This window comes from Sycon ciliatum, chromosome 10, assembly GCF_964019385.1.
Source record: "Sycon ciliatum chromosome 10, ocSycCili1.1, whole genome shotgun sequence".
NCBI classification, from domain to species: domain Eukaryota; kingdom Metazoa; phylum Porifera; class Calcarea; order Leucosolenida; family Sycettidae; genus Sycon; species Sycon ciliatum.
The window spans coordinates 15,090,857-15,356,579 of NC_088652.1; the positions used below are offsets into that span (position 1 = coordinate 15,090,857).

The 265,723-nt window shown below is 47.4% G+C and overlaps 3 protein-coding genes across 4 annotated transcripts; 1 reads left to right on the forward strand and 2 right to left on the reverse strand.

Moving 5' to 3' along the window:
- Nucleotides 1-44,313: 44,313 nt before the first annotated feature.
- Nucleotides 44,314-205,813, reverse strand: LOC135825830 (uncharacterized). Of its 2 annotated transcripts, none has more exons than XM_065338461.1 (22): nucleotides 205,521-205,813; nucleotides 200,474-200,646; nucleotides 199,101-199,214; nucleotides 193,969-194,073; nucleotides 169,356-169,457; nucleotides 166,409-166,510; nucleotides 136,157-136,258; nucleotides 119,122-119,223; nucleotides 101,983-102,084; nucleotides 100,388-100,489; nucleotides 90,750-90,848; nucleotides 89,984-90,058; nucleotides 58,937-59,140; nucleotides 54,885-55,110; nucleotides 53,899-54,200; nucleotides 53,113-53,331; nucleotides 52,006-52,468; nucleotides 51,025-51,231; nucleotides 50,298-50,504; nucleotides 49,019-49,297; nucleotides 46,859-47,167; nucleotides 44,314-45,854 (listed from the first exon to the last, which is right to left on the reverse strand). In XM_065338461.1, exons 2-22 carry the CDS (start codon nucleotides 200,636-200,638, stop codon nucleotides 45,850-45,852), a joined length of 3,591 nt encoding a protein of 1,196 aa, XP_065194533.1. In that variant the 5' UTR covers nucleotides 200,639-200,646; nucleotides 205,521-205,813; the 3' UTR covers nucleotides 44,314-45,849. The 2 variants fall into 2 exon arrangements, with proteins under 2 accessions (XP_065194533.1, XP_065194531.1); XM_065338459.1 differs by having other exon boundaries at nucleotides 49,019-49,300.
- A 10,596-nt stretch (nucleotides 205,814-216,409) lies between these two features.
- LOC135826271 (programmed cell death 6-interacting protein-like) lies at nucleotides 216,410-222,189 on the reverse strand. Its single transcript, XM_065338902.1, has 5 exons — nucleotides 221,824-222,189; nucleotides 218,741-219,130; nucleotides 218,497-218,555; nucleotides 217,456-217,512; nucleotides 216,410-216,861 (listed from the first exon to the last, which is right to left on the reverse strand). The coding sequence occupies exons 1-5, from the start codon at nucleotides 221,933-221,935 to the stop codon at nucleotides 216,826-216,828; spliced, it is 654 nt and encodes a 217-aa protein (XP_065194974.1). The 5' UTR covers nucleotides 221,936-222,189; the 3' UTR covers nucleotides 216,410-216,825.
- Nucleotides 222,190-222,357: 168 nt separating this feature from the next.
- On the forward strand, nucleotides 222,358-233,273 carry LOC135826270 (protein enabled homolog). Its single transcript, XM_065338901.1, has 10 exons — nucleotides 222,358-222,577; nucleotides 222,689-222,753; nucleotides 223,440-223,496; nucleotides 225,882-226,091; nucleotides 226,534-227,052; nucleotides 228,308-228,581; nucleotides 229,089-229,261; nucleotides 230,506-230,685; nucleotides 231,453-231,560; nucleotides 231,987-233,273. The coding sequence occupies exons 1-10, from the start codon at nucleotides 222,391-222,393 to the stop codon at nucleotides 232,116-232,118; spliced, it is 1,905 nt and encodes a 634-aa protein (XP_065194973.1). The 5' UTR covers nucleotides 222,358-222,390; the 3' UTR covers nucleotides 232,119-233,273.
- Nucleotides 233,274-265,723: the final 32,450 nt, after the last annotated feature.

The following is a 265,723-nucleotide window of genomic DNA, read 5'->3' on the forward strand; positions in this document are numbered from 1 at the left end:
ATTGTTTATTTCAAGAAAACCCAAAAAGGATGATGGGGGACATGTCCTCAGTGCTAGAAGAGGTGTTCTACTATCTGCCGGTGTATAGTGTTTGCTAATTGAGGACGTAGCTCGCTGTTTTATCAGCGCTTGTAATTTGGCTATTTTCAAGACGATCATTTGTGGCGTCAAGGGATGATTGCCCTCGTCTTCTGGGATGCTGGCGTGGCTAAGTGGTGCTGCCCCAAGAACTCTTCTAAGGTGAGGTAATGTTGGCTTGATGGAGTTTTCTTCGTAGCTTGTTCTTGTACGCTGTGCCGTGGCTCGTTTGTAGACCCATAATTCGTGCCAATATTGGGCCAATATTGAGGGGTATGCCAATTTCATGGTTCCCTTCAAAAGATTTTGTGCGGGCTTTGGAATGTCGATCTACACCCCAAAGCAAACCTACCTGCAAAATTTGAGCGAAATCTGAGAGATCGACTTGCACATATGTTCTGGTTTTCTCAGACATGCTAAAATAAAAGTGAAGTCCCTCATGAAATTCTAACCCAGACTATTAATTTATTTATCTCGGTTATCATGTTGTTGAGGAATACATGAGGTTTCAGGGAGATGTGAAGCAGCAAAGTAAAACTATTTCAAAAATCATACCCCTGGGGTCCGTTTGGACCCCACAACCCGGAATGAGGGTTAATAACGTTATTTCCGACGTGACGCGCAATTTCGGGTCAAATTTGGTGGAAATTTCCAAATGTCGACGTGAGCTGCAGGCAACTCGCGTTGTTTTTCGACGCGTGAGCCAAATAACGAGAGCTGAACTTTCACGTCACTTCAGAACTAAAGCTGTACTCGCGATTCAACATCCTCTCAGCTTGTTTGTGAGTCTGCAACTGTAACCCATAGAGTCTGTGACTTGTACTGTGGACTATGGCCACCAATGAGCATGTCGACCTGGCCCTTCTGACGTTTGACTGCCTCCAAAATCTGGCCACCCGGAACGGCATCTCGAAATCTGATTCTCTCTCGCGGCCAGACCTGGTAGGAGCACTCCGGAAGGAGGGGATTGGGTCCCACCCCATCCTGGAAGGTATGACTGGTATAGGAGATATAACGACTGCCTTAGCCTCATTGTCCACCACAATAATGGATTTAAACAAGGATATGATGGCGACAAGGGGGGGGGGGGGGGCAGAGACGATGAAATTGCGTCCTTGAAACTTGAGATTCAACAACTCAGGCGGGAAATTGCTGACCTAAGAGACAATAGCGTACACCGCAGTACACACACAGCATGCCATGCCACGCGTACACGGGAGCCACACGACCTCTGGCAGCACAGCACAGTACTCGTACAGCGACGTACTAGCAGGAACATCCCAACAACCTGCACGTGCACCCCCTGGACCCTCCAGCTCAAGCCCGCCGGTACACATCCTGTACGGTACACACGCACTGCTGGCAGTGCCAGCCAGCCCAGTGCACCCACTGTACAGCAACCTAGCACTGTCGACTCCGTCTCACACCGTACGCACACCCCTCAACCCGAATGGCAGGACGTCGAAGCAAGGCGTTTGCGCAGGGCTCAGCGTTCAAGCACGCCCGTAGAAGGCAATACTAATAATAATATGCAGACATCCTTGATCACAAAGCGCGAGGAGAAGTCCCGCTACACAAACGAAACACCCCCCGCCGGTGGCCATGTTGCTGAGTTGACGGCAGCGCCCCGGGCAAAGCATAAGGTCTTTTACATTGGGAACGTTTAACCTCACTGCTCCGCATCATCTATTGCTAAATGGTGCTCCGATCATGGGGTCGACATAGTGCAATGCGTCGTCTATGCATCAGCCTACTTCAGGACTGCATATGTACGCGTGACTGTGGAGGCAGCCGACGAGGAGAAAGTAGCCAATAAGGCATTCTGGCCTGACACGCTTTCCCACACCATCCGACCCTGGCGCTTCAAAAGTGACAGCTTTGGCACCAGCACAAACGATGTCGCAACAGCTAGCGAATGATGGCCAATTCCCACCTAAATCCACTGGCTCGGCCCTGCTATCCGCGCTGCCAGGAAAAGCTAAACTTGTTCTCCATTAACTGCCGCTCCGTTCTCAACAAATCCGCAGAATTGTCGGCTATTGCCGAGATCCACAGACCTGACATTATCTGCCTCAGTGAAACCTGGTTAGCTCCAAGTGTCGCTCTTAGTATCTCTGGATACACCACCTTTCGGCGTGATCGACCTCCTAACGAAAACAAGTCTGGTACCGCCTCCAGGGGATATGGTGGAGTCGCTATTCTCGTTCGTGATCATCGTTTCAGTTGTATCCAACTTCGCAACGACCTCAGTCGCCCTTCCTGTGAAACAGTGTGGGTGGAGCTTAAACCTTGTTCCGGCTCCCCAAAGCCTATTATTGTCTGTAGTGCCTATCGCCCACCCTCTACCAAAAGCACAGAGATAAATCACTTCTGTAACATGCTCACCGATGCCCTGGTCACTATCCCCATGTCCTCGTGCCACGTCATACTGACTGGAGACTTCAACTGTAAGCACCAGCACTGGTGCCCAACTGACTCAACGTCCCCCGCGGGAGCTGCGCTCTACCGCCACCTCACCTGCTTCGGACTAGAGCAGCTTGTGAATACCCCAACGCACACAACACCTGCAGGGACCCAGTTGTGCTTAGACCTTCTCTTCGTCAACAACCCCCAGCTTGCAACGGATATTAACACCACTTGCGCTCTTGGATCCTCGGATCATCTGACCGTGTCATGTCGGTTCGAGCTCTCACCATCGCCTGGCCAACATCTGCAGCAAGCACCACGCAAATATTTCCCTCACCGCTATCGTCATGTCCCCTCTCACTGCTGGGACTCTCTTAATTCCGATCTCTCTCATTGTGACTGGTCATTTCTTCGCCCAGGCAACTCCCCAACTGTTGACGACGCAGTCGATCCATTTTCAATCGTCCTGGAACAAACCTTCCAGCACCACCTCGCTGATTTTTCCACCCATTCTTGTCGGTCAAACACACGCACATCGTCTGTGACATCCAATCCACCCTGGGTGTCGACTGTCCTCGTATCTGCGGTGAAACGTAAACGAGACCTCTTCAGTGTCAGCCGAAAATTTCCAACACCTGTCAATATGGAGGCCTACCGAGTTCAAAGCAACTTTGTCAAATACCTATCCCGTAAAACCTACCGCTCTTACATCAGCTCCATCTCTGCAACAATCTCATCACCCAATCGTCCTTCTCTCTATCAGTTCATTCGCACCCAGCGTCCCAGTGTCTCTCGCGCCCCAATCCAGTGCTTGATTGATCCTGATGGCAACAGTCAGTCTGAGGCAAAGTCCATTGCGGACACTCTGAACAAACAGTTTGTCTCTCCCGGCCTTCCCGACGATCCGAACTGGGTTATCCCGCCCGTGCACCCAGCTCCAGAGCTGCGCGCTCCACTTCTGGAGGTCTTTACAACAACTGGTGTGGTCCGCAAACAACTGAAACGTCTTAAGAGCTGCAAGTCTCCTGGAAAAGACGGTATTCCAAATGAAGTCCTTAAACTGCTGGTGCCTTCCTTGTCGTATCCCCTGTGCTTGCTATTCAACTTGTCATATCGTGCAGGAGTCTTCCCATCTGCGTGGAAATCTGCTATTGTTGTCCCGATATTTAAGAAAGGACAACGCTCCCAAGCTGTTAATTACAGGCCCATCTCCCTCCTACCAACTATATCCAAGGTCTGTGAACGCATCTTCTATGAATCTCCCACCATGTCACCCCTGCCCTCTCCTCTGCACAATCCGGCTTTTGTCGTGGCGACTCAACTACTTTGCAATTGACACGCTTAATCCAGGATATCTACGGACATCGTAACCTGAAGAAGCATGTAGGTCTTGTCTTTTTTGATCTGTCAAAAGCGTTCGATACAGTCTGGCATCGAGGCCTACTTGCAAAGCTTGAGTACATTTTTCTAGTACGTGGTACAGCTCTGCAGTGGCTGTCGTAATATTTGTCGTCCCGTCATCAAACTGTCCGTGTCTCTGCTTCCTTGTCCGATCCTTTACCTGTAGTGTCTGGTGTTCCACAGGAGTCCATACTGGGTCCACTCCTTTTCCTAACTTATGTAAACGATCTGCCCTCTCTAGTTCCAGACGTCAGCCTTTTTGCTGATGACACTGCACTGTTGTGCTCTGACAGCTCGCCGTCCAACCTCGTTACTTCCATGCAGACCGGCATTAACTCCACCATAGCATGGATGGAAGCTTGGAAGCTGAGGCCCAACATCGCGAAGACCGAAGCAATGTTCATCAGCCCATCGCCGCCTACTCAGCCGTTGCACTTTCCAGGAGCCAATGCTAACGTTAAAATTGTTCATGAACACAAACACCTTGGTGTTATATTCGACAGCCATATGTCCTGGTCCCCACAGGTCCAGTCAGTATGCAAGCGAGCTAGCTCCTCCCTTGGCATGTTGCAACCTCACTGCCACCATTTAAATGACCATTGCCGAAAATTCGTATTTTCTACCTATATTTGATTACCGTGACACAGCGTGGTGCGGTCTGTCTCAGGCCCTTGTTCAAACTCTGGAAATACACCAGCGTCTGCTTCTAAAAATCCTGTTTCGCAAAAATCAAACATTCTCCTCCCAACGTCTCTACAGTTTAGCTTCAGTATCTCCCCTCTTAGAGCGACACCAGCAACATCTTTGCATCCTTGTACACATGATCTTATTAGACCTGGCTCCAAAACACTTTGCTAAGTATAACTGGTTTGTGTCCACCAGATCAACACGTCATTCCTTCTCATTACCCCGTGCCAATACCTCCCTGTTTCTGAAATCTCCTATCTTCTCTGCGTACACTCTCTGGTCTTCCCTGCCAACTAGCCTTAAAGTATGCACAGACATTAAGGAGTTCAAGCTTCACTTTCTTCGTCCTAAATCCGCGCAGCAACGGTCAAACGGCACTTGGCGAACTTGGCTGTATCAAAAGCAACTGGACTGGATGGCATCTCTGCTCGTGTGCTCAAGATGTGCTCATCTGAACTTGCAGACCCACCGGCAAAGCTCTTCGCCCTCTGCTTCTTAGCCGGTGTGCAACCTGGGACATGGAAACTTGCCCATGTAGTCCCAGTTCACAAATGGTCCTCCAGATCTTTGGCATCTAACTACCGACCAATATCACTGCTAACGATCATGTCGAAAGTCATGGAGGGCATTGTAAACACGCAACTGGTTAACTACCTAGAGAAGCATGAGGTGTTGCCAAACAGCCAGTTTGGATTCCGACATGGTAGAGGAACCGCAGATATCTTAACGGCTCTCCAACATGAATGGGTCCACACCATAAGTACTTGCGGTTGTGTCCAGGTCCTCGCCGTGGATATTGCCAGTGCGTTTGACCGGGTATCGCACACAGGAGTGCTGTACAAAGCAAAGCAGGCCGGCGTCGACGGACGCCTGCTTGTATGGCTACAGGACTACCTCACCAACCGAAACATCCGCGTTGTGGTTGGAGGCCAGACGTCAGATGCTCAACCCATCCAGGCTGGTGTCCCCCAAGGCAGCATCCTAGGACCCAGCCTCTTCCTTCTATACACCTGTGACATTGAACAATGTTTAACTCCAGGAACGCAGCTCAGCAGCTTTGCAGACGACACCACACTCTACAGCTTAGTACAGCCAACTGATGATCTCCAACAGTCCACCGCCTCCCTCCAAGGGTCCCTCAACAGTCTTGAGGAGTGGGGCCGCAAGTGGCGTATCTGTTTTGAGCCAGCCAAGACACAGCGCATGACTCTACATCGCAAGCACGTTCCTCCCTGCACTCCACCAGTCACCTTTGGAGGTGAAGCACTCCAGGAGACAGATACCCTGAAGCTGCTGGGAGTCATGCTCGACCCTACTCTCTCCTACAGAGCGCACACTCGCAGTGTTGCACTGCGCGCCTCCCAAAGGCTGGGTTTCCTACGAAAGGCAGCACCCATCCTGGACGACCATGGTCGAGTGACGGTCTACAAGGGATTCGTGCGACCCCTACTTGAATATGCCCCACTGGCCTGGTCGAGCGCAGCCGCAACTAACATGGCCCAGCTGGACAAGGTTCAGCAACGTGCCCTGCATTTCCTGGGACCTGGAACCATCCTCCAAAGTCTTCAGCTTCGTCGGATGGTGGCAGCCCTGTCATACTTGTTCAAGCTGCACTACATTCCAGGGCCTCCCCAGGTAAAGGCCATGCTGCCACCAGCCAAACCCCCTGCTGTAGCTAGCATGTGCACACGGCAAAAACGTCAGACGCACCATGCCTTTCAGCTGAAGTGGACACCCCCTCGCACAGTCCCTGACTACCTCCTGCGATCCTTCCCCTTCTTCGCCATCACACCCTGGAACAACCTGCCTGCGGACCTCCTGCTTCACGAGCCTCATTCAAGACGCCTCCAAACCTTCAAGGTCAACGTATGTAAGGATCTAATCCGAAAGAGATGGCTGTGGTCCACACAGTACCTGTGACGATGATATTGAGATTTGAGACCCATTTAGTATTTACCTCTCTACTACTACTTGCTTGTTATGATTATTGTTCTCTTTCTTCATTTTCCCTTCTGGTTTAGTCATTACACGTATTTATTATTATTTGGTGCAATACTAGCGCCCCTTTCTCGCACCAAATTATTATTTTTGCTACCTGACCATGCAACCCCCCCCCTTTTTTTCGATGCCAGGTTGCAACGCTAACGCCGAGACCCCTGGTCGGTCGAGTTGCTCCCTGTACATCGGCACGTCGTCCCTACATCCCCTGTGTCTTGTCTTGTACATGTGTTTGTCTCCACATGTCTCTTTGTAGGGCTGTGTTCCCAATAAATAAATAAAAATAATAATAATAATAAAAGTAGAAAGGAAAAGGACATATGGAAACGAGTTAGGAGTAACTCTCCACCACTGTAACTAGATACTATATACAGTCAGAAAGTGCAACAACTAGGCACAAAACTGACAGAGTACTGAGACATTCGACGTCCTGACACCTAGCTTCAACACATCTCCGTAGCGCTAACCGACAGCCTTCCAACTTGGAAGGTTCAAGGTTGGGACTGTAGCTTGTGCTCGTTTTCGTTGCGCTTGCCTTCCCCTCTTTGGTCTTTCCATAACCTTGAACCTTCCAAGTTGGAAGGCTGTCGGTTAGCGCTACGGAGATGTGTTGAAGCTAGGTGTCAGGACGTCGAATGTCTCAGTACTCTGTCAGTTTTGTGCCTAGTTGTTGCACTTTCTGACTGTATATAGTATCTAGTTACAGTGGTGGAGAGTTACTCCTAACTCGTTTCCATATGTCCTTTTCCTTTCTACTTTTATTATTGGCTCAATACCCGAGTTTCAAATAATAATAATCTCACCATTTTCGTCATGCCTCCCCTTGCAGTACTCTCTTTGTTTCTCTCCTTATTATTCAGTTCGCCGTGGTTGGCTACCACCCGACTTCTCATATATATTGGCAGTCTTCTGACGAGCCAGGAGATGTTGAATTAATAATAATAGTTGTCCTCGTGCCGTGTGGTCGTTCGTTCCTGACTTTTAGAGAATCAGAGGGTTCACAACAGGAGTAAAGATTGACAATGTCACACATTGCTACTGAAGGTAGTAAAGATTGACAATGTCACACATTGCTACTGAAGGTAGTGAAGATTGACAGTGTCACACATTGCTACTGAAGGTAGTAAAGATTGACAATGTCACACATTGCTACTGAAGGTAGAAAAGATTGACAATGTCACACATTGCTACTGAAGGCAGTAAAGATTGACAATAGAGAGGTTTCGTTTCACGTTGTTCTGCACTACACCGTGAAATTTAACGTCGGTGTGGCAAATTTTGGCGTCGAAACTCCCGTTTACGACGTAAGCTGAGGTCAACTCACGTTCGACGTGAACGCGAGTTTTTGCAAATTTAGCCTTGCTATCAGGTTGGGATTATTCACTCGATTTTGTCCATTTTGCCTGAACTAGCTATAAATGATATTTGGGCGACTTTGGCTTTGTGGCGGGAATCCCGACTGCATGCGTCGCGATGGAACATGCCGAAGATCGAAAGGAAAGGAAAGTCACTTGGCCTAGCTGGCCTCTCTGCTTTCTGATACTGAGATCGATACAGGAGGAAGGTTTTGTTTTTTCACCGCTGAGCGTAGCGAAAGAGTGCAAAAAACGTATTTTTCACTCACAAATATTTTCGTGCATTTGCTCTTGTTCTGCGCAACTCTGTTGAGCCTGCCATCGTGGTCTTTGTTTTTCCTCGAGGTAGTTGAAGTTGCCCGCCCACCCACCCTGGTTTCATGGCAGTCGTCCGCTGTTCTTCTTGACAATCTATGCCTATGTGTGTCGCTTATGATTATGACATACACCGGTTATTACATACCATTTCTTGCTATCTCTATTCTTGGGTCTGACTGGCAGCGGGGCAGGAATTAATGAAATAGAAAGGTTTTTTGGCCGAAAGGCGTGTTTTTCCTCTAGCCCGGTTGAGCGGTCGCGGCTAGGAATGTAGGGAGTCATTGTTTTTCAGGCGCTCCCCTGCTGCCCAGTCACCCATGCTCACCACTGGCCATGCTGTTTCACTTGATTTCACGGCCTTTTCTCCCGCTTGCTGGCGGTTCTTTGATGGATTTAGATGTTTTTCGGCTATTTATCTATTATGTGGCTGCGAGTGTGGTTTTTGCTTCTACTCATTTCTGGAAAATCACCACGGTGGTGAGTGTGATTGCTCTGGTAGACCACTACCCCATGTACTGACCAGTCGCTTTGTGAGTGAAAAATTAGTTACTAGTGGCGAATTGCACAGTTTCAGCGTAGCTCATTCCATTCCATTTTCATTCTCATTCCATCGACTGCTTGCATCGCGATGTCTGGCACTGTGAGCCCAAATCAGGAGTCCCCTGGAGCTGCTTCAAGTGGTTCAAGTAGCTCTGTCCGCTTCAAGACATGCCATGATCTTGAAATGTTTTTATTTCTGCTGGGGAAGCCATCTATTTTCGAGCCGAGGATTGGAATGAAAGACTGGGAAGAGGCGGCTGACAGTCTGCGAAAGACTTTTCCGGAATTGAAAGGCTTGACTAGGAGGACCGTGCGGGATAGGACTCTGCGCGAGATAAAACAATTCAAAGCCAACGACAACAAAAGCAGAAGAAAAAGTGGCGTGGAGGAGGAATATCAGCAAAAGGATGGTCTTCTAGGCGAGCTAGCTTCGCGATTGGAAGCTACGGAGTGTGTTCAACAGCAGAAAAAAGCGAAGAAGACTGCTGATGAGAGGAATGGTGTGTCGCTGCGGGAGGCTGCGCTAGTGGAGCTGCGACACAAAAAGCAACGCAAGAGATCCTGTGCGGACTCTGATGGCAGCGACGATTCTTCGCTGTCAGGAACAGATGATGGGGAGGAGAAGGAGCAACCAGCGAGGAGAAAGAAAGTAAAGAAAACCTCAGGTAGCACCAACATTGCTGAGGGACTGCTGGACTGGCTTCAGGCAAAGACAAAGGCTAAAACAGAGCTGAAGAACAGGGAGCTCAAACTGAGGGAAAGGGAGTTGGAATTGCGCAAGGCCCAGCAGCAGTAACGATGCTTGCAATTCATGTGTGGCTACGTCAGTATTGGGTATGCTTGGGTTTTCGGTAGCCTTGTGTCTGGAAGTTTTAACTTTTTGTGACGGACGCTTGGTGATATGCTTTTCCTGTGCATCATGTGCTAGCATGCTGTAGAACGTTTTCAGCTCTGCAAGTGACTTGTACATTTTCTTTTCCAGTTTTGTTGTGGTGTGTTGACGCTTGCTCTACACCAGTGTAATTGTTTTGGCGGGCTGCCTTTCTTCATCTTGTGTTTTGTGGCCTCGTTTTGATCAACCACCTGATATCCATTTCCTTCTTTAAACATGCTTTATCTTGTGTTTTGTGGCCTCGTTTTGATCAACCACCTGATATCCATTTCCTTCTTTAAACATGCTTCATCTTGTGTTTTGTGGCCTCGTTTTGATCAACCACCTGATATCCATTTCCTTCTTTAAACATGCTTCATCTTGTGTTTTGTGGCCTCGTTTTGATCAACCACCTGATATCCATTTCCTTCTTTAAACATGCTTCATCTTGTGTTTTGTGGCCTCGTTTTGATCAACCACCTGATATCCATTTCCTTCTTTAAACATGCTTCATCTTGTGTTTTGTGGCCTCGTTTTGATCAACCACCTGATATCCATTTCCTTCTTTAAACATGCTTCATCTTGTGTTTTGTGGCCTCGTTTTGATCAACCACCTGATATCCATTTCCTTCTTTAAACATGCTTCATCTTGTGTTTTGTGGCCTCGTTTTGATCAACCACCTGATATCCATTTCCTTCTTTAAACATGCTTCATCTTGTGTTTTGTGGCCTCGTTTTGATCAACCACCTGATATCCATTTCCTTCTTTAAACATGCTTCATCTTGTGTTTTGTGGCCTCGTTTTGATCAACCACCTGATATCCATTTCCTTCTTTAAACATGCTTCATCTTGTGTTTTGTGGCCTCGTTTTGATCAACCACCTGATATCCATTTCCTTCTTTAAACATGCAACTGTGTGTCAACATCACATCATCATGCTTTAAAACCTTTTCTATGCTATCTACTATTTGTCGGAGGTATTTTCTCCTTGTCCTTGGTGTGTCCAGGGAACATGGTACCTGAGAAGTATTTTTGCGCATATAGCATTGTCCATTCTACTGTTGACTAGACGACCAGTGACACGAGTACAAAGTACTATTTACTAGTTCGAAGTAGTTCCTCGCTGAAAAGCAATAAAACAGGTATGCATGACAAAATCAATTCATGTAAACATGCCGATCATGGGGAGACAGATCCGAGAACATCGCAACGTGTAAAATGCAACAGGCTCAACTAAGCCAAACGGAAAGGACGACCGAAGACATGAAATCAGGAAATAAAAGTCCCAAACTATCCACATTTTCTAACGCCAGAACTGCAAAACAAGAACCAACCAATCATGCACGATAACAACTTCTATTGAACTTCTACTGAAGAATTTAAGTTGACTACGATAAGCGATGAAAACCAGATATGAAAAGAACCTGCATAGAGGCCGCAGGTGGAAAGTGAAGCAAGTAAATAAGCTCACAAAAATCCTAAATGCACTTTCAAATAGCCGAATTAATATCTTTACACTCACGAGCAAACTGCAGCTTCATGCACAGCCATGGCAAGAAGGTAGCAGTGCGTTGTGAGTAGCAACGTGAGCAGAGAGAGAGAGAGAGTAGTAGCTCTTGTAGTGCACTATCATGGTTCCCCTGAATAGCAGTACTCAGATATCACTGCAGGAGATATCACTGCAGGTACTCTTCAAGGTGTGGAGGCCGAACGCCAAACTTCCTACTGATGAGATTGCGACGAAGACATGAATGGCAATTGGTGAGCAGTGCTGCGACGATGTAGTACTTTGCAACTGGTGATAGCAAAATCTTCAGGTTTTGCTTGTAGTTGCAGAAGGCAAACAGGTTTTTCACTCTTCCAAAACCCCACTCTACTGAAACACGCAAGCCAATTATCGTGACGTTGAAAGCAGCTTGCTCTGCTGTGAGGTGTTGGCCTGTGTGTCTGAATGAATCTCCCCACTGCGTACCCTTGATCAGCAAACAAGCCAATGTCATTCGCCATGGGTCCATCCGGCATTGCAGCAAGATGCATCAGCATGTCGTCCCGCAGACCGCTCAACTCCAAGACCGCCATATCGTGCCTGCGGCCCTCAACAGGACCGAAGAGATGAGCAATCAGACCGCAAGGTGTCATCACACCTTGACATTTTACACAGCGCACTCTTTTATGGCCACTATACATCAGCCGTTGGTGCCTAGGTAGTCTGCATATCCGCATCACGGTCCCGTCCAAGAAACCCCAAATACTGTTGTATGGTGCTCCATTGTCGCTCACAGATTGGCAGAATTCGGCCAGCCTCTGGTGTGTCAGCCAAGGATTGTTCAGACGGAATAGTAGACGACTACAGCGGCCATAGATTAGCCTCACAGTCTCATTTACCAACAAAGACAACACACTGACTGGTACATTAAAAAGTTGGCTGAGATCGACAAGTCGACCAGGGTAGGACAGGCGACGCAGCACCACTGCCAGAGCAAACTGGCCGGGAAAAGTACTCTTGTTCCGGAGAATGATCCTCTCAGGCAATTGAAGTGCTCTGAAAAGCCTCATGAAATGCCGTTTGCAGAATCTGAACAGTTTCCGAAATTTGTGATCCGATAGGGAAAAAATGTTGATGCGTCCTTTTTCCGGCATGGCTTTCTTTCTCACACCTTGTTGTTCCAGTTCAGCAAGGAGTAGTACAACAGCTGCTATCTCCTCATCATCAAGGTCACCTAGTCCCACGGCAGCAACAAAAACAGCTTGTTGGTGTTGATCTATCATCGGCGCGGCCTCACAACACTTCTCAACCCGTACTGAAACAATACTTCAACCTACTTTCAAATTCTAATCTCACCAAAAATCACTTTTTCACTTTTTGAAGTTTTCGTTCCTGTCGTCAGCGAAACGACGAGCTTCACAAGCAACGCGAAACGAAAGCTCTTTCTGAGCTCGCGTCAATGCAAAAAATTCACGTTCACGTAAGAGCACAAATCACGCGGTTCGAAACCTCTCCAATGTCAGACATTGCTACTGAAGGTAGTAAATATTGACAATGTCACACATTGCTACTGAAGGTAGTAAAGATTGACAATGTCACACATTGCAACTGAAGGTAGTAAAGATTGTCAATGTCACACATTGCTACTGAAGGTAGTAAATATTGACAATGTCACACATTGCTACTGAAGGTAGTAAAGATTGACAATGTCACACATTGCTACTGAAGGTAGTAAAGATTGACAATGTCACACATTGCTACTGAAGGTAGTAAAGATTGACAATGTCACACATTGCAACTGAAGGTAGTAAAGATTGTCAATGTCACACATTGCTACTGAAGGTAGTAAAGATTGACAATGTCACACATTGCTACTGAAGGTAGAAAAGATTGACAATGCCACACATTGCTACTGAAGGTAGTAAAGATTGACAATGTCACACATTGCTACTGAAGGCAGTAAAGATTGACAATGTCACATATTGCTACTGAAGGTAGTAAAGATTAACAAGGTCACACATTGCTACTGAAGGTAGTAAAGATTGACAATGTCACACTTTGCTACTGAAGGTAGTAAAGATTAACAATGTCACACATTGCTACTGAAGGTAATAAAGATTGACAATGTCACACATTGCTACTGAAGGTAGTAAAGATTGACAATGCCACACATTGCTACTGAAGGTAATAAAGATTAACAATGTCACACATTGCTACTGAAGGTAGTAAAGATTGACAATGTCACACATTGCTACTGAAGGTAGTAAAGATTGACAATGTCACACATTGCTACTGAAGGTAGTAAAGATTGACAATGTCACACATTGCTACTGAAGGTAGAAAAGATTGACAATGTCACACATTGCTACTGAAGGTAATAAAGATTGACAATGTCACACATTGCTACTGAAGGTAGTAAAGATTGACAATGTCACACATTGCTACTGTTGTTGTTGTATACTTTATTTATAGTGGAAATCAAAACAGGCAAAATGCCTAATAACATTGGACCCACTGGACCTACTGAAGGTAGTAAAGATTAACAATGTCACACATTGCTACTGAAGGTAGTAAAGATTGACAATGTCACACATTGCTACTGAAGGTAGAAAAGATTGACAATGTCACACATTGCTACTGAAGGCAGTAAAGATTGACAATGTCACACATTGCTACTGAAGGTAGTAAAGATTGACAATGTCACACATTGCTACTGAAGGTAATAAAGATTGACAATGTCACACATTGCTACTGAAGATAGTAAAGATTGACAATGTCACACATTGCTACTGAAGGCAGTAAAGATTGACATTGTCACACGTTGCTACTGAAGGTAGTAAAGATTGACAATGTCACACATTGCTACTGAAGGTAGTGAAGATTGACAATGTCACACATTGCTAATAAAGGTAGTAAAGATATACAATGTCACACATTGCTACTGAAGGTAGTAAAGATTGACAATGTCACACATTGCTACTGACGGAAGTAAATATTGACAATGTCACACATTGCTACTGAAGGTAGTAAAGATTGACAATGTCACACATTGCTACTGAAGGTAGTAAAGATTGACAATGTCACACATTGCTACTGAAGGTAGTAAAGATTGACAATGTCACAAATTGCTACTGAAGGTAGTAAAGATTGACAATGTCACACATTGCTACTGCAGGTAGCAAAGATTGACAATGTCACACATTGCTACTGAAGGTAGTAAAGATTGTCAATGTCACACATTGCTACTGAAGGTAGTAAAGATTGACAATGTCACACATTGCTACTGAATGTAGTAAAGATTGACAATGTCATACATTGCTACTGAAGGTAGTAAAGATTGACAATGTCACACATTGCTGCTGAAGGTAGTAAAGATTGACAATTTCACACATTGCTATTGAAGGTAGTAAAGATTGACAATCGGTCCAGTCCAAAGTCAAAGAGTTGGTGGACAAGCCGTTGATTATTCACTCTCATTGTGATATCAAAAAGTATTCTTTCTAGACCAAAGAGTGGTATATTTGATAACATTTAATAATGATAGAAATTTTTACGATACTTTTCCAGACGTTTCGTTGTTCTGAACAACATCGTCAGTGGATAAAGAATCCACTGACGATGTTGTTCAGAACAACGAAACGTCTGGAAAAGTATCGTAAAAATTTCTATCGTTATTAAATGTTATCCAATATACCACTCTTTGGTCTAGAAAGAATACTTTTTGATAAAGATTGACAATGTCACACATTGCTACTGAAGGTAGTAAAGATTGACAATGTCACACATTGCTACTGAAGGTAGTAAAGATTGACAATGTCACACATTGCTACTGAAGGTAGTAAAGATTGACAATGTCACACATTGCTACTGAAGGTAGTAAAGATTGACAATGTCACACATTGCTACTGAAGGTAGTAAAGATTGACAATGTCACACATTGCTACGGAAGGTAGTAAAGATTGACAATGTCACACATTGCTACTGAAGGTAGTAAAGATTGACAATGTCACACATTCCTACTGAAGGTAGTAAAGATTGACAATGTCACACATTGCTACTGAAGGTAGTAAAGATTGACAATGCCACACATTGCTACTGAAGGTAATAAAGATTAACAATGTCACGCATTGCTACTGAAGGTAGTAAAGATTGACAATGTCACACATTGCTACTGAAGGTAGTAAAGATTGACAATGTCACACATTGCTACTGAAGGTAGTAAAGATTGACAATGTCACACATTGCTACTGAAGGTAGAAAAGATTGACAATGTCACACATTGCTACTGAAGGTAGTAAAGATTGACAATGTCACACATTGCTACTGAAGGTAATAAAGATTGACAATGTCACACATTGCTACTGAAGGTAGTAAAGATTGACAATGTCACACATTGCTACTGAAGGTAGTAAAGATTAACAATGTCACACATTGCTACTGAAGGTAGTAAAGATTGACAATGTCACACATTGCTACTGAAGGTAGAAAAGATTGACAATGTCACACATTGCTACTGAAGGCAGTAAAGATTGACAATGTCACACATTGCTACTGAAGGCAGTAAAGATTGGCAATGTCACACATTGCTACTGAAGGTAGTAAAGATTGACAATGTCACACATTGCTACTGAAGGTAGTGAAGATTGACAATGTCACACATTGCTAATAAAGGTAGTAAAGATTTACAATGTCACACATTGCTACTGACGGAAGAAAATATTGACAATGTCACACATTGCTACTGAAGGTAGTAAAGATTGACAATGTCACACATTGCTACTGAAGGTAGTAAAGATTGACAATGTCACACATTGCTACTGAAGGTAGTAAAGATTGACAATGTCACACATTGCTACTGAAGGTAGTAAAGATTGACAATGTCACACATTGCTACTGCAGGTAGTAAAGATTGACAATGTCACACACTGCTACTGAATGTAGTAAAGATTGACAATGTCACACATTGCTACTGAAGGTAGTAAAGGTTTACAATGTCACACATTGCTGCTGAAGGTAGTAAAGATTGACAATGTCACACATTGCTACTGAAGGTAGTAAAGATTGACAATGTCACACATTGCTACTGAAGGTAGTAAAGATTGACAATGTCACACATTGCTACTGAAGGTAGAAAAGATTGACAATGTCACACATTGCTACTGAAGGTAATAAAGATTGACAATGTCACACATTGCTACTGAAGGTAGTAAAGATTGACAATGTCACACATTGCTACTGTTGTTGTTGTATACTTTATTTATAGTGGAAATCAAAACAGGCAAAATGCCTAATAACATTGGACCCACTGGACCTACTGAAGGTAGTAAAGATTAACAATGTCACACATTGCTACTGAAGGTAGTAAAGATTGACAATGTCACACATTGCTACTGAAGGTAGAAAAGATTGACAATGTCACACATTGCTACTGAAGGCAGTAAAGATTGACAATGTCACACATTGCTACTGAAGGTAGTAAAGATTGACAATGTCACACATTGCTACTGAAGGTAATAAAGATTGACAATGTCACACATTGCTACTGAAGATAGTAAAGATTGACAATGTCACACATTGCTACTGAAGGCAGTAGAGATTGGCAATGTCACACGTTGCTACTGAAGGTAGTAAAGATTGACAATGTCACACATTGCTACTGAAGGTAGTGAAGATTGACAATGTCACACATTGCTAATAAAGGTAGTAAAGATTTACAATGTCACACATTGCTACTGAAGGTAGTAAAGATTGACAATGTCACACATTGCTACTGACGGAAGTAAATATTGACAATGTCACACATTGCTACTGAAGGTAGTAAAGATTGACAATGTCACACATTGCTACTGAAGGTAGTAAAGATTGACAATGTCACACATTGCTACTGAAGGTAGTAAAGATTGACAATGTCACAAATTGCTACTGCAGGTATGGTATGGTATTGATTTATTTGAATTCGGTATCTCAACAGTACATTGTACAACTTGGGAAGATCCGAATGACATAGATACATAAACATAAAAGTGGAGTAGGTGCTACAGCGGATCATTATATCGCAGGTTGTGGGACTAAACTAATACCAGTATGCAAGTACACAAGAAATAAAAGCTGAATAAATACGACTGCATGACATTGGAGAAAAGCACCAATTAGAGCAAAACAAAGCGACACATCACTCATCGAAAACATTTTCAAAAAGGAGCTGTTTTAACCGGGTACATTGTGGCCCGTCATTAAGAAGGCAGGCAAGATGGGCGTTAAATGCAGAAGACGTATTGCAAGACTTCATTTCGAAGGGCAGAGCATTCCAAAGTAAAGCAATCCTACTAGACAATGAGCGATACCCGCATGCAGTCTTATATCGGCATAACGAAAGATTATTTGCAGAAGAGCCGCGAGTGGTGTAAGCAGGTGTACTGTGCCTACAAAATAGAGAATCTAAACTGGCAACCGGGTGAGCTACTTTACACTGAAAGATAAATTTAATGAACAACTGTAAGAAACGGTGGTCCAGAGGACATAGCTTAAGAGATAGGTAAAGGGGGTCCACGTCAGCACAGTAATGGGCACCACAGGCAGCTCGGATCGCACGACGGTGAACAGCAAATAGGCGCCCACGGTCTTTTGCAGATAAGCAGGGTAAGAACGATTGAAATGCAAATTCTAGATCAGATTGAATTACGCATAGCACATAAAGGCGACAAGCGCACGGGGACAGTTGACGAAAAGAACGCCGTAGAGCACCAATTTTGCGTGACACCTTGGCAACAAGCTTATCACAATGAGGTGTGAACGAGAGCTTGTTGTCAATTACAACCCCCAGACAGCGAGCACTGGACACTTCTGTCAGCACTTTACCATTGATACAGATAGTGGGCGTGGGACAGACCGGCCAGCGCTTGGGAGCGATGAACATTACAACAGTCTTATTCTCATTGATAGTCAGGCCAAGTTGCTGAAGATCAGTAGCGAGTGCTGATAACGTGTGGGAAACTAAATCTGCAGCCTCCTTTGCCGTCGGACAGGATGCGTACACCGTTTTGTCGTCCGCAAAAGCGAGCAATTTCGTCCCGGATGTGTCAGCAGTTGCAGGAAGGCGGCGAACATAGATGTTAAACAGAGTTGGGCCCAAGACACTGCCTTGCGGGACCCCACGAGTGACAGGTAGAAATGGAGAGACCTCACCGCACCTGAGGACCCGCTGGGCTCTGCCAGAAAGGTAGGATTTAAACCATGAGAGTGCTGATCCGCTGATACCAATCTCGTGCAAAGCCAAGAGTAGCTGCTGATGCTGCACACGATCGAACGCTTTACTAAGGTCAACAAACGCGACAGCAGAGGTCAGGCTCTGGTCCCGAGCAAGACACCAGTCATTAATTGCCAAAGAGAGCAGTTGATGGACGGAGCGATTTGGGCGGAACCCAAATTGGTGATCATGTAGGAATGCAGTCGAGTCCAGGTGACAGAATAGTTGCGACATTACCACGGATTCCAACACTTTGGACAGGATCGACGTCAGCGAAACTGGGCGGTAGCTCGTTGCGTTGTAGACGTCGGTCTGAGCGGATTTTGGGATCGGGGTGATGTTGGCTCGCTTAAAGGCAGAAGGAAACACTCCACTGCTAAGAGACGCGCTGAAGATTTGTGCCAAAGAAGGCGCCAAGGAGGACGCCATGGCCTTGAGGAAACCAGGCAGAAGGCCATCTGGACCCGGTGCCTTGCACGGTATAAGGGAGCGAAGAGCACGCTCTACCTCTGTAGTGCTGACCCGATCGAAAGAGGTCAATGCATCTTCAAGGACCGGTCCAGACGGCAGGTCGTACGTGCTTGTGGGGTCGTGGACTATAGCATGGAAGTGGTCATTCAGGTTAGGTGCAAGAATGGGAGACGACTTTGGTTTACGCTTTGTCACATAGTTGATTGTAGCCCATAAGCGACGCGGAGATTTTCTGTATTCGGCACAAATTCTCTGATAGTGCTGGTTCCGCAGACGACGATAGAGATTGTTACATTGGGTGCGAAGGCGCTGAAAGCTGTTGTAACGCTTAGTGTCTGTGGAACCTCCCTTGCGCCACGTGCGAAAGGCCGCTTTGCGCCTCCGAATTAGTGCTTGTAGCTCTGACGTAACAAAGGGGCACTTTCGACGAGGAGCATGTCGGTAATGCTTAGGCGGTTTATATGGCGCTACCAAATCCAGCACTGAGTCAACTTTACTTGTCCATTCGTCAACCATACTATTCACGCTGGAAGAGAGAGAGAAAGTACAGAGGTTTGCGGACTCTAAGAGGGTCTCCAATTGCTTGATATCGGTGTTGGAAAAGTCCCGACTGGGCAGGCGCTGGTTGCAGTCAGTCGGGAAAGAGTAGGGGTCGGGGGTGGTCAAGGTTGCACATACCAAACAGTGATCGGAGTGCTCAAAGTCATGAACAATACCGCCTGAGACAGCATCTGTATTACTTAGAATGTAGTCGATTGACGATGACGACTTCGGACAAACACGAGTTGGGTCGCGAATACAGTTTAGAAAGTTAAAGGGCAAAAGAAAGTTGGTAAAGAGAGACGAGTAGAGCTGGGATGTAGGTTGGAGAGAATCCACGTTCAGGTCACCCATTAGCACCAACGAGTTACCCTGGAGTTCTGTCAGTTCCTGCGCCAGGGAAGTCCAAAACGATGCTGGGGAATTCGGGGGTCTGTAGAGGCAACCAAGATGGAAGGGAGCAGCATTGCGTCGCCGGCGAGATGTAAGCCAGAGCATTTCAAAATTATTTGAGCTTTGTAGCAAGTGCCGGGTAAAGCCAAGTCTAGTGCTGGTGTACACACAGACGCCTCCCGCCTTGCGGCAGGGGACTGAAAGACCACTAAGGCAAGGGCAGCTTCGTGGACACTCTCGGTCGCGCCGGAACAGCGTGTACCCGTCAATAGCTAGTTCTGAGTCAGCTACTGTATTGTCAAGCCAGGTTTCAGTAATAGCGAGAACATCCAGGGAATGGTCGGAGATGAGGGATTGAATTTCATGGAGTTTATGTCTGAGGCTACGCACATTTAAATGACCGATTTTGATGTTATGATTAGTATGATGACTGGGTAGAGATATTGGTGGTGGAGGATGTGATCTGGGGGTGAACGGTGGTGCGAGTGGATTTAGAGGAGACATGTTTACTGATTGGAACCGTGGGCGACTCGATCAGTCTCCCAATACCACTTCCGCACAGTGAAATCCTCGGGCCAGAACTCCTTGTCCAACACTTTCGCCGTGTACGTTTCAGGAACCACCAGGTGTGCGTACGAAAGTCCGAAGTACTTTGTTGCGGAAATGGAGCACTTGATAACTTCCACTTGCTTCTTCTGACACCATTTCGCGATAGCGTCAGCTGAGCAGCTGGGATCAATGTTTCCCACATGGATTGCACTGCATTTCACACGGCGACCTGCAACGAGACGGTCAGACGTGCCAGAGGGTTGTTTGGGCGGCTTGTGGTAATATGATACCACTCTGGTTTTCTGTGGGACTGGCTGGGCTGGGTTAGGGCTTGTACGACGTGGGTACGGGTGTACACTAGAGCTAGAGGGGGGTCCGGAAGATTGCAGGGTAGCAGCATAGGATTGCGCACCATAGCCCGTGCTTGTCCCCGTTTCATCAAGTGGCGTATGTGCGTGTGTTTGACCTTTTGCAAGGTGCGTGCCTCCCGTAGCATGCAAGGCAGCCTCCCCGCTTTTTAGGGCGGCTAGCTCGGTCTGTACGGCAACAAGATCAACTCTCAACTCCTGTACGTTCTTTTTCAAATCCACGACTTCTCTATTCGTCTCGTGGAATTTGTCCTCCATTCCCTTCATGGCGGTTATTTCCGCCTTCAACTCCCTTACTACATCTGTGAGGTCTGACAGGGCTGAGCACAGGCTCGAAACAGCATGATCGCTACCAGAGAGACTTACACCATTGTAGGTGGTGTCCTGTGATGCCCTCAGTGCAGCAACAAGTTCGGTCCTCGTGGCTTTCCGCGGGACGTCCAGACCACGGTGTCGGATGAGGTCCCTCAGCTCTGAGTCGATCAGAATAGCAATGTCCACTTTGTCAGTGGACTTGTCAGCCATACTGGATACAAGGCAAAAAGTATTCCGAGGGCCAAAGGCCCAGGGAATCACGAAAAAAAGGGGGTACTTTCCGGGAGCTCCAAAAAAGGCTACCGCTCTCAACCGTCTCAGCTAGGTAGTAAAGATTGACAATGTCACACATTGCTACTGCAGGTAGCAAAGATTGACAATGTCACACACTGCTACTGAATGTAGTAAAGATTGACAATGTCATACATTGCTACTGAAGGTAGTAAAGATTGACAATGTCACACATTGCTGCTGAAGGTAGTAAAGATTGACAATTTCACACATTGCTATTGAAGGTAGTAAAGATTGACAATCGGTCCAGTCCAAAGTCAAAGAGTTGGTGGACAAGCCGTTGATTATTCACTCTCATTGTGATATCAAAAAGTATTCTTTCTAGACCAAAGAGTGGTATATTTGATAACATTTAATAACGATAGAAATTTTTACGATACTTTTCCAGACGTTTCGTTGTTCTGAACAACATCGTCAGTGGATAAAGAATCCACTGACGATGTTGTTCAGAACAACGAAACGTCTGGAAAAGTATCGTAAAAATTTCTATCGTTATTAAATGTTATCCAATATACCACTCTTTGGTCTAGAAAGAATACTTTTTGATAAAGATTGACAATGTCACACATTGCTACTGAAGGTAGTAAAGATTGACAATGTCACACATTGCTACTGAAGGTAGTAAAGATTGACAATGTCACACATTGCTACTGAAGGTAGTAAAGATTGACAATGTCACACATTGCTACTGAAGGTAGTAAAGATTGACAATGTCACACATTGCTACTGAAGGTAGTAAAGATTGACAATGTCACACATTGCTACGGAAGGTAGTAAAGATTGACAATGTCACACATTGCTACTGAAGGTAGTAAAGATTGACAATGTCACACATTCCTACTGAAGGTAGTAAAGATTGACAATGTCACACATTGCTACTGAAGGTAGTAAAGATTGACAATGCCACACATTGCTACTGAAGGTAATAAAGATTAACAATGTCACGCATTGCTACTGAAGATAGTAAAGATTGACAATGTCACACATTGCTACTGAAGGTAGTAAAGATTGACAATGTCACACATTGCTACTGAAGGTAGTAAAGATTGACAATGTCACACATTGCTACTGAAGGTAGAAAAGATTGACAATGTCACACATTGCTACTGAAGGTAGTAAAGATTGACAATGTCACACATTGCTACTGAAGGTAATAAAGATTGACAATGTCACACATTGCTACTGAAGGTATTAAAGATTGACAATGTCACACATTGCTACTGAAGGTAGTAAAGATTAACAATGTCACACATTGCTACTGAAGGTAGTAAAGATTGACAATGTCACACATTGCTACTGAAGGTAGAAAAGATTGACAATGTCACACATTGCTACTGAAGGCAGTAAAGATTGACAATGTCACACATTGCTACTGAAGGCAGTAAAGATTGGCAATGTCACACATTGCTACTGAAGGTAGTAAAGATTGACAATGTCACACATTGCTACTGAAGGTAGTAAAGATTGACAATGTCACACATTGCTACTGAAGGTAGTAAAGATTGACAATGTCACACATTGCTACTGAAGGTAGTAAAGATTGACAATGTCACACATTGCTACTGAAGGTAGTAAAGATTGACAATGTCACACATTGCTACTGAAGGTAGTAAAGATTGACAATGTCACACATTGCTACTGCAGGTAGTAAAGATTGACAATGTCACACACTGCTACTGAAGGTAGTAAAGATTGACAATGTCACACATTGCTACTGAAGGTAGTAAAGATTGACAATGTCACACATTGCTACTGAAGGTAGTAAAGATTGACAATGTCACACATTGCTACTGAAGGTAGTAAAGATTGACAATGTCACACATTGCTACTGAAGGTAGTAAAGATTGACAATGTCACACATTGCTACTGAAGGTAGTAAAGATTGACAATGTCACACATTGCTACTGAAGGTAGTAAAGATTGACAATGTCACACATTGCTACTGAAGGTAGTAAAGATTGACGGCATGTTGATCAGAGAAGCCAAATTGTAAGTGGAGTGAAGAGCCACAAAGTAAGACTAGCTTTATTATGTATGGGACGTTGGTTGAATGCTCCATGATCTTTTTATGTTCCAGAGTTCGATGGTGATGACAGATGTGGTGTCTTGTCAAAGTGTCAGAAGGGGAAAAACAATATTATACTTCGAATAACTGGTTATTTCAGTAAGTGTTCTCTTTTGTTCTCCCAGGTTGTTGCCTCTTCAACGCGTTCAAAGCGCTGTGTAACTTGCGATGCTGCTGAACGCCTCAAAGGTCCAGCACCAAAGCATGATTGCCATAAAAACACAAGTCTTCCAGGGCCATGCAAGCGGAATCCATTGGGGACATTGGCAAACACGTGAAATCTGCTCAGTGGTGTTGGATTCTGTCATGGCGGGTGACGATGACTCCTCAGCCTCGAAACGTTTGCAGGAAGAGATTGGGCTGGTTCAAGCCTGGTTGAGAAGAGCTCCGATCTCAACAACCTGAATGAAAATCTAGGTAACAGGCTGTATGATCTCAAGTAGAGACCCACGGTCGGACGAGCTGTCCGGGCCTCACCACCACTGCCGTTTCTGTGCTGCCTTCTCTATACATACGCATGTACACTGTATATGTATAATTATGATTGTGCACATTCACATTTCTGAACGGTTGTGGTTTTAAATAAGAAAAAAAAGAAAAAGAATGGGCACAAGGAACTGTCAGAGAAGGTCAGTCCGAATGGGCAAAGGTGTTTCGCACATGCCATCGCACAACACGGAAATGATCCAGAAGCAGTGAAAGTCGTTATCCTTGAAAGTCGTTATCCTTGAAAGTCGTTATCCTTGAAAGTCGTTATCCTTGAAAGTCGTTATCCTTGAGTGCGTGCCACATACATGTACAGTCAAATTCGCTAGTAACAACTGTGGATATAACGACAATTCGCTGATAACAACTGTGGATATAACGACAATTCGCTAATAACAACTGCGGGTATACCGACAATTCGCTAATAACGACAGAATGTCCATGCCCAGAGCAAAGTCCCATCTAACTGTAATACATGTATATGTGTAATGAGATGTATGGGTATAAGGACACTTGGCGAACAGGGACACTTTTCTGATGCCCCGCTGAGTGTCGGTATACGCAAAGTTGACCGTACGTATGGTGATCATTCTGACTGCTGCACATGATGTGGTTCCAATAGAAACCATGACAGGTATCGCCATCAAAGCGTACCCCGGGGCAAGGATTTGACCTCGCCAACCACCAGAGCCACACAGCAGAAGTCAATGACTTTTCTGCCTCTATGCCTCTATTCCTCTATGCCTCTATTCCTCTATGCCTCTATACCTCTATGCCTCTATTCTCTATTCCTCTATACGTCTATTCCTCTATTCCTCTATTCCTCTATGTCTCTATTCCTCTATGCCTCTATTCCTCTATTCCTCTATTCCTCTATGCCTCTATACGTCTATTCCTCTATTCCTCTATTCCTCTATTCCTCTATGTCTCTATTCCTCTATGCCTCTATTCCTCTATTCCTCTATGCCTCTGTTCCTCTATGCCTCTATTCCTCTATGCCTCTATGCCTCTATTCCTCTATGCCTCTATGTCTTTATGCCTCTATTCCTCTATTCCTCTATGCCTCTATTCCTCTATTCCTCTATTCCTCTATGCCTCTATGCCTCTATGCCTCTATGCCTCTATTCCTCTATTCCTCTATGCCTCTGTTCCTCTATGCCTCTATTCCTCTATTCCTCTATTCCTCTATGCCTCTGTTCCTCTATGCCTCTATTCCTCTATTCCTCTAGGCCTCTATGCCTCTATGCCTCTATGCCTCTATACGTCTATTCCTCTATTCCTCTATTCCTCTATGTCTCTATTCCTCTATGCCGCTATTCCTCTATGCCTCTATGCCTCTATTCTTCTATGTCTCTATTCCTCTATGCCTCTATTCCTCTATTCCCCTATTCCTCTATTCCTCTATGCCTCTATTCCTATATGCCTCTATGCCTCTATGCCTCTATGCCTCTATTCTTCTATGCCTCTATGCCTCTATTCCTCTATGCCTCTATTTTTGTATGCCTCTATTCCTCTATGCCTCTATTCCTTTATTCCTCTATGCCTCTATGCCTCTATGCCTCTATGCCTCTATTCTTCTATGCCTCTATTCCTCTATGCATCTATTCCTCTATGCCTCTATTCCTCTATGCCTCTATTCCTCTATGCCTCTATGCCTCCGTGCCTCTATTCCTCTATGCCTTTATTCCTCTATGCCTCTATTCTTCTATGCCTCTATTCCTCTATGCCTCTATTCCTCTATGTCTCTATACCTCTATTCCTCTATGCCTCTATGCCTCTATTCCTCTATTTCTCTATGCCTCTATTCCTCTATGTCTCTATACCTCTATTCCTCTATTCCTCTATTCCTCTATGCCTCTATGCCTCTATGCCTCTATTCCTCTATTCCTCTATTCCTCTATTTCTCTATGCCTCTATGCCTCTGTGCCTCTATTCCTCTATTCTCTTTATTAATTTTTTTGCCTACAGGTACAGTCATCTGGTGCTGGCATTTGACAGAAATCGAGAAACACGCATCTGACTTAATTGCAGGAAAAGGATGGCAATGGGCATGTGCGAGTGACAACGAGTTCTGCTTTTGCAGAATGCAAAGCAGATCTTCTAGAGTCTGAAAGACCCAACACCAGCAACAGACCGCTCCAGACCACGCAAGTACTCCAGCAGCTGCAAGAGTTGCTAGCTCGTCCCCAGTTTCGACCACTCTGAGTCGTGCCATGCAGCAGTTATATGCGCAGGCTTTGGAGTTGTACGACCGGAGGTGTGAGAATGGATATTACATGACAGTGCGTATCGTTTATAGCGTGGTCGTGCAGAAGAATATACTGCCTACAAGAATGAACTCTCTTATTTTCATAATCATAATTAGCCCCATCCCTCACACAAACAAGTCAACAAAGAGGCATCTTTGGATTGAGGAGTGCTGGTTTCGAAACAACTGGTTTGAAGCTCAAAGTAGAGCTGGTGTTAGCTCAGAGCAGAGCTGCTGTTAGCTCAGAGCAGAGCTGCTGTTAGCTCAAAGTAGAGCTGAGGTTAGCTCAAAGTAGAGCTGCGGTTAGCTCAAAGTAGAGCTGCTGTTAGCTCAAAGTAGAGCTGCGATTAGCTCAAAGTAGAGCTGCTGTTAGCTCAAAGTAGAGCTGCTGTTAGCTCAAAGTAGAGCTGCTGTTAGCTCAAGGTAGAGCTGCTATTAGCTCAAAGTAGAGCTGCTGTTAGCTCAAAGTAGAGCTGCGGTTAGCTCAAAGTAGAGCTGCTGTTAGCTCAAAGTAGAGCTGCTGTTAGCTCAAAGTAGAGCTGCGGTTAGCTCAAAGTAGAGCTGCTGTTAGCTCAAAGTAGAGCTGCTGTTAGCTCAAAGTAGAGCTGCTAAATGGATGTAATATAGCGCAAGGCAGAGCCGCAGCAAATAGCTAGATAACACCAGTTGTGAGAGTGGACCCGGTCAGTGGGTACGATAATATTATGATGGTGTGAATAAGTTGGATAGGGAGGGATGGTGGGAAAAGAAACACTGCTGAAGCACGATCCGTTGTCTGGAAGAGCACAACAGGGCAAGCAAGATTTGTTTTTCTTTTCCGCAAAAATGGGCTGGTGCCATTTGTGATTACGCAGCAAAACAAAGCGCATGACGTCAGTCTTGAATGCAGTACAAAGCAATGCAGTGCAGTGTGTGCGCTAGTTCGGATTGTTGCTAACAAGTACTAGCACAGCTAGTACACCATTAGCCCCATCCCTCACACAAACAAGTCAACAAAGAGGCATCTTTGGATTGAGGAGTGCTGGTTTCGAAACAACTGGTTTGAAGCTCAAAGTAGAGCTGGTGTTAGCTCAGAGCAGAGCTGCTGTTAGCTCAGAGCAGAGCTGCTGTTAGCTCAAAGTAGAGCTGAGGTTAGCTCAAAGTAGAGCTGCGGTTAGCTCAAAGTAGAGCTGCTGTTAGCTCAAAGTAGAGCTGCGATTAGCTCAAAGTAGAGCTGCTGTTAGCTCAAAGTAGAGCTGCTGTTAGCTCAAAGTAGAGCTGCTGTTAGCTCAAGGTAGAGCTGCTGTTAGCTCAAAGTAGAGCTGCTGTTAGCTCAAAGTAGAGCTGCGGTTAGCTCAAAGTAGAGCTGCTGTTAGCTCAAAGTAGAGCTGCTGTTAGCTCAAAGTAGAGCTGCGGTTAGCTCAAAGTAGAGCTGCTGTTAGCTCAAAGTAGAGCTGCTGTTAGCTCAAAGTAGAGCTGCTGTTAGCTCAACGTAGAGCTGCAATGCTAAATGGATGTAATATAGCGCAAGGCAGAGCCGCAGCAAATAGCTAGATAACACCAGTTGTGAGAGTGGACCCATGAAACCAGCACTCCGTTAGCTAAGCACTATTGACGCACAGCAAGGGTCAATTAATGTCAGCACAGGCAAGCATTGCGCAGCTAGAGTTCAGTAGCTCATTACTCACCCGAGTTGGGGTGCATGGCATCCATGGCACGGCAGCAAGCCGGGACGATAGCTGGCGCTATGCGCTTGTTGTAGTCTGGATGTAGCGTAGACACGCATCGCTCTTTCCACTGACCTGCCACTCGGAAGAAGGAGTCGGGGGCACTAGCCATAGCAGCGGTGGTGGCTGCACCAATGTGGACCGAATGCCCGGAGTAGTTCGATTGGGATGGTACACCGGCCACAGCGACAAGAGACCATACTGTTACTGTGAATGACTGCCTGGTCAGCTGCTGTCTGTTCGAGAGTATGAACAAGAGTTGCTCCGGTCCCTCGCGACGAGTGACAGATGGGTAGCTAACAATGGCACGGACCGGGCAGTACGGCGGTACAGACGGGCCAATGTCACTAGTAACGCCTTTACCGAATGGGTCCGTCTTGGATGAAAGCAGGAAGAGTTGCAGGCGTCCGTCACCAGGGGAGCTAGTACAGCCCCGTGTGATGCCATTAGTGAATTCAGCGCACCGAAGAAATCCAAAGAAGCAGCACGGCGGCTTGGTAGAGCAGCTTGTCATGGCCATTCAGGATACTACTTTTCCGGCGTGCATCCGTCAGGTGTCGTAGGATTGGCATAGTTATAGGAAGGCGAGGGGTGAGTGCAGCCGTACCATGGCATCGCTGGATGCCCTTCAACACCCTCTTCAGAAGCCACGCATCTACTAAGGGGCCGGCAAACTCATTCTCAAGGTGGGCTTTATGCACCGCACTCGCATACACAGATACAGTTCAGGGCACGCTGATCATAGTTCACGCATGAATGTGTGTCCAGGAACGATGACTCGGGCAGCAAAAGTGAGCTTCCCCAGGAGGGACTCGAGTTGACGCTGGCCGATGCTGCGCTCGCTGATAGTAGCCATGAGTGGCGCACGGATCTCGGACAGCTTGTCCTCTGGTAGCCGAGCTTCGTGGCGCTCGCAGTCTAGGACAATACCAAGGAAGGTCAATGATGGTGATGGCCCTTCGAGCTGGGATGGAGCAAAGAGGAGTGCCGAGATACGTGAACGCCCAGAGGGGGATGGTGAGTTGCTGGTTGGCTGCAGCCAAACCAGTGGAGATATCGAGAAAGTCATCGAGGTAGTGAAGCCGGTGATCTATAGCAAACTCGTGCTGCATGATCCAGTTGACTGCTGTGGCTACTGAGTCAAAGACGGCTGGGCTGGAGCGGAGGCCGAAAGGCAGAAAGCGCTCGTAGTAGTAGGAGCCTTCCCAGCGAAGTCCTGACGGCGGACTGGGGATCTGCCGAAATGCACTGCGTACATCGAGCATGGACAAATACACAGGCTGTGGGCATGACATGATGATGTTGATCGCGTTGTCAATGCTCGCGTAGTGCAGAGAGAGCGGCTCGGCAGGAATGCTGTCGTTCGCGCCGGTGCCTTCCGGACTAGACAGATGGTGGATCATTCGCGGCTTGCCGTTCTTTTTTGGGGATGGCACCAATACCAGAGCGGCGCATGAACTGAAATGGAGGTGACGGAAATGGGCCTGTGGTCTCGCTGCGGGCGCAGGAAGCAGCTAATTGCTCGGATATAAATGCCGAGTGAGTGAAAGCCAATGGTAGATTATTAGAGAAAACCGAAATGTCGTGTTGGCCGGCAGATCCAAGAGTAAAGCCACGGCGCAGGCCATGGAGAACATACGCAACACATGATTGATCTGAGTGGTTACGTAACAGGCGGGCAAAGTGGTCAGCTAGCAGTGTGGTGTCTGCAGAGTGTATAGGAAAGAAGCTACGTACCGAGTCAAGCGATTCAGTAGCCATTCTGCTAGGAGCGGCGGGGTGGCCGATTGGCTCCGCGCTGCTGCTGGTTGCACATGATGCATGGGTGGTCCTTGCCACACTGGCTGCAGGTGTGGGAGAAGAGGCACGACGACGAAGAACAGCGACCTCCATTGAAGTTGCGGCAAATTTCTTGGCCGTCGCTGGTATGGTAGCGACCACTGGAGGTAAATGCTGCTGGCTTCGGGACGAAAAGGACACAAACCGCCCCTGGATGGACCGTCTTACATTGAGCGCATTTTGGGTGTGCATGGCCTGTGACAGCTATCTGCCATAGGTTCACGTCGATGGTGTCCAACCTCTTCGTGCCTGGTTACTGGGCCACGAGCATCCGCAGCTGGCGGTCGTACTCTAGCCACGCGCTTGGGAAGAACTGGCAGTTAGCAGTCAGGATCAACTGCTGGTACGCAATCAGTTCAGCAGTGCGGTGTAGGGCAGCAGCCGTGATAACAGACATGTATGTGGTCCATGCCTCGAGCCGGGTAGCTACATGTGTAATTATCGTGAACCTTGCGACGCACCTGCTTCGCGTCATCCGACTCAACGATATCTAGCTGGCTATCGTTATTCGGGCTGTGCACCAGCCGGAATGTTGGGCCGGAAGTGTGCAAGAATTTCAGGCAACAAACTTGAAAAATCTACGAACTCCCCTCGCAAGATACGTTCTTGCACAGCCTTGGGCACAGCTGGTGCAGGTGGCTGATCGAGTGGGTTACAGGAGCTTGGCCTGGCGTAGTGGCGGCAGCTGCCGCATTGCCTTGGCCTTGGGTGAGGAGCAGCGCAATGCTCTCCGATAATAATAAAATGGCGGCCGACAAAGCCGACTACACCTCGTCCCGTACGGGAGCGCAGAGATCCGTTGAGCCCGCGTCACCTGAGCTGGCGGAGGAGGCATTGGTGCACGTCGGGCTTCTGGGCTCGCGAGCCGTGTCCGCACTGTCATGTTGCTGGTTCTCCTGGCCGGAGCAGACCTCACTACCAAGGGCTAGTTGTGCCAGCAAACGGTCCTGTAAAATACTTTTACTAAGTTTCCTTTCGGATTCAAGCCGCGCTGAGAAGGCTCGCCTCGGAGGGCTTGGCAAGGCATTGCCTTGACAGTGTCGACAGTAAGGTCAGACATACTGAAGAAATACAGTGTCGAGGTGACACTCGGGCTGGCAGCAAAGCTACGAAAGGAAAAGAAACACTGCTGAAGCACGATCCGTTGTCTGGAAGAGCACAACAGGGCAAGCAAGATTTGTTTTTCTTTTCCGCAAAAATGGGCTGGTGCCATTTGTGATTACGCAGCAAAACAAAGCGCATGACGTCAGTCTTGAATGCAGTACAAAGCAATGCAGTGCAGTGTGTGCGCTAGTTCGGATTGTTGCTAACAAGTACTAGCACAGCTAGTACACCAATAACATGGGTTTCAAGTGAACATATATTCTTACAAGCAATGTTATCCCATAGTAGAATATATTGGTTCTAAGAATGGACTTTGTGTAGCGAAACATGCCAGATCAGTACAAAGTGTATCGTCTGTAGTAATAACATCTGTCCAATGCAGTTCCGATCTGACTTGCATTGCATCGCAGTACTGTAGGTGAAACTGTTTAAGTCATGTGCATGTACAGCGGCGATACGTTGTATGTATGATGACCTTCCTACCTCTGCGCACATGTATATGATATGTCACGCATGAACTGTATCGCGTGTAAGGAATATCGGGAAAATAAGAATAGAAAGGAGTTTTTGAAACGCCCATGTGATAACCGATACCTACGAGGGGATTCGCAATTTTTGGACATGTCGCAATTTTTGGACAAATCAGTTAAGTATGGAAGTAGAGTCCTCCTGAGGCGTTGTCCTTTCCTTGGCGGACAAATCTTTGACAAGAGTGTCTTCGCGTGGTCCTCAAGATTCTTCGTGCCTATTTTTAGCGGCGAAAGCCGTTTCTTTCTGGGCGTTTTCTTTATTATTCTTAGGTAATGTAATGAGTAATTTTGAAAAATACTGAATGATTGAGGATTCCCTTGCCTCTACGTCGCATAACGGAGAGCATGTCGACATGGGGGATGTTGTATCCCTTCCATCAACCCAGGAGCTACGTCCTCCACCTCGAATCCGCCTGGAAGAGTCTCCTCGCCTTCTCAACCGGTGCGTTTGTCGAGGGGTTCTGGTCAGGAGAAATCTCTTTTGGCAGTGCGAGCGTTCCACTTACCTGGCACCAGTGAACACTTCCTAACCAAGAAGGACGCAGCGGCTAGTTACGGCGTTAGCCCACCACTCTTTGCGAAATATGAGAAGGAGATGGGCCACACTGGAGTGTTCTCCTCTGTTCTTGTATATGACGTCCATGAAAACCCTTGAGTGACCCTTTAAATTGTTTGTCACATTGAAAAGCCTTGAAAAGCTTACTATGAACAGCCTGTCATTAGAACTCATATCAGCCAATCTCATAGGCATAGCCTTACCCCATTTTCATGCTCTGTGCAAGTTTTACTTGTTCACACCATTGCAGACTGCTGCTAGATGCAATTTAATTTAGTTGTCCAATAATTCGCGCATTGAAAAAGCAGTAGAAAAAGACACCTTCGATCAGGTCAAATTGTGGCCGTACCCTTAAACTCGAGGCCTTCAGGTGTGTGTGGTGGTGGTAAAGCATAAGTGTGCCAATAGAAAAGCAAGAAAGAAATTTAATTTAGTTTACAAACCCACATAATGGCGTGCTATTTAATTTGAGTGTCCAAAAGTAGCAAATGACCTCGTATTGTACATGTATCTGCCTGATCCACACTACCAGCAGTGGCTGCAGGCTGTCTCATCCAGCAGTAACCAAGCAGCTCAAGTTGCTCATTAACTGCATTATAGGCCATTATGTTGGACACTGATATACAATCATACTACATTATATACCTCATTCCATATTCACCCACATACAATTCGCCATCTACATAAGCGGTGAAAACTGCTGAATATTCACCGCTCATATTCACCACTTTTCGATACTTACTGTAAAGAGAGCAGTACTTGGTGCTGCGCTTGATTCCTCTTCAGTCAGCGCACCGGAGCTGCCGAGTGCCCAAGAAAATTTCTATGCTAACTTCCGTAACAACAGGACTCTTCTGCGTACAAACGAAATTCCTTGCTTGCCATTGACGCTGGATCCGCATGTGACCAGGTACTGACAAGTCATCAACCAACAGTGAGCATCTTCACAGACGGAGCGTTCCAGCGAGCAAACAAGGTTTTGGACGCTCAACATGTCAATGGCCCGATGATTGCGGATCAAGCGGCAAGCCAGGAATTTCGTTTGTACTCAGAACAGCCCTGTTCACGGACGTTAGCGTAGAATTTTCCTAGGGCACACAACAGCTCCGAAGCGCTGCCTGAAAAGAAAAGAAGTGAGGGTAGAATCACTTGGCTCGCTGTTTAAAAACCGACTTCCGAATTGGCGCGATGATTGCGGATTGGTCAAATCTTCGCATCGAAACGAACGATGATTTGGCTCCCGTTAAGCACGAGTGTGTTCTCCATGGTGATTGGCGCGAGCGTGTTATCCAAGGTCGTCACCTCCCATGCCACATGCACCAGTACGTGTACAAGATCGATTGAACAAGATTCTGAACACGCCGCTTTCCGATTCATGCAAGAACACGCCAGTCGGTTTACGATACTGAAGCAACAACGACTTACGTTAGTTCTGTGTACAAGGGACAATAGGGTGAATATGGAGAAGTATAAGTCTAATATTACATTCAGCCTCGTTAGTATGGACAAATATTCACTAGTTTGTATACTAGTGAATATTCGCCTATATTCACATCGGCTTCAGGTAATATGATATACTTATACCACCCTTTTATACAAACTCTCATTCAACTTCAACAGAGATTTCAAGTTTATATTTTCAATATAAACCTGAATATAAACCTGAAATCACAATATAAACCTGAATATAAACTTGAATATAAACGCCTTTTTTAGGGCCACAACACTGTCAGCAGCAGGATTAGGCAGCAGAATCGGATGTAGAGCGCTTTCTCTTTAGCTTTTTGCGAGCTTGCTTAGCACGGTCAGCATGAATGTTGACACAATAGATGTGTTCTGAAATGTAGAAGCAGCAGCATTCAGATAGGGAACCAAAGCAGATGAACTCACAGTAGAAGTACTATTCTGAACAGGGCTAGCCTGGACAGAAGTGGCTATGGATGAAGGGTGCAGTGGAAAATTCTCTTTGAAAGTGGCAGGCGGAACAGCTTTCACAGAGCCAAGATCAACAGCAGCAGCCATAGAGCAAGAATCTTTTGTGGTGGGGCGATCATAAGCAGATAAGTAAGATAAGGCATAGCCAGCAATCGCATGTCATCTCGTACATTGAAAATCAACATAATTATGCGAATCGACCTTTTTTTCAGGATCACTTTTCAACGAGGACGAAGCAAAGTTAGCCGAACGAAGCCTAGAGGAAGAAAATCACCCTCTCCACTTCACCATCACGATACTGACATAGATACGAGATGAAACAACTAAAAAATTCACAAGAAAACTGTACGACCATCATCGCGCTGACTTTGGTCTGACTTTGGTCTGAGAATTTCTATCACGATCAAAAATGTACGAGGAGCACTCAAAAATCAGCCACAGACGTACCTTTATCGCTCTCTACTCCTTTTTCAAGGCACAAAAGTCGACTCTCCACTTTCAAACCAGGAACCAGACATACCAGTGGTCCTTTTCAGCTGCTCCACGAGCGCAGGAAATGTTCACCAAGGGGCGCAGAGCAGCATCCATTCCAGAAAAATAGCTAAAATACGAGTGAGACTGCATGCCTGAGTACATGAGTACATGTATGAGTACATGCAGAAAATAGTCAATTTCAGCGTTTCTGCTCCAAACAGCAACTAGCTTCGACTAGAAACAAAGATTACACCAAAGGATCAAACAACAACCATTTTCTGCAGTTTTTTTGCAGATGGCTTCCTTGTCCTTGGCCCAGCACGCCAAAAATCACACCTCGGAGGAGTACAAAAATTACAACTCTCAAATGTCCTTGATTGCTGGCCATGATTGAACATTACGATGGCCTGACACACTGCAAATTCGCCTATCATCAATGCCACTGCGCTTCATGTTGGTAATGCAAGTGGCACGTACACAATGATTAGTATAAGCCATGGAAAGATCAGTGAGCTCAGACAATCTCTTCATCATTCCTGCTAACAGATTGTGCGACAGCGGTGAGCGTGTGTACCAACATGACATATCAGCAGGAAGCTTACCAGGTTTCACAGCGCGCTGAAACAAGCGATCTTGGTCAGGGTGAAGCTTGTCAAGGTAACGCTTGATTGCTGTCAGCTGCGTTTGATCATTGATTACTCCTGCTGACGACCAGTCCGATCCTGTCAAGCCCCCTTGGTGATTCTTGGACATAAACGATGTTCCAAGCCTGAGCACGTCTTGTCCGTCGATAGATTCAAACACGAGGTCGCGTTTCGTTAGCTTTGACTGCATTTCACCACCTCTGAGGCAGAAGTGGAGAGTTAGCTGGTACCAAACGTAGAACGCCAGCTTGATCGCGTCGGTTGTTTCGACGACATCCTCGAAATATGTGCGCAGCTTTCCGAGATCGTCTTCAGACAGTGGTTCTTTGTGCTTTACAGCTGGTTCGTTGCCTGCGCGCTTGCGTGCCTTTAGTACACCATCCAATAGTTTGTTGGTCCTTGCAAAGGCTTCATCGCTGAATAGGTTGATTTCTCGCATAGAAGACAGATGACGCTGTATAGCACTTCTTGCTGCCAGAAGACTGTTCTTTGAGAAAGGAGTTCCATGGCGCGTCTTCGCATCGACGTAGAAAGAGCCAACTAGGTCTGAAAGCTCCGGAATAGGGATTGAGGAGAAGTTCGTAGTCGAAGCCTTTTGATCTTTGCAGTAATCAGTGAAGAGCCGTACCCAATACTGGGTTGCTGAGTGTGTACTCTTTGGAACAGCGTCAGAGATGAGTTTTTGCTGGTCCTCCTTCGTTGACGCTCCGAAAACTCTTTTCTTGGGTGGATCTTCAGACTGATCTGGATCCATAGTGAAATCAATGTTACCACAACTGCCAAACTGGAGGAAGTGGCAGATATGGGGTGCCCAAGTTGCTTATAACTTCAAAAAGCGCGCCCAAATTTGCGCGCTTAAATTCACCATGGAAACAAGCAGTTGACCGTGTTCTCCAACGTCGTCACCTAAAGAATGTCACGAAAGTTCTCACTTTTTGGAGGAAGCTCTGCACTGGCTTAGTGACTAGGTAAAGCGATACTGTTGTCAGTGTTGACTCATGCATAACCGCTGTACAGTGCTAGTAGCCTAGTCTACTGTCTTCCACAAGTAATGAAGAATGGCTATCTCTTCGGTAAAAGACAAGGGTAATGATTAATGGCTGATACTGCTCACAAAAAAGTCGGTAGAGTTGAATGGAGGTTTGTATAAAGGCTGGCATAAATATACTACAACCTACTCTTAGGTTTATACGTGGAATATAAACTATCACACAAACCTCGGCTTCGCCTCGGTTTGTGTTCAGTTTATATTCCACGTATAAACCTAAGGTTAGTTTGTATTATATACATATACAGACATGTACATGTATTCACAAGGTACAAGTAAAGATGTAAATAGAGAGTTTGTGCACAACGAAAATGTGTAGCGCGGCAACGAATATTATTAACGAAAAACGCTAATGAATATTCGTAAACCGTGAAGTTGCGCACAATGCGTGAACGTTTTCGTAGTGGGTCGACGCGGCGGCCGCGCAGGCGCGAAGAGTCAAAACAGGAAGCTGTAAAATATCAGTATTATAGTACTCCAGGTAACGAAAAATATTCTCGTAGATCTGCTCTGTTTTGGTCGCGTTTGGACGGATCTTCGGTGCAACTTTCGTGACACGAACCCGGACGGTCGAAATCTAACAAATTTTTGTTGTGCGCAACCTCTCTACTAACATCACAACCTTACGTCAAGTTATGTGAAACATGTACAAGTCTTGGGGGGGGGGGGGGGATAGGACTTTCCTTGAAGATACTTTTTTATTATCACCGTAAACAGCACGATTTGAAAAGGAATTGACACCGTCAGTCGTCCGAAATTTAGATATTGCAATAGCAGCATTTAAAGAGCTTCTTGTTGTCCTAGGGCCGGTTGAAACTTGAGGGAAAAGGTCCATCAGATTTGGGAGAGGGATAACGACATGATTAACATGGATAAATTTAGCAATGCTACGAATAAGGTAATGTTCAGACGGATCAATCGACAATCTAGCTAACAGTGGCATGACGTCGTCTTGTAGTTTCGAGCCACAAGCAGCGCGTACAGAACGACGATAAACGTACGAGAGTCGCTGTCTGTCCTTGGCGGATAGCTTCATTGCAAAGCAAGAGCAGCAGTATAATAAGTCAGGCAGGATAACAAAGAGGATAAACTGCCGTGTTGCCTTCAAACTTTGTTGCCGAAAACACCGTCGAAGAGCGCCAATTTTCGTGCAAGTCTTCCTAACGTTAAAGTCTATGTGACCAGACCAAGAAACATCACTGTCTACAATGACTCCCAGGATTCTCGTGCTAGACACTTGAGTCAGAGGCTGTTGGTTAAAAACGATTGGAGTTGAGAGGGGTTGAGAAGACTTAGAAATCATCAAAGTTACAGTCTTTGTTGTATTAATGCGCAGCCCAAGCTCGTCTAGATCCACAGAAATTGCAGATAACAAATCAGTTACGGTAGCGACGGCCTCAGCTTGTGTACGTCTGCTGGCATACAACGTCATGTCGTCAGCGAACATCGGGAGCTTGCAAGAAAAGGCCTCTGCTGTCAATGGGAGCTTCCGTACATAGATGTTAAATAGAACCGGACCCAGAATGGTGCCCTGTGGCACGCCACTAGTGATTGCCACCAACGGAGATGTTCCAGTGTGGGTAACCACCCGCTGTTGTCTGGCACAAAGGTATGATCGGAACCAGGCCAGGGCCGCTCCCGAAATACCGACAGCTGCGAGAGCAAGAAGAAGCTGCTGATGCTTCACCATATCGAATGCTTTTTTTCAAATCAATACAGACAACCGCCGTATGCAGTCCAGCGTCGCGCGAGACAAGCCAGTCGTTCGTAACCTTGGTCAGAAGCTGTCCGGTAGAACGGTGCTTCCGAAAGCCAAACTGGTCCACATGGAATGGGCAACGATCATTAAAAAAAATGTATACGAGTAAACACAAGCCCCTCCAGGAGCTTGGCTAGGATAGATGTTAAAGACACGGGGCGGTAGTTAGAATGGCAGTCGCGGGGGCCTTGAGTTGACTTCAGAATTGGTGTAATGTTTGCAATTTTGAACAAGGATGGGAATTGACCAGACGAGAGGCAAGTGATAGAGCAATGACGTCTTTTGATATTTTAAGTAGACACGGAAGAATGCCGTCCGGTCCAGGGGCTTTATTACTTTGGAGGTCACCGATCCGAAGCTTCACCTCTGCTACTGTAACGGCTGAAAATGTAGTAAGGTCGTCGGATTTAGCAGGTCCCATTGGGAGCTTGTAATTCGCTTCCTTATCTGTGACAATGGAGTGAAAATAGTCGTTCAATCGCTCAGGTGGGATGGTAACCGTTTGCTTCGGAGAGGAACGCTTTGTGATCATATACAAGGCTTTCCAGAACTGCCGAGGCTCCCGTTCATACCGCTGGCACTGGTGTGAAAAGTATAGATTCTGTAGGTGTCGATACAAGTTATTGCACTGGTTGCGCAGCCGCTTGAATTGTACAGATAGGCTCTCGTCTCGAAAGTAAGTAGCTTTTAGTTTCTTGAAGACCGATTTGCGCTTTCTAATCAAGGCAAGGAGGGGCGAGGTCACGAACGGGCAATTTTTCCGACGGGACTTCCTGTGTTTCCTGGTTACGTACGGTGCGATGATATCAAGCACAGCATTGACTTTCCCTGTCCACTCGTCCAACATCAGGTCTGGGGTACGGGATGTAAAGATATGAAGATCGGAGGACAGCAGCATATCGCAGAAACGCTGAGCGTTGAAGTTCCGGTAGTCTCTGCGTGTTTGATGGGTAGTAGTATTCCTCCGCGCATCCATGATGGGCACTGGGACGGAAGTAATGACGAGGCGATGGTCTGAAAACTCACAGTCCACGACAGAGGCTGACGGAACTCGATCAATGTTGGTGAGAATACAGTCAATGGATGTACGGGTAGAGCCTGTTATTCTTGTTGCTTCAGTTACTTTATTGGCCAGTCTGCACGGAAGTAGCCACGTGTCTTTGAGATGGTGGAACGCACAGGACGTCTGACGCAGAAAGTCCACATTTATGTCACCTAGCAACACAATATTCTCGCCGTCCAGCTGCTCGGTGGATGTAGCGAGCCGATTCCAAAACTCTACCGGCTCGGATGGGGGACGGTATATGCAACCAAACAAGGTACTATCTTTGCCTGTGCCAGCTCTAAGCCACATCAACTCTAGACTGGAGTGTGAGTGATCCAAGATGTGCTTAGCCTTAACATGTTCCTTTACGAAGATGCAGATCCCGCCTCTTTTACGACATGGAGTGCAGGAGGATAGGCAAGTGCATCCATCAGCGCACGGCCTGTCTCGACGTAAGAGAAGTGTGCCTGGTACAGAAACCTCAGTGTCCGAGATGCTTGAGTCGAGCCACGTTTCCGGAACCGCCAGCAGATCTAGGCAGTGCTCATCTATTAGCTTAGTTTAATATAACATGGGTTTTATGTCGTAGGCTGCAAATGTTTATGTGGCCAACATTTAGTCGGTTGGATGGATGAATTGTAGAGTAGAATGCTGGGGTTGAGGGATTTGGAGACAAAGGGGTGAACGCAGGAGCATGCGGGTTCAGGGGCTGTGAATACCGGTAGGTGGTGTGTGGCATTATGTGAGTGCTGGAGCTGTGCCGTCAGCACCAAAGCGCTATTCACGAACTGCAAAACCGAGCGAGTCCGGCCAAAATGCTTTGTCCTGTACGGTGGTGGCGTCCGACGCCAACACTGTGACCCTGGCAAACCCTGTTTGGAAGCGCTCCGAGGTGTACACAACACTCTGCACGATGTGTACATCCTGTGCCTGACAATGCTCTGCAATTGATTTGGCATCACATTCGGGGTCCACGTTGCCAACGTAGAACACGTTGACTCTTGGCTTACCCGTTAGTGCACATCGGGTGGTACTCTTTGGAAGCTTGGGTGCCAGCCAGCGAGACGATTCCTGTCGCCTGTACGGCTTGGGAGGCAGGCGTTGTGGCCTTTGGGCAGCTGGGGCAGCTGCAGGGGCAGTATTTTTGGGCTGCAATGCTGGTTGTTGGTGCAAAGTTTCTGCATACGTGGGTCGATGTTGTGGGGTCGAGGATACGGTTTTGGCAAAGCTTGGTTCAGTGGGTCATTGTTCAAAGTTTGAATCACCGTATCGTACCTCTCAACTTTGGCATGCAGGTCGTTTCTAAGTTCCCGTACTGCCGTCTTCAGGCACAACACCTCTCTGGCAGAATCGTTGAATTTAGCTTCTATTTCTCTCATGGCGTGTAACTCAGCCTTCAACTCTCGGACGACATTAGTGAGTTCAGACAGAGCTGAGCACAGGCTGGCAACAACACCCTTATTAGCAGCCAGGGGGCTCGTGCTAGTAGGTTCACTTACTTCTTTGTCCTCATCCAGCGATGTTCTGAGCAGGGCAACAAGATCGGGTCTGGTGGCTTTTCGTGGGATTTCCAGTCCACGCTGCCTGATGAGGTCCCTCGGCTCCCTGTCGATCAGGACTGCAATGTCCACTTCAGCAGCGGGCTTATTAGCCATTTTATTACTAAATAAAGGACTTTTCCGGTGGCCTAAAGCCCAGGAAATTACAAAAAAGGCCGCTTTTCGGGAGCCAAAAAAGGTGCTGCCGTCCGTACATGTACAATGGTGGTACAGTGTGTATATGGTGGCACTGCCACTCTTACATGGATCTGCACATAGGCAGAGCAAGGGTTGAGGGCGGAGGTTTACATAATATTATTATAATGTCAACAATTTACATACTAGGTCCACACGTAATTTTCAGGACATGAATAAAATAATATCCTGTCACAGTTTCAACACTGTCACATGTCATAGTGAACAGACAATGCACCGTGGGCAGACTCCCATTTTTCGGGTGAGTTTGGGGCGCTTAGTATGCTACAGATTATACATTCGTGTTCACAAGGACAAGACGAGACCAAAAAATGCAGACGAGAGAATCTCACCTGTAGTCCACAGCTGAACATCTCCACAACTCAGGTCACCAAGTGGATACGTGGCGTCATCTACATCTTCCACGGTGGACTCATCACTTTGGCAGGCATCTCTGTCAAGCTCCATCATCCTTTCCCCCGTCAAGGCACAAACTTAGAATCACCAAATCAACTGCTGACACTCGGACGATTCCTTGGGAGCAGCCTATTATTTTTTGGATTTTTGGGACCAAACAGCGAACGCGTCCTTTGTGCATGACCTGCGCCGCTTTGACCTCATGGGGATTCTATATTTTCCCTCAGCACTCGTGCCCGAGCTGAGTCAATCATCCGACGCGGCTGTGCATCTCGTGTCGCCTCCCGGTATTTTACGACTCCCTGATCATCTGAGTTTGACTGGCTACCACCTACATTGTACTTCCTCAGGCTCAGTGACAAGTTAGTAGTAGTATCCACGTCACGTCACGTGACGCGCATACAGGTGACTGGTGGCTAGTATCCTAGCCTAGGGCCTCTTCAAATAGCTGCTTTTGCCACGGAGTGTAACAGGGCATATTGCCGCGAATGTCTCCATAAGCACGCACACGATAACATCATGAACTGAAACTTCATGACTTGTAGCCACAATAATCACTTGCTGAATGGATGAGAACAATAAAGAACTTTTGGGAAAACAAGATTCGTCAGGTGATGCAAATAAAATACTTGAATTGTTTGCAGGCAACCTGCCTACACTCAAGAGAGCACTGCATTTCACACAAATCCTTTGGTATCGTTACAACGTTTCGGTCTTTATGACCATCACCAGGAATGAAGTGGACATGGAAAGAACAGCAGTATAAAAGAAGGAGGCAAGCAAGCAAAGCGCGGTACATAGTGACAGCGCGCGTAGAGAAGTGCAAAGCACGTCATGGCGGGTGTGCATTACTACATATACATGACAACACAAGCACAAACGGCGAGGAAAGTAGATACTGCGCTACAGCAGTGATAACAGCCCAGTTCCAGTCTCACACCACCAGTGAGGTGTGTAGAGCCCCGCGCCACTCGCAGTAAGGTGGTGTTATAGCAGATCCTAGCCACTGTTGTTGTTAATTTCCGGGGATCGCTCCCTGATACTGATGGCCTCCCGGATCCTCCTCCTGGGGCGGTCACGCTCAGAACCGAGAACCCGGATACCCGAGAAAGCCGTTGCTCCCAATGGCAATGGGTCAGATGCATGCTTGGCCGCGAAATGCTCACCCAGCGCGGTGCCGCTCACTGTGTTGCGTGCGTCGTCGTTGTGTTCTTTTGTCCTGGTAGCGAGGCTGCGGTACGTCTCTCCGACATATTTATTACCACATTTGCACTCGAGGTGGTATACGACGTTTCGCTCTGTGCATGCTTCTGAACCGGACATGCAGGCGACACAAGCAGCTTTGCCCCCGTTTACGGGGCTTGGACGGGTCTACATACCTGCGGCATGGTGGTTTGCGGAGGGCAGACGTGCAAATCATAGAACTTAGACGGCGGTTCCTGTAAATCAGCAGGGCATTTATCTTGTACTTCCGGAGTAATTTATTGAATTTTGTTGTGGATATACTCGGTGTGAAACGGTAGGTTGAGGGTGACACGGTATTCATTCTGCACTCTGCCACGTCGGGGGCGCATAGCTCGTTCACGTGCCGAAACTATAACTGACTCTGGGAAGTTGTTGAATTTTAGGATGTTGGTTACTTTTTCTTCAATTCTTTTGAGGGTGTCAACATCGGAGGATAGACGGACGGCACGCAGGAACTCAGAGGAAGCAATTGCTTTCTTTTGCTGGTTGGGAACGGACGAGTTGTAGTCTGATACCAGTCTGCTGTGACATGGCTTGCGGTATAGTTCATAGGATATAGATCCATCTGGTGAGACATGGACGGTCGTGTCCATGAAATTGATTGAGCCAGTCAACTCCGTGGATTGGTGAGTGAATTTAATATTAGGATCAGCATTATTGAAGTGATCTAGGAAACTCTGCAGAAGTATAACGTCGTATACCACCTCGAGTGCAAATGTGGTGATAAATATGTCGGAGAGACGTACCGCAGCCTAGCTACCAGGACGAAAGAACACAACGACGACGCACGTAACACAGTGAGCGGCACCGCGCTGGGTGAGCATTTCGCGGCCAAGCATGCATCTGACCCATTGCCATTGGGAGCAACGGCTTTCTCGGGTATCCGAGTTCTCGGTTCTGAGCGTGACCGCCCCAGGAGGAGGATCCGGGAGGCCATCAATATCAGGGAGCGATCCCCGGAAATTAACAACAACAGTGGCTGGGATCTGCTATAACACCACCTTACTGCGAGTGGCGCGGGGCTCTACACACCTCACTGGTGGTGTGAGACTGGAACTGGGCTGTTATCACTGCTGTAGCGCAGTATCTACTTTTCTCGCCGTTTGTGCTTGTGTTGTCATGTATATGTAGTAATGCACACCCGCCATGACGTGCTTTGCACTTCTCTACGCGCGCTGTCACTATGTACCGCGCTTTGCCTGCTTGCCTCCTTCTTTTATACTGCTGTTCTTTCCATGTCCACTTCATGCCTGATGATGGTCAGAAAGACCGAAACGTTGTAACGATACCAATGGATTTGTGTGAAATGCAGTGCTCTCTTGAGTGCAGGCAGGTTGCCTGCAAACTATGCAAGTATAATGAAGCTGCGTGAAGCGTCCTTCAAAATTTTAAAATACTTGAGCTGTGGAAAATGTAGCACGACGCACTGGCACTGACACAGTGACACTTTGAATGACTGTGACAGTTACTGCGACTCGCACTCCTCTCCACTCCACTGAGTCCACTGAGTCCACTGAGTCCGCTGAGTCCACTGAGTCCACTGAGTCCACTGAGTCCACTGAGTCCACTGAGTCCACTGAGTCCACTGAGTCCACTGAGTCCACTGAGTCCACTGAGTCCACTGAGTCCGCTGAGTCCACTGTCTCCCGCGCGCCACAGTGCATGAGAGGATGTTCGCGGGGGTGCTAAGCCTAAGGTGTGAAAGTAGACCTTCAAGTTCGAAGCTTCGTGTGTAGAAAATTCCTGTCTGTGGCTAGTGCCAAACTCAAAAAGAAGTAATAATAATTATTAGTTCTCACTTTCTCTTAACCGGAAACCACCTGCTATCCCGGTAGTTGTCCTTCAAATTTGGCCAACACTAGAAATCATGAAACATGCAGCTAGTGTACCTCGCAGGTGCATGGATCCAGCAAGCAGCAAGCCTGAACAGCTGGAACAAAGGAAACAGATCGAGAGGTGAAACCTGAAATGGGACTCGAAGGCAATTCATCGTAAACTCGCACTCAAATCCAGGATACCCTTGGGCCAAGAAGCATGCAAGCTCACTTCATGAACAGCAAGAATTTGTTTTGGAATGTTTTTTAAAACCTCTCCCAGAATCGATTTTCTTGTCACAATCATCAGTGGATCATGGTGATTGAAGTGAAGGCAAGCCAAGCAAAAAATCAATAAAACACAGGCCTCTTTTACGGGCAAACAGAAAACAATTCATGGTGGCATGATGAATGACTAGAACACAACACCAAAAAATGAAAACAAATGCATGTGTAAACAGTGGCATTTGGTAGAGGAAAGAGTCAAAAATCCGTAATCCCCTTGTTTCCACATACAAAATCAATGTAAAAACCAAAACAATAACACCTGTGACAAAACAAAAAAAACATGCCAGGAGAATACATGGGTAGTGTCCTGTCCAACATCATCTCCAAGTCACTGACAGCCGGCCCTCCGAGACTGCCAACTCTCGCAAAGCATTTAAAATTACCCTATCGTTACTCACAGTCATTTTCGTTAGAGGGAAAATAAAAAAAGATCGAAAAATATGATAACCAAACACTACTCTCTCCTGAGAATAATAGTTTAATACTAGAGGGGACATGACTTGTAAAGAGAGGTGAAATAGAGATGTGGGAGAGGACGAGGGATTTCTATTGTAATTAGCATGACCAAGACTACTCAATGAAAACAATAGCACGATAATGTAGAGGTGTGGTGTGATGTGTATGCGTGGGGTTGGGTACGGGATGGGAATGATGGGTGTGAGTGTGTTTGGTGTGTGTGTGTGTGGGGGGGGGGGGGGGGGGGGGGGGAGGAGGAGAGACAACAACATGGAGTTTGAAACATAAAATTAACGGTCTACAAATCTAATGTAGCAGAGAAGGAAAAAAAAGATAATCAGCTGATGGCTTATGGCAGTGGCTAGCAAAAAGGACAGAAGAGGAAGCAGGAAACAGCAAGATATAACACAAAGAAACACACTCTGAAAAGTGCTCCACAAAAGGCAGCAGTGACACTTCTGTGTTGTGCTACCGTCATCAACACAGCGAGAAGGCAGATTTTGCCTGTGCTTATGGTGAAGTAAAAATAGTTTTGAGTGTGAGCCAGTGTTGCTCACACGCCAATTTAAACACCATTACGTAGCCGTTAATGTAGTTTGAAGGCCAAAGTACAGACAAAATAAAACAATGCAGAAATATTATGCAGAAATATTATGCAGCTGAACAAATGAGCGAATATTATTTCTCGTATCGAAAACCAAACCGAAAAAACAAATCTCCTCTGCCTTGTTCAGTGTGTGTACATAGTTGTACAATCAAACCTGTAGTGGCCCAATAACATAAAGGCGAATATGTAAGGAGCATAGGAGGAAAGGAAATAAATGGCAGGAAGAAAAAATAACAACGGGTAGCAATAGAGCTATTAAATGGCAAGAACACCTGCTTCCGCAACCACTAGCTCAGCAGATAGTTGTACAGTGTGTGTACATAGTTGTACAGTGTGTGTACATAGTTGCGCCAGAGCAGGAAACACACAAAGTGGTGTACCTGAGAATTAGGTCACGAGTATGCTTGTGCTGCTGCTACTTCTGCTGCTGCTGTTGCTGCTGCTGCTCCTGTGGCTGGTACTGGTGATGCTGCTGTCACTGACGATGATTATCATCCTCATCATAAACTCGTAGCACTGTGAGCAGCCAGTGTGGGTCAATCTGTACAATAATACAGCAGATATGCACACACAGACAAGGGCACCAAAAATCACACACAAACGCATGCACATACTCGCGTACACCCGCACACACATACGCCCACAGACGTACACCCACAAATGCACACCAGTACACACGTGCGCAAGCACACACACGCAGCCGAAAAATGGCAAAGAATGTCTGAGAAAAAATGAATGTTTAAATAGTATTTAAATGCAAGCATCACAAAAATAGAAATGAGAATGCATATTTAGGCACTGAGAGGGAGGGAGGCCAACTGTGCCGGACTGTGGTGGACTATGGTGGACTGTGGCGAGTGTGCTGGACTGTGAGTGTGAGTGTGAGGATGGCGGACTCTGACTGTGGTGGACTGTGAATGTGTTTGACTGTGAATGTGGTGGTTGCGCAGCGGAAAATGTGTGGCACCACTCTCCTCACTGTTGGACAATGTTAAGGCCAATTCATACTTCATTTCGCGTGCGGGAAAGTTATCGCTCGACCGCCGCGCGATGGCTTTACCGTACGCGAAATAGTTGAGTCCAGATCAACTTTTTCGCGACGCGACGCGTTTCCCGTACCTGAAATGAAGTATGAATCAAGCTTTAGACTAATGTTACTATGGTATTCAGATGATGGATGTCCGCTCTGATCCCTTCATGTCAAAGTTTCAGGGGAGCACAAGCAAGAAGTGTAGATAGAACTGACCAGCACAATAGCTGACTGGAGGGGGTTTGGTTATCCTCCATCATGGCAAGGTGGCCATGCCAGTCCATACTGTGACAGTTGGGGAAGTGAGAAGGCCTGGACACACAGACGGACACCCTAACCGAGACACCCTACCACACAGACACACACACACACGCATACATACACACACACACACACACATGCTCTCTCTCTCTCTCTCTCTCACACACACACACACACACACACACGCACACACACACACACACGCACACACACACACACGCACACAAAACAGCTGCACACAATTTCACACTTACCATCTCTAGGCTGACGGTGAGCAGGAAGCAGTACGATCATCTCTGTGTACAAAGCTTCATACTTCAGGCCTTTGATTGCTGCACAGAGCTTTTTGTAGGAATCCATTCCTCCAGGATGGATGTATCCGATGATCTTGACATTATGGTTTTCTACTGTCTCGTACTTTTCTGCGCGCAGCAATTCATGGATTTCTGCCATAGTGGGTAGTAGACCCTGCTTCTGAACACTCCTGCGAAACGTTGCACAGGGTATTTCACATAACTTCAGAAGGATGCGACTAGTGAAAGTTCCAGTGTCAAACGGATTGTCTATAGTCGAACACAAACATTAAAAAAAGGAACAACAACAAGACATCGATTTGCAAAATTTTATGATCCCCAAGTTTCTCCAAAGGTCAGGCACTCCTACATTCATTTGTGTAGGTACTCAACCAGACCTACATCCATTTGTGCAGGTACTCAACCAGTCCTACATACATTTGTGCAGGTACTCAACCAGACCTACATCCATTTGTGAAGGTACTCAACCAGACCTACATCCATTTGTGTAGGTACTCAACCAGACCTACATACATTTGTGTAGGTACTCAACCAGACCTACATACATTTGTGTAGGTACTCAACCATACCTACATCCATTTGTGTAGATACTCAACCAGACCTACATCCCGGATGATTTGTGAAGGTACTCAACCAGACCTACATCCATTTGTGTAGGTACTCAACCAGACCTACATCCATTTGTGTAGGTACTCAACCAGTCCTACATCCATTTGTGTAGGTACTCAACCAGTCCTACATCCATTTGTGTAGGTACTCAACCAGACCTACATACATTTGTGTAGGTACTCAAGCAGACCTACTTCCCGGCATTTGTGTAGGTACTCAACCAGACCTACATCCATTTGTGTAGGTACTCAACCAGACCTGTTCGTGGTGTGTATGTACTTGTTGTCGTCGTCGTCGTCGTCGTCCTTGTTCTTGTTGCCGTTTCCTTCTTTTTTAATTCAAAGAATCAAACAGGAAGCAAGCCCAATGACATGAGAGCATAATTATGTGCACGCATATAAACACCTTAGAAGCATGGCTAAATGAGAAAGCAAAGAGTTGAAGTTGAGAATTAAGAAGTGTGAGACATCCCTACTTGACCACCGATGTTCCTGTGTAGGTACATGTATGTAATATATAACTGTTAACTACAAAGGAGTGTGCTCTGAAAACTTGTTCCATTTTCCAAGTAAATACTAGTACACAGACTCTCACTACTAGCTACATAGTACTCTGATTCTTGCACGTTATTTCTGCATTGAGTAGTGATTGATTTTCCGCGCCGAATTTCCGACGCTGCATGCATGTCCAATGCGCGTCAACAGTACTTCACACTTTTCCTTTCCCGCGTTATCACCTCAGCTATGCCAGTTTTGTATGTGGAAACCCCCTATATAATAGCAGTTTGGTCTATATTTTTAATCATTCAACATCTACCTTCACTGATGAGCTATGTATTAGCGAAACAGCTGTCTGAAGGAGTTTATCAATATCGTCTACAGAAGTGTCCTCGCAATGGTGATGGTTGTGTGCAGGAGGGTCTAGTCGGCTAAAGAGCGCAGTGTGGTGGTGGAGGTGACTCAAGATTTTCGATGTGATTCCTTTTTTCATCATTTCTTCCATACTACATTTGTTTCTCCCTCTCTGTTCTTCACCACCTTCGTATCCACTCGTTTTTGAACACAATAAAGCCTTTGTGAAAAACAGTTCAGCTCGTTCTGCTCATCGCAGTCCTTAAACTATTGTCGCCTCAGCGCTCATTTTAATACATAGATATGTTGATTTTTTACAAGTCTGATTTTAAAGTTCTCTGTTGAGCGGTTGGGTACAGTTGTTGGAAGGATGTGATTTTAAAGTTCTCCGTTGAGCGGTTGGGTACAGTTGTTGGAAGGATGTGATTTTAAAGTTCTCTGTTGAGCGGTTGGGTACAGTTGTTGGAAGTATGTGCTGCATGTTGCGTCACACCAACCGATGTACAGATCGTGTTAAAAGATAAGGTCAATGATTGGTGAAAAGTGGATGTGGATGGGAAAAGCAAAGGAAAAGAGGAGGCATAGGTGATTGGTTTGGGTGACTGCATTAATCACATGCTAGAAATGATTCTTCACATACCTGTGATTCCTGTTACGGCCGCTTGGCATGTTTCTGATGTGGATGACTCTCTAGCTGCGACTGTGTACATGCCTGTTGCTGTTTGCATCATTGTGTCTGCGACTGTTCCTGTAGCGACTGCTGTGACTTCTGCCGTAGCGGCTACTGTGTGCGCCACGTTGTCTGCGAGTGTGGTCGTAGCGGTTGCTTCATGTGTCACAGTATCTGCCGTAGCGGCTACTGTGGACGACACTGTATGTGCCACAGAGACCGTAGGTGTTGCTGTGGCTGCTGCTGCCTCTGCTTTGGCACAAACAGGAAGAGATAAAGTGAAGAACGGAATCTGTTAGATATGAAAGATTTTGAATGCCCAATGGTTGTAAACTCTATTCTTCAATGAGGTTGTTATTACCTTTGCATAGAAGCTGACCATGTAGTTATTTTGAAGCTATGTCAGTATAGCGTTTCATGCCATAGTGTGCGGATGCAACCTTCGGACCACCGTCTGTAACATGCTGTCTGCATTTGCCAACTATTCATTAAATCTGTCTCTTTGTTTTGCAAATTATAATACACACAAAAACAAGCAACAACATGTCCTTTCTGTGTAGTGCTTTTAATCTTTGTAGTCCAATCAGCAAGTTACAGTTTGTACACGGCCCCAAACCTAAATATGGAGATTGCACTCGTCTAGCTTTTACCATTTCACAACTTGGTGTTGCAGGTGACAATTAAAAAGATTAGGGGTGAAAGGGGTGATCCGGGTACCCGGGTACCCGTTTGTTTACCTGCTGACCCGTTAGCAAACAAGTACCCGTTAGTCGTGTACGACGGTACAGTACGGCAATACCAACTGGTTTGCCCAGTCGTACAATGCGATGTACAGTTTGAATGTGTTGTTGCTTGTTCGATCCTGCTACATATGACCATTTTGACTGTTTTGCATGTAGCGCGGTAAGTGCGCATGCTGCGCTTGTTGCGATGTAGTGCACTTGCTGTGAATTGCATGACTTTGCATGTCCTCCTGACACGAAATGTATAGTAACTGTTACTATTGGCTGCTAAAGGGTAAACGATTACCCGCCCGTTAATTAAGCCAGGTACCCGCTTATAACAGTAAAGGGTAACCGTTTCCCCCCTAAAAAAGATGGAACAAATTTTAAAGATAAGGTCAACTGCTGGAGCAAAGCGATTATCGAGAGGAAAAGCGGAAAACTCGACAAAGTGAGGAGGAAGGTCAAGATGGATGGTGAAGGGTTTGGGTGTGGAAATCACATGCTTAGAATGATTCTTCACATACCTGTGATTCCTGTTACGGCCGCTTGGCATGTTTCTGATGTGGATGACTCTCTAGCTGTGACTGTGCCCATGGCTGTTGCCATTTGCATCATTGTGTCTGCGACTGTTCCTGTAGCGGCTGCTGTGACTTCTGCCATAGCGGGTACTGTGGACGACACTGTATCTGCCACAGAGACCGTAGGTGTTGCTGTCGCTACTGCTGCTTCAGCTTTGGCATTAACAGGAAGAGATAAAGTAAAGAATAGAATCAGATAGGTATGAAAGATTGTGACATTATGTAGTAATAATGTTAAAATAACATTTTATAGAATGGCAGGGAACGGTTCAGGGCTTGGTTGTGCCCAAATAGCTAGTTCTGTGACTGTAAATTCTATACTTAAATGAGCTTGTTAACCCCTTTGCATATTAGCTGGTCATGCAGTTATTTTGAAGAACATGTCAGGATAGCGTTTCTTGCCATAGTGTGTGATTGAAGCTTTCAGACCACCGTCTCTAACATGTCCTTTCCTTGTAGTGCTTGTAATCTTTGTAGTGCAATCAGTAACTGACAGTTTGTACATGGTACCAAACCTAAACATGGAGATTGCACCCGTCTAGCTTTTAGCATTTCACATGTTTGTGTTGCGGCAGTCAATCATCCGTTGGAACCGATGGATTGTAAAAGGGTAAAGCCCAGTGGAAGTGTTTGCTGGTGGTAATCATAATGCTAGAAATGATTCTTCACATACCTCTGCTTCCTGTTACGGCCGCTTGGCATGTTTCTGATGTGGATGACTCTCTAGTTGCGACTGTGTCCATGGCTGTTGCCGTTTGCATCATTGTGTCTGCGACTGTTGCTGTAGAGGCTGCTGTGACGTCTGCTGTAGCGGCTACTGTGGGCGTCACTGTATCTGCCACATTGACGGGAGGTGCTGCTGTGGCTGCTGCTGGCTCGGCTTTGGCATAAACAGGAAGAGATAAAGTGAAGAAGAGAATCAGATAGGTATGAAAGATTGTGACATATGTAGTTATATAGTTAAACCTGGTGTAAGCGACCTCTGGGCTTAGCGACCACCTTCGCCTAACGACTGGTTTTCCATGCAGTTCTACACAGACACCGTGGGACCTGCTTTTAAAGACCAACTGGCTTTAACTACCGCTTTTGCTTGCACCGTGGGGTGGTCGTCTAAACCAGGTTTTACTGTAATGTTAAAACTACAAGTTAGACAATGGCAGGGAACCGTTCAGGGCTTGGTTGTGCCAAAAAGGTTAGCCCAATGGCTGCACACTCTATTCTTGAATGAAGTTGTTATTCCCTTTGCCTTGAAGCTGATCATGCAGTTATTTTGAAGTACATGTCAGGATAGCGTTTCATGCCATAGTGTGCGTATGCAAGTTTCAGACCACCGTCTCTAACATGTCCATTCCTTGTAGTGTTTGTAATCTTTGTTATTCAATCAGTGACTGACAGTTTGTACATGGCCCTGAAGTAGAACATGGAGCTGGCACCTCTCTAGCTTTTAACATTTCACAAGTTGGTGTTGCAGGGGACAATCAACCGTTGGAACCCGTTGTAGGATAAGGTCAACAGCTAGAGATAACCAGATGTGGAAAGAAAAGCGGAAAATATACGAAACGTGCGGGTGTAGGGAGAAGTGAATGATCGATGCAGAGTAGATTTGTAGGGTTTGGATGTAGTAATCACATGCTAGAAATGGTTCTTCACGTACCTGTGCTTCCTATTACGGCCGCTTGGCATGTTTCTGATGTCGATGACTCTCTAGTTGCGACTGTGCCCAAGGCTGTTGCCGTTCGGGTCATTGTGGCTGCGACTGCTGCTGTAGTGCAGGTGTGGACAGAGCCAACCATCACCTGTGAGGTCCTGAAGGCTCTGTGCATCTTCAATGGCTGTGTGCACTCAGGAAGCAGGGAGAGAGCAAGGATATCTTTCTGAGAGCGGATGCTCAAGCCAAGCTGCAAGGCCATGCGCACGCAGAGTGTTGCCTTTTCACCGACTTTGGCGAAGGCCGTCAGAGAACGGACGAACTCCTCTTCACTTATCTTGTATTCCCTGGCAATGCCATCAGGTCGGAGGGGGAAGACGTTGGAAGAGTACATGAACCCAATCACGTCCTGCAGAAGCCAGCGACGGTTATGAACCACCAGATCATCCAGCTCGGGGAATGTGATGATCTTTAGCAGAAACCATAGTCATCCCACATACACACGTAAATACAGATAGATAGACAGGCGAACAGACCGACACGACAGACAGGCAGACAGATAGACGCACAGACAAAGAGACACAGACAAACACACACACACGCACACACACACAGAGTCGAGTCGGGGGTTTCACCTTTTGCCAGTAAATTGCTTTACAAAAGCATTTCAACTAATGAAGTAATGGCATAACCTCTATCTGTATAACGGTACACCAGCACCCGCAAGACCAGTAAGCGAATATCAAACAATAATTTTCTAGATTTGTTGGTCTCATCATGATCCATTTTGGCTCCGCAGCACTCATACATAAAAATACGTATGTCGAATGTCAGTTTCCACCACTGCATGGACATGGCTAAAAAAGAGTACTTTTTTCAATTGTTCACAGCTGGCAGTGGGCAGAAATAGGGGGGGGTTGTCCGTACCCTCTGACCCCTCCCTCGGCCACCATCCCGCCCTTACTTATATACTCCTGATGTTTGCTACATTCATTGATAGTTGTGTATGCAGGGTGTTGTCGACAGTCCATTTGCAGTTGCACCCTGTCCCCCTTTTCAACACCCCGATAGAAATCGTGTTTGGATAAGTACATTGAGAACACAGTTTCTTACATATCCATAAGCTGTCAGAATCCGAAGACAGCTACTGATGTTCTCTGCAACACGCTCTCTAACAGAATATTGTCTTCTGGAAGCGGCCTTCTGGGAAATGACGTTCTGGAATGCTGCAACAAACTCTTTCCTTGTGCAGTATGGATTGCTCAGAGAGGCCTTGACTTCATCCAAGTAGTCATCAGCCTTCTGCACGAGGCGATGTTGCCTTGGAGACTTCTGCAGGCAGCATGAACAACGTCACAGACACATCGAATGTAAAGAGGTCTCAGGGCACTTGCATTTTGTGTGCATTATTGTTAAACTTAATATCACAGAATTCACAGTAGTTCACAAGTAAGCCTGTGCTGGGAAATCTTGGTTTTCGGAGATCTTCTTCACCCTCCCCCTTAAGAACTGACTGTTGACATTGTCTCTACATTGTATTCCTTAGCACTAGGAAAATCAATTGCACCCATTTGCACATTCCCTAGTGCCAACATGCAAACTGCACGCCACCCTTCAATACACTTACCAGTTTATATTCAAAACCTTTGTTCAAATTTATTGAAATTCATTGAAATTCATGCAAAGGTTATTCTTGTTGAGATGGGCCAGGAGAAAATTGAGGAAAAACGAAAAAAGGACAATGAGTCAGAGAGCAGTTCATACAGTTTGAGTCAGAACTTGTTATATTTGTAGCAAAGAAAACTATAGTTCCACACTATTGTGGGTTCCGAAGGAGATATTTCAACACAAGAAATATGAGCCGTTTCAGAATAACAACATTCAAAATTGCAATCTTACCGCCAGTACTTTGTGCACCAAGTGTAGGAATGCTGTTCTCAGCTCTTTCATACTTGAACTGTTGGACTTTCTAGCATCGACTACTCTCACAAAGGCAAGCTCCAAACGCTGTGAACATGATTTCATCCCTTCCACAATCGCCCTTTCCACTTGGCCACGTTGGAAAGGAGTAAGCAGATCTGCACGTGTAGCAACAGCCACAACGTCTAGTTTCTGCTCGTGCCCACCTGCCTGTTGTGTGTGTGATTGCAACTGCAGCTGCAGTGGCATTGGTTGCTGCTGTTGGCCGTCCAGTTCAGAACCTACGTATGAAATCACAAAATGGACTCAATTACTGTTCTCCCTTTCGAGATGATCAAAAAAACTATTTTCATCACAATGTGACTAGTCCAGTAGAGTAAATGTGGAGACGTGACGGCAGCCACATTCCTGGCTGAATGATACGATGGTAAAGGCCCACTTGACACAAAATAGGAAAGAAAAAATTACCGTGTCCGTTCCCGACGGGAACAGATGACGGCCGCTAACACCCGGTAAACACTTTGCACAGAAAAGAGGTAAAACAAATTCCAAAAACACACTCTACATTCTGGCACAGAACTCTTCTTCTCACCGCCACCTACCCAATCAATTTTGTGCATGGTGCCTGCTCAAAGATTGGCTATTATATCTGACATAGAGGGCTGGACAATACATTATGTAATAAAAATAGAAGAAATCACATGGAACGAGTTATGAAGCAACTATCCACGACTGTAACAAGATAATACGCAGTCATCACACCTCCTACTGCTTATTATCTTGTTACAGTCGTGGATAGCTGCTTTATAACTCGTTTCCATGTGATTTCTTCTACTTTAATCATATTTATTGGCTCAGTATCCGAGTTAAATACATTATGCGATTGAAACGGAACGACGCAGCTACTTTTGTCTTGCTGATGGGATTTCTTTGGACACGACTGTAGTACATTGTTATCCACTCACCATCATCAGATGTTGATTGTCTACACGCATAACTAGCAGCAGTTGCACTGACACGTTTCGTGATCTCTTCAACCGACTCTGTGCCATCCACCACGATCGTGGCAACAGATGGTGCTGTCATGGAAACAGCAAAAAAGTCGTGTGACGCAGAATAATGGTCGTGGCCCGCAAAGTCGCGAAAACGCACGTTCACCTGCGATTGCTTCCACATGGTTTCTTCAATTCCCTACATGGAAAAAAATTGAAAAATGAACATATGCCGTGAGAAAGTGAACACTGTGTGAATTACACCCATCTCACTAACATAATAGTGGTCTACAGTAACAGTATAGTAATGCTATGTGTAAATAATACACGTAGAAGTATAATACGGCATTACAATATTATTATATTGTCATGCGGCATGACAATATAATAATATTGTCATGATATATTGTCATGCCACATTATACTTCTATGTTTATTATTATTCTGATCACAAGGTGCTATTTGTAGTAAAGAAAAGGACCAAGGAATTGCAAATTATGCTATAATGTCCACTAACACCACCAGTTACTTGACAACCAACTCATATGATAAGATTGACACGACACTGACCGACAGTACTGACGTTCTACAACTACTGTAAGACATGTTATTATAACGAGTCGCAAATTTAACGATTGTCCAAAATTCATAGGTTAACGAGAAGATATGTTAACGATCTTGCAGTATTCTGCCATATCCACACACAGCATATATGAAGCAGTACGGCCTCAACGGATCTTATTATAACGAAGAAATGTCATCCGTTAAAACGTTAGATTTGCTTCCTCGTTATATATACATGTCTTACAGTACTTAGTAACTGGCCATGAGCTCTTGCAAGTCTTGGGTGCGCAATCCAACAGCCTTCCAACTTGGAAGGTTCTAAGTTATATGAAAACAAAGGATGGGGGAAGGTGAACGCAACCAAAACAAGCACAAGCTGAAAGTCTCTGCTGTGGCGTAGGCAAGGGGGGGGGGCTGCTTTGGGTGCCAAAGCACCCCCCTCAAAAATTTCGATCTTGTTTCACATCTGGTTCGAGAGAGAGAGACCATAATTATATGCATAGTATAGTATACGCAGACCGCTGATCACATGCGTGCCACTCTGCACATCGCACATTGTAGCCATCCCTGTTCAGACAAGGGAGTAGTAGGTACTACTCGCTGGTTCAGACCTGCAAGTACAATGTATCTGAAACCAATCCAAATGCAGTTGACTATTTATTTTTGTCTCATGATTCGCCATTTTGCAATGAAATTTCTAGTCAAGGGAACTCCGCTTCGTGCCTGCTGTTATGCAGTGTCACATCAGGCCTCAGCAGGCTCAGCGCATGATTTGCACTCCACATGTTTTGTTAGAAGCAAGGAATCGTACAAAACACGCTATTGGTAGAAGCAAGGAAGTAGCAACGCGGTATATGGACGGAAAGCACACGTCAGACATAGCAGTTTACTCTCCCTGTGTTTTGTATAATGTAGTTCTGGCTGTTAATTAATTGGTCTTATGGAGGTTGTGGAACGGCACAGTTTCTTTCAAGTATTGCAAGTGTGGGTACAGCAGCAGAAGAGTGAAAGTAACGTTGAAGTGCAGTTTGAGTTTTGTGGAGAATAACTTAGTGTAGGTTTGATCAAGGATGCCTTACTGCACTATCAAACATGACGAAGAGGAAACATGGCTCGAGAAATCCCACTTTAAAAGTTTCATGGAGAGTGTGATAATTCTGGAGAAAGCAGCATCCAGGACTTTGTCCATCATTAGTCGGAAGCAGGGAGTAGTAAAATATCATAATAATTACTACTCCTTGGTTGGAGATTTGCCATTTACTGATTGATTTTCAGCGTCGAATTAGGGGCGAATTTTGCTCCCCCCCCCCCCCCCCCCCCATTTCACGAATGGAATAATGTGCATGAAACTTAAAAGGACCAACATAAGTGCATGTACTTTTGTGTGGGGAAAGTCGTGGCACCCCCCTTGATCACTATCCTGGCTAAGCCCCTGGTCTCTGCTGTGAAGGACGTTGGTGGATGTTCATGCATGTCAATGACGATACTGGCAAGACCATTCCTATGTTTTCATATACTGTAGAACCTTCCAAGTTGGAAGGCTGTTGGAGTGCGCACCCAAGACGTGCTAGAGCTGTTAGCTAGTTAGTTGTAGAACGTCAGTGCCGTCGGTCAGTGTCGTGCAATGTTATCGCATGAGCTGATTGTCAAGTAACTGGTCGTGTTAGTGGACCCTTTGCATGCTGAGCCCCTTTTCTCCAATCCACTGGCTTTCCAGCGCACTGACGCTCTTGGTGGAGTATGCACTCACAGCTCCGAACGAAATCTATTCTCATTTCACTCCACCTTGATGGATTTTCATCGTCCTGGGCTCGTTTGAAAGATCAGGACCAAGCGAATCCATCCTGGCAGCTCTCAGCTCCATAGACACATCAGAGCCACTTCCACGTCCTCTCCGAACTACTCCACCGTGCCTCGAAACGGCACAACAACTCAATTTCACATTCTTGTTCGGCTTCTTGCCCAAATTCAACAGATTTTCACAATTCAAACTGTGCTGCAAAGCTCAGATCCAAGCGCTTAAAGGGGAAGTATACCCTAAAATCAAATTTTCACCAGTTGTAGTCTTCTGGGTGCTGAGTCGAATGGTAATGGTCCGAGGAAGCTGCGACGCTCCCTTTCTACTTGAATCCCAATCGAACTCGCGCACTTCCACCGAAACTGGGTGACTGCGCCCTACTAGATGGGGATTTGTATGCAAAATGTCACTAAAAGCGCCATTTCGTTCTTGTAAAAGCACAGATGACCGCGATTGGCCCATATGTTGTAGTCTTTTGGACGCTGAGTCGACTGGTTTTTGGTCCGAAAAGGCTGCGATGCAGCGTTCCTCCTTTATTCCCAATCGAACATGGTTGAAGAAGCGGTCACGTGCTCCTGGGTGCCCAAATCACCTGGTCACCGCGCCAGCAGGCGACAACTTTCACACCAAGGTTCAACTCGAGTTCAACTCGAGTGACAGGACTGCACCCAAAAAAGGTCAAACAGGCTAGTAAGTTGTACCCTGCAGGCACGGTGACCGGGTGACTGGTGTACGCAGGAGCACGTGACCGCTTGTTCAACCATGTTCGATTGGGAATAAAGGAAGAACGCTGCATCGCAGCCTTTTCGGACCAAAACCAATCGACTCAGTGTCCAAAAGACTACAACATATGGGCCAATGGCGGTCATCCGTGCTTTTATAAGAACGAAATGCCGCTTTTAGTGACATTTTGCATACAAACCCCCATCTAGTAGGGCGCAGTCACCCAGTTTCGGTGGAAGTGCGCGAGTTCGATTGGGAATAAAGGAGGAAGGGAGCGTCTCAGCTTCCTCGGACCAAGACCATTCGACTCAGCACCCCGAAGACTACAACTGGGGAAAATTTGATTTTAGGGTATACTTCCCCTTTAATTTGATGTCCATCATGCATGCGCCGTGCCAAAGGGAAATCCCCTGGCACGCTCCTCAACAAAAAGTAGTCATGAACAAAAAAATTCGCGTTCACTCTGGGCCGTGATTTCCGTGTTCATCTTGTCGCCGCTCAATGAATTCTCATCCTATCGCGAAGAACTTTATATCATCGGAAGGATGAGGTCAAGCCCTTTTCAACTTTGTATTGATAGTTGCGATGCGTTTATGTCTGACATAGTTACGAACGTTTGTACACTGGTCTAGGCACTGCGATATATCGCGCGATTTTTTTGCGAGTCAACTCGTACGTAGTGGATCGGGTCATGCATAAAGTGCGAGTTAACTCGTACTCAGCACGCTAAGAGTTAAAGCGTAACTTGTTCCTTGGTCCTTTTTCTTTACTATAAATTAATCATTGCCTCTCCATCCGAGTCAAGTACATGGTGGTGTATTAGTTGTATACCAACAATTGTGTTGGTGGGGTGGTAGTAATTTGGACTAACAATACATTCATCCAAATCACACTGTATCCTATGTGCTGCTGTGTGCATTCAACATTGCTTTCAACTCACCTTTGTCCTGGAGGCTAAATCATTTGCCTTCATGTCCGGTTGATTCTCCTTACGTAGTAGTGCATTGAAGAAACCTTTTGCTGTGAATGTGAAGGATGAAATGAAGGTGGATTTCCCTGAACCTTCTTCTCCACACACGTTGGCAATCAGTTCAGTGGGATCACTGTAGCCCTCAATACCACACTCTGCACAAATCAAGCTGGCCTGGAGCATACAAATCAATCACAAAACAACAACAACAACAACAATGCGTATGGACGAGAATTTCCACAAATGACCTTTCCCTCGTTGTTGCAAACATCTACCGACCACCCCGTAGCGATGGCACCCTCTTCTGTGCGGAACTGAAAAGAAGCATGAAAACCGCTAGAGCCGAAGGTGACGACCTCCTACTACTTGGAGACTTCAATGCGAAGAACAGTGCGTGGCTCACCACAGACAGAACAGATCGCCTTGGGGACGACATACAAACTCTTCTACGCACATACGGCCTCACACAACATGTCAGATTCCCTACTTACATCCACCGACAAACACCTCTCTCATGTCTAGACCTTGTTATCTCCTCACTCCACAGCAATGATGTTCATATCCAATCACTTCCGCCGTTTGGCGCATCCGATCACACTACTATCAGTGGCCACATCAATAATCAACTGCCCCCCCCATAATTAACAACTCCCCTCCACTATCCAGAAGCACCACATTCTGGTCATGGACAGACAGCACTATCCACCTTCTTCGAGAAGCCCTTTCACGCACAAATCTCAACCACCATCCAAACCAACACGACCCATGCCCAGTTGACACCTTCTGGCGATCCTGGCGCGACAAAGTCCTGAGCATCGCCCAAGAACACTGCCAAGTTACTCGCACTCACCCCCCTTGGGACAAGAAGAACGTGCCAGCACGACCATGGATATCAAAGGGCCTCTTGAAAGAGATCAAGGATAAGCACAGAAAACACAGAATATACCTCCACTCACGCTCGCCCGACGACTGGAACACGTTCACTGCCCAAAGAAACCGTGTCACCACCCTCCTGCGTCGTGCAAAATCGGATTTCGTAAACAACTCAACAGCCTCCTCTACTTCCCTACGCCAACTTATGAAGCACCTAACTACAGCTACAAAACAACGCACACCCAAACTCATCAGCCAAGCAACTCCTGCAACGACACCAGCACAAAAAGCCGCTGCCCTCAACGAATTCTTCATTTCACAGAGCAAGCTGTCCGTGGCCAATGCGGATGAGCAATCTCCAGCCATCAACACCACCCCTGACATCCTCAGTCCCCTTCAAGAAATCTCGACTTCCCAAGCTGAGGTCGAAAAACTCCTAAAAACCAATAAAAGCCCCGGGTTCGACTCTATTCCAAACCGCCTACTCAAAGAAGCGGCTAAGGAACTTGCACCGTCGTTATCGTCCCTCTTTAATCTATCGTTCCAAACTGGACAAATCCCACAGGAGTGGAAAGATGCCACCATTACTCCAGTACCCAAGCCCGGTGACCCAACCCAACCAACAAATTACAGACCCATCTCTCTCTTGAGCACTACATCAAAAATCCAAGAAAAAATTGCACATCAACTCGTCTACAAGCACATCACACACCCACCTGCCCAACAAGCAGTCCGGATTCCGTGAGAAAGACGGCACTGAGCAGCAACTCGCCCGTCTCGTCCATACCCTCTCCACTGCGAGAGACGACGGGAAACACGTCAATGCCTGCTTTTTCGATCTAAGAAAGGCCTTCGATCGTGTGTGGCATGCAGGCCTTCTAGCAAAACTCTCCCACTATGGTGTCCAGGGCAACGCCCTGAAGTGGTTCCGACGGCACCTGTTGGGGCGTCGGCAAAGGGTCCAGGTGGACGGCGACCTATCGCCTTTCCTTGAGATCCCTGCCGGCGTCCCTCAGGGATCTGTTCTTGGGCCGCTTCTATTCCTCGTCTACACCATAGACCTTCCACACGCATGTGAGAATCCCGGCACCACCTGTAGCCAATTTGCAGATGACACCGCTCTAATTTCCATGGCGAGAACTCTTCAAGACTGCACCCAAAACCTACAACAGAGTGTCACAGCAGCTGGAGACTGACTTCAAAGATGGCACCTGCTGGTTAACACAAAGAAAACAATCATCCTCCCGGTCTACCACAATAACCGCCCCCTGAAGAGCCACCCCAGATCACCCTCAGGAATAGTCCGCTTACCGTGACACAAAAACACAAACACCTTGGAATAATTTTTCAGCATGACCTCCGTTGGACGGAGTATGTTGAATACATAGTCAAAAAATCACTCAAGTCTTTCAATATTCTTTTTAGACTAAGGTCTACACTCACCAGTGATACTTTATCTCACATCTATCAGACATACATACTACCTATATTCTCATATGCGAGCAATTCTCTCACACCGTTGTCCCACACTTCCCTTGACAGGTTAGAACGACTCCAGCGGAAAGCCGCCAGAATATGTCTCCACCTTCCCCTTTACACACACTTAGAACACTCCCACCTTTTGCATCGCATCAAATGGCCAACATTATGTTCACGCTTTAAAGTTAAACATATACTCTTCGCGCATTCTCTGCGCCACAATTATGCACCACCACATATACTTCCGCTGCATACTGCTAGCAACGTGCAACCTTCGTATAATTTACGTCGCTCTCGTACTTGGCACTTGCCAACTCCGCGGACTGACCGCTGTCTCCATTCTCCCCTGTACAAGGCCCTTCATTACTTTAATTGCCTGCCCACCCAGCTTCGCGAAATCCCTTCTCGTACTCCCTTCAAATCCGAGATATCCCTGCTGTTGCACAACTCTGTATGCTCGTGTAGCGACCACCCCTGCCCGTACACTTAAGTACACAACTCTGTATGCTCGTGTGGCGACCACCCCTGCCCGTACACTTAAGTAGTCATTAACTCCTAGGCCCTGCCCACCCAATTCTTCCTCACTCTTTCTCCTTTCTTACACTATTATCTCTTATTGGCCACTGGCTATCGTGAGAATAAAGATTTGAAACAACAACAACAACAACAACAACGCGGATGGACTCAGCTTCGAGCCTGGCGGTTCAACCGAACGACAGTTTTGAACATGAAAAATCAACTGGCAGCAATAAAGAAGAGTCAAGCAAGGACTCCCCAGCCAACAGCACGTCGACGAAAGACGACCACTTGCCCAGCCCCACGTCACCAAGCAGCAGCATGCTGGCCACTGCGATCAGCACGCATCGTGATCACGAGGGAGATGCAGATACGAGCGACATCGTCGACACGAGTGACACCATGTACGGTGATGAGGACGAACGCAGCCTTGCGCTACTTCAACAAGCCACAGTAGACAAGGGAGACTGGAAAACACACAGCAAGCGACGCCGCAAGCACAACCAGTTGGAACAGACACCGCCCAATGCGATCCCGTCGCATCGCTCCAAGGCCAAGTAGAGGAAGCCAACAGCATAACGCGAATTCCATCAGGAACAGCAAAAACAAAAAACAAAAACAAGAAATAACCGCAATCAGTAATACAAGCTGGATCGACATTTGTGTACACTGTATTCATGTATTGTAAAACTGTGGAGACAATGTGCAATAAAACGATGAAAATGTGAAGAAATTGGGTAGAGAAAGAAAGGGATTCAAACAAGTTTTCGTACAACACTCATCAGGAATCTTCGTTGTACTAAAGGACACTGAAAACAAAATTGAACTATTATAGAAAATCTAAGTTAGAGAAATAACACTAAGAACAACAGCAGTGAAATTTACAAGTGTGAATTTTAACAATGAAAGCGAGAGCAATAACGAACGTGTGTACTAACACTAAACTTGCAACTGAAAAGTGAACAAAGAAGAGAAAGAAAGAAGGAAGGACAAAGTGATAACAAATAACAGCAGTACATTACACCTAGCACATTAACGGCCAAGCTTGGCCGCACAAAACATGACACTTTACTTGAACAATTCCAAACCAATTACACTATCTTTCTGTACACACAAATTAGGCTTATACAGACGCTGACAGATGGCTTCCAAAACCTTTAACTGTAGTCCATAACCATGATGACCACGGCACAATACAGTGAATACTTGTTTGAATCCCTTTCTTTCTCTACCCAATTTCTTCACATTTTCATCGTTTTATTGCACATTGTCTCCACAGTTTTACAATACATGTATACAGTTTACACAAATGTCGATCCAGCTTGTATTACTGATTGCGGTTATCAAATTGTTGTCTCCTCGCCGTTTGTTCAAAAAGAAGAAAAAAAGAAGAAAAAAAGAAGAAAAAAATCCATACCAATGTCAGTGAATTTGAACTTTCTCAGCACCAATGTGCGTTGCTTATTCAACAAAATGGACGAGTTACTTACCTTTACCCGTTCGTGCTCTGAATCTCAGAACAAACTATCAGTCATTGCAGTCCAGGAAACCTGGGCTGACACGTCAGACCCTGACAGTCTCTATGCAATCCCAGGCTACAAGCTGATCAGAGCTGACAGACAGGACTTTGGTGGTGGTGTTGCCTTGTACACGGCGGAACGTTTCAACACAAGGGTACTGACAATACCAATGACAGCAGCAGAATGCGTATGGACGAGAATTTCCACCGATAACCTTTCCCTCGTTGTTGCAAACATTTACCGACCACTCCGTAGCGATGGCACCCTCTTCTGTGCGGAACTGGAAAGAAGCATTAAAACCGCTTGAGCGGAAGGTGACGACCTCCTACTACTTGGAGACTTCAATGCCAAGAACAGTGCGTGGCTCACCACAGACAGAACAGATCGCCTTGGGGACGACATACAAACTCATCTACACACATACGCCCTCACACAACATGTCAGATTCCCTACTTACATCCACCGACAAACACCTCTCTCATGTCTAGACCTTGTTATCTCTTCACTCACAGCAATGATGTTCACATCCAATCACTTCCACCGTTTGGCGCATCCGATCACATTACTATCAGTGGCCACATCAGTAATCAACTGCCCCCCATAATTAACAACTCCCCTCCACGATCCAGAAGGACCACATTCTGGTCATGGACAGACAGCACTATCCACCTTCTTCGAGAAGCCCTTTCACGCACAAATCTCAACCACCATCCAAACCAACACGACCCATGCCCAGTTGACACCTTCTGGCGATCCTGGCGCGACAAAGTCCTGAGCATCGCCCAAGAACACTGCCAAGTTACTCGCACTCACCCCCCTTGGGACAAGAAGAACGTGCCAGCACGACCATGGATATCAAAGGGCCTCTTGAAAGAGATCAAGGAGAAGCACAGAAAACACAGAATGTACCTTCACTCACGCTCGCCCGACAACTGGAACACGTTCACTGCCCAAAGAAACCGTGTCACCACCCTCCTGCGTCGTGCAAAATCGGAATTCGTAACTCAACAGCCTCCTCAACTTCCCTACACCGCCTCATGAAGCACCTAACTGTCGTATTATCTGTATCATGCCTGTCATGATTGTCTGAAGCTATAGTCTGTGTTGTGGTTGACTTCACTCTTTAGTACTATTGTCTGGCCTTTCGTACAATACCTATTGATGTCTAGAGACATACTGTCTAGCCTTCACCTCGTGCGCTTGTTGATACACTATCCAGCTGTCCAGCGGCTCTCCTTCCACGGCTCTCTATCTCGCTATACTCTTCTTCATACTCTATAAGTTCATGTCTTCTTTACAATAAAATCAGTTCAGTGACTGACGAGTTCGAGATCACAACATGGTGTCAGAAGCGGCTTGATTACGAATCCAGCCGAGTTGCTTGCAAAGTAGTCCTCAAACTGTACTCCTCTTTATCCGTTTTAGCCCTCTCACTCAGGCTCTCTCTAGCAATTCTGGCTCATTGCAGAAACCGTCCGCCTGCCTCACATAGCCAGCAATCGCATGTCATCACGTACATTGAAAATCAACATAATTTTTCAAATCGACCTTTTTTCAGGATCACTTTTCAACGAGGACGAAGTAAAGTCGGCCGAACGAAGCCTAGAGGAAGAAAATCACCCTCTCCACTTCACCATCACGATACTGACATAGATACGAGATGAAACAACTAAAAAATCCACAAGAAAACTGTACGGCCATCATCGCGCTGACTTTGGTCTGACTTTGGTCTGAGAATTTCTATCACGATCAAAAATGTACGAGGAGCACTCAAAAATAAGCAACAGACGTACCTCTATCGCTCTCTACTCCTTTTTGAAGGCACAAAAGGCGACTCTCCACTTTCAAACCAGGAACCTGACATACCAGTGGTCCTTTTCAGCTGCTCCACGAACGCAGGAAATGTTCACCAAGGGGCGCAGAGCAGCATCCATTCCAGAAAGAAGAGCTAAAATACGAGTGAGACTGCATGCCTGAGTACATGAGTACATGTATGAGTACATGCAGAAAATAGTCAATTTCAGCGTTTCTGCTCCAAACAGCAACTAGCTTCGACTAGAAACAAAGATTACACCAAAGGACACCAAACAACAACCATTTTCTGCAGTTTTTTTGCAGATCGCTTCCTTGTGCTTGGCCCAGCACGCCAAAAATCACACCTCGGAGGAGTACAAAAATTACAACTCTCAGATGTCCTCGATTGCTGGCCATGTTGCAGAAACCGTCCGTCTGCCTCTAAGCAGAATCCGTCCGTCTGCCTCTAAGCAGCCTCCCTGCCTACGCGGTCCTATCGGTCGCAGCTCCTCGTGTAAGTCTCATTGCAGCTCCTGCATAGTCCTCGGACGACGTAAATGACCTCCTCATTCGAGAACAACTGACCGTGGCCCTGCCGGCCGATGCCGATGCCTAAGTCTTCCTCCTCCGTCAAGCACCTCAGACCGCTACCACAACTGTCGAGCAGGCCGATCACTTACCTGCAAACGGAGAGGACAGAGATGGCGCTCCGAAAGTCTCTCCCGGGTTCACCGCCCCTCGCACACGTGGCGGAAACCTCAGACAACACGTCGTACTGCTCGACCTCCGACACCGTTGCCTCAGTGTAGTAACGATCCATCGAGTCTGTGGTGGTGCACCTCACCCTCGGCGTGATTGCCCAGCTACAGACAAAGACTCGCAAGAAACTTGGTCACTTCCGCGTGTGTCAACGTGCAAGAGCGCCAACTTGACAGAAGTCAGAAATCCGTGGGTTGTGTTACTGTAAGTACCACCACAGCACCAAACAGTCATGCTGTTCATGAGTGCGATGCTGACATGGACTCTCCAGGTAACTCCATGTATTGTACTTGTATTCTGTACTCGTAGAGTCGCACTGTGATCTCTGCGTCTTACACTTAACTTTGTTACTTTGTGCTCACACTCCTTCCACATTAGTAACGCATGGTTGCGCTCTTTCTCTGCTGGCTCTAGTATCAAATACTCCAGTTCTATTTGGCCTCTTTGCCCTCTGTTTTCACTCTTTTTTCGAAAGGGGAGATGTTGTATCATCTGCGTCATGCCTGTCATGATTGTCTGAAGGTATTGTCTGTGTTGTGGGTGACTTCACTCTTTAGTACTATTGTCTGGCCTTTCGTACAATACCTATTGATGTCTAGAGACATACTGTCTAACCTTCCCCTCGTGCTCTGTATTGATACACTATCCAGCTGTCCAGCGGCTCTCTTTCCACGGCTCTCTATCTCGCTACACTCTTCTTCATACTCTATAAGTTCGTGTCTTCTTTACAATAAAATCAGTTCAGTGACTCGACGAGTTGGATATCACAACACTAACTACAGCTACAAAACAACGCATACCCGAACTCGTCAGCCAAGCAACTTCTGCAACGACACCAGCACAAAAAGCCGCTGCCCTCTACGAATTCTTCATTTCACAGAGCAAGCTGTCCGTGGCCAATGCGGATGAGCAAACTCCAGCCATCAACACCACCCCTGACATCCTCAGTCCCCTTCAAGAAATCTCGACTTCCCAAGCTGAGGTCGAAAAACTCCTCCGCGGTTTTGATACCAACAAAAGCCCCGGGTTCGACTCAATTCCAAACCACTTGCTCAAAGAAACGGCTAAGGAATTTGCACCGTCGTTATCGTCCCTCTTTAATCTATCATTCCAAACCGGAGAAATCCCACAGGAGTGGAAAGATGCCACCATTACTCCATACCCTCTCCACGTCTGTCTCACCATCCAGGAGCGACACTGACTCACGCTGCTATCTGGTGTTTGGAGGTGTTTGTCGCGCTGGAAACGGAGCGTCTCTGTAAGTTTATATCCCTGGTGATGTTTGTGCCTGGAGAGCACTATATATGTGGTGCTCTTCAGGCACAATCTTCCTCAGCCTACTCAAGGTCAACTGATGAGGGGTGAATTCCCCGAAACACTGTGTATTGAGCAGGGAGTGGTGCTTTCTTGCAGGTTTGCCGAGTCGAAGGTTCGATGGACTTCTCGTGTGCTCTGGATGGCAGTCGTGAGTCAGTCAAGTGTCAAGTAAAGTCGGCGGAATAGCGCGAGCTCCGGTGTGTGGAGCAAACCCTTTCTTACAAGTCATCGCCGAAGTCGCAACCACTACTTCGTAATAATAATAATATTACCACAGCATGCGTAATAATATAATTATGTGGGTATAATTATACGTTCCGCTTCTGTCCAATCTCCTATGATCAAATTCCATTATCAAGATAATTATTAATACGGTGCACTGATGACCTGTGACGCCAGATCATGGATTGTCGGCCAGATTTTTTCCATGTAGGCTTGTCCAGAGCGATGGTCCTCAAATTCTCCAGCTGAGTGCTGCGCTTCGAGTCGATGTTCCTTCTCTGTAAGTCGCTTGTGATGCGCGTCGCAATGGATGTCCTTGGACGTCCATGCCCAGCCTTGGCATTTCCTGCAAAATAGCCCGTCAGCGCGATCCATGGCGGCACATCCCTGTCCATACGGAGAATATGGCCGGTTAGCTGCCATCTTCTCCTGTCCACGATGTCAGATAGTGGTTCCGTGTTGCACCTCTCATACAGCTCAGTATTTGATATCCTGGCTGGGTAACCTATGCCAATGAGCCGTCGGAGCTGCTTCCGGTGGAATACGTTAAGTGATTCTGCTTGTGCCGCTGTGAGCCCCCATGCGCCGCAGTTATACAAAAGAACGGGCAGAACCAGGGCATTATACAGTCGGATGCACCTCTGCTCACTGACCTTCCCACGCTTCAGCCAGAGCCTATACATCCTGCCGTATGCACTCGAAGCGAGGTCTTTCCTCCTCTCCAAGTCCTCACTGTCGCCAATGAGGGACCCTAGCTGCCTGCTGGACCGCCAGGAGTCTGAAGTCGATGTCAGATGCAAGAATTCGGTCTTGGTCTCGTTAACTGTAAGGGACCAATCTCCCAGTTCTGCGCTAATGATGGGGAGGCTTCGCTTCAGCCACTCCTCACTGGTTGAGTACAACGTCACATCATCGCGTAACCTGTTTCTCCGGGTATGTGACGGTCGGCGAAAAGGCGTTTGGGAAGCATGTTGAATACATAGTCAAAAAATCACTCAAGTCTTTCAATATTCTTTTTAAACTAAGGTCTACACTCACCAGTGATTCTTTATCTCACATCTATCAGACATACGTACTACCTATATTCTCATATGCGAGCAATGCTCTCACACCGTTGTCACACACTTCCCTTGACAGGCTAGAAAGACTCCAGTGGAAAGCCGCCAGAATATGTCTCCACCTTCTCCTTTACACACACTTAGAACACTCCCACCTTTTGCATCGCATCAAATGGCCAACATTATTTTCACGCTTTAAAGTTAAACATATGGCCCGATATCTGAGACTTTCGACCTTCGGGGCTACGCGGTTTTTTTGAGAAAACACTAAAAACAAATTTGTTCGCAAAAAAATCGATTCCGTCAAAGCAAAGTGCAGAGACGACAATGGCGGAAGAAAATTGAAGGCGATTCTTGTGTCAGTTGGTTATTGGGCTCACGGAGCACAGCAGCCGCGATCCCATTGACGGTGATGCATCGTTCTTTGTGGATATCCTGTCAAGCGGCGACAGCGCTTCTAGTTCTGAGAGCGCATGTCAGGCGAATCGATCGCAAGTGACACGCGGTACTTACCTGTCGGGGCCGACGATGATGAGGACTTGGCCTGGATGAGTATGATCAAGGCCAACCACAGTCTGCCTCAGCGATAGCTGCTACAGCTCCAGGCAAGGACAACCAGGTGGATTCCTGAGGGTACGCCGCTTGCAAGGTCGCTGGGCGCCCTTGCGCGAGTGGCAGAACTGTTTCCTGAGTGTCACGCCAGACCTGCTAAAACAGCACGAAATGATGCGAGTTTTCTTTGCGACGATGATCCTAAAATGTTTGGGATGGCAGGCTCGATACTCGAGCTAATAATGGCGAATCAGACCATCACGGAGCACATGAGGCTGGGCAATCTCGAGTAACATTCTGTTACTTTTGAGTTGGTGGTGTGAAACGCTTGTCAGGCTGGTTTACTGATGTTTGGAAATGGTCAGTCTCCACAAAGTGCAACAAGGCGAATCTGGACGCATTTGCTCTGTTTGACTCCTTCACAATAAGTATGTGAATGCTGTCACATGTATCATGGTGTTCCGTCAAAATCTGTTGCAGACTATCCTGTCAAGCATGTCCATCACCAGAAGAACAGATCAATCACCTCTCCTTCTAATGCTGCTATTGCTGCTGTTGCAACTACACAACCTCAATAAAGTCACGGAATGCTGGAAATGAAGTACCTGAACAGTCAAAACACTTTACTATATTAGTTGGCTATTGATATCACATGGAAACAATTTTTGGTGGCTCCAAACACACTGGTCTTTCAAATTTGTAAAAAAAGAACAATTCATTAACATGACTCCTGACTGTAGAATGCATTTCTACATGGTCAATATTGGTCTGATGGCCGTGTAACGAAGTCACAGTACTCTACAAAGGCAAGACATCAATTTGCAATAAAAAAATCAATTTCACCAAAACAGCCCCGAAGGTCGATTTTCTCAGATATTGGGCCATATACTCTTCGCGCATTCTCTGCGCCACAATTATGCCCCACCACATATACTCTCGATGCATACTGCTAGCAACGTGCAACCTTCATATAATTTACGTCGCTCTCGTACTTGGCACTTGCCAACTCCGCGGACTGACCGCTGTCTCCATTCTCCCCTGTACAAGGCCCTTCATTACTTTAATTGCTTGCCCACCCAGCTTCGCGAAATCCCTTCTCGTACTCCCTTCAAATCCCAGATATCCTTGCTGTTGCACAACTCTGTATGCTCGTGTAGCGACCACCCCTGCCGGTACACTTAAGTCCACAACTCTGTATGCTCGTGTAGGGACCACCCCTGCCCGTACACTTAAGTAGTCATTAACCCCTTGGCCCTGCCCTCCCAAATCTTCCTCACTCTTTCTCCTTTCTTAAACTATTATCTCTTATTGGCCACTGGCTATCGTGAGAATAAAGATTTGAAACAACAACAACAACAACAACAGCAGCAGCAGCAGCAGCAGCAGCAGCAGCAGCAGCAGCAGCAGCAGCAGCAGCAGCAGCAACAACAACAACAACAACAACAACAACAACAACAACAACAACTCAGTAAAGCCTTTGATCGTGTATGGCATCAAGGCTTGCTGAAAAAGCTGAGCCACTATGGTGTCGACGGCAAGGCTCACAATTGGCTCGAAGCCTACTTGACAGGACGCAGACAGCGGGTGCAGGTTGAAGGCACAACATCCGCCTTCATACCAATACCAGCAGGAGTGCCCCAGGGCTCGGTCCTGGGACCACTTCTGTTCCTGGCGTACACCATTGACCTGCCCACTGCCTGTGAAAATGCTACAACCTCGTGTAGCCAGTTCGCGGACGACACCGCACTAATTGCCATTGCAGGCAGCTACATTGAGTGTGAGGCTGCGCTACAAAGAAGCGTCGATGCCGCAGCAGAATGGCTAGAGCGCTGGCACCTGCTAGTCAATAAAACGAAAACCGTCATCCTCCCGTTCTACCATGCTAACCGACCCCCACCACGACTACCCGAAATAAAACTTGGCCAAACCCTATTAGAAACAGTAACACAACATCGTCACCTCGGCATCATCTTTCAGCACGACCTAAGATGGTCAGCCCACCTTGACTTTGTGCTGAAGAAAGCCGTAAAATCTTTTAATATTCTCTTTAGGCTCAAATCAACTCTACACACTAAATCACTCTCTCTCATTTACAAAACGTATATCCTGCCTATAATTGAATATGCATGCATTGCTGTCTCCCCCGCAGCTCTTGACCGTCTTGAGCGAATCCAGCGCAAGGCGGCCAGAATCTGCCGGCTCCGTCTCCCCCTTTACACTCCTCTGGATCATTCAACACTGCTCCATCGGCTCAAATGGCCGACAATGTTCTCTCGCCGCAAAGTGAAGCTCACCCTTCTTGCTCACTCCATAAAATACCAATATGCCCCACAACACATACGCTTGCTCAACACCCCCGCTCAAGTTACGGCCCAGTACAGCCTTCGACACGCACGCACTTGGCACCTCCCACCCTCCAGAACCGATCGCTGTAAAGACTCCCCACTGTACAAGTCCCTAGAATACTACAATGCCCTCCCTGCTAGCATTCGTGACATCTCCTCCCGACCTGCTTTCAAACAAGAAATCTGCTCACTGCTGATTAACTCAATCTGCTCCTGCAGCGCTCACCCTCTCCCATACTTGTAAAGTTCAAAGTGATGTAAATCACTTTCCAACTGTTTAACCCACAATCTCACCTTCTCATCAATTTATCTCTTATTGGCGATGGTGCCATCGTGAGAATAAAGAATTCAAATTCAAACAACAACAACAACAACAACAACAACAACAACAACAACAACAACAACAACAACAACAACAACAACAACAACAACAACAACTACAACAACAACAACAACAACAACAACAACAACAACAACAACAACAACAACAACAACAACAACAACAACAACAACAACAACAACAACAACAACAACAACAACAACAACAGTTGAGTAGGAGTAGGAAGCAGATTTTGGCGCTCCCAGTTTTCCCTAGATTTCTGCGGATTGAGCCTTACCCGGGGGGTACCAGACCCCAACCATGGAGCGCAACATTAGTACTGCTGCCCGAAATGACGAGCCACGATGGAAATCACTTACCCGAGAGGACATGAAGGCCAACACCGTAGTTTTCACCTTTCACGCCGGTATCAAGACAGTGGATGTAGCCGAGGCCCTTGTAACCCAAGGGTACACGGACGTCGCCTCCGTCCAGATCACTAATTCCAACCTCACAAAGGTAACGTTATTATCTGCTACACAGACTGACGCACTGCTGGGGCACTGTTTTTTTATCGGCAACTCCATATCTTTGATGTCCCGATCTGGATCGAGAATACCGTTATCTGCAGTGCTTTGGCTGCATTTGGCCAGATCCGGGGAGACATCCGCCATGGTCAAATTCAGGTATGCGATTCGCCATCATCGAGCTGAAGGAGGGATGTCGGCAAGTTCCGTAATTTGTCCGAACAGCCGACTAGCACCAGTTTCGTGTCCGTCACGAGGACCAGAGAGCCACCTCCAGGATCTGCATGGGGGAGCACTTTGCTCGATCGTGTCCGAGCAAGCGGCCCACGAACAAACCACCCACAAATACACAGAGCACCAACTCGGCGGCACTCCCTGGATCACAACTGAGCTCGGGTACAAGTGCGCCCGATGCAGGAGGTAGTGAGGCTGTTGTGAGTGCTAGTTCAGGTAGTAGCTGTACAAACACGGACCCAAGCGCGGAGCCCGAGAGCTCAAATCAATCCACCAGCTCAGCACGCACGCGCACAGAGCCCAAGGGTTCACACTCGTACGCCAGCGCAGCTCAACAGGGAGCCCGCGCACAGTTCAACTGTACGCACGGGGCGGCCGAACAGGTGAGCACTGCACCCGACGGATCCCCTGCTAGTACTAGTACTAGTAGCAAGGATGCAACACAGAAAACCGCTGAAATGAACAGCGCCAGTGCGTCCGAGAACACAACCAGCGACGGGGAATCCAAGGAAATACAGAGCAATACTCCATCCTCTGTCGACCAAACTGAGGTAGCTGAGAGTTCCAGCTTGCAGGTAATCGCTCCCAGTACACCCCCAATGTCCGGCACCCCTCCGCCTACAGGCACTGGGGCAGGCCACGACGACGGGGCCACCACGGTTGCCTCTGACGATGCGGATTGGATACCCAGCGGTCCTCGTCGTCGCCGACACAGCCACGGCCATTCGACCATGGAGGAGAAAGCCAAGGCCAATGGGACATGGCCCTCCCCTCAGAGGAAACACCCAAAATACTGAGTCCAGATAAGTTTCAACAACTAGCCAAAAGACAAAAACATAAAAAATTTCCCCCCAAAAAAAACAAAAACAAACAAACAATACCAATGTCAGTGAATTTGAACTTTCTCAGTACCAACGTGCGTTGCTTATTAAACAAAATGGACGAGTTACTTACCTTTACCCGTTCGTGCTCTGAATCTCAGAACGAACTATCAGTCATTGCAGTCCAGGAAACCTGGGCTGACACATCAGACCCTGACAGTCTCTATGCAATCCCAGGCTACAAGCTGATCAGAGCTGACAGACAAGACTATGGTGGTGGTGTTGCCTTGTACATAGCGGAACGCTTCAACACAAGGGTACTGACAATACCAATGACAGCAGCAGAATGCATATGGACGAGAATATCCACCGGTAACCTTTCCCTCGTTGTTGCAAACATTTACCGACCACCCCGTAGCGATGGCACCCTCGTCTGTGCGGAACTGGAAAGAAGCATCAAAACCGCTAGAACCGAAGGTGACGACCTCCTACTACTTGGAGACTTAAATGCCAAGAACAGTGCGTGGCTCACCACAGACAGAACAGATCGCCTTGGGGACGACATACAAACTCTTCTACGCACATACGGCCTCACACAACATGTCAGATTTCCTACTTACATCCACCGACAAACACCTCTCTCATGTCTAGACCTTGTTATCTCCTCACTCCACAGCAATAATGTTCACATCCAATCACTTCCACCGTTTGGCGCATCCGATCACATTACTACTATCAGTGGCCACATCAGTAATCAACTGCCCCCCATAATTAACAACTCCCCTCCACGATCCAGAAGCACCACATTCTGGTCATGGACAGACAGCACTATCCACCTTCTTCGAGAAGCCCTTTCACGCACAAATCTCAACCACCATCCAAACCAACACGACCCATGCCCAGTTGACACCTTCTGGCGATCCTGGCGCGACAAAGTCCTGAGCATCGCTCAAGAACACTGCCAAGTTACTCGCACTCACCCCCCTTGGGACAGGAAAAACGTGCCAGCACGACCATGGATATCAAAGGGCCTCTTGAAAGAGATCAAGGATAAGCACAGAAAACACAGAATATACCTCCACTCACGCTCGCCCGACGACTGGAACACGTTCACTGCCCAAAGAAACCGTGTCACAACCCTCCTGCGTTGTGCAAAATCGGATTTCGTAAACAACTCAACAGCCTCCTCTACTTCCCTACACCGCCTCATGAAGCACCTAACTACAGCTACAAAACAACGCATACCCGAACTCGTCAGCCAAGCAACTCCTGCAACGACACCAGCACAAAAAGCCGCTGCCCTCAACGAATCCTTCACTTCACAGAGCAAGCTGTCCGTGGCCAATGCGGATGAGCAAACCCCAGCCAACAACACCACCCCTGACATCCTCAGTCCCCTTCAAGAAATCTCGACTTCCCAAGCTGAGGTCGAAATACTCCTCCTCGGAGTTGATACCAACAAAAGCCCCAGGTTCGACTCTATTCCAAACCGCCTACTTAAAGAAGCGGCTAAGGAACTTGCACCGTCGTTATCGTCCCTCTTTAATCTATCGTTCCAAACCGGAGAAATCCCACAGGAGTGGAAAGATGCCACCATTACTCCAGTACCCAAGCCTGGTGACCCAACCCAACCCACAAACTACAGATCCATCTCTCTCTTGAGCACTACATCAAAAATCCAAGAAAAATTTGCACATCAACTCCTCTACAAGCACATCGCACCCCACCTACCCAACCAGCAGTCCGGATTCCGTGAGAAAGACGGCACTGAGCAGCAGCTTGCCCGTCTCGTCCATACCCTCTCCACCGCGAGAGACGACGGGAAACACGTCAATGCCTGCTTTTTTGATCTAAGCAAGGCCTTCAATCGTGTGTGGCATGCAGGCCTTCTAGCAAAACTCTCCCACTATGGTGTCCAGGGCAACGCCCTGGAGTGGTTCCGATGGTACCTGTTGGGGCGTCGGCAGAGGGTCCAGGTGGATGGCGACCTATCGCCTTTCCTCGAGATCCCCGCCGGCGTCCCTCAGGGATCTGTTCTTGGGCTGCTTCTATTCCTCGTCTACACCATAGACCTTCCACACGCATGTGAGAATCCTGGCACCACCTGTAGCCAATTTGCAAATGACACCGCTCTGATTTCCATAGCGAGAACTCTTCAAGACTGCACCCGAAACCTACAACAGAGTGTCACAGCAGCTGGAGACTGGCTTCAAAGATGGCAACTGCTGGTTAACACAAAGAAAACAGTCATCCTCCCGTTCTACCACAATAACCGACCCCCTGAACAGCTACCCCAGATCACCCTCAGGAATAGTCCGCTTACTGTAGCACAAAAACACAAACACATCGGAATAATCTTTCAGCATGACCTCCGTTGGACGGAGCATGTTGAATACATTGTTAAAAAATCACTCAAGTCTTTCAATATTCTTTTTAGACTAAGGTCTACACTCACCAGTGATTCTTTATCTCACATCTATCAGACATATATACTACCTATATTCTCATATGCGAGCAATGCTCTCACACCGTTGTCGCACACTTCCTTTGACAGGCTAGAACGACTCCAGTGGAAAGCCGCCAGAATATGTCTCCACCTTCCCCTTTACACACACTTAGAACACTCCCACCTTTTGCATCGCATCAAATGGCCAACATTATTTTCACGCTTTAAAGTTAAACATATACTCTTCGCGCATTCTCTGCGCCACAATTATGCCCCACCACATATACTCTCGCTGCATACTGCTAGCACCGTGCAACCTTCGTATAATTTACGTCGCTCTCGTACTTGGCACTTGCCAACTCCGCGGACTGACCGCTGTCTCCATTCTGCCCTGTACAAGGCCCTTCATTACTTTAATTGCTTGCCCGCCCAGCTTCGCGAAATCCCTTCTCGTACTCCCTTCAAATCCCAGATATCCCTGCTGTTGCACACCTCTGTATGGTCGTGTAGCGACCACCCCTGCCCGTACACTTAAGTAGTCATTTACCCCTACGCCCTGCCCACCCAAATCTTCCTCACTCTTTCCCCTTTCTTACACTATTATCTCTTATTGGCCACTGGCTATCGTGAGAATAAAGATTTGAAACTTTCTCTTATTGGCCACTGGCTATCGTTAGAATAAAGATTTGAAACTTATTGGCGATGGTGCCATCGTGAGAATAAAGAATTCAAAATTCGAACAACAACAATATCACCCATACATGTAAGTTTTATACATAAACCAGAGATTGCAGAGATTGCAGTATTGTCACACAGCTGGACATGCACTATTACCAGAGATTGCAGAGATTGCAGTATTGTCACGCAGCTTGATATGCACTATTCTTTATCTGAAAGTACGCTAGTTGCTTTCAGGTTGTACAATGTAACCACCATTTCAAACCAATGATGAGGGCTCTTGGCGCATGAGTTTATAGTGGGGTCAGGGAGCACACTAGTATAGTGTAAATGGAGAGGTTTCCGGGTACGATTTTCCCTGCCCAAATCCGTATGGGCGCTACGGATTTTTTCGAGGCGTGCTTCATACGATTTTTCAGCACAGAGAATCCGTGTGGACTGGCTCTCATACGAACCCTGTTTCATATGCAGATTTTGCGTCATCGAGTGTAGAAAGTTTTTTCGGGTGAAAATTTGGTACGAGAAACATCGATTTTCCGCGGAAAGTCGATGTACGCTCGAAAACGACGGATAAGAAATCCGTAGCGCCTCTACGGATGTTGGCACGAAAAATCGTACTCCTGAACCTCTCTAATAACTAGAATTAAACACTGGCAACTTAACCCTAGTCTGCACAGAAATTCAATGAGAGTTTAGAGGACCGTCTTTCTCATATTAGCTTCCATTATTCTGTGTTGATGCCCGCAGTTGAAATGATCTCCAATGTGACTGCTTTACTTACGACACCCCGACTGTAGTAGAAGATAATTACATCTCCAGTTTTGGCCTCCGCCAAATGGTGACACTCCGCACATTTTACCCCCACATGTCTTGTCGCTGTGTATTGACTTTGTCGTCCCTTACGATCCTGATGTTCTCTTTCCCGTCACGGTCATTGTTACCCTTGGATAATCTACTCTTAGCCAGAGCCTTTAATTAGCCAGTTCCAGTGCCCACCACGGCTGCTGATCCTGAGCAACCAGCTCCAAGCAGGCATCTTGTTGCTACAAGCCTAAAACCCAACAGAATGCTAGGGGTGTTCGGAGTGAATTTGCGGTTCTCTCAAGACAGACCTAGGGCATCGACCTCTCTCTCTCTCTCTCTCTCTCTCTCTCTCTCTCTCTCTCTCTCTCTCTCTCTCTCTCTCTCTCTCTCTCTCTCTCTCTCTCTCTCTCTCTCTCTCTTTCTCTCTCTTTCTCTCTCTCCCTCCCTCCCTCCCTCCCTCCCTCCTTCCCTACCCCTCCCTTCCTCCCTCCCTCTCTCTCTCTTTATCTCTCTCAAACACACACACACACACACACACAAACACATGTCGCGAACGTCGCGATGAAATACATGTACATGAATTCGGAATAACCAATTTATATTTGCACTACATGACGATGATTTTGTACTCTCTTGCTTGCTTACGTTGTGGACGATTCCACGCTTGGGTTAGCCGAAGTCTAGTTCCCCATCGTCCTTTCTAGTGATTGATTTCATTCTACTTCGAAGTAGCTTCGAAGCAATCCTTCGTTTCTCTATTCTTTGCATTTTGTTCACAAACAAATTCTTCGTTATGTTTTCGTCCCGTGAGTATTTTCGCGCTCTTGATTTGTGTTGCTCACGCGTGACTTTCCTTTCCTTTCCTTTTGTTATGCATGACCATGATGACGTATTTGGTATGATGTGTTATGTGTACGTGACCACGTGACTGCGTGTTCACTAACTACATGACTGTGCAGACAGTAGGCTAGTGCATTTTAGCGATTCGCTCTCCTTGCTGTTCACTTCTTCTCCATTTCTGTTTGTCGCTGCACTAGTTCCTTTTGTTACCATGCCACGTAAATGAAGGTCGTGGTCGCCATTTTTATGCATGTTCTTTGTGCGCAGCTGCCTGTGAATGCAGCTGCCTTTTTTCCGTTGAAATTTGATCTTGTTTGAGAAAGAAACAAAGAAACAAACTTTCCAAATCAAGAAACGTAAATGTCTTTCATGTCCGTTGAGTCGGGATCTTTATGATGTCGCGAGTCACGACATGAAAATTTGGTGCTGAAACCCCGTTTAATCAACCATGGCCTCGACGGAAGGAGGAACGTCAGGGTCCGGACAAGCAGAGTCAGGCTCCAACAGTGATACGTCGAAAATGGATACGGTCACCCTACCGGTGCAACTGACTTCTGTAAGCAGCTCAATTCAATGCCTGGTGCGAGATCTGCAACAGGAGGAGCACGATGCTGACCGGTTTATTGCCGGGCACGTGCCCCCGAATGACGTTGAAGACTTCTTGGTAAGCTTTGAAAGCATTGTCGAACGATTAGAAATCAAATTGAATCAATTTTCGAATGGTGTTGCTCAAATGCCCGCATCCACCAAGGGACAACGTGCCCAAGTTGAATCACTGAAACTGGAAATCAATGGAATGACAGTCTTGGTAGAATCAGCGGTCTCAAAAATCAGAAAATTAAAACAAGTGGCAATCAGACACAACAAACACATGGCGATGGTCCAAGCCCCATTGCCAGCGGAGGATCCGCATGGTATTCAAAACCTTGTCAATGTGCAAAACAAAACAACACAATCTCTATTGGATGCCATCGATACACTCACCAACAATGCTTCTGGGCGTTCCGATTCACAGTCCACGCATCCCCATCATGTACGATTACCAAAACTGGAATTACCAAATTTCAGGGGTGACGTCCTCAAATTTTCCGAATTCTGGGATGTATTTCAATCCACGGTACACGAGAACTCGTCTTTATCCCACGCAGAGAAACTGGCGTATTTAAAAACGTGTTTGTCGGGCACGGCACGCAACGTCCTCGATGGGATCGTCCTCGACAACGACCACTACCCAATTGCTGTCGAATTACTCAAAGAACGGTTCGGCAGGCAGCAAATGGTGCTGAATGCCCACTATTCAGCCCTGGTCGATCTGCCACCGGCCTATGACACGGCCACATCACTGCGCCAGTTGTACGACACAGTTGAAAAACACATCCGGGCGCTCAGTGCTATTGGCGAAGACTGTGACCAAGGGATTTTTGTGTCTCTGATCACGTCAAAGCTGCCGAGTCCTGCCATGTTTCAACTGGAATTAGCTAAAGGTGAGGAGACGTGGTCCGCCGACCGCCTCCGCAAACATTTACATGACTATATCATGGCAAAGGAAGCAGCAGCTCGACCAACATCAGTCAGTTCTGCACAGCCAAGCATGACTGCACCGCGATCCACGAATGCCAGCCCTGGCGACATGCGGCCAGTCCAGACGTTGGCAGTTTCGGTCAAGAAACCACAACGCGCAAAATGCTTCTTTTGCAAGGAAGCCCATTACACAGATGAATGTGACCGGTACAGAACTTTAGAGACCAGACGCCAGCAAATCCAGGGTCGGTGCTTCATTTGTTTCCGGGACAGCCATATGGCTCCGGCTTGTCCGAACCCCTGGGCTTGTGCACATTGCCACAAGAAGACACACCACCGCAGTCTCTGCCCTTCCAAATTCGGAACTGGCCACCAACAACAACAACAATCGAAACCACCAATCAAAGCCAACACAACATGTGTCACAGCTCCTAGCTCTCCCAGCCAACAGCAGGATGCAGTCATCCTGCAAACAGCAGTAGCCACAATTGGCGGCGCCACAATTACCCAGCCCGCGCGGCTCATGTTTGACACTGGGTCGTCACGGTCTTTTATTACACAGGAAGCACAACAGGCACTTCAACTTGATGCCAATGGTTCAGACACCATCGCCATGGCTGGCTTTGGCGACAGTACCCGCAAGGTTGTCTGTCTGCCACGTGTGCAACTCTCTGTCGGGTGTGATGATGGCTCCACCGTTACGGTCATAGCCAACGTAGTCGACAACATAACATGTCCCATCCAACGCTTTCCACTCGATTACACAAAATATCCGGTTCTGCAGTCTGTAAATCTTGCTGAACCCACGCCCCTTGCAACAGAGAGCGTGGTTGTCGACGTACTAATTGGAAGTGATCATTACCATCACCTCATTGGCCCTCAGGTCATATCCGTTACCGCTGACCTAGTGCTGGTCGAGTCCAAGTTAGGGTTTATTCTGTCTGGCAAAGTGTCTGGTGATACGCCCCCAGACACCGTCATGCATCTGTCGGCGGATTCCATAGCGGATGACACCTTACCTGCACTCGAAGATCTGTGGAGCCTTGAGAGTCTGGGCATTAATGACAACCCAGAAACAACAGACAACGACATGGTGAGAGAACACTTCAACGCCACAATACGCAAAGAAAACGGTCGCTACACCGTCAACTGGCCGTGGAAGGAAAAAGCTCCGCAAGTGAACTATGAGCTGGCCAGAGGTCGACTCGTCTCCCTAATCAAGCGGCTTTCTACACAGCCAGACATCCTACGGCACTACGACCAGACAATCAGAGACCAACATGCAAGTGGTATCATCGAGGAAGTCCCGAATGCCGTGCCCACTGGGCCGGTCCACTATTTGCCACACCACTGCGTCCAGCGTCAGGCCAGCACAACAACCAAACTCCGCATCGTATACGATGCGTCAGCAAAAACCAACAAGGATGGAAACAGCCTCAATGACTGCCTTCACAGCGGCCCCAGCTTGCTTCCTGACCTGGGTGGCATACTGGTCCGTTTTCGCCTGTTCCCTGTTGGGATCACCAGCGATATTGAGAAGGCATTCCTCCAAGTGGGCCTCGACGAACCAGACCGGGACTACACCCGCTTTCTGTGGCTCAAGGACATTTCTCAACCAGTCTCACCAGCAAACCTGGTGACATATCGTTTCTGTCGAATCCCGTTTGGTGTTATTTCCAGCCCGTTCTTGCTGTCTGCCACCATTCATCACCATCTCGACAACAGCAACAGCACGCTCGGTTCTGAAATCCGCGACTCCACCTATGTAGACAATGTGATAACTGGGCGCAACACGGCTGACGAAGCCAGTACTCTCTATGATTCTGCAAAGAGCCTATTCAACGCCGCCGCTATGAATCTCCGTGAATGGTCATCTAACAGTGATGAATTCAACCACACCCTGCCAGACTTCGACAAGGCCACATCCAACAATGTGAAATGCCTCGGCCTGGCTTGGGATACGAAAGAGGACACTCTCAATGTCATTTCTCCTAATGTGGCTCACAAACACGCCAACACCAAGCGCAGCATCATCTCCGCTGCTGCTCGCTTTTACGATCCCGTTGGCTACCTGTCCCCTCTGTTTGTTCGAGCCAAACTTCTGATCCAGGACATCTGGAAAGCAAAGCTCGACTGGGATGATCCGGTTCCCAACAGCATTGCAGATGATTGGCAGGCTATTGCCCAAGACCTGGACAAAGCAGACACGTTCAAGCTCCATCGTTTCACTGGTCTTGACCCAGCATCTGTCACTCGCCGCGAACTTCATGTGTTCTGCGACGCATCCGAAAAATCGTACGGTACGGTTGCCTATCTCCGTGAAGAAAGCGCCACAGCTGTGGCCACAGTCCTGCTCGTCAGCAAGACGAAGGTAGCTCCACTCAAACAAATGACAATTCCTCGTTTGGAGTTGATGGCAGCGCTAATCGGTTCTCGGCTTATCAAATTCCTCCAGAACACACTGCCATTTGATCTCCACCGCACTGTTCTGTGGTCCGATTCAACTTGTGTTCTACACTGGATCAATGGCACGAACCAGCAATCTGTGTTTGTCCAGCGGCGACTGATGGAAATTCGGTCGAATCCGGCAATTGCGTTCAAGTACGTCAGTACAGATTGCAATCCTGCTGACCTACCCTCACGTGGTGCAACAGCTGCTGCATTGCACGACAGCAAACTCTGGTGGGAAGGTCCTGAATGGCTACGCGGTGATACCAGCTCACTCGGTGAACTTCCATCCCCTTCACTTGCCACAGCTGCAGCAATGGCCTCAGAACCACCCACTGAGGTATCCGTCGCAATCAACTCTTGCCCTGGGGAGGGTCCTTTCATCTCTATCGAAAGGTATTCCAGTTGGTCGAAAGCGGTACGCGTAATAGCTTACGTGAAACTGGCAGTACAGAAGCTGCAAGGCAAATGCAAACAACAAACACAACTAACCACAACCAATATCAAGGAAGCTGAAATGGAATGTGTACGAGTTATCCAAGGTCAAGAATTTGGTGAAATTAAAAATGCAATTCAGAAAAAACAAAAAATGGAACTCGTTACCAAACTCGGTCTACTTATCGATACCAACGGCCTAATTCGTTGCGCAGGGCGCATGAAGAATGCTAGGTTTCCAGAATCTGGTCCAATACTGCTGCCACGGAAACATCCTGCCACGAGGCTAATCGTGCAACTGTGCCACGCTCGCGTTCGGCACTCCGGTACTAGCCAGACGCTCATGGAAGTGCGTAAGCGTTTCTGGATAACTCGTGGGCGGGCCACCGTGCAGACAATATTGCACAGCTGCTACCACTGCAAGAAATGGGAAGCGAAACCATACCCAATGCCGGATTTTGCTCCACTGCCGAGCAAGCGTGTTAACAGGTGCATACCATTCTCGTACACTGGCATCGATTACTTCGGCCCAATGACAATGACCAAAGAAAGCGAGAAATGCAAGGTATGGGTTTGCCTGTTCACATGTTTGACTACTCGCGCAATCCACCTCGAGCTAATGGAAGACATGACAACAGCCTCATTTCTACTGGGCTTTCGCAGATTTATTGCCCGTAGAGGTATGCCGATTGAAGTTTTGTCAGATAATGCAAAACAATTTCACACTGCCTCGAACGTCATTGGTGAAGTTTGGAATGACGTGAACCACACCGATGACTTTACTTCGTTCTGTGCTACGAATGGAATACAATGGAAATTCATAGTACAGCTGTCTCCATGGATGGGCGGCGCATACGAGCGCTTAGTACAATCAGTGAAAAGGGTCCTACGAAAGACAGTGGGCACTTCAATTCCAAACCATGATATGCTCAATACATTTCTAATGGAGGCGGAGGCGATAATTAATGCACGTCCACTGGTCTACGTTGGAAACGAATTGGATTTTGGTAATGTTCTTACTCCCAACCATTTCTTGTCTTTAAACCCGAAGTTGGGCACTCCTGGTATGGAGGGAGACTTTGGTAATGACCCGACGTTTGAGCCTGACACGTCTTTGGCTAACACATTGCTAACTGCCTGGACGGATGGTCAACGCCTACTACAGACTTTTTGGTCAGAATGGCAGTATTCGTATCTACCCACTCTACGTGAACGTGGTCAGACTGCACTTCCGCATGGAAGACTGCAAGCACATGATCCACCTGCTGTGGATACTGTTGTCCTAGTCAAGGAAGAAAAGATGCCACGCGGCTCTTGGTTAATTGGACGAATTGACAAACTGCACAACAGTAATGATGGTGAAATCAGATCTGCAACAGTTGTTCTGCCATCCAAGCGGCAGATCCAACGTCCACTATGTCTGTTGTACCCAATTGTGCAAGCGGAGAATCACGATGCAGCGCACGATGACCCGCCGCTCGCACAACCCGCACAGCCTGTACAGCCTGCACAACCTACACAGCAACAACCAGCTCGACCAACACGCCGAGCAGCCGCTGGTTCCCGTGCTAACCTGAAGAACCTAATAAATTAAGGTGCAGTATAACTCTGTAAACTCTGTAAATAGTCTGCATGAATGTATTTATACACAGTACACTCTCTTGTTGAACACTAAGCAATCACCACACACTCATTTACACTTTGTCTACACTACTGCAATTACAATCGCTCTTCTTCTCTGTTGTGGGGAGTGTCGCGAACGTCGCGATGAAATACATGTACATGAATTCGGAATAACCAATTTATATTTGCACTACATGACGATGATTTTGTACTCTCTTGCTTGCTTACGTTGTGGACGATTCCACGCTTGGGTTAGCCGAAGTCTAGTTCCCCATCGTCCTTTCTAGTGATTGATTTCATTCTACTTCGAAGTAGCTTCGAAGCAATCCTTCGTTTCTCTATTCTTTGCATTTTGTTCACAAACAAATTCTTCGTTATGTTTTCGTCCCGTGAGTATTTTCGCGCTCTTGATTTGTGTTGCTCACGCGTGACTTTCCTTTCCTTTCCTTTTGTTATGCATGACCATGATGACGTATTTGGTATGACGTGTTATGTGTACGTGACCACGTGACTGCGTGTTCACTAACTACATGACTGTGCAGACAGTAGGCTAGTGCATTTTAGCGATTCGCTCTCCTTGCTGTTCACTTCTTCTCCATTTCTGTTTGTCGCTGCACTAGTTCCTTTTGTTACCATGCCACGTAAATGAAGGTCGTGGTCGCCATTTTTATGCATGTTCTTTGTGCGCAGCTGCCTGTGAATGCAGCTGCCTTTTTCCGTTGAAATTTGATCTTGTTTGAGAAAGAAACAAAGAAACAAACTTTCCAAATCAAGAAACGTAAATGTCTTTCATGTCCGTTGAGTCGGGATCTTTATGATGTCGCGAGTCACGACAACACACACCAGTCAGTGAGTCGAGGGATCGTGAGGATCGTCTCCATCAGCGTGTGGACGATCTCTCCGCGCAGCTCCTAGCCCTACGTGAGGAATTTTGTTCCCTGCAGAAATCCGCCATTGTTCCCGATAAATCTCCCAAGCCGACAATTCTCTCACCCGTACGAAACCTCGTAACTGTGCTCCCCAGCTTGACCCAGCAGCAAACCAGCTCGACCCAGCCGGTGCAGATGATGGACAACAGTCAGGGCAGATCGACGTGGCCTCTGGCTCTGAACAGCACGGAACCCGTACCCGTACGGACGACCCCGGCTTGGTCGATCCTGAGCCTGTGGAATCAAACTGCGAGAAGAGCCAACCTATCATGGCCGTCATCAAGGATGACAGTTGGAAATTAGTTGCGGCGGGCCCGCCAAGAAAGAAGCGATCGGTGTTCTTTGTGGGCAACGTGAGCCACGACTGTACGGTGGACAGCCTCACTGAGTTTGTACACCGCAGGTCGGAAAGCGTGGGGACGCCTGTCAAAGCCCACTAATGCAACCTACACACAACCGGAAACGGGCAAGTGTCCGCCAGGATATCAGTTGATGCCACTTCCAAGCTGACAGTGACGTCAGCCAATTTCTGGCCAAGGCCACTCTACTGCAGGCCGTGGAGATTCCACACCTCCACAAATGGGAATGCAGCCAACTGCAACAGCAGCAGCAAGAGCAGCAGCCACAACAAGAACAACAACAGCAGCAACAACAACAACTCCAGCAGCAGCACCAGAAGTCGCTGCAGCAGCACCAGCAGTCGCCGCAGCAGCACCAGCAGATGCCGCAGCAGTAGCGACAGTAGCACCAACCAGCTTGAAGCACAGCAGCATTATCAAGAGCAAGAGCAACTTGGAAAAGGCGCCACGATTAACGAATTCCTGAGCGCAAGTCGTGGCCTGTCCGCTGACGCTGCCGGCACACTTGTACCCCCCCCCCCCCCTCCACAGCCACAAGCGTTCCTCTGCGGAACTGTCACCAGATTTGCTGGTACAGGATCCAAAGCGTGCTGTCCAGAATGGTGCGCAGCCACCCCTGCAGGATAACAAGTCCTCACGATGATGCCTCCACGGCAACCTAAACTCCGGGTCCTGCACACCAATGCCTTTGGACTGAAGACAAAGCTCGGAGAGCTACGGCACCTAGCTACAACGACCACACCCGATGTAATTATAGTGACTGAAACTAAATGTTTAACAGACAAGATCACCGATGACGAAGCATCCCTCCCGGGCTATTCGGTACCTATCCGACGCGATCGCAATGAACATGGCGGTGGTGTTGCTATCTGGATTAGAGACAACTCGGCCTTCCGGCACCTGCCGCAAGTCAACTGTCTTCACCACGAAGTCATCTGGGCGTCCGTAGCGGCACAAAACCGAACTCAAGTCGCGATTTGTGCAGTCTACAGGTCGGGATCTTGTGCAGGGAACGACACAGAGCTACTAGAGTACATTGACTGTGTGCTACACACTGCTCGGCGCTTTGGCCAACAGTTAGTTCTGGCAGGTGACTTTAATGTCCACCATGTGCTCTGGCTGGGCAGTACAAAAACCACACCTGCAGGAGAGCTGGCGGAGGAGATGTGCTACATTCATGGACTTGAGCAGCATGTAACAAAACCAACCCGAGGCAGCAACACTCTTGACCTCATCATGTCAGACTTCCCCGGCAAGATACCAATCAAGTGCCTTGCCCCAATGGGAGCATCAGATCACTCTGTCATCATTGCCGACTTCCCAGTATGCATATACAAGGAACCGAAAACCTCCCACACCGTCTGGAGGTACAAACAGACCGACTGGGGTCGGCTCAACCACTTTTTCCGTAACCATGATTGGGACAGCACGATTACTGGCTGCCCTGAACGGTCGTGCTCCAACTTTACAAACGTTCTACTAGATGGCATGCAGAGATTTTATTCCGTAGCGACAGCTGTCATCACGTCCATCTGACCCAGCATGGTGGTCTTCGGAATGCACTGACGCTGTCCGGACCAAGCAACATGCGTGGAAAGCTGCCGCGCAAGACCCTAGTGACAGCAAGAAGCACACAGCCAGACTAGCCCCTCAGCACTGCACTGCTACTATTGACCGAGCAAAATATGTGCATTTCACCACTCAGCGCAACAAGCTGTCTGCGGGCAACCTATCTGACCGGGGCTGGTGGTCCACAATCAAGCAGGCAGGAGGCAGTTGCCGCAATACTGCCATCCCCACTCTCGTCGACCAGTCTGGGCACGAGTGCATATCCAATGCGGAAAAGGCAGAGTGTTTTGGGCAGTTCTTTGCCTCCAAATGCAGCCTAGGAGGCAATGACTTTCCTGCAACACACAATTCTGTGGATTTCCCCCGTGTCAGACTACGGACAGCCCAGACATTGTCTTATGTGCACTTTCGGAAAGCAACAGTACGGAGAGAGCTACGCAGACTGAATCCTGAGAAAGCCACTGGTCCGCATGCTGTCCCGGCACGGGTTTTGAAGTTGTGTGCAGATGTCCTCTGCAAACCACTGGCCAAGCTATTCTCTCTCTGCTTCCACAGCCAGGTGCAACCAGCATCATGGAAGATCTCGAGGGTAGTGCCCATCCGTTAGAAGAAGTCCAAGAGTCTCCCCCAGAATTACCGCCCCGTGTCCCTGTTGCCCATTATTTCGAAGTTAATCGAGGCTATTGTCAACCAGCATATAACCAACTCCCTTGAGAAACACCATGTCCTCTCGTCCAGGCAGTTCGGGTTTTGCAAGGGTCTCTGTACTGCCGACATCCTCACTAAGCTCCACAACGAATGGTCGAAAACAGCCGGCCTTGGAGGAGCTGTCCGTGTAACAGATTCACTGTTACTACTAACACTAGGAATAGGATACACTTATCACCTGCTATTATCACGCTGCTGCTGTTAGGTGTTATGTCCATCATTGCTTGTTCATGTATATAAGAATGCATTATGGCAAGGATCATTGCTTATTCCAAGAATGACTACTGAAGTTAGTTGGACTGTTACAGTCCGTGTACTTGCCATCGACATCGCCGGTGCTTTGACTAAGTCGGTCACCCCGGTCTGCTGCACAAGGCTTCAGTTTCAGGGCTACATGGTCACCTCCATGGCTGGCTGTCCAGCTACCTTGGCAACCGTCGCCTCCAGGCGGTTGTAAGTGGCCAGCAGTCTTCAGCTCAACCTGTGCAGTCTGGTGTCCCGCAGGGCAGCATTCTCGGTCCCGCATTGTTTCTCCTCTACGTGAACGACTGTGAGGACCATTTACTAGTACCAGCGGGCTCCGAACTTGCCACCTATGCGGATGATACGACGCTCTACCAGTGCCTATCTGCCATATCCGACATTGCCGACTCCATAGTGCAGCTCCAAGCCGCCATGGCCAGCGTCGCTGAGTGGGGCGCAGACTGGAGAGTGACATTTGAGCCATCCAAGTCTCAGGCGATGACCATTGACCACCGTAAGCCACCCCCAGCCATGCCACCAGTACTGTTTGCAGGAGCTGCCATCCCGGAGGAGCGGGATATTACGCTGCTTGGTGTCACCTTTGACACCCAGCTGTCCTTCTCTACGCACCTCCATTCCATTGCAACCAAAGCTGCTCAGCGGCTCCACTTCCTTGCCAAGGTTGCCCCCCTCCTAGACGCCAGAGGTCGCACCACTGTGTACAAGGGGTTTTTCCGCCCTCTCATGGAGTACTGCTCCCTGGTGTGGATGGGCTCCAGTACCTCCCGCCGGGACAAGATGCAGCACAGGGCGCTAAAGATCATCGGCCCGGGAGTTTGGCTTCCTAGCCTGGAGCACCGCAGAATGGTTGCATCCCTGTCGCTCCTCCTCAAGCTAACCTATCTGTTCCCGACAAATCCCTTTAAGGCCATTCTACCAGCCCCAGCCGACCCGCGCCCTCCGTGCTGATCATCGACCAGGCTGGCTACTCAGATCGCTCAGCAACACCAGAACCAGCTAAAATCAACACTCCCGAAGCAGCCTCCGCAATGGGTTCCCCGATTTCGCCTTCCCAAGGTGGGACAGCCTGCCAGGACATGTCTTGCGATCTGCACCCCACCCACAACAGCTGCAGTCCTTCAAGGAAATATTCCATAAGTACCTGCTGCGCCTTTACTGGCAGAGAGCAACTGACGCTCTTTGACTTCCTTAACTTAAGTTCTGATTGACCAAATTTCACAATCCAACATATCTTTTTACATCTTTATCCCTCTGCAGTGGATGTGTGGGCGCTAATAGTGGGTGCTGCACTTCCGTATACATGCCTTGCTCTCGTCTTGTTTTTCTCTCTCTCTCTTATGTCCTTCTCTATTTTTCTTGGCGCTCTTTGTCTTTGCAGACGCGGATACCACCAAGGTCGGCTGAGCAGCAGGACCCCGCCACCACTTTCCGCATTCATTCGGGAGCATAGTGGACTTAGTAAACACACACACACACACACACACACACACACACACGCACACAAGCACACTGATACACACCACGTAACATGTATTATGCCTGTCACAAGAAAAGCAAACAAATCTTCAAATGAGATGTACTTATTACTTATTATCATCCTGTTTGCGCTTCCCTTCTCCTTCTCCTCATTGGACTTCCCTTACCTGTGCTTTCTACCTTGGAATGTTGTTCGTTTTTCGCTTTGGAGATGTGTCAGATCTAGGTGTCAGGGCATTGAATGTCTCAGTATCCTGTCAGTTGTGTGCTTTGTACATCTTCTAATTGAATCCTTTTTGATCTGGTTACATCGGTTGGCTCGTTACACACAACTTGTACCAATCTGTCTTTCCTCTCAACCATGAGCAAATATAGTGAAACATGGTGTAAGCGATCTCTGGGTTTAGCGACCACCTGCTCTTAACAACCGTTTTCCATGCACCAACAGCTCTACACAGACACTGTGGGACCTAGTTCTAAAGACCACCTGGCTTTAACGACCACTTTTGCTTGCACCGTTGGGTGGTCGCTTAAACCAGGTTTTACTGTAGTTAGAAATCCTAAGGAATGACATTTCTAACCTTAATCAAGTTCAATATTGGCATGCTTTCCTTCTTTTCAGCTATTCTCCTGACTTCCTCCACGATCTCATTGGCCTGGATTGGAAACACAGAATCAATATTTGTATAGCAATACACTCTTCACTGTCATCAATTTCACTGGTCACAATAACCATTGCATAACAAAACAAAAAAAACACACAGAAAAGCACCGACCACTTTACTTGTTACACCGTATATAGCACAGGTGCACAGTAAGACATGATAGACCTTTCAGACAACGCTCAATACTTCACATGTTAGAAGTGGATTAAAGTGAATGGTAAAAAGAGATACACTGTGCACAATGATGATACCCAATACACCTTGAAGTAGACAGTGAGGAAATAGACTAGAGAAGAACACATGTTAGTTTTCCCTTACACATTTATAATGCAGAAAGTACTCTTCAAATAATCGACGTGGAGACTTCATGGAGAATAAAAAGTACCAAGGAAATACAAGTTACACTATAATGTCCACCAACACCACCAGTTACGAAAGTACTATTTCATCATATGTAAACCGGCTTACACGGAGATCGTCCATGTTATCCAACCTCATGTACAGCTACATGTTTCAGGAAAAACAATCATACCATTCTGATGAAAACTTATGCAGGTGAGGGGGAGGGGGGGGGCGGGGAGGAGTGGTTCCAGAGCAAAGGTTTTCACAGTAACCCAACATATCTTCTCAGACAAAACAGGGAGACCTATTCATAACAGAACATACTTTTCACAAATCTTACCTCATCGTATGGAAGCATAGCCCAGGTGACGTCCAGCAAGTAGGGTACACAGCCTGCTTCCCCAGCGCACACTGCTTCACCGAGAGGAGTTCTCCCAACCTACACAGCCATAGCATCCATAGCAGCAACAACAAAACCAACAAACGGATATCACGAGCACCAGTACTCTACTGGAATCGACAATTGTCATATCGTGGAATGGCTGGACGAGGTGCGGCCAACATCAAGTATCCCTTTCCCATATCTCTGAAGGCAATGTTGCCATCTATGACCAGACCAATTGGCAATACTTTTATTGTGCTCTCATGCTCTAAAATTACGTTCATTATGTTGTGCTGTGTTTTCTAAAAAAAATCTAACCGTGTTTTACACAGATATACTTGGGAGTCTTGTCACGTAGAAAAATTGCTATATCTGGATAAACGCTGCAAGCCGCATGATTAACTGGAAGATTATGACACCCCCCACCCCAGGAACTCGTCTAAGGTGAGGCAAAGTTAACTTCATGGAGTTTGTCCATAACTTGTTACACATGCATGCTAGCACCAAAGTGTTAAAAAACCGCGCCAAATAAAGAGAAGAGTAACATCAAGAGTATATAACCCCCCAAGAGTGTGCAACTCTGCATATGGGGTCTGCGACGGCGAAACATCACATCACGTGCCTCAGATATCTTCGTACTACATACAAACGAAGGATAGCGTGCGCGCAATCCGAATATCTGCCATGATCATGCTGGGGATTTGAATACGCGCAGTGAGTTTCTGTCAGAGAGTGCTTTTTTATTACTCCGCTGCTCGCTAAAAACGGGCTGGAATCGTACAACTGAGACACTGCACCATGTGATGTGAGTTTTCGCCGTCAGCGTACCCCATAGAAAAGATATCAGGAGTTGCACACTCTTGGGGGGGGGGGGGGTTATATACTCTTGGTAACATTCATTTCAGTTCAGGACAAGTAAAGAAGACAGAGATCATTTTAAAGCAGTTTATTTCATACACAGAGCAGCAGGGCTTCAATATTTTGTGTGGCCATCGTTTGCTTCGATTAGGGCTTCAACACGACGTGGTATTGACTCCACGCATGGGGAGACCGTGTCAGGAGCAAACGAGTCACACTCCAGGTGCAGTGCCTGAACCAGCTAGTCAACAGTCTCGCAGCGATGTGGAATTATTCTCTTCTTGAGAAGTGCCCACAAATTCTCAATTGGATTCATGTCCGGCGAGCAGAGAGGTTGAAACAGGATGTTGGGTACTCCGCTATCGAGAAGATCCTACCGTGCTTGAGCTGGCGTGTGGGAGGTAGCATTGTCGAGCTGCAAAGACCACTCGTTTGCAAAGAATCCGATGCCACTCGGTACAATGTCGGCTGCCATTCCTTGGGCGAACGTTGCTGCACTCCACGTCAAAGCAAAGGACAAATGCCGAACGGTTCCGAAAAGTGAAATGGCCCCGATAACGTGTTCCTTTGCTGGATAGTGTGGCACCTCAATTATTGGCTTGTTGTCCCGCGGGTACCAGGACATAACACGCCCGCCAGGACCCAAGGAGGCAAAGCATGCCTAGTCTGCAAAGACGACGCGGTCAAAGTCAAACTGGCGATGCTCAATTCCCCATACTAGCTGGCTGTTATTTGCTGCTTCTTTCAGAACAAACTTACGCACCGGCCGCCCGAACCTGTAATTATTCCGTCTGAGGTTTCTGTGTACTGTGCTGGAAGGCTGCCATTTCCCCACCAGGTTGCTCCGTGTCCAGAACCTCAGAAATCTTCTCACTGCTCGCGAAACGATTGGCAGCGATGTGATCAGCAACAAACTCCATGCCCACAGGTGAGAGTCTCTGCATTGTTCCGCTGCCCGCCTGTCTTGCTACGCTTCTCCCAATTTCAACTCGATGGCATGTGTCCTTTACCTGAACATGGACAATAAAATCGAAGATTGTTTTGTGACTTGTTCTCGAATTTATCACATTATTGATGATCTGTTTCACTTACCTGAGTCTTCTTGTAACCGGTTATGTCCATAATTTGTCTCGGAGTATGACCTCCTCTGTAGAGGGTCGGTATTTTTCCTCGTCTACTCAATTCATTTCCTCCAAAGAACTCATTATTTTCCATTTTTGAATAGGGCTTGCGAAGAAAACTGCAGAGAATGCTCAACAAGAACCTGTCAGCAGAACCGGTCAGCAGCAATCTGTGCAGGCATTGACAGTGGTACTGCCTGGATTGCCCGTTTAAAGATCTGGACGAACCTTTTAGCTTGGCCGTTCGTCTGTGAGCGATGCCGTTCTAGGCGAGGAACTCGGCAAACTCTGCAGATGCAAATTGTGGATCATTGTCGCTGACGATGAGGTCTGGGCAACCATATCTGGCGAATACTGTCCTGAGACTCGCGATGGTAGCCAAAGACGTTGTGGAAGGCATCGGAATGACTTCGGGCCATTTTGAATAGGCATCGACAATGACGAGCCACATCGTTTGCCGTAATGGACCAGGGTAATCTACGTGGACGCGCTGCCACGCGCGGTCTGGCATGCTCCATCGGTGCACTGGTGCTGCAGCAGGTTCGCTCTGGACACTTTGGCATCCGAGGCATGCTTTGACTGCGTCTGCTATGTCGCCGTCCAAGCCCGGCCACCAGAGGATGCTTCTCGCCAATGCCTTCATTCGTACCATTCCTGGATGGCCTTCATGAAGCTCTGTCAGGACAGCTTTCCGGTGGTCCGGCGGAATGATGACGCGATTGCCCCATAGCAAGCACTCGTTGCTAATGCTGAGCTTGTTGCGACGTTGGAAGTACTGCTGTAGCTCTGCTCTTGGGCACGACTTCGGCCAACCTTGTTGCACATAGCGATGGACCTCACGCAATAGCTTGTCGCTGGCTGTTGCCTCCTTGATCTGCTCCTCCGTTACTGGGAGTGGTTCGCATTGGTCCATGTAGAACATGTTGACCGCTTCCTCTGCCATATCTGGTACTGGAGGATTTCCTACCGGCAGGCGTGACAATCCGTCGACGTTGCAATGCTTGTCTGTTTGGCGGTACATGATCGTGTAGTCATGTCCGGCCAGGAACATCGCATAGTGAATACGTGCTACGGTCATAGCAGGCAGGCCTTTCCTCGGGTGGAAGATTGATACCAACGGCTGGTGGTCCGTGAGCAGCTCCAAATGCCGGCCGTACAGGTAGTTGTGGAAGCGTTTCACACTCCACACTATTGCGAGCGCTTCACGGTCGATCTGCGAATATGCCTGTTCCGCTTTCGAGAGCTTTCGAGAGGCATATGCGATCGGTCGCTCTTCTCCAGATGGCAGGATGTGCGACAAGACTGCTCCAACCCCGTATGGTGACGCATCACTTGCGAGACGAACGGGCAGTGTCGGGTCATAGTGTGTGAGCACCTGTTGGGATGACAGCACCTGCTTGACCTCTTGGAAGGCTTGTCGGCACTCATCTGTCCATTCGAACGCCGCTCCTTTTTGCAGCAGCGCTGTTAGTGGACTCAGGATAGTTGAAATCTTCGGAATGAAGCGTTGATAGTAGGTGATGAGCCCCAGAAAACTGCGTACTTGCGGCACGTTTTCCGGCGGTGGAGCATCACAAATTGCATCAACCTTGCTCGGCATCGTGTGCAGGCCCTGTGCACTGATGGCGTGGCCGCAATATTCCACTTTCGGCTGAAAGAAGTGGCATTTGGCCAGGTTGAGCTTGAGGCCCGCATCAGCGAGACGTTGGAGCACCTTCATCAGCGTGTTGGGGTGTTCTTCCGGTGTGCGGCCAGTGACGATGATGTCATCGATCATGCACTTAACACCTGGCAGGTCTCGTAGCAGAGAATCCATGGCTCGTTGCCATAGCGCTGGAGCAGACGCGATCCCGTATGGGAGACGGTTGAGTCGAAACAGACCCAGATGGCTGTTGAGCGTAAGCAGGGGCTTTGACTCGTCGTCCACCTCTATCTGCGTGTACGCTGCCTTCAGATCGAGTTTTGTAAACTCTTGCCCTCCGGAGAGTGAGGCAAAGATCTCCTCGATGAGCGGCAACGGGTGTTGGTCGATGTGGAGCTGGGGGTTCACCGTCACCTTGAAGTCTCCACATAGCCTGACCTGGCCGTTTGGCTTCAGAACAGGTACCACAGGTGTTGCCCATTCGCTCCAATCCACCGGAGTGACGATGCCAGCAGCCTCCATGCGACATATCTCTGCTTCAACCTTGGGTTTCAGCGCCATTGGCACCGATCGTGCCTTGACAAACTTTGGAGTCGCATCAGACTTCAGCGTGAGCTTGGCTTTCGCCCCCTTGAACAATCCTTGTTCATCATTGAATACTGCTGCAAATTCACGTTGTAACTCCTGGAGTGAGGATTTCACATTACTGATAGCCGCCAACTCCGTCCAGTTGAGGCGAAATTGCTGGAGCCATGTGCGTCCTAGCAATGCTGGGCCCTTGCAGTCGACCACGTACAGCTCAGCCTCCGCTTGCTGAACGTTGATGGTGACAGGCAAGCGCAGCACGCCTTGCGATCGAAGCGATTCACAGTTGTAGGCTTGCAGCACCAGTTTTGCTGGGCGAAGCGGGTGTTCGGAGAACAAGTGCACGTATGTTGCGGCTGGTAAAACAGAGACACCAGCGCCCGTGTCTACTTCCATAGATAACTCCTGTCCCGCGATCTGTGCGGTTATCGTGAGTGGTGCTGGTGGCTTTCCGCTCGACTGGATCTTGGAGACATGCACATAGCGAATGCCGGACTGGTCGTCCTCGTCGCTCGCAAACAAAATTTAATAGTTGTGACCTGTCATCGCTGAACCATTGCGCTTGAATTATCTGGGTTGCGGAGTTGGTCGCACTCCTGGCTGCTCAGCTGGCTTGCTTCGGCAAACCCGCTGCAAGTGGCCTTTCTTACCACACGCATTGCAAACTTCATCCTTGTAGCGGCAGTCAGGCGCCTTGTGTCCAACGCCACCACAGCGAAAACACGTAGATCGTGCACCAGGCACAGGCTTTCTCGATGGGGTGCAAAGTTTGTGGACACCACCGCTAGCGTTCTTCGTATCCGCCGCGGAGACTTCCAGAGCGTCCCTGGTGGCCAGCTCATCAGACAGCGCGTCCTTAACGGCGTTGTCGAAAGTCAGTGCGTCCGTGGCCAGGAGTTTCCTCCGCGTACCTGCACTCCTCAGTCCGCAGACGAAGCGATCTCGCAGAGCTTCTGCAAGATGGGCATTGAACTCGGAGGTCCTTGCCAAACGGCGAAGTTCAGCCACGTAGGCGGCGATCGATTCTCCTGGACGTTGGTCCCTCTGGTAGAATCGGTATCGTTCTCCAATGACAAGTGGTTCCGGTGCGAGATGTCCTTTTAGAGCCGCGCAGAGTTCCGCAAACGTCTTGTCAGTTGGGGCGTCCGGGGCCAGCAAATCTTGCAGCAGTTCAAATGCTGGACCTCCGATGACCGTGAGCAATGTGTCCATGAGTCGCCATAGCCGGAGCTAATACTAGTAATGCTCGGAGCACACTAGAAAAAACAAAATCTTCGTCGCCACTGTAGTGTTTTAGTCCGTGACTCACAACACCCAAAACAAAGCACAACCGGAGTTCACTTGTCCAGTACGCAACTGGTTGAATATTACAGAGTAGAGCAATATAAAAGGAAGATAATGGAGGTAGTCCAAACACACGAGATAGCTAGCATGCATGAATGGATGAATGCCAAGTGCGGTCATTCGACACTTCCATAAGGTCTAGCATTACCAACAATAGTCTGCCCCTCAGGTGATTCACAATGTCTGTGGTTACAAACACCACACCTTTGAACTGAGGGTGAAATAATAATGGAACAGTCTCCAATAAAGGAACGTCTCCATTAATAGCACGGGGCGGAGGTACATTGAACAAATAAAGGACCGTGCTTATATGGCCAAGGATCTGCTAAAACCACCCTTTGGTGCTATTTTGCCGAAAATGAGTTTTTGGCGGGAAGTTGGTCCCTGGCCATTGCCCAAACATTTGGTGAAGTTTTAGGCTCAAATTGTATATATTCATTGAAATATGACCCAAGCTTTTGGTGCATAAAAATGCCAAAAATAATTGATATTCACACTATAATTCGTATCTGACACTTCATACAGTGTTCATCACTGTTGAGGTTTCCGATGGAAAATAAAAGAAAAAAAATACACCTGTCATACACCTGTCTATGTGCAGAGAAAAACTATTTTGCACAGTTATCCAGTATTCTACTATGTATGATTCGAACAAATAATTAGGACAGTGGCTCTGCTTGGTCTGGTGCTGGGCAGGTGATATCTCTGCTCTGTGCGTGGCAGTGCTGACGAATCTGTTGGTGCAAGTACTTTGCACGCTCGGTGAGATTCCAGCCGTCTCGAGCGTCACTGGCAGATGATCAGATGCCAGGCAGTTATACACTTTTGATAAAGGTCACGGGCCACGTTAGCTTCATCAATATGAGCTTTGAGTGCGTCAGTGTGCTTAAGCGAGTTTCTGCCGTTCTTGTCATTACAATCTGAGACTGCAGATCGGAACATACACCGCACACACCTTCTTTTGGCCTCATAATTATCACATCACTGCACTCGCTGCTCCATATTTTCAGGAATGTTGTGTATGCTGCTGTTCCTCCAGCCTTGATATATTCAGTATGCGCATGCTTCTTGGTAGTAGCACATGGCAGGTAAGTTGGAGCGGGCCTCTGGCCCTGGGGCAGCAGGCTGGGGAAGTCCATTGTGCATTGATGTCACCATAGTTGCAGGCAGTGCATTCCAGGGCAAAGTATCCTCACGTGCGTGCTGAGGGGGAGCGACAGCATGCTCATACTCATAGACATCCGCCTTAATTTGTTTTCGCTTCCACTCCTTTACATAATGATTATGTGCGTACATGAAAACAGTCTGGCACACTTCGTCACCATCCACTTCATAGCGATAAGTGGACCGGACCTTTCTCCGCGCTGCATCCGTTGTGCGTTTCTTCCATGGCGAGAAGTAACTGCACCGCGTCGTCTAAACACATCGAGCTTTCCACAATTCCAGCGACGTAACAGTACAGCTCCACGTTCGTCATTGCGAGCGCTGTGTTGCGTGCAGTGAGTGGAGTATCCGGTGACACGTTCTTGAAACAGTTGACATCGTCACAACTGTAGCCCTTGTCCACTCACGCCTGTACCTCTTCAACAGTACTGGGCGCCGCCTGGCCACGGGATTTCTTAGGTTGGCCCTGTTCTCGGGCGGCGAGGGCTTGTGCTGGCTGTAGCGCTGGCGCCTCGTCCAAATTCTCCTCCGCATCGATCGCAAGCGCGATCGGCAGGGTCACGAGCGGAGAGGCGTCGGTCGATTCGTCATCGCTCTGGTCGTCAGAATCTTGATCGGACCACCCGAAGAACGATCTATCGTCATTTGGCAGTGCTGACCGCTCCGCTGCCGAGAATCCGACAACAATTTGTGCGAATGAGCGCCTTCGTCCTCCTTCCGCCATGACTGTCACCTGCGATGATGAGAAAATCGAGACGTGCTGACGTTTTCATCATTTTCTCCGAAAAATTACACAGCACCGAAGGGTGGTTTTAGCAGATCGCCGGCCATATTAGAGATAATACGGTAGTCTAGGGTAGACTGAATAATAGACAAGTAGAATGTTCGCTTTGCATCACTTGTTAAAGTTCTACGGCCATGTCGGCATGCAGCAACTTTAGCAAACAATGAGTTACACAATTTCTGAATCTGTGGCTGGAAGGTGAGATGGTCATCTATCAAAAAACCAAGGTATTTGGCCTCTACAATTACTTATGTTTGAAACAACAATGACTATCAAGGCTTGTTTGCTGCTACTTCAAGTTTCATGTTCTCGCAATCATGTTTCCTGATGATTGTGGGAGCATGAAACTTGAAGTAACTGTTAGCAGCAAACACGCCTTGATTGTCCTTGTTGTTTTGTATTATGCTCTGTTTTCGTGGTGTTGAGCACTGTCAGCACACTGGGTACATCCTCCGGTGACTTATGTACGTAACATTATCGGATCCTACTACTACGTAGTACAGTCATGTGCATGACATCTTTTACACGTTTTTTTATTTTATATTACAAGTATTATCATTTTTTTAGAATCACGTAATTGAAATAGACAGCATAATCGAAGTTGCTTTGTTGTAAAGCGGGATTCACAGAAGCTTTTTTGCGATGCGATGGGTGATGCGACGCGATCTGCGATGGAGGCATGCGATGCAAACTCGAGAATTACCATTCACAGAAGATGTATGCGATGAGATGATACCTTGCTGATTTGGCGCGAAGTTCAATGCAGGTGGGTACGTCACCATGGTATTCGTGGGGTTTGGTACCACTTGTACAAATTTACGGGCAACTCTTGAACCTTTGTACAACTTTGCTGTAGAAAACGTCAAAATCGTACACCAAATCGTTTGTCGCATCGCAAAAGTTGAGCCGAGTTCAACTTCTGCGATGGCCCAGTTGCGGCAATTGCGTGGGCTGCGAGATGACTGCGATTAGGGGATTTCCCGGTTTCGCGGCCGTCACATCGTGTGTCTCATCGCAAAAATGCTTCTGTGAATCCCGCTTTATGATCAATTAGACGGATAACCGATATAATCGTTTCAGCCCTAATATATACATGTACACACAAACATGCACATACAACCACTCCACCCCCAACACACAAACACACACACACACACACACACACACACACAAACACACACACACACACACACACACACAAACACACACACACACACACACAAACACACACACACACACACACACACACACACAAACACACACACACACACACACACAAACACACACATGTACACGCATACACACCGTGTACCATGTACTGTAAAAAGGGTAACTATTGCGACGTAAAAATGTTTGCGAATTTTGCAAGAAGCCCCGAATCGCAAACTTTGAACAGTGCAAACTGCATGTAAAGTTCAGTGCAAGGACTGACTCGACTGTGTAGAACGACTGTAGAACAATTTGCAAACATTAAACAGCGCATGCCAGTCTCAATTTGTAAAACGCAAACATTTATTGCCGCAAACATTACCCGTTTTGCAGTATACGACCCTCACAAGAGAAGCACGCAAATCTGCGAAATGTACTGGAGGTGCACCCACAGATTTTCACTTATAGCAACGACAGCGGACAAGATCTGAATGATACTGATCAAGACTAGAAATTCCTAACTGCCGAATCAACACAACCTGTGAAGCCATGAGAATCGAACACCAATGCACACGTGGTCTACAAAACACGGAGTACATCAGCATAGAACGGCCAAGAGAGTTGACTACACTTGCTGTTTGCACACATGCACGCACGCACCCACACACGCACCCCCCCCCCCTCCCCCCCCCCCCCCCCAACACACGTAGAACAGGAAATATATTTACATCACTTTAGTATGTAGGGAGGGCCATTGCATGGACCCAAGAGTGAATGGTGTGCCATGGTCTGCTCTACTGGCCGATGGTGGAATCCGTGAGGTTAAGTTCTGTTGCTCCGGCCTGGCGCGAGTGACTAGATGCTACTTGGTGCGATCGAATATATTGCTCAAACCGTGTTCTGAAAAAAATGCTCAAGGAGAATCAAGGATAGAGATTGCCCGACTTACATTGTTCTTTGCAGAGATCGTGTCGGGTTGGAGATCTAGTAGATACTTGACGAGTTCCAGATGCCCTTTAAAGGCAGCGCGATGAACAGGAAGGTTACCGTACTGTGTACAGGTAACACACATGACCAGACATTCCTATGCGTTATCCATCGGTAAAGTACTTATATTGGGTATAATGCACAATCCACTACGAAGTGAGGCAGTCTTACGCACAACATTGTGATAAGTCAATTGACAAACTGTTAACAAGCTAAAGCTGGAAACCCCAAATACTTGCTTCAGGTCTGGGTACGAGATTGGTTAGTTTGTATTCTTTTTGAGCCAAAGTAATGTTGCAATGTTCCTCTTGTGGGTTGAGGGGCATATGATGGGCGCAAGTATACAATACTAAGAACTCTTTTGAATCATTTATGGACATCTCTGCACACACCAAACAAATTCCTTTTCACATGTGTTGAGTTGATGATGATTGAGACCAATGGTTATGTGAACCGGATGCATAATGGAGGTGCTTTTTGCAGCTATCACTGCCGGGCAGCAGAGTCACCATTATTCACAGGTACCTTTGCAGCAAATAATCGGTTTGGTAGCTGTTTCAGCCTGATGCTCCCCAGCAAATGACATATAGCTAGCACAGTGGTCCTCATTGGCAAGAAGAGTGCTGTAGGAGTAAGGCCCTTATCACACTGCGCTCAAAAGTCGCGTTTGCGTCTGCGTTTTCTTCGGTTTTTGACGGTCGCCTAGGAAATGCCATCACGTGACGTTATCGCGAGCCCAGACGCACAGCCGCAGACGCAGACGCACAGCCGCAGACGCAGACGCACAGCCGCAGACGCAGACGCAAACCTGGGGGGGAGGGTCGGGGGGGGTGGGGGTGGTCGAAACCGATTCCCGCAAACGCAGATCCGACTTTCTTTATCGCAGCACTTCCTGCATTGTTTTTGAGTGTTTTCAAGTGATTCTTAAGTGTGCTTTTCAAATCTTCATTTCCATCTAGTTGCTGAGGCAGGCGAGGGTACTTCTACTACATGTACTGATTGATTGATTTTGGATTCGCGAGGCATGGAGCTGATGCGAGCTCGTGGCTGTCTGGCTGAGGTTGTGCTGACTAGTTGACGGCGACTAGCCTAGCTGGACGATGTGCCTCAACAACGGAGCTGCCACCCCAACACAGGCAACGCAACGGCTGCAGTCTTCCCATCGACTCCCATTCCCCAGCACCACTGACAAAGGACATAGGAGCAGAAACAGAACACTTCTCGATCTCGGGAAAATAAATTTAACATCCACGGCCACCTTGAGATCGATTCCCCACATTTTTGTATTTTCCCGAGCGCACAGATTTTGACGCAAACGCGCTGAAAATCACAAGTATAGTATGATATCACGTCTTGCGTTTTCCAATCTCAAACGCAGACGCAAACGCGACTCAAACAAACGCAGTGTGATAACGGCCTAACCGACTACAGCAAGTAGAGTCAATGAAGAAGAAAAGATTGCTTAACTTACCTTGACCTTCACAGAGAGCGTATCGGGTTGGAGTTCTAGTAAAAAAATGCTAAAGAAGAATCAAGAATAGAGATTGCTCAACTTACATCGTTCTTTGCAGAGATCGTGTCGGGTTGGAGATTTAGTAGATACTTGACTACTTCCAGATGTCCATTCTCGGCAGCGCTATGAACAGGAAGGCTACCGTTCTGTGTACAGGTAACACACATGACCAGACATTCCTATGCGTTATCCATCAGAAAACTACTTTTATTGGATGTAATGCGCAATCTACTACGAAGTGAGGCAATCTCATGCACAACATTCAGGTAACACACATGACGAGACATTCCTATGCGTTATCCATCAGAAAAGTATCTATTGTGGATAAAATGTGTTAGGTTCCTCCTCCCGTACAACCTTTTCCAAGCTGGCCTGCATGCACCCCATACTATGTCGTATTCACCTTTTGTCACCTTTTGGTCCATTGGCCTGGGTAGCTACTTGCGTGCCCATATTTGCCAAAGCTACCCAGTCTACCTCTCCACACTGCACTCTTGGCCCACAGTCACAACACCACTCCATAGCGAGGGAGTTCGTTCTTGAGTAGATGTTCCATATCCTCCAGACAGCTGTTTCGTTCAGTAAGAGTTCCCCAGCAGAGGTAGATAACAAAGAGCGCAGTGTGGAGAGGTGGACAGTTAAGATTATTTTCAAATGGCCGAGTTTGTCGCTACTTCTGAGTAAAACAGTACACCGATAAGTCAATTGACAAACTGTTTTGCCAGGTTAAGGTGGAAAACCCCAATTCATGAGCCAGGGACTACAGAAACCACCCTATGTCACTTTTGGCGGAAAATGTTTTCTCTCAAAATGTTGGTATGGTATGGTAATGTGCTCAAACAAAATTTCAAGTTGATCTGCGATGGCAAAATGTGCGTAACCACCTATTTAATAGTGGCATGTCAATTGAGCGATATAGAGCAAATTTATGTACACGGCGAGTATGAAATGGCAGTTTAAGTTGCTGGGCAAAGTCAAATGTATAGTGATCTTTGCCCTCAGCTTCATCCAGTGACGCCTTCGCACCGTCCACTATATCTCGGTAGTACTGCCGCTCCTCTTGTGCAAGTGATATGTGCAAACGCAGGGCCTGGACACTACAGTCTACATTCCGTGTCTTCCTTTGTACGGGCGACACGAATTTTGTCCCCCAGCTTGTCACACAGTGCGCATACGTCTGTCCTTGGCTTCATCACTTTGATGTGGTGCGGCCAACATCAAGTATCCCTTTCCCATATCTCTGAAGGAAATGTTGCCATGTATGACCAGACCAATTGGCAATAATAATATTGTGTTCTCAACTTCTCATGCTCTACAATTACGTTCATTATATGTTGTGCTGCGTTCTCTAAAAAAAATTCTAAAGGTGTTTTACACAGAGATATACTTGGGAGTCTTGTCCCGTAGAACATTTACTCTGTCTGGATAAGCGCTGCAAGCATGAGATCCCATGCTCGTCGTCCCCAACTGCCATACGTCTCGTCCTCAGTAATCCTCGTCTCGTCCCCAACCTCGTCTCGTCAATGTCAACCTCATCTCGTCCCTGTCAACCTCGTCTCTTTTATGTCAACCTCGTTTCTTCAATGTCGATCTCGTCTCGTCCAAGTCATGCAGGTCACCTATTTTCTTTATTTCTCTCTTTCTTTTTCATCTGTCCTTCGTCGTCAAATTTATTTTCGGTTGATTTTATTTTGTAATTTTTGTAGTGTGTGTGCACGCGGGTTTCCTTCGTCAATATTAGGCGTCCGATGGTGAGCCACGCCCTTTTATTCATGTCGCATTAATTGGCAGAAGAGTAACTATGCTGTATAGCTATGCAAATAAGAAGGCCATGTTCCTTGCTTTTAATTTTTTAGGTGTGCAAATTTTTTTGTGAAGGGGTGTTTGGGCCGTCGTTGGCAATGTCTACGCTACCATGAGTGATGTGTAAATACTTTAGAGTACAGGAACATCATAGCTGTAGTGCATAATTTGTATAACACTTTTGTGACACCCGTGCGTTGTGTGTGTGTGTGTGTGCTGTATGTGTGTGTGTGTGTGTGTGTGTGTGTGTGTGTGTGTGTGTGTGTGTGTGTGTGCTTTTTTTCTCTACTTCCTCAGCCATTTTTTTCTATTTTTCTCGTCGTCTTATTATTTCCCGCGAGGTCGCGGTTCTTTTCTTCGCGCAGGGGAGGTACGTTAGGTACCTCCTTCCGTCCAAACTTTTCCAGGCAGGCCTGCATGCACCCCATACTACGTCGTACTCACCTTTTTTCTCCTTTTGTCACTTTTTGTTCTGTTGGCCTGGGTAGCTACTTGCGCGCCCCTATTTGCCATAGCTACCCAGGCCATTTATCTTCACACTTGATCTCTAGCTCTTGTCTCTCTCTGCCACAATGTAGTCGTTTTGTTCGTCTTGGTCTCTGCCTCTTCGTCTCCCAAATAAATGTTGTCCCATCTAACTGTTCCTGTTGTCCATCGTTGTCTCTGGAGAATATGCCGTCGTCCTTTTCGTACTCCACAAATGTAGTGCCCAACTCACTATGAAGTGAGTTATTCTCATGTACATACACACTACTCTGATAAGTCAATTGACAAACTGTTTGCCAGGTTAAGGTGGAAAACCCCAATACATGTCTCACTGCCGGGCAAGAAATTGCCGGTCAGTAGAACATGCTTGCCTGGAACTGATGGCCTACACTTTGTCTTTCCCAGCCCACGATGCAAGGTTGATGCCAAGTTAGTTGGTTAAAGGTTCTACGCCTGCATCGGTTGGTAGCATTTGTACACACCTCCGCTTTTACAACTGTTGTGATGATCTGATTGTTACTAGTAGGGGTGAAAGTTGGCACTGAGATGCCGAGTTTGAATACTCTGATTTTCTCCGATCGAATTTTGAGTAATCGAGAATTCTTGATATCTTAAAAATCGCACACCAAGGGCCTTTTAACCCATTCAGCGCTACTGGGCCTTGCCTATGGTACTCTGCATATATAATGCTAAAAACAAGGCAAATAGAAAGTTCTAAAACTCCAGGGTTCTGGCAACTGGGTCCTCAAATATTGTGGAAATGATTGCCAAGACTATCAACCACTGGGTGACAGAATCGATACATTCCCCGAAAAGAATAGCGCTTCACAATAGGGGACGCAAGTTTACTCAAATTGCGTGAAATACGCTAAATGTGTGCAATTGCAGCTGAAAGATCGCTGAAAAGAGAAGAAAAAAGACGCATAGTGTTACCAAGCGGGATTCGTACCTATCGTACAAGAGCCAGGATCATGATCCAACTGACTAACAGTGCTTTTACACAACTGATAGTGACGGAAATTACTATAAACCATGACGTCTATAGACGTCATCCCGCGCATGGGGGGCATTTTCAATGACGTCTATAGACGTCATCAGCGTTCAATGGGTTAAAAACCACATGATACAATCCTGACTGAACCGTTTGGCAGTCTTTTTCTCGAGTTTATTGGTTGGTGGGTCATTTGGGTTCATTCTAATCGTGGACAAATGTTCACCACGCAATCTGCATATCAATATCTGCTGACTGCTGCTGTGAAACTGCAGACTTCTGTGATAAATCCATGTACCATGTCCGCGCTGCGTGCTCAGAGCAGTGTCAGAGTAGTATTTGAGTGGCAAGCGTAGTGATTGTGACAGGTTGAGTGAAATTGATTGCTACGATTTACTGAATTGCCGTTTGATCTTCGTTCCGCAGCGCTGTAGTATTTCTCTTCTTCCGTTAGTTCTTTCTCTTTTGTCTGTCAGCGCTTACTGTTACCCAGTGCTGGGTGCAAGCACCCCCTGGCAGATTCATACATTGTTCTACTTGATAAATTTATTGTTCTCTCAAACTTATTTCTTCGTTGTGTTCGAACTGTTTTTGAATTACTTTCGTTCTTTCTTGCCATGTGCCAGCTGCCGAAGTGTGCATTCGCAGCAGCGCCATTTTTTTATTATGTCATCATTGATCATGTGATAAAGCGCGATTGTTGCTAGCGCTAGCTCCGCGGATCTGGTAGTGGTATGCATGCATACGTGTAGCGTGACTTGACTGTGATAGTTTTCTGTGATATGCTGTTTTGCACTGGAATCGCACTTGTACTTTTGACCTCCTCACACTTCTCTTTTTGGCAATGTGTGTCCTGGACCTCTCTGCAAACATTTCCACTCATCCCGCGCGGGGTTCTTAGGCCCTCTTCAGACTAGGTACAAAACAGCCTATAAGTCACATTTACATAGAAGTTTCCAGGACAACAACAAGAATCTGGCGGGAAGCCTAAAAAGCTGCCCAATCCTTTCAGGCAGGGTGCCAACCCTTGTACAAGGCAACTTTCCTGCATTTATCGTACTTTCACCAGGCAGTTGTACGAACTAACTAATGTTACTTTGTACCCGGGTACGACTGTCCGCTGCTTTCACAAATCCCTGGCGCTAGGCCCCTGCGTAGGGTCAAAGGTAATGGTGGTTGCCTGTATATTGCATGTAAAATGTGTAGTCTGAATGCAGGCATGGAAAAATGTTGCCTTTTACGTTTCATGTGATTTTGTACTGGATTTTCTATGTACGTAGTCTGATGAGGGCCTTACACACCGTATACACGTACGGTGCAGTACGGAAATTTGCTCTTGTTTCTTTTCTTGTATCCTTTTCTGGTTTCCTAGCACCTTTTCGGGACTGTTCCTCTGGGCAAGAGGTAGCCTTGTCTTGGTGGCTTTCTTGTTCATGGTACAGTTTTTCTTTGGTGCTCTTAGAGTTTGCTGTGTCTTTCTTTTATTATTATCAAATCTACACTATCGTCATATGGCCAAACTTCTGCAAAAACGAGGCTTAGGGTGAAAATCTATTTTTTGAAAAAATATGTTGTTTTCTAACAAGGTTGTGTCGCGTGGCCGCTCGAGTGCAGTGAAGTGGAACCAAAGAGAATACCGCATGTGTGAAAAAGTAGCAGTCATGGCAGGAAGGGCTTCAGCAGTCAGGGAAGTCAAAGGGCTTCTGGAAGAATATTCCCTGCTACTCTTCTAGTCACAACGAAGAGGTTTTGAGCTGATTCCATCTCTCCTACGCTCAGGGACGGCAAAATTTCTGCGCTAGCTGCTGCTGCTACGGAATATGGGGAAGAAATCGTGTCTAGTTAGAGCCGTGATGGCGATAGTGAGGAGAACCTGGACGACGTCGATCCAGCCAATCGAAGTACGGAGATACTAGCTGTTTCTGGGCCTCACGCTAAGGGAACACGTGCAGCAGAGCTCATGCGTTCGCAGCAAGTTCACGAAGAAAAAGGCTTGAAGTGCCGTGTGACAACTGTTTTGAATCGAAGTTCTTGGCGATGACGTGCTACTGAATGCCAGGCGAATGAGGGAGCAGATCGAGAGGCCCCCACTCGAGACTTTCCTTGCTGGGCAGCTAGCTGCACGGGATTGTACGGAGTGCCGGGATTTCACTTGCTGGTCAGCGCAAAGCAGACACTGCAGCACGCCAGCACACCCATTAAAGCCTGTCTTGTTAGGAAGCCTTTTTTGAATACAAGCCTGGTTTGAAGACAAAACATAATTTGCATATTGCACAGAGGAGCGAGTGACAGAGTTCACTCAGCAGCGATCTGTGGCCGTGGCCAAATCCGTCAAGGTCCATGAGTGCAGCATGCACACCACGGAAGACGGAAAAGTCTCCGCCCGATTGACGCTCGACGCCACTGGCTTAGAAACAGTCACTGCTGCGAACCTCTGGCCACGACCGCTTTACGCTCGAGCCTGGCGACACCACAAACGGCCGCAGGGTGACAGCTCATCTGGGGCATATGGTGCCGGCAACATGGGCAGCAGAGGCGATAGGGACAGTGAGGAAGAGGCTGCCTCAGCTGGAGCGATTCAGCCACACAAACGCCAATGAACACCAGCTGCGCAAGGACATACCCAGTAATGAAGCTCCTGCTGACAAATTCTTTTGGGCTGCTGTCAAAGTTTGGAGCCTTCCAGCATGCTGTTGCACGGAGCAGTTCTGACATCGCCATCGTAACAGAGACTAAATTCACCCCGGAGAAAGCCTCACTATCTGACTCCTTCATGCCGGGCTTCCACCCACCCCTCCGAATTGACCGATCTGCTCAAGGTGGCGGAGTTGCAGTCTGGATCCGGGACTCCCTCTCCTTTGACCACCTGAGTGACATCAACTGCCATGGCCATGAGGTCATCTGGCTTCGCCTGCACCTGGACAATGGCCAGAAAGTATTTGCATGTGCAGTGTACCGACCCGGGTCGTGCATTGGACAAGATGTCTTTCTGCTTGAGTATCCTGACTCAGTCATGGATCAAGCTCGATCCCTCGGGAACAGCGTTGTGATAGCCTGGGATTTTACTGTTCATAATGAAAGCTGGCTATGCAGCACGAAGACTACACCAGCTGGTGAATACATGGAAGAACTCTCTGCGTTTCACGGGCTCCACCAGCACGTTACTCAACCAACACGTGGTGAGAACACCCTGGACCTCATACTCAAGGACTTCTCGGAGACCTCAGTGGTAGTAAATGTACTGGACCCCATTGGAGCATCAGACCATGCCACCGTTGTGGTCACTTTTGATGCCACCCCACTCCGCGAACCACCGACTAAACGAGGCGTTTGGAGGTATGCTCAGGCAAACTGGGGCCGGCTTCAGCACTTCTACTCAACAGCAAACTGGGATATATCAGAAGACCCCGAGGCGTCGTGCAGATCAGTAACCGCTGTTGTCATGGAAGGCATGAATCGCTTCATCCCACACAAAGAACTTTCGACGAAACCAACAGATCCATCCTGGTGGACGCCGGAATGCTCAGCCGCTACCCAGGCAAAGAAGAATGCATGGAACCGTCTCAAGACACACCCCACCTGCCACCAGCAACTCATTGACTACAATGCCAAAGTCCGAGCCTCTGCCAATTGCCTTCGTCTCGCAAAGCAGGCAGAATCTGCCCGCATCCGAGATCGGCTCAAACATGGATCACTACAAAACAAGCAATGGTGGTCACTCCTGAAGCAAGCTGCAGGCTCTGGCCGCAGCTTGTCTATCCTTGTCCTACGCAATACCCAGGGCAGAGAATATGTCACCAACCAGGAAAAGGCTACTTGCTTTGGAGAATTCTTTTGCGAGCAAATGCAGTTTGGGTGATCAAGATCTACAGCACTCCGACCTTCCTGACCTTCCTCCTAGGTGCACATCTGCCCTGACAACTGTCCGATTTCGGGAAGCGACAGTCCAGCGCCAGCTCCGCCAGCTGGATCCAACCAAGGCTACCGGACCCGATGGCATTCCTGCCAGATTTCTGAAGCAGTGCTCAAAGGTTTTGGCTGCACCACTTGCCAAGCTGTTCTCACTCTGTTTTCGGTGCCATGTCCAGCCCTCTCTCTGGAAAGTAGCCCATAAACCCGATACACAAGAATCAATCTCATTCTGCTGTTAAAGGGGAAGTTAAGGCAAAAATTAAAATTTCACCAGTTGTAGTCTTCGGGGTGCTGAGTCGAATGGTCTTGGTCCGAGAAAGCTGAGACGCTCCCTTCCTACTTGAATCCCAATCGAACTCGCGCACTTCCACCGAAACTGGGTGACTGCGCCCTACGAGATGGGGATTTGTATGCAAAATGTCACTAAAAGCGCCATTTCGTTCTTATAAAAGCACGGATGACCGCGATTGGCCCATATGTTGTAGTCTTTTGGACGCTGAGTCGACTGGTTTCGGTCCGAAAAGGCTGCGATGCAGCGTTCGCCCCTAATTCCCAATCGAATATGGCTGAACAAGCGGTCACGTGCTCCTGCGTACACCAGTCAGCTGGTCACCGTGCCTGCAGGGTACAACTTACAGCCTGTTTTGACCTTTTTTGGGTGCAGTCCTGTCACTCGAGTTGAACCTTGGTGTGAAAGTTGTCGCCTGCTGGCGTGGTGACCAGGTGATTTTGGCACCCAGGAGCACGTGACCGCTTCTTCAACCATGTTCGATTGGGAATAAAGGAGGAACGCTGCATCGCAGCCTTTTCGGACCAAAACCAGTCGACTCAGCGTCCAAAAGACTACAACATATGGGCCAATCGCGGTCATCCGTGCTTTTATAAGAACGAAATGGCGCTTTTAGTGACATTTTGCATACAAATCCCCATCTCGTAGGGCGCAGTCACCCAGTTTCGGTGGAAGTGCGCGAGTTCGATTGGGATTCAAGTAGGAAGGGAGCGTCTCAGCTTTCTCGGACCAAGACCATTCGACTCAGCACCCCGAAGACTACAAGTGGTGAAATTTTGATTTTTGCCTTAACTTCCCCTTTAAGAACTACCGACCTGTGTTCTTGTTATCTGTTGTCTCCAAAGTCATGAAGAAGATTGTCAACACTGCCATAATTGAGCATGTAAAGGCCCTGTCCATCCACCAGTACGGATTCCGGCAGGGGCTCAGCACATCTGAACTTCTCACGTCTCTCAACCACTCCTGGGTCTCCGAAGTCAACCGTGGTGGCGCAGTTCGCGTGCTGGCTGTAGACATAGCAGGAGCATTCGACAAAGTTTCACACCGAGGCGTGCTCCACAAGGCTGCGTCATACGGCATCACTGGTCCCCTCCTCAACTGGCTGTCTGACTACCTGTATGACAGTAAGTTGCAGGCAGTAGTCGGCGGAGCATCTTCAGAACCATACAAGATTGATGCTGGGGTCCCACAAGGGAGCATCCTTGGGCCAACACTGTTTTTGCTGTATGTGAATGACGCCTGCGACGTCCTACCGGAAGGGATCACTCCGGCTGTTTACGCAGATGACACCACGCTTTATGTCCACATCCCAATGCCACATGCTGTGACAGAAGTGTGCCGCAACCTCCAAGCTGGTGTGGATGCACTTGCTGAATGGGGTGCTCAGTGGCGCTAACCTTTTGAGCCAACGAAAGCACAGGCCATGACTGTGCCACCGCCACCAAAGACCCTGGGAGACACCACCCATCAAGTTCAACGGCACAGCGGTCCCAGAATGCTCGCGGCTGAAGCTCCTTGGAGTGACGTTTGATGCTCATCTTCCATGCTCGGAGCATCTTCGAGGAACTGCAGTGCGTGCCACACAGCGAAGTGGTTTCTTCCGGAAGGCGTGCCATGTCCTGGACCCACCCGGCCGGTCCACAGCATACCGGGGGTTCATTCGGCCTCTAATGGAGTACTGCCCACTTGTATGGATGGGAGCTGCCGCTACCCATCTCTCACAGCTGGACCGAGTCCAGCATCGTGCCCTCACCCTGATTGGGACAGGGGCTGCAATGGACACTCTGTCCCTGCGGCGCCGTGTGGCCAGCCTCACAACTCTGTACAAGCTCCATTATATCGCAAGCATACCAGCTCTTGCAGCCACATGCCCAGCCAGAGCCATCGCACCCGCCATCGCGCCTGCCACACGTCGCCGCTCGGCAGCCAACCTTGCGCACAAGCTTCAACTCCAGACAGCCCTACCTGCTAGATCGTGCAATGTTGCGCTGCGCTCTTTCCCGAGTGCCTCATCGAAGCCTGGAATGAACTGCCAGCCACTCTCCTTCGCGATGCACCGTCTGCCAAAGGGATGCAGCAGTTCAAGGTTCTGACCTACCGCTACCTGAAACGGTCGGGTTGGTCATTGGCAACGGACATCGCCCCCTAGGCTACTGCCAGTACGACCCTGTTCATGTTCTCGGAGCACTCCCTTCTCATCCAACTCCAAATCCATCCGTCTTTATCTCTTTCTGACTCTCCTCCATTCTCACTCTAATCTATCGTTAAATCTGCACGGCAATCAGCGTCTACCTTCGCCTCAGCATCATGATCTTGATACTGCTATATTTGTACTTATTTGCGTTCTTGTTTGCACTCATATATTGGAATAACAAGTTTCCTGGTTTCCTCCCCTCACTCCTCTCTTTCCTACCCTTATAGTTCTTGCTCTCCTGCTCCCCTCCCCGCCCTTCCACTCCCCATTTTGTTTCCTTTGGTGCACATGTGCAGCTGTGATGCCGAGACCCTGGGTTGGCTGAGCTTCACAGGTCCCACCCACTCCGTCCTGCTGGATATGTACCATTGTGTCGAGTTCTTCTCCTCATTTTAGTTCATCATGCAGTGAGTGTTCAATAGTAAAAAATAAATAAAATAAAATAAATATGGGAGCTTATCACTCCCTTAGACTCACATAGATTTTTGCCATACCTAAGCAGTCAAATATTCCTGCATATTTCACTCATCAGTTAAGGCTATATTGACCGCTTATACTCGACTCCTTTTTAGCGATTGAAATCATGCTTTGGTCAGTCGTGATAAATCTAATATTGACTTCGTACTTGGTCAGTATAGGAAATAAAAGACCTAGTACTCAGTCAATACTAAATACATAGTGATGGTGAGGCTTTTTTTCCTCAGCTGACCTAAGGTCTCGGCGTCATGGCGACATAAAATGCTCCAAAAAACGAACGAATATGTTGTGACTTTGGTGGCAGAGTGATTGGTAAAGAAAGTGTCTGCTCCAAGTAGTGTTAGTGGACATTATAGGGTATCTTGTAGCTCTTTGGTCCTTTTCTTTCAGTGCTATAAATTTATCCTTGGCTCTCTATCTGAGTCCATCTTTGCATACCTGATGAGCCGTCCTTTTTTATGCTGCGAAAACGATTGTCGTGTGAAACTGCTGCTTGTTAAGGTTGGTTCACATAAGCCAAATCGGCGCCGGGAAGCACTGGCGGTGAGCCAGCTCGCGGTTCGTCCTGTATACGGTTCGAGTACTGCTGTAGTACCAAATTCATTACAAAGTAGTGCAGAATCAGATCATGAAACTACTTCTATACTATTCATTGCAGTCTAGTAAGCGGTGGTGTCGAAGTTCTGCATTCAAACATTGATGAAGTCACAAGAGCTTGCGAATGCATCCTTCATATTTCTATTTCTTTCAATTGTATTTTGTCTCATAAGCTGCACCACAGTCTAGCCGATCATCCGGGAAGGACGGGTTGGTATGCTGACTATATTTGCCACATTGATGCGACTACAAGAATGGCGAACGTATCTCAACCTTAGCTTCCATTTAGGAAAATTTAGGACTAATCTTGGTTTGAAAATTTGACAAAGTCTGGGTCCTGGCACCGGCGATCATCGGCGCAAACGGTTCACAAACCACTTTTGGTCAAAATTGTACGGGATCGGTGCCGGACAGGCACCGGCGGATTATGCCGGCATAATTATTTGCATAATTGGGTGGTTGAAAATTTTGAGCATAATCTGGCATCCTTTCGGAGGTAGCATAACCACATGATTGTACCACAGTTCTAGTATGTACAATGTAGGCTACAGAATTGTATACAATGCACCTGATCAGCGCCAGTGTTCTGTTTGGTAAAGGGTTTGGAGGACATGCAGATATAGTTTTCAGTGAAAAGCAGGGTTTTATGAGGTATCCCGAGGTGGACGAGATAGTGCTGGGTAGTCCGCAAACGGACTCTGCGTACATGTACATTATTCATGTTACGAAGTCGTGACCTCGGGATTTTAGCAGCCGTGGCTGTGCAGGCTATGGATATTTCTCTAATAATTAATATCAAGTGAGGTATACGGTTGATGTTCGTTGATGATGGAAGGAGAGGTGGAGCTACGAGAGAGATGAGCTGATTATTCGCAGGGCGAGGTTGAGATCGGTTGGACGAGTATGACGATTACGAAGACAGTCAGTTGAACATGATAATTTTGAAAGGTAACTCAAACAAAATTTAGCAAATGAAAAATCTTTTTACAAAAGAAGTTGTAGTGAATAGAAGATGCAATGTTTTCTCTTTCTTTGTTGATCTCTAGCATGCATGGACACCTTGGTATGGGGATACTCATGTATTTTGTGGGAATTATGGCCACCTGCAAGTACATGTACGAAAAACGCACAATTTTCCAAACTTTGAGGCTCCATAAGTACAACAAAGTGAAGGCGTAGTCCTGCGTGCCATAGCATAATATGAGGATTTTGCGAGCATAATGCGAGAATCCATGAAAGCATAATTTCATGATTTCGCGAGCATAATCCGCCGGAGCCTAGTGCCGGAGCAGATCGGGATTGCAAGAGTTGAGCCTGCCCAACTTTGCCGCTGGACCCTTGCGACTAGTTACAGTATGATTTTGTTACGATTGCACTGATTCACATCATTGCAATTCACTGGGAGAGGTTGCAAGAGGCTCACCGCCGGTGGCTCCCGGCGTATACCGGCGATATATGAACCAACCCCAACTGCTGCTCATTGTGCATCCAAATTGTCATAGTTGAAGTACAGTACAGTTTTTGTGGTGTCTCTCTCTGTAGTACTAATGTTACTACTCTGCACTACTTCACTATCTATGTATTGCGCATGCGCACAAGAGCTTCTTGTTCCTTTTTAGTCTGGTCTTCTTCCAAGGCTTTTTCGAATAACAATAATGACTTGATGATGTTTGATCAATGGTTGGTACATAACAATTTGGCGACGAAGTAAAAGGATGGCCAAACAGGCAAAGTTAGAAGTATTTGATACTGGAGATTTCGAGGAGTATGCGGAACGTCTAGAGTTCTTTTTTATCGCAAATGACATTGGGCAGTTGGCCAGCTCTGCAAATGCTGCACAGAAGGATGCTGCGGATAAGAGAAAGGCTGCAGTACTCATCTCCCAGCTGTCAGCCAGCGCGTATACGAATTTAAAGAATTTGTGTCTTCCGAACAAACCTGGAAGCAAGAAGTACAACGACATTGTCAAAATCCTGACCACTTTCTATCGACCTCCTGTGAGTGCTGTTGCTGCGACGCATCAATTCAATCAAGCAGAGCAGATGGAGGGAGAGAGAATTGTTGAATTTTCAGCTAGACTGAACGGGCTCGCTGTTGACTGCAAGTTCGGAGATCATCTGGACCGCGCCTTGCGCGACAATTTTGTAAAGGGTTTGGTTTCACACGCCATGACCAAGGAGATTCTCAGCAAGGCTGAGGATTCGGACACGTACGCCACCACAGTGGAGAGAGCTACGTTGTACGAGACAGCGTACAAGGATGCTGCAAGATTTGAACCTGCAACGACAGTGCATGCAGTGAAGTCGAGACGCCCCGGAGACAGCGCTCAGAGAAGTGAGAGAATGAGGTCAGCAGCCAGCACAACGCCGAGAAATGTTTCCGTTGTGACAAACCTGGTCACAAAGCCGCCGACTGCTACTTCAAACAAACTGAGTGCAGGTACTGCAAGATCGTTGGCCATATCGAGAGAGCTTGCAAGAAGAAAAAAGCCCGAGCCGTGAAGTTCGTCCAGACCGAATATGACGACCAAGAAACCGGTGAGATCGAACCTGTGTCTGTGCCTCTGTCTCTTTACTACGTGAATGGAAATGCATACTCGAAAGTGGGTCCTTTCAAAATTGACGTAGATGTAAATGGGGCATCTGTGAATATGGAAGTAGATACAGGGAGTCCCGTAACGATCTTGAGTGAAAATGATTTTGTGCACGCAAACGGAAATTGCGAAAGGCTGGAAAAATCTACTATACGAATGCAAGGTTATACTGGTCAATCTATTGAATGTCTGGGTGAGATGTCACTACCTATCACTATCGAGTGTGACTGTCAACCTGTACTTGTACGGGTCGTATCGAATGGTCCATCCCTGCTGGGCCGAGACATGTTGTCAAGGTTTAAAATGCCATGGCACCTGTTCATTGAGCAAGAAGAAAACAGGCGTCAGCGAGTAAACCATGTGCGCGTACAGGATCTGATTGAGCGATTCCCAGAACTGTTCGACACTGAGGAAATTGGCAAATTGAATACAACGCAGATCACTCTGCATGTGGATGAATCCAATCCAGTGTTTTGCAAGGCACGGCCAGTACCCTTTTCGGTAAAGCAAAGATACGAAGAGTCACTGGATGCACTGGTGAAAGACGGAGTGCTCAAGAAAGTAGATCATGCTAAATGGGCATCACCAACAGTACCAGTAGAAAAACCGAATGGCAAAATACGACTGTGTGGCGATTACTCGTTAACAGTAAACAAGCACTCGGATTGTGAACACTATCCATTGCCAACACTTGAAGAGCTACGTGAAAAATTGGCAGGGGGCTGTAAGTTCACGAAATTGGACTTATCACAAGCCTATCATCAGCTAGAGCTAGATGAGGGAAGCCGAGCTTTCACTACCATCTCTACTCACAGAGGTCTGTTTGAGTATACGAGATTACCGTTCGGCATAAACTCGGCTGTGTCAATCTTTCAACGAACTATCGAACATGTTCTTGCGGATCTACCAGGCTGCATGGTGTACATTGACGATATCTTGATTACGGGTGCTAATGAAAACGAACATATGGCAAATCTGGAAAGGGTACTCAAACGTCTGCAGGAAGTTGGGCTGAAACTTAGACCAGACAAGGTGCGAATAATGGAAGATTCAGTTACCTATCTTGGACACCGATTTTCTGGAAGCGGAATGTCCCCCACTTCAGAAAAAGTGTCAGCTCTACGAAATGCGAAACCACCTGCAGGTGTCGCAGAACTCCAATCATTTATTGGGTCCGCTACCTATCTCAGTGCGTACATACCGAATTTTGCCGACATAATGGCCCCATTGTACACCTTGCTAAAAAAAGGATGTGAAATGGCACTGGGACCAACGAGAAAATGAAGCTTTCCGCAAGGTGAAAGAAATATTAACGTCGGATCACGTATTGGCAAATTACTACCAGGAAAGAGAATTAATCTTGCAAACGGATGCTTCCGGAAAGGGTCTTGGAGCCGTTTTATTACAACCAGAGAGGGGTGCTGCGACCTATCGCATTCAAGTCTCGAATACTCACGAAAGCGGAACAAAATTACTCTCAAATCGAACGGGAAGCATTAGCAATTGTCTTTGGGACAAACAAATTTCAACAGTATTTGTTGGGTCGTGAGTTCGAAATTCGAACGGATCACAAACCGCTTCTCTCAATTCTGGATCCATCCAAACCAGTCCCTACAATGCTGTCAAATCGGTTAAAGAAATGGAGATTGTCACTGATCGCATATCGTTTCAAAATCACTCACATTCCTGGGAAAAGCAACCACATTGCAGATTTCCTGTCTCGTAGTCCAGTCGAAGGAGTGCCAACTGAAGCTGAAATGGTGACTGGGCACGTTCTTTTAATCTCAGAGGAGGGCATTGCAAATGCAGATCTCGTGGCACAAGAAACAAAGGGTGATCCATTACTTGGCAAGGTACTAACCTACACTCGGAAGGCATGGCCTGTAAGTGTCCCCACTGAATTGTTACCGTACTTCACTCGAAGGTTTGAACTGACAGTGGAGGGTGATGTACTACTTTAGAATGATAGAGTAGTGATTCCGAGTTCACTTCAGAATGTTCTGTTGCGTGATCTACACTCAGAGCACATGGGCGTAGTCCGTATGAAAAGAGTGGCGCGGAAATACCTGTGGTGGCCAAATCTTGACAACCAATTGGAAGAAACTGTGAAAATGTGTGATATTTGCCAGGCAAATGCTCGCTCACCACCGAAATCTTGCGGAACCTGGACTTGGCCTTCAGGACCATGGCGTCGAATCCACCTGGATTTTGCTGGACCTTACTTGGGTAAAATGTTTCTGGTAATTATCGATGCTCACACCAAGTTCTTAGATATCCCAATGACTCATGCTACGACCAACGGCGTCATTGAGGCACTACGGCACTTGTTTGCGATTTTCGGTTTACCCGAGCATTTGGTGTCTGATAATGGCAGTCAGTTCACAAGCGAATCGTTCCAACGCTTTGTGCGTGAAAATGGCATTCATCACACTAAAACAGCGCCTGGACACCCAGCTACTAATGGGCTAGCTGAACGCTATGTTGGGTACTTCAAAGAGAAGATGAAGTTAATGACCGTGGATCGGTGTGATGAAACGCTCAACACAAAGTTGTGCCGTTTCTTACTGTCGCATCGCACGACACCGTTGGCAAATGGAAAAACTCCAGCGGAGCTTATGTTTAACCGCCAACCCCGTACCCGTTACGATGTGTTACGCCCCTCCGAAACCAAGCGTAGTGTGGAGCGTTTTGAAGAATCGCTAAATGAACAACCCGAATTCACAAATGGTCAGACAGTATTTGTTTTGAACTTTGGGCGTCATGGTAGCAAATGGATTCCTGGTATTGTGTTGTCAACTCTGAGTTCGTACAATTACCAGGTGCAAGTTGGAGACAGTGTTTGGAAGAGACACCGTAACCAGATCCGACCACGCTCTCTACCAGCTAGCATGTTTGCTACCGACAAGGGTGAACAACCACCGCAACTACCGGATACTCGCCATGCTTCTGTCAACGTGAATGGAAGTTTCAGTGGACAGTGTCGCGAGTCTACACCAGCTAACAGCAGCAAGGAGTCAAGTCAACCAGCTAACAGCAGCAAGGAGTCAAGTCTACAAGTGCCAACTCCACAGTGCGCTGCTCAACTGACTGGATCTGAACAGATTCTGACGCAAGATACACTACCTGAGACAGATCAGAGTAGTAAGTCGTCCAGCAGTGGTAAGTCTGTTGCGATCGCTGTGCGTCGTTCTTCGCGTCAGTCACATCCACCTGGCAGACTGATTGCTTCCCAGTGAGTCTAGGATTGCCTGATAGACTGGTGGACTGATTATGACACGCTGATGGACTTTTTCAATATTGGGACATTATGATAGATCGATTGTTAATTATGTCGACTGACATGATTTCTAACCTTGGAACACTGTGTATTGTAGTTGACATAATTATTACCGTATATACCCCATCTGCGAACATAGATATCTATTAATACAGTCAGTACCTGTATCACAAGTAGATTACTGACATTTCATATTACACAAGTACTACTTTGTGCATGAACGATAAATTATATATATATATATTTTTTTTTGCTTGTTTTTTTTTAAGGGGGAGGAATTGTGGTGTCTCTCTCTGTAGTACTAATGTTACTACTCTGCACTACTTCACTATCTATGTATTGCGCATGCGCACAAGAGCTTCTTGTTCCTTTTTAGTCTGGTCTTCTTCCAAGGCTTTTTCGAATAACAATAATGACTTGATGATGTTTGATCAATGGTTGGTACATAACAATTTCAGTTTTTCTGAGACGTTCAGTTTTGCATGATTCGAGTTGTCTTAGCTTCTTATTCAATTGATCTTCGAATCTTTAGCGCCACACAAGTTGCATGGTATGTTGTCTTACCTTGTCCTTCACAGAGAGCGTATCGGGTTGGAGTTCTAGTAGATACTTGACGACTTCCCCATGTCCTTTCGATGCAGCGTGATGAACAGGAAGGTCACCGTCCTGTGCGCAGGTAACACACATGACCAGACATTCCTATGCAGTATCCATCAGATAATATCTATACTGAGTGTACATGTAATGAACAACTCACTATGAAGTGAGTTGTTCTCATCTACACACAGTACTCTTAACCAAAGTTGCAACGAATATTGATCGAATACCTTCGATTTTTTTCGCTGCACCGAATACACCCACATGTGAGTCAGAATTCGAATATTCGAAATGCTGAACTTCATGTACAACTTTCAGTACAAAGGCTCAACCTGCTCATCGCAGCGCGCTCGCTGTGTTCTTGCATCATATAATGTGCAACAGTCACTGCAACTGGGCAACATACGACATAGTCAACGTAATGTCCTTTGAAGCTGATTCTGACCAGTTCCACTTACTCGCCGTTTCTAGCTTGCACCCGCGCAAGAAATCCTTACGTTCTTCTTTGTAGTTTGCGGCAGTTTTATGCCTCATTTCTTGTTGGATGAGAGAAACGAAGTAAACAAGAAAATGCTGTTCTTTTCGAAACGCGAGTGCACAGTCCAGAGTTCACGGACTGTGCTGGGAGTGCGGTACGCACTGGCTGCACAGTGCGGAGTTGCAGCATGCACATGAAGGTGCATGCTGGTCTGAAGACAGTGTTCTTTTTGTTATTGCACTGCTGCTGTACAGTTGCAAATTTTCGCTGCATGGCCGAGTGCTTTTCTCTTCGTTTCTTTAGTGTAATCTGTCTGATCATGCCTGGACGTGGACGATCCTCCACCCCAAGAGGCCGGAGCAGGTCCTCCAGGGGAGGTAGTTTGCCTGCCTCAACTCTTGAACCTTTGTACAACTTTGATATAGAAAAGGTCAAAATCGTACGCCAAATCGCTTGTCCCATCGCAAAAATTGAGCCGAGCTCAACTTCTGCGATGGCCCAGTTGCCGCAGTTGCGCGGGCTGCGAGATGGCTGCGATATGGGGATTTCCCGGTTTCGCGGCTGTAGCATCGTACATCGCATCCCAAAAATGCTTCTGTGAATCCCGCTTTATGATCAATTATGTTACGAATTTATGTTACGACTATGATTTACGCATGTCGTTGTATTTGGTTCTTGTCTTGTGGAGTCCAGTGTCTGATGTCATATATGGTCTAGGTGTACGCGCGAGTATGGTGTGATGTGTGACGTTTATGGTATGTGGTGCATGCAAGAGTACGCGTTGTCAGAGTGTGAGGATGTGCTTCCGTCTGTGTGAGCGTGACTGTCAAGTGAATGCTGTACATGCGCAGTGCTAGTTTGGTTTGGGAATGAGAGTCATGTGTGATTCGTCCGTGGTCTGGTTGTCTTGGCCTTGGTCATGTGTTCTGTACGTATTAGTCCCTGATTGGTCGTTTCGATGTGTTCGCCCTTTTCTCTGTTTTATAACTGTTGGTTGTTTATTATTTCTTTGTCTTTTCTCCCCCGTTCTCCCACCCACCAGTTAGTTATTTATTCCAAGAGATCTTATTCAAGAAACTGTGTCGTCCTCTTGCCCGCGTGGATGAGTCGGAGAGTGGTTGTGTGGCGGGGAGCGGGGGGAAATTCCTTTACATTGGCGCCCAACGTGGGGCTCGAACCCACGACCCTGAGATTAAGAGTCTCATGCTCTACCGACTGAGAAAAAATTCCTTTACAATTAGACGGATAACCGATATAATCGTTTTAGCCCTAATATATACATGTACTTGCTGATACTGACGCTGACGGAACACGAATTTGAGTTGAATACTCACGAAGTCTTGTACAATTACAAGTACAATTTGTTCCCAAAATAACTACTTCGGGACAGCCTGTTCATGGTTTTCATTTGTATTGGACTCGTTCTCTACACTTGCGATAATTTAGCGGCAATTCTAACGTTGTAGCGTTGTTCTCTTGTAATTTAGTGGAACCTGTATTGAGTAGCTGAGTTTTATGTTTCGTTACATTGTCGTCAGATCTCCTGTGTACCGTTTTTGTGGCACAATGATTATAGCCATTATATTTGGTCGTCTCCATTCTTGTGCAATCATGCATATGTAGGTTGGTTCTCTTCATGTTATTGTGACCAATTTCATAGATGTTGGTTGCCTTGTTGCTTTCTCTCCCCTCTCCTCTCACCCAAGCTTGTAAAATAGGTCGGGATGTTCGCATTTCAGAGCGATGGAGAATGCAGTTTCTGTCTACTTCGAGCTGTCTAGTGGCAAGGATTGTTTATTGCGGGGAGGCATAGAGAAACTGAAAAAGCGCTTCGCGAGCTTGAATTTCAGTGCTGGCACAGTACAGCGCCTAGTGAAGATTTATCACCAACAAATCGCCGACGAAGAAATTGCACCTCATGTCGACATCTCCAGAAAGTGAGACCAATCCAGCGGACACACTCTCAAGCTCACAGAGGACTGGGCAAAGGAGCTAATCAAAATAAACACCAAGTCCTGAGTGAAACTCTCGTGCAGAAGACTTCCAGGAAACTAGCCGAAAAGCATGGTGCAAGGCGTTAGGACTTAGGTGCAGTACAGGTGCTACATCAAGCGGAAGCTTTCACTGGGCTGCATGTACAAGCACCAGCGGCTCGCGTGGGTGCTGATCAGGAAGTACGACAAGCGCAAGAGACGATATGAAAAAAGACACTGTTATGGCGTTGCCTTTTTGTCTCAAACAAAGAAGCTGCCTTATTGCGAAGAACGGGGATACCACTTACAGCCAACACGCGGGCAGTCTCATTCAGCTTCAGAGCGGCGAGGTGACAGTCACGCACTGGCTGTGAGCGTGATTCGAGACGAGGAGAAGTGGAACAAGCTATTGTGCAGCAGCTGTCCGGATCTAACGTTTTGAGCTTTTCCTCCAGGGATGATAGTGGCGAGGAGGATGTGTAACTTGCTTGAATTTTCGGCTGAGTTGCTTACTGACATGTAACTAATCATGTGCATAGTGCTTTGTGATCGTGGCATGCTTCAAATATATGTATTTCCTTCCTGAGACAAGTGTGAAGATAAGCGCCAATTGTAACTGGGCGGCCCAAGTGTTACGTGATCAGTCTTATCAGTCTATAACCAACAAAGCCACAATGCTACAGCCGTGTGAATGGCACAATAGCAGGAAGTAGTAAGAACAGTCTCAGGACAGAGCATTGGCAAAAACAGTTGCCAGAAGCGTAGAGAACAGACTGACTAGCGAAAGCCTGAAATGCCAGCAAAGAGCCAAAACCCAATCCACGCATGACGTCACCTGCGCATGCGTGGGGCACACATATAACACATGTGTACGTGAACGCAGTAAACGTGACATCTCCCTTTCTTTGAAATAAGAGAGTGTCCGAGCAAATCAAATACATGTGTATGGCGGCATTATAAGAGTCAAATGTAATAGCTCAGCATGATGAGCTGGCTTGAGCGTATGTAATGCAGCACGCACATACATAATGAAACGACTCTTAAACAGGCACTACTGATCAATCAGGAGTCCATGATGAGACGCTTAGGGATCCGGACCACTCTTCCAGATCGCATTGTCTGGATGTCAGTGCGGGCGCCTTGTGACTCTGGCGACCGTTGCACCAACACCGGGATCTTGGATGGTGTGCGTTGCACCAACGCCGGGATCTTGGATGGCGTGGTCTTAGGAACAGGCGTTGACGGTCCAGGTAGCTTCGGGCTCGGCGGTGTGGATGATGCCCGGTCTGGTCCGTCAGCTGCAGTCGGCGTTGCGGGTCGGATAAACTGTCTGATTCCGCTGGAGGACTCTTCTGTTGCAGGAGACTTCATAACTGCGGGTAGACGTCTTGCCGGCGATTACTGCAGGCTGCCATTCTCTCGACTTGCCGTCAATCGGTTGAATGAAAACCTTTGCGCCAGACGTGAGTGGCGGAGGTCTTTCCTTCGGTGGTCGAGGTGCTCAGCTGCCTTTTGTCTTCTGGTCTCCTTCTTCTGAATGTCGGCTGACATATCTGAAGCGGGCTTGAGGCGATCATTCAGGGTTGGCAGCACAGTTCTGGTTTGGCCACCAAATTGTCGTTGCACGGGACTGGTGCTGAGACCTTCAGTGGGTTTGTTGCGCACATTCAGTAACCCGAGGTATGCATCGAAATTCTCTTCGTTGCCTTCTTCATGAACTTCTTCGCATCCTTGACGGCGGCCTCAGTAGCACCATTAGATCTGCTGTTGCCTGGGCTGCTGTGCTCATGCGAGAATTCCCACTTCGCGGCGAAGGCGCTAAATTCCCGGCATGAGAATTGGGGACCATTGTCGGAGACGACTACATCAGGGATCCCATGCATTGCGAAGTGATACTTGATCTTGCTGAGGCAAGTGCTGGCCAGAGTGTCAGGAAGGAAATCAACCTTGTAGAAGTTGCTCAGGTAGTCAACTGTAACTAAGTAGTTTCTTGACTTGATGGTAAAGATGTCGATTCCTACTTTCTGCCACGGGCGATCTGGCACTGGGTGTAGGAAGAGTGTCTCGGGCTGCTGCTTGCTGGTATGACGAGCACAGGTGTCGCAGTTTACGACGAACTGACGAATCTCACTCGACATTCCAGGCCAATAAACAAGGTCACGGGCTCGCCGTATGCATGAATTTACTCCTATGTGACCGGCGTGTGCTTTGGTTTTCACGGCATTGCGCATGGAAAGTGGAATGACGATGCGCTCGCCACGGAGCAGAAGGCCGTCTTGTGCTGTGATTTCATCACAGCACTTGATAGGACTCAGCGTCCTATCAAGCACTGGAGATGGCAATTAATACCCGGGACATCAAGCGCCCACGTGGCCGACCCCATCTCAGATGGATTGACAATATTAAAAATGATCTAAAGCACGCCAATATTGATATTTCTGACTGTTTTGAACTGGCTCTAGACAAGGAAAAATGGCTGATGCTTGTGGAAAAATGTGCTGCGCTTGCGTAGTTGTTCTTACTGCGATACGTTCTAACAATAATGAGATGCCTTTTGTCGGCTCTTCTGCCTGGATTTCGTTGAAAGATGCGTTAAGCCCATGGATCCTTCCATGAGTGACATGCGAACTGTAACTATTATTATGACACAACCCTGACTGAACCGATTGGCAGTCTTTTTCTCGAGTGTACTGGTTGGTGGGTCATTTTGGGTTCTCCCCACTCGTGGACAAATGTTCACCACGCAATCTGCACATCAATATCTGCTGACTGCTGTTGTGAAACTGCAGACTTCTGTGGTAAATCCATGTACCATGTCCGTGCTGCGTGCTCAGAGCAGTGTCAGAGTAGTATTTAAGTGGCAAGCGTATTGATTGTGACAGGTTGAGTGTAATCGAATGTTACGACTTACTGAATTGCCGTTTGATCTTCGTTCCCCAGCGCTGTAGTATTTATATTCTTCCTTTGGTTCTTTCTCTTTTGTCTGTCAGCGCTTACTGTTACCCAGCGCTGGGTGCAAGCACCCGTTGATCATCGATGAACTGGCCGCCCCCCAGCATGAAGTCTTGTGGGTATCCATCCAGCTCAGCGCCGGGCACAAGATTGTCCTGGGAGGTGTCTACCGGCCGGGTTCTTGCGGGCCCGGTGACCTCTCACTTATCCATCATCTCGACGACACCCTTCCTTTGGCCCGTCAACACGGCGCTAGTCTCATTCTTGCTGGGGACTTTAACGTTCACAACCGTGCCTGGCTAAACAGCTCTAAGACCACACCGGCGGGCGAAGCACTTGAGGACACTTGTGCCGCGCACCTTCTTACGCAGCATGTTCAGACTCCTACTCGTGGCGACAATACCCTTGACCTCGTGATGTCTACCTTCAACTCCCCAGTATTGACAACCGCCTAACCCCCTCTTGGGCGGTCTGACCACGTTATCATTCTATCCGACTTCGTAGGCATATTACCTTGCCACGAACCTGCAGCAAAGCGAACTGTCTGGCGGTACAAGAGCGCAGACTGGCATCGTCTCCGAACTTTCCTTCGCAACTCTCCATGGCACGACATCATAACTGATGACCCGGACACCTCCTGTGAACGGGTAACCTCCACTATCAGAGGCGCAATAGCCAGGTTTGTCCCATCTAAGGAACTTACCACGAGGCCAAGTGATCCAAAATGGTGGACACCGGAATGTACAGCTGCTATGAGGGAAAAGGACAAACGTTGGCGTTCCTGGAGAAAACACCCGAACGATCTTTCACTCAAACAAGCTTTCCTCCGCTCCGTTACCACAGCCGTCAACATCCTAAGGCGATCCCAGGAAGCTAAAGAGGCCAGTATCCGTCACAACCTTTCCACGGGCTCACTCAAGGACAAAGAATGGTGGACCAAGTCAAAGTATGCTAGTGGGGACGGACGTAACACGGACATTCCTCTCATTGTTGATGCGGGCGGACGAGAGTTGGCAACAAGCCATGAGAAATCGGAGGCCTTTGCCACCTTCTTCTCCAGGAAATGCAGTGTCACTGGCCAGGATCTTACTTCTGACTACTTACCTGACCTTGATGGAACCGGAGCACCGGCACTCGCAGCCGTTCCTTTTCGCCCCGCCACTGTCTACCGTCTGCTAGCGCGACTCGACATATCAAAGGCGACTGGTCCTGACGGCATTTCAGCCAGGGTCCTGAAAGAGTGTGCCAAAAAACTTGCGAAGCCTTTGTCCCAGCTATTCGCTCTCTGTTTCAGGTGCGGAGTTCAACCAGAATCTTGGAAGACAGCTAACGTGGTACCGATCCACAAACGGTCCTCGCGCTCTGTTCTGAAGAACTACCGCCCGGTCTCGTTATTATGCATAATGCCCAAAGTAATGGAAACTATTGTCAATCGCAAACTGATGAACCATCTTGAGCGCCAGCAGCTCCTCACTCCCCACCAGTTTGGGTTCCGCAGAGGTCTCGGCACGGCAGACGCACTACAGGCGCTCTATATATCGCCTGGGTGGGCATCGTTGGCCAAGGTGGCGCGGCACGAATTCTCGCAGTCGATATAGCCGGGGCCTTTGACCGGGTCTCCCACGCGGGCCTCCTCTACAAGGTCCGGCAGCTCGGCATTACTGGCACTCTCCATAGCTGGCTATCGTCTTATCTTGACGGCCGTTCACTCCAGTGCTTAGTCGGCGGTCAGATTTCTTCTCTCTACCCAATCTCTGCAGGGGTGCCCAGAGGCAGTATATTGGGCCCTACGCTGTTTCTAATATACGTGAATGACGCTGCCGATGTTCTTGATGGCAATGCTCAGCTTGAGGCCTACGCGGACGATATGACCCTATACAGTCTAGTATCCTCAGCTCAGTGCCCTCGGGACGCTGCACACACCTTGCAGGTATCTACAAACCGCCTGCATGAGTGGGGTTGCCGGTGGAAAGTGTCTTTCGAGCCCACCAAGTCACAGGCTATGACTGCTACCCTCCGACGCACTGACCTAGACCTGCCCCAAATCCTGTTTGGTGGTACCCCTGTACCGGAGAAAACCAGCATATCACTGCTTGGTGTTCGATTTGCCTCCAAATTGCCCTTCGCTAGTCACCTCAGGACCGTGACCATCCGCGCCCAGCAGCGCCTCGGCTTTCTCCGACGAGCGGCCCACATTTTAACGCCAGCTGGCCGAACGACTGTCTACAAGGCATTCGTGAGGCCCCTGATGGAGTATGCCCCGCTTGTGTGGATGGGCGCGCCAGCCAGCCACATCCAACGTCTGGATAATGTTCAACGCCGCGCACTGCGCATCATTGACCCTGGTGCAATTCTCCCCAGTTTGGCTGTCCGCCGGACTCTTGCTGCTCTCTCGTGCATGTACAAATTGCATTTCATCACTGGTCCTCCTCAGCTACTTGCTGTATTGCCACTGCATTGCGTTTCTCCAGCCAACCCCAGAACCAGGAACCAGCACAATAATGCCACTAGCCACGGCTATCAACTGTCAGACACGCTCCCTGTCTCAGGTCCATCCGTCGTGAAGCGGTCGTTCCCGTACTGCTGTATTGGAGCATGGAACTCCCTTCCTGACAGGCTGCTGTCTCAGCGCCCACACAAAACACGTTTTCAGTCATTCAAGACAAAGGTCTACTGACACCTGAGAGACAGCAACTGGTACTGGGCAACAGATTCCCTGTAATTTTTCGAGCTCGTCGCTTGCCGGACCCGCTAATCCGCGTACCTGGCCTTGCTCAGAGTGCACAGCTGTGTTTTGCATACATGCAAAAAACTTGTTATGATTCTTTTCTTTTCTCTGTTTATTCTTTTAACAGGCGTGGGCCAACCCCTGGATAATCAAAATGGGTGCCTTATTATTTTTCTGTTTTTTAGCTTGTTTTCTTTACACTTCCTTGTGCGAGTTTCGTATCAGATCTCTTAAAAAAGTTCATAAGTTTTGGTTGATGAAGTTGACATGTACATTGTACATCAGTCCAAACACTGATAATTTGCAATCTCTTTTCATCTTGTTTTTTGTTTTCTTAACACCTACCATAACTTTTACACATTCTACTTCCCCATAGCTAGATCTAGCTTTCCTTTACATTTCTGTTTCTTTTTCCTGGTGCGTGCTTGTGGCATTGAAGCCGAGACCTTTGGTCGGTGGAGCCCCTGGTACCTCATCATCACTGCTGCCCAGTGCAGCCCCTGCTCAGTAGCTGTTTGTTTTTGTCCACATAATGATTTATTTTACGAGTTGGGTTTGTGAATAATAGTAAAAAAATGAAATAAAATAAACCCTGGCAGATTCGTACATTTAATTATAATTGTTCTACTTGATAAATTTATTGTTCTCTCAAACTTATTTCTTCGTTGTGTTCGAACTGTTTTTGAATTACTTTCGTTCTTTCTTGCCATGTGCCAGCTGCCGAAGTGTGCATTCGCAGGAGCGCCATTTTTGAATTATGTCATCATTGATCATGTGATCACGCGCGATTGTTGCTAGCGCTAGCTCCGCGGATCTGGTAGTGGTACGCATGCATACGTGTAGTGTGACTTGCCTGTGATAGTCTTCTGTGATCTGCTGTTTTGCACTGGAATCGCACTTGTACTTTTGACCTATTCACACTTCTCTTTTTGGCAATGCGTGTCCTGAACTTCTCTGCAAACATTTCCGCTGATCCCGCGCGGGGTTCTCACGCACCATATACGCGTACGGTGCAGTATGGAATTTTGCACTTGTTTATTTTCTTGTATCCTTTTCTGGTTTCCTAGCACCTTTTCGGGACTGTTCCTCTGGGAAAGAGGTAGCCTTGTCTTGGTGGCTTTCTTGTTCATGGTACAGTTTTTCTTTGGTGCTCTTAGAGTTTGCTCCGTCTTTCTTGTATTATTATTAAATCTACACTTTCGTCATATGGCCCAACTTCTGCGAAAACGAGGTTTAGGGTGGAAATAATTTTCAGGAGAAAAAAATGATGCTTTGCAAAAAGGTTGTGTCGCGTGGCTGCGCGAGTGCAGTGAAGTGGAACCAAAGAGAATATCGATTGTGTGAAGAAGTAGCAATCATGGCAGGAAGGGTTTCAGCAGTCAGGAAAGTCAAAGGGCTTCCGGTAGAATATTCCCTGCTACTCTTCTAGTCACGACAAAGAGGTTTTGAGCTGATCAAACCCGATTCAATCTCTCCTACACTCAGGGACGCCGAAATTTCTGCGCTAGCTGCTGCTGCTGCGGAATATGGTGAAGAATATGGTGAAGAAATCGTGTCTAGTTAGAGCCGTGATGGCGATAGTGAGGAGAACCTGGACGACGTCGATCCATCCAATCGAAGTACGGAGATACTAGCTGTTTCTGGGCCTCGCGCAAAGGGAACATGTGTAGCAGAGCTCATGCGTTCGCAGCAAGTTCACAAAGAAAAAGGCTTGAAGCGCGGTGTGAAAACTGTTTTGAATTGAAGTCCTTGGCGATGACATGCTACTGAATGCCAGGCGAATGAGGGAGCAGATCGAGAGGCCCCCACTCGAGACTTTCCTCGCTGGGCAGCTAGCTGCACGGGGTTGTACGGAGTGCCTGGATTTCACTTGCTGGTCAGCACAAAGCAGACACTGCAGCACGCCAGCACACTAATTAAAGCCTGTCTCGTTAGGAAGCCTGTTTTGAATACAAGCCTGGTTTGAAGACAAAACATAATTTGCATATTGCACAGAGGAGCGAGAGACAGAGTTCACTCAGCAGCGATCTGTGGCCGTGGCCAAATTCGTCAAGGTCCATGAGTGCAGCATGCACACCACGGAAGACGGGAAAGTCTCCGTCACTGCTGCGAACTTCTGGCCACGACCGCTTTACGCTCGAGCCTGGCGACACCGCAAACGGCCGCAGTGTGACAGCTCATCTGGTCATCTGGTGCCGGCAACGTGGGCTGCAGAGGCGATAGGGACAGTGAGGAAGAGGCTGCCTCAGCTGGAGCGATTCCGCCACACAAACACCAATGAAAACCAGCTGCGCAAGGACATACCCAGTAATGAAGCTCCTGCTAACAAATGCTTTTGGGCTGCTGTCAAAGTTTGGAGCCTTCCAGCATGCTGTTGAACGGAGCAGATCTGACATCGCCATCGTAACAGAGACTAAATTCACCCCAAAGAAAGCTTCACTATCTGACTCCTCCATGCCGGGCTTCCACCCACCACTCCGACTTGACCGATCTGCTCAAGGTGGCGGAGTTGCAGTCTGGGTCCGGGACTCCCTCTCCTTTGACCACCTGAGTGACATCAACTGCCATGGCCATGAGGTCATGAGGTGCACTTGGGGCCGGATTTCACCGAGTGCAACTGTAGTACTGTACCTTGGCTGAGGCGTAGTACGCGCGCTGGAGTCCTTCCTTGCCATGAAAGGAACTGCTTCCTATTATAGAGATTAGGCACCATGAGCCCTGCTTGTAGTAAACATCGCAGTAATAGCACTGATACCTTTATACAAATATGGGGTAGTCTTGCCTGCGCATAAGGGCGTACTCGTACTCGTGGTGTGGCCTGGGCTCTCCCCAGTACGGCTTCCCGCCATTGTATGCCAGACACCCCATTGTTGCGCGCCTAGCCACGCGTGTGGCTTTTGCCTGCTGCTCGGTTGTCAGCGATAACTACGGTTTGCCGTACGCTGCAAACCTACATTTCTGCGCATGGAGCGCGAGGATGTCATCCTCTTCCGCTCCGCAGTACATAGTCATTAGGCTCCTCCTTCGATGCATCGACGACGATCCGTTATTTCAGCGCAACATGGGATGCAAACTCAAACAAATAAACTTACTTGCAAGAAAGATTTGCATCCAGAACAGATCCAGTCTACTGAGCGCGAGGAGAACAAGAACAGCAACTCGCCACTTGTATTTTTTTGCCGCCGAATTCAAATCGCGATTTTCTCGACTTTTTCCACAAAAGATGTCATATTTTAGTGCGCTCTGGTTCAAATATACAAAGAAGCATACATAGTTTGCTGAAATGAGCTCGTCTATTTGGGTAGAATAGTAGAATATTCGTTTTCTTGTACGTTGCTTATTCGTTAGAATATTTGTTCGTGATTTTGCTATTCGTTGCAACACTGCTCTTAACCCTTTAAGAGCCGCCCCATACTTGAATGCGTCGTAAACGACGCATTCAAATGCAAAACTTCAAAAGATCGTAACTCAGTCCAATCTCGCTCAAATCCAGTGATCGAAATATCCAGGGCAAAGAGAAAACTCTCACCTGTCGGGAGCAACAATCCGCGAAGCGCTGCGAGCAACGGTTCCTGAGATAAATCACTCGTAAGTTGAGCCGCGATCGCGGCAATTTCAAAAGCGCGCAGTGCGACTTTAGTATTGAGAATTTTGAGACTTTTCGTCATGCTGGTTTACTCGAATTTGCATGGGTTTCACTGTTGATATTGTCAAGAGTACACCACGAAAAAACAGGAACTCCACGATCGAGTAAAATGAAATATCTGGAGCGGGACGCAATTGGACGCATTTGGGGCATTTTTCGTACTGTCGCTGCGATCTAGCGCTGGATAGACGGTGTGCTGGCTATCATGATCGACCTCATTCTCTTCCTCTCGGGGAGACCTTTCCAGGAAGCCCTAGATTATGAGGATTGAGTGAGTAGAACTGGAGCTATGATCCAAGGAACACGAAAAAATGCAGAATTTTGAAATTTTCCTGTGGCTCTTAAAGGGTTAACCGTCCACCTCTCCACAATGCACTCTTGGCCCACAGTCACAACATCACTCCATAGCGAGGGAGTTCGTTCTTGGGTAGATGTTCCATATCCTCCAGACAGCTGTTTTCCTCAATAAGAGTACCCCAGCAGAGGTAGATAACGAAGAGGGCAGTGTGGAGAGGTGGACGGTTAAGATTGTTTTCAAATGGCCGAGTTTGTCGCTACTTCTGAGTCACACAGTACTCTGATAAGTGAATTGACGCACAATTCGGCAGTACTCTCGATGACGTAGTCCGGGTTCTATCTTATCATGGCCTCCATTGGCGACACGCGGGTAGAGGCATGGGGTCGCTGTCGGTATAGTCACAGCAGGATGTCCAGGTCGTTTCTCCAACTGCTCGTCCAACTTCCGAATCAGGCCAAGCAATGTCCTGTTGAAGCGTTCAGCAGTTCCTTGGGACTGTGGGTGTCTGACGGCTCCTGTCTTCACTCGGACACCGAAGTACTTGAAGACAGACTCAACGAGCGCTTTCCGAAACTCAGACCCATTATCCATGTGGACAACATTCGGCGGGCCCCAGAGATTGCACAGTGCCGTGAACGCCTTGGCAACAGGGGAAGCATCATGTCGAGCCAACGAGATAACTTCGGCCCACTTAGTGAACGAATCGACTGCAGCTAGCACACAATGGTAGCGGCCACTTCGTTCGCTCTGGACCAAGTTATAGTGTTTCTATGACCACCTCTGACCACGGGCTCCCTGCGATGCTTGCTTGTGTAGGCGGCATAGACGTCTCGCGGAGGCTGTTAGCTGCTTTGCACTGTACACACTGCTGAATGTGCCGCTGGCACTGGGCAGCCATATACGGAAAGTAGCAGCGGCTACGAACAACATCATACATGGTATTCCACGAACCATGACCTGTTCTCGTATGTAAAGCAGACAATATATCAGCGACTAGCTTCGATGCCACGACTGGAAGTTCCACGACTCTATCGATAGGCAACTACATACTACGACACAGCAGGCCATTCACGATCACAAGCTGTGAACCGACCTTCGTGAACAACTCATGAAGTGGGCGGCCTCCTTCAATCTGCGAGATCACCTCAGTGATCAGTGCATCGGTGTGCTGAGCGGCCGCAATGTCGGGTTGCTGAACTGGACCACCAGCAGGTCCACCGACGAGGCTTTCTGCAATGCTGCTCTCCTTCAACTGTGCTTTGCCGTGAGCAGTCCAGGTAGCGGGGACACGCGTTAGGATGTCAGCTCGATTCTTGGCAGACGGGACCAATACGACTATCACAGAGAGGCCAGCTACAATGACAATGTCCCACACTATCTGCAGACGTCGCTGCACCACCACTTCGTGAAGGCCCTTGGTACGAACACGGTATGAGTTCGTCACCACATTGTTCAGCCAGCTAGTGGCAGGCTTCGAATCTGTCACGAGCCGCACTTTTGTAGCACCCCAACGAATGGCGAGGTTGAGTCCTTTGACCGTTGCTTCCAGCTCGCTCACATGTATATGTTGTGTGTCTCCGGCTGGTCGAAGCCATGATCGGTCTTCAATGACGTGTCCGTCCACTTCAACCACCACGTCCGTCCACTTCAACCACGCTAGCTCAGTAGTCCATCAGCATCAGTACATCAGCATAGAACGGCTAAGATGGTAGCCTATGCTCGATGTAACAGCAGGCGAGGTGAAGCCAACTACAAACTGGCAGATGACCTGTTAGCCTACTGCACCATTTGAATATTGCACGCTTCGTCAGGACCTCCGGTACACGGAGGTCGCTGCCATCTCGGAGTCGCCAGGTCATCTCGCTGCCGGCGTCGCCAGCGGCTGGGCGGGCTTCGTGGGCAGGCTGTACTCAATCATCGTCTTGGCACCGGCGTGAGCGCAATTTGACGGGGTCAGCATATCATCAATGTAGCTGTCAACTTTTCGGGTAACCGCGCGTTGCATAACGGGCGGTGATGCCCATGTACTTCGGTGCAATACTGAGCCCAAAGCCCATTTGTGTCATCACGTATGGCTTTCCGTTCCAAAGGACAGTCTGGTACTTCAGAAACTACTTAGCGACGTGGACTTGGAGATACACTTTCTTGATGTCAAAGAGCTTGAAATCTCCCGGGCAACCAGCCTTTCTCCATTTACGCAGAGACTCCTCCCAGGCAGGTGCATCACCACCAGGGTCCGATTGGAGCCGGGCATTGAGGGAGCGGTAGTCGAGCACTGGTCAAACGACTGTCGTTACCTTGTGCTCTTGCACCTGGGGAAGGAGCGGTAACACTGCTGCTGGCTCACCATGCACCATCGGATCGTGTGGAATCAGCCACTCATTCTCGATCCACTTCTCCACTTCAGCACAAAACAGGGCATCTTGCTCTGGAGTGAGCTTCTCTCGCGAGTAAGCTGCGATGCCCGATACAAGCATAGCCGCTGGGGCAACACCATATTTTCACTGCCAGGAAAGCTCACACTCCCTTTTCTCCGCTTTCCAGCGCACTTCGCCATCCTGCGACTGGAGAATTACGTCATGCCCATCATGCTTCACGCTGACATGAGGCGATGGGTGCGCATCGCTAACAGACACGACAACATCAGGCTTGGCGGGTCCAAACCGGATTCCATTGGTCCCGGGTTTCGGCACCATACGCTGTAAGGGAATTACTGGCTGTGCCTAAGTCTATCCTCTACCATGGCACACTAACCAGAAGAAAACAAGTCTTCAATTACAGATAGGAATACATTTACAGATAGGAATACATTGACTTTAGACAACAAGTGCACTTGAGACGATAAAACTTGATATGAAGGAAGGTAAGGTACAGAATGACAACTGGCCAAGTGGAATTTATTGTCCAAGGAAGGGTTCATACGTTATTGGTCCTCCTTGTCGCTGCTCCCGGCGCTGGTGACAAATATTTTTTTTCCCAAGCTCATCTCTCTTCCTCTCAGCTGCCTGACTATTTTCTAAAGGGAAGTCGACAGTGACGATCGCCTTCTCTATAGGACTTCGCGTGGGCAGCACGACTGCCTGTGTGGTTCAAATCAGTCACCGTTCTTTGCAAGATTTATTTTGAACGACGATGACTCGTACAGTACTTGTAAATCTCCACGATTCGCTGGATACTCCGAGCGTTGCACTGGAGGCGAGGGAACTGCGATGTCAGCTTGGCGAGCAATCCCTGAGGTGAGCGATCTCGGCCGTTTTGCAAATGGAACTGATTCCGAGTAGCCGATTACTTTCTTGTGCGACGAGCTGCTCTTGCCTGCCCAGTGTGACAAGATAATCTATAATTATTCCCGTAGCTATGCAGAAGACGTTACTTCAGTAACGTCTGGCGCTAGCCAGGGTCCACACAGCTTTAATTTGGTATTTGTGTGTTTGTTTGTTTGTTTGTTTGTGTCACGCCTGGCGCTATCCCGTATCTGTCCCGTACCGTACCGTACCATCAAACACAGCTGGCCACATACAGCTGGCCGCAATATTCAAATAGGGCTTTCAAACGCAAGATGATAACATGAAGCAACCTGGAAGAATGGGTATGAATGCGAAGTGTTAGCTACGTAGGGCGATAGTGCGGGTTCGAATCCCAGGATATGCCTGAAACAAAAATAGGGGAATTGAAAAATGTATAACATCCCTATGCTTTTTTTGCCGTCATCAAGGCGGTAGACGGTGTCGTATTACCCTCGATCGTACCTGTCCCGTACCTATCCCGTGCCGTACCGTACCATCAAAGACGGCTGGCCACAATGCATATTCAAATAGGGCTTTCAAATGCAAGATCATAACGTGAAGCAACTTGGAAGAATTAGTATGTATGCGAAGTGTATCGGGGGATGCATGCAGGGTGCGCGATAGAGCGGTTTCGAATCCCAGGTTATGTCTTTAAATAAACAGGAATTATTTAAAGAATTTATAACATCCCTATGCTTTTTTTGTCCAGGTCATCAAGGCAAAAAGCATAGCGTAAGGCCCTGAGCTTCCAAGCTCTCTCGTTGATGCGGCGCTGTACCAATCAGAATCACGAACCTGTCACTCTCGAAATCTAGCTAGACCTTTCAGATACTAGTAAACTAACCTACTAACCAAAATTGGGATGAAATGGGCTGCCAAGTGAGCATTGGCGACATAATAACATAATGACAAAGCTGAAAGATAAGCGACAATATTGCTGACGCGGACCAAGTATAATCGTTTCAGCCCTAATATAATTATACATGAACACACAAACATGCACATACACCCCCCCCCCCCCCCCCCCCCGCTACACACACACACACACACACACACACATGTACACGCATACACACCGTGTACCATGTATACGCCCGTTACAAGAGAAGCACGCAAATCTGCGAAATGTACTGGAGGTGCACCCACAGATTTTACCTTATAGCAACGATAGCGGACAAGATCTGATTGAGACAGATCAAGACTAGTGCCAGATAACTGCCTAATCCATACAACCTGTGAAGCCATGAGAATCGACCATCAATGCACACGTGGTCTGCACAACGCGAAGGACATCAGCATAGAACGGCTAAGACGGTTGCCTATCCTTGCTGTATGCACACACGCACTCACGCACGCACCCCCCCCCCCCCCCAAACACACACACACACAAACACACATACACCAGGAAATATATTTACGCCACTTTAGAATGTAGGGACGGCCATTGTATGGACCCAAGAGTGAATGGTGTGCCATGGTCTGCTCTACTGGCAGATGGTGGAATCCGTAAGGTTAAGTTCTGTTGCTCTGGCCTGGCGCGAGTGACTAGATGCTACTTGTTGTGATCGAATATATTGCTCAAACCATGTTCTGGAAAAAAATTCTTAAGGAGAATCAAGGATAGAGATTGCTCAACTTACATTGTTCTTTACAGAGATCGTGTCGGGTTGGAGGTCTAGTAGATACTTGACTACTTCCAGATGTCCATTCATGGCAGATTCATGAACAGGAAGGTTACCGTACTGTGTACAGGTAACACACATGACAAGACATTCCTGTCCGTTATCCATCAGAAAAGTATCTATATTGGATATAAATGTGTTAGGCACCTTCTCCCGTACAACCTTTTCCAAGCTCGTCTGCATGCACCCCATACTACGTCCTAGTCACCCTTTGTCTCCTTTTGTCACCTTTTGTTCCGTTGGCCTGGGTAGCTACTTGTGCGCCTATATTTGTCATAGCTACCCAGGCCCTTTACCTTCGCGTTCACACTTGATCTCTAGCTCTTGTCTCTCTCTTCCGGATATCTCAGTCGGTAGAGCATGAGATCCCATGCACAGTCGTCCTCAACCGCCATTCGTCTCGTCCTCAGTAATCCTCGTCTCGCCTATGTCAACCTGGTCTCGTCCATGTCAACCTCGTCTCTTCAATGTCAATCTCGTCTCGTCCAAGTCATGCAGGTCAGCTATTTTCTTTATTTCTCTCTTTCTTTTCATCTGTCCTTCGTCGTCAAATTATTTTCAGTTTATTTTATTTCGTGATTTTTGTAGTGCGTGTGTGCGCGGGTGTCCTTCGTCAATATTAGTTGTCCGATGGTGAGCCACGCTCTTTTATTCATGTCGCATTAATTGGCAGAAGAGTAACTATGCTGCATAGCAATGCAAATCAGAAGGCAATGTTCCTTGTTTTTAGTTTTCTTCATGTGTGCCAATTATTTTGTGAATGGGTGTTTGGCCCGTCGTTGGCAATGTCTACGCTACCATGAGTGATGTGTAAATACTTTAGAGTACAGGAACCTCATAACTGTAGTGCATAATTAGTATAACACTTTTGTGACACCTGTGCGTTGTGTGTGTGTTTGTGTGTGTGTGTGTGTGTGTGTGTGCTTTTTTTCTCTACTTCCTCAGCCATTTTTTCTATTTTTCTCGTCGTCTTATTATTTCCCGCGAGGCCGCGGTTCCTTTTTTGCGCAGGGGAGGTATGTTAGGTACCTCCTCCCGTACAACCTTTTCCAGGCAGGCCTGCATGCACCCCATACTACGTCGTACTCACCTTTTGTCTCCTTTTCTCACCTTTTGTTCTGTTGGCCTGGGTAGCTACTTGCGCGCCCATATTCTCCATACCTACCCAGGCGCTTTATCTTGCCGTTCATACTTGATCTCTAGCTCTTGTCTCTCTCTCTGCCAGAATGTAGTCGTTTCGTTCGTCTTGGTCTCTGTCTCTCCGTCTCCCAAATTAATGTTGTCCCACCTAACTGTTGTCCATCGTTGTCTCTGGAGAATATGCCGTCGTCCTTTTCGTACTCCACAAATGTAGTGCCCAACTCACTATGATGTGGGGTTATAGGCCATTCACACGACGTGCAAACTCACTTTTATCGTACTGTCTCCAAGGATATTTACTCGGATACGATAAACTTGGACTCACGCATGCAACTGATTTTTTATCTTGGCCGAGGACCTTTTGCTCGCGATTATCTTTGCACGCCAGGAAAAGTGTTGGTTGTTGAAAGTGCATACTGCAAATGCAGTGCTTGAACAAAGGAAAATTCAAAATTTAACATTTCACCGCATTTTCAGGGGGTTACTATGGATACATTGACGGTTGCACAGTTTGCCCAGCACCTTGTGAACTGGATCACGGTTTGCCAGTGTTATCTTGATCACACGAGGGCAAATGTTTGCACGTCTTGTGAATGGCCTATAAATGCAGTTAACCCTTGTTAGTGCTCATCACAGACTCTCACTGCTCATCACAGACTCCCACTGCTCATCACAGACTCCCACTGCTCATCACAGACTCCCACTGCTCATCACAGACTCCCACTGCTCATCACAGACTCCCACTGCTCATCACAGACTCCCACTGCTCATCACAGACTCCCACTGCTCATTTCCTCATGTTCCTCATACATAGGCAGCATGTCCTTTTTTTACCTTTGGCACCTGCATACATGTGCAACTGCACTGCCATACACGTCTGCAGGTGCACACTGCACTCACCGGGCAAACCGATACGCCTGCTACATGCAGCATGCAGTAACCATAATTATAGGGTACACAGGGCCGTGTGCCTGTCCCAGCTCTGGTTTGCACTTACAGCTCAGTGATCAGAAATATTTTATTTCTATGACAGCAGTTCCAAGAGCTCAAACTGTTTAGTTGTTGTTTTCTGCTTCTTGCTCCGCAGTAATGGTTGGCTTTTGAATTCTTTTTCCCACCATCCCAACCTTACCACTATCTGTAACTAGGATCTCACTACCGGTCCACTCTTCACAATAAACACTGGGTGCTGGCGCAACTCTTAACGGCAATGGTTTAACTCGTTCAATCACTCCGTGCTCTATGTTGAGCCAACACACGCGCTCTATGTTGAGCCACCATACGCGCTCTATGTTGAGCCACTCACTCTCTCGCGCTCTATGTTGAGCCACTCACTCTCTCGTACTCTATGTTGAGCCACTCTCTCTCTCTCTCTCTCTCTCTCTCTCTCTCTCTCTCTCTCTCTCTCGTGCTCGATGTTGAGCCACATTGCCTCACTCGCAGCCAGCACCCGTATAACTCCAAACTCCGTGCCCTGTGTGTTGGTGTATTTCATAGCAGTGTAGCATCTGCATGTGCATCTGGGATGTGGGCTAAAGTGAGTTATTCTCACGTACATACACACTACTCTGATAAGTCAATTGACAAACTGTTTGCCAGGTTAAGGTGGAAAACCCCAATACATGTCTCACTGCCGGGCAAGAAATTGGTCAGAAGAACATGCTTGCCTGGAACTGACAGCCTACACGTTGTCTTTCCCGGCCCAGGATGCAAGGTTGATGCCAAGTTATTTGTTTAAAGGTTCTACGCCTGCATCGCTTGGTAGCATTTGTACACACCTCCGCTTTTACAACTGTTGTGATGATCTGATTGTTACTATAGTCAGTTTCAAAAAGATTTGCAGTCCTGGCGATCGCCCGGGGAGTTTGCCGTCTTACCGTATGAGCGCTTGAGCGCTGCCTGGAAAAACTCACTGTGAACTCGAAGAAATATTCCGCGCGAAAGCATGAAAAATGACAACTCACTGACGTCGGTACTCGTACATGTTCGTCTTGTTTACAACAAACGAGTTCTTCCTCGCATTGATATGGAGTCAGAGAGGACATGTCGAAAGTGTGGTAAATTTTGACGAGCGGGATGCGTCCGTATGTGTGACCAAATAGATTATTTGAGCTGCCGCGGATGCAATTTACTCTCACGATGTGACGAAAACGGCATCGACACAGACTCATTCCCAAGGCCTTGAAGTGGCAAAGCTATCCGTGTGACTTCGACGACATTTTGAGAAAAGCAGACGCCTGTGAAAGCTGATAGAGGACGGCGTTGACTTCTAAATTCAAATAAATTGGCGATCTTCAAATACTAAAATAATTCTCAAACAGAAATCGATCGATCGATGTGCCGGTGTATTCAACAACACGTACGTAGCTACAGCGCAATGACTTCCGTGTTCACTCACACGGTTTCAGTGTTGTGTGTGTTCACAACTTCACATGGCGTGAGCCAGTCTAGTGCCAGTCAGTTCGGCAGGAAACGCGAGCTCCAACAACAAGTCGTTTGGCGCAGCCACCTTCTTTGTCTTGTACCAGCGCGTTCACCAAAACAATGAAAAAATGAAGAAGAAATGTTTGACTTGAAGATTTGTTGTGATTTGAACTCACAACTTCATGGTCAGCAGACAGCATTCATAACCACAAGGCCAAAAAGGAAGGGATAAATCGTGGGTTTTGATAACAAATCGATACTGGCTTCCAGGGCAAATTATAAACCATGGGAAAAGGCCAGAAACCTGGCCGAAATACTAACTCCTTAACGGTTGGTCCAATTGTTCCGAAACCTTCACAGACCAATTTGCCGTGCCCTAACAAGCCGTTTTATGTACTTTGTTGTCCAAATTTCCATTATCTTCATACTTTTTAAGACCCAAACTTGATTGCTAATCTTTTTGAAACAGACTGTAGTAGGGGTGAAAGTTAGCACTGAGATCCCGAGTTTGAAAACTCTGATTTTCTCCGATCGAATATTTGAGTATTTGAGAATTCATATCTTAAAAATCGCAGACTAAGGGCCTTTTAAAAACCACATAATCCAACCCAAAAACTATTTGGTTTGTCTGGTTGAGCTCCCGGCAGCTCTATCTCTTGCGAGAGACTTTTGTTCCTTGAAAATGTTTCCAGACAGATGAGTTGCTACTAGATGAGTTGCTTGAGTAAGCCTAAGGCAACGATATTTACGGAGCGCAGTAAGAATGACTCGTCCCTCAGAGCAGGAACGTTCAACGCTCGTTCCTTGACAAGCAACATCAAGAAAAATACAATAATACAAGATTTCGAACAATACAGGCTTGACATCCTCGGACTGACGGAGGCCTGGCGGAACGGAGCCGGTGTAGACACGTACGACAACGGACATGTTCTGTATCGTTCGGGTGGCTCCTCGTCCAGAGCTGGAGTTGGCCTTTTCATCAACAAGAAACTAATAAATAATGTGGAGTCGTACAAATTTATCTCCGAACGGATGATATCAGTTCGTCTCCGAAATGGACCTCGACCTGATAGCAACTCCCTCACGGTGGTCTGCTGCTACGCTCCGACGCTGCAACGCTCGACATCACATCCTCAGGAAACAGATGACTTCTACTCCGCACTACGAGGTATTGCCCAAGAGGTCAGTAGAAGAGATGATTTTATGATATTGGGAGATCTGAATGCAAAAGTAGGGAGCGCCCGACCTGCTTCAGGAGGCGCAGTGGGATGTTTCTCCAAGCACGTATCAAGCAACGCGAACGGTGAGAGACTGATTGAGCTGTGTGAGGAGCAAAATCTGATTTTATGCAACACCATGTTCAAACATCGTATGCAGCATCGTTCGACATGGTTCTCGAATGGGCTCGTACACAGGGATGGCCAACCTGTTTGAAACATGATTGATTTTGTGATTATGCGAAGATCAAACACAGTGCGCGTTGTGAATGCCAGATCATACGGTGGATTCACAACAAGATCCGATCACAGTCCGGTTATGGCAGATTTTCGACTAACATTCTGGCGGTGTACAACATATAAAGCAACCAACGACCGCTGTTTCATCAAGTACAACGAACCCACACAAGACTCTGCTGAAAGTTTCAAAAATGCCATAGCAAGCACGTTGCCAGACATAAACACCCCGCCTGAAGATATTTCCACGCTAGACCAAACCTGGGAGAGATTTGTGTCATCTACCCATGCAGCATCGGAAAAGGCATTTGGAAGAAAGAAACCACAGAAGAGGATTGCTAGAAGTACGAGCCCTGCTGTTATTGAGCTATCAACTCAACAAAAAGAAATCCACAGCCGGATACATATGGAAAAAGATCCAAACAAGCGGAAAGAACTAACACGAAGTAGAAACAAGATCCTTCACCGTATCCGAGCATTACTCAGAAACGAAGGTGACTTATATTGGCTGCACAAAGCGGAGGCAGTGGACGCATTAGGCCCGGATGCAAGATCATACTTCAATGCCATCAAACAGCTAAAAGCACTTCGAAATCCTGACAAACCTTCCCCAGTACGACTCGCAAATGAAAGTGGTGAAAATGTCACAAATGTAAATTGGAATTTGGAGGAATTCAGCAAGTATTTCGCATCAGTGTTTTACCGGAGCGACCAGCCAACGCTTTTCCCGGCACAACCTAACAGTAAGGCAGAAGACGAACCATTTACCTCGGAAGAGATTAGGAAAGCCATCATGCACCAGAAAATCGGAGGCGCTGTTGGATGTGATGGGATCAGTGCGGCACTGCTACGTACGGCTTCGACTGTCATTACTCCATGGCTGACTACCCTATTCAACTCCATTAAGGAACACCACTATTGCCCACCTGACCTTAGATGTGGCCTTCTGGTGCCAGTATACAAACGAGGAAAACCTATGGGTGCTCCGAAAAGTTACAGACCGGTCATGCTGCTATCAGTTGTTCGCAAGGTGCTGACCCGCATCATCACCATGCGTTCACAACAATCTACCACCTCATATGTACGTGAAAGTCAGGCAGGCTTTACACCCGGACGCTCCACGGCTGACGGAGTTTTCTATACTCGTGTCATGTGCGAACGTGCACTACTCGGTGACTGGAAATACTTTGCCGCACTATTAGACTTCAGCGGAGCACTTGATACCATTGTCCGTGAGAAGGCGTTGGCGCGATTTTCATACTCTGGAGCTGCCACTGATGTCGTCGCCACTCTGATCTCGGACACGACGGTGAGAGTGAAACTCAGTTCTCATTTAGGCAAAGCGTTTGCTACAAATATTGGAGTAGTGCAGGGAGATCCGCTCTCTCCCATCATGTACAATGTGTATGCTGAGGGAGCCATGCGCCACCTTGATCCTATACTATTGCACTTATCTTTACCAGCACAAACCACCCAATATGCAGACGACACAACAATCCATGACACGGAGAGGCGAGAAGTCGAGGAGATTGTGGAGAAATCAAGTGAAAAATTCAAAGAAGATAACCTAATAGTAAATATTCAGAAAACACAATATAATACAGTAACTAAAGCCGACTCCTCTTGGCGATCTGTTAAGCTGCTTGGCTCTTTGTTAGGGTCCGCAGAGGATATTCAGGCAAAAATAGATGCTGCGAATAGAGCGTTCGGCTCCATTTCGTGGAAGCGTCATAAAATGAGTTCCAGACTTTGTATGTTCTCTGCCCTCATTCTGCCTATCCTGTTGTATAACTGCGGACTGTGGGCCCTGACACAGCAACTCAGTAATCGGCTGGACGCATGGCACCGCAGAAAATTGCGGTACCTGCTTGGTGTGGTGTACCTTCACCACATGTCGAATGCCAAGGTGTACGCCTCAACGCGACAAGGCCCGGTCAGCACTACCTGTCGCAGACGTCGGCTGCTCTGGCTGGGCCATGTTGTTCGCGTAAGACGTAACCCAGCGTCCTATCAAGCACTGGAGATGGCAATTAATACCCGGGACATCAAGCACCCACGTGGCCGACCCCATCTCAGATGGATTGACAATATTAAAAATGATCTAAAGCACGCCAACATTGATATTTCTGACTGTTTCGAACTGGCTCTAGACAAGGAAAAATGGCTGATGCTTGTGGAAAAATGTGCTGCGCTTGCGTAGTTGTTCTTACTGCGATACGTTCTAACAATAATGAGATGCATTTTGTCGGCTCTTCTGCCTGGATTTCGTTGACAGATGCATTAAGCCCATGGATCCTTCCATGAGTGACATGCGAACTGTAACTTTTATTATGATACAACCCTGATTGAACCGATTGGCAGTCTTTTTCTCGAGTGTACTGGTTGGTGGGTCATTTGGGTTCTCTCCACTCGTGGACAAATGTTCACCACGCAATCTGCACATCAATATCTGCCGACTGCTGCTGTGAAACTGCAGACTTCTGTGGTAAATCCATGTACCATGTCCGTGCTGCGTGCTCAGAGCAGTGTCAGAGTAGTATTTAAGTGGCAAGCGTATTGATTGTGACAGGTTGAGTGTAATGTTACGACTTACTGAATTGCCGTTTGATCTTCGTTCCCCAGCGCTGTAGTATTTATATTCTTCCTTTGGTTCTTTCTCTTTTGTCTGTCAGCGCTTACTGTCACCCAGTGCTGGGTGCAAGCACCCCCTGGCAGATTCATACATTGTTCTACTTGATAAATATATTGTTCTCACAAACTTATTTCTTAGTTGTGTTCGAACTGTTTTTGAATTACTTTCGTTCTTTCTTGCCATGTGCCAGCTGCCGAACTGTGCATTCGCAGGAGCGCCATTTTTGAATTATGTCATCATTGATCATGTGATCACGCGCGATTGTTGCTAGCGCTAGCTCCGCGGATCTGGTAGTGGTACGCATGCATACGTGTAGCGTGACTTGCCTGTGATAGTTTTCTGTGATCTGCTGTTTTGCACTGGAATCGCACTTGTACTTTTGACCTCTTCACTCTTTTTGGCAATGCGTGTCCTGAACTTCTCTGCAAACATTTCCGCTGATCCCGCGCGGGGTTCTCACGCACCATATACGCGTACGGTGCAGTATGGAAATTTGCACTTGTTTATTTTCTTGTATCCTTTTCTGGTTTCCTAGCACCTTTTCGGGACTGTTCCTCTGGGCAAGAGGTAGCCTTGTCTTGGTGGCTTTCTTGTTAATGGTACAGTTTTTCTTTGGTGCTCTTAGAGTTTGCTTCGTCTTTCTTGTATTATTATTAAATCTACACTATCGTCATAAGGCCCAACTTCTGCGAAAACGAGGTTTAGGGTGGAAATAATTTTTAGGAGAAAAAATGATGTTTTGCAAAAAGGTTGTGTCGCGTGGCTGCGCGAGTGCAGTGAAGTGGAACCAAAGAGAATATTGATTGTGTGAAGAAGTAGCAATCATGGCAGGAAGGGTTTCAGCAGTCAGGGAAGTCAAAGGGCTTCCGGTAGAATATTCCCTGCTACTCTTCTAGTCACGACGAAGAGGTTTTGAGCTGATCAAACCCGATTCAATCTCTCCTTCACTCAGGGACGGCGAAGTTTCTGCGCTAGCTGCTGCTGCTGCGGAATATGGTGAAGAAATCGTGTCTTGTAAGAGCCGTGATGGCGATAGTGAGGAGAACCTGGACGACGTCGATCCATCCAATCGAAGTACGGAGATACTAGCTGTTTCTGGGCCTCACGCAAAGGGAACATGTGTAGCAGAGCTCATGCGTTCGCAGCAAGTTAACGAAGAAAAAGGCTTGAAGCGCCGTGTTAAAACTGTTTTGAATTGAAGTCCTTGGCGATGACATGCTACTGAATGCCAGGCGAATGAGGGAGCAGATCGAAAGGCCCCCACTCGAGACTTTCCTCGCTGGGCAGCTAGCTGCACGGGATTGTACGGAGTGCCTGGATTTCACTTGCTGGTCAGCACAAAGCAGACACTGCAGCACGCCAGCACACTAATTAAAGCCTGTCTCGTTAGGAAGCCTGTTTCGCCTGATTTGAAGACAAAACATAATTTGCATATTGCACAGAGGAGCGAGGGACAGAGTTCACTCAGCAGCGATCTGTGGCCGTGGCCAAATCCGTCAAGGTCCATGAGTGCAGCATGCACAACACGGAAGACGGGAAAGTCTCCGTCACTGCTGCGAACTTCTGGCCACGACAAGGTCCATGAGTGCAGCATGCACACCACGGAAGACGGGAAAGTCTCCGTCACTGCTGCGAACTTCTGGCCACGACCGCTTTACGCTCGAGCCTGGCGACACCACAAACGGCCGCAGTGTGACAGCTCATCTGGTCATCTGGTGCCGGCAACGTGGGCAGCAGAGGCGATAGGGACAGTGAGGAAGAGGCTGCCTCAGCTGGAGCGATTCAGCCACACAAACACCAATGAAAACCAGCTGCGCAAGGACATACCCAGTAATGAAGCTCCTGCTAACAAATGCTTTTGGGCTGCTGTCAAAGTTTGGAGCCTTCCAGCATGCTGTTGAATGGAGCAGATCTGACATCGCCATCGTAACAGAGATTAAATTCACCCCGAAGAAAGCCTCACTATCTGACTCCTCCATGCCGGGCTTCCACCCACCCCTCCGACTTGACCGATCTGCTCAAGGTGGCGGAGTTGCAGTCTGGGTCCGGGACTCCCTCTCCTTTGACCATCTGAGTGACATCAACTACCATGGCCATGAGGTCATCTGGCTTCGCCTGCACCTGGTCAATGGCCAGAAAGTACTTGCATGTGCAATGTACCGACCCGGGTTGTGCCCCGAACAAGATGTTTCTCTGCTTGAGTATCTTGACTCAGTCATGGATCAAGCTCAATCCCTCGGGAACAGCGTTGTGATAGCCGGAGATTTAAATGTTCATAATGAAAGCTGGCTATGCAGCACGAAGACTACACCAGCTGGTGAATACATGGAAGAACTCTCTGCCAACACGGGGTGAGAACACCCTGGACTTCACACTCAAGTACTTCTCGGAGACCTCAGTGGTGGTAAATGTACTGGACCTTATTGGAGCATCAGACCATGCCACCGTTGTGGCCACTTTTGATGCCACCCCACTCCGCGAACCACCGACTAAACGGCACGTTTGGAGGTATGCTCAGGCAGACTGGGGCCGGCTTCGGCACTTCTACTCCACAGCAAACTGGGATATATCAGAAGACCCCGAGGCGTCCTGCAGATCAGTAACCGCTGCTGTCATGGAAGGCATGAATCGCTTCATCCCACACAAAGAACTTTCGACGAAACCAACAGATCCATCCTGGTGGACGCCGGAATGATCAGCCGCTACCCAGGCAAAGAAGAATGCATGGAACCGTCTCAGGAGACACCCCACCTGCCACCAGCAACTCATCGACTACAATGCCAAAGTCTGAGCCTCTGCCAATTGCCTTCGTTTCGCAAAGCAGGCAGAATCTGCCCGCATCCGAGATCGGCTCAAACATGGATCAATGCGAAACAAGCAATGGTGGTCACTCCTGAAGCAAGCTGCAGGCTCTGGCCGCAGCTCGTCTATCCCTGTCCTACGCAATACCCAGGGCAGAGAATATGTCACCAACCAGGAAAAGGCTACTTGCTTTGGAGAATTCTTTGCGAGCAAATGCAGTCTGTGTGATCAAGATCTACAGCACTCCGACCTTCCTGACCTTTGTCCTAGGTGTACATCTGCCCTGACAACTGTCCGATTTCGGGAAGCGACAGTCCAGCGTCAGCTCCGCCAGCTGGATCCAACCAAGGCTACCGGACCCGATTGCATTCCTGCCAGATTTCTGAAGCAGTGCTCAAAGGTTTTGGCTGCACCAATTGCCAAGCTGTTCTCACTCTGTTTTCGGTGCCATGTCCAGCCCTCTCTCTGGAAAGTAGCCCGTGTGGTCCCGATACACAAGAATCAATCTCATTCTGCTGTTAAGAACTACCGACCTGTGTCCTTGTTATCTGTGGTCTCCAAAGTCATGGAGAAGATTGTCAACACTGCCATAATCAATCATCTTGAGCATGAAAAGGCCCTGTCCATCCACCAGTACGGATTCCGGCAGGGGCTCAGCACATCTGACCTTCTCACGTCTCTCAACCACTCCTGGGTCTCTGAAGCTAACCGTGGTGGCGCAGTCCGCGTGCTGGCTATAGACATAGCAGGAGCATGCGACAAAGTTTCACACCGAGGCGTGCTCCACAAGGCTGCGTCATACGGCATCACTGGTCCCCTCCTCAACTGGCTGTCTGACTACCTGTATGACAGTAAGTTGCAGGCAGTAGTCGGCGGAGCATCTTCAGAACCATACAAGATTGATGCTGGGGTCCCACAAGGGAGCATCCTTGGGCCCACACTGTTTTTGCTGTACGTGAATGACGCCTGCGACGTCCTACCGGAAGGGATCACTCCGGCTGTTTACGCAGATGACACCACGCTTTATGCCCACATCCCAATGCCACATGCTGTGACAGAAGTGTGCCGCATCCTCCAAGCTGGTGTTGATGCACTTGCTGAATGGGGTGCTCAGTGGCACGTCACTTTTGAGCCAACGAAATCACAGGCAATGACTGTGTCCCGCCACCACAGACCCTGGGAGACACCACCCATCAAGTTCAATGGCACAGCGGTCCCGGAATGCTCGCGGCTGAAACTCCTTGGAGTGACGTTTGATGCCCATCTTCCATACTCGGAGCATCTTCGAGGAACTGCAGTGCGTGCCACACAGCGAATTAGTTTCTTCCGGAAGGCGTGCCATTTCCTGGACCCACCCGGCCTGGCCACAGCATGCCGGGGGTTCATTCGGCCTCTAATGGAGTACTGCCCACTTGTATGGATGGGAGCTGCGGCTACCCATCTCTAACAGTAGGGGTGAAACGAATATACCGAACATTCGAATATTCGTTCGTTAGGCCACAGCAAACGAACATTCGTAGTTCTCAGGAACATTCGAACTTTGAGAATGTGCGTACGGTACGATAAACCCGTAAAAACATCGCGATCAGTCACGATCGTTTCACACACCGCCTGTAGAATAGGGAGGTTTAGTTCCCACGTAACGGAAACGCGTACGTGGGTGATCCACGTAAAGTGGATGAAGGGCATCCACGTTGCGATGGTGCGTTTAGTCACATGGAACAAACAAAAGCCTGAAGCGAAAGGCCCAAACCTGGTCAAAGACGAAGCTACCCGGGCCTAAGAAGCTCATCGAATATTTTGATTTCGTGCTTCGGAAATTTCTTCAGCTGAGCACCCTCACAGCTCGCAAAATGCGCTCCATTCTGATTTTTACCCACGTTCTGGCGGAACGTGGGTGAGCCTCCATACACGGTATGTCGTGAATCAGAAAACGTCTGTACGTGGGTCACTGAGTATCACGTGGTACACACACGTAAAGTACCCACGGATTACGTGGGACTAAACCTCCCTATTATGTGTAGCTGCGTGCTTGTGACCAGCGCTGCGCCAGGTGGTACACGACCCGCGCGCGCGCGGTTTCCGATCTAAACCGGCACTTGGCTGGAGTCGAGGCGACGACATGTAGACGAACATCGGAACAAAGCATGAGTACTCGTACATGTACTTACATATTTTGGCTGCTCGCTCTTCCTTTGACCACTTCGTAATTTTCTTTTGGTTCGAGTTCGCACTGTTCCCGTGTCAGAAACTGTTTTCAGTCGTGCTCCCCGTTCTGTTGTTTGGGATCATTTTACCAAATCCGAGGATGAGAAGTCAGCTACCTGCAGGATTTCCCGCAGCGCAAAACGGCGAGCAACCTCTATGCGCAGCTGAAAACACAACTACGGTAACTTTCAGCATTCTTCTGTCGTCTCTGGGAGTGCAGTTATTTCTACGGCATCAACACTGAACAGGAAGCAAGTTGATGACAAACGTTGCTGTGACGCAACGTTCTGGTCCGCAGCAGTACGAGTATGGCGTTGCTCAGTTGGAGGCCATTGTGCCTCAACTTTTGAAAGCATCATAAAAGACGTACTGTAAAGTTAGAAACTTTCGCAAGTGATTAAATTTCGCTACTTTCGCGGCCATTGCGCATTCTGGAGAAGAAAAATCGCTACAAACTGCTCAGTACGTGCATTGCAGACAGCACAACTACAAGATTCAAAAGAGGTAAAAATCCGAAAACAATTCTCATCACAAACCAGCATTCATGAAAACGCAAAATTTGTGCGCCACAAAGGTTTATTGCAATACTGTATTCAAAAATTCCACTATTTTCTTGCCTATGCCGGTTCGTGCGACGAGAATGTTAGAGAATGTTCGTTCGTTCGTTCGTTAACATCAAGAACGTTCGAATACTCAAATTTTGTGTTCGTTTCAGCCCTATTAGTCATATAGATTGATTTTCCGCGCCGAATTTCTGACGCTGCATGCATGTCCCATGCGCCTCAACAGTACTTAACATTTTCCCTTTCCCGCGGTATCACCTCAGCTATGCCAGTTTTGTATGTGCAAACCCCCTATATAATTGCAGTTTGGTCTATATTTTAATCATTCAACATCTACCTTCAATGATGAGCTATGATTTGCAGGCAAAACGATTTTAAAAGCGAAATCGAAATAGGATTATGATTTGTATTTTCAAAATGTTGCTCACGTTCCCTACATAATGGCTTTACATTTGGGAGTATGGCAATATTTAGGGCACTAGACTTATAAGTGTTGTTTGTAGTGACGTTCACACATTTTTGAGATTTGATGAGTGCCTGAATGACTTCTCGCATACCTTATGAAAATGACGAGACCAGTAAGAGCATCGGACAAATCTGTCTCACAAGAATTTGCCTATATTTCTTTATGATGAAGAAAGGAAAAGGACAAAATGTTACGAGTTATGACAAACTGCCCACCAACGTAACCAGATTTTATACAGTCAGCAAATGCGACAAAATGTCATAACTCGTAACATTTTGTCCTTTTCCTTTCTTCATCATAACTATATTGGCTCACAATCCGAGCTCTATATTTCTTTCGTATGGTTTCTCGTTGACATGACAGAGCTAATTTGGAAAGCAAAATACAATCTGACGAAAGGAGCACTGATAATAATTATGGAAAACGAGTTTTGCTGACGGCAGCGTTCTCGTTTTGGTCTCGCATATCGCTTATCGAAACGCAAACCGCATACCGGGGTGCAATAATAACCTAAGCGAACGACTCCTTCGCTCGGCCTTACTACTTAGAATTAAAAAATATTGTGTTTTTAGTTTCGTTGACAGCAAAACAAAAATTACCACGGGTGTTATTCTTCGGAGCGAATGTGTCGAAGAATGCAAATATTGGTCGTTGGTCGCAGAGATATACTATATACTGTGAGAGGTGTGCTTTACACATCTCCTACGTGCCACTTGACACAATCATCATCATACTTTACACTATATGCATTAGAACCTGTATTGCTGAACTGGTATTTATGGAGCAAAGTTAGCAGTAATGAGACGTAAAACAGAAACAAGCAAAACTGCAAATATAGGTAATTCTGAAAGCAACAAAACTGGTTATAAAATGAACTGCGGCTATAGGCAGAGACCTGACTTTTAAATTCATGGCTAACACCACCTCAGCGATGTAGACAACGATCATCAATTTTTTATGAATGTTTTCGTATGAGTTGTTTCTACAGGTAAAGTAACCACCTTACTGCTGGTCTGCTGGATTTCACACCTGTATGTGACGCGCATGTCCAAACAGTAACTTTGAGCACTAGACTGATTTTGCACATATTGCATGTATAATGTTTGTTTTCTTTATGAGTTTGGCCAAGAGTACACACATTTGACTATTCGACAAAAAATGGCTTTTTCTTGTACGTTAACCTTCTGGCTCTTGCCGATTTCTTGGTCTGTTGAATCTGATTTACATGCTTTGTTCCTCTATGGACAATTCAATGCGTGCTGCGTTCATGAGTACGTAGAATTGATAACAGCCGGAACGACGCAACGCATACCTTGCACTTGTGATGCCTCTCCCCAGTATGAATACTTTCATGGTTACGAAGATGGGTCAATTCCTTGAACGATGCTTCACATGGCTCGCACTTGTGTGGCCTTTCACCCGTGTGAATACGTTCATACTTATGTAGATTTGATGATTTCGTGAACAATGCTTCACAAACCGTGCACGCGAAAGGCTTCTCTCCGGTGTGAAATCGGTTGTGTACTTTTAGAGTGCATGACCGAGAGAAGTGTTTGCTGCATACATCACACTTGAATGGTCGCTCTCCAGTATGAACACGTTCATGGCGACGTAGATTACATGCTGTCTTGAACTGTCTGGGACACTCGCGACACTTGTGTAGCGTTTTACTCCTAGAACGTTGTCCTTGTTCAAGAACCATCGCGGTACACCGAGACCCAACTGGCTGATGTCTGATATCATGTCCGACAAATCCTTGTATGTGAACTGCATCCCCTTCTTCCAAAGTTTCCAGTTTTCCCGTTTCAGAAATTCTACCGTGATCAAACGGAAAACTGGAGAAAGATGTATTCGCTGTCGTTTTCAGCACTGGTTGTCCAGGCAGTCCCGGGTCGGTATGACCACTGTACTTAGACGGCGAGCCGTCTCCGCATCCCAATTCAAAAGATTTTTCAGGCCGAGCGTCCTTCTTTTCCTCGTGCCAGACTGGCCTCCCCCTACAACACACACACGTGTACACTCATACACATCGTGTACCATGTAGATGCCCGTCACAAGAGAAGCACGCTAATCTGCGAAATGTACTGGATGTGCACCCACAGATTTTCACTTATAAGTTATAGCAACAGATAGTGGACACGATCTGAATGATACTACTTGGTCCGCCAAGTTAAAAATGGCGCTTATCTTCCCACTTGATTTTTCAGTGTTCTGCCTGTGTCATACGGCATAAAACCACCGATTCACCATCCAAACATAACCATTGATCATTGCATCCGACGACATGGCAGCACAAACCACCACAGAAGTTGCGATCGGTTCGTTTGAATCTTTTTGACAGAGCTGCCACCGACAAACACTTCCGTCAGCGAAGGAAACGACGCAGTCTCCGCTCGAGTTCGTAAAATAGGTCGGGGTGTTCGCATTTCAGAGCGATGGAGAATGCAGTTTCTGTCTACTTCGAGCTGTCTAGTGGCAAGGATTGTTTATTGCGGGGAGGCATAGAGAAACTGAAAAAGCGCTTCGCGAGCTTGAATTTCAGTGCTGGCACAGTACAGCGCCTAGTGAAGATTCATCACCAGCAAATCGCCGACGAAGAAAGTGCACCTCATGTCGACATCTCCAGAAAGTGAGACCAATCCAGCGGACACACTCTCAAGCTCACAGAGGACCGGGCAAAGGAGCTAATCAAAATAAACACCAAGTCCTGAGTGAAACTCTCGTGCAAAGGACTTTCAGGAAACTAACCGAAAAGCATGGTGCAAGGCGTTAGGACTTAGGTGCAGTACAGGTGCTACATCAAGCGGAAGCTATCACTGGGCTGCATGTACAAGCACCAGCGGCTCGCGTGGGTGCTGATCAGGAAGTACGACAAGCGCAAGAGACGATTTGAAAAAAGGGACACTGTTATGGCGTTGCCTTTTTGTCTCAAACAAAGAAGCCGCATTATTGCGACGAACGGGGATACCACTTACAGCCAACACGCGGGCAGTCTCATTCAGCTTCAGAGCGGCGAGGTGACAGTCACGCACTGGCTGTGAGCGTGATTCGAGACGAGGAGAAGTGGAACAAGCTATCGTGCAGCAGCTGTCCGGATCTAACGTTTTGAGCTCTTCCTCCAGGGATGATAGTGGCGAGGAGGACGTATAACTTGCTTGAATTTTCGGCTGAGTTGCTTACTGACATATAAATAATCATGTGCATAGTGCTTTGTGATCGTGGCATGCTTCAAATATATGTATTTCCTTTCTGAGACAAGTGTGAAGATAAGCGCCAATTGTAACTGGGAGGCCCAAGTGTTACGTGATCAGTCTTATCAGTCTATAACCAAAATAGCAGGAAGTAGTAAGAACAGTCTCAGGACAGAGCATTGGCAAAAACAGTTGCCAGCAGCGTAGAGAACAGACTGACTAGCGAAAGCCTGAAATGCCAGCAAAGAGCCAAAACCCAATCCACGCATGACGTCACCTGCGCATGCGTGGGGCACACATATAACACATGTGTACGCGAACGCAGTACACGTGACATCTCCCTTTCTTTGAAATAAGAGAGTGTCCGAGCAAATCAAATACATGTGCATGGCGGCATTATAAGAGTCAAATGAAATAGCTCAACATGATGAGCTGGCTTGAGCGTATGTAATGCAGCACGCACATACATAATGAAACGACTCTTAAACAGGCACTACTGATCAATCAGGAGTCCATGATGAGACTCTTAGGGATCCGGACCACTCTTCCAGATCGCATTGTCTGGATGTCAGTGCGGGCGCCTTGTGACTCTGGCGACCGTTGCACCAACACCGGGATCTTGGATGGTGTGCGTTGCACCAACGCCGGGATCTTGGATGGCGTGGTCTTGGGAACAGGCGTTGACGGTCCAGGTAGCTTCGGGCTCGGCAGTGTGGATGATGCCCGGTCTGGTCCGTCAGCTGCAGTCGGCGGTGCGGGTCGGATAAACTGTCGATTCCGCTGGAGGACTCTTCTGTTGCAGGAGACTTCATAACTGCGGCTAGACGTCTTGCCGGCGATTACTGCAGGCTGCCATTCTCTCGACTTGCCGTCAATCGGTTGAATGAAAACCTTTGCGCCAGACGTGAGTGGCGGAGGTCTTTCCTTCGGTGGTCGAGGTGCTCAGCTGCCTTTTGTTTTCTGGTCTCCTCCTTCTGAATGTCGGCTGACATATCTGCAGCGGGCTTGAGGCGATCATTCAGGGTTGGCAGCACAGTTCTGGTTTGGCCACCAAATAGTCGTTGCACGGGACTGGTGCTGAGACCTTCAGTGGGTGTGTTGCGCACATTCAGTAACCCGAGGTATGGATCGGACTTCTCTTCGTTGCACTTCTTCATGAACTTCTTCGCATCCTTGACGGCGGCCTCAGTAGCACCATTAGATCTGCTGTTGCCTGGGCTGCTGTGCTCATGCGAGAATTCCCACTTCGCGGCGAAGGCGCTAAATTCCCGGCATGAGAACTGGGGACCATTGTCGGAGACGACTACATCAAGGATCCCATGCCTGGCGAAGTGATACTTGATCTTGCTGATGCAAGTGCTGGCCAGAGTGTCAGGAAGGAAATCAACCTTGTAAAAGTTGCTCAGGTAGTCAACTGTAACTAAGTAGTTTCTTGACTTGATGGTAAAGATGTCGATTCCTACTTTCTGCCACGGGCGATCTGGCACTGGGTGTAGGAAGAGTGTCTTGGGCTGCTGCTTGCTGGTATGACGAGCACAGGTGTCGCAGTTTATGACGAACTGACGAATCTCACTCGACATTCCAGGCCAATAAACAAGGTCACGGGCTCGCCGTATGCATGATTTTACTCCTATGTGACCGGCGTGTGCTTTGGTTTTCACGGCATTGCGCATGGAAAGTGGAATGACGATGCGCTCGCCACGGAGCAGAAGGCCGTCTTGTGCTGTGATTTCATCACAGCACTTAATAGGACTCAGCGTCCTATCAAGCACTGGAGATGGCAATTAATACCCGGGACATCAAGCGCCCACGTGGCCGACCCCATCTCAGATGGATTGACAATATTAAAAATGATCTAAAGCACGCCAATATTGATATTTCTGACTGTTTTGAAGTGGCTCTAGACAAGGAAAAATGGCTGACGCTTGTGGAAAAATGTGCTGCGCTTGCGTAGTTGTTCTTACTGCGATACGTTCTAACAATAATGAGATGCCTTTTGTCGGCTCTTCTGCCTGGATTTCGTTGACAGATGCGTTAAGCCCATGGATCCTTCCATGAGTGACATGCGAACTGTAACTATTATTATGATACAACCCTGACTGAACCGATTGGCAGTCTTTTTCTCGAGTGTACTGGTTGGTGGGTCATTTGGGTTCTCTCCACTCGTGGACAAATGTTCACCACGCAATCTGCACATCAATATCTGCTGACTGCTGCTGTGAAACTGCAGACTTCTGTGGTAAATCCATGTACCATGTCCGTGCTGCGTGCTCAGAGCAGTGTCAGAGTAGTATTTAAGTGGCAAGCGTATTGATTGTGACAGGTTGAGTGTAATCGAATGTTATGACTTACTGGATTGCCGTTTGATCTTCGTTCCCTAGCGCTGTAGTATTTCTCTTCTTCCGTTAGTTCTTTCTCTTTTGTCTGTCAGCGCTAACTGTCACCCAGTGCTGCGTGCAAGCCCCCCCCCCGGGCAGATTCAGACATTGTTCTACTTGATAAATTTATTGTTCTCTCAAACTTATTTCTTCGTTGTGTTCGAACTGTTTTCGAATTACTTTCGTTCTTTCTTGCCATGTGCCAGCTGCCGAAGTGTGCATTCGCAGCAACGCCATTTTTGAATTATGTCTCACGCACCATCATACACGTTCGGTGCAGTACGGAAAATTTGCACTTGTTTCTTTTCTTGTATCCTTTTCTGGTTTCCTAGCACCTTTTCGGGACTGTTCCTCTGGGCAAGAGGTAGCCTTGTCATGGTGGCTTTCTTGTTAATGGTACAGTTTTTCTTTGGTGCTCTTAGAGTTTGCTTCGTCTTTCTTGTATTATTATTAAATCTACACTATCGTCATATGGCCCAACTTCTGCGAAAACGAGGTTTAGGGTGAAAGTGTTATTTTTCGTTGGCTGAGCGTAGCAAATGAAACGAAAAATGTAATTTTTTGCCAGCATTTTCACCATAGTTACGGCACCAGGATTGCGTCAGTTGCTTTTTGTCAGTGTTCTCAAACTTTTCTCTTCATCGTGGTCTTTCTCTTTTTCTCTTTTAGTTTGCATTTTTGTTCGTCCGTGGAAGAGTTTGACCATGCCACAAACGAGAAGTAAAAACTCGCTGGCAAGCGTTTTGCTTGCACCCCTGGTTCAAATCCCAGTTCCGCCCAGACAAAAAGCGGACCCGGTCCACCTCACCTGGAGCTGTGGGCACGGCCCGAAAGTGTATCCGTGCTGGCAACGTCGAGGAGCAAGTACCTGCTCCGGATCCTGTCATGGTGGATTCCCTGGAGGTTGGCGGCTCCCCGCCAGCTTGGTTCGCGCAGGCCTTCGGACAGCTGTCAGAGGAGATCCAGGATGTCAAGAGAGAGACGAGGGCTACGCGGGATGAGCTGGCAGCCTCCAAGTCGAACCAGGTCACGTTGAAGCAAGCTGGCCTGCAAAAACAATTCGACGTAAACCAAACTGTGCTCGATGGCGTGGAGGGAGCGCTCACTCAACTGCCATCAGGTCATGACGCGGCTGCATACCTAGCAAAAAGTAAGGCGACCCTGACTCTCCGCCAGAATCATCTCCGGATTGCGGACCCTTACGATTGGAAAACAGTCGAAGTATATGAAAACGGTGTGCTGGGTGAAGGGGTTGGCAGATGACAAGAGGATTGCTGAGGCGGCTGCAACAGCACGGCGGACAGCAGCACGTCCTGATAGCACGCGGGAGCATCAGCAGCGGAATTTTCGCACCCCCAGCCAGTAGTATATGTTGCGGCCGCCTGCACAGTTCGGCCGAAGAAACACTGGCTTCGGGGCGTTCGGAGACGGAGGCAGAGTTCTGGGCTCTGCGGGAGTCACCTGCTATGCCTGTGCACAGGTGGGTCACATGGCCAGAGTATGCCCCAGCCAGCAGCGTGGTCCATGGCGTCACCAACCGTGATTTGGTGGAGCAGCCAATGGGCCATTCGGCGGCCCCAGCATGTTTAGTGCTTCACCAGCGGCAGCAGCCCTCATGCCAGCCCAGCACCCACAATAAGATAAGTGTGCACGGGCGGCTTAAGCCATGTGTTAGTTTTTGGCGTGGTATTGGTGCGTCAGAGTTTGTATTGAAGATTATTGAGTGTGGTTATTTTTTGTGTTTCACTGCCCTTCCTCCTCCAAAGATCATCTGTAATTCCCCTTCTGTTTTCTCCCATGCTGAGTTTGTGTCCTCCCATATACGGGATTTATATTTTTCGGGTGCCGTTGAGGAAGCCCCACTGGCCAGCTTAGTTGTGGTCAGTCCTTTGGGTGTGCTTCCAAAGAAAAATGGGAAGCTGCGCCTAATATTAGATCTGCGGTATGTTAATCAATTCCTAGCTGATATGCATTTCTCGTTTGAAAATCTTCGTGTCATTCCCCAGTTATTTCAGTCCGAGTGCTTTATGTTCACAATTGACTTGAAAGATGGGTATCACCATATCTCGGTGGCCGAAGCTCATAGGAAATACCTTGGTTTTTCTTGGCCTCTTGATGGCACAGTTCGATATTTCCGGTTTGCTGCTTTACCGTTTGGTCTGAAACCAGCCCCGTTTGTGTTCACTAAGGTCCTGCGACCACTTGTTGCCCATTGGCGCAGCAAGGGTCTCAGAATCTTCATGTTTTTGGATGATGGTATGGGCGATGCATCTCCGCTAGTGGCAGCCCGTCAGATGGTTGACATTGTCCGGGTAGACCTAACATGTGCGGGTTGGTTGGTAAATGAATCTAAGAGTGACTTTCACCCTAAGCAAAAAATCGAAACGCTCGGTCACATAGTTGACAGTACAGAGAACTGGATCCGTGCCTCCCCAACCAGGGTTGACAGATTACTAGCGATTCTTGAGCGGCTGCATGGTTCATCTGAGCGGATTCCGGTTAGTTACCTGGCGAGACTGGCAGGATCCATTGTATCGATGTGGATGGCACTCGGTAGCATCTCGCGTCTCCAAACTCGTTCACTACACACACTGATCGCTGATGTTTCTGCCGAGTCTTGGAGTCTTGGAACGCCTACACTACTATTACGCCATTGGTCAAGGCAGATATTGCATTTTGGCGGCAACATTTTCACAGTTTCCATGGACAGCCCATCTGGCCCTGCAGACCGCGCATCATATCTCTGACGTGGTCAGATGCCAGGGAACCAGGGTGGGGTGGGTTCTGTTTACATGATGGTGTTGCGGTTGCCCGAGGCGAATGGCCATTTCACTCTAGTGCCAGGACCAGTAGCTCCACTTTGCGGGAACTCCTCGCAGTCCGGTACACTTTGGTCTCACTTCGCACTCACATTGCACAACGCCAGATCTGCATCAACACTGACAACCAGAATGTAGTCAGGATCCTGTGTAACGGTAGCGGCAAGGTTGAGTTGCAGGAAAAAGTTGTTGCTATATTTCGGTTTTCCACCACGATTAAGGCACGTCTGTTTGCGCAGTGGGTCCCGAGGGACCTCAATGTCACAGCGGATCACTTGTCGAGAATCATTGATGATAATGACTGGCAGTTGGAGCCATCTTTATTTCGCCATTTTAACGCCAAATGGGGCCCCTTGACGGTGGATCGCTTTGCAAGCCACCTATCAGCGCAACTACCCCGCTTCAACTCCAAGTGGTGGTCACCAGGGTGCGAAGCTGTGGACTGTTTCACTCAAGCCTGGGAAGGTGAGGTCAACTGGTGTCTACCGCCGCCGGCGCTGCTGGGTGACCTTTGTGCATTCCTCGCCGATGTATCCTGCCACGCTGTAGTGGCATTCCCATTCTGGCCGTCGGCCCCGTGGTGGCCTGTGTGGATGCCGGAAAATGGCCCTTGTCATCTCGCTACGGACTCGGAAATCGTGTCCTTGCCGTTTGGTGCTTTCCAGCATGTGTCCAAACCAAAATGCCTGTTTGGTCCAGACCCGCCGCCTTTCCAATTTGTCTTCATGCAGGTCTGCTCGATGACGTCATGCCGGGCGCATAACCCATGAACGTTGGCCATCTCAAACACTGACCCTTTCTGTCTGACACGTCCATAGAATCAATTTTGCCATAGGATGGTATGTTGTGCCAGCTTAGTCTTCTAGTAGCATGCTGCACATTCTTGCTTCTATCTTATTTGGTCTGTCTCTCGTTTGCCGTTTCTTGTTCTTTGGTCTATATTGTTCCCTATATTTTTGTTTTTTGTTTTGTTGTTAGTGTTCCCTGGCCTTGGAGGAGGCATATTTATTGGACTTTTCTTGTCTTGGAAAGTAATGGTGTAGATTTATATGGGCTGGGCTTGATCCTATGCGCAAATGAGTGCTAGCAGAGTGCTGTCACTACAGTCTATGGAGGGCATGCATTTGTGTGTGAGGCTCCCTGGGAGCAAAGGCGTGCAACACTTGGTGATCTGCATGCCTATGGGAGGCAGAGCGTGAGCTCCCTGGGAGCGTGTGTGTCATTCCCACCTGGTGGGCAGGTTGTGCATGTGTTTTCCCAAGGGGGCAATGTGCGACGGGACACTGGGTTATCTGCATGCCAATGAGAGGCAGGCCTGGAGCTCCCTGGGAGCGGGTTGGTCATCCCCACTTAGTGGTTAGGTTGTGCATGTGTTTGCCCAAGGGGACAATATGCTACGGGATGCTGTTGTCTGCGGGGTCGGGTTTGCTCGTGGCTCGGAAGTCTACGGAATGAGCTGCTATCATGCATGGGACCCGTTTACAGTGGCCATTAATGAGGACCCATGGTTGTTGTTGTTGTTGTGTTTTTGCTGACTGGGTTGCGTGTTTCTGCCAATTTTTGCTTCTCAGTGTGTCATTCTTGTCAGGCCCGTCCGCGTTCTGGGTCGAGGTGGACGCTGTGACACAACCGTCCCTGAAACCTCTGGCGGACATGCTAAGGACAGTGATTTGGAAGGATGTTGCTAGCTCCACTGCGTCTGCGTACCAGCGCGCGTTACACCGATGGGAAAAGTGGGCCGTACCGTGTCAAGTTACGTCACTCCCAGCGGCACCCACCAGCGTGTGCTTATACATGGTGAAGTTATTGTAGTCAGAGTGTACCATGGGGACAATAAAACAATTTGTGGCGGCATTGCTCTGGGTGCATTGTAAGGCAGATTGCCAGGATCCCACCCAACATAGCGTGGTGAGACAATTGCTCACTGCTGCAAGACGTATTTGTGCCCGACCAATCAATCGCCGCTCACCTTTGAGGTCGGTGGTGTTCAACAAGGTCGTCGCCACACTGGCTATCCCTACCGCCCCGTTGCAGGACTGGCAAACCGCAGCGTTGTTTGTCCTCGGCTTCACTGCTCTGCTTCGCTGGCACGATTTACAACGCCTCACGCCTCAGGATATCTCCATTTGTGGCACGCACATGTCCCTCCACCTGCGACAACGCAAGAACGACCAGTTGCGCCAGGGCGATGTGGTCATGGTGAGTCGACTGGAGCAGCAGGCTACTAAACCATGTCCTGTGTCGGTCATAGAGGGTTTCTTGGAGAGACCACGGCATGTACCCACTCAACCTCTCTTTGGCAAGGTCTCCGCAGCAACCCACCAGTCATGTCTGCGGGGAAAGATGACATACGCCCGGGCGCGCGAATTGATTCACACAGCTCTCGCCCGCGTAGGTGAAGACCCCACAGGGTATGGCACGCACAGTCTCCGCTCTGGGGGAGCAACGGCAGCGGCCAATGCTGGCGTGCCAGAGCGCCTTCTTCAGCGGCAAGGGGGGTTGGAAGTCATCCACATGTAAGAACATGTATGTGGAGGATTCCCTCAAGGACATGCTGTCGGTGTCTCGCGCTATACTGCACAAGTGACTATCGGGTCGGCTATCCTTTCCGTCGTGAGTGAACAAACACCACACTACTACTGTGATCTGTATCTTTCTGTTGTGTGTGGGTGTGTCTGCGGTGTACGCAGAGGCCAGCTAGCTGGCAAAGAGTGTTATTTTTCGTTGGCTGAGCGTAGCGAATGAAACGAAAAATGTATTTTTTGCCAGCATTTTCACCATAGTTACGGCACCAGGATTGCGTCAGCTGGTTTTTTGTCAGTGTTCTCAAACTTTTCTCTTCATCGTGGTCTTTCTCTTTTCGTTGTAGTTTCCCACCCGCCCTCCCGTTTATTCTCATTTCGGGATAGGTCCTGCAGGCTACGTTTGGCTCGTTTATCTTACGGGGTTATTCTAACGCTCTTCCATCTTCCACCGTGAGTGAACAAAGACCACACTACTGTGAACAAAAACCACACTACTACTGTGATCTGTATCTTTCTGTTATGTGTGGGTGTGTCTGCGGTGTACGCAGAGGCCAGCTGGCTGGCAAAAAACGCTGTGTCTTCGTGGTGTTGAGCACCGTCAGCACACTGGGTACATCCTCCGGTGACTTATGTACGTAACATTATCGGATCCTACTACTACGTAGTACAGTCATGTGCATGACATCTTTTACACGTTTTTTTATTTTTTTATTTTTTTATTTTTTATTTTTTTTAGAATCGCATAATCGAAATAGACAGCATAATCGAAATCGCTTCGTTGTAAAGCGGGATTCACAGAAGCTTTTTTTGCGATGCGATGGGCGATGAGACGCGATCTGCGACGAAGGCGTGTGATGCGAACTCGCGAAATACCATTCACAGAGGAAGTCTGAGATGCGACGATACCTTGCTGATTTGTCGCGAAGTTCAATGCAGGTGGCTACGTACCATGGTATTCGCGCGGTTTGGTACAACTTGTACAAATTTACGGGCAACTCTTGAACCTTTGTACAACTTTGCTGTAGAAAACGTCAAAATCGTACACCAAATCGTTTGTCGCAGCGCAAAAGTTGAGCCGAGTTCAACTTTTGCGATGGCCCAGTTGCGGCAATTGCGTGGGCTGCGAGATGACTGCGATTAGGGGATTTCCCGGTTTCGCGGCCGTCACATCGTGTGTCGCATCGCAAAAATGCTTCTGTGAATCCCGCTTTATGATCAATTAGACGGATAACCGATATAATCGTTTCAGCCCTAATATATATGTTGGACTCAGTAGAGCATCCAGCCCCTATATGATGTCCAACCCCTATAATAGAGATTCCATTGGTCCAAAATCCACTGTACAGAGTCCAAACTTGGAATCAACTGTGAGCTCAAAGTGTAGATGGACATCACTCCCTCTATAGAATCCAGCCAATTGGCTTCACCCCTATATAGAGTCCATTGGTCCAAAATCAACTGTATGGAGTCCAAACTTTGAAATCAACTATTAAGAGTCTTTATGTGGACAACACTCCCTGTATAAAGTCCAGCCATATAGGCATCCCCTATCCAGAGTTTGAAATTAGACATAGGATCTGCTGTAAGCAGTGAATATTAACCAGAAAACGGCCTCTCCCTTTAATCCTTTACATCATTCCCTTCTCAAGATAAAAAATAAGTATTGAGGCGCCACTGCATCCACTTCATTACATGAAAAACCCTACAAACACCATCCTCAAATCTAGTGGTCTCTTCGCAGACGCTGCAAATTATCTCAATCATGTATTGTTGCCAAATTATTGTGCACGCACACACACACACATGCACACACACACACAACGCCAAGAAAATACCGAGAAAAAAAAAAGAATCGAAAGAGAATAATGGGGAGACAAGGATTAATTATTTGTTTTCAAATTCTTGTGCGCGCGCGCACACACACACACAAACTTATGCAACGCCAAGAAAACATCAAGAAAAGAGTAGAGACACAATACACACGCAACTCCAACAGCCTTGCAAACGTCCACCCTTTTACACGTAAAGTCAAGAGGGATAACAAATAATTATACGAAACGAATGCATACGTGGGCGGATGCACGCACGTTTACATACATGTACATGTAGTAGTGTAAGAGAATAACATAGTGCAGTAGTCAGCATAATACTAGCACATGCTGAGAGTGCAATAGCAAGCTTCACCATTGCTCATGGCCATGCAAATGTTCAGCAGCACTCAGTTCCGCAAGCTTCTGAAGATCAGCACACCTGCAACAAATAGATAGCACAAGGATACGCTTATTACCGTAATGATGCTTGGGAGCACACAACTACCAAGTTCTCAACGAATGTGATGCTCAATGAAAATCCATCCACTCAAAGACCTGTGAACAGGTGACGGTGGGGACAATAATCTATTAGTAATACGAGGAATAAGATTGTTTGTGCACACTCAAGACGCACAGACACACCACCATACATGTAGTGTACACAGTGTTTCACTTCACTGCAACTAAATTGAAATGAGATGATTTAACCCTTTATGGGTCTCACATAAGCGTAAGGGTCGTATGTGACCCTTACAGTAAAATCGCATTTTCTGTGAGTTTTGTTGCTAGGAGACAACTAAAATGGTGCTCCACTCGTAGCTGAGGTCCCAGGCTTTCCAACGGTGTAAAAAACAACCATACTTACCATACAAATTTTTGCAGTATCGATCGACTGAAGTCTGGTGAAATTGGAAAAGACGACCATCCGCCATGCGCGCATTTCGAGAATGGGAGTGCATCTCTTGAAGCCGTGTCAGAAAAGCTTTCTGAGAACACTGACGGCACCAGTCTAGGCTGGATGTCCCTGGAGGATTTCCAGTGTAATGTCGTGAGAAAGAGAGCTCCGTTGAGTCCTCCTAACTCAAATAAATCGTCCCCGAATGAAGAAATCAAATTTACCAACCAGCGAGGAAGCACAGCAACAGCAACTCTTACAAGGACTTGTCAGGTGCGATCAGCTGATTCGCCTGGCCGTGAGAATCACGGCACGCGTGACATCGCGCCTGAGTACTCATCTGAGCGTGAGTGAATCTGACGCGAGCGGCGCTGAGGTGAACGAACCAAAATTGTGATATTGTGGAACTGTTGCTGCTGGTGCATCGCCGATGGCGAGGTATTGGAGTTCAAGGATGGAATTAGGAGCATATATTCTTCACCAAGACGTAGCGCTTACCTGATTGTTTATCATAGGACTTCAGCTCCATCACGAACTTGGTATGCACTTCGTGCTGTGATTTTTGTGCGTTTTTTGTTCGCAATTGTATTTTCTCTCAACTTGAAGGGCTACCACGGGTCATATCCTTGCCTGGACATAGTCATATTTGTGTTTTCTGGACGCGTCCAGGCATACAGATTTTGAAAATATATAGTTTACCCATACCTACAACTCACGGAACTTGAGTTATGGCTCGTTGTTTGTACGCGTGTTTGCATGACCACCCCTCACATACATTGAGTAAGACCCACAAAGGGTTAAACAATCTGTACAGCGTTGCAGTCAGTCAGTCCTCCCCAAAATGGAAATGCAAAGATTTGTTGTCACGAGGCAGTTTCACTGACACAATCATGTTTGTGACATACTACTACTACTACGGTACAATGGCACTGCGTTTGTGGATCCCATTGTATTTCACATCATACTAGAGCCTAGTAGTAGAGGAAGAGTGTCGTGGAGTTCACATAATTATCACAGGGATAAAAATACTTTTCTCATGAAATGAAATAATAATTGATGATAGCTAGACCATCGGATACGATTGATGCAAAGTCCTTGCAGTCCTTGAGGACTATTACGAAGTGGTTGATTACTTTTATGGCATTCATTCAAGCAACATCAAACAAAAACGCGATACGATCCTTGAAAAAGGAAAAAAATTCAAGCATAACGACAGAACAGCAGACCAATCGAAACGAGTAAAAGCTTCCTTACCTCAATCATCGTCCTGCCATGTAGTTGGACAGCCTTTTGACACGGTGGTACAGGCAGCTCTTGTCCAGTCAAACAGGGTATCCTTGTGGCGTCGAACGAAAGAGAGTGTCAGTGTATCTGACTCGTCAGATTGGACCTGTGCTGAACCTTTCTCATTCTCCGCTTTCTGCTTTCATCCCTCTCTCTGATGAGACCGTTCAAACGCCTTCCTGGCAGCAATGGCCAGCCAAACAGGGGATGCTTGTGGCGTCGAACGAAAGAGAGCGTCAGTGTACCTGACTCGTCAGATTTGAACTGTGCTGAACTTTTCTCGTTCCAATTTCTGCTTTCATCCCGCGCACGGATGAAACGTCTTCAGAGAACCACAAGACGCTTTCCAGATTTGATTTTGAATGTCTCCTTATCCTCCTTGGTTACCTCGAGACAGATCACTGTCAGCAACTGCACAGCAGAACTGGCAGTCATGGCTGAAGTGAAGAAAGGAATGCGCTGCCATGAGGCAAGCAAAACTGAAAAGGTGTTTTCTCTTTCGGGCACAACACACAGGACGGCGTGACTGGATAAACTGGACTCCTGGACCGTGAATAGGGGACTTGTAGAAAAAGTGTACTCCTTATAGGGGATTGCGCGGCAGGATGAAGCTGATCAAAACTGAGTGGACTCCTGGACTCTGTATAGTGGATTTTGGACCAATGGACTCTATATAGGGTGCTGGACATCATATAGTGCATGGACTCTATACTGAGTCCTACATATACATGTACACAAAAACATGCACATACACCCCCCCCCCCCCCCCCCCCCCAAACACACACACACACAAACACACACACATGTACACGCATACACACCGTGTACCATGTACTGTAAAACGGGTAACTATTGCGACGTAAAAATGTTTGCGAATTTTGCAAGAAGCCCCGAATCGCAAACTTTGAACAGTGCAAACTGCATGTAAAGTTCAGTGCAAGGACTGACTCGACTGTGTAGAACGACTGTAGAACAACTCGCAAACATTAATCAGCGCATGCCAGTCTCAATTTGTAAAACGCAAACATTTATTGTCCCAAACGTTACCCGTTTTGCAGCACACGACCCTCACAAGAGAAGCATGAAAATCTGCGAAATGTACTGGAGGTGCACCCACAGATTTTCACTTATAGCAACGACAGCGGACAAGATCTGAATGATACTGATCAAGACTAGCAATTAATAACTGCCGAATAAACACAACCTGTGAAGCCATGAGAATCGAACACCAATGCACACGTGGTCTACAAAACACGGAGTACATCAGCATAGAACGGCCAAGAGAGTTGACTACACTTGCTGTATGCACACACGCACGCACACACTCACGCACACCCCCCCCCCCCCCCCCCCCACACACACACACACAAACACACATACACCAAGAAATATATTTACATCACTTTAGTATGTAGGGAGGGCCATTGTATGGACCCAAGAGTGAATGGTGTGCCATGGTCTACTCTACTGGCAGATGGTGGAATCCGTAAGGTTAAGTTCTGTTGCTCTGGCCTGGCGCGAGTGACTAGATGCTACTTGTTGCGATCGAATATATTGCTCAAACCGTGTTTTGGAAAAATGCTTAAGGAGAATCAGGGATAGAGATTGCTCAACTTACATCGTTCTTTGCAGAGATCGTGTCGGGTTGGAGATCTAGTAGATACTTGACAACTTCCAGTTGTCCATTCCCGGCAGCGTAATGAACAGGAAGGAAACCGTCCTGTGTACAGGTAACACACATGACCAGACATTCCTATGCATTATCCATCAGAAAAGTACTTATATTGGGTAAAATGCAAAATCCACTACGAAGTGAGGCAGTTTCACGCATAACATTGTGATAAGTCAATTGAAAAACTGTTTACAAGCTAAAGCTGGAAAACCCCACTACATGCTTTAGTGCTGGGTACAAGATTGGTTAGTTTGCATTCTTTTCGAGCCAAAGTAATGTTGCAATATTCCTCTTGTGGGTGGAGGGGCATATGATGGGCGCATGTACACAATACTAAGAACTCTTTCGAATCATTTATGGACATCTTTGCCCACCCCAAACAAATTCCTTTTCACGGGTGTAGAGTTAATGATGATTGAGACCAATGGTTATGTGAACCGGATGCATAATGGAGGTGCTTTGTGCAGCTATCAGTGCCGGGCAGCAGAGTCACCAATATTCACAGGTACTTTTGCAGGAAATAATCGGTTTGGTACCTATTTCAGCCTGATACTCCCCAGCAATTGACATTATAGCTAGCACAGTGGTCCTCATTGGCAAGAAGAGTGCTGTAGGATAAACTGACTACAGCAAGGAGAGTCAATGACGGAGATTGCTTAAGAGAGCATGACTGAGAATACCAAAGTATGTGTGCAAGTGGATCTCTCCGATTTCGCTCAAAATTTGCAAGTAGGTTCCCTTTGGGGTGTGGATCGATTGTGCAAAGCCCTTGAAAAAGTTTCTGAAGGGAACCTTGAAATTTGCATACCCCTCAAAAATGGCCGAAATATCACATTATTTATGGGTCTAGAAACGAGTCACGCCACAGCGTATCCGAACAAGCTATGAACATAACTCCATCAAGCCACTCACCTTAGAAGAGTTCCAGGAGCAGTACCGCTTAGCCACGCCAGGATCCCAGAAGACGAGGTCCATCACCCCCTGAAGCCACAAATGATCATCTTGAAAATAGCCAATTTACAAGCGCTGGCAAAACAGCCAGCTACGTCCTCAATTGGCCAGAACTATACACCGGCAGATAGTAGAACACCTCTTCTAGCGCTGAGGACATGTCCCCCATCTTCCTTTTGGGGTTTTCTTGATATAAACTTTTTTGAATTTTTCCACTCCACCATGCTGAAATACGGCCAAAGTCATACCTGCGCAGGAAAGCTCGCCCCTCCGCGACATCTCCTCCCACAATTTCTACTCCAACACTACTCCCAAGGCCGCAGAACAAAGTGTATTGTTGACTCTGACAAGGAAAAGCAGCGGTGATCACTTGTCACTCCAAACGACAAGCTTCTCCTTGCGCCACCAATAATTTTTTGTGCGACTGTTGATGCAAAAGTGACTGAAGTCCTGAGCGCAGTTTTTGAATTTTACTACAAGAGGCACGGTGAAATCACGTGCCTTGTGACGCAAGAATGCCAAGTCGCGTGGATCACGGCTCACGAGATTTCAGAGTCACCTGGCTAATGTCCTTCGTAAAGTGCGCTTGTTACTCGCCTTGAACGCCCGTCGGTCTGGAAGTGATCACACTCGTGTTGTTACTGCGCACAAGAACACGCGGACCGTGTTGTAGGCCTACGAACCGGGACTTTCCCTGACCATGTAGGTCGAAGCCCAGTGAAATGATGATGAAATCACATTCTTTATGACGTAAGAAATCTGTCATTCAGTTCACGCGACAAGTGCGTGCAGCCAGTGCTGCTCGCGTGCCAGTGAACACAAAGCGACCCAGCTAGCAGCTTTCGTCGAGCATCGACATGAAAACAAGGGACTTTTACTGTTGGACTATGTTCGGGATTGCAGGAGGTAAGTGTGAAAGATGAATAACTCTGCATGCTGTATGAGGGGCATATTTCAACGGCTTGCTGCCATTGCAACACTCCTAGGACAGTTTCTGGGGGTTCTCAGCAGATCAAGCAGGAAATACAGCTCATCTTACCTCTGCCATCATGGTCTGTTCTGAGTAGCGTTCCAGACACGTTCACGATCGATGGGCGCGTGTCGTGATCCAGGAAGCGTCATTCTACGTCACAGAGCACGCGATCTCACCGTGCATCTTGCAATAAAATTTAAAAACTGCGCTCAGGACTTCAGTCACTTTTGCATCAACAGTCGCACAAAAAATTATTGGTGGCGCAAGGAGAAGCTTGTCGTTTGCAGTGACAAGTGATCACCGCTGCTTTTCCTTGTCAGAGTCAACAATACACTTTGTTCTGCGGCCTTGGGAGTAGTGTTAGAGTAGAAATTGCTGAGGAGACGTCGCGGAGGGGCGAGCTTTCCTGCGCAGGTATGACATTGGCCGTATTTCAGCATGGTCGAGTTGAAAAATTCAAAAAAGTTTATTTCAAGAAAACCCCAAAAGGAAGATGGGGGACATGTCCTCAGCGCTAGAAGAGGTGTTCTACTATCTGCCGGTGTATAGTTCTGGCCAATTGAGGACGTAGCTGGCTGTTTTGCCAGCGCTTGTAAATTGGCTATTTTCAAGACGATCATTTGTGGCGTCAGGGGGTGATGGACCTCGTGTTCTGGGATCCTGGCGTGGCTAAGCGGTACTGCTCCAGGAACTCTTCTAAAGTGAGGCAATGTTGTTTTGATGGAGTTTTGTTCATAGCTTGTTCGGATACGCTGTGGCGTGACTCGTTTCTAGACCCATAAATAATGTGATATTTCGGCCATTTTTGAGGGGTATGCAAATTTCAAGGTTCCCTTCAGAAACCTTTTCAAGGGCTTTGCGCAATCGATCCACACCCCAAAGGGAACCTACCTGCAAATTTTGAGCGAAATCGAAGAGATCCACTTGCACACATACTTTGGTATTCTCAGACATGCTCTCTTAACTTACCATGCCCTTCACAGAGATCGTATCGGGTTGGAGATCCAGTAGATACTTGACGACTTCCACATGTCCTTTCCAGGCAGTGTCATGAACAGGAAGGTCACCGTTCTGTGTACAGGTAACACACATGACCAGACATTCCTTCACGTTATCCATCAGAAAAGTACTTATACTGGGTATAATGCACAATCCACTATGAAGTGAGGCAGTCTCATATACAACATAGTGATAAGTCAATTGTTTACAAGCTAGTGCTGGAAAAACCCAATACATGCTTTAGCGCTGGGGATGAGATTGGTTAGTTTGCATTCTTTTTGAGCCAAAGTAATGTTGCAATATTCCTCTTGTGGGTTGAGGGGCATATGATGGGCGCAAGTATACAATACTAAGAACTCTTTTGAATCATTTTATGGACATCTCTGCACACTCCAAAACATACCTGTTGACAGGTGTTGAATTGATGATGAGTGTGTCCATGAGGTTACATCAGAAATGATTGAGACCAATGTTTATGTGAACCGAATGCATAATGGAGGTGCTTTGTGCAGCTATCAGTGCCGGCCAGCAAAGTCACCAATAGTCACAGGTACCTTTGGAGTAAATCAATCGGTGGGGTTGCTGTTTCGGCCTGATACTCCCCAGCAATTGACATAATGAGGACTACTGTGCTAGCTATATTATAGCTAGTACAGTTGTCCTCATTGGCAAGAAGAGTGCCGTAGGAGTAACTGACTACAGCAAGGAGAGTCAATGATGGAGATTGCCCTTCACAGAGATCGTGTCGGGTTGGAGATCTAGTAGATACTTGACGACTTCCAGATGTCCTTTACAGGCAGCGTAATGAACAGGAAGGTCGACGGCCCGTGTACAGGTAACACACATGACGAGACACTCCTATGCGTTATCCATCAGAAAAGTATCTATATTGGATATAAATGTGTTAGGTACCTCCTCCCGCACAACCTTTTCCAAGCTGGTCTGCATGTACCCCATACTACGTCGTATTCACCTTTTTTCTCCTTTTGTCACCTTTTCTTCTGTTGGCCTGGGTAGCTACTTGTGCGCGGCCGCCCATATTTGTCATAGCCACCCAGGCCCTTTATCTTCTCGTTCACAGTTGATCTTTAGGTCTTGTCTCTCTCTGCCGGCTATCTCAGTCGGTAGAGCATGATATCCCATGCACAGTAGTCCTCAACTGCCATTCGTCTTGTCCTCAGGAATCCTCGTCTCATCTATATCAACCTCGTCTCGTCCATGTCAACCTCGTCTCTTCAATGTCAATCTCGTCTCGTCCAAGTCCTGCAGGTCAGCTATTTTCTTTATTTCTCATATTACGCACAGTGTATTTTAGTGCTGATGTTATCCCCTCAAGCTTCGTGGTTGCGGCACTGCCTTAGTCTACGGTACAATCACCTTACAATCACCCTAGATAACTAGCGAATAGCATCATTATGGTTTATCGTCTGATGAGTGTTTTTTGAAACACGAAACTCGGAGTCACGAGAAGGATTTTGGTCACTGTTGTTCTTCCCTGTGTGGTAAGCTCTGCCCCTTTTTGAGGTATTGACCACTGTTTGCAGCAAACAATACAGACACTTTGTTCTTTGTAAAAAGGCGATGTGGAAACAATAATCTTAATAATGCAATGAATATAACTAAATGCGCACTCATATCACAACCATGGGGACGAATAATGTATTCCAGAACGTTTTCTTGTCACAATTATCAATGGAATTCGTGACTAAAGAGAATGGTGAAACAAGCATAGTAAGAAAAATAGCACAAACCTAGGAACAATTTGCACAGTTAATAAACTATAGGTGAGGTGAGAAATGATAGGAAATTCAGCAAGTGCAGTGTGACAATGGACATGCATGTGCAAGTGTGTGTGAGTGCGAATTTACTGGAATAGTACGCCGGACGCATACAACCGCAACTCACCAAAGCTGAGAAGGAGCAAACGGCTGGCGGCAGCTCGGTTTGCAGAGGTTACTGGAAAGATGCATCGAAACTCTCCGGATATGGATGATGCCAGCGGAAGAGTTGACGACTGCCAGGTGTTTGGCAATGGCAAGGGAAGACCGGTCAGGAAGAGAACGCGACGGCAGCTGGAGGAGGAGTGTGGAAGCGATGTGTGCAGTGACGATGAGGAACACGGTGGTCAGTTGCTGGGAGAGCCGACGACAGGTGAAGGTGGCAGCGATGATGAAGAGGACGATGACGATGATGACGATGATGGTGCAGATGGTGTGAAGGACGGTGGCGGTCAGAAACCAAGTGAAGGTGGAAGCGGTGAGAAGAAGAAGAATACTTCGGCAATTAAATTGCATTTGTTGTCTAACCCCGTGTGTCGTGAAAGTTATGATGATTCTTGGTTCAGTGTTGTTCGTTCTGCAAGTAGTTTCAAGCAGTTGAAAGTTCTAGAAGCAGTCTACATTCGCATCCGTGATCCAAATCTTTGTAAACAAAAAGAAAATGTCACCGCACTTACGCTATTCCAGTAAATTCGCACTCACACACACTTGCACATGCATGTCTATTGTCACACTGCACTTGCTGAATTTCCTATCATTTCTCACCTCACCTATAGTTTATTACCTGTGCAAATTGTTCCTAGGTTTGTGCTATATTTCTTACTATGCTTGTATCCTCGCTGTTTCACTCCAAGTGTATAAGTCCTATTGTAGTTTCATCATTCTCTTTAGTCACAAATTCCATTGATAATTGTGACAAGAAAACGTTCTGGAATACTTTGTTCTTTATTTATTTATTTCTTGCGCAGGGGAGGTGTGTTAGGTACCTCCTCAAGTACAACCTTTTCCAAGCTGGCCTGCATGCACCCCATACTACGTCGTATTCACCTTTTTTCTCCTTTTGCCACTTTTTTGTTCTGTTGGCCTGGGTAGCTACTTGCGCGCCCATATTTGCCATACCTACCCAGGCCCTTTATCTTCACACTTGATCTCTAGCTCTTGTCTCTCTCTGCCACAATGTAGTCGTTTCGTTCGTCTTGGTCTCTGTCACTTCGTCTCCCTAATACATGTTGTCCCATCTAACTATTCCCGTTGTCCATTGTTGTCTCTGGATAATATGCCGTCGTCCTTTTCGTACTCCACAAATGTAGTGCCCAACTCACTATGATGTGGGGTTAATGCAGTTAACCCTTGTTAGCACTCATCACAGACTCCTACTGCTCATTTCCTCATGTTAAGTATACATAGGCATGTCCTTTTTTACCTTTGGCACGTGCAAACATATGCAACGTATGCACTGCCGTACACGTCTGCAGGTGCACACTGCACTCACCGGGCAACCCGATACGCCTGCTACATGCAGCACGCAGTTACCATATGGCCCAATATCTGAGAAAATCGACCTTCGGGGCTGTTTTGGTGAAATTGATTTTTTTATTGCAAATTGATGTCTAGCCGTTGTAGAGTATTGTGACTTCGTTTCACGGCCATCTGACCAATATTGACCATGTAGAAATGCATTCTACAGTCAAGAGTCATGTTAACCCTTTGTGAGTCCACTGGTTTCGGAGAAAATGACCAAATTTTCCATTCCGACAATAATCCCCTGTAACTCCACAGTTTTTGAGAATATGTAATTAGAAGTTGTGTTTTTCTGAATGGAATCGTTCGGCTGAATCCAAAAAACTATGTTAGAATGTTGCCATGGTTACCAATGTTGCCATATTAGGCACATATTGTCATAATCAAGTGTATAGCCGCGTTATTTACAGAGCGCACCATAGGAAGGAAATGAAACCATACTTTTATGTACAAATATACAGTAGACAAGATAGAAACTCACAGCACTGAGATAAGATATCCTTCACGGGAAGTGGCGTGCATGGTAAGCGGCGTAGCAGTCGTGGTCGCTCGTGATGTGGAGGTGAACATCGCACGTAGTGCAGTAGGTTACACACTGGTGCTGCTTGTTACCCACTTCTGTGCAGTTTCTGCAGTTCTTCCTTTTCCTCACTCCAGGTATGTGAAGCTGAGCAACAGGAACCTGGACATCCTGCGGAACAGGCACTGGGCGATACGAGCGCTTCGGTGGCGGTGCATGCTCATCAATCGATGACAGCTGCCGGATGAGGTTACAGCGGAAATCCGAGTGCTGCAAGTTGCATCGTCGACTTATCACCCCTGGATGCTGGCTCTGCCACAAGTGAAAGAGGCGGTATGCATTGACAGCGCACACGTCGACCATATCCAAGAAGAGACTCTTCCAGTATTTCTTCGTTTTGCGAAGCACACGGTGCGTTTCGATCAGCTGATCGAACGTGTCGACTCCACCCATGCTGCTGTTGTAGTCTCTGATGCACATTGGCCTCTGCACTTCCATTTGCTGGTGTGCACCATCAATCTTGACATTTATTGTTACTGTGTCATGCTCATGGCCCTGATGTATGTTGCTGTACATTGACACACACCGCTTGTCCTTCCATTGCTGGTACAGGTGATCTCCGTTGCGAACATAGCGTGTTGCACCTCGCTCTGCATGTTTCTCGAACTGTTTCATGTCGGTCCGCAATACGGCTGGAAATCCAGTGCGGTTCGCGCGGACGGTGCCAACCAACGATATTTGCTTGGTACGAAGAGATGTGGCCAGGGTTTCGGAAGTGTAAAAATTGTCCGTGTAGATCACACTTCCGGCGCGCACGTCACTGACCAGCCGCATCACCACAGCATGAGTCAGGCCATTTTCACCTCCAGGTTGCTGGCCTGTGTAAACTTCAAAGTTTACAACAATGGAGCTTTGGGCGTCGCAGGCAGCGAAGACCTTGAAGCCCCATTTGACAGGCTTTTTGGGCATATACTGCGTAAAAGGAGCGCGTCCCTTGCACTTGACCATGCGCTCGTCAACACTAACGCACTTGCCAGGGATGAACAAACGCTTGCAGGCCGCCTGCAGATGGTCGTGAAGGTATCGCACCTTACGAAGTCGATCATTTATATCCTCTGCCCTGAAGTCCACAATCTTGATGAAGCACATCAGCGCTAAGTACCTCCGGTAGGTTCGAATCATGCAGCGTGCATAGTTTCCGTTGTACAACGACGTAACGCGCCAGTAGTCCCTCGTCGCAGGCAGAGGATGAAATCCCTGGAAGAAGAGAAATGCAAGGAGGCCGTAAAACTCATTACGGTTGGTCTCCTTCCACACACCATCCGTCTGGTACGTCTTTTTTTCAGCGATATGCTCGTGCGCATACAAATTTGTAAACTTGACAATTGAATCCACAACTTCGTCCGGGAAATATAGTTTGAAGAAATCAAGTTCACATGTTGGAGCGAAATTATCAGGTAGGTTCAAACCAGTGCCAGTTATGTTGAACTCAGGTGTATTGGTTTGCAGCTGGTCAACATCATCATAGCCACTACAATTTTCGTACTGTATACCACGTCCTCGTCCTTGCCCTCTTGCAGCTCCGCGTCCTCGCCCTCTTGCAGCTCCACGTCCTCGCCCTGTCGCAACTCAATGTCCTCGCCCTGTCGCAGCTCCACGTCCTCGCCCTCTTCCACGCGCGGGGACACCTACTGCTTGGCCTCTGCCTCGTCCAGCGCCACGTCCACGAGCAGCGACGGGAACAGGAATAGCGATATCGTCAGCCGAATCGGATCCTATTTGCTCCAAGTCGGAAAAGAGATCGTCATTCAGGCGATCTTCCTCGTCAGACGAAATAAAATCGTTGTCCGAGTCGCCTACCTCGTCGCCTGAAGAGCAAGCGATATCCTCTACTGGGAGATCTGCTTGGTCCGCGTCTTGTATTAGGCGAAGCGCCTCGTCTGCATCCATTGCTGGATAAGTCCAAATTCTAATTTTGACATAATTGCAAAGGCTCTTTCAAAGCGTGCTATCAAAAAAATTTTAGTGGCGACCTACATCATGTTTAGTACCTACGTCACGGAAATTTTCTCAGGTACGCGGTGGTGAAGTCTCGGCGCGATGCGGTAAACCAGTCAAGCGCGACGATCAAAAATGTGACGCGCATTTGAAACGAGCGAAATCGCTCGTTGAGCGCACAAAGGGTTAATGAATTGTTCTTTTTTTTACAATTCTAAAAGATCAGTGTGTTTGGAGCCACCAAAAATTGTTTCCATGTGATATCAATAGCCAACTAATATAGTAAAATGCTTTGACTGTTCAGGTACTTCATTTCCAGCATTCCGTGACTTTATTGAGGTTGTGTAGTTGCAACAGCAGCAATAGCAGCATTAGAAGGAGAGGTGATTTATCTGTTCTCCTGGTGATGGACATGCTTGACAGGATAGTCTGCAACAGATTTTGACGGAACACCATGATACATGTAACAGCATTCACATACTGATTGTGAACTCAGGTAGAATAAGGACACTTTTCTGGTGCCGCTGTACTTCAAGATCAGCGCTACAACTCGCCATGGTGATAATTGTTACCAAGGAAAACATGGCGTTTGGCCGTGTTCGCCGCACTCGAGTGCTCAGCTTTTTTTCACAATCTTGTTTTGAAAAATACTTCAAGTCTTTTGCAGCACTTTTGGAGGCCAGTCACATCGCGATCTGTACGAGTATCTTTATCATGGCCATTGTCTTGTGTCGTTTTGAGCTCGAATAGCTTTCTTTGATGAAGGATTCAAATATCATGACATGCTCTTTTATCGTGGGCATGAAGCTCCCCACTCGCAGCGGGGATGACATCGGACGGAATAAATGTGTGGAGTCCCGAGCAGGAGTTCTGCTGACAAAAGTGATTAGCTCCTCGCGACCTGGGGCATGTGAGGGCTACAGTTCTAGTTGGGCAATAACCCACGGATGCATCTAGCTCGAAGCGTAGAGTCGATTGAGGAGAATGACCAAGATCATAAAGAAGGCTTGTTTGCTTCCACAAAATGTTATAGTAGCCGAGTCCACGCACTGAAAACTGCACTTGTATTGTTCCTGTCCAGTCACACAGTACATCAGTGCAGTACAGAGTGCACTTGCAAGTCACAACGATACGAGCACAGTCGCGTTTACAGACTCATATCAGCAAGAGTACATAACCCCCCAGAGTGTGCAACGCCTGATCCAGCTCTGCATAGAGTCTTGGTCGAGCGGAATCGAATCTTTGCGTCATAATACCGTACACATCTGAGGGGAACCCGGGGAGTCGCGGGTACTCTTGGATCAAAAACAATGGTGCCCTGCCTCGAGACCGGCCTTGCGCTGGTGTGGAGTGTACGCATGACATCAGAAGATCCGATTCCGCTTGACCAAGACCCTATGCAGAGCTGGATCGGCGTTGCATGCTCTGGGGGTTATGTACTCTTGATATCAGTTGTGACCAGCAATCGCGCGTGGGAGTCAAGTACCCTACTCAAGAGCGCATGCTCGGCTCGCTGCATGCACTGTCTGTAGATCTACATCAGATTGCAGGTGTGATGCACTACATGTACAGCGCAGTCATTTATGTGTAAGAGACAATGTCGGCTATTTTGAAACGGCAATGACAGCTTCATCCATAAACGCGGAGCGTGGGGAATGTCTTTGGCGAATGAGAGCTGTTGCATTGGCTAGCTGTACATCCCAGCAAGCGGGAATGTGCTGGATATCGATACTAAACACCCGTTTATCGCGGTGGTGAGTCTGAACAGACCCCGAGGTACGACAGCTTTGTATACTAAATGTGTACAGTGCGTATGGTGAAACAAGTCGACACTGGTTTCCAGCGAAATGTTGTTATCTATGTACAATATCCACCAATATCCTTTATTTAGGGCCCAAAGGCTATCCAGTTCACCAGGATTTGTGGCCTTACTATTTTTCGTTTTCTCCGCGTTTTGGGTTGAAATCTGAACATACAAAGTAGCACTGATGACGTCATTCAGCTCATAATTTAAATTTGATATTGAAATCGATGACAACTAACCCAATGTATCAACACAGAAAATTTGGTTGAAAATATGAATGTATGCCAAAGTTATTACCAATACAAGTTTTGTACACACATGATCACCTTATTATACCTGAGAAGGAGTCAAACAGAGCAAATGCGTCCAGATTCGCCTTGTTGCACTTTGTGGAGACTGACCGTTTCCAAACATCAGTACCACAGCCTGAAAAGCGTTTCACACCACCAACTCAAAAGCAACAGAATGTTACTCGAGATTGCCCAGCCTCATGTGCTCCGTGATGGTCTGGTTCGCCATTATTAGCTCGAGTATCGAGCTTGCCATCCAAAACATTTTAGGATCATCGTCGCAAAGAAAACTCGCATCGTTTCTTGCTGCTTTAGCAGGTCTGGCGTGACACTCAGAGGAAACAGTTCTGCCACCCGCGCAAGGGCGGCCAGCGACCTTGCATGCGGCGTAACCTCAGGAATCCACCTGGTTGTCCTTGCCTGGAGCTGTAGCAGCTATCGCCGAGGCAGACTGTGATTGGCCTTGATCATACTCATCCAGGCCAAGTCCTCAACATCGTCGCCCCCGACAGGTAAGTATCGCGTGTAACTTGCGATCGATTCGCCTGACATGGGCTCTCAGAACTAGAAGCGCTGTCGCCGCTTGACAGGATATCCACAAAGAACGATGCATCACCGGCCATGGGATCGCGGCTGCTGTGCTCTGTGAGCCCAATAACCAACTGACACAAGAATCGCCTTCAATTTTCTTCCGCCATTGTCGTCTCTGCACTTTGCTTTGACGGAATCGATTTTTTTGCGAACAAATTTGTTTTTAGTGTTTTCTCAAAAAAACCGCGTAGCCCCGAAGGTCGAAAGTCTCAGATATCGGGCCATATAGGGTACACAGGGCCGTGCGCCTGTCCCGGTTCCGGTTTGCACTTACAGCTCAGCGATCAGAAATAATTTTTTCTATTACAGCAGTTTGGAGAGCTCAAACTGTTTCGTTGTTGTTTTCTGCTTCTTGCTCCGCAGTAGTGGTTGGCTTTCGAATTCTTTTTCTTTTTTACACTCTTCACAATAAACACCGGGTGCTGGCGCAACTCTTAACGGCAATGGTTTAACACGTTCAATCACTCCGTGCTCTATGTTGAGCCAACACACGCGCTCTATGTTGAGCCACCATACGCGCTCTATGTTGAGCCACCATACGCGCTCTATGTTGAGCCACTCACTCTCTCGCGCTCTATGTTGAGCCACTCACTCTCTCGTGCTCTATGTTGAGCCTCTCTCTCTCTCTCTCTCTCTCTCTCTCTCTCTCTCTCTCTCTCTCTATCTATCTCTCTCTCTCTCTCTCTCTCTCTCTCTCTCTCTCTCTCTCTCTCTCTTGTGCTCTATGTTGAGCCACATTGCCTCATTCGCAGCCAGCACCCATATAACTCCAAACCCCGTGCCCTGTGTGTTGGTGTATTTCATAGCAGTGTAGCATCTGCATGTGGATCTGGGATGTGGGCTAAAGTGAGTTATTCTCATGCACACACACTACTCTGATAAGTCAATTGACAAACTGTTTGCCAGGTTAAGGTGGAAAACCCCAATACATGTCTCACTGCCGGGCACGAAATTGCCGGTCAGTAGAACATGCTTGCCTGGAACTGACAGCCTACACGTTGTCTTTCCCAGCCCACGATGCAAGGTTGATGCCAAGTTAGTTGGTTAAAGGTTCTACGCCTGCATCGCTTGGTAGCATTTGTACACACTGTTAGCTGCTCCCGGCTAGTGATGCCCCCTCACACCGGAACACAGGGGTTTTATATGATTGGATAATTTATAGAAGTATTCGGCAGAAGGAGAACAGGACAACGACAACTCAAGACTAGACTAGAACAGAACTGGAGCATGCGCTCTTCTATGTGAGTGCTCATTGCCAAGGGGAACGAGCGGGAAATACAAATAGTGAGTATTCAGGTCGTAGCATACATACACCTATTACACTGTGCCCCCCTAGCTAAAATTCACGTCCACGGGAATGAACGAAATACCTAGGAAACAACAAAAGAAAACAAACCAAATAATAAACTCAGTCCAGGACATAGTCAGCTAGTCGAGCAGGTGCAGTGCGAACACGGCCAGAACGACGAGGAACAGGAGAAGAAGTACGGACCGGATCAAACAACGGCGGCTGTAGCGGCGGAAAATCATCATCGGACAGCGTAATCGGGTCAGGACGAGAAGCAGTAACGGCAGGCGGTTGACAGTCGGGAGGACGGGAAACAGCTTCAGGCGGTCGAACAAACTTGCCAGTGACAGCATCATATCTGGTGAAACACTCAGACAGAGCAGGATCAGCATACGGAGCAAGAAGACTCTGAGGCTTGAAACAATCAGGTGACGACGGTCCAGCGGCAGAGGAACCAGGAGGACGAACAAAAACGGCCGGAGGAATAATCTGAGCAGCCGGAGGAACATCAACAGCAAGTGGCACTTCAGCAGCAGCTGACAACGGAACATCACGGGCAAGAGGCGGCGGACTCGGCGGAGGAGACGGGGCAGCATCTTGCGGCGGCGTTGGTGCCAGTGGCGGAGACTCACTGTGCACATGTGCTTCAGGTTCGGCTAGCAAGCGCGACAGACCATCAGCATTCAGATGTTGGCGACCTGGACGGTGGACGACTCGGAAGTCATATTCGGATAAACAGTCAAGCCAACGTGCTTTCCATCCGCGGGGTTCCTTCAGGTTCCGGAGTGCAGTCAACGCAGTATTGTCCGTCCTGGCAACAAATGGTCGTGCCAACAAGTAGTGCCTGAAATACTCCGCAAAATAGACCAGAGCAAGGGCCTCACGATCGCTAGCATCGTAGTTGCGCTCAGCTTTCGTCAGTACACGGCTGCCGTACCCAATTGGTCGCTCAGTTCCATCCTGGATCTGGCTGAGGACTGCACCAATCGACACATTGCTCGCATCGGTGTCCAGAATGAATGCACCTGCTGAATCTTCAAACTGGGGGTACGCCATCACCGGCGCACTGGCAAGCGAACGCTTCAGAGCCTGGAACGCCGCTTCGCAAGCTTTCGACCACGCAAAGCGAGCATTCTTGCCTGTCAGAGCAGTCAGCGGAGCAGCACGCTGGGCGAACCCACGGATGAAGCGGCGATAATATCCAGCGAAGCCAAGGAACTCGCGGACAGCTGTGACAGATTTCGGAGTCTTCCAGTTCCTGACCGCGACGAGTTTGGCCTCATTCGGGGAGATGCCCTCCGCTGACACGCGGTGTCCTAAGAAAGTGACCTCCTCCTGGAAGAAGGAGCATTTCTTCAGATTGAACCGCAGTCCAGCGGACCGAACTCGCGCGAACACGGGCAGCAGAATCTGGAGTTGGCCAGACAGCGTTTCGCTGGCATTCAGGACATCATCAAAGAACACACGGCAGAATGGCTGGGCCGGTGTGTTACATAAGCCACTCAGGACTGCTTCCATTACGCGCTGAAATGTCGCTGGGCCATTCCTGCAGCCCATTGGCAGAACATTAAACTCAAACAAGCCCAGTGGCGTGGTAAATGCCGTCTTAGCCTTGTCGCTTCCTTCCATTGCTATTTGCCAGTATCCTGACGCTAAGTCAAGGGACGTGAAATACCGACAGCCAGACAGGGAATCAAGCATGTCATCCGCCCGGGGAATCGGGTAAGCATCAGGCTCGGTGACAGAGTTCAACTTCCTGTAGTCGATACAGAGTCGAAGAGAGCCATCCTTCTTTGGCACCAATACTATGGGTGATGCCCACGGACTAATCGATTCTTGTATTATGCCTTGCTTTAACAGCGTATTCAGTAGATCTTGCAGAGCCTTCCGGCGGTGATATGGAATCCGCCTGGTAGGTTGTTTTATAGGGTTATTTTGTCCTGTGTTAATTTTATGAGGGAATATGTCACAGTAGCCATAGTCATCATCATGCAAGATAAATAAATCGTGGTTATCATGAAGTAGTTCAGTGAGCGTGCGAGACTGTTCTGTGGAGAGATGATTTTGTGCGTTGATATATTCATCGATGACTTTCTTGCGTTGCTCAGTTAGCGGGATCGGGTCGGGTGAAACTGAGGAAACCATAGCTTCAGTGTCGTCAATATGTTCACAATCTGTAGGAATTTGATGAAGTTCGGCAACATTGGTATTTTTATGAATGAGTATAGGATGATTTGCATGATTTTCAACAGCCACAACCACACGTGTTTGGTTAGGGCCAACAGTTACAAGACTAGGAGTCACTGCCACATCTGGATGCTTCGCCATAAAGGACTCCAATGGATCTGCCACGCAATCCATCGCAACCGTGCACACATCAACAGCTGCACAAGGCACCAAGACAACATGTCCTGCAGGTACCGACAACTCCATCTCAAACACCACACGAGATGAGTATACCACAGGGTCAGCCACACTCTCGGGCGCACACGCCGGGACAACGCCAGGTTGAGCCATGGGTTCAACAACCCGTGCAGACAATGAATCGTCAAGGGCAACACGAGAAGAATACGACGAAACAGGTACATCGTCGGAGCATGCATCAGAATGAGGAGTATGAGTATTACATGAGGGGGAAGTATTACGCGGAACAATACGATCATAGGGCGTACGTGACGGAGGACACCCAGAACCAGAAACATGCAACGGAACAGACACATCGCCAAACATCACAACACCACGAGCAATGTCTAATACACCACCATGCTGCAACAAAAAATCGGAACCAAGAATCATGTCGCAGTGAATACCAGGAGAGACAACAACCGTGTGCTGGAAAGACAGATTTCCTAGCGACATACACAGATCCATGGATCCAACGACAGGAAGTTGTGCGCCATTGACTGCACTAATGGGTGAGATCGCACCACATACCTCCTCGAGGGGCTCCACTCGGACGACTGACGGCGGCCCCGTGTCACCAGTCCAACCTAGTTTTTTGCGTGCGGGCAAGATGCAATGAAGTGGCCCTCTTCACCACATCCATGGCACACTCCACGCACAGGCCTTGTAGCAAAACTCTGGCCACGACCACGGCTAAGCGCACCAGCGCCAGCACCACGAGCAACAAAACGTACATGGTCTTGCTGGGGTCGGGTGGGGCGATACAGACTCACGCTCTCCATTTTCGCCTCCAAAGCAGAGAGACGCGAATCAAATCTCGACAAAAGCGAAGCCAACTGGTCTCGCTCAGATATACATAATCCTACACAGTTGCGAGGGCATGATGCTCTGATCAGGCCCGAGGTCTGTGAGTGATCTTGCCCGAGGTCGCGACGCCCAAGGGGCGTAGCCCCGAGGGCGTCGCGACCGAGGGCAAGATCACTCACATGACCGAGGGCCTGATCAGAGCGGCATGCCCGACGCAACTGTGTAGGATTGCGCTTCAGACAAGGCCCACCTCACAAACAACAAGGCCCAGTACAGTAGAGAGATTCAAACAGAAAGAAAGCCTTGACGGCAAATGAGTTGATGTCACATTGTGTGCAGTGACCATCACAAACAGCTATTTGTTTGGTTGGGACTTTCCAGTTTTGAGATGAAAGTATTCAAGTACAGTGAATGCAGTAGTAACGTTAGTACCAGTAATATGACGGATTCGGAATAAACCCGTTCTTCGAGTTAGATGATTGCCAGAGTAAGGTTCAAATGCGAGTGCTGAGAAGCTGCAGCCTTAGGGCAGGTACAAAATGTACTTGTGGAGGTCTGCTTCCCTTGTGTACGTTTCGCCGCGAGAAACAGGACCGGCTGCAAGGTCGGTTGGCGTTTCTGGTCTCCCTGCAGACGTTCAAGACAGTAGTGAGTATACAATGATTTTGGAGAAGGGAGACAATTTTTTAGTCCTCGTCGGAGATGTTGCCCAAGGCAAGGACTTCGAAAAATGGTAAATGCGCATGTGCGGCGCGATGCTGTACGACTGCTGTTCTTGACCGGCTAAGCGGTCAAGATCGACTGATCTTGACTGCTTATTCTGGCCGCTCATTGGCCGTCTCCTGGCAACAAGCACGTGCCATGTCTGAATCCGACTTCAGTGGACCGACTGCTGTGTAGGGGTCACGACCATGAGCAGTGCGACCGGGCTTCACTTCCGGAGCAGCAGCAAATACGGGCTGTGCATACTGGTGAGGTACGGTGCGGGCCTGCTCGCGAGCATAAATAGCACCTACCTCGATGGCCTTTTGGACCGCCGCATCCAAATCAGTGGGCCGAGGTGACGCCAACGCCAAGCGCAAATCCTTCGATGCCTGGCCATCAATAAAAAGTTGCAAAAGCATTGAATCAAGCAGTGCACCTTGTTGTCCTGGGTAGGCTCGACGAGCGAGCCGACGAAGTTCCGTGGCATACCCGTGCTGAGTTTCACTCGCCAGCTTCACTCGCTGGCGAAGACTGGCCTCGTGCATCAATGCTTGCTGGGGCGGCTCAAGACGGACATGCAGAGCCTCGACTGTGTCGGAAAAGTTCATGTCAGGCGTGTGAGTTAGAATTTCGGTGAACATCTCATGAGCTGTACCAACAAGGCGAGCAGGTAGTAGCCGTAGCTTTTGTTCGTCGTCGTACCCACTCAGCTCGCATGTGTGGACGAAATGCCTCATGTACGTGGTGAAATCTTGGCCTGGCTGATTTCCGAATGTCTCAGGAAGCAAGACCGGCTTCGGCAGTGGACGTGCATGTGGTGTGTCTGTGTCCGGCAAACGAAAACGATGGGACAACCCTTGTACCGGCGAACTCTCGCGCTCTTCAGCAATGCTCATGTCACAGCCAGCATCAGCGAAGCTACGCTCTAGCTTTTCTTGTCTCTTGGATTTCGCTGACCGGCCCATTGTGAAAAAAAAATTGTTTTTGTATTTTTGAATTTTCGAAAAAAAAAATTATCTGCAAAAATTTCCCGTGGACTCGATCGTGCTCGATCAACTATCGATCTAATTCTAAATCTATTACGTAACCTATCGTGCGTAGCGGCAAACAACTAAATTTGGCAGAGACAATTCCAAATAGGCAACTACTCTACGGACACAGTGTAGCTAGAATCTACTACCCAGCTAGCAGATATCCTAACAAGACACTAGACAGCAGCCAGTATGCACAAAACACGGACACAGAAAATGTTCCGAAAATGTTTGGCCAGACAGGTTGGCGCCAATGCTTGACCTATGGACTGTAAACCATGGTAAACAATGCATGCAACAAGAAAACGACGAGCAGAAAGAAACACAATGCAGAAAGGAAAATATCGACGAAGAGAGTGGATGAGGATATGGTTTCACTTGCGTGGGCCTTCGTGGTTCTTCATAGTCGGCGATCTCCGAAGGCGTACATACTCCGCCAGCGATGTAGTGGTGGACGTTTTCCGCTGCCACCAGTGTTTCCGGAGGCGTGGGTTCGAATCCCACCGCTGCCACCAGTGTTAGCTGCTCCCGGCTAGTGATGCCCCCTCACACCGGAACACAGGGGTTTTATATGATTGGATAATTTATAGAAGTATTCGGCAGAAGGAGAACAGGACAACGACAACTCAAGACTAGACTAGAACAGAACTGGAGCATGCGCTCTTCTATGTGAATGCTCATTGCCAAGGGGAACGAGCGGGAAATACAAATAGTGAGTATTCAGGTCGTAGCATACATACACCTATTACAACACCTCCGATTTTAGCACTGTTGTGATGATCTGGTTGTTACTAGTAGGGGTGAAAGTTGGCACTGAGATCCCGAGTTTGAATACTCTGATTTTCTCCAATTGAATATTTGAGTATTCGAGAATTCTTGATATCTTAAAAATCGCAGACCAAGGGCCTTTTAAAAAACAAATGATACAACCCTGAATGAACCGATTGGCAGTCTTTTTCTCGAGTGTATTGGTTGGTGGGTCATTTGGGTTCTCTCTACTCGTGGACAAATGTTCACCACGCAATCTGCACATCAATATCTGCTGACTGCTGCTGTGAAACTGCAGACTTCTGTGGTAAATTCATGTACCATGTCCGCGCTGCGTGCTCAGAGCAGTGTCAGAGTAGTATTTGAGTGGCAAGCATATTGATTGTGACAGGTTGAGTGTAATCGAATGTTACGACTTACTGGATTGCCGTTTGATCTTCGTTCCGCAGCGCTGTAGTATTTCTCTTCTTCCGTTAGTTCTTTCTCTTTTGTCTGTCAGCGCTTACTGTTACCCAGTGCTGGGTGCAAGCACCCCCTGGCAGATTCATACATTGTTTTACTTGATAAATTTATTGTTCTCTCAAACTTATTTCTTCGTTGTGTTCGAACTGTTTTTGAATTACTTTCGTTCTTTCTTGCCATGTGCCAGCTGCCGAAGTGTGCATTCGCAGCAGCGCTATTTTTGAATTATGTCATCATTGATCATGTGATCACGCGCGATTGTTGCTAGCGCTAGCTCCACGGATCTGGTAGTGGTACGCATGCATACGTGTAGCGTGACTTGCCTGTGATAGTCTTCTGTGATCTGCTGTTTTGCACTGGAATCGCACTTGTACTTTTGACCTCTTCACACTTCTCTTTTTGGCAATGCGTGTCCTGAACTTCTCTGCAAACATTTCCGCTGATCCCGCGCGGGGTTCTCACGCACCATATACGCGTACGGTGCAGTATGGAATTTTGCACTTGTTTATTTTCCTGTATCCTTTTCTGGTTTCCTAGCACCTTTTCGGGACTGTTCCTCTGGGCAAGAGGTAGCCTTGTCTTGGTGGCTTTCTTGTTCATGGTACAGTTTTTCTTTGGTGCTCTTAGTGTTTGCTGCGTCTTTCTTGTATTATTATCAAATCTACACTATCGTCATATGGCCCAACTTCTGCGAAAACGAGGTTAAGGGTGAAAATAATTTTTAGGAGAAAAAAATGATGTTTTGCAAAAAGGTTGTGTCGTGTGGCTGCTCGAGTGCAGTGAAGTGGAACCAAAGAGAATATCGATTGTGTGAAGAAGTAGCAGTCATGGCAGGAAGGGATTCAGCAGTCAGGGAAGTCGAAGGGCTTCCGGTAGAATATTCCCTGCCACTCTTCTAGTCATGACGAAGAGGTTTTGAGCTGATCAAACCCGATTCAATCTCTCCTACACTCAGGGACGGCGAAATTTCTGCGCTAGCTGCTGGTGCGGAATATGGTGAAGAAATCGTGTCCAGTTCGAGCCGTGATGGCGATAGCGAGGAGAACCTGGACGACGTCGATCCAGCCAATCGAAGTACGGAGATACTAGCTGTTTCTGGGCCTCACGCAAAGGGAACACGTGCAGCAGAGCTCATGCGTTCGCAGCTAGTTCACGAAGAAAAAGGCTTGAAGCGCGATGAAGTGCTACTGAATGACAGGCGAACGAGGGAGCAGATCGAGAGGCCCCCACTCGAGACTTTCCTCGCTGGGCAGCTAGCTGCATGGGATTGTACGGCATGCCGAGATTTCACTTGCTGGTCAGCACAAAGCAGACACTGCAGCACGCCAGCACACGAATTAAAACCTGTCTTGTTAGGAAGCCTGTTTTGAATACAAGCCTGGTTTGAAGACAAAACATAATTTGCATATGGGAGCATAGTTATGGTGAGGCGTTTGCCCTCAGCTGACTTAAGGTCTTGGCATCATGGGGACAAAAAATGCACCAAAAAACGAACGAAGATGTTGTGACTTTGGTGGCAGAGTGATTGGTAAAGAAAGTGTCTGCTCCAAGTAACTGGTGGTGTCAAGCCTAGTTCACATTCGACGCAACGCCGACGGTACGGGAAGTAAGGGCTTGTCAGGAGGGCTGGGGTGAGCTGTAAAATCCTGTAGAATTCGTACGACACGACATGCAGCAGTCGTTGCGACGTTTAACGTCGAACGGCGCGAGTCGTAAGGCACGGTCCGTGACGGGGTGACTTTCGGACCTAATTTCTCGTTTTTCAGGACTTCTTTTCAATTATTTCTCCTTGAAAGAAGCGGAATCAAGTTCACAATACCAGTTCTTCATGAAGACCAAAAAATCAGCTCTGAAAGTTGTGGCATTCAAATAATAGCCCCAAGAAATGATAGAATAGTTCGTCTGTCACGTTTTTAAACTATCCCTAAAATATAATTACCAACCACACAACAAGCCCACCTGTTTGGGAGCTATTACGCGTTGTATTACCAGGAGATAGGCAACAATTGCCACATGCAATATGCAATATTCTGGTCCAATGCCAGAGCTAGTATTGCAAGCACAGCTGTGCGTTAGTATGGCCAATGCCGACACTAACTGGGGCAACAATTGCCCGGCGAGAATTCAGACGTGTCAATACACGAGCATGCAGTAGGGATGCACTTGTGGGCGAATGTAGGCGCACTTGGCTCAATGCCGGCCTGACCCACGATCCCTACTGTTGAATTCAGATGTGTCAATACACGAGCATGCAGTAGGGATGCACTTGTGGGCGAATGTAGGCGCACTTGGCTCAATGCCGGCCTGACCCACGATCCCTACTGTTGAATTCAGATGTGTCAATACACGAGCATGCAGTAGGGATGCACTTGTGGGCGAATGTAGGCGCACTTGGCTCAATGCCAGCCTGACCCACGATCCCTACTGTTGAATTCAGATGTGTCAATACACGAGCATGCAGTAGGGATGCACTTGTGGGCGAATGTAGGCGCACTTGGCTCAATGCCGGCCTGACCCACGATCCCTACTGTTCTCCCTTACTGGATGGCTTAAAGGATGCACTTGTGAGCGAATATAGGCGCACTTGGCTCAATGCCGGCCTGACTCACGATCCTTACTGTTCTCCCTTTCGGGATGGTTTCGAATGGAATGCTAGTGAGAGATGATGGGGTGGGTGGAGGTGATCAGAAACTGGCCGCGATAGTCAAACAATTTGACCGTCAGCACAGCAAAGCGAAGACCAAGAAACAACAGCATGGCGAATTGGAGTAATGCGCATGCTCCGCACAGTCCCGTGTGGAAACGCGGGAATTCGGAGTGCGTGCATGTTATGCATGTACAAGTGTTGCTTATGGCAAGGATGTTGGTGTGTTGCTAACTCCACTTACCGTGCCATGCACGGAAACTTATATTTACCAACCACACAACAAGCCGACCTGTTTGGGAGCTATTACGCGTTGTATTACCAGGAGATAGGCAACAATTGCCGCATGCCATATGCAATATTCTGGTCCAATGCCAGAGCTAGTATTGCAAGCACCGCTGTGCGTTTGTATGGCCAATGCCGACACTAACTGGGGCAACAATTGCCCGGCGAGAATTCAGACGTGTCAATACACGAGCATGCAGTAGGGATGCACTTGTGGGCGAATGTAGGCGCACTTGGCTCAATGCCGGCCTGACCTACGATCCCTACTGTTGAATTCAGATGTGCCAATACACGAGCATGCAGTAGGGATGCACTTGTGGGCGAATGTAGGCGCACTTGGCTCAATGCCGGCCTGACCCACGATCCCTACTGTTGAATTCAGATGTGTCAATACACGAGCATGCAGTAGGATGCACTTGTGGGCGAATGTAGGCGCACTTGGCTCAATGCCGGCCTGACCCACGATCCCTACTGTTCTCCCTTACGGGATGGCTTAAAGGGTGCACTTGTGAGCGAATATAGGCGCACTTGGCTCAATACCGGCCTGACTCACGATCCTTACTGTTCTCCCAAAAATCCAATATGACCCAAACAGGATTTATCGGCATTACTATTTACAGCAATAGATGCGAGCGCCGTCCAATGCGGCTGCCCATTAGCATAGTGGGCAATGCGCTCTACGTACCGGATCTGGAACAACGCTGCTGGCACTGATCAGTCCCTGGGTGTGGCTTGCCCTGGCGCGGGGGCGACAAGCGTCCGGAGCGCTGCAGCGAAGCGTATGTCAGGCTGGAGCTGTCCGCCAGGCCCTGGCGGATGAAGTACATGGTTGCGTCCTCAACTGCTGAAGGGTGGACTGCGCTGGTTGTGTCGGCACTGCGTCGGCAGTTGGGCTGCGAGTCCAGAAGCGCCGACAACCTGACCCAAACAGGATTTATCTGCATAACTATTACACTACAATGGATGTGAGTGCCGTCCAATGCGGCTGCCCATTAGCATAGTGGGCAATGCGCTCAACGTACCGGATCTGGAACAATGCTGCTGGCACTGATCAGTCACTGGGTATGGCTTGCCCTAGTGCGGGGCGACAAGCGTTCGGAGCGCTGCAGCGAAGCGTACGTTGTGCTGGAGCTGCCCGCCAGGCCCTGGCGGATGAGGTCCATGGTTGCGTCATCAACTGCTGAAGGGTGGACTGCGCTGGTTGTGCCGGCACCGCTTCGGCAGTTGGGCTGCAAGTCCAGACGCGCTGACAACCGGACCCAGACAGGATTTATCTGCATTACTATTACCCCTGCAATTTATGTGAGTCCCGTCCAATGCGGCTGCCCATTAGCATAGTGGGCGATGTGCTCGAAGTACAGGATCTGGAACAATGCTGCCGGCACTGATCAGTCCCTGAGTGTGGCTTGCCCTGGCGCAGGGCGACAAGCGTTCGGAGTGCTGCGGCGAAGCGCATGCCATGCTGGAGCTGTCCGCCAGGCCCTGGCGGATGAGGTCCATGCTTGTGTCGTCAACTGCTGGAGGGTGGACTGTGCTGGTTGTGTCGGCACCACTTCGGCAGATGGGATGCGAGTCCGGCAGCGCTGACAACCTGACCCAAACAGGATTTATCTGCATTACTATTACACTGCAATTGATGTGAGTGCCGTCCAATGCGGCTAGCCATTAGCACAGTAGGCAATGCACTCAAAGTACAGGATCTGGAACAATGCTGCCGGCACTGATCAGTCCCCGAGCGTGGCTTGCCCTGGCGCAGGGCGACAAGTGTTCGGAGCGCGGCAACGAAGCGCATGTTATGCTGGAACTGTCCGCCAGGCCCTGGCGGATGAGGTCCATGGTTGCGTCGTCAACTGCTGGAGGGTGGACTGTGCAGGGTGTGTCAGCACTGCGTCGGTAGATGGGCTGAGAGTCCGGAAGCGCTGTACTCGCAGACGAGTAAGAGACTTAGCAGGATCATTGCAGAGTCGCCGTTGGGCTGAGAGTCCACATCAGCCGGTCTGTTGAACGGAAGCGGGAGGATCTAAGGCCAAATGGTGGTGCCTTATCTACATGGTACGAACCTTCCCAAAAATGCCAAGCCGGGGTCAGACATGAGGGGAAACAGGCCAAAGCCGCCAGGCATACTTCGTGTCAGCTTTAGAGAGGAGAGCTCAGCATCAGGGAGCTAGATTTCCGAGCCATCTTCAAGATTATGGGCTGGTGCGAAAACAGCTCCGGGGGCCCTGGAGGGGTGTGCTGCTGCGTAAGTTGCACAATACGTGCTCCAAGCGTCGCGAACCTCCTCCCGACTAAAGTCTCCCAGGCCAGGGATGGGGCTGCAGTTGCCTCGGCTAGGTTCTGCTCCGCTGCCGGAGCGGCCAAGTCCTCGAGTACAGTAGTCTGGAGCCAACTTCAACTCGAGCAGGCGAGTCCGCGGAGTAGGTTTTGTTCCTGTCGGGTCTAAATAATTGCGGGATGCCAGTGCGTTTCGCAGCTCAGCAGAGCGCATTTTGGCTGGACATCGCTCACTGACAGAGACATGGTTGATCAGATATTGATCAGAAACTGGCCGCGATTGTCAAACAATTTGACCGTCAAGGCAGCAAAGCAAAGAGCGTTATGCCGGGCTGGACATCGCTCACTGACAGAGACATGGTTGATTGGATATTGATCAGAAACTGGCCGCGATTGTCAAACAATTTGACCGTCACTGCGTCAGCGCAGCAAAGCAAAGAGCGTTTTGGCTGGACATCGCTCACTGACAGAGACATGGTTGATCGGATATTGACCAGAAACTGGCCGCGATAGTCAAACAATTTGACCGTCAGCGCAGCAAAGCAAAGAGCGTTTTGGCTGGACATCGCTCACTGACTGAGAGACATGGTTGATCGGATATTGATCAGAAACTGGCCGCGATAGTCAAACAATTTGACCGTCAGCACAGCAAAGCGAAGAGCAAGGAAATATAATAAGTGACATGAGATCTTATCAATAAACTGTTGAACGGTACCTTTCGGCTGTTGAATAATACAAGAAACTAACTCTCCTCCTCCATGCGCTCTAAAGCCGACCAATGCTATCCTCGGTAGCCATTACTCACACTAATAACTTCAAACAACGAAGGGTCGGCTTTAGAGCGCATGGAGGAGGAGAGCTAGATTCTTGTATGAGATCTTATGTTGCTAAAATTCAACTCAAGTCATGCTAGCCATTCTGTGAGTTATCATGGGAAGCTCAGTGTTCGAAATGCTAACAATTTCCAAGTACGAATCGGGAGTAGTCGGCGCACGACGCCGTCTCCTGTTCACACTCAAATTGCAGCCGCTTTGTCGCTTGCGTCCCCGTCTACGCCCGTCTGCGGTATGAAAAGTTGCATCGATCCAAGTCTTCCCGTTGCTTCCCGATCTGTACGATAGTACGTTTGCTTTCCAGTTCCTGGTGTACACATTGGACGCCGTCAGACCGTCCCGTCGCTTCCCGTCGATCCTTACGTCGCGTCCCGTCGCGCCCCGACGCGCCCGTCGACTGTGAACTAGGCTTTAGTGGACATTATAGCGTATCTTGTAGCTCTCTGGTCCTTTTCTTTGCTATAAATTTATTCTTGTGTCTGTAAAAACAGAGAGGTTCCAGGCTGTCCAAGAGAGTGCTCAATACCGAGTGGTAGAGCTGGTTCAAACAATAGGAGGACAGAGGAAGTGTTTTTACTCAGAGTTTCACGCACTAAGCGATCATCAGAAAACACTGTTTCTGATGATCGCTTAGTGCGTGAAACTCTGAGTAAAAACACTTCCTCTGTCTTCCTATTGTTTTATTCTTGTCTCTCCATCTGAGTCCATCTTTGCACACCTGACGAGCTGTCCTTATTTGTACTGCGAAACGATTGTCGTGTGAAACTGCTGCTTGTTAAGGTTGGTTCACATAAGCCAAATCGGCGCCGGGAAGCACTGGCGGTGATCCACCTCACGGTTTGTCCTGTATAAGGTTCGAGTACTGCTGTAGTACCAAATTTATTACAAAGTAGTGCAGAATCAGATCATGAAACTACTTCTATACTATTCATTGCAGTCTAGTAAGCGGTGGTGTCGAAGTTCTGCATTCAAACATTGATGAAGTCACAAGAGCTTGCGAATGCATCCTTCATATTTCTATTTCTTTCAATTGTATTTTGTCTCATAAGCTGCACCACAGTCTAGCCGATCATCCGGGAAGGACGGGTTGGTATGCTGACTTTATTTGCCACATTGAAGCGACTACAAGAATGGCATACGCATCTCATTCTTAGCTTCCATTTAGGAAAATTTAGGATGAGTCTTGGTTTGAAAATTTGACAAAGTCTAGGTCCCAGCACCAGCGATCATCGGCGCGAACGGTTCACAAACCACTTTTAGTCAAAATTGTATGGGATCGGTGCCGGAGCAGATTGGGATTGCAAGAGTTGAGCCTGCCCAACTTTGCCGCTGGACCCTTGTGATTATGTTACAGTATGATTCTGTTACGATTGCACTGGTTCACATCATTGCAATGCACTGGGAGAGGTTGCAAGAGGCCCACCGACGGTGGCTCCCGGCGTATACCGGCGATATATGAACCAACCCCAACTGCTGCTCATTGTGCATCCAAATTGTCATAGTTGAAGTACAGTACAGTTTTTCTCAGACGTTCAGTTTTGCATGATTCGAGTTCTCTTAGTTTCTTATTCAATTGATCTTCGAATCTTTAGCGCCACACAAGTTGCATGGTATGTTGTCTTGTGTCCTTGAAGCGCGGTTTGACGACTGGTCTTGCCAGTATTGTCATCGGCATGCGTGTACATCCGCCAACGAACTTCACAACTAAGACTTTTAGCTTGTGCTTGTGCTTATCTTGGTTGCGTGCACCTTCTCTTCCTATGCTATTCCTATAACTTCAAATCTTCCAAGTCTGAAGGCTGTTGGACTGCCCATCCAAGACGTGCTAGAGTTGATTGTCAGTTAGGTGTCCTACTCAATACAAAATAGGGGGGATTACAGTATAATGTTAGGCTAGACAGTCAACAGTCAGGTATCCACTGATTGCCTCCATCCATTATTATAGAATTATTCGCATGCATTTAGGATGAAATGGGCGTTTACGATAGTAAATTTGATCTATGTTACTGACAACAGACTGTCTTCTATTCTCCACGTAATTTCAACATGGGTTTTTAAGTAGTCACGCCCTTATCATTGACATTGTGCAATAATCCATGGTTGTTGATCTTCATAATATCAAGAGTAGATAAACAAGAGTGTGCAACTCCGGGATGGGTTGGCCCGCGGCGTCATTTTTTGTTGACGTAATCTTTTGTACGACGCACGCGCTGGAAGTCTTTTGGAAAGTTTTGCCTCGTGCACTTGGCCGGGCTTTATAACAAGGTCGGTGCCCAGCACGTGCTCTCGCACTGTTCTGCGGCAAAATGCGTGTTTTTCTGAGAAAAATAGGTGACATAAACAAAAATTCCGCCGTGGGCAGGGGTATCTGGAGATTGTGCAGAAGAGATCCGGAGTTGCACACTCTTGTTTATCTACTCTTGATAATATGGATTCGAGGTTCCGACCTAAGGCAGAAGTCAACGCGGTTCATCTGCATTGACTCTGTTGCAGTACAGGCAAAACCCAGGTGTCTCTGATTAGTACCCGAGCCAATCTTGAGTCATTCTTCAATGTACAGGCAGAGTGGTGTGCAACTTACATCGTCAGTCTTGTCCACCTTGGCTTTACACTTGACAAGATGCTTGGCAATGTCAATTTGACCCATCCTACATGCTTTATGTAGTGGAGTTCCCCTCCATACACCCTAGTAAGAACAACATACGTAGTGATAGCATGTGTACACCCACACACAACACGCATGTACAGACCCCCGGCCAAACAACACACACAAGCACACAATATTGACCATTTGACCATTTGACACCCATTGCCAGAGGCGATGATAGCGATGCTACAGCAGAAGCCATAGCAACTTGTGCCGGGATTGCATCATTCTACAGCTTGCAAGGTTGAAGAATTGACCGTCACTATAGGCCGCAGAAGTCTGACGTCACAGCTTCTTGACAACGCGTAGTTACTTGGCCAAGTGGTGACAAACAAAAGTCTCGTCACCTGCACTGGTCGTGTTTCCAGTGGCAGCAGCATGCAGTGAACACAGCTACATCATCATTTGGAGTGAGGAGCGCGCGGGCGCGCGAGACTTATATATCTCAAACCAACTGCTACTTGTCGCTGAGTTTGTAGTTTTCGCTTTGTAGAGAAGGAGAAGCCGTAGCTGATTTATTGCTTGGCCACTGCTGTGCCTGTACTGTCGTTCGGCTTCACATGTAGTTGCCGACCAAGAAGCAATGATGGGTGTCTCTGTTATTTCTATCGCAGCGATCGCTGATTTCTTTTAGTTCTGAGATCAATCAATTCTGGGCTCGTTTCCTTGTCCAGCGGTAAGCAAAAATCAGAGCCCCTATCTCTCAGGTGCTGGTGAACACTCAGCAGGAAAACACTGAACTATGGCTTGAGAGCGAAGGAGAAACTTCTTGAAGTAAAACAAAATTTGAAGTCGCGATCTTGCACCAGCGCGCCCCAGTCAAAGTGATGCCGTGACCGTTGGAAACACGACAAGTGCAGGTGACGCGACTTTTGTTTGTCACCGCATGGCCTTGTAACTACGTGTAAGTACGAGTTTTCAGGCAGCGTGACGTAGGCACTTCAACAGCCTATTCAGCCTGGTCTACACCCCACTGCTATGAAGTGGCTTTTTCTGGCCAGTGAATCCCTTCTTCTTTTCTGGTCTTTTTCCTTTTTTCCTGCATATACATTACACGACATACTCTGGCCAGCACTGGCTGTTGGTAACCACCAAGAAGCAATCACACCCCCCCCCCCCCCCACACACACACACCCGCACCCCCCCCCCCCCCCCCCCCACACGCACACAAACACCCACACACACACACATGCACGCACGCATGCACGCACCCATACCCACCCGCATGCACGCAGGCACACACACACACACACACACACACACACACACACACACACACACACACACACACACACAAACACACACCCACACACCCACACACCCACACACACACACACACACACACACACACACACACACACACACACACACACACACACACACACTTGTACGTGTACCGTAAAGTACTGCCAGAGCGCCCCACAGATCGTCCTTTCGTGGTCGCTCTGGAGAGGCAGGGTGGCCGGGAGTGTGTGAGGTGGTCTGTACTAGGGTCATACACATACCTACACAGCGACTGTCACAGTGAAGCAACAGCTGTTTGGTGAAGGTAAATTCCATGTTGTTCGTGCTGGCTGCAGCGCTGGGCACTGCAGTTCATATGGCTCATCTTTCAAGTAAAATGCGACGCAACCCCAATGTTGCAAAAACAAAGTGAAACCCGTACCACTTCAGTCGCACCAGGCCATACGATGTTCACTTCTACTGCCGGACACGAGAGTCCTCTTTATGTAATTCAGGGTGGGGCGCGGTCGTGAGACGGGGCGTTCTGGCGGTACTCTATGGTACTTGTACTTGGTCACTGCCAGAACTGGTCACTGCCAGGACTGGTCACTGCCAGAACTGGTCACTGCCAGAACTGGTCACTGCCAGAACTGGTCACTGCCAGAACTGGTTACTGCCAGAACTGGTCACTGCCAGAACTGGTCACTGCCAGAACTGGTCACTGCCAGAACTGGTCACTGCCAGAACTGGTCACTGCCAGAACTGGTCACTGCCAGAACTGGTCACTGCCAGAACTGGTCACTGCCAGAACTGGTCACTGCCAGAACTGGTCACTGCCAGAACTGGTCACTGCCAGAACTGGTCACTGCCAGAACTGGTCACTGCCAGAACTGGTCACTGCCAGAACTGGTCACTGCCAGAACTGGTCACTGCCAGAACTGGTCAAACGAGTCTCCCCCCGAACAGGGGAGAGAGACTGAAAAGGAACCTTGGAAAGATGACTCCATTGGCTATTAAACCGCCCAACGACCGACACCCCCTGAAGTCCCAAAACTCTGGTGGGTGGACTTGGAAGTCCACCCACTTACGGGCTCACCACACCTCAGTAAGTGGGTGAGGACAAGGTGCAGAGAAAGGATTGACGAAATCACGGTATCCGCACCGGGATCCAACTGCAGTTACCCCTGCAATGGGGTCAGTTTATGGTCATCTCAACATAACCTGGCCATAGTTGTATAATTATTATCTGCACTTTTGAAACCTATTTGAAATGACATTGTTAACACCACAGGAATACATTAATTGACCCATTGCACATTGCCAAATATGGAATGTATGAGTAATGCGTGTGAGTACGCTGGGATCAGGAATGCACTGTTCAACACCCCAGATGACCATGCCCAGGTGGCTGTGACGGGTGCTTATGGTACAAATTACGTCATTGCGCAATGGGTCCATCGTTCAACCCAAACAGGTTATCACACTGTTCTGAAGGCAGGAGTCAGTATCTTCCTCTGCACTTTGGATCTGACAATTTCAAAAGTATTTCAAAGTTCTGCACCACAGTACTGCCGGGCGCCGAAGAACGGAGCGCCGAAGAGGGACCAGGCTAGAACTTTACCTAACACAGCATACCAATGCATACATGGTAACTCAAACTGTGCATAGACTGTAGTACATGATAATAAGAATTGTCTAGGCTAGGAGGCTGATCCCTCAGTTCTTCAGAAACTGACAGTACTGTAGCTAAGTTGCTAAGTTACGCTGAGTCATGTGTTTACTTCCTGAATGCAGTGTTTTACTCATATCTGACATAAAATCAGGCGATGGAATAAAACTTTTATATATTAAAAAATCTTACTTCAAGTATTACCAAGAGTCCATAAACAAGAGTATGCAACTGTGATCTCTTTTCAATGGGCCAGATGCGCGGCGCGCTGCCTTCATTACATCATTCAGCTGCAGTCCGCGCTCTGCGGAAAAGTTGCTATTCGTATTGTTGAAGAGCATAAGCATCTTGGCGTTGTTATTGACTCTAAATTGTCGTGGTCACCCCATGTGCATTATGTCTGCAAGCGCACAAGCTCCATCCTTGGGGCTCTTCAAGCCCACTGTAGACATCTTCCTCTTTCTTGCAAACGCTTGTTTTATCGTTGCTATATATTGCCCTCACTTGACTACTGTGATACTGCTTGGTCTGGCATAACTACTACTGTATTGAACAAGCTAGAAACCCATAACCGCATGCTCCTTAAAATCTTATTTAGCAAAGATCGTCGCTTTCCCTCCGCTAGTCTTTACGAAATTGCCAAGATCAGTCCCCTTTCCACTCGACATAAGTACCACCTCTGTGTTCTCATACATAAAATATTACTAAATAAAATACCCTTGCATATGCAGGCTTATAATTGGTTCTCCGAAACACGGAATACCCGGAACTCATTCAGTCTCCCACGCGCTGCCTCCACCCTATTCACTAGATCCCCGATCTTTGCTGGCTATGTGTTTTGGGCAACATTACCAACGCAGGCCAAGACCAGCACGTCGTTGGATACTTTTGTTGCTAAAATCTCTGCTCAATTATAGGTTTCATGTAAATCCTGCTGGTTTGTCTCCTCCTTTGCCTTCTTTGCCTTTTATTTGTATTCTTTTATCTGTTTTACTGCTGTGGTTGGCTTTCACCCTTGTCTCAGTTTTACTGGCCGTCATCATGATGTGCCATGAGATAATGATATAAATACAAATACAAAATACAAAATCAAACACCGCGCTTTCCCTCTGGTTCGAAATGAATTTTCCTACGGAACTGGAGTTCACGAGCCAAAATTTAGAGATCGCGTAGGTACTGGAATGAATCGAGCAAAAACGGATGGGCTCGTACAAGAAACTGTGGGTTTGAGTGCATGCTTTCAGAGCGTGATGGAGGTAAGTTACGTAATGAAGGCAGCGCGCCGAGCACTGGCCCATAACCACAGTTGCATACTCTTGTTTATGCACTCTTGGTATTACAATGACGTGCCCCTTAATTACCCCACCCCTAACTACCCCACCCTTAACTACACCACCCCTAACTACCCCACCCCCTAACTACCCCACCCCCTAACTACCCCACCCCCTAACTACCCCACCCCCTAACTACCCCACCCCTAACTACCCCACCCCCTAACTATCCCACCCCCTTACTACCCCACCCCTAACTACCCCACCCCTAACTACCCCACCCCCTCACTACCCACCCCTAAATACCCCACCCCCAAACTACCCCACCCCCTAACTACCCACCCCCTAACTACCCCACCCTAACCTCCAGGAAAGAAGTAATCACATGCACAAATTGCACATGCATGCCACGACCTCGACTTTCACATCTAAAGCCAGTCAGTGTAAGTTATAGGCGATTCACACGACAGGCAAATCCACGTGCACTGGAACGTTGCAATGGTATTTCACCTGTGAATGAGAAAAGTGGCTGAAAGTGGCTGAAAAGTGCAAGAGAGCTGGGGGCCTACTTTCACGATAATCGTGGCGTGCACGAGTGCATTTACACCAAAAAACTCGAAACAAGACTCGATTTTTTATGCGGCTCTTTTCACCGTCATAATTATTGTACGTATGTTTTGAAAATTTGAAATAGTCATGGCAGCTGGTGGATGAATCATTCAAATATACAAACGTGCCTGTCGTTGAGTGCAGCCATGTGAATCCACACAGTCACTTTCCTCGTGAATCACTCTCTGTAAAACGTGTGGCTGTCGTGTGAATCACCTATTACAGAGCAGTGTGCTTGGTAACTGGGGCAGTGTCAGCAATGCATATCCAAGCACTCATGCACATACACCTACATTTGCGGTCGTATAGCGATACAACTGGTTGATCACTGTTTCTCCGCAACAGTCCGCAAGGATGCAGGCACACTCCAGCCGGCCATCATCGCAGGCATTGAATAGCAACCGACCCTGGCATGGAGGAATGGCATAAACACAAAATCAAGCACCATACACACACACACACATACACACGCTCGCGCACACATACGCACCCCCCCCCCCCACACACGCATATCACCACACATATACACACGAACACATGCACATGAACACACACACCTGGTCCTGGAATACACTGCCATGTAGGTCACGTGCTATCACACACACACACATACACACGCACGCACGCACGTGCACGCGCGCGCGCCCGCACACACACACACACATACTGTACTGTACTGTACTGTACTTGCTCACTGCCCAAACTGGTCACGTGGGAATCCCCGGGAGAGGAGAGAGAGACTCAAAAGAATCTTGGAAAGAAGACTCGACTGGCTATTGAACCGCCCAACGGCCGACACCCCCTGAAATCCCCAAAACTCTGGGTGGACTTGCGAAATGATCCCACTTATGGGCTCGCACACCTCAGTAAGTGGGCGAGGACAAGGTGCAGAAAAAGAATTGACGGCATCAATGGTATCCCTACAGGGATCCAACTGCAGTTACCCCTGCCCCCAGTGAAGGTGATACTTGCTACTAGTGTGGGTGGCTAAATCAGAGTTGACCTGATATGCTTCACTAGCACCATTGATTACCCAAGAGTTAACCCTTTGCGTGCGGATGGCGTGTATGCACGCGCCTGAACCCCAAGCCGGTTCTCTGATGACATGTATACACGCGCTTCGGTTTGCGTCGTGTAAGTGGTGAATGGACCAGTGTACAAACTTCTGTTACTCTGTGAAAAAGCATCCGATTTCCACAAACGACACACCATTGGAAATGAATTGAGCTCAGGTTTCCTGATTTATTATAAAGGTCTTCGCAAAGATGACTGACTTGGCTGTTTTTGGTGATTTTCAAATAATCCAGTCAGTCATCTTTCCAAGATCGAACAGAGCGTCATATTGTGCCTGCTGTTCTCGTTGCAACCATCAGTTCCTTCAACAGAGTGACCTGAGTCGTCATCTCCGTTTTTGCTCCCGACAATGACTCTGGCTCCTTTCAGAGTGATGTGGCCCTTGCGGCAACCAAGCCATAATAGCAGCAGTAGTAGTAATAGTAGTAGTTGTGTGTGTGTGTATGCATGCATGCGTGCGTGCTTGCGTGCTTGCGTGTGTGCTTGTGTGTGTGCGTATGTGTGTGTGTGTGTGTGTGTGTGTGTGTGTGTGTTTGTGTGTGTATGTGTGTGTGTGTGTGTGCGTGTGTGCGTGCGTGTGCATGGCACATACCACTAATGGTTCCTTCTCTCCCTCTCCGTTGGTATATGTCAAATTTGCTACAGCCTCCTTCAATGTGATGTCCTCGTGAAGGATTTCCTTCCTCAATTCCTCATGATTGTTACTCTTTACAAGGCCGAGCAGGTACTCTTCCTTGCTGAGAGTCTCAGCAGCCATGGTTACACCTGTAGTGCAACGGACAAAATGAGAGAAATTCCAGTCAATTTTACTTATATACTATGTGTGTCATAACTACACAAAACAGCACCACACAATACACATTCACAGCCATACTGTGCCACTTCTGCCTGGATTGGGAGTTGAGTAGAAGTGTGCACAGAAGAATTGAATGCTTGAGTAGCAAGAATAATGTTGAGCTCACCGGGGATCAGCTCTACATACATGGTAAGACATGTATGTAATCATAATACCTAGTTTTGCCTTGTCAGACTGCAGCAAAAGAAATAGTCCTGAGATTACTATACAATTCTTCAAAACATGGCAGCAGCATGGCAACATTATGTTTTTTTTCTCTACAAAATCCACTTATCTCCAAAAGCTCAGAAGTTATTATTATTATTATTATTTATTGATATTTTAATTGGGCACTCCCCACAGACTCAAGGTCTTCTTACGGGGTATCCTAAGAATGAAAGTAGCGACAAACTCGGCCATTTATTAATAATCTTAACCGCCCACCTCTCCACACTGCGCTCTTGGCCTACATTCACCACATCACTCCATAGCGAGAAACTGGGGTGAATAATGGAGTGAGGTGGTGGGGCCCATTAAGGTATGACACAGGCACAGAATCCGCCTCGCCTTTTCAGCTACAAAGTGGAGGATAACACTGGCAACCAATGTACACTTTGCAGTGGCTAACATTTGATAGTTTAATGTTGTTTTGGTTTCGTGTAAGTTAACTTCAATAACTATGCATCCATGCAGGCACTTGGACCTGATTTTGTATGACGTATAGCAGCATGTACACAGGTTGCCATGGTTATAAAATGGCTGGACACCTTGCTCAGGACTTGGCCTTGAAGGAAACAAGTTTTCTTTCCACCGGCACTAAGTCAGCTCACGAGTGTGTCATTGATTGTATTGCGACTCTCTTTAATGTGCGTTGTTCACAGTGGAGGGAAATATGTTCCCAACATGCTACTTTCACTGGTTGGAGGGAAAGACAAAAACCGGAAAAATCTGAAGAAAAAATTGACTGTCACCACCAGGACTCGAAACAGGGACCCTCGCTTGTAGCCAGGGATGCTCTAACCACTGAGCTATGGTGTAGTCGTCATAGTCACAGGCCAGCAGAGACAGTTCAACATTTTCTTCAGCCTTCGTAACTCACGTTTCATATTTGTTTCCTGCTGTTGCTGCTTTCCTACATGTTGGTACATGATTGTACATGTATGTATGTATGTATGTATGTATGTATGTATGTATGTATGTATGTATGTATGTATGCTTTTTTCTCATTGGTCTCGGCTTCCGCAGGAGGTAAAGTCTCGTGACACCTTCGCTGCATTTTGTTCCATTCTGCCCGCGCCTAAGTTGAATTGAATTGAATTCATTGTTTTCCATTGCTAGCCTAATCTTCATACTGCTCTCTCCAGGTTCCTATAGTACTCCTTTTGTTTTGTTTTCTTTTCTCTTTTTCTTCTCCTTCTTTTTCTCAGTTGTCCCCACCATGGCTGGTTAAAATCGCCCGCATCACATGCTTATTGGCACTATGTCATCGTGATTGTGAAATAATAATAATAATAATAATGCCAATGCTGAACTTTTTTTACAGTTTTTTTTCCTACGTACATGATTTTAGGCTGCAACCACACTAGGTACAAAATCACGTACAAACGGCATTACAGTAGAAATCGTCAAGCCGACGCGTGCGAAATGCAAAATGCGCTTTGTAGGTTTTCAGCAACTGGCGCACCCCTGTAGAAAGCCACGCTTGTCGTTTTCGTAGTTTTCACGCTCCATCTCCTGTGTACAACTTTGTTTTGTACTTGGTCGTCGTACATAGCATCAGCATCAGCATTGTTTTTGAATTTCCCGGTCTTTTCCAGCGCATGGCACACGCTTTGGTGCGACAACGTCACGCGCTGGTCGCGTGAAAACGTCATCTATGCAGACCGAAGAGTGTAGTGTGGTTGCGTACCGACTTGTACTGAGATATGCATGAAAATTTGTACTGTGATTTTTACGTAGTGTGGTTGCGGCCTTATGCATGCCAATGCTGAACTTTTTTTACAGTTTTTCTCCTACGTACATGATTGTATGCATGCTAAGGGCCTGGTCAGACTGCAGCAACTTTCCAGTGCCTGACGAAAAAAGAAAAGCGTCCAGAATTTGAATCGCGATCACACTGCACATGTGGGGAGAATGAAAATTCAAAATTCATTTCGAGCGTCAAGTGGTAATCTCCACGAACGACGTCAAATTCCTTCACCTTGGGGATCGCCAACACCTTCAGTGCAATCGGCAACCATCCTTATGAGTTTTGTCGTTGTCCGTGGCCAATTAGCTCCTCCCGAGTCAATATCGAGATGAAAAAATCAGTGAATATCAGCGTCAGTGGCGTATCAGCGTCAACTCCTGTTTGGAGCGGAAAAGCGTGGTCCGTTCTTGCTTTTTTTTTTGGAGTGTCAACTCTCGCTTTTGCCGCTTTGGCGGCAAGTTACTATGGAGATTTGGATTATAACCCAGGATTATTTCGATTTTGCCGCAGTCTGACGAGGCCCTAATGCTGACATTTTTTTACAGGTTTTTTTTCTACGTATATGATTGTATGCATACCAATGCTGAACTTTTTTTTACAGATTTTTTCCTACGTACATGTACATGATTGTATGCATGCCAATGCTGAACTTTTTTTACAGTTTCTTTTTCCTACGTACATGATTGTATGCATATTTATATTTTATATTTATTACAACATCTCAAGACTCGGTGGAAACACCGGCCAATGTTAAGAGAGTGGGTGATTGCCAACCACGGCGATAAATAAAAGTAAGGGGAGGGAAAAAGAAAGAGTAGCAAAATGAACAGCAACAACAACTCCGTAAAGAAAGATAATGTCAAATAAAAACAGTGAAAAACACAGAGACGCAAAGGACATGTGGATAATGAGCTATTTATGTCTGCATGCCAATGCTGAACATTTTTTACATTTTTTCCTACATACATGATTTTATGCATGCCAATGCTGAACATTTTTTTACAGTTTTTTTCCTACGTACAGGATTGTATGATTGTATGCATGCCAATGCTGAAATTTTTTTACAGTTTTATCCGCCGATAACTTTTATTCAATTTTTCTACAGACAACAGGTACGCGGTTCACCCGTTCAATTTTTCTGTATTTCGGCAAACAATGGCCCTGATCTGTACATAAGGGAGTCGTACAAGCCCGGGTTTGTGTGACTCCATGTCGCAGATCTACTCACACGATCAGTACTGTACATGTATATGAACTGTTCGAAAGAAAAAAATTGGCTTTGGCTCGATTTTGGTGCGAGAGGGCCCGGAATCTCTATTTTTTTTATCATCTGACAGCAGCATCTACCCAACCACTGTCATACTCTATTTCACTATATCGATAGATGAATGAGTCACATGTACTCGCGTGTCCCTCGTATCATCGTCACAAGCCTGGTGAACGCAATCGGATGACATCACTTCCATTCAGTACAGCACATTGCATAGTCAGTACCCTGTGGTCACTTTTGTACTGGGATGTAACCGGGTTAGAGTACAAACTTACTTTTAATAATTTTCAACAATTTTCATGCATCGCTGAGACGCCGACGGTGCTTCACTGCATGCTTGTACAGTACTGGCTAAAGAAATCCAATGAAATCCAATGAAATCCAATGAAATCCAATGAATTCCAATGAAATCCAATGAAATCCAACCTCATGAATAAAATAGCGCCGGGCGCTACGCAGCCCTATCACTACGCATACTGGTCTGTGCACTGGAATGCGGCACTACTTTATTCATGATGTTGGATTTCTCTGCCCACCACTGCACCACTGCACCACTGCACCACTGCACCACTGCCCACCACTGCACTTCTACATGTATGCGTACCGGTACACTACACGTAGCACATGTACACACATTGTACATATCCCCTCATGTTGTTCTTGTTGTTCTTGCTGTTGTTGTTGTTCTTGTTGTTCATGTTGTTGTTGATTTTTATTTTACTTCGCAAGGCAACATGCTCTCCCTACAATCACAACCATGTACCATGTACCATGTATACGCCCGTCACAAGAGAACCAAGCAAATGTGCACATGCACTGGATGTGCACCCAAATATGTGTACATACGTGGACACAAACACACGCGCGCGCGCGCACACACACACACACCATGACTTTGTACGTATGTATATGTAAGTGTACACGCCCGCTGCAATAGAATCACGCAGATCTGCAAATACACTGGTTATGCACACACACATGTTCTTTTATCGCAACTATACTGCACCAAATCTGAATAAAACAGATCAAGACTAGCACCAGATAACTGCCTAATCCACACGACTGACAAAGCCATGTGAATCGACCCCCACTGTACACCTAGTCTACAACACGTGGAGTACATCGGAATAGGACGGCCAGGATAGTTACATGTTACTATGCAGACCCTACACTTGCTGGGGTAGCCAGTATACAGCACACTGCTTTGATAGAAGCAGAGACTAGATGCACTGGTACTTCGAAGTGAAAATGTACACACCCATGCGCGCGCACACACACACACACACAGACACAGACAGTGATGGCGGAACCGATCCGGACGGTCAGCCCATGGCTGGATCAAGTGTTCGGTTGCCAATGTGTTTTTACAACCGAGGACGTCATGTATTGACGTCATGTATAGACGCTGTCGTATTATACACAATATACCACACACACACGCGCGCGCGCGCACACACACACACACACACACACACACACACACACACACACACACACACACACACACACACACACAATGTACACACACACACACACACACAGAAACACAGCGGCAAAGTACTCACCACCAATGGCACCATACGTAGCGTGGACTCTCACTCAGCAAGCACCGCTACCATCTCCACTTAGCAAACTGCAAGACTTTCCACCTCTAGGCCAAAGAATAACTCAGTCGATAACACAATTTTCGCTGTAAGAAATTTGTTTCACTGACACAGCCAGTTGATCTAGAAAAGACGAAGGGCTGGACTCCAGCCAGTAGATCTTTATACTAGCCCACTATCTAGCTATGTTTACTGTCTGTCCACAGTGGCTCAACCGTCAGCTGAATAATCTGTGCCGTTCTCAGACTCGCTGACTGTTATCATTGGCTTGTCCGCAAAGCGCTGCACGGACTGCCTGTCCGTAGATCTAAGCCAAGGACTGTACGCGGTGCGCGCGCCTCTCCGTGGTGTTCCGACCTCTCCGCTCCAGTCAGTGATGTGCTCTTGGCGCCGGGGGCCGCACTCCCGTCGTAAACCTGACTATCGCACAAGGACGACGTGGTCGTTGGTTGACCATTGTTGACAGCCCTTTGACATTTTTGTCAACTCACTACCATGACTACTGCACTGTCTTGTAGGATACGAACATCTGCTAAGGTAGTAAGTCGCAGTCAAGCCGGCTTCTTGGATATTGCGCTTGACTCAGAGGCTGGAGAATCGGACGGGTCGATAGATGTCAGGCGTCAAAAACTGGTATTTGGCGACTCCCTGGTCGATGCGCAGAGCTACAACAATACATTGTAGCTGCTAAAATGACGTCGGATCGCGCGCGTGAAGTACATGCGTGAAGTACAATATGGCTGTATATCCTTTGCGCCGTGCATGCAGCCTTGCGAATCCTGGGGTTTTCAGTCACCCAGGCCGCAAAGCTGACTCACTCGATCGGGTGGTCGCCGGCTAGGCTGGACCTTGCTAGCTGGCACGGGCACCGGGACCAGGTAGTTGCTGGATGTGTGCACGCAGACTACCTGGTAGTGGACTTGGAGTGCGAGATGTTGCACGTGATTCACCTACACCGTTTGACGTTTGTGTGCATGATCTCTATGTCAGCATTGGCAGCATTGGCATGCATTGCTGCTTGCGAAATTCCTACTACTACCACAGTACAGTCCATTCACTATAAGTGTGCACTGTTATTACATGCTCCCATCATACGACTGTGTACAAATACAAGGCAATTTTTTTCTGAGTGAATGCACGCTTGCTTGCTGCTCCTTTTAAAAGAAACAGGATCAAAATCTGTCCAAATTTGAGAGAGAAAATGGAAAATTGATTTTTTTGGCTCGCTTTGCTGCCTGATTTCCGTGCATTTTCTTGCGCCGCTGCTTTGTCTTTGAAGAAGTCATGAACCTTATTGATCATCTCAACGCATCCACGTGGGGTATTCCCATGTCAGGCTGGCGCTGGCCTACATGTAGAATCCATGGGGCATACACAATGGCCCTTTGACTGGATGGAAAAGAGTGCACACTTAGTATTATGGAATGGACGTAGTACTAGCAAGAGTGCACAAGCGTTACGTCAGTACTACGAATGACTAAGTAGACGGGCTTTTTTTAAGTTTTACGGACCTTTTCAGTTTTTACCCGATCTCCTTTGGCTTTGGTGCGTCCATAATATTATGGCCATGGAGATATGAAGCCGAGGCCTCTGATCTGGCCCCACCGCAACACTCCATTATTCGCCCGCCCCGGGTGTCTGGAGATATGTGAATTTTGTAGGAAAAAAACTTTTTAGTCCGGTCGATACAGTCATGATGAACATGATGATGGAGCGTGCAGGTCACGCATGTGCGCAAACACTTCTCTTGTGTACGCTTGTGTACGCTTGTGTACGCGTACGGTCGGTATTGTACAGTCATGAAGTAACGACGTGAAGTTGAGATTTTTCACGGATTATTCAGCTAACTATCAGAGGTAGGTCTACCATGGTCTACGGTATGAGTGGAACACAGCGGCTGCCATCAGCACGTCTATGTTGTACTGTGGTCACGACAGCAAAGTTTACAAACCATCGAATGGAGAGGGATTCTCCATCGAATGGAGAGGGATTCTCCATCGAATGGCAATCACCGAGGACAAGGCATGTATAGATATCAGCATCAGAAGATTGTCGCTTGGGCAGTGGTTTCGGGCGCACACTCAATTGATGCACGGGTTTTTAACTCTCATGCTGCCTCGAACCCCACAGTCCGCACTTCACGACTAGTATACTAGCCACTGTCTTTTTTCTATTTCCTTTTACTATTAACACAGCCCTACTGGAAAACAGGTGGAGAACAAAAAGAAACGAGGAAAAGGACAAAACATAGGGAATTTAGGGACGACTAACACCGATATAAACAGAAAGAACGAAGGAATTACGGAGAGCGAGTTGAGAATGTCGAACATGTGGCGTTTGCCCAGGCACTTCTGACTTGGTCAGTTGGCTTTCGGTAGGGGTAAGCGGAATATGCTGGAATAGTTTTTGGCATAATCAGGTCCTTTTTGAGAAGGAGCATAAAATGGCATCCGAAAAACAAAGGCAGACGCCCAACGAGGCTGTTATACACATCTTCTATTGAAGGCATAATTGAATGCATAGTTGTTGGCATAATCAGGTAATTTTTGAGACGGAGCATCATGAATGGCATCGGAAAAACAAGGGCAGTGAGGCTTTATATACACACTTGCTATTGAAGGACCATACATGGCGCTTCTTGTCGATTTGGAATAATATTTTAGCAGCCACTACAGTATAGGACATCTCCCAAAAGTTCAGCGTTTGCTTCTAAATTTGGCATTCCTCTTGCATAATATTATTGTCTTGTACTTCCACAAAGCTCCCAGTCCACATCATGACAATGGTCTGAGTCCTTTTTTCATGACAATTATCTATTCTTTTGGTCTTTTTGCTGTGAAGCATATAAAGGCTTAATTGGCTGTTTTCTCTAGCATCCTGCGAGCATCCGCTAGAGCATAATCTGGTCATTTCCCGAGCATAATCCGCTTACTCCTAGTTTTCGGCCTTCAGCGTGGCCAGTATTTTACATCCATGGCATACAGTTGCTACGATAACAACAAGTCTGAAAACACCAGTACAGGATTGCAGTCTCTGGACATCTACATCTGGCTGTTTCCACCTTGTTAGGTCACGTGGTCATATCAGCAAAGTTCGGAGTAACTGGCTGGATCATTACAGGTTATCATACGTGTACTTCGAAGTACCAGTAGGCGGTTGCTACATGATATCAACAATCTGAAAGCACCAGTACATGATACACTCGTTGTATCATTTGCCTTGACTCACCTTTTAATTCCTTCATAGCTTTCTGTCGTTATCTCCATCATTATTGTGGTGTGCCAAATACTCCTCTACTTCTAGTCTACCTACACCGTATCTCACTTCTTAGAATAATGGACACGTGGAATTTACTCAGCATGACGACGCCATTGGACATTGATTACCATACACACAGTGACAGGCAAGGCAACAGACAGCAAAGACGTTCCTATGCTCCACTGTGGTTCATGAAACCAATACCAGTCCCGTCTTCTAGCTTGTGATATGAGCTAATTCAGGCGTTGTTGTTGTTGCTGTTGTTCCTGTTTGGTGGTGTATGCTGTATTTATAGTGGTAAATAAAACAGACATACAGGTATTGCCTAATAACAATGGATCCACTGCGTGTTAGGTGTGAGCATACCTTCTTACTCCTTACCTACTGTAGGTGATGATGTTAGTGCGAAGATTGCCAAGGCGTTGGTGCTGTGATTGCCAGCACATGGTCACGTGATGGTATTTAGTAGCAGTTGAGGTGTAGGTGCTATAACCAGTGACATGCGACATTTTGACACTAAATTTTGTGTTGGACATGAAAGAAAATGATGAAACAGCGCAACGAAGAATAGCAGAAAACAACAATGACAATTGTCTGACCCTGACACACAGAAAGAATGTGAAAAAGGTGCAAGCGTGAAGAAACATAACAAGTGTTTTAAAAATGTAAAAACCAGTGGAGTAAGTTTGGCACGCCCGTGTTAAAACCGGCTATACGGTGTTGGGAAACACAACCAGCTTAGGAAGTTGCGCGTGTATGCCTATTCTAGTAATTATACGAAGAAGACTCTGCTTCTCGTAAAGCCTGGCATGGTTGATGAGGCGTCTCGCATTTTCCATAATAACGGCATACGAAAAGTCACTGGTGCTGTGAAATACTTGGATTGGATTGGATTGGTTTATTTAACGTCGAATAACAAACAGGCAGTGTTGCCTTATTACATGAGATCGACTAAAGACAAACAGGCACACAAATGTAAGGAAAAGATTAAAAAGAAAAAAAAGAAAATAGAAAAAAAGAGTAGGATTTAAGACAGCAGCTAGCTAGCAGAGGAAAGATTGCATAATTATTTGATCAGTGAGCAACGTAAGTCGGTGAATTTTTCAGGTGGGGTAAGAGAGCGGTCCGGAATTGACCTGGTTTCTTCAGTGATCGTATAGATGCAGGCAACTTATTCCAGAGAGCGGGACATTGATATGAAGGGCTGCGTGTGGCAGCGGCAGATATGATCCTCGGGAAAAGAAGCAGGGGAACATCTGTGCTCCTCGTTCGACGGGTGTGTGACAGAGGTGTGACAAGGTCATGAAGAAGCACACTACAGTTATTATGAATTACACGAAATGTTAGCAGGAGGAGTTTGCGGCAATACATTGATTGCAGGGGTTGAATGCTGAGGCGTTCAAAAAGAGGGGCAGTTGGAGACAGGAACGGAGCAGAGCAGGCAACACGCACAGCTCGCTTGAGAAGTTTCTCAAGACGATCACGTTGTGCAGAGGAAAGGGAAGAGGAAAAGCTGTTGCATGCGTATTGGAATGTGGGTAAAATTATACATCTCAAGTAGGTTGAGCGGCATGGCATTGGGAGGCACTGCCTGTGGCGGAAGAGAATGGCAATCTTTGAGGACACTGTCTTGGCTATATGGTCAACCATTGTGTTCCATTTCAGGTCGTCATCGATGTGCAAGCCCAGGTACTTGGCGCTTGTCACTTGCTGGAGGAGTGTAGCTGCACAGTGCACATTCAATGTCTTGTCGTCATGACGATTGGCAGGAATAAACAATATTTGTGTTTTTCGACTATTCAGGATTAGGTTGCGCTCACCAAGCCAGTTGCTGAGATGGGTGATGGCTGAAGACAGGTTGTGTGACAGCACTACCTTGTCCTTCCTGCTATCGTGTAGCATGATGTCGTCCGCGAATTGGGTTACCTGGACGGCAAACTGATCCACTTCACTGGCCACATCCCTGACATATATGACAAACAATAGTGGTCCCAGTACAGACCCTTGGGGAACCCCACTTGAGCACGTGAAAGATGAGCTACTATCGCCGCTGATGACGACTTGTTGTTGACGATTTGAGAGGTAGTCGCTTAACCAGTTCAGGGCTGTGCCGGAGATTCCAAGCTGGAATAGGTCTTCGACAAGTGTCTGATGCTGGACCTTGTCAAAGGCCTTTGACATGTCCAGGAAAGCAGCGCCAGTTGACAGCCCGTCATCTCGGGCTCTTAGGAATTTGTCTGTAACCATTGTGAGAGCATCCTCTGTAGAGTGCTGGCGTCTGAAGCCAAATTGACAGGAAGGGTAAAGATTATGTTCAGCCAGGTATTGACTGAGTTGCTCATGGACGATACGCTCAAGCAGCTTGGAGACTATAGGGAGCAAAGAGACAGGTCTATAGTTGGTGGGTTGACTGGGGTCACCACCTTTGTAGACGGGAGTGATGTTGGCGATTTTCATGTTCGGTGGCAGCTGGCCTTCGGACAATGATTTGTTGAAGATGAGCATCAGTGAGGGTGCAAGAAGGTCAGCGCATGATTTAAGAATCGTTCCGGGCAAGCCATCACTGCCAGTAGCTTTTGTCATGGCTATTGACGATAGGAGCTTACGCACACGGGCAATGGTAACAGGCTTAAAGATTGAAAGGCTGTTCGGAGACATGGGGCCTTGAGGTAGAGTCAAGGCTGGGGGACGTTGAGGATCATTGACAATGCCTGCAAACACATTACCAATGTCATCCGGGGAGCATTTGGGAAGAGTGTGGACTGGCTGCCGTCCGCTCAGCTGATTCAATACACGCCAAGTCTGCCTTGGGTTCCCTGTAGCGTTCACAAATGCTTCATTGTAATGCTGTTCCTTCAGTGCTCGGCTAGTGCGGGTAACCTCCCGTCTGCTCTGCTGGAAGCTGCGGTAGTCCACATCAAGTCTGGTTCTCAGCCACTTACGATGCAGTTTATTGCGCCTGCGTACAAGCGCTGCGAGCTCCGAGGTATACCATGGTGCGACATTGTGGGCACGGTGCTTCCGAGGCCGGAGTGGTGCATGTTGATCTACGAGTGACATGAGACACTCGTGCCACTGGGTCCACATTTCGGTACAGGTTCCCTTCATGGAGCACAGGTTAGCACACTGGATATCTTGCCGAAACAGGTCCATATTGATACGTCTGATGTTCCGTGTCTGTGCAGGAGCTGCAGGAGGAATTCGAATTGGAACCATGTTGAAAGGGGTTGTCACAGCATGGTGGTCGCTGAAGGAGATAGCATGAGTCGTAGCAGGAGAAGCACATCCCATTGTGCTATATACTAAGTCAATTGTAGTTGGTGGTCCTCTTAGTCCAATACGAGTGGGGCTGCGTACATGCTGCTGCAGTCCATAACTTGTAGCAATATCAGCCAGCCGCATATGATTACTGCAATTGCGACTGGTGTCAACATTAAAGTCTCCACAAAGTATTGTCTGCGTCGTTGGGCTGCAGGCTTTACTCAGCAGGGCTTCAAAGGAGTCCCAGTATGAAACAGTGCACCCTGGTGGCCGGTATAAGCTCCCAATCAGGCATGGCTGATGGCTGGTTTTCACTTCAATCCAACAGCATTCTATGCCTGGAGAAACGAGATCAGGCCTGGGTTGGCAGTTGAGTTCAGCTTTCCAATAGATGCAGACACCACCACCAACATTTCCGCTGCGATCTAGCCTTTCTAAGTTATAGCCTGGGAGGTGGAGATCGCCAGGAGTGACGGATGAGTCCAGCCATGTTTCGCAAATTACAAGTATGTCAGATTTTGTTCCTTCAGCAAGATCCAGAACATCACGCAGTTTGTGGCGCAGGCTTCTGATATTGATGGACAGGATATTCAGTTCATGAGCAGCAGGGTCGTTGCCTAATCTTCTTCCAGTCATTGCACAGATATATTATCCACATCCTGACTTAGAGATGCAAATGCGTTGCCAACAGTGACACTAAACTTCGCAGCTTGCGTCTCTGGCGGCGAGTCACGCTGATAGCCCCGTGATTTCTGGCCTGGAGTCCGGGCCGGTGCTCCACAGGTGTCATCTAGGATATCGCAATCCACGCTGTATCCGCTCTTACTGTCGTCCGTGGGGCTGCTGCTGCTGTTGGTGGTCGTGGTGCTGCTCTGCGCTGTTTGTTGATCTCCACTGGCATCAGACTGGGTGTACTTATCGAAGTTCCACTCTCTTGTGTACACAGGCCTTGGCCAGAAGCGCTTGTTGCTGAGAAACGATTCGTCCGCTGCACTGGCAACAATACGCGCAGTGGAGGATTTTTCTTTTTGAAATATTTTTACGTCAAACACTTGGACATTGTGGTCAGCCTCAGCTGCTCTTGCTGCGATAAACTCCTTCAGCTGGTCTGCAGTAATTGCATGCATCAGATTTCCGACAAACAGGACTCTCTTCTTCGCTGTCGGTTTGGTGGAGGTGATGAGTCGCCATGTGGCGTCCGAATCCTCACTCATCTCTTCAAATTTCGGCAAGCGATCCACACGTGGCGGGGTCAACTCCGAGCTGGGTCCGGGTGAACCATGTGTACGGGAGTTGGACGGCTTGTTGTTTGAGCTGTCAACGTCGGATCTGACACTGCTGGTCGACATGGTCAGGTCCATCTCGGGATCAATGGGTCGTGAACTCTCTACGGGTACGGCGGACTGTGAACGACTTTCTGTGGCTGTACTACGTTTCTTTCGATTTCGGCGCTGCCTCTGGCTGGTTGTTTCTTGCTCTCTCTCTAGGTCTGCAATGGCGGAGGAGTTTGATTTACAAGACGCACACGTAACATTGCCGATGTCCAAATTTTGGCACAGGCGAGTGTCGGCCAGGTCCTCTCTCAGCTGGGAAAGTTCGGAGCTCAATCCACTAATCCTTCGTTGATATCGTTTCTCCTGGTCCTGGAGTTGGCTTTCAAGACGAGCTAGAGTTCTCAGCACTTCTACAACATTGTGTTCGATGCCAGGCAATGAGCGAAGCTGTGTATGGACCTGTTCGGCGGTCACCAGCTGCTCAGTGTGATCTGGGCTAGCCATCCCACCCAGGCTGTTGGGGCTAGTCCCCAAAAGCTACCTAAAAACTACGGAAAAACGGGAGCCTCAAAACACGCAACCTACTACACCCCTTACACGGTTTTACTTGGGTTCGCAAATTGGTGAGATTGATGCAATTGCAAGCAGTGTGCGGGAAACAGTTGAAAATGGATTGTTAAGTTGCGACGCCTCACTGTCTTTGCGCTTACAGAACTGCATGCCGCCTTTTTTCCTTCTTTTGTTTCTACAAAATCCACATAATATTATCTCCAGACACTGGGGTGAATAATGGAGTGTGGTGGTGGGGCCCATTAGGCTCCGCCGACCAGAGGCCTCGGCTTCATAGCTCCATGGACGCACCAAAGGGATATTGGGTAGGGAGGATTGAATTGAAAAAGAAAACAAATAGAAGAAAATGGAAAGATTGTATTGCTCAGTGAGCAAAAGAATAAGTTGAGTATTGATGTGAACGCTGTTAGACTTTTAAATTCAAGAGGAGACTGTCTGTGAGGAGAGATTACATGTATGTCCAAGCAGGGTAGGACACTGTACCCCCTTACTCGCGTATGCTATGAGTGGCCCAGTGCCAGTTCGTTCTGAGAAGATGGTGATAAGCTGCTGTCTTGAACTTTTGGATGTTCTTTGGGTGAAATGGGTGGGGAATGATAGAGGAAGGCAGCTGGTTCCAAATTGGGATGACGGAGTGGGGAAAGGCTCGGCTCACATTGTTCCGGGAATTGGCAGGAAGAACATTCTGTAACTGATGGGGATGCGCGGTGGACAGTCGTACAGCCTGGCTGGTGATGCGTGTGGTCCTGGGTTGGTGTGTCGGGGATGGAGCCATTCTCCAGAGAAGAGAGGGAGAATTATCGCAAAGGGCTTTATACAGGAGGCAGAGGGCAGCGATGGTGCGGCGAATTATGAGGCTAGGAAGCCAGCATTGCGGATGTATTGCCTTGATGGCTCGCTCCTGCACCCAGTCCAGCCGATTCAAGTGAGCAGGAGCTGCCCCCATCCAGATGATTGGGCAGTACTCCATAAGGCCATGGTAAAAAATAAATTTGATTCTCAGGTCATGAGCCTGTGAAAATCGGTGCGAGCGAGCGATTTTTTATTTTATTTCCCACAATTTTTTTATTTCCAAAGATAGGGTCACATGTATGTACGTCACAGGTTATTATAGTTATTTTAATATTCAGGCCAGGGAGTAGAAAAATACCGGTATTTTACTACTCCCTGATTCACGCCTTTTGCATTGACCGTTTTCATGTGCGCATATATATGCATGCATAGAAATAAAAAAAAATCATCGGTGCGCCGCCAAAGATTTTTTTTTTTTTTTTTTTTTTTAAAGACTGGGTCAGGTGCGCGCGTACTTGAGAATCCATGACCTCCATGACCTTGGAGAGGATGCACAGTAACGACACTGGTCGATAGTTTGATGGCGACGATTTAGACTTGCGCTTGTGGACTGGAACTTCCTCTTCTCAATCTACAATATGTTATAATTTTGCAGATATACTCCCAGTAAGCCATGAACGGAGACCCCCTTGTCTTAGGCATCGGCCTTTGGGGGATCCATAAATAGATAAATAAATAATTCAAAGGAACAGTGGGGGAAGTGAACTGCCTGAAAAGAGAAAAAATCGCCAGACCCACCAGGACTCGAACCCGGGACCTTGCTTGTCATGAGCGATGCTCTAACCACTGAGCTATGGGACCGGGCTGAACCTAGAAGGCGCTGACAAGGCAAAAAAAAGGAAGGTTTTCACCCTGTTCCTTTGAATCTGAAGTTCTCCCAATCCTTTCATAAATTTATCACTCTCTTTCACTTCTGGTAGGGTCCAGAAACTGACCGTGGTCGGTCCCCTGGGGGAGGGAGAAAGACCCAAGTGCCATCAGTATGTGTGGCACGTGTTGTGAGCTGCCTTTGGGGTTAGAGCATTGCTCATGACAAGCAAGGTCCCGGGTTCGAGTCCTGGTGGGTCTGGCGATTTTTTCTCTTTTCAGGCAGTTCACTTCCCCTACTGTCTCTCTCATGTACATGTACTATACACAGTCTCTCTCATGTACATGCACTATACACAGTCTCTCTCATGTACATGCACTATACACAGTCTCTCTCATGTACTTCGAAGTACATGCACTTGTCCTTGGGCGAGAAAAAACATCAACAACAACAACAAGTGATGTAAATCACCTTCCAACTGCATAACCCACAGCCCCACCCACAGCATCTCACCTTCTCATAAACTTGTCTCTTATTGGCGATGGTGCCATCGTGAGAATAAAGAATTTAAAAAATACAACAACAACAGCAGCAGTCAATTTCACCGGCTATATCACCCCGCTGTGAGTAAGGCAGCTTGAAATGTGCTTGGATCCATACAAAAACTGGATCCACGTGGATCCAGTTTTTGATTATTAATTTTGAAATAATTGTTGCTATGCTGTGACGTAGCACTTTCAAGCCCTATTATCCACGATGTCTATTATTTCCACATCGCACTGCACTGTATGCAGGCAGGAGGACTGTAGACACCCAAGAACAGAATGTAATGCCTGAACTGTTGTAGCAGAAAACTATTCAACGATACGATAGCACTTTAAAATAAAAGCAAGCAAGGCATTATAAGAGCGGTTTTCGTGCATGCTATCTATGTGCTTCATCTCAGTTAGAAGTGCGTAACGGAGAGTAGAGGAGTATTTAAAAAAGCCAGGTGTACAACTTTAATATGGTAAAAAAAACAAGAAAGCCGAGTAGAGGGATATAGAATACGCTGCCAAGCGATATAAAAATTTGCGGCAGCAATTCGTAAGATGAGAAGCGCAGAGAGCTGAAGCAGTCAACTAAGTGGGAAGAAGGCGTCGTGAGATAGGAGTGGAAACCAACACAACATGGTGGAAAGATGGGGATGGTACTGCGCAAGGCACAGTCGGACCAGAACATGAGATAGATACTCAAGCAGCGATCAAGGGATCAAGGACATCTCCAGCGTAAAATCATACTGTAACGAACAGACGGACAACAAGAAACAGGTACGCATATCCGGGTTAAACATGTTACAGTCAACAACTGTGCAGAGTAGACGTCACATACACACACACACACACACACACACACACACACACACACGCGCACACACACACACACGCACACACGCACATGCACACACACGCGCGCGCACACACACACAAACACACACACACTCACACACTCACACACACACACACACACACACACACACATGTACGTACAAACCATGCACTGACACACAAATTGACACAGACAGACAGACAGACAAAAATAGAAAGACAGCCAGACAGACGGGTGTGTCATTGAATGGATATCGAGCTTTTGGCAAACTGACACAGACAGACAGAAAGACAGACAGACAGACAGACAGACAGAAAGACAGACAGACAGACATATACCTGCACACCCAACCATGCACATAGGCACACATACACACACAGATATACAAACATGGTCCTATCCTGAACATCACTGTAAAACGGTCACATGTTCCCTCGTACGAAGGGCCGACATGAACACAGACACACAGACACCTACTGAAAGCAGATGCATAGCTCCAACTTACCATTAAGGCATTAAAGTCAGGACGCTCCATTGCACGAAAACCAACAGGAAATGAAACCTGCAAATAAAATAAAATACGCAACAACACAATATATTCTAAGAGCCGGGGCCTAGCAAAGTTTGATACGCCTTCCTGTGCTGTGTGAGTGAAAGAGAGAGAGAGAGAGAGAGAGAGAGAGAGAGTTTCCGCAGTTCTCTTCCTCGCACACACACACACACACACACACACACACACACACACACACACACACACACACACACACACACACACACACACACACACACACACACACACACACACACACACACACACACACACACACACACACACACACAACAGGCTGGTCACTAGCCACAACGAAAGAACCTGCGGCATCTTGTGCTGGGACTGCACCATGAAACAGCTTGCCAGACTAAAGAATAGACCATTGCAATTCCGCGTGATCTACTGCACACGGTTTATATGTGGTCTTCTGGCCTGTGAGTATACTGAAGTGATGATAGCAAATAAGCTATGTATTCATGTTAGACAACTTGTGCTGGGATTGCACCATACGGCGGCTCGCAGGCTACAGGATTGGCCACCAATTTAATCTGGCATTGCAGCTCATCGCAGCTGTTGTGGCTGGGCCATGTGGTACGCAAGGATCCTGGAGCGGCCTCCTACGAAGCCCTGAAATTGGCCCTTGACACATCTAGAATCAAGCATTCCCGCAGTTGCCCCCGCAAGGGCTGGATCGATGTGGTCCGCAATGACCTGAAGCCCTCGGGAACCTCTCTCGCCCACTGTATATCTCTGGCAACGGACAGAGTTTTTGGTTGGATGTTGACAGATGCATGAACCCCGATTAATCGGGTTTTATGCAAGCTGTTGTTGTTATTATTATTATTGCAGCTCACATACAACCATGAGAACACGTACGCACATAAACGCACATGTGCGTATGTACACACACGTGTGAGCGTGCGCGCACACACACACACACGCACATGTGCACCACACATTGCACATCACATACACACATAGAAACAAAAGCTTTACCGTTTCGCTATTGGTGGAGTACTTCCGCGACACCTCAACAGGTATTTTATCGAGAAGAGCTGAATTGCAATCAACAGAGAAGCAGATCACAACAAGCGCATACATTGTAAATCTATGCCGAGTGACACGCTTCTATTACAGTTCTTCAAGTACTTCTTATTCCTCGGCAATGCTCTCCAAATCCAGAAACAGAAACTCACAATACGCGATAAACAGTTAAACACATTCTTTAATCAGGGCTTACATCCAGTGACGGATTTCGACCTCTCCAGCGCTGGATCGCTTAGTCGCATGGAACGCAGTGCTGTTGGTAGTGTGGGTGGTGGTGCTTGGTTCTGCTGCTGATGGTGTCGCCGTGGGGCTGGCTGTGGTGCATGCTGCTGATGCTGCTGTGGCTGGCCGTGGGCCATATGACCCTGGACCGGGTGACCTGGCTGCGGATACGGGGCATGATGCTGCTGGGCGTGCGCTTGCTGATGGCCCGGGTAAGGTGCCTGCGCGGCGTACGGTGGGCCCGGGGCTTGGCGCGGCGCCACCACTGGCTGTTGCCCCGGATACGGGGCGGCGTGCTGCCCGTATGAGTTGTACGGCGTCGGAGCGGAGTAAGCCTGAGCGGCCGAGTACGATGGCGGTGCTGCAAGACAAGACAAGAACATGTTACTGTACGGTTAGTGGATCTCGGTACCCAGTTTTCCGCAGTACAAGTTGCACCCATGATTTTTCGTCACGAAACGCAGACATCCGATTTGAACAGTCCGCCTATCCACACTGCGCTCTTGGCTCACATTCAAAACACCACTCCATAGCGAGGAAGTTCGCTTCTGGATAGACGCTCCAGATCAACAGTGGACAGTTCAAATTATTTTCAAATGGCCGAGTTCGTCGCAGCTTCTTACTTATACAGATACCTGCCCTGTTTATCACGGTTTATTTGCTCATAGGAGTATAAGGGGTTGTTGTAAAAGGTTTTTGTCGTCTCTGAAACGAACATCGTTCATTTCGTACTCGGACCACCTCCCCTCCCTCTGAAACGAACACAGCTTGCTATGCTAGATGACGAAAATCGCATGCATGTACATGTCACATGTACACTGTACAGTGTCGGTCTAGATGTGATTTTGGCTCGCATCCCTCCTCCCCAAACGAATGATGTTCGTTTCAGGGACAACCAAAACATTTGGCGACGACCCCTAAGTTGCCCCGACTTTTTTTGGTGAAATACTGGTGTTTAATGTGAAGATTCTACTCCGGAACATACAGCACATGCCGGGTGGAGTCGATAAGCACAGCCGACAGAATCAATAGGTACGATACATCGTTTACCCGGGCGGTCCGGGACTGGCAACTGCCCGTACATGTAACTCCGAATCACATACATTTTTGAGGGGAAGGCCATAGATATGGTGTATGGCACCACTATGAAAAAAATAGTCTAGATGATGAGCCAAGGAAAAAATGCTATCGAGCAGTGCTCAAGCTGACTTTCGTGCCATGGAAAGTCTCAGTACTCCTTGTCAGTTTTGTGCTAGATTGTGCACGTCTGACTGTTCAAAAATCTGGTTTAGTTGGTGGACTCGATCGCAGAACTTGTGCGCACATTTTTCCATGAAAAAGAGTGGTAACATTTCCACTTGAACTCGCCCAAAGGGTGCCCGGTGGACTGAAGTATCCGTAACCGACGTATGAGTGTGGGTATAATCAAGAGCACATACCCCCCCCCCCCCCCCCCCCCCCCAGGGTTCTAGAACGAATTTCCAACCGGTTACGGTCCAATGAAGAGTCGGGGGGGGGGGGGGGGGGGTCCGGGGGACCCCCGCGGAAATTTTTTTCAAAATACAACCCAAATATGGCACTCGACAGCAATTTAACAGATTTCTTGGTGCTGGAGTGTAGCAAGCCGTACAAACTCGTGACCCTAGTACCAGCCCACGCGGCTTCGCTGGAAGTATCCGTCCAGAAAAAAGCGTTTGACCATTCACAGCTCCATTCACCCACAGAAGAGTACGGGCGGTTGGAACTGATTTGTAACTTTTCAACCGGTCGCCAACAATTTCAACCGGTCGAAAACCGGTTGGGGCGGTTCTAGAAAATTCCCTGCCCCCCCCCCCCCCCAAGAGTGTGCAACTCGACTATGGGTGCTGTCCCAACAGAATTTCAAGTTGACGTCATTCGTATGATGCAATGCGCGCTGTACATGAATTGTCAGACGAATCCGGAACCTGTGGTGGACCACAGCCCACTCTGATCCTGTACAAATCATCGCAAAGAAAAACGTGTGATGCGTTGACACCCGTACACATGTTGTAAATCACTGGTGCAAGGAGCATTGCGTCATAAATAATGACGTCAAATTGAAATTCTGTCGGGATAGCAGGGTATGTGCAGTGCTGCCAAATAATTTTCGCCCAAAATCGGACACCCTTCACCATGTTCATCGCCAAGGTTGGCCACATGGTGCGAATTTTTCTCCTGGGCAATTTTTTACAGAGAATTCAAAATATCGCCTAAAACACCATGAAAATTCGCTTCGTTGCCATGGTAACCCCGGAGTTGTCATGAATTTTGTAATGATGAGTGTGGTCGCACACTGACTCTGTACAGACCGTCAGCGTTCATGCCATCCAGCCTGATCCAGGCATGTTACTTTGCACTTCCACAGCCAAGCGCTAGCCATTTTAGAAGCAAATGTACAGTGATTTGTGCCTTCAGTTGCGCTGAAAAGTGAAAGTACAGGACTTCTGCATAGGAAAGTAATGATCTCCGACATTTTGGCTGCTTTTCGGACGTTTCCCTTTTCGGACCGGTTTTCGGAAGAGCCTTCAAAAATCGGACGGTTTGGCAGCACTGTATGTGAGAGTTGCACACTCTTGGGGGGGGGGGGGGGGGGGGGGGGGGGGGTTGTGTACTCTTCCTACAAAGTACAATGTGTTGTTGTATCATAACAGGGCTGCCGGAACCGGTCTGATTAGTCAGACCATGGCTGGAACAACTTGTTGGCCACCAGCGTGTGTTTACTGCCAATGAGATACAGTGTACTAGTACCATACCCAAACTGTATGAAAGGCTGCAGTACAGCCAGACAAATCAAAAACATGCTTCTGGTGGTCCTGAATTCAAGTATGATGTTATGCCATTGAAAGTTTGGAACTCCGCAAGTTCTTCCACTAGTACACTTTCACCAGAATGTAAAGACAGTGGTACATTGTGCACTGAATTGAAGTGAAGTCCACTGTACATATGCGTATGCCAGGTGGCTGGCTGGCGTTGAGGAAGAGCAGCCATGGAATTTCGTAAACTACAAAGCAATGGGGGCGTTCCATAACTCACCACTTTGTAGAGGCTGAGCGACAGCAGGCGCGGGGACAATGTTCGACGTCGTCGGAGCGGGCTCACGCTCCTTTCTGCTGCTGCCGAACAGCGCTTTTCTCATCGAATCCATGCCCTACGACTTCGTCTGACCGGACGATATGCAACGAGATTGCTTTTTATGCACAAATTCCTGATTCCCAAGATCACGAAAAGCTGTTGCGAGGCTACTCAGACTTTTCAAAACTACAATTTTAACTAGCTAGTACTCACATCAAGAGTCAATAACGGACTCTTGCTCACATGTATTTCTCACTCTGCATTTATCGTCGGTGACCACGTCGGTGACCATTGGCATTGAGGCTACAGCACGAAGATGTTGCTTTGATTTCGAAAGAAGTCTGGATGCTTGGCCTTGGATCGATGTTTGGTGTTCTTTTCCTGACGTCACGTCATCTCGGCCCGTCCATACATGACGTCAGGTCACGTCGATTATCTCATTTTCTGCACAAGATATCAGATCTGGTGAGGTCGACCACCGGTTCGAAAATCAGATACGAAGGCAGAAAGAAGGGGAGAGACCCTGGAATGACCAATACTTTTTTGTGGTGCATCTGTTGTTTTGTAGCCTCACTCAGTCAGCAATTCCTCGCCGTGTTTGTTGCTTTCCCGGGTAGTGTTGTTCCTGCTGCTGTTATGGCTTTGCAACGTCAAGGTGCAAGGCGTGAAGGTGGAATGGCGGGACAACGAACGGTTCGTACAGGCACCCTGCAAGGTCAGAAAGCGAAGCCACTGTGAATTTAGCAACTGGCAGCAGATTTCCTTCTCGATTCGTTCTCTACCGTGGTGGCATTGGACTGTTTTACCATGTTGTGCTTGTGTCCAGGTCCTCCAGGAGCAATGTCCTGCGTGCAGATTCGCATAGCTGAAAAGTACACGGCACCTTCTCCGGTAAGGAGAAATACAATACTTTTAGTGATTTTAGATTTTTGAAAAATTGGAATGCTCAGGACTGTGTTTCCTGTGGTTCGGAGTCGAAAGCGACGCATGACGCTTGGAATCAAAGTCGCGTCTGTTCATTGTCTACACAGCCTGCCATTCACCGTTTCTGAAAACGCAAATGAAAGCGTTCAGCATGCATACCAGGTGACTCTGTGTGCGTCATCGTATTCACTGTTTCTCAGAAAATGCAATTATTAGTTATGGTTTATGAACGACAGTTGATGGTCGTGGACATGATGTGATGTGACTGTGTGCAGTGACTGTGTACGATGCATCTCTGATCTGTATCTGTAAAAAGCAGCATGAGTACATCCTGCCATAATTATGAATATTGGCAGAAGCAAGTTTTGGGGACAAAACGCCACCTGCGTTCTGCGTGGACGGCACATTTACTGACATCTAATTTTTTGGTGTTTTTGTGTGTGCGTGTGTGTGTGTGTGTGTGTATGTGTGTGTGTGTGTGTGTGTGTGTGTGTGTGTGTGTGTGTGTGTGTGTGTGTGTGTGTGTGCGTGCGTACACTTCTCTTGCGATGGGTGTATACACGGTGCATGGTGCATGGTGTGTGCGTGTGTATGTTTTGTATTTTCATGTATGTCCACGCGTATCTGGCGTGTGGTCTACCACTGCTGTTCAGGTCTCGTTGCCGCTACATTTCAGTGCGTTTGTGCAGTCTCCTTTGGAGAATGCGCCGGTAAGTGTTAGTGACTATAGCAATGGCATACAGGAGAGTCGCGCGTCCAAGAACATTCTTTACAAGGGGTTAGCTAGCCTGGGGTGTTCTTATCTCTCAGCAATCTGGCTGCGCTCTTATAGCACGTTCTTAGAAACAATGCGTACTGTGTATCCCTAAAGCTGCCTGAAAACCAACACCGCCGTTCTTAAAGGGGAAGTTAAGGCAAAAATTAAAATTTCACCAGTTGTAGTCTTCGGGGTGCTGAGTCGAATGGTCTTGGTCCGAGAAAGCTGAGACGCTCTCTTCCTACTTGAATCCCAATCGAACTCGCGCACTTCCACCGAAACTGGGTGACTGCGCCCTACTAGATGGGGATTTGTATGCAAAATGTCACTAAAAGCGCCATTTCGTTCTTATAAAAGCATGGATGACCGCGATTGGCCCATATGTTGTAGTCTTTTGGACGCTTAGTCGACTGGTTTTGGTCCGAAAAGGCTGCGATGCAGCGTTCCTCCTTTATTCCCAATCGAACATGGTTGAGCAAGCTGTCACGTGCTCCTGCGTACACCAGTCACCTGGTCACCGTGCCTGCAGGGTACAACTTACTAGCCTGCTTGACCTTTTTTGGGTGCAGTCCTGTCACTCGAGTTGAACTCGAGTTGAACCTTGGTGTGAAAGTTGTCGCCTGCTGGCGTGGTGACCAGGTGATTTGGGCACCCAGGAGCACGTGACCACTTGTTCAACCATGTTCGAGTGGGAATAAAGGAGGAACGCTGCATCGCAGCCTTTTCGGACCAAAACCAGTCGACTCAGCGTCCGAAAGACTACAACATATGGGCTAATCGCGGTCATCCGTGCTTTTATAAGAACGAAATGGCGCTTTTAGTGACATTTTGCATACAAATCCCCATCTAGTAGGGCGCAGTCACCCAGTTTCGGTGGAAGTGCGCGAGTTGGATTAGGATTCAAGTAGGAAGAGAGCGTCTCAGCTTTCTCGGACCAAGACCATTCAATGAAAAACCTACTACTACAAGACCATTCGACTCAGCACCCCGAAGACTACAACTGGTGAAATTTTAATTTTTGCCTTAACTTCCCCTTTAACTTTAGCCTTATTTATTAGGCCGTGGCATTGTTAGCATTTCAGACTGGACGTTCTTCGGCGCGCGACTCTACCGTAGTATACACAGTAAAAAACCTGTGAAGGTAACCACTCTGATATTAAAGGCGACCACCTGCCCCCAGAGGACCACTGCAGCCAGGACCAATGGATGTTATTTCCAGTCGAGTGGCACTGGATAAGGAGACCGTAAGCAGCAACTACATTTGGAATGTTGCTTGAGTGGTTGCCTTAGACAGGTTTCACTGTACAGTAAAACCTGTCAAGGCGACCACCTGTCCAAGAAGACCACCTGTCCAAGAAGACCACCTGTCCAAGAAGACCACCTGTCCAAGAAGACCATTGAAGTCAGGGTCAAGGGATGCTATTTCCAGGCAAATGACCCTGGATAAGGAGACCACCTGGTAACAGAGACCACATTTTGAAGGTCCCTTGAGCGGTCGTCTTAGACAGGTTTCACTGTAATTGATACCTATTACACCCTGTCTACAGTCACTCACTCTCATGTACAATGCACACGCGTGTCCAACACAACTACACATACTTACCACAGTCAAACAAAGGGGATGCACTATCTTCTATTTGACTACCATGCTATTTCCAGTCAAATGACCCTGGATAAGGAGACCACCTGGTAACAGAGACCACATTTTGAAGGTCCCTTGAGCGGTCGTCTTAGACAGGTCTCACTGTGTTATACAGTAAAACCTGTGAAGGTGACCAGTCTGATCATAAGAATGACCACCTGTCGCAAAAGACCACTACAACCAAGACCAATGGATGGTATTTCCAGTCAAATGACCCTGGATAAGGAGACCACCTGTACACGGAGACCACGTTTGTAGAGTCCTTTGACCGGTCGTCGTGAGAGGTATCGCTGTACAGTAGTTAGATCTGCAGTTTTTACGCTGATTCCTATAATGCTGCTGATGCTACACGTCGGGGATGTGTACAGTTCACGGCGTAGTCATCTGTCTGATTGCAGCTTTTGCAACTGGATTGGTTTGTGGAGAGATGAACCCGGCTTTGGTGTATGGGGTTTTGCGGGAGCCCCGACAATGCACATCAGTAGGCAGTTGTCGCTGCCTCGGCGGGGCAGCAGGCTGTTTGGCAGTGCACTGGCTTTCACGGATATTGCATGGTGATCATTTGGCGTACACGCGCGTGTGTGTGTGTGTGTGTGTGTGTGTGTGTGCGCGCATGCGTGTGTGCGTGCGTGTGTGTGTGTGTGTGTGTGTGTGTGTGTGTGTATGCGGTATGATTCTCTCAATGCTCAACAACAGGTGTACACATTTGGCCTGGAGTCTGATGTACTTCGTCGAGCTGAGAACCGGCGTCGAGCTGAGGAAGCAGAGCGGAGAAGTCAAGAGCAGAGAGCGCAGGCGGAGGCAGCCAGTCGTCCCGTCCCCATGTCAACAATCATGCCCTCAGGCATACTTGAGCCCGAGCGACCAGGAACAAGTCGGACCTTGTCTCAGGAGAACGACCGACGGGTATGTAGACTTGCTTGTGCGTGCGTGTGCATTGTATGGCGTGTATTTGTACATGCTGGGTTAACGTGTGTGTGTGGTGGTGGTGGTGGTGGTGGGGAGGGGGTGGACGGTGCTTTATGGCCGATTTATACTTCCTTTTGCGTACAGGAAAATCATCGCGCGATGTGACGAACAAGGTGAGCTCAAGTCAACTTTTTTCGCGATGCGCCGCGTTTCCCGTACGCGAAATGAAGTGTGAATCAGGCTTATCGGTACTTTGGTGATGCATTGTCCTTTCTATGCGCACTGGTGCTGATCGCTATGTATGTATGGTTTGCATTTGTGCGTGAGTGCGTGCGTGCATGCACGCATGCACATGTGTGTGTATGTGTGTGTGTGTGTGTGTGTGTGTATGCATGCGTGTACACGTATGCTGTATGCTCGTTTCTTTATTCGTGTTCAGAACAACCCAGCCAGCTGGAGTCTGCGTGACTTTGAGACACAGGCCACCGACCCCTTCGAGATGGCCGAGCTGAAGACAATAGACGTCATGGCCGAGCTATCAACGGTGTTCCCGTCGCAAGCTCCCGCTCCCGGGACCACTGCCCAGCAAGGCACGCCGTCCCCAGCCGCTGGCGCCGCCGCAACCTCTGGCGGCTCATCACCAGTGAATGGGGTGGCAACGCTGGGTACGGCAACGGCATCGTCAGCCACGGCCGATGCACGGCAGCAGCCGCAGGCAGTGCCTCGTGCCACCGCTCGACCCGCTGGTGGTGTTGCAATGCCCGGCCTCCGAGCACCATCGCCTAACAATGCACTCACTACGACGGCGGTGACGACTATGACCGATGCGGGTGCTCCCGCAGCGGCAGCAGTAGCGAGCAGCGGAGCGGCTGGACAGGCTACGCTGTCAGCGTGTTCGAGTGGCGCCCCCGTACCGAGTCCTCGTCCCCGACCCCGACCGAGGGCGTCACCAGGAGCTGTAAGTGTAAAACTAGCATGCAGTCGACGTTTAGAATTTTCTAATTTTTCTTCGCATGAATTTTCTCTGCCGGCTTGCCTCTTCTTGGCTTGCTAATGGCTGCACTCCCTCCTACTACAGAGACAAGAAGCAACACATGCAACGAACAAATCAAGATACGAACAGAACATAACGGACTCGCTTGTAGCGAATTTCATGATACAGCGAACCCAATTGCCCTTGTGCCCGTTTGAACACATTCAATAACGTCCATTTGTAGAGAACAGGTTTCGTTTATAACGAACCATATCGTGTAGGGCTGCATGTAACCAAGTGCACTAATACATGTACAGTAAGGGGCCACGTAACAGTCATACAGTGTTGCTTGTATGGCGTAAGTGCTTCACTGGCTGCGTTCGATTATGCACTTGAATCGATCCATGAATCGATTCAAGTGCATTCAAGTCGTTCTACTTTCATGTCATGAGCCCTGGAATCGATTCGGAATCCATTCACCCTATTCACATGGGGTGATGTGAATAGTGCGAATCGATTCATGAATCGATCCGCGGGTATAATCGAACGCACTCACTGTGATAACAAAACTTCGGCGATGAAGAACTAATTCTCCTGCACTCAATGGGTTGCTGGGATGGAGAGCCAAGTATGATTTTATAGGAAAGAAAAACAACCAAGGAATTACAAGTTACGCTATGCTGTCCACTAACACCATCAGTTACTGTACAGTCAGCTGATGCGATAACATGCACCCAATGCTGTTGGCTATACAAAGAGTTGACTGCATGCCGAGATTGTGGTGTACCTAGGCAATGTCACGGGATAACGTGCCGATAAAGTGCTACCATGCACACCCTTCCCGCATCCTGACTTGATTAGCCTAGGGCACTTTTCAGCTGTGCAGCCCAGATCAGGGAATGCACCCGCGATCCAACTCGCAGCGCAGTTGTCGAGCAAATTGTCTTAATTCACTGGTCGCTGTAAAAATGCAGAGATATTTGTATGCAAAATAGCGCCTTTTTTGGCCGTCCGTGGGCAAACATATTTTCAGGATATTCGAATTGGGGAGTTGCCCTCTCTATTGCGTCAAGCAACGGTAGTATCAAATGAATTTTGTGTTCGTACCATGTATAACTGAGTGACTGTGAAGGATGCTAAATTTACTGTGTGGTTATGTGGGCGGGTGACTGTGTGTGTGCATGCGTGTGTGTACACTCATGCATATGCGGCTATGTGTGCCTGCTGTCTTTGAATTCAGATACCGAGCTCCGGTCCTCCTCCGCCGGCATCGAACAGCCCAGAAACGCGACAGATGATGCTGCCCATGCCCCAGACAGCGACAACAACGGCAGCGGTACACCCGCCAACTGGCAATGTCGCTGCTACAACCACCTCCCCGGCTATGTTATCATCGTCCACTGGCCCCACACCGGCTAACCGCTCACCGCAAGCGCGCCCTCGTGTACCGTCACCCGCTGCCGCTGTTGCCACCGGTAACCCACAAGGTCCGCCACCAGCCTACACAGCTACAGGTAAAGTGTGTGTGTGTGTGTGTGTGTGTGTGTGTGTGTGTGTGTGTGTGTGTGTGTGTGTGTGTGTATGCTGCACTGGCTGCGTATGTCCAATGGCAGTATAGTAATAGTTTGTGCAACTGCAGTAGTGTATCATAATTATATAGGCTGTTGAAGTGCCTACGTCACGCTGCCTGAAAACTTGTAGTTGCACGTAGTTACAAGGCAAAGTGGTGGCAAACAAAAGTCGCGTCAACTGCGCTTGTCGTGTTTCCAACGGTCACGGCTCGGCATCACTTTGACTGGGACACGCTGGTGCAAGATGGGTGCGTGCGCGCGTGCCAGCGCGGGTGTGGGTGTGTGTTAGTGGCGATCAATTCATCAGCCTTGCACGCTGTTGAATGGTGTAATCCCAGCACAAGTTGCTATGTCTATTCGTACTCATAGTTTGTTCGCTATCATCGCTTGAGCGATGGGCAGGAGTATGAGTCTGTGTGTGTGTGTGTGTGTTTTGTTTGTGTGTGACAGTTTCTGGTGGTACCGCTGCGCCCAGTGTGACCGCTATGTCAGCTGGGACTGGCGATGCATTCCCGCCACCGTACCCTATGCAGCCGCCAGCGATGCAGCCACCACCGCCCAACGAACCCAGACTGCCGGCGCGAGTAGCACCACCGCCCCCGTACATGGCGGCCACGAACGGCGTAAGTCTGCGTGCGCGTTGCTCGAGGTGCCGTACTGCTGTTGACTGTTGTACTTGCTGGGTGGATGGGTGCGTGCGTGCGTGCGTGCGTCAGTCATTAGACATGGTTAGCATTTTACCGTTCACGCTATATCCAACGGTACTCGTACCCAACACCCAAAATACCGTCGGCTTGGTATCGTTTCGACGATAGAAAGCTCTGTTTAGCGGGAGAACGAAACGGTAAGGTTCCAAGTAGGGTGAAGTGCTAGTGACGTCACAAGTCGATCGTTGTGCGAGAAGCCGAAATGCTGATCAATCATACCTTGAAAACACACAAAAAATAACGGTACAGGCCGACGGTCGAAGCTAGCGTGAACGGTAAATGCAAACCATGTCTAATTTGATGCAGTCTTGTGCCCTTTTACCACTTGACCTACCATTTGTGTGGGCGGGGGTGCCGGGGTATGTGTGTGCAGCCATCTGTGCGTAATATAATAATGATATCTTGATTAGGATGACCCAAAGGCTGGTCGCACTATCAATGGTATCATCGCATTGAAGGGTGTATATTGGTATGAGTGAACAGTAGTGCAAGCAGTGCGGCATGAATTAGTTGGGTAGCACGTAGCGTATGTGCGTACTACCTTTGTCTCCGCTTGCCGTCGTTTCCATGCTGCTGCTGCTGTTTGGTCGCCTTGTCAGTACCCGGACTGGTACAGTATGCTGGCTGGTGGCTACTGTTGGGCTGTCACCTCTACTGCTTGCATGCCGTCTTTGGTGCCGTATTTCTTACTACCGCTGTGTGTGTGTGTGTGTGTGTGTGTTTGTGTTTTCATGGCCTGGTGCTGCTCCTAGCATTGTCACACACCACCTTTAGCACATTTCTCTTCCCCTACAATAACTGTGCTTCCCGAAATCAGTCGACATCATTCTGAAGTAGACATGCGTTTGTGGAAAGGTCGGAATGTCAGTGTCAAGTCCTGCTCTTGTTTGGATCAGCTATCCGCAGTTGAGGCGAGCGGATAGATAGACAAACGAGTAGATAAACGGATGATGAGAGAGAGAGAGATTATACGATGCTGATAACATTTATGCTATGCTGCTGCTGCTGCTGCTGCTGCTGATGGTGGTGGTGGTGTTGGTGGTACTACTGCTGCTGCTGTTGGTGTTGGTGGTGCTACTACTGCTGCTGCTGCTGCTGCTGCTGCTGCTGTTGGTGGTGTTGGTGGTGCTACTGTTGCTGTTGCTGCTACTGCTGCTTAGGACTCTGCATGCGGCGGTGTGACGGCATCGGGCTACGTACACAGCGACTACGCACTACCGGACGTCTACTCGCAGCTGAAGCGCCAGGAGAAGAAGCTAGTGGACCAGCTGAAGCAGATGGGATTCCCGCAGGATCGCTTGTCGCGCGCTGTCCAGCGCCTCGGGAATGATCAAGCCAAGGTATGTGTTTCAGCCGGGCACAGTCACCACCTCTATATATAGACTATAAGAAATCTGAATCAGACAACAATGGATGCGTTCGATTACGTATGATTGATCTAGGCTTGAAAATTCCATGGTTTACAGAGCGAAAAACGAATGCGTCGAATTCGACGCATTCGCACTATGTACGGCTGGCAAAGGGTTAAAAAAGCCAAATCACCTCGTACCACACCATAGAAAGAAATCACACATACAGCCGTCCCTCTTTAATCCAGCACTTTATAAACCAGCACCCTCTTTAATCCAGCACTTTATGAACCAGCACAATTTTCAGTTACCAAAATGTCCTCTTCATGCACATTGCAGCGGTAAATCAGATTTTCTAATCCAGCACCCTCTCTTATCCAGCCGAATTTCCGTAGCACATTATGGTGCCGGATTATAGAGGGACCACTGTACAACGACTGGTTGTGCAAATCAGTAGTGCGGTTCTGATCAGAAAAATCCAACCTGGCCAATCGAATGGCGCTGGGCGCTACGCAGCCTTACTTGCAGCTAGGGTTCGGCGTCCTTGCTACTTTTAGCGCGTACATGCACCGTAGTTCACGTGCACGCTGTAAAACAATGGACTAGCAGTGCTCGCGGCTGCAAGGCCAGTGCCCCGTGACTTCTCAACGGATTTAAATGTCCGAGACAGTACATGTATTTGTAACGCTGCGATTGCATCAGGCTTGTGTGCAACTCTTACGCTTGTTGTCTTGCCCCCCCCCCCCCCCCCCCTCCAGGTGTTGGAGTTCATGTTTCAGATCAACAAGTTTGGTGAATCGCCGCACAATTTCCCACCGGACTCGACAGAAACGGCGCTGGTCAATAACGAATGCTCCGAGGAGAAGGTAAGTGCACCGTTCTCATCACTGATACGTTGCCCGGTCTTTGTCAGGTGTAGGAGAGAGTATGGCTTTGTATTCGACATGCTTATATCCTCTGTGGATTGTGCTGACGGAGGAAAAGAGTATTAGTTTGCCTTCTCTGTGCCCTTGAAAAAGGGGTGAAATCACCTTCAGTCAACTTGGCTAATAATGACTGTGGATATAACGACAATTTGCGAATAACGACAGAATTCCCATGCCCAGAGCAATACCTGTATGCATAGAATGAGACTTCGGGTATAAGGACACTTCGCGGATAACGACACTTTTCTGACGCCCCGTCGGGTGTCGTTATGCGCAAAGTTGACTGTGCATCCACAGCCTCCTTTCTAGTATCAATATTATCTCGTTTGACTGGTGTGGTCATCTGTTTACGCTGCTTCTGTGCAGGCATTAGCAGCCCTGAAGCTGGTCTTTGAGCTGCGGGAGATGGGCTTTGCCGAGGCTACCATTCACAAGGCCCTGAAGGAGGCCAGCAACAAACGCGACGCTGCCATCGACTATCTCATCAGCCACGCGTGATGCTCTCTCTTTCTGCCTCCGAGGTGATGGTCACGGTGGTGGTGCTCGAGTGTTCCCAGCCTAGCTTGCTTATTGTCAGGTCTCGACTACTGGGCCTGTGAGAAGGTTGGCTGCGTGCTGCACTGCCTATGCGGAGCGTTTCCGTTATGCCAGTGTCCCTGGTGTGCTCATCCAGCGCTGCTGCTGCTGCAGCTGATTCAAGTTGAAATATGACTACTGTAGTCTGGTCTGATCCTGAGGTGATGCATGTGTCCACCATCCTCCGCGCACACCCCACTGCTGTGTTTGTTCTAGCATCTCGTCGTGCCGGGTTGTTTGCCGTTTTACGCGGTGGTGGTGGTGCTGCTGCTGCTGCCTGCGCGCAGAGAGAGCGAGTGTGTGTGTGTGTGTGTGTGTGTGTGCGTGAGAGAGAGAGAGAGAGAGAGAGAGAGAGAGAAGAGAGAAGAGAGAGAGAGAGAGCGGGAGCTACAGCACCTGCAGCACCACGATATCCGTACTGTGCCCCCGCTTCATTCTGCATCACGATCAAAACGCAGCAGCCAACCTCTTACACCGTGCATATTGTCTGCCAATTGTATTTCTCTATATCTGCCGAGACGAACAAATGAACCTCTGTCTTAGAAGCACCGCAGTTTTTACTTTACCTTTGATGATTTGCCTCTGCTGTACTACTGTAGCTCCCTCCGCCTATTTTATTACTGCCTGGTGTTGCCCGTTGTACCGATTTACGCTCGTCTACCTATCATCGTATGCGTGGCATTGCCATTGGCGGGAGTGCTGTTCACTTGTTGGCGAAAGCACCAGCACGCTTCGTAACGTTATTGCTTGGAACTGTTATCCCTGGGAGGAGAAGATCCTAGCTGACAGAAGCTACGCAGGCTGTATTTCCACGAAATCATTTCTTTTCTTCTTCTTTTCTGTTGCATTTGACGATAATTTACCAGCGCATTTTGCCAAAGACCTCTTTGTAATTATTTCTGTGGTTTAGGAGTCTTGTGTCAAAAGTGCCACTTTTTATATAGTATTACATTTTCTCCGCTGCTCCTCATACATCTTCGAATCACACCTGTATAGTTGCTATGGCCATGTCATAATAATAATTTTAACAAATCCAGTATTCATGTGTTCTACCATAAAATATGTTTTCCAAAATTCCATGTTACGTAAGGGCATGATCGATTGGGCGAATCCCGAGCAAGTGCGCTCCAAGTGAGTGTGATTGTTTGGCCGAATCCGGAGTAGGTGTACTTGGAGTGGAATCCGACCACACCGGCCCCCACACCGGGAGTGGCCGGAGTGGAAATGGACTTTGCCGTTTTGGGACAGCTTTCACAGAATCTTTGTACGATATGCGAACATTTTGCGTGCTACACCCTTGTTTTGTTCGATTGGGCCAGCATTGCTCGGACCACACCGCCTGCTCGCACTCAATCCAGATCCGCCAATCGATTACACCCTGAGACTCAGAGGCTTATCTGCCTTAATTTGCTGAACTTTCTCAGATACCGTAGAACGGCTCATTTTAGCGGGTGATTTTTTTAGCGTTTTCCGAATCGGACCAATTTGCGATGAAATATTTTAGCGATCCGATCAGGGTTAAAAAGAAAAGAAAAAAAAGGAGATGACTTGTACTGTACTGTACCGTACATGCGAAATTTCGAGTGATGCGGAAAACTTAAAGGGAAAACTCACGTCTTTCGCTAAAATCGCTAAAAATATCACCGGTGCTGAAATCAGCCGTTTTACAGTTTTCTATTTCTAGTGGGAGCTTTGCGCCGTTCTACATGTATTTCTGCACATATAGTAAAACCTGGTGTAAGCGACCTCTCGTTTTAGCGACCACCTGCTCTTAACGACCGTTTTTCCATGCACCGTTCTACGCAGACACTGAGGGACCTGGTTCTAAAGACCAGCTGACTTTAACGACCGCTTTTCTTAGCACCGTGGGGTGGTCGCTTAAACCAGGTCTTACTGTAGTAATTATGCCAGCCGGTCTGAGGATGTTGTACAATGCGATGATACTGTTTCTTCTTGGGACGCGGTGCGCATAGCCTGTGAAGGTCTATGTGCGGCATGCACATCGAGAGTGCCGAATACACATGATTTGAACACTCCTGCTTACAGTACACCATGGTACACCTAGGCATTGAAGTTAAAACAATTATAGTATTGCCTGATGGTTGTCCTTGTTGTTCTGTTCTACATTATAGTAGAAAAAAGTTATTTTCTTGGCCGTCAGTGAAAAAGAACGTAAATTTGTGAGTTCGACGTTTATGATTATTCCGTACATTCATATGTTTGTTTGAAACTCGGATGTTGAGCCAATAATAAATGTAGAAAGGAAAAGGAAATATACATGTAGATACGAGTTGAGAGTAACTCTTCATCACTGTAACCAGATACTTTTTATACAGTCAGAAAGTGCAACAACTAGGCACAAAACTGACAGAGTACTGAGACATTCGACGTCCTGACACCTAGCTTCAACACATCTCCATAGCGCTAACCGCGGCGACAGCCTTCCAACTTGGAAAGTTCAAGGTTATGGAAAGACCAAAGAGGGTCGAATGTCGAATGTCTCAGTACTCTCAGTTTTGTGCCTAGTTACTGCACTTTCTTACTGTACATGTACATGTATATAGTATCTGGTTACAGTGATGGAGAGTTACTCTCAACTCGTATCTATGTTTCCTTTTCCTTTCTACAAACATATGTTTGTGAGTGTAATTCATCCCCCCCCCTTTCCTAGGGACCTTACACGGGCTGCTAACACATGGATTAGTGCGGTGGGAGGTGCAGCCAGTGAAGGTGGGAGCGAGAGAATGATGCTTATTATAACATTCGTCTGCCGAGTGACGACTGCTAGTAAATTATGCTGAAGTACTTGAAACGTTAGTCGTGTACGACTGCGTCTGTGCGTGCGTATTCGGGAGTGAAAACCTAAGAAAGTATTACTACCGGTATTATTGAATGACGCTTTAAAATAGTGGTTGTTACGCACTACAGTCCATGTACATGTACAAGTATAATAATTGTAGAGCCGAAGGATTCATTGCAATTACTTACCAGTATAAAAACCGAGGTCCAAATCCTGAGGCTACTACATTTTATTATACATAATTATGTTGACCTTCACTTTCCCTAAAAAGGAGTATTTTATAAACAGTATTTATTGGGTCAAAAGCCAATAAATACTGTTTATAAAATACCACACAGGCCAATACTGTTTATAAAATACTCCTTTTTAGGGAAAAGTGGAGTGCTACATGGAAAAGTGCAGTGGTATTTATTGAGTCAAGCAAATTTATTTGAATTTGATACTGTTGATGGTGTGGTCACTAATGAGTGTGGGTATTTATCAAAGGTCAATATAATTATGCTAACATAAAATATGACGTAATGGTATAAAGCACAAGCATCAATCACGGCTGTGTGGGTAACATTTGCCATAATTTCCACACAAGAAAAGTGTTGTCAGCGCCGAGAACACGCTTGATCACGATTAGTGCTGGCTAGGGTCCAGCGGGTAATGCTCCAAAAATGTTCGTATAATGCTAACCATATTAAATGCTCCAAAAACTGCCTTATAATGCTGATTATAATGCTTCAGGAAGGGATAGTTATAATGCTCTTTGTTTGGGACAAAAATGGAAGAAAGTCTGCACATTGTCAAACTTCCAGGAAATTATGCATATCGTCGATCTGTATCTGAAGCTGCCACCTTATCTCTCACAAGCTCCACCACTTCTTAGCACTATAAAGTATAAGACATGATCGCTTCTCCATTGATTGCTGTCCATTCCAACTTTGATGCAGGGTTGTGGCAGAATAGTCGGTGTATCAAATCTTTCCCCTAATTAACCATGTAGTGAGAGATGAAACCATTATCGCAGGTAAGCATTCATTGTTGGAATGAAGTTAATCTTGGCAAATAGTATTCCTGCCTGCAGACAAGCTGTCACTGTGTCCACTCTGTGAATAATGTCTTCATCTGAAACACCATACGTGAGGCCAGCTCCTGAGATCCGATCTCAGGTGGAGAGCTCTCCCATTTGCGGAAATCCTGAAAACACGTGGTCAGAAGTTATTTTGCCACTCTACATCCTTTGCTTGTGCTCTCATCTTCTCCTTGAGATCGTGTGTAGACGTATGGCCTGCCACAATACTCTTCCTTTCTGATAGCATTTGACTGTAGAAGAGAATTGGTGAGCACACATGCTCACTCCCTGGGCACTGCAAATTCACAACTCATTTCATTTTATAGAATCATTTTCAACGTTTCGGCAAATTGCCATCATCAGGATGCAATATGAAGTGGAAGTCTGCAAAGGAGCAGTTATATACACTAATTTGGTGTTCTTAGGTGTTGATAATAATTATTTCTATGACTGCACATGTTAGGGGCCGTCCGGGGTTACCAATAGTTTATGCAAAAACGAAAGGTTTTAGTTTTTTTCAGCACCCACCCACCCACCTACCTTTTCTGCAGGTAAAACGAATTCAAATAAAATATTGATCTCAATTTTCGACACGCAGAAGTAACTGGGCATTCTCCATCTGCATTCAATAATTATTTTCAAAACGAAACTCCTTCAAACCCACCCACCCCCAAACGAAAACTTTTCGTTTTGAAAATACTATTGGTAACCTTGGACGGCCCCTTACCTCAGTGCTAGAGTTGCACTGTTGCACGGTTGCAAGAGCCAGTGACAGGGCAAGCCGCAAATTGCGAGAGGCAGTGGAGATCAGAAACGAAGTCCCAGAGATCAACACCAGTGCTGGATGGTCATTACTCTAAAACAGTCACACTACACTGGCTATCTAGGTGACAGCATTTTCTGGAAAACACTGGCATGGTCACATTCGTGTATTGCTTGCGAGAAACCTGTTCAGACATTTCTCAAGTTATCTGGTGACATCTGCGCTGTGCTAACTTATTACCAACACCCAGCATATGAGTCAGTGAAAACTTGTGATCTTTCACTAGTTTTAGACATGTCATAATTTCTAGCACTGAGGTAACATGTGCAGTCATAGAAATAATTATTATCAACACCTAAGAACACCAAATTAGTGTATATAACTGCTCCTTTGCAGACTTCCACTTCATATTGCATCCTGATGATGGCAATTTGCCGAAACGTTGAAAATGATTCTGCCAAATGAAATGAGGTGTGAATTTGCAGTGCCCAGGGAATGAGCATGTGTGCTCACCAATTCTCTTCGAGTTATGAAGCTGCAGGATGCCTCACCGCTACTTCATTTGACTGTAGGCCTGGCATTACTACCGTCCACAACTAACTGTACGTGCTTCATCAGGAAACTAAGACAGGCGCTGCTGAGAAATCGGCTTGGTACTGAGTCCATGCGAAATTCTAGTTCTTTTCGAGCCTCCTGAGCTGGACTCGGCAAAGGCAGTTCTTTTAGAACAAGCCATTCCTGTTTATAGCCGCTCCTTCATCCTGGTCCAAATTTAGCAATGCATCAGTAGAGAGTTTTAGCAACTCGTGAACGAGTAGACCTCTCTACGAGTCGGTGGCAGGGAGCCCTACATACATTGGTATGCGTAGGGCCGCCGGGTCGGTGGTCGACTCGGGTGCCTGGGTTCGAGTCTCGTTGTGTGCTGCAATCGGGGTTCGTTTCGCACGAATCAAGGGCAGTTGATTCGTTATGGCATACGAGTCCTTTCCTTAGATTTATTTCATCGACCACCGCGCGCAGCGCTAGGGCGCGAGGCCTGGAGATTTTATTCAAAAAGACCATGATTTGAGAAGAGGGAAGCTTCAACTACTTGACGTTCAAATCCTTACTGTTGCTTTCTTTAGCTCTTGATTGATTTCGATGCTCGTATCCATCTTCTGGCATACGACGAGAAGATCATTGATGAGGAAGAAAATAGTCTTCCTTTACTTTGCACTGGATGAATTGATCGTGGTGCAGATGATCGTGGTGAGCAGCATGATTTGAGACGTTTCCGCGGCTTGTGTTAGACGAGCTCAGCGGCGAAGGTTGCGCCAAAATGTTTCAATTTCCTCTACGCGTACAACACTCTGTAGTCCTGGACAGGATCCAAACTCCTGAGTCCTGTTGGTATGCACTTTTTTACCGCACCGTTGTAGTGCAAAAAAAGTGCTCGCGCAAAATCGACTATGAAAATTAGTGACGGCCTATTAGCTATGGGTCTCACTCGTCTACTCGTTCCGTTTTCGTTCTCGTTCACGAGTTGCTAAAACTCCCTAGTGTCTACTTCAGTATCGCTAGAGACGCTATTGCCAGAGCCTCTGGCACAACTAGAAAACTCTTCTTCGTCTAATGCGATTAATACAGTCGTCCCTCTCTAATCCGGCACTTTATAATCCAGCACCCTCGATAAACCAGCACAATTTTCAGTAGCCAAAATGTCCTCTTCATGCACATTGCAGCAGTAAATCAGATTTGTTAATCCAGCACCCTCCCTAATCCAGCAGATTTTCGTGGCACAAATGGTGCCGGATTATAGAGGGACCACTGTAGTATAAGTGAAGCGGACATTACGAAATGATGAATGAGAATACATGTATCTAAAATGGTTGTTCCTAATCGATTTTCTTGAGACTATCATCAGGGAAAAATCGTCTCACAATAGAGGCTATACGGAGAAACAAACTATTTATAGGTCTATAGGATAGTTGGAAGTATACAACGGCCTATTAGCTATGGGTCTCACTCGTCTACTCGTTCCGTTTTCGTTCTCGTTCACGAGTTGCTAAAACTCCCTAGTGTCTACTTCAGTATCGCTAGAGACGCTATTGCCAGAGCCTCTGGCACAACTAGAAAACTCTTCTTCGTCTAATGCGATTAATAGTATAAGTGAAGCGGACATTACGAAATGATGAATGAGAATACATGTATCTAAAATGGTTGTTCCTAATCGATTTTCTTGAGACTATCATCAGGGAAAAATCGTCTCACAATAGAGGCTATACGGAGAAACAAACTATTTATAGGTCTATAGGATAGTTGGAAGTATACAAGGTGAGGTGTGAAAAAAAACTAAAGTTGGAGAGAAGACGAAAGAAATTAGAAGAAAAGATGTGAGAGTGTTCCGACGTCAGTGTATGACGATTCATGCTTCACTGTTTTGTGCCGTGCTCGTAGGTTTCGTGAACTTTTAAAGGTATTAGAAGCTGTTTTCATCCGTAAACACAATCCTAATCTATGCATTCAGAAAGAAAATGTCACAAAACTGAGACTCTTCACCTAGCATTCACACACATATTCATTCGCATACACCTACACCTCACAGTTCCTCACTCTATCACATCAAGTTCACCTGCTTCCACGCCTTCATTTCACTCACCTTTTGTAGTAGCTCACACTCGTCGCCTTTTCATCTTCTTCGTCTGTTTGATATTCACTTCGCGTATGTCTCCTCCATACTCCTCCATAGCTCTCCATTATTCTAAGAGTAAAAGAAACCTCGTAAATAATTTCTCCGGATTTGTGTCACTTGAACTGCCTCGGCCTAGTAGTAGTAGTAGTATTTATTTTATTTACCATCGGATGCCTCAACAGTGATACACACAACTCTTAAGAGGGCCGATAACGGGATAAGTGGAAAGGAAAGGAAAAGAAAGAAAAATAGAAAAAAAAATTGGAATTCAGACATCAAGCAGTACAGTAATCAAACACCAAGTCAACTTCAATCTTAGTACAAGAACTATCAAGATCATCGAGAAACTCAACAGATTCCAAAAAGAAGGTCAAAATACTTCTTAAACGCCACTGGGTCTTTAAAAAGATCCCTGAGTTGGTTTGCAAATGTAGAGGTACGGTGGTGTCTGCGCCACTCGGCAGGTAGTGTATTAAAGAAAATTGCGGCACGATTAGAAAAAGAATTTACTCCATCAGTTGTCCGGTGCTTAGATATGGCAATGGAAGCATTAGAGTGGCTTCTAGTTCTAAGGCTTCTTGTGATCGGTGGAAATAATTCCGTAAGGGTAGGCAGTGAGATGATGACATGATTTCTATGAATAAACTGGGCAAAGTTGAGAATCATATAGTGTTCAAATGGATAAATCGCCAATGTGGTCAATAATGGCGTGATGTCGTCCTGTGACTTAGCACCACAGGCAGCTCGCACAGCACGGCGGAACACAGTAGAGAGCCTTTGGCGGTCCTTAGCGGACAGTTTCGTTACAAAACACGAACAACAGTACAAAAGATCAGGTAGAATGACTGATACAATAAATTGCCTCCTGGCTTTCCTGCTCAATTGCCGAAAGGACCGACGAAGAGCGCCAACCTTAGCACATGTCTTGCGAATTACAAAGTCAATGTGAGGCGACCACGTTAGGCGGTCATCAATGATGACCCCCAGGATTCGGGTGCTGGTAACGCGGGTCAATACCTGATCGTTGAGTATCACAGGAACAGACAGGTGCAGGGGGAGTTTGGAAATGAACATGGCGACAGTTTTGGCAGAGTTGACTGACAACCCTAGGTCCGCAAGATCTAGAGCAAGCACTGAAAGTACCTTGTTGACGGCACCGACAGCTTCATTTGGCGACCTTCTACTGGCATACAGCGTCATGTCATCCGCGAACATCGGCAGCTTGCAGGAAAGAGCATCAGCTGTGAGCGGCAGCTTCCGCACATATAAATTGAAGAGCACAGGGCCCAGAATGGTGCCTTGAGGTACGCCACTAGTAACTGGTACCAGAGGAGACGTTCCGATGTAGGTAACCACGCGCTGCTGCCGTCCACGGAGGTATGACTGCAACCAAGCCAGGGCTATGCCAGAAATACCCACGGCCGCGATTGCGATGAGAAGTTGCTGGTGTTGCACGGTATCAAACGCCTTCTTCAGGTCAATGCAAACAACAGCTGTATGCAGACCCGCTTCGCGGGCTAGCAGCCAATCATTCGTTACCTTCGTGAGGAGTTGCTCGGTCGACCGGTGCTTCCGGAAACCAAATTGATCTTCATGGAACGGGCAACGTTCTTGGAAAAACACCTGGAGACGAGAGAACACGAGCTGCTCAAGGAGTTTGGCGAGAATAGATGTTAGAGACACTGGGCGGTGATTGGAAGGGCAATTACGGGGGCCTTGTTTTGACTTCAATATCGGGGTGATGTGGGCAATTTTGAACCGGGATGGAAAGTGTCCAGAAGAGAGGGAAGTGTTGTACAAAATGGTAAGTGAAAGGGCGACTACGTCTTTCGATACCTTTAGCAAAAAAGGCCTCGGTTGGGCATGCTTCACAAAATGGCTTGTATACATTTACCTGACCACATCGGTACAATCCTAACGTGTTTATGTAGCAATAGTTATGTAGCGATAGTGCTAAAGGTGTTAGGTGTACGTGTCTACACAATCACAGTTGCACAAAGTCATGCACCGGTACAATGCATAGTGCTCAAATGCCCGGAATGGGCGGAGCGTAGTACGCACGAGGTACACAAAAAAGGAGTCAAATAGGGCTGTTTCGTTGTTACTCAGAGTTTCATGGCAAAAACCAATCATCAGACAACATTTCTTGATCATGATTGTTGCCAAAAACTTGGGATTTTCCGATATTATCCACTATGAACCTCGTTATCCACTATGAACCTCGTTATATTTTTACCGGAAAAAATAATAATATGTAGCGCAAAATAGAGAGAAAATAAAGAGAGATACAGAGAAAAAGGGGAAAGGCTGGGAGAAACAGACAGGTTGCCTACAGATGACACTCGGAGACAGCAAGTGTGGCAGAATATGCATGAGGGTCATACCTGCTCGACTTGTGGCGATGCCCACGAAGGCATGCCACGGCCGCCTTCACGAGCGCAAAGGACAGCTGGGCTCTGATCAAAGCCATTGCCACAGAGAAAGGCTCACCATTCTTCTCAGACTTGATGCCTGCAATGCGGCCAAAGAGGGTGGAGGCTGCCTTCCCTTGGCCACCAGTCGTACTGAACACCAAGGGGATGAAGGAAGCGTGCTCAACGTTGGGAATGCGACTCTCGTAGCTCCTCCTTTTCTCCTCTTCATGCTTTCTGTAGCTGCCAGCGATCGTTGGTGTCCGATTTGAGGGGGCAAATGGGTTGAAAACCCGGACATCTAGAAAGGTCCTCTCAAACCGTCCACCGTGTAAACCGCTGACAACTACGGTACATCCAGCCGAGCTTGTTCTGCCGTGATGGTGGACCGCAGCGGAAAGCGCTCACCGGTCACAGGCTGGAGGTGCGGCTCAACATGAACATCATGTGCGACGTCGCGTTGCAGTGCTGCTGTTAGGTCTCGGACCTCGTTGTGCCGTAATGAGGGATAACCACCGATGGCACATGACATGGCATGGGTGGTCGAGAATGGCTTTCCACACGCGCATGTTGCAGGTAAGCGATCAGGATCCCATCCATACCTGGGGCATATGGCATCGCGGAAGGCACCCTTGTGCAGGGTGAAGCCATGCCTTCGCAATGGCTGACATGCTAGCCAACTTGAGGCGCCTTTCTCCGAGGCAAGCTGTAGGATGCATTGCAGATCTGGCTCGAGTTGGGCCATCAGGGTGACGACATGGTCCTTCTCCTTCTTTTCCAGCGGCTGTCCTAGCTGTTGCCTTCAGTACCCGCATCCGCCCTGAGATGCCTTCCATGGATGACTGCTGTTGGATGATGTTGTCAATGAGTGGATGGGTGATGGACAGAGAGCGCTGATGTTCATCGCTCAGCTGACTGGGGTCAACAATACCGAGACCACCGAGACGACACGGAAGGTCAAGCACAGCGCGGATCACCGAATTCGGTGGGTAACGCCCTGTCAATGCCGGAATGAAATCATTGCCGATCACATCCTCAAGTGGCTGTAGCAGATATGCTGCTCCTGGTACAGTACGAACCAGAAATAACAAAATTTACCATTTGTGCTTGAGGCCTTGGCTAAATGCAGTGTAGGCGGCTTGCTGTTGGCTAAGTGCATAGGTTGCGAGGCGCTTGACTTCTTTGCACCATTGCTCTGCCTTTTGAGCGACGTACTGATTGCAATACTGCTCTGTGCCCAGGACAGCTCCAAGATGTCGGTGACCGTCAGCGGTTACGCGAACTTCAGTGTCGGCGAACACTTCCCGCGCGATGTTGAGGAACTGTGGTTTGACGAGTAACACAGACTTTGCAGCATTTGTATAGTAGCCGTAAGCTGGACCACGCGTCTCGAGGATAGACCACCATTCTCTGAGACGAAATATCTTACTCGCAGCTGTAGAATCATAAGGGGCCGGTCACACTGAGGGAAAATTTGAAAATAATTCGTGGTTACCATGGATAGTTGCCGCTGAGCGGGAGATTTGAGAGATTTAATCCACTCGATGAAAATCAGCTGGAGGCCCCGCTTTTCCGCCGAAGATTATAATCATCCGCGGCTTCCACTGGATTTCTTTGAGTTTCCTTGTTTTTTATTGCGTTCTGCAGTGGAACGATACTCTAGAGGCTGTGCTGATGTAGCTCTGGCCCAGGAGCGGGGTTGACAGACAGCCAGAAGCGAATGGAGACAACAAAATTGCTCACGTGAGTGAGATTATTTTCATTGTGCGTATGCAGTGTGACCGTGATGAAAAGCAGAACAAATCATTCCCGGTTTATAACCAGCTACATCAGATGTAAATGTTGTGTCATGTTGCACTGTATCACCTCATGCTTTGTGCCTGCACTCAGTTATAATTATATGTTAGCACTATGTTTGACACCTATTATGTAATGCTGTAGCACTTCCTTTTTTGTTCACACTTTTAATTATGCTGTTATAAAATGTTCTATTTTTGTACACAGTACCCTCAGTTCCGATACTATTCACTGATGAGCGGAACACGACAATCGATTTTAAATAACATAAAAATCCTTAAAAATTCCATGAACTCGTTGTTGTCTGGCCATGTCTGCATCTATTATACTCCTAATTGCACTAATCAAATAGTAGTAGTAGTACTAGTACCAGTAGTAGTATTCATTATTTTGCATTTGTTTTGCTGAGGTGGTCAATCACGTGCCTCCGTGGTTGCAGAGCGTCTTACTTGCGGAAGAGAATAGGCCCATCTATTCTTGACCGTTGTCGCCTTCTGTCCATGTAACCGCCATCGGTATTCATATGTTGGCCTATTTAACATTGGCATGCTCTGCGGATTTGTAGGCATGCTAGGCAATTCAAATATTATCCTGCAAAGTACTTTGTAGGTGCGTGACTACTATGTCATGTACTACAATTGGTACATGACTTAATAAAAGCCTTCTGGCATGGTACAATAATCTTTTTTTTCTTTTTTCTTTTCTTTTTAATGGCTTTCTCTTCTTCCTCGAATGGTTCACAATCTGTATCACAATTATTTGTGGGTTCAGCAATAAAGGACGTGACAGTAGTATAATTATAATTTTACCAGGGAATTCCCCACAGACTGTGAGTCTTTTTACAGGGTACCCTAGTACCCTAGGTAAGTGCGTGAAATAGAGCTGAATGAAGAAAGCCGTAAGTGCGTGAAATAGAGTAAAGAAAAAAGAAAACGGTGGCTGCATACTGCGCCATTATGTGTTGCAAAAGAGCTACTAGTGCAATGACAATGTACTATAGACGAGTATAAGTGTATAAGTGTATAAGTATGGCTCTACTGTTTGTTTTGTCTCTCTTTGATGCGCAAGTGAGTGGTCTTGGCGATCTCAGCTCGCTTTCACCGTTTCGGCTAGAGGTATTGCCACTTGGGCAGTTAATTAACATGTTGCAGGTGCTAGGCAGCCCGTATCAGTATCACTAGAAAATCGTGACTGTAGATGGACATGCGCAGTCAGCTGGTACGGGTTGTAGTCTCGATTTGCATGTACAGTTATGTTTCCAGTTTACTACATACTACAGTCCATTCCATATGTGCACTCTTTTCCATCCAGTCAAAGGGCCATTGTGAATGCCCCATGGATTCTACAGGTCATGTAGAATCCATGGGGCATACACAATGGCCCTTTGACTGGATGGAAAAGAGTGCGCACTGGCCCTTTGACTGGAAAAGAGTGCACACTTATATGGAATGGACTGTAGTACCAAGAGTACAATAACCAAGAGTGTGCAACTCCTTTCTTGAGCTGTGATGGGATGGGTTCACTCACGGCGGAATTTTAATATTGCGTCATCCCTTGGCAGAAGCATGATGAAGTGGGTAAGCTTTCCCGCGCTTAACGCTTGTTTTGTAGATACGGTGACAGTTCGTCAAGTAGTTCAAGACACATCTATCGTCCGTTGTATCGTCCGTTGAAAGCCGGATCTAAAACCAGTTGTGTTTTAGGGTAAACTCTCGTCACTCCGGAGACATATTTTCCAAACCTGTGTACCCTGGTTTCTCATCATTGTGTTGCTTTTGCCCGTAAAAGAGGCTGTTCTCTCCGTTGTTCTGCTTCGACTACCGTGGCTGTAATGTACAAATCATTTGTACTTTGATCTCTGGCTACGCATGATGGCATCAGGGAGCCAAACCGCCGCCAAAGACTGTTGATGTCATAACAAAATTCCGCCGTCGAGTTGCACACTTGGTAATTATCTGCTCTTGCTATTGTTCTACTCCCTGCTTGCTAGTACTCAATGCTGCATCCAGTTTATCTAGCCGAGGCCTATTACAGTATTATGTGCAACTCCAGCCCGGGCTGGAGCGAACGGGCCAACCCGCCAAGGGTGTTTACATGTGCAAGGCCGGGCTGAGCGCTGGTCGCCAGCCGGCAGTGAGTTTATATGCGCTGAGCACACGGCAGCCCGTGAGTAGCGAACACACTACGACTAGTGTGCTGCCCCGGGCTGAAACGCAGGGCTGCAAGCCATACTCAGGTTATAGACCAAAAACGTTTTTCCTCACACAATGTATCCTTCTGCTGATTTCTTTTCGCGCTGTGGCACATGCTTGGTGTGTTGTATCACCTGGTTTCTTTTTCCTGTTTTTCACATTTTTAGCTGTCCATATCAAAATATTTTGCAAGTAGTTCCCCTTCCATTTTAAGGTAAATCATGCATGTCGACAAATAAACAGTGCTCACTAGTGCACTGCACGTCCTTCTTGTTGCTGTACAAAAGCTTCATAGATTTTCAAGACAATATCGGGAATCCTCTTTAAAACCTCCCTCAAAAGGTAAAAGTACCTATTTTGTAGTATGAACGCAGTGTCGACACCATAATAATACAACTCTGGCCCGGGCTGGTCTGTTTATATGTGCTTTGTCTGGCCCGCCTAGCCGGGATCCCAGGTGCCTCGAGGCGGGTTCCCGCCTCGCGGCCGGGCCAGCCCGCCTGCCATGTAAACGCACCACAGGTTTTGTGTGGATTTGTGTACAACCCGATATCCCGTTGCAGGCGGGCTGGCCCACCTGTCGACCAGCCCGGGCTGGAGCTGCACATATAATCAACCCCTTAAGACAGTAAAATTAAGAGTCAACCATTTTATCAATCATTCGAAATAAATACTTGGTAGGTGGTAGGAGAGACCTTTTCCGAGTGACATTCGGTTCAAGAAGCAGCAGCCATCAAGAAACAGGGTAGCTTGTGTTTTAGATTCTACAAGTAGTTCATACAGGTACATGTATAGTGATGCGGATTACGTGTCAAGTAGTATTACCTATGTATGTCGATGAGTGGCTACATAGTCATTGAGAACGCTGCCGTGAGGATTTATGAAGTAACGGATGCTGCCAGTGGCTCAGTGTTTGCAGAGAACCGGTTGAGGTTTGCAGCCTGCCGGATATTTCTAGAGAAGTAGCGGGTGAGGCTTTCACTGTAGATCGACGAGAATTTGCAACGTTACGGGTGAAGCTTTTGCAGTTTAGCGGCCATGGAATGCAGTGAGAACGCTCCTGAAAACTCGTCGAGTGGCGCAGGCAGGATGAAGAAACGCTATGGCGAATGTTCACATCCCGACAATGGAGATGACGAACTGCCATGTTCGCCTTCCTCGCCAGCAGTGCCCGAATTGCCGGATGAAGTATGGGCACTGATATTCAGCAAATTGTGTGATGGATGGTATCAGAGCCATCGCCTAACAACAGTCTCTCGGCAATTCGCGAGGGTTGCAGCTGAATGGAAATTTAGGGTGTGTGAGACCACGTCTTTTGATTTCCGCCAAGGATCTAGAAGAAGGATGAAAAAGAGATTTATGGAAATGGCACGCAAATGTGGACAGCACGTGAAAGAGTTGGTATTGGTGGGACAGTATTTCCAGCCGACATCAAGACCAAGAATCTCAGCACAGACTGTAGTTGACGGTGTGCAATTCATGCCAAACCTTGTGGTGCTTGACGTCAGTATGTGTTTCATGGGAAGAGATATGACAATACTGGAGGCATCACTTCAATTTGAACACCTGCAAGATGTTCGTGTAACACTTGCCGTGAGGCCACTTACCTTTCCCCACGACTACTCCTTTGAATTTACCGATTCGACGATGAATACTCTAGTGTCATTAGCAGTCAAGACTTCTCTGCAACTCACGTTCGTCGGCTGGAACCGTCCGGGTGATGACGTGAAGGAACTTCTGCAACGTATCAGAGCAAATGCCGCGCATCTGCGAAGTCTTCAGGTGCACAATGATTTTGCTCTATACGCTACAGCTCTATGCGGTATAACACCTGCTAACGTATGCGGATTGTCGGGAAACTCTGTAGACTGTTCATCGTTCGAGACGAATAGGTTCTCTCCAACCTCAGAAAGTTTTGCCTTTCTTCAATGTTTAGTTCTCAAGAATCTTCACATTGTGCCAGACCGGCTTCTTGAAATTCTGAGGAACAACGCGCAAATCACGCAGCTGAGTGTCGGGGTTACAGTAGACAAAGTGCAGTCGCCAGACGATAAGTACAATGCTGAGTTCTTTGAGACGTTCTCTCGCCTAGAGAACAAATTCACGTTGCTGGACATATCTGGTTGGAGAACATCAGCGCCGTGTGATGTGTTAGTGAAAATGGCTGCAGCGTTCAGGTCGCTGAGACATTTTGCATTCCTCTTTCGGTGGCATCAAGTTAACCGTGACTGGCGAGATCCACAATTTCCGAAAGATGGGAATGAGCATAGTGCTCAGTTGCTAGTATCAGCCTGCCCCAATTTGTCTAGTCTATCTATCGGTGGTGCAATTGGTGTACCAGGCCTAGAACTGATTGGCCGCCGTTGGTGTGCCTCCCGCAGTAGGCGCTGGGTTGTGCTTCCAGAGAACTTTGGTGAGTTGGCCACCCTTGGAAAGTTGTCAAGGCTGCAATCGCTGTCATTATGTGGAATATCGTTATGGTCGGACACAGACCTTGAATCGCTTGCATCACACTGTCCGCAACTCGAGTGCCTACAGCTCAGTGCCATCAATCCTGAAGAATGCACGCACATCCCAAGACTGGCCGTCGCCATCAGCAAGCTCCAGAACTTGAAGACACTAGCTCTAGACACCCCCAATGTTGAGCACCAGAGCTTTTTTGAAAGCTTGGAGAAACTCACTCAGCTGGAGACTTTCAGCCTCCGAACAGAAGAAACCATCTCCGATCATACGCTCATTCGTTTCTTTGAATCCAGTCAGTCTCCACTGAATTTCGTCCATATCGTATGCGCTGGGCCTAGAGCAGGGCTAAATGAGCTGGTCCAACGCCTGAGTGAACTTCGTCCTGACAGCAGGTTACGGATTAAACATAGTTTGATGCGGATACGTCAAGGCTCGGCACACAGGGGGTTCGAGCAGGTCAGGTTAGGGGAGCCGGTGGCGTATAAGTGATACGATATTTGCAGCGTTAGACCTACGTTTGCTGGTGACTTTGCCCCATCTCGGCTTGTGCAGCATCATACCTCTCTCTCATCTGGAATCTAGTGAGCTAAAGCTGCAAAACAGTCACAAGAGCGCGTGTCAACATGAAGGCCAGACGTAGCGGAGTCAGCCTGGCGCCATCATCCACCTTTCCTTAATGTCTTCAGTTGAATATGTGTCGCGAATAAACCGTGTTGTTGCCTGGATATTCATGACGTCCGACTCACACTTATTTGCATTTTTAAGCCCAACGGCCTTCGTGATCTCGGCAGCTATGCCCGCGACAGACAACAATGGAGTAACATCTGCTCAGCCATTTAGTTTAGTAATAATAATAATAATTAAACTAGTTATAGTTCTAGTTATACTGATGATTGCTTTTCCGTTTGGTCTCGTTCAAGTAGTCAAAGGTATTTGCGTGTATTGGAGTCTATCTACATTTTTACCACCAAGCCGATCTTGTGTAGGCAGGAAAAGAATTTGTTTACGTTGAAATTGTTTGTGAATTTAGATCAGTAGTTCTCGTTCGTGGTTGCATGGTTACTTTCTAGTGGTGAATTTATCTCATCTGTTGTCACCTGATATCGTTGATTGATGTAATGTTTCTTTCAACTCTCATTTCTCGCGCTAGATAGGGTCAAAATTATTACTTGCATTGTGCGTATATATATTGAGTTTAGAACTAATGTTGATTTGCCAGTAATCCTTCTGATGAGATGGCCACGAAAACGTTTGAGGAACAAGCTTCTATACATGAAAACAAGTTTTGCTAATGGTGTTTGTACTGAGTGCGCAGCTTACTCTATTTATTGCGTTGAATAATAATAATAATAATTTCCTCAAACCAGTCAATAATAATATTAATAATAATTTATGAAAGGATTGGGAGAACTTCAAATTCAAAGGAACAGTAGGGGAAGTGAACTGCCTGAAAAGAGGAAAAATCGCCAGACCCACCAGGACGTGGGTCTGGCGATTTTTTCTCTTTTCAGGCAGTTCACTTCCCCTACTGTTCCTTTGAATAATAATAATAATAATAATAATAATAATAATAATAATAATAATAATTCTCGTCTACGTTCCAAAGGGAACTCACGACAATGGAGTAACAAAAAGCACCGCGGCAGAGAGAGAAAAGAGAAGATATAATATTTTAAACAATCGACGAGGAGACAATAGTCGTAAAATGGCAATAAATAAGATAAATTGTGCACTCATAACAACAGCAAAAATGAAGAAAGTCAAGTTCCATAACGTTTTCTTGTGACTGTCATCAGTGGAACGCCGTCACATAAAAATGGAATAACTAAAACACACACTTATATACATGTACAAGTAGCTAATATGGTTTCAGGTAGAAATACAGCAGCTAACAAGTACAAAAAGCGAAGTTTGCACCTTTGCAATGTGTGAATATAGTGTATGTGAGAAAGGTAGTGGCAGATGAATGTGATACTGTGTGAATGAATGTAATGTTGCGTGTGTATTACTTGAAGAGTGTGAGTGATACAACGTTTTCTTTCTGTTTACATAGCACAGGGTCACGAGTACGAATATACACAGCTTCCAACACCTGCAATTGCTTGAAGAAACGTGCGCAACGAATAACACTAAAAAAAAAAACACTTTAGTTTTATTCGTTGCGCACGTTTCTTCAAGCAATTGCAGGTGTTGGAAGCTGTGTATATTCGTACTCGTGACCCTGTGCTATGTAAACAGAAAGAAAACGTTGTATCACTCACACTCTTCAAGTAATACACACGCACCATTACATTCATTCACACAGTATCACATTCATCTGCCACTACCTTTCTCACATACACTATATTCACACATTGCAAAGGTGCAAACTTCGCTTTTTGTACTTGTTAGCTGCTGTATTTCTACCTGAAACCATATTAGCTACATGTATATAAGTGTGTGTTTTAGTTATAACATTTTTATGTGACGGCGTTCCACTGATGACAGTCACAAGAAAACGTTATGGAACTTGACTTTCTTCATTTTTGCTGTTGGTATGAGTGCACAATTTATCTTATTTATTGCCATTTTATAATATTTTAAGATATAATATATTTTCCACATTTATACTATTTGACGAAAACAATCACGGTGAAGATTTTACATGAGTTCCAATACACCACATCAGCAAAGCTCTTTCTTAAACAAAAATTAATAATAAGATAAATGAAATGATATCATTGATCATACAGTCGGTCATGTGTGTCCACACCAAAATCACACCTAGTCTAGTACTGCTCGTCTTAAATTTGACTTTTATTACAAGACTCTTCTTTTCTTTTTCATTTCGTTCTCCCACTCTCACCCACACATGCTCACAGTCAATTCTGCCGTCGTGAGTCCCATTCGGGACGGATAAGAGAATATTAGTAATAATAATAGCATTTGCCTTCCCCTCTTTGGTCTTTCCATAACCTTGAACCTTCCAATTTGGAAGGCTGTCGATTAGCGCTACGGAGATGTGTTGAAGCCAGGTGTCAGGACGTCGAATGTCTCAGTACTCTTGTCAGTTTTGTGCCTAGTTATTGCACTTTCTGACTATATATAGTATCCAGTTACAGTGATGGAGAGTTACTCTTAACTCGTATCCATATGTCCCTTTCCTTTCTACAATAATAATATGAATTTGAAGTTCTCCCAATCCTTTCAAAAATATAGAAGAAAATATAGCTATGAATAGGATGAAGGCCGCAGACATCACTCAACTACGTTACTTGTTTGACATGTATTTACTGTGTATTGTATAACAAAAATATTATTGAAAACCCAGAATCAATTTTCTTGTTCCTATCATCAGTGGGAAAAAATACGGAACTATTGCGAAAGCAGAAGGAGCACGTTGTTGCACTGAAGTTGTATTCGTAGGTTGACACTTCGTTAAGTGCCTTCTCGCCTTTGGTTACGTAATCTTGTTACCTTTTTGCGTTTCCTCTAGTGGTTTTATTGCACTTGTATCTTGTTATTACAGGGTGCGACAGAGCTCTCGGCCATTGAAGAAAATGTTGAGTCACCTCCACCATTAAACTGCGCTCTTTAGCCGACTAGACCCTCCTGCACACAACCATCACCATTGCGAGGACACTTCCGTGGACGATATTGATATACTCCTTCAGACAGCTGTTTCGCCAATACATAGCTCATCAGTGAAGATAGATGTTGAATGATTAAAAATATAAACCAAACTGCTATTATATAGGGGGTTTTCCACATACAAAACTGGCATAGCTGAGGTGATAACGCGGGAAAAGGAAAGTGTGAAGTACTGTTGACGCGCATTGAACATGCATGCAGCGTCAGAAATTCGGCGTGGAAAATCAATCACTATTCAATGCAGAAATAACGTGCCAGAATCAGAGTACTATGTAGCTAGTGAGAGTCTGTGTACTAGTATTGCAGTTGTCCGAGCGCCATAAAGGCCTGCAAACGCACCTCACGACCCGCTGACGTCGACAGCCACAGCACCCCTGGGGCATGCCACTGTACTGCTCGCCCGTCGCGCCAAGACGCTTGGCAGTCACTAGGCTTCATGCCACCGATGTTGTTCGCAAGCTACCTTGTTATCTGCCCATCACCCACTGCAATACCAAACGACCAACTGTTTGTTTCTACCAGCGTTATTGTGCCGTCGACACAGCTCTGACGACGATATAGACCACCATTTTCAGGTGATCTACGGATATCTCCCCTCGTTTGAGGGGATTATGGCTCATAATCCCCTCAAACGAGGGGATCTCATATCCACAGGAAATCCTGTGGATCCCCTCGGACGGGGGGGGGGGGGGGGGGGGGGGGGGCGGACCCAGTCCTTCTACCAGCATAACCAAGAGAGCTAGCTCCCTTGGCTGCTGCTTGAATATGCAAGAATGGGCCTTCCAGATAAGGTCTGAAAAGGGGAAGTGGCTATAGTTGTCAAAAGAAAAGCATACTGGTGAAACAAAACTAGGGAAGCGGCAATCTGTCTATCAGCAACAAACAAGAGCATCTTAATTTGCAACATGCTACATGAACCGGGTGTGCCGAACACCGGTAACCATAGAGACACACCACACTCTCATATAGATAATGGTTATAAATAGACCGAGTAAGAAAAATAATCCAATACTGGCAATAGCCTATGGAGAGTAAAAGAAATTGAGTCAATGACAACAAATGCTCGTCCAGCACACGAGTTGTCATAGGAACATTGAACGAAATGACAAAGACGCATAGTAATGAGCATCGCCGTTCAATGCAAACTTTGGTTTCTAGTACAGTGTTTGGAAAATTCCTTCTTTCACAGACCTGAAAGATAAATCTTTGCAGCAATTAGCCTACTACTAACTCAATGTCATTGGTTCTACATGTATGTGTAGATGTACCCATTACTGGTCTTGTCAAATTTGTTCCACACGATCACAAACAACCCATCTTATTTCAGATACTCTTACACCATTTGACTAAGCCATAGGACGGACATCAGTATCTGACAATTCTTCATTGTAGTCTTTGATTTGCAGGGAATAAATCGCCTCCGCGCCGGTAGGTGACAGACGAGCAGAGCACCTCAAATTATTTTCAAATAATTACAATATCTACTATTTCGTCGTCTTCACTTGATCGCTATCAGTATCGCTTTTCCCCACGGTCTTGTCAGCTACCAACAAGCAGCAGAGTTCACGAGGCTTCGTCTTGGGAGACAAACCAAAGAAAGTGTGTGACAATCCGCATTCGCCTCAGTCAAACCAATAAGTGGATCAAAACCTGGAGAGGCGACGAACAAACGACTGTATCAGAACTACCGCGTAGTACCGGTACATGTACAAGTACATAGTCATTGTACTTGGCGTTCGGTGTTCCGTTCACCATGGTTCACAGTGCACTGGTTCATGCTGCATGCAGCGCTGCTGATCACCCGAAAAGTGTGGTCTATACCGGATATTGCACAGTGTCCGCGAGGATTATTTTTCATAATCCCCGCGGCGCTGCGCACCTTGGGGATTTGAAAAATAATCCCCTAGCCCTCGGAACCGTGCAATATCCTATACATACTGGGCGAATGCCGCGGGGCCTCCCAGCGTGTCAGCGGCAGTGGGTGATGGGCAGATAACAAGGTAGCTTGCGGACAACATCGGTGGCACGAAGCCTAGTGACTGAGTAGCCTAGTGAGTGCCAAGCGTCTTGGCGCGACGGGCGAGCAGTACAGTGTCATGCCCCAGGGGCTGCTGTGACTGTCGACGTCGGCGGGTCGTGATGTGCGTTCGCAGGCCTTCATGGCGCTCGGACAACTGCAATACTAGTACACAGACTCTCACTAGCTACATAGTACTCTGATTCTGGCACGTTATTTCTGCATTGAATAGTGATTGATTTTCCACGCCGCATTTCCAAAGCTGCATGCATGTTCAATGCGCGTCAACAGTACTTCACACTTTCCTTTTCCCGCGTTATCGCCTCCGCTATGCCAGTTTTGTATGTGGAAACCCCCTATATAATAGCAATTTGGTTTATATTTTTAATCATTCAACATCTACCTTCACTGATGAGCTATGTATTAGCGAAACAGCTGTCTGAAGGAGTTTATCAATATCGTCCACGGAAGTGTCCTCGCAATGGTGATGGTTGTGTGCAGGAGGGTCTAGTCGGCTAAAGAGCGCAGTTTAATGGTGGAGGAGACTCAACATTTTGTATCTTGTTGTTATTTCTAACACCTTTCTATTTACAGTACTTAACTTCAGTTTCCTTGGTTGTATCCTTAGTTCCGTATTTTGTCCCACTGATGATAGGAACAAGAAAATCGATTCTGGGTTTTCAATAATATTTTTGTTATAAAATGCACAGTAAAATTAATACATGTCAAACAAGTAACGTAGTTGCGTGATGCCTGCGGCCTTCATCCTATTCATAGCTATAATTATTAAAATTATCATCTCGACGTAGATTATTTGTACGAAGTAGTGGTTGCGACTTCGGCAATGATTTGTAAGAAAGGTTTGCTCCCCACACCGGAGCTCGCGCTATTCCGCTGACTTTACTATTATTTGTATAAAATAAAAAAATAATTATAATTATTGTAAAAAAGAGAAGAAACACATGAGAACGAGTTATGCAGTAGCTTACCACGACTGAAAGTGCGATAATAGGGCACAAACTGACAGGCTACTGAGACATTCAGTATGCTAACAATAAACTTGCAAATGAAAATGAACAAACAAGAGAAAAAAGAAAAGAAAAGAAGGACAAAGTGATAACACATACCAGCAGTAAATTTCACTTAGAACATCAACGGCCAAGCTTGGCCACACACCAAACACAACACGTTACTTGTACAATTTCAACCTAATGGTACTATCTTTGTGCACACATAAAGTAGGCTTGTACAAACGCTGATAAATGGCTTCGAAAACATTTAACCTGTAGTCTATAACGTTAACCATGACGACCATGGCACAATACAGTGAAAGGAGAGTCGGAATACGAATTGCAACAATCAGGAATAGCTAGCAGATGATTGTACACAGAAGACTTTCTACTACTTGTACAAAACCTACGCACAACACCAACACTCTCACCGGCACTCTCACGACCACTCCCACCATAGCTCTCCAACACACTGCTTCCTTCGCCATCCGTTCCATCCTCCGATTCCTCTGCGCTCATTCTGTTTCGTCGATCCCGCCTGGTCCGATCCGTTGACCTTGCCTTAGCCTGCTGGCACGTCCCTCCTTTCGCCCTTGTCCGTTGAATGCGTAGTTTCTGTTGTAGTTGGCTGTTGATCGTCTTGTGGTTCCTGTACATTGCGTTGTTGGTGTTGGTCTGGGAGCCGGTGATACGCAAGGTGGGTCTTTTTGAGTCATTGTCGGTGTTGTTCGCGGCCTGCCACTGGCAAGCTCCACCATCGCAAGAACCGACGGCGGAGGATCAGGAGGAGGCATTTCTTCATATTTTCATCGTTTTATTGCACAGTGTCTCCACCGTTTTGCATTGCATGAATAAAGTATACGTAAATGTCGATTCAGCTTGCCTCATTGATAGCGGGTATCAAATTATTGTCTCCTCACCGTTTGTATAACGTTATTTTATCTGTTCATCACAATAATATCCTGCACTGAAAATGATGCTTTGTGTTTTAACTCCATAATGTAAGGCGCAATACCAAATCTGTAAAAGAAGTGGTGAGCAAAAAGAGATAAAGAAGGAAGCCATTCCGCGACGTCCGTAGAATCCACATACCTGATTTCCGAGACGACCTTGATGCAGCACACCTTGATACCTGGCCCCCGAACACTACAGTTGATGACATGTGGTCAATTTGGCACTACAAACTCTTGGCGATCCTCGACAAGCATGCTCCTCTCCAGTGTTCTACTGCCAAGCGGTAGCAGTTACCGCCCTGGTCGGATCGGCACCTCTTCCAGCTCACCCAGCGCAAGAATCGGCTGCATAGGCAGTGGCGGGGAGACAAGGCAAACGCTGCGCTCTACATTGCATCAAAGCGCGCCCGTGCGGAAGCTAGAAATGCATACCGACAGAAGCGAAACACTCACATGTACTTCCAGGGACAATGTACAACAAACGCAGGAATCACCAAGAATCTGTGGCGTACCATTAACAAAGTCACCTGTAGAGACCGTCCCCATGTAGAACCCTCCTGTACGATCGAAGATGTCGCCTCAGCCTTCCACAAGGTGGTTACTGATGACTGTCGACCGCAAACTTAGTCTGCTCCCCTCGGGCCTCCACCCCGCACTTCCCTCCCCAAGTTCTCACATGTCAGTATCGGTGCTGTTGAACGGCTACTCCAGCAAGTTAATCCTGCTAAGGCAACAGGCAGCGATGGCGTACCAGAAGCAGTCCTTAAACTATGCTCTGACGTCTTGGCGCCGTCTGTCACTAGCCTGTTCAATGCCTCGCTGTCGTGTGGTCATGTGCCCTCGGCGTTCAAGCTAGCTAATGTCATCCCACTTCATAAATCTGGTGATCCATCGCTGCCGACTAACTTCCGCCCTGTCTCCCTTCTACCTATACTCTCCAAGCTGCTAGAGAAGTTGGTTCAGAAGGAGCTCTTCACCTTCCTGGACATAACAGCATCGTTACCAACAACCCAGTTTGCGTTCAGGCGTGGCCACTCTACGGAAGACGCATTAGTCCTTATGTCAAATCGCATCCTAACAGTTCCGGACCAGGGCCTATTCACAGGTGTATGCCTGTTAGACATGTCCAAAGCCTTCGATAAAGTCCAACATGTCAAGCTACTGCAGGATCTCCACAGTGTCGGGGTGTCCGGTACTGCCTTGGACTGGTTCGCCAGCTACCTATCCCGGTCGCACTCAACGTGTCTGTCTGGGGTCGCGGACTAGCTCTATATCAGCTTGCACAAGTGGTGTCCCCCAAGGTTCGGGGCTGCGCCCCATTCTGTTCAGCCTTTACACCCGCGAGGGCCCCGCTGTAGTTGGCCAGTCCGAGTCCGTTCAATTTGCGGACGACATTGCGCTTGCGTTCAGCCGGCGAACAGCACAGGAGGTATCCGATGTCTTATCTGCTTCGGTTTCAATCCTTGCAGACTGGCTGAAGGATCGAGGACTGATCCTCAATGCTGGCAAGAGCCAAGTAGTGCCAATTCCTGCCGGCCGGCAGCACACAGCTGATCTACAGGTCGTCTGCCATGCCACTTCACTGCCTAGTGTGCTAAGTGCTCGTTATCTTGGCGCCACAATCGATTCCTGCATGTCCTGTCACGCCCACATTGCCAAATGTCAAAGTCGGTCAGGTACAGAGCTCACCATGCACCAGCTTCTCCGGAGTACCACAGGGGTCAGTTCTCGGGCCCCTGTTGTTTGTTCTCTACGTCCGTGATATTGCGAAAGAGCTGTCCCCTTACAACGTTGCGACCCTGCAATTTGCGGATGATATCTCAATTAGATCCAGCAGCATGAGCACGGATGAGGTGTTCCAAAATCTCTCAAGTGCTGTCCAGCACCTCGCCGATTGGCTTAGGAACCGCGGTCTCATCTTGAATGAAACGAACACACAGATCATGTCGATATCGCCAGTACGATCTCAAACATTTGACTTTCAAGTGCAATGTAATGGACTGCCTCTGGCAACTGTTCGCTCTGCGAAATATTTTGGTCTCCACTTTGATGCGGACATGAGCTGGAACACCACGGTCGGCCACGTCGTTCACGTCGAAAGTTGGCGTGCTCAGACGATACGCTACACTCCTGCCTTTTCAATGTCGCATAGCCTATTTTCGTTCTTTCATTTTATCACACTTTATGTATGCCGCTTCTGCTTACTTACCATTTCTCACGGCGTACCAAAGTCGACGGCTTAATAGGCTCTTCAAGCTTGCTGTACGCACAGTCTGTCGGGTACCTCCGGTGACACCCACAAGCAATATTCTTACACGCATGAACATCCAAACATTGACCACATACGCCAACATGCACCTTCTGGTTTTTATCTGGCGTTGTCTCCATGACTCCTCTCACATCAGCATGTTGTTCGCTAACTTTTTCGGCCGCAGTAACTCCATTCAAACTCGTGGTGGGCACAGCAATTTACTGATTGTCCCAGCCAGCCCAACTGCATATCTTGCCAAACGTGTTACCTATGCTGGGACCATCTTATGGAACCAGCTCCCCGCTGCGGTCAGGCAAGAAAGAAAACGCAATCGCTTTAAGTCAATGGCTCTTGCCTTTTTGCTTACCAGATAAATAAGCCTTTTTACAAATGCTGTATGCACTGCTCTTTACGTTTTTTTCTCCCTATGCAAGTCGCAACTCCTGTTTTGAGTTGTTGTTCTTCTCTCTTTTTCTTTCCCAACTAGTTGCTGTTACACTCACTGATCCTTATGCACAGATATACAGCATTCCCTCACTAGTGGGACCATTGTTATTAGGCTAGGGCCTGTTTTGGACTTCCAACTCTAAATAAAGAATACAAACAAAACAACAAACAAACAAATATTCTGCACGCGCGTCGCAGAAGATCGGAGCACTCTGGCGAATGCGCCGCCGCCTGAATCACCAGTCACGCATGACCTACTTTAGATCGCTGATCATGTCCGACCTGCTGTATTCCTCAAACGCGTACTCTAGCTCACTGCAAAGAAGGTACCTCGACCGTCTACAGGTCCTGCAGAACAGTGGGGCTCGTGCTGTCTTTGGCCGCCCTCCGTGGTCGTCTGCCCGCGACCTGCTGGAGCGCATGGCAGTGTTCCGTGTGGCAGAAGTCTTCAATCAGAAGCTAGCATACCTGGTGTGGCGCTGTGGTTATGCACTAGCAAGTCCAGAGTTGAAAGCCCTGCTAAACCCTCCTGCACCCGGCCCTACTCGGCTCCAATCTGCCATGGGCCTGTGTGTGCCAGTGTCCCATTCGGTTGCGGGGCTTGGGCGCTTTCTTGCAAGGGTGCTGTATTATGGAATGCCCTCCCCACCGACATCCGTGCCATCCATCATGCTTGGCAGTTTCGCACGCAGATAATCCCATACCTGTGCCCTGTAGATGCTGAAGACAAGCGAAATCTTCTGTTTTTCTGTTCTCTTTCTTTTGTACCCGATCTCCCTTTGATGTACCGCAGACTCTACGCTGAAGATCTAAGTATTTTAATTCTCATTCTCATTATAATTATTTCCATATTCGCTTTCATGTATCTATTGTTAGGTTGAGTTGGGTAACTCCGCTCTTCTTCCTCGCTCACCGGAGGAATTTCTCTAGTCTCCTCGCGCAACTGGGGAGCACTCCAATGGAGAGAGAAAGATTTTTATAGGGCGGCTTGGTGTGAGAGGTGGACTGAGACTTGCCGTGACGGCGCTAACGGCGAATATCAAGACCTTACGGCCACGGAGCTGCGGGACTCTGCGCTGGTCGTCTATCCGTGTGGAGGCAAAGCAAACGCGGGCAACATTCTGCTGAAGCGAGCGTGGAGCTGAAGCTGGATTGGTGACTGACGTACCTGCTTACTCCACAACACCGGCGCATAATGATGTGCATGTACAAGACTTCGTGAGTATTCAACTCAAATTCGTGTTCCGTCAGCGTCAGTATCAGCAAGTACAGTCATGTAGTACAATTTGTTCTCAAAATAACTTCGGGACAGTCTGTTCATGGTTTTCATTTGTATTGGACTCGTTCTCTACACTTGCGATAATTTAGCGGCAATTTTAACGTTGTAGCGTTGTTCTCTTGTAATTTAGTGGAACCTGTATTGAGTAACTGAGTTTTATGTTTCGTTACATTTTGGTCAGATCTCCTGTGTACCGGTTTTGTGGCACAATGATTATAGCCATTATATTTGGTCGTCTCCATTCTTGTGCAATCATGCATTATGTAGGTTGGTTCTCTTCATGTTATTGTGACCAATTTCATAGATGTTGGTTGCCTTGTTGCTTTCTCTCCCCTCTCCTCTCACCCAAGCCATTCTGCATAAGCGAAGCTGTGGACGCAGCATACTGCTGCTACACTTCAACGCGGGAATGCGTATAATAATAATAATAATTGCCCAACAGCAGAAACTGGAAATTCACAATCGTTCCCTCCTTAAGGTGGCAGACTACCCAAACATTCGCTGAAAATTGAATTTGTAAATTCATATTGAGTGCTACGTCAGTTGCAAGAGCATGATTAGCTGCAAATTCTCTGAAAATTGTGTCTCGATCTGACCAGCCGTTCAAGAGTTATGGCCGAAAAATGTGCCCTTGCAAGGAAAGATTTTTTTGTTGCACGCTGTCATTTGTTGGCAGCACTGTATTTGAATGTGAGCACACCGTGCGCAACTTGCCGTATCATGGAAACACGCGAAAGTGTGCAGAATTTTGCTCCAAGTCCAAAAAATCACGTTAAAACCACATATTGGGCTGCACGGCGGGACTTTTGCCAGCACCCTCGTGACGTTGCAGATATGTGGCTTGATTATAGTAGTTGACGTTGATTTAGTGACTTTGGCAAGTTTGAGTCGTGTCAAGAAGTCAGGTAGGATTCAGTACTAGGCAGTAGTGGAACGTGAATGGTAGTCTTTGCCGGTTTCTGAGGGTATCCTGGATTTGGTGTGCAGCGCTGTGGAAATGGCTTGCTGTGGACATCCCAGCACTGGATGTTGTATCAAAGGTACGACCTCGTAGCACGTGCTAAACCTAACATAATTCAAAAATTGACTTGGGTCTGTGGGAGTCTGTGAGAGAACGCCCACTCGTTCAGTTGTGACAGATTGCAGTGCCACGTTGAGGGGCCCTACCCCACCACCAATGGCTGCTTCTGGACTTGTTTTAGGTTTGGGTCCCGCGCACGGACAGAATGGGCACGAAAATGTGAAAAAATTGTAAATGCATTTGTTTGGCTCCTGGGTGGCTCGCACAGAGGTTTTCCGGCCTAGAAAGCCTGTCAGTGAGGCACAAGAACTTGTAAATCATGTCCTGAGGGCCAGCATAGTGGAAGGAGTGTGTGGTCAAAATATCACTCAAATCCATTGAGAAACACCAAAGTTACGGTCAATTGAATGCCATATGAAATTTATGGGTAGGCAGGGGGCAGCAAAATTCTACACACTTTCGCGTGTTTCTATGATACGACAAGTTGCGCACGGTCTGCTCACATTCAAATACAGTGCTGCCAACAAATGAAAGCGTGCAACAAAAAACTTTCCTTGCAAGGGCACATTTTCGGCCATAACCCTTGAACGGCTGGTCAGATTGGGACACAATTTTCAGAGAATTTGCAGCTATTCATGCTCTTTCAACTGACGTAGCACTCAATATGAATTGACAAATTCTATTTCAGCGAATTTTTGGGTAGTCTGCCACCTTAGGATTCTTTATCATATGCCCAAGTCCCTTTCTAGTGTCGCTCTCTATATGTTATCCTCGACCAGACCTCTCCTAGAATGACGAAGAATCATGATGTGCTGTCTTATCCATCGTATTCGACTGTCCAAAATACCCCCGCATCTTAAACCATTTGACTGGTTCCGAGTCTCCGACGGGATAACTCCACTAGGAACCAACTCTCCCTTCCTCTTGCCCGCTCTTCTGCATTGCTACACTCCCCTCTTTTCAATGGCTATTTGCATTGGCTTAAGCTGCACCAGGAGACAAAGGGCCTTTCTACTTTAACAGCATTCAGGAACGCCTTGCTTTACCAGTAGACCACAATTTCAGTCCATATTTGCTTCTTTCTTCTTTTCCTTTTCTTTTTGACTTCTTACTCTTTTCCTTGTTAGCCGTGGTTGGTTATAAAAACCCTGCAATCGCCACGCAAAGTGGTCATCGGCTACCTCAGTCATGTATTGCCTGGAATAAAATAAATAAAATAAATGTTATTGGGTTCTATGCCTGTTTGAATTTGCGAATCAAAATATATACAAACAAACAAACAAACAGTGTGATGCGGTGGTGTCCATGTGCAAGTGTGCTGACACCGTCGGCTAAGATGTACCGCTTACTGACGAATGGTGAAAAAGACGATTTGACCATCGTCTCCGTGAAGATTCGATGTGAATGGCCGCGCAGGGTGGTCATTGTGTGAGCCATCCTGGTCCTATCGAGCAGGCACTGACGGTAGTCCGCGATGGTGTAATCTCCTCCCCACCACTCTCTTCACACCCTTTGCTCGCTGGCCACTCTGCTCACCATCGTACGAGTACATCTTCGATCTCAGCGCCACGAATTCAGTCATCAGCTTCCCTCCGAGCTCGTCTTTGCATTTACCGACACCCTTTTTATTTCTCTGGGTGTAGAGAGGGTTGTCGGGGTCAAATTTCCTGGTGTCATACTCGTCAGCCATACTCATCATGTCCGCATACAGATCCTCTGTGCGGAACAGCAGAAACAGCTAGTCCGTTTCCGTATAATAACAGGTTCATACGGTCTGCGTAGCGTGGCTGGAGCTGGTCATAATACAACCTGTACATGAGCTCCTTGCTGAGCTCCAGTCCGCTAATCCCAACGTACACTGACTTGTTAAAGGTGGACCTTCAGCTTCATGTTCTCCACACGCACAGACAGTCAATCTTATAAATACCGCACCAACCACTTAAAAAGCACTTACCGTATGTCGCCGAAAGGCACTTCAAAACCACTTAGTCATTAATCCAATTACAGGTGACACCTGGGCCACTTAAAAACCACTTCACATTTCAAGTGGCCACTTAATTACCACTTATCCAATTAGAAGGTCAAGTGGAAACTTAATTAACACCCCAGAGTTCAAGTGCCCATTCATAGGGTCAAGTGGACACTTAATTAACACCCCAGAGTTCGAGTGCCCATTAGGCCTTGGCGGATAATGCTCGAAAAGGTGGCAGATTCTGCTTTTTTTGCACCGAAATTGGCAGAACCATACAAACCTTATGGCGGGCAATTCCTCGAATTCTGCTCCATTTCTTTATCCACATACCAAACATGCATGAAACTTACCAGAAAAGTACCGAATTCTGCCAATATTTTTCCCCCGAAATTATCCGCCAAGGCCTAGTGCCCATTGATAAGGTCAAGTGGGTTCAACTTTGCACCAGAACTCGCTCGGTCCATACTAGTATTACTACTGATGTACTAGCTCTGAGAGTGCTCAAACTGCTAGAAGCAGAGGGCAAAGCATAAAGCTAACCAGCGCAAGTGCGTCCTATTGAGAGTGCGCTACAAGATCGAAATCGAGGAGCGAAATACTCAATGATGCAGACAGCCAGACTGTTTCAGCCAATGATGCCTCATCAGTGCAACTCCGAGATTAAAATAGGATTGAACTGTCAGCCATGGCTACGAGAATAAAAGACATTAGGACAGCTCCATGCACTAGCGCTGAGAGTGCTCAAACTGCGTATACATACGTCATTAGTGGATGGGTGATCGTTGGGCCATGGGGGTCCTTCCCAATGGCGTATTATTATACAATCATGTACGTCATTAGCGGTAAAAAGGTTAACAACAATAATAATAATAATTAATTGCTTTTAGTTATACGAGTGACATTCGGTTCAAGAAGCAGCAGCCATCAATAAACAGGGTAGCTTGTGTTTTAGATTCTAGTTCATACAGGTACATGTATAGTGATGCGGATTACGTGTCAAGTATTATTACCTATGTATGTCAATGAGTGGCTACATAGTCATTGAGAACGCTGCCGTGAGGATTTATGAAGTAACGGATGCTGCCAGTGGCTCAGTGTTTGCAGTGAACCGGTTGAGGTTTGTAGCCTGCCGGATATTTCTAGAGAAGTAACGGGTGAGGCATTCACTGTAGATCGACGAGAATTTGCAACGTTACGGGTGAAGCCTTTGCCGTTTAGCGGCCATGGAATGGAGTGAGAACGCTCCTGAAAACTCGTCGAGTGGCGCAGGCCGGATGAAGAAACGCTATGGCGAACGTCCACACCGGGGTGACCCCGACAATGGAGATGACGAACTGCCACTTTCGCCTTCGTCGCCAGCACTGCCCGATTTGCCGGATGAAGTATGGGCACTGATATTCAGCAAATTGCCTGATGGTTGGTATCAAAGTCATCGCCTAGCAACTGTCTCTCAGCAATTCGCGAGGGTCGCTGCTCGATGGAAGTTTAGGGTGTGCGAGACCACGTCTTTTGATTTCCGCCCAGGATCTAGAAGAAGGATGAAAAAGAGATTTATGGAAATGGCACGCAAATGTGGACAGCACGTGAAAGAGTTGGTATTGGTGGGACAGTATTTCGATTCGACATCAAGATCAAGAATCTCAGCAAAGACTGTAATTGACGGTTTGCAATTCATGCCAAACCTTGTGGTGCTTGACGTCAGTATGTGTTTCATGGGAAGAGATATGACAATACTGGATGCATTACTTCAATTTGAACACCTGCAAGATGTTCGTGTAACACTTGCCGTGAGGCCACGTACCTTTCCCCACGACTACTCCTTTGAATTTACCGATTCGACGATGAATACTCTAGTATCATTAGCAGTCAAGACGTCTCTGCAACTCACGTTCGTCGGCTGGAACCCTCCCGGTGATGATGTCAAGGAACTGCTGCAACGAATCAGAGCAAATGCTGCGCATCTGCGAAGTCTTCAGGTGCACAATGATTTTGCCGTATTCGCTACAGCTCTCTGCGGTGTAACACCTGCTAACGTATGCGGATTGTCGGGAAACTGTGTAGACTGTTCATCGCTCGAGATGAATAAGTTCTCTCCAACCTCAGAAAGTTTTGCCTTTCTTCAAAGTTTAGTTCTCAAGTATCTTCACATTGATCCAGACCGGCTTCTTGAAATCCTGAAGAACAACCCGCAAATCACGCAGCTGAGTGTCGGTGTTACAGTAGACAAAGTGCTTTCGCCAGACGATATGTACAATGCTGAGTTCTTTGAGACGTTCTCTCGCCTAGAGAACAAATTCACGTTGCTGGACATATCTGGTTGGAAAACATCAGCGCCGTGTGATGTGTTAGTGAAAATGGCTGCAGCGTTCAAGTCGCTGAGACATTTTGCATTCCTCTTTCGGTGGCATCAAGTTAACCGTGACTGGCGAGATCCACAATATTCCAGAGATGGGAATGAGCATAGTGCTCAGTTGCTAGTATCAGCCTGCCCCAATTTATCTAGTCTATCTATCGGTGGTGCAATTGGTGTACCAGGCATAGAACCCACTGGAAGCCTTTGGTGTGCCTCCCGCCATAGTCGCCGGATTGTGCTTCCGGAGAACTTTGGTGAGTTGGCCACCCTTGGAAAGCTGTCAAGGCTGCGATCCCTGTCACTAAGAGCAATGTCGTCATGGTCAGACACAGACCTTGAATCGCTTGCATCACACCGTCCGCATCTGGAGTGCCTACAGCTCAGTGCCATCAATACTGAAGAATGCACGTACATCCCAAGACTGGCCGCCGCCATCA

What these genes read in the sequence shown, in the direction of transcription:
- LOC135825830 (XM_065338459.1), bottom strand. Translation starts at nt 200,638, where the DNA reads ATGGCTGCTGAGACTCTCAGCAAGGAAGAGTACCTGCTCGGCCTTGTA. An exon ending in TGGTGCACAAAGTACTGGCG is followed by an intron (nt 53,332 to 53,898) that starts GTAAGATTGCAA and finishes TGCTGCCTGCAG; the next exon opens with AAGTCTCCAAGGCAACATCG. An exon ending in GGCCGTAACAGGAATCACAG is followed by an intron (nt 47,168 to 49,018) that starts GTATGTGAAGAA and finishes GTTCGACTATAG; the next exon opens with ACAATCCGTTTGACACTGGA.
- LOC135826271 (XM_065338902.1), bottom strand. Translation starts at nt 221,935, where the DNA reads ATGGATTCGATGAGAAAAGCGCTGTTCGGCAGCAGCAGAAAGGAGCGT. An exon ending in CGCTCAGCCTCTACAAAGTG is followed by an intron (nt 219,131 to 221,823) that starts GTGAGTTATGGA and finishes CTTGTCTTGCAG; the next exon opens with CACCGCCATCGTACTCGGCC. An exon ending in CTGACTTTAATGCCTTAATG is followed by an intron (nt 216,862 to 217,455) that starts GTAAGTTGGAGC and finishes TGTTCGTTACAG; the next exon opens with TATGATTTTACGCTGGAGAT.
- LOC135826270 (XM_065338901.1), top strand. Translation starts at nt 222,391, where the DNA reads ATGACCAATACTTTTTTGTGGTGCATCTGTTGTTTTGTAGCCTCACTC. An exon ending in TCGTACAGGCACCCTGCAAG is followed by an intron (nt 222,578 to 222,688) that starts GTCAGAAAGCGA and finishes GCTTGTGTCCAG; the next exon opens with GTCCTCCAGGAGCAATGTCC. An exon ending in ACATGGCGGCCACGAACGGC is followed by an intron (nt 229,262 to 230,505) that starts GTAAGTCTGCGT and finishes ACTGCTGCTTAG; the next exon opens with GACTCTGCATGCGGCGGTGT.